The sequence below is a fragment of the Neolamprologus brichardi genome, chromosome 16, assembly GCF_056152115.1.
Source record: "Neolamprologus brichardi isolate AB-2024 chromosome 16, ASM5615211v1, whole genome shotgun sequence".
NCBI lineage: Eukaryota > Metazoa > Chordata > Actinopteri > Cichliformes > Cichlidae > Neolamprologus > Neolamprologus brichardi.
In genome coordinates this window covers 6,915,781-7,178,050 of record NC_142119.1, presented here as the reverse complement: position 1 = coordinate 7,178,050, position 262,270 = coordinate 6,915,781, and the positions used below count along the sequence as shown (strand labels likewise).

The 262,270-nt window shown below is 42.2% G+C and overlaps 1 protein-coding gene and 1 pseudogene across 4 annotated transcripts; both read left to right on the top strand.

Annotated features, from left to right (window-relative positions):
• Positions 1-35,135: 35,135 nt before the first annotated feature.
• Positions 35,136-249,155, top strand: LOC102784822 (partitioning defective 3 homolog B-like). Of its 4 annotated transcripts, none has more exons than XM_087830172.1 (26): positions 35,136-36,213; positions 48,822-48,923; positions 80,172-80,325; positions 88,722-88,816; positions 98,382-98,449; positions 109,043-109,126; positions 110,820-110,945; positions 115,198-115,456; positions 116,190-116,298; positions 117,377-117,516; positions 117,599-117,727; positions 129,255-129,446; positions 130,128-130,286; positions 133,932-134,067; positions 139,785-139,890; positions 140,216-140,319; positions 144,135-144,179; positions 153,414-153,629; positions 155,491-155,719; positions 170,597-170,707; positions 170,977-171,336; positions 194,707-194,824; positions 224,879-224,955; positions 245,019-245,228; positions 245,833-245,976; positions 246,096-249,155. In XM_087830172.1, the coding sequence occupies exons 1-25, from the start codon at positions 36,097-36,099 to the stop codon at positions 245,945-245,947; spliced, it is 3,561 nt and encodes a 1,186-aa protein (XP_087686298.1). In that variant the 5' UTR covers positions 35,136-36,096; the 3' UTR covers positions 245,948-245,976; positions 246,096-249,155. The 4 variants fall into 4 exon arrangements, with proteins under 4 accessions (XP_087686298.1, XP_087686297.1, XP_087686300.1 ...); XM_087830171.1 differs by having other exon boundaries at positions 140,216-140,346; XM_087830174.1 differs by lacking the exon at positions 35,136-36,213 and adding an exon at positions 48,416-48,514 and having other exon boundaries at positions 140,216-140,346.
• Positions 82,849-85,254, top strand: LOC148098130 (uncharacterized; annotated as a pseudogene).
• Positions 249,156-262,270: the final 13,115 nt, after the last annotated feature.

The following is a 262,270-nucleotide window of genomic DNA, read 5'->3' as shown; positions in this document are numbered from 1 at the left end:
TATTTTGTGCACAGTTTGCAAAAGAAGAGAAACAAACAGCACGTGCATCAAAATAAACGGTTTCCAACAGTTCACTGTGAGTTCTAAGCATTCTGGAAACTATACAGAAAGAATAACGTCAAACAAAACTTTTAAAAACACCAGTAAACCTTTGAAAGGCACCGTAGGGGAAAAAAACTACGTTTCCCACGAAAATGACGTCACTTCCGGTTTTCGCAGGTAATGGCGGACACGTGAGTTTGCACATTTATTTGTAGGAACATAGGAGGTGCTAACAGCCGATCGTATCAGCAAAGCGTGTTTGTGGATTATAATGTTTTTGCCTATGCCAGCGCTTTTTATGCAATTTTTGCAAAGCCATATGTGGAAGGAAACTGCCACGACAAGTTGAATGCGACCTGGGACAAGTTGATTGCATCTTAAGTAAGTTTAACTCCTCTGGTTTCACGTGCAAAAGATTTATTGCGCCAGCTTATTTGGTTGCACTTCTACTGGGATTTTAAAATAGTTACACAAAACAGAGCATGCCCGCTCCAATAGAATGTGCTGTACAAAACTGAACTGTCAAGAAATTAAAAATATGCACAAACAAGGGGAAAGTTTGGGTAAAGATGGAAATATAATTTGGTACAGTCTAGATTAGTTACTCTCAAAACATTCCTTGGAAAGCAGAAGGAGCTGAGCATGATTCCAAAATAGTAGTAAAAATACAATTTTCTGGAACACTATCAGAATATGTCAGTAAATAAGATCAGTCATCTTTTTGGCTGCTGGCTTGTGTCAGTGTCACTGCTGTGTCTCCCAGCACAATCTCTGGAGACAGGTGGTCACTCTGGGAGAGCTGGACAGGGCCATAGAAGACCCTAAACCTGATACAAAATGACCCCCAGCAAGCCACAGGTGAGGTACTGTACTAATAGCATGAATGACACCTGGACTTTACAAGTGGGGTAGTGCCATCCTGGTGGAGGGTTTGCCAGAAGGTTTGCTCACTGCCCGGCACCATTCAGCTCGACTGGCATTTGCCATAGAATACCAGAATTAGCAGGTCCACCATTGGCACCCTGTGTTTTTCACAGATGAGAGCAGATTCACCTGAGCATGTGTGAAAGACGCGAAGTCTGGAGAAGCTGTTAAGTGTAATATGTTAAGGACAAAATCACGTAACTGTGGTCAGTGGAAACAAAACTCGGTTACCTTAATTTTTTGGCTACTCTTTCTTGTTGTTTCCTTTCATATATAAAAATCAAATATTGGAGAATCCAGCCTTATTTAGTTTTTGCTAAAATGGACCCAAACCTTAATTACTTCTTTTAGCTCCAGCAGTTTAAAAAAGGAGGAAAACAACAGCAGAGGAAGAAAGAAGAGAACCTGAAACCGGAGCAAACGGATGGAAATATAAAAGGTGTAACAGGGCCGACATGGTTGGGAAGTCATGGGCAAGAAGGTGTTTCAGCAAGCATCCGGCTGTGGTGAGCGCCAGCATGGATCAAGTGGGACACAAAGCAATTCCCAGCAGGTGGAGCTTGTTATGGAAAGAGGAGCCTGGGCTGTGTGCAGTGGTCGGTGATCCCTGTTTTATGGAGTTTCTCCCAGTGTGAACGCCACACAAAGGGACGGGCCGGTTGTGTTCTACATGACAAATAAAACTGTCGAGGGTTTACGTTCATCTCACTTGTTTTTATCTTTTATTATGAAAATTTTTATTGTATATATCCAGCCATCCATTTTCTTACACTTGCAAGGTTGCAGGAGGCTGGAGCCTATCCCAGCTGGAGTGAGGACACACTGTGGACCGGTCACCAATCTGTCTCAGCGCTAACACAGGGAGACAGACAACCGCTCACTCTCACGCAGTCACCAGTTAACCTGACCTAATTAACCTAATGCAAGTATCTGGACTGCGAGAGGAAGCCGATGTACTGACAGCACACAGATGGAGCTGACAGCCTGAATTCAAACCCAGGACCTGCGTCTTGTGAGGCAACAGTGCAAATCACCACAACATGAACACAAAGAGAAAAAAGAAATGTCCAGATATTTTTTTTCTTCTAAAGATGTTCCAGTGTAGCTTCTTTAAAAAACGACAGCTTGACACCGAGCGAGTGGAGACGAATGTTACTGTGAAATAGAAAAACCTTCTCATTTTACTTATTTTTGGCTTTTCTATTGTTCTTTTTGATTTCTTTATTTATTCTATAACTGACTTCATCTTTTACAGTGATGCGCAATAGAAAATATCACTGAACTGTAATTAAGGTTTCAAGGCGTGCTAAAAAGCTCATTCCGGACTTCATTAAATGTGTTATCAGGCCACGTAACTGTGAAGCACACCACAAAGAGAAGACAAGAAAATTAAAACTTTGTTAGCAATTTTAGATAATTAAACATCACGCATGCTGGGTCATGACAAGAGCCGGTCCTTTGTGCTCTGATTGGCTTAATCAGCTTTTGAAGTAGGAAATTACTCCTTCAGTGAGATTGTGTAATTTCTTAGAGTGTGAGGAGAATGGCTTAATCAAATATAATCAGAATAGAATAATTAGGACTTATCTACAGCATAACGATACAATGGAATACTCTTTACAATGAGAAACAGCAGCTTATGGTGCTTGTGGATCCGATGCATAAAAGGATCTCCTCGGTTGATGTGATGTAACCCGTCTCGTACCTGTTTTGGTGCTGAGCACAGTTGTGGCAGGTTTTTTTGCAGAGAGATTCTTTTGATATTAAAAATCCACATTCAAAAATAAGAAAAGGCGCAACAGAACAAACAGTCGACACACACAGGCTGCAGGAGCGACACGCAAAATACATGCAAGTCTCTACACGCTGGTTCGCATCCTCCCAGCTAGTAATGGAGGCGAACACACACACACACACACACACACACACACACACGTGTCTCAGTCCCTCAGTTGTCATGGGTACCCAGCTGACTAAAATAACCACGGTTCTTTGTTCAACCACCTGTACCACTCTTACCACACTCCTTTCATTCCTTTTGTTTTTCTTTTCATATAATTGCCATCTCCTTACGCTTATTTACTGTTCCCTCTGCCTCCCGTCTTATCCGTCCATCTATCATTAGGTAAACTCTCAAACATACACCTATTCTTACCACTCCTCTCCTCCGGCTTTGTTCTTTTCCCTTTCTAATCTTCCCAGCTTCCCCTGACTTCTGCGCACACCCACACACATACAGGCACAGACTCACACATATAAACACAGGAATAGGCACCAAACCCTAAGCAGAGCACAAAGGGCTCACACACAATCACAAAGAGCACACACAGAGCACACACAGTGCCAATCCACTTAACCAAACCACTCTCTTCCTGAAAACGGCTGATTCGAGCCCCCGCAGCCCCTAATCATCCAATCAGGGGCAGAGCAATCTCCTCCCCACTGGGCCTATCAGAGCCCTTCGTACGGGTTCCACTGTTCCCGTCGCAGCGGTGAAGACGGAGTCGTGTTCAGAGTGTCCTGCCACTCATTCTGGGCATGTTCAAAGGGGCTTTCCCTGGCCGGTTCATTAATGGAGTTCTCTGCAGTGCACCATGCTGCTGTGAGAAGTGCACGATGCTGGTGTCCAGTCAAGATCGCACATCTCAATTTTGACTTACCTTTTCTTTTTTTTTGTTCTGTTTCTGCTACTGACAACCACCTTATACCTTATACGCTACGCAGTAGACCAAGCCTCATGAGATGGACAGATATTTACAGAAACACTAAAAACTGTAAAATGCAAAGCTTGCCCTGAATGTGCAGTTACTGAGAGCAGAGCACAAATCACCTTGCAGAAAGGAGAATGACAAACTTTGTTAGCAATTTTGGGTTGTTAAATGTAGTGCATGCTGGGTCACGGCTACAGCCAGTCCTTTGTGCTCTGATTGGCTTAATTAGCTTTTGAAGTAGGAAATTACCCCTTCAATGAGATCGTGTGATTTCTGAGGGTGTGAAGAGAAAGACTTAATCAAATATAATCAGAAAAGAGTAATTAGGCCTGTTATCTTTAGCATGAAGTCACATTATTAAATGCTTTTGAATAAGAAACGCCGACGTATGGTGACAAGATTGTTCTTTACACTTTTTTCAAGATAATAAATCGAATGCGATGGCTATCTCACGTTTATCCGACTTTAATCACCTTTTTACTTGGGCAGGATGTTTTCGACCGGCTAAAAGCTGCAGACCCGAGATGATGGACTTCAAGTCGTGGATAAAGGAGGTCCATTAACAGCTTTTACTCAAGTGACACTAGAAGCAGCACAGTAAATGCCTCTCTTACACTCTCTTAATCAACAGTGAGCAACACTAGCTAACAGTGGTTAGTTAGTGACCCAAAGCTGTTATCCAATCTCAACCGATTCCCACACAAACTCTGTGTAAGGATAAAAAAATTAAGACAGTATTCCTGGGAATGGGGAGGTTATGTCATATTCAAGTTGATGTGAGGAGTTATGTCACTTCCTGTTAATCCCGATGTACAGAAATAAGCTGCAGTTAAGCAGAGGTTCGTGCCCGCATGACATAAGCATGAGTGAATACAGTTTTTTATTTTACTTCTATTTTTTGTTTTGTTTCAAAAATGGCATCAGTGATACACCTGAACTGCAATAAAACAATGATTTACACTTAAGCCAAACCCCTAATAAAACGTTAGCATTCTGCTAACACATCCTGATTTCCTGCGTGTTTAAAAAGCAGCTTTGGTGGTCAGCAGTGACTGTTGCTCGTTTCAAACCTCGATGCTATAAAGTTGTTTGTCTTACTGTAACATCCCTGACACTTAGACACTTCGAGCGCTCGCAAAACTTGGGCGCATCCTTCGGAGGCTGCCAGCTCGAAGCCGACCAGGAGGTCCAGGCACGATGTGCTGGGAGTGCGGCGTTCCCCCGGCTGTAGTGGGCCTCGACCTCCCGTTAGCTTCGAGCTGGTGGGTAACAGACGTCTCAGAAAACGTCGGAGCGCTTCTGCAAATATGTGATGTCTTGATAAACTGAGCAGATATTTGAAGTTTACACAGCTGCATTCCTGAGAATATCTTAATATCTTTATTTTGTAATAAGGGTAATATTAAAACAAAGTAGCTGCCGCCATTGTTAGAAACGAATTGGCCGCGCTATGAATTCTGGGATAGGTTGGGTCACGAAGGATACACCGACTCGGCCTGCAAATGCAACCTGCGAAGGATCCAGTCTATTTTGCAAGATCTCGCAAAAGTAACTCGGGATCACGGAAAGGTTTTGCGAGATTTCGCAAAAGTTCATCTGGAACCTATAAAAAAATAATTTATAAAAGTTACTTGATGCAGTGGCTCCACCCGTGGCTTCTTCAAGAGGAAAAAATGCTTACTCTGTGAAATGTATATTTTTTGCAGCTGTTTAGCCAAAAGTCCAGAGAGCAGAAATTGTCTGTGTTATTAGGTGAGTGGGCAGATAGCATTAGCCAGACGAAAACTAATATCTTTAGTTATTTCTTCACGTACAACATCAGCAGAATTATGACTGCAGCTCACCTGATGGCTGCAGGCATCGTTACTGTAGCATTAAAATCTATGCAAACCCCAAAAAGTCCTATTCCTCTTAATTCAAGTACAATACACTACATCAGATATGTACTTAAGTATAGTAAGTAAATGTGGAGTTGTGAGCACACAGATAAAAAAAACAGAGTTAGACCGAGGCAGGCAGGAAATGGAGCCTCGCCTTTAACGGCACAGAAGCAAAGTTGTGCAGGTGGGTAGAGGGTTGTTGTCACGGTGATAGCAACCACAAAATGTCTCTTGTTTGGACCGATGTTGCCATCTGTTCATTTCAGTGTCATGAGCAGCCTCTAATACGCCTCATCTGAAAGTGGGTAAAGAAAAAAAGAGTACATGAGCTTTTAGGGAAAAAAGGGCTGAGGAAGGAGGGCAGGTGGGATTAGCTTCGTATCCACCTCTGCAACAGCGAAAAGACACATAATTAGAGGAAAGCAATCTCCCGTCCGCAGCTCTTTCTGTCTTTCCCTACCTTTGCTCACACTCAGCCCACATCTCTCAATCTCCGTCTCTCTCTGCCCATCTCTGAAATGTTTTTGTCTATTTGATTTTCTCCTTTCGTGCTCCATAATGGCACATTGAGAAACCTCTATCCACCCTCATCCCCGTCCCACTATACTCTTCCATTATCCCCCTTTTTGTCCTCTACTTTTTCCTCCTCCACCGCCTCCTTCCCGCATGCCCCGTCTCTCACTTCCCACCTCTCTCTATCTCATTACTCCAAGGGGGCCACCATGCTGCGATCCTGGCCATCAGTAATGGCTCATGGCCTCAGTGGATGGGAGATTGCAAATGTAGCACAGATGAAATATTAGGTGGTGACTGGGATTGTGTAAATCAGTGGCTTATGAAGGCTGGGCTCCTTCATCCCCCTCGCACACGCACACATCTGAGGCTCGGCCTGTTCTTTCTATTATCTCTCGCTCCGTGGGTCAGCATCGCTTTTCTTTTGTTGGTAAATCATTGGTTCTCTGTTTTTTGTAGTTAATCATTAACGTCCCACTATTTTCTCTCATTCGGTTTATAAATATACCCTCTTCTGCCCCCCACTCTGTCTCTTCTCCCATTGATGGGATTTGATAATGAGGGCCGCGACTTGGTTGTCATTTTTAGCCTCTTTCCTCTCTTCCTCCTCCTCCTCCTCCTCCTCTTATCTGTCTCTCTTTGCAGCAGAAGGTAGATAATGGGGATCAGAGAGTGTGTGTCTCTTCCATTAAAGCCCCTGCAGGTTCATAAACCAAATCACAAATCAAACAAAAGTGCAGAGCTGGAGCAGGAAGGACTCCAGATTATAGTAGTCAAGTCTCCAAACAGGGTTTGGTAATGTCTCGATGAAATCGGTGAGGGAACATTTAAAAAGTAACTATACCGGCCTCAGAAAAGGCTTTAATGTGGATGGAGTTCCAACGGTAATTTTCACAGGCTGTGCATTTGCAGACCTGATAATTACACATGTCAGCAAAAGTAAGCAAACAGGAATACAGACAGAGAGAGTGCACGCAAACTAACCAGGAGAAAGCCGACCTCCCACCAGAAATGCACATTTATTTCACTGTTGGAAACTAATACTAACAACAGAACAATCGTATACACAACAGGAAACAGCTGAGTGTGTAGGTAGACATACTGTCGACTGCTTAGTGAAAGCTGTGTTTAAGTTTACCTCCTTAATAATTGATTAGAAAAAAGATAACAAGCAGCAAACTGTTTGTTCATCCATAAGCTTTAAAAATCATCCTGAAAAAAAAGAATTAAAATTCACTTAAATTTCTTTGAACAATAAATCTGATTTTGTTTGTTTTGTTGTTTTCATCTGTTATTGTCACGGAAGATGTTAAAAACCAGAATATTTTGGATTTTCTCTCATCCACACAGAGTCTTGAGTATATACATACATTCCCAGTAATATTTGGCTAATATTGTCCCTTAGCCAACTTCACCTCAACCAGACTATTGGCAGTCATCAGAAAGCTTCTGGAATAAATCTGGCTGAATTCATTTATATTGGTTGGTTTCCCAGCATGGGCCTGGCTTTTAGGCTTTGCAAAGTCCATTCCAGACCGTTTCTAAACAACCACAGATTCCACCACTTTGTCCAAAAGAAGATCCAAACTGTTACCTTCAGATGAGAGGAAATCGATTAGGATGTTCAGGAGCAACCCAGGAACCACCGAGGCTCAAGCTGCCCGTGACAAGTCTACGGTGTTGTAAAACTTGCTTTACATCGCCATGGACTGAGAGGCTGGCGTCCAAGAAAGAAGCTCCCGCTTCAAAATCAGCATCTTCAAGCTCAACTGAAATTTGGCCACATGGACAAGCCGAACGCCTTAATGCAGGTTAGATCATCCAGGTAAGGAAATCCCAGTAATCTGATTTTGTTCGTTACTCATCCAACCGATGTTTCAGTCTCAACACAGAAACTGATGAGTGTCAACATATTTCAGCCACTGAAAATGAGACATCCAGATGAACCAAAGCAACTTTTTAAGGCTTCTGGAGAAAAGTTTGTTGGTCAGATGAGACAAAGATAAAGATATTTGGTCACAATGAAAACAGTGTTTGGAGGAGGAAAGGTGACGCTTTCAGACCTCAGAACACTGTACTAGCTCTCAAGCATGGTGGTGGTTGCATCATGTTGGGGCTGTTTAGCTGCCAGTAGTACTGGTACATCATACAAAGTGGATAAAATAATAAAGGAGGGGGACGACTACCTTAAATTCATCATTTCTCCCTCAAATTAACAGCCAGACTGTTTAAACTTGGGTGTAATTGAGTTTTCTACGAGGAGAATGATCCAAACTCAAACCAAAACTGGTTTTGGAAGAGATGAAGCCTTGGCCTTCCAAAAGACCTCCACCTACTGAAAACATGTGGACTATGCTTTAAAGCTGAAACCAACCAGTTTAAATGAACTCCACCACCCACCAAGAACAAAAGTGGTTAAATATGCAGAATACAGTTCTTGTTTTTAACATCAGTAATGACATCAACTGTATGTTCTTATTTCTTATTTATTGTGTCTTATTTATTTCATCACAGTGTTAGTTTGCTGTCGATGACGCTCCGTGATCCCTCTTTCTTTTTCCTCACTATCTAATCTGCTTGTATCTTGCTCTCTCCTCTGTCTCCTAAAATGTCACTTTTTGTTTTTCCTTTGTCCCCTTTATTGCTCAGCCATCAGCCCTATATCAAAGTTTTAATATTCAGTGCAAATCTGTAACCTCTTCACATTCAAAGAAGAAAAGAATCACGAGAGCAATCCCTAAATTACGGAGAAAAAAAGGATGCTAAAGGGCATTTAAAAGTCATGTTGGATGTAAATTGCTGGCTAATTATAATGAAAAAAGTTATTAATTGTGAATTTCTTCTGGCCTTTGTTGTGTGCTTGTCTTTGAAAACCAAGCTCAATGGTTAATTGCATAGTGGACTGGCCTTTGTACAATAAGGAACATGTACATGAAATGCTTTCATCATCAGTTACTGACTTTCTATTCTTAATTCAAACATATTACAGCGGGCAGCGTCGTGTCCGTTCACAGCACGAACACGAAACGGCGAAACACTCGGTTCTGCTTAAGCCCGACACCGTGTGTGTCTGTGAGACTCCAGCAGCATCCCGGGGATGAGAGATGCTTTTTGTTGTTGTTGTTGTGTTTACAATTACACAAAAGATAGGTGCTAATGTACTGTTAAATCAACCTCAACACCTTTTACAGCTGGTTCACGTTTCAAGCTCGGCATCGGTAAACACTTCTACTTTTTAAAGGAGCGATTGCTTTGAAATTATCGGGGGAAAAGAGAAGACGGAGCATAAAAAGCATTCACTAGGAAATGGTTGTAATTGTGTGAATAACATTATGTTACCTGTTGCATCAATGCGAGTCTGTGTGTGTTTTACCTGTAGTCGTCACCTAATCTAAATATAGTGACATTTTCTATTACTGTGAATCTTTTCTTATTTCCCAGCAGTTAGAATATAACTCTGTGTGCAGATGTATGTAATTGTGTAAAAATACCTTTGACTGCACTCTTAAATGTCACCATATATTTGTAATATTAGTGTCCTGTCTTTGAATCGGGGTAAACACCCCAAGTGCTTCCTGCAGCTGATCACAAAATTCCAAGCACACATAATTATCGATTGCCGGGAAATGCCAAGAAAAGGCTGTTACGATTACATCCGATGGCTCACCAAAATGCAAAGTGCCCGTGGCCCAGGAGAACATTTTAAAAAGGCTTTATTGCTCTTTCTCTGCACTAAAATCTTCATTGCTGTCATAATGAGGATCAACAGTGCTGAGGTCCATAACATAACAAATGCTATCATTTCCAAAGACACGGACTCCAAACACAGCAGAGCCACACAGGACTGTCTGCTTTCATCTTCCAGCTTTATGAAACAAAACTCTTCTTTAAAAGCTCGGCTGGCTCATGCGTCTTACGTAAATGAAAAGTTAGCATATGTCTAAAACCAGTACAAAAGCACTAAAAGCCTGTCATCACATTTTAACCCTGCATCCTTTTAGCATGTTTTAGCACACAGGGTAGTTAGAAAGTCTTCAACATGTGTAGTGGATGCCATGAAACTGCAGTCCGGTCCTTCTCGGGCCTTGTCAGGGATGCCCCCCTTTAGATGCTGAGAACCCTGACAGCTTTTTTCCATCGATAAGAATAAAGCTGAAGTTCTGAGTACTTGGTTCGTGGAGACATTTTGTCTCTCATCCATGAGGCTCCTTCATTTCAGAGGATCCGAGGTATTTAACCTAGTAAGGGCCGTCCAACTGAAAGCAGGCCTGAAAGCCCAAAAATAATCATGGAGTTATGAAATGAGACAGGGAGTGAAAAAAGCAGTGGGTGTGACCATCACCAGAGCCAAACTATGAAACCTCTGTATGATGTTGCCCCAGCTGAGGCAACGTCACCTGACGCAAGGTGTGAGTGGTGGTTTAATGTGAATGGATCTAAGGACTGCAGTTCTAACCTCAGGTCATAGATGGCCTCCTCTACTCCTCTCTCAAACGTCAGTCCAAAATGTGAACGTCTGCATCCTCAGAACACTGACCTTTGACCTTTACATGCATGCATACACCTGACGCTTGTCCCGTTGAGGTGTTTAGCTTGTGTGTTGGGTGATCTATCCTTGAATTGAACCGGTTTTTCTCTTCTTTTTAAATATTCATAATACATTCCTATTTTTCTCTCATTGTCTGCTTCCAGCCTCACAGTCTGAGACCCGCCGGGCACATGTTGTCTTCTGGTGTCCTGGGACTCGTCACTGCAGAGGAGAAGCCTGTTGCACGTGGCAAAATATGTTCTATATGCGGTTACTGTAATGAAAGGGTGTAACAACAAAGTAGTTTTGTTGCAACAAAGGAAATGAAAAGGCTAAAAATACGAGTTCCACGCAGGGCATGAACTCGTGTACTCTGGGTGAAAGCCAGACTTCTGCCACTAGCATCCCTCATGGAGTGCTCTCCTTTAGCACTACCCAGCAGCTAAGAAAAGAACACCGAAGGTGGTACCTCCTGCATTAAACTGTGATGACAAGGGCTCTTGAACAGGCATTAGCATGACTGATATATCTCTGGCAACCATTAGCGCATACATATGCTAACAGTCATGGTGTGCTCTCGGAGCATCATCACCATTTCATGTGACGTGGTTTTGCACGGTCGTAATGAGATGAAAAGTATGAAATACAGTTTTAAAGCAATGTTCTCGTGCAGGCTAAACACCATGTTGAACGCAGCATCCCTGACTGTCTCCATCATCATCATCATCATCTTCTTCGTCCTCTCTCTCTTCCCGTTTGTCTGTCATTCTTTTGCTCCCTCTCTCTCCCTGCTCTCCTTCTCTTCCTGTCCCCAGTGTTCATTGCCACATTGAGTTTTCACAGGAATTTGAGCATGAATCTTTAATTAGCAACAGCTGCTGTTCTTGTGTGTTCATGAGTGTGCTTATGTGAGCAAGTCTGTGTGTGTCTGGTGGATGCTAACTATTCTCACAGGCTCACTGTCACCTCAATCACAGTTTCACACACCGAGCAGCATGCCAAACAGCATAAACACACACACACATATACGTATATGCGCGCACGTAAACACTGTGCCTGTTGGTGCACAGGCAAAGTTTAGCATCCAAATTCACATATATATGCACATCCACACATGAATGCACATGACACCCACATCCATCACATCCAACACACACACACTTAGTTTGTCTGTGTACATTTTGCATTCTCCTTGGCCCTCTTCCGCTCTGTCTTTTTCATCTCTTCTCCTTGTTCTCTCTTTCTCTCTCTTTGTCCTCATTTGCTCAGCTGTTAGCTATGAATTATGTATTATATCCTTATGGAGTGAGAAAAGTTAGCTCGGGGCTATCATTCCCCACTTAACGATCATTAGTTGTGTCTTTGCACCAATTAGAGCTTGGTGGCAAATCAGGTTCTTTTTGAATCCATCTAACTCCTGCATAATGCAGCTAATTGCACCTGTTACTGCTGCAGAGTCTGTCATGCCTCCACTGCAAAGAGTATGTGAAAATGAACAATAGCTTCTGATTTCAAGCTAAATTGCCCCAGTTCACATAGTGGTGCCTTTTAAATGCATTCCTATTTCATGTTGGGTCCGCACTCAGCATGGAAATAAAAAATACCCTCAAATAAACGTCAGAGTGCGAGCACACTGTAGAAGATTACTGTGATGAAGAAAATTGTAAAAAGAGTCATTATTAAGGTTCACACTGACTTCTGAACACAGCCACAGGCAGACAGAGCCAGATCTGTGATTCTGTCTCCTCTCATCAGCACAAAAACATTTTTTCTGCTGCACCAACAGGATGCCTCCTTTTTTTTTGTTTTGTTTGTTTTTGTCTTTTGACATTTGCACACAAAAATCAGTAGGGATCACAACTTAATCAGAATAAATAAATGCCATCATGATAATCAGCACAACACTCGGATAAATTTGATTAGTTTTGCACAGTTTTAGCCAAATTACCAACCACTTCAATCCAGGCTGAACTACAGGCTGAAATTGATCGCCATAAATTTAAAATAAAATTTCACCTTAAAAAAGGGTGAAAATCCTCATTTTTAAATCCATTTTTAGATTTATGGCATTTCCCTTAGCCTTAACTATATGAGGTTTGCATGCTAAGCTAAGATGTTAGCATGTTAGCTCTGTCGTTGTCTGCATGTTTTCTTATTTGACTCATTTAATTCAATCCACAGCGTGTCTTCCTGTGGCTGTTCTGTCTTTCTTGAGTTGGAAACGAGCTGAGAGCACGCACCTCATGATCTTTTAGAAATGCACTGGTGGTTCAAACAAGGTGTAAATTTTGGGTTATACCTGGACAAATGCAGCCAGGGGTGGGTGTCACTGAGCCAGGCCTCTGCTGCCTGCATCTACAACACACAGCATATGTTAGCAGCTCTCCCTTTAAAGGAGGGTGGATACAAAACAAAGCCAACAAGACCAAAACAAAAATATTTCTGCTTTATTTATTGTGTTATAGTCTGCAATTGCCTCTGCCCTCAGCTTTGCCCAGGATCAAATTATATCACATTATGTTGGTTTCAGTTGTTTTTCTAATGACTTGCTCTTCCCTTTGCAGCACTGTGCGTGCTTCCTCTCCTTCCCCGGGATCCTTTTTTTTCACCAGACAGCCGTCTTGCCAAGACTGGATTTTATTTTGCTGACTTCAAGGCAATTTGTGGGATAAATGTCATCCTTTCCATTATGCTAACATTGCTGCCTACTGTGTTTTACTACACGCGCACACACAGACACACACAGACACTGACTTTGTGCAGGTCTGTTCCCTGTTAGCACCTCAGCCACATGTACAGTAGATGTCATTGCATCGCCATGGTAACAAACCATAAACTGAGCTGACATGGTAGGAGTCCCTTTGTTCTCTAATGGTCACACAGCAACAGTTGCAGCCGATCCTTTTTAAATATGAATCTCAGGAGAACACAACAGGCACTTCCAATACTGCTTGACATACTTACGACATTGCACTTCTCAATTTTTGTACGCAGTAAAGCATCCACATGTACATTATAGCCTCTCTGCACACATATTTCTGCCCCGACAGGGACAGTCGACATAAATGCAGGCCCCAAGGCTAAATACTGGATCCTAAGGGAACTGTGTATTTTTCCAAAGGCCAAAAAAGTACATATAGACTGCAAAGCAGTAAAAGCTGCATATTTGCACCGTTTCTTCGGATTTTTAAGCATCTTTAACAGGAGACTTATCCCAATGCAAATAATTATATCTTATATTTTAATGTTTTATTGCTTCTAATATGCTTCATGTAAAGTATTAACGTGGAAAAGCTCCACAGTGTTAACACAGTTACCCCACAGCACCTGCCTTGTTCTCAATTTCCAACCCTGTGAATGAAAAATAGAAGTTGATAAGTACCCCGAACCTTAGGTGGTACCACCTCAGTTACAATCCATTGTACTGCTGAAGATGCAAATATTTTTTTTTGTTCTTTATTTTGCAAGCAAACCGTAAGGGGAATACTGTCATGGCTTTATGGGGTGAAAACAGCACTGAATCATCATACAGTGCTTTGCTGACAGTGTTGGTCAAGTTACTTGAAAAAAGTAATCAGTAATTAATTACTGATTACTTCCCCAAAAAAGTAATCCCGTTACTTTACTGATTACTTATTTTCAAAAGTAATTAATTACTTAGTTACTTAGTTACTTTTTAAAAACATGATTTACAACCTGAATAGGTGATAAAGTGATAGATCTTTCAGCCCAATTCTACTTTTTCTGCATAATCCATCATACAAAATGTAATCAAATGGAAAAGTCTCTTTTTAAAACTTGTTTTGTTAGTTTTAATCTTTTAACTTTATGCATGAAGCAAAATTTTAATTATATGCACCATTCTCTGACTTGAAGAAATTAGTTTAACATTTAAACCTATTTTCTGCACATTCCAGCACATACATACATACATATATATATATATATATATATATATATATATATATATATATATATATATATATATATATATATATATATATATATATGTGTATATATATATGTATATGTATGTGTATATATATATATATATATATATATATATATATATATATATATATATATATATGTATATGTATGTGTATATATATATATATATATATATGTATATATATATATTGTTTACACTCACTCTTTCAGATGCAAGTAAAACACAGCAGAAAATAAATAAAGTCAAAGACTAGTGGTCCTTTTGCTCTATTTTCACCTGATAAGCAGGAGTAGGGTAGGCGGAGGGTTATCCTGGTGCAGGTGTGCCGCAGCGGTCAGTGGAAGGATACGGCAGTTTCTCTGTGAGTTTCCCATTACGTCGTAGCGCACTCGGTGCTTGCTTGGAAGTTTAGGGGTTTTTTTTCGCTGTAAAAAGAAGTTTTCTTCCCACGCACAACGGACACTAATGTTTTTGTCACTTTTTACGGAATCAAACTCAAAGTAAGGTCAGTACTTCCACACTTTAAACGCTGCACGCTCATACTCTCTCCCGCACTCGATATATGATCCATTGTTGATCTGCACACAGCTGTTGTCACACACGTCGCACTCGCTTACGTCACTGTCATGAGACATTCTCGCAAGAAAATCACGGTTTTAGTAACGCAGTAACGCAGCGTTCCCACGGGAAAGTAACGGTAATCTAATTACCGTTTTTGCAATAGTAATCCCTTACTTTACTCGTTACTTGAAAAAAGTAATCGGATTACAGTAACGCGTTACAAGTAACGCGTTACTGCCCATCTCTGTTTGCTGAGTGTGTGCACAGCAGTGAAGGGTGTAGCTTTCACTGGGAGAATTTATTGCAGACATTTAAAACTTGAGGGATAAGAAAGCAACAAAGGACGAGGTGCTGTTATTAAAAGAGGACATGCTCAAAGTGACAGGATACGACGAGAAGGAAGAGAGGGATGGATGAGTGCGACCGATGCTGATCGGGTGAAAAAAAGAAGTAGGAGGTGGAAAAGAAGATGAAAACCGTTTAAAGGTCACAGTGAGGCCTGGTCTCTCCAAAGACAAATGGGAACAAACCTCTTCAAAGACAAAGATCTGATAGAAGAATAACAGTCGTTTTTTTCTTCTTCAAAGCTCTTCATCAGGTTTAAGGCGAGCTATCAGTTTTCTTTTCAAGGAAGCTAACGAACATGCTGTTTCTATCTTATCTCAGCTTCTCTTATTTATTTATTTCCTAATATCCCACTTTGCACCGAGAGTAAAGATTTATTTTAGCAGGGATGAACCGATTGTTATATATAAGCATGACACAGAGAGAGGAAATCCACCTCAGAAAGGATGATATTTAAAAAGTAATGAACTCAGATTAACCGGGCAAACAGAGTTTAGCATGAAGATAAAAGGTAAAAAGCTACAAAGTAAGGGAGCAGCGGGGCGGGAGTGACGGAGATTTTTTAAAGCAAAGAGCTCCTTTTTTTCTCTGTAGTAACAAACATGCATCCGTCATGTGATCATGCTTATGTATACATGTAAAACACACTAAGCTAAGAGTCACACTGGGCATTAAACCTCGGGTTTCCTGCTTCAAAACAAAGCATACTTACATAGGATTTGAGTTTTTCTGAACACAAGCTTAAAGTAATTGGTTAAAAGTTAGTTTAGAAATTTAGGAAACTTTGATTTTCTGGGTTCTTACCGAGTCAGATGACAAGATACCGACAGCTGTCAAGTCTGCAGGGGAAAGCATGAAGCTACCAGCAGCAGCTGCTGCCTTTAGAGGGCACCACAGCTGATTATCTCCTCCTATCCCAGCATCCTCCTCTGTCACGCCAACCCTCTGCATGTCCTCCTTCATCCATGAACTCATCTGAGATCTTCCTCCTGTCCTCCTGCTTGGCAGCTCCATCTTTGTCATCCTTTGTCCCGTATATCCGCTCTCCTCTGCACACGTCCAAACCATCTCAGCCTCGCCTCTAAACTGCTCAACCTTCTTGTCAGCGCCACCGTCTCCAAACCACCCGTCACAGCAGGTCTCATTATCATCTTACGAACCTTCCTTTTAACTCTTGCTGATATCTTTCAGTCACAAATCACCGCTGACACTCATCTCCACCCACTCCACCCTGCCTGCACTCTCTTCTTCACTGCTCTTGTGCACTTTCTGTTGGTTTGGATGGTATTTAAGCTCAGCTACCTCCACTACCTCAACTCCTTGCACGTTCACGATCTGTCTCCCTCTCATTCACTCACATGTATTCTGTCTTTCTTCACCCGACTTTCATGCTCCTCTCTCCAGAGCATACCTCCACCTCTCCAGGTTCTCTTCCACATGCTCCCTACTCTCATGCTATATTTGTTTTGTACCCCTGGATAAAAATTCATCTAATTTGTCTTGACTATCAAAAAGACAATTAGACATCTTTTTTGAAACCTTTTGTAGAGCTATTGTGGTCATTTACAGGTCAACAATTCTGTCCTTGACCTTTTCTGAAGAATGTTTGCACTTCAGAATAATCTCCAACTTGACCTCGGTGCAACTCTTCACTTCAAAGGAGCTCTCTTTGTCCCCCTCTCTTTGAGATCAGCCTTCCTTTACTTCTGATCAGCTGCACCTTGCAAACCCTTGCACCACATGTAGGTGGTGCTATTGTGCTCAAAGCCAGAGCTGTTCCCTCTCTATGAAAGCATACAGATCCAAAAGAGAGCTCTGATGGGACATACACACCATATATACGGCTGAATCTACCACTATAACAACGTAAATGTGACTGAGACTAAGGTAGAGCACAACTGTTCAGCTTTGAAACACATCAAACTTGAACTAAACATGTGCAGATCTACGGGTTATGAACCAGTGTGCGGTAAAAGTTGAAGGGAAAATGCCAATTTGATTTGCTTTACAAAAAACACAGTAGCTCTGGTCCTTCCTGAAGGTTAAAGGGTCAGATTCCCAGAAATGCTATTGATCCAAAGCAGCATTAACATTCATGCCGGCATCTTTAAAATGCAGCGCCTGTCAGTGAAGTATAGCATAGGCCACAAGGCCGGACGAGAACAGGTACGGGCGCAGAATTACCAAAGATAAAGAGAACATTTTCCTCAGTAAATATCATAACTTTCTGTACTTCTACTCGGTGCTCAATCAGTGTGGAGACGTCTTCTGTCTTTCTTGCATGCTTTTTTTTTTCATTACTGTACTTTCAGGTGCTGTTTGAAGAAAAAACCTCAGCTATAATGAAAGGAAAGGAGAGGAAAAGAACAAGTTATCAAAAACATGGAAAGCTTTTAAAGGTCAGTGTGTGTGTGTGTGTGTGTGCGTGCTGGTCTTTGTGTTTTTGTGTGTGTTGTTCAGGCAACAATTACACGTGAATGCCAAATGAAAAAGACTTTTTCATTCTATGCGCTGGAGACTTAAATCCACACCTTTTCGCACACGTTTCAACTTCTTTCTCACAATTTCTCTTCTCGCTCCCTCTTTCGGCCCTGTGACCTGTTCAAACCATGACCTGTTAAAAATTCAGTTTATGACTGCTGTGATGTCTCCCTTATTATTTTTTGCATGTTTCTGTTTCTGTTTTCTGCCTCTTTCCTCTTTGTGGCATCTCTCTGTATGCACACAAACTAGCCTCATATCTTTCTTTGTCCCTGTTTGCTTTTTTGTTTTCAAAACATTTGTTTGAGATAAATAAAAAGTAAAGAGAACATTTAATAGACTGTCATTAAAGCCAAACAACATCTCCAGAATGTGAAAATCGAAAATGACTGTAATACAAAAGCCATCTTGTCACTGCACAAAAAAGAAACCATGTTTAATATTGTATTCATCCATCCTTTTTCTTAACCATTTATCCTCTGAGGCCCACGTGGATGGTGGTGATTATCCCAGCCATCACTGAGTGGGATGTGGGGTACCCCCTGAGCAGGTCATCAGTCCGTCAGAGGACGTCTGCTTCATCAATTCCAAAATCAAGAAAGAAAAAAAAGCTTTCAGTTTGATTCCTGTTTGTTGTCCTCGTCCTTTGCTTCCACACAGACAGAAGAACAAGCAAATTTACAGACACAAAATCTTCTCTGGCCCACTGAGTGTATGTTGTAGACACTGTTATAAAAAACGGTGTCCTTCTTTGAGGAGAGTTGAAACGAGTAATCTGAATTTACTTTAAAAGCACAGAGATCTTGGTTAATTAGAGTCAGATCAGTGACTGACCTGACTGATTAGAAAGTGCTGCACATAAGATTACAAGTCATAAATAGATTTAAAAAGAGAAAATAAAACAGGCAAAAAAGTAACCAAACGCAGTTTTAAAAAGGTAAGTTTTGAGTTGTTTTTTAAAAACAGCTAATGAGTCCACAGTTCTTAATGCTTGGGGGAGAGAGTCCACAGTCTGGGGGCCACAGCGGCAAAAGCTCTATCACCCTCAGTCCTCCTCTTAGTATTTTTTATAGCAAGTAAGCCCTGATCAGATGACCTCAAAGACCTGCTAGGGACATAGGGCTGTAGCAGATCAAAGATGTAGGCTGGTGCCAGTCCGTGCACAGCTCTGTAGGTCAAGACCAGGATTGTAAAATCGACTCTAAATTTAACAGGAAGCCAGTGTAACTGAGATAATAACGGTGTCACATGTCACTTGGAGGATTTTGTCAAAAGCCTAGCTGCAGCGTTTTGCACAACCTGCAGACGATCCAGAGAACCTTTGCTTAGACACATAAACAGTGAATTACAATAATCCAAGCGTGACGAAATAAATGCATGTATAGCAATCTCCAGTTCAGAGCGAGATAAAACCGGGCTTAGCCTAGCCACATTTCTTAAATGATAAAAACAAGACCGAACCAGAGATTTCACATGCCCATCCAATGTGAAACTCGAGTCAAAGGTGACACCTAAATTCCTGATAGAGGATTTAACATAAAGCGAGAGAGGACCAAGGGCTTTCCCTATCTGCGATAGAAACCTATCAGGGGCGCATACGAGGACTACGGTTTTCCCCTCGTTGAGTTGGAGGAACTGTCTGACTGTTTCCTCTCTTTCTGTAAATATGCTCGTCAATTAGGATGATCCACATTAAATTAAAAAAATCACAGAGGTGTTGACAACAACCAAAATCTGTTGGCTGTTGTGAAGTTTTAGTAGTTTTTACTTCTGGTTAAGGCAAAATATACAGTAGAGTGAAAATCTGCACACATGCTTCGGCAGAGCAAACTCAAACACGTATGAAGCTGTTAGACAGAGTCCGGTTCAGAGTCCGAGACAGGAATATACTTTGTAGGTGTAGCTGGTTCTTGTTCACTAGCTCATCATTACCAGTAAAACCCAAGTGCACCAGCAAACTGCATTGTGTTTCTCTGTGCTTACAAAAGAGACTGAGCCAATAAATAATAAATAAAATAACTTCATGCAGCAGTGCAGATCTGCAGATCGGTTCCTGTTTTGCTTTGTTTCAGATTTGGAAAAGGGAACCAAACACTTCATCTACATGTTTCAGCGGTAAATCAATGTTCCCACCCCAAAGGTCGCAGCAGATGGCCCCGCCCCTCCCTGAGCCTGGTTCTGCTGGAGGTTTCTTCCTGTTAAAAGGGAGTTTTTCCTTCCCACTGTCACCAAAGTGCTTGCTCATAGGCGGTCATATGATTGATGGGTTTGTCTCTGTATGTATTATTGTAGGGTCGACCTTACAATATAAAGCACCTTGAGGCGACTGTTGTTGTGATTTTAGATAAAGTTGAATTGAATAGAAAAATTTAATTGCTATTCTACTCTCAGAACAAACTCTGACGGATATCAATGCCATTGTTTGGTGAACTGACACACCAGCCATGCCAATATGATACAGAGAGAGAGATGAGGGACCAGTTTAAAGATGCAGATTTGGTAGTTGAGAGGCTGATGATAAAGTCACGAGTTTGTTTGCAAACAGGCACCTTTCCCACCCTCCACAGTGCTGCACCGTGTTTTCATTTGCACACTAATTCAGTTTTCTCTCACTTTTATTCAAAACATACGGATTAACAGTGATGAGAAACCATACAGGACGAGCTGGGACTGAGAACTGTCTCTGCATTGCTGTAAACCAGAGACGCCACGGCACAGACGCCAAAGGTCACCTTGTTAACATAGTGTGAGACACAAGCTGCGGTGTTTGATGCCCTGGGAATGAAAATAGGCTGATTAAATCATTAACCATGTGCTGGGAGAGAAAGAGCATTGCAGTGACGTATCATATCATCGTATTCGTAGCTTATGAAATATATATAATTATCAACAAATGTGTCTTTTCTGCACACACATATTTGCTTTTGCAGTTGTACAGAAACTGAATTTCTGGGACACGAGGAAGGCTCGAACAGAATCGGTGAGTTGCCTTTTTTATTGTATTGATCTTCAGGAATGCACATATTGTATACACTTGAAAAGGAGCATACCATTTGCACACAGGAAGCATACAATGAATGCTTCTTTGCAATTGCTGCCATTTCTAAGACAGCTTAAGAGTTTACGCACTTACAGTAGGTGGATATCTACAAGTGCACACCGGTAAACGTATTATTCTCCGGCTTAAGGGCATCAACACATTGCATTCTGTGTAAAATTCTTTGAACTGCTTGGGGATTAATTCAAAGCAAGAGTCTGTGTCAATCTCTGCTATTATTTGCAGTGACAGTGTTAAGATGAATAAAGCAGGCCAAGACATTTCCACTGAGATTGTGTGTTTAACATAACAAAAGGATGTTTTTCCCTGCATCTTATTCTCTTTTCTGAGAAACCTTGATTTCATTCAGGCAGTCAGTCAGTTTGCTATAATCTCTCTTTCTCATTGCCTTGTTGTTTAAGCCCCTGTGAAGCCCCCATCTTTTTCTTACCCTTCATAATATTTCTCTTTCTTTCTTGCTTTCTTTCCTCTCTGAGGATTTCACCCAGACTTTTGCATATTAAATTATTTATTTGTTTCTTATTTGCATGAGGGCCGAGGGTCTGACGATGCACGTGTTTGGGTGTGTGTGCGGATCGGAATGGAAGGGCGGGGGCTCGATATAAGAGGTCAAAGAATAAGGATGATGTGGTTATGGGTTTGCAATTAATGAATTTACATACGGTAATAGGGAATGTTTGGCAGGCAAAATGCTGCTCCCAGATGGGAACAAGTCTGACCTCTGACAAATGGATTGATCACAGAAGCAGAGAGAGAAGGAGAAGGAGGAAGAGAGAGAGAGGGACTGACCTGAGAGAAAACAAACCATTCTCCCACTTAATTTCACAGACACTCATTTAGAGACGTTTTCATATGAGAGAGCGCAAAGGAAAAGAGATTAAATTGCTTCATGCATTGATAATATCTTATATTTTGTATTAGACAGAGACAGGACAGAGCCAAAGAAAGAACGAGGGAGAGAGATTGGTCAGTCTGTCAATCTCTGGGCGATCTCCTTAATTTCACAGACGCTCATTTACAGGCGTTTTCATAGAGGAGGGAGAGATTAAATTGCTTCATGCATTGAAAATGTCATATTTTTTGTAAAAGAGTGAGAAAGGAGATAGAGGGCATGAACCCACTGGTCTTTTGGTCTGCAATTCCTCTGAATCCAATTCAGAGTTACTGCTTCCTATCCCATTGCCCTATTCATTGGCTCACCTCAAATTCTGATTGCACTGAGAAGTGCATTGATTTAGAGCACCGGGCTGGTGATATTAAGTTTTTCTCATTGTCAACAAATCCCATGAAAATACCAAAACCAACAGAATTGATTCCACCGCTGCGACTGCAATGATATTTACTTGTTGCAGATATGCATGTTTTTCTCCTTTGCACATGGCAGGTGTGTGCGTCTGGAAACAGGAGTGTGCTGAGATGGGGAAGGAACAGGCTGACCGGCCAATAGGGTGACTGGTTTCCATTCAATTCAATTCTATAGCATCTAATCACAGCAACAGTCACCCCACGGTGTTTTATATTGTAAGGTAGAGACCCTACAGAAAAACCCAACAATCATATGACCCCCTATGAGCAAGAACTTGGCGACAGTGGGAAGGAAAAACTCCCTTTTAACAGGAAGAAACCTCCGGCAGACCAGGCTCAGGGAGGGGCGGGGCCATCTGCTGTGATTGGTTGGGGTTAGAGAAGGACGACAGGATAAAGACATGCTGTGGACGAGAGACAGAGATTAATAACTAGTATGATTTAGTTTAGAGAGGTTGATTAACACGTGGGCTGGGTCCTCAGAAGGTCGGGTAGGCCGGAAGTGAGCGGCTGTGAAATTGGACGGTCTAGTCTTCAGATTTGCGTCACCGCTGTCTCGTCGGAGTTTAATAAACTCGGCCGTCTGCTCCTTGCTATCTAAAATATGACAGGACACTGGTGTGAATTCTCGACCGTCTCATACTTCTGTTTAATCAGTTTTCTGTTTGACGTTTAGTCAGCTGTGTGAAAACCAAGGAGGAACCCACCCGGGGGATTAATAAAATTTTATTTTATCAAATCTAATCTAATAAATTTAATCTCAGCCAAACCGATTTACTCACAAACAAACAAAACACTGAAAAAAGCCCAACAATAACATTTTTAGGTTATCTAAGTGACTTATATATCACGTTTAACCTGAGTACCAAAAGAGCGGTGATCTGAAAATGATGTGCAAGGGAGTTGTGCCGTTCTCGCCGGCTCCAGTGACCCTCGAGCTCCCGGCTAGCTATCGAGCTGGTGGGTAACAGACGTCTCCGAAAACATCAAAGCACTTTTGCAAATATGTGGTGTCTTGATAAACCCAGCAGATATTTGATGTTTACACAGCTACATTCTCGCCGGAAAATATGTTAAAAGTTTATTTTGTGACCCAGAAGGATTAACAAGAATAATATTAAAACTTAGTAGCGGCCGCCATTGTTGGAAACTGGAATTGGCTGGGCCACGCTATGAATTCTGGGATATGGTGGGTCACGAAGGATAAACCCGACCCATCCTTCAAATTCGGGTAAAAGGAGGACGCATTTGTCGGCTGCATTCGGAGGAGTCTACGGGGGTGTCCAAAATCATGGGCTGCATCCTACTGAGGTCACATTTGTAGGCCAATTACATCACAGCGACGGAGGCTGTCCAAATTCATAGACTTCTAACGACCCAGCCCACGTAGGCCACGAAGGACGGGTCCTCAGGAGGATGTAGCCTATGAATTTGGACACCCCCATGGTGAGTGAAGAAGAAACACCCAGTGCATCATGGGAATCCCCCAGCAGCCTCCACCTATTGCAGCATCACTAAGGGAGGATTCAGGGTCACCTGGTCCAGCCCGAACTATATGCTTTAGCAAAAAGGAAAGTTTGAAGCCTAATCTTGAAAGTAGAGATAAAACTAAAAGTCTGTCTCCTGAATCCGGGCTTGTTGTTTGTGTTCATAAAAAGATAAAGAAATAAAGAAAAAGTGATTCCTCACCTCGTGCACCTCAAAACTCCTGCCCTTTGCTCTTCATTGATCTCCTCCACTGCGTCAGAATGACAGCCCTTCAAACTTGAGTTGAATTCACCGTGACATGAACGATTAAACGGCAACAAAAACGTCTGCCTTTGCAACGCACTCTGAACAAGGAGCAGAGTTACAGTGACGGGTTGTTTTCATCAGATGTTCTCCATCAGATGCTTCATAAGGTTAGAGCAGAGCTTGGCAGTGCACAACCCTGTAACCATCGGGAACAGCAAAGCACAATCGTGGGAGCGGTACAGGGTGCACGAGGAGACAACCTTGAAGTGGATGGCAGCCAAACTGAACTCAGGTATGGTATGAACTATTTATTCTTATCTGAGTTATGTTTGCTGCATGATTCCCAGCTGTTTATGACACACCAACATATTTTTACCCTGTCTGATCTGGAATGACAAAAATAGAAATAAATAACCAGCCCACCTCACAGGACAAGCCACATGTTGCAGGAAGCTTTGGGATGTTAAGCATATCCCGTGTTTCTTTGCATTAAACAGTTTTCTCTGAACGCAGCTTATCTGCTGTTGACAACAAAAACAGGTTTGGTTGCTTCTTGGGTTTTTTCTTTCTTCCACAGTTGTAAGTCTGTATATGTTTTGATGTGACTGATCAACACACACAGCGTGCAAGCACGTTTTGGGGATAAATTACACAGAAGTGAAGTAAGTATTCCTTTTTCTTAGTGAAGTTAAAGTCAGCTTTGATGTATTTTAGCATTTTTCTGTGGCATCAGTGGCAAATAGAGAGTGTGTCTTTGTCACGCTGTCACACGCACACGTTCCCATCCCCACAGCTAATAGGTTTCAGGAGCTGTCGGAATAATTCTCTGCTTGTTATACACACATAATTAGTTTTTAAAGTAGCTTTCCATGAATATAGTATCAATTACTTCCTCTCACTTCGTTATCCTCCTTGGAGACAGGTGGATTTAGTTGGCTCGCGTTTCCTGACGTGACAGCGTGTTAATTGAGCTATTACCCAGAGGTGTGTGTGTGTGTGTGCGTTGGTGTGAAACAGAAAAAAGAGAGATGCAAACTCAAGGTGTGTTCGAGTTCAGTTCATGTAAACAGGTGTTTGGTCATATTTTATTTCTTTCTTGTCTAATTAGCACCTGCTAACCACAGCAAACTGATAGGTGTGAAATTCAGAGTTTCTCTCATTTTGGTTTATTCGTTGATTTATTTTCAGTTCTGTCACTTTTTTTTGGCAAACAGCAAAAATAATGAATCTTTTCCACCTTTTTAGTCTTCAGTGACTGCAGGAAACCAAGCCTTTTATGATTCTTCTGTACATTTATAAATCAAACACAACAAATACAACATAAACGCATGATTTTGATTATAGTGTTTCTATAAAAAAGAGAAAAGATGTGTACTCAGGTTGCAAGATGGATTATAATCTTTGCATGCTGCAACATTTTCTGTCTTTTATACATAAAATATCATCTTACACATGCAGGGATCCAAGTATTACCTGTATTATTATAAAGTACTGAGCAAAAGTTTTAGCTAGGTGAGAAAAAATGCTATAAACAAAGAATATGTTAATCATCTATTTTCATCAGTCAACAAAATGCAGCGAATGAACAAAAGAGAAATCTAAATCAGTATTTGGTGTGACCACAGTGGTTGAAGGAACTCAGCTGGTAGGTTGTTCCAAACATCTTGTAAGGCAAGACAAGTTTATTTATATAGCACAATTCAACAACAAGGGGACTCAAAGTGCTTTACAGAGACATTAAAAAACAAAAACAAATAAAAAGCATGATTTAAAATTGATTAAAAAAACAGTAGGTAAAAGGTGGGGAAGAAAAGGTGTTATTAGTGCTATTAGTTACTGAATAATGTAAAATGGGGTGGGATTAAATAAGCTCATGCTTCTTCCTTTTTGAACATGTAAGTTAATTATAATTATTACTGTTTCTTTTTCCTTTTGATTTGCTTTCTTTGTTTGTCGCTTTTTTCTCTGTTGTTGTTGTAATACTATTTTAACATGTTCAAAATAAAGATATAATACAACACAATTACTAAATATCCACAGGACGTACTGCTCGTGGGTATTTGTAATTCAGTCATTTCTGAAACATGTAAAACACAGCGAGTAAAACATGCTGATCACAAGGCTCCGTGCTGACATCCACTGGCTGCTAGATTTTTGTGATTGAAACATAATTAAACTAGTCCAAAGATTATTACAAGCATCTTCAAAGACCATTACTAAAACCCTAAAAGGATAAAAGTGGGAACAACACAAAACCAAAAGGAGCTGTTGATTAAATACATCAGAATCCTCAAATCTGTCAAAAAACTTGAGTTACTTCTAATTCTCTTTGAACTTTTTTGTGTTTCTTGTGCATCCATATCTGCTTTGTAAACTGCGTGTGCTGAAATCTCATTTGCAAAAAATAGAAGATTGTGCAAATTTTGCACCAAATCTTCTAAATCTTCCCGTGCCTGTCTAGATTGAGACATTATTTGGATACAGCTCATCAAATCTGTGCATAAAGCACCGATGTCAGGGTGTTTATCACAGAGCAGACAGCACAGCAGATGGTCACACATAGCCAAAGAGCAGTCTGCTTCCCAAAAGCCACAGAGAAGACACCACATATTAGCTCTTCTGCACTTTCTTTTTAATTTTGAATCAAACTTACATACAAACACATACTTTCTTTCTAAATGATAAAAAAAAATCCTACTTTTTATTTCCCGTTATGACAGTTAAGTGGTTACTCTGGCATAAATTATGCACAGAATTCCACTGTATTTGGTTTCCTAACACTTCCACCCATCAGTTAATCAGTCAGTTAATCCATCTATCCAGTGGAATTGTTTTTAGTGTCTGATAAAGGGAAGGGTGGTGCATGTCACAGTGAAGATCTCTGCTGGAACAACGAATGATCGATGGGGCTGCTGTTACTTCAGTGCATATGTGTGTGAGGTTGCGTGTCAGAGCATGTAGCGGAAGGGTCTATTGACAGCACGCTATTTTTTTCCACTGTGCAGCGAGATATGGGATTTGACCATTTGTGAGGATATGTGTGTGTGTGGGAGCCGGGGGTTTAGGGGTGAGGAAAGAGTGCAGCTGATCAAAATCACCCCGCTGACAGGTCCTAGTATCGATCTGTCTGCATGTGCCCACAACACACAAAAACACGCACGCAGCACCAGACCGCAGGATGTAAGAAAAATCTTTCATTGCCACACTGAGTAAAAAGTCGGGACATTTATTCAGTTAAGATAATTTATTGATAAGATCTGGAGATTTAGGATGCAATAAGGAGCGCGCAGGCAGAGTAATCGAAGCAGAGAAAAATGTTCAACATTAAAAAGACGGCATTATTGAAGACACCAATCTTGATATAGCATCGTTCGAGATGCATTCGTTATCATGCAAAAAGTGCGGTTTACAAATAACTTCATTCTTTTGTCAGCCCATTATTCAACGTGTCCTATTTCCATATGCATTTTAGGACCAACGAGACTTTATGTGGGTTATGTGCTCAGAAACGGTGGTAGGTGGAATTACATGAATAAGTTCTGATAACACCTACAGCGCAGCCAAATACAATATTCATGCGGTGCTGTTAGGGCAGATGATAGCCTTGTTGTTCACAAATGCATCAAATCAAAATCCATCCCTTCCCTACTGTACTCTGCAAATGCAAATGTAAAGCAAAAGACCTTCAATAGAAAAACTTTCGGGTGCTTTGCAGCTGAAACTGTCTGTGTTATCCAGCTGGTTCTAATAATCTGATGTTTAATCTGCATTGTTTTTGGCCACTTGAGGCCAAACAACAATGTGCAAAAACAACACTGAGGAATATCACATAATAAAGCACTTGATGTTTCATCTTTTTGATGTCAGATTATATTTCAGATATGGTTTGTATTAGAACATTTTTACAAAGGGCAAAAAACACCTAGCAACACCCACTTACATCTGACTTTTATCTTCAGTGGAAAATGGTGCGATCGGCCTTTCTTTCTGGGTCAAATGACCTTACAGTGGTCTGGTATTTATTGGCTCCGGCTCCAGCTGGCAGTGATGGAAATATGTCACCCGGGTTGACGCCCAAAGGTTTGTTCCTTTTCCACTGCTGTGCGCCGTGCTGGGCTGCAAGAGTCAGCAGAGCCCTGGCAGAAGTTTTTCAAACACATATTGTCCAATCAAAGTAACTCACATCAATCACACATGAAGGATCCACTGTACTCATCTGAGTACAAGCAACTCAACATTAACTCTGCCGGGTGGCCTTTAATTATAGACAAAACTATAGTGCTGAACATACGAGGGGGAAAAGTACAGCTAAGTATAAAAGTTTTTTTTAACAAGTTCAAAGGCATATAATACATTAATTCAGTTCTGGAACATGCAAGGGAATGAGCACTGTTTGTCGAAGCCAGATGAGAGGCAGCCAATCAGAAGAAGGGCACTTCTAGGAATCAGGTCTTTAAAGAACCAGCGACAGGGTCGTAGGTGTCCAAGATCACTGATGCACGTGATGACTGACGGTCGAGCAATCAGGGTGGCCATGCTGACCGCGTCCACCGCCGAAAGCACCAACAATGGATGCGTGAGCATCAGAACTGGACCAATGGATGAAGGTGTCTTGAGTCTGATGAATCATGTTTTCTTTTACATTACGTGGGGTTAGGGATGTAGTGTGTGTGCATCGCTTACCTGGGGAGCACCTGGCACCAAGATACACTATGGGAAGAAGGTGAGCTGGCAGTGTGATGCTTTAGGTGATGTTCTGCTGGGAAACCTTGCATTGTTGCAGACAACCATTTAATGGAAACAGTACTCCCTGATGGCTGTGGCCTCTCTCAGCAGGATATTGCCCTGCCACAAATCACGAATAGTTCAGGAGCAGTCTGAGGAACACAACAACCTGTTTGAGGTGTTGACTTGGCTTCCAAATTCCCCAGATGTCAATCCAATCAAGCATCTGTGGGAAGTCTGATCCATGGAGGCCTCACCTCGCAACTTACAGGACTGCAAATGTATCTGTTAAACACTTTATAGTTATGTGTGTATAATAATTACTTGCATCTCAGACTGTTTAAGACCATGAGCAAGTACAAAGCCAAGAAGTGTTTATTACATCAACATTAAGTTTAAGGGTTGGCCAGGAATTATAATTATTGTTTGTTAGTATTTCTATTTAAGTCACCCCACTGTCTTCAGCCACATGTGCTGCTGTCTTGTCTTCTCCCCTGAAAGGTTTCTGTTCATTTGATGTCAAGCTGCTTAGTAAGAATATAAGTGAACACTTAATATTCAGTGTTATTATAAAAGTTTTTTAAGATAAGAACAAATTATATGTCCATCTAATAATGTGCTTTCATGACCAGCATGTTCTGTATTTGTACCCTGTGTATGTGTGTTTGTGAGTGTTTTTCCATGCTGCAAGCATTACACAGGCATCTTTTAATACTCTACTCTTCCCCACTGTGCCTTTTCATTTTCTTCTTCTTCTTTCCTTAAAACAGAACGTGTTCTACCACATTGATTTGTTTGCTGGTGACTGGATGCACCTGGGCCAGCAGCAGGGGAGCATTCACATCCTAGCATGTTCACTGTGGTTCCTAACGGGTCATAATGGAGGAGGCATGACACAGAACACTGCTGAGGTTAGGATTTTACCATAAGGGGTGAGGAGGGGGCATGAACAGCCATATGGATCAAATGAGAAAGGTTTGAATAGAAGCATGCATGTGTCTATGAATAGAAAAGTAAAGTGGGGATGTAGTCTGGCAGCTGTTCGAGGGTAAGGACTGACTAAACTAGTCAATTATAGTTTGCATGTGATATCATCATCATATGTTCTTGATTGGCTACTTTTTAAAAAATGTTAAACTAAACCAGCCTTTTTAACACTATTTTCTATGCTTAAAGCCAAAATCTGTCAATGCTGTTACTTTAGTCTTACAAAAGTGTAACAGTATTCTCTTGTTTCCTCTTTCTCTTTAACAGTTATGCACAGTTATCCATGAACATGATTTGAATTTGCCAGACCTTTTGTATAGTTTGCATTGTGGTTGTAGAATTTATTATTTGGGTCTATTTTATATTATTTTTAGATTTGCCCATGATTTTAGTTTTGATACTTTGTATCAAATTAGAATTAGACACAGTTTTTAATATTTTATATTTTGTTTTCTCATCACCTTTAAATAGGAAATTATAATATCGTGGATACAGTTTCGGTGTTTTTATAACAGACCATAGCAGCGGGGTCGGTTTGTGGAGACCGCCATGCTTCTGCCATCTGTGCCACAGCGGCCGAGATGGACATCGCTGTTCTGTCTAATCGTGTATTAAGTATGTGGGTAGAGACTCATGCCTGCACCTTCAGATTCAACATATGAAGGGTTACAAGAAGGAAAATGCAAAACGAAGAGACAATGCATGTACTTTTTGGGTTTTGGAGCTCCACGTGGTCTTTTGGGGAACTGCAGTTTTTGGCACTTTATGTCAAACGTATTTATTTGTTAAATCTCTTTAATTGTGTTAAAGGTGTTGCTGCTTTAAAGTAGATCTATTGGAAGTGTTGGAGAAAAGTGCAAAATAAAATTAAATAGATAACTAAATGAAAAATACGTAACTGCAAAAACTGCAAATTATGTTTAAATTAGTGCTGTCAATCAGTTCACATAATGAAAAGAATTAACTTGAATTATTTGGAACTCTCAGTCCTTTAAAATCAACATAAAATGACCATCTAATGTTTTTGTCTACAGCTTTGAATTAATTCTATAATCATGTATAATGTACTGTAAAGATAAACATGGTAAGGGCATTTTTTTAAAAGGCTTTTGCCAATAACCCTTGATCTACTTAGTTAATGTAAACATTTTGAAATTATGCAGAAAGATTAGCTGCAAATATACTTCCAACTTTCAAACTTGCATAACAGAAAGAAAGAAGAAAGAAATGCATGCATGCACAATGCTCCTCCTCCCCTGGGTTTCATTAGTAGCAATGGAATTCAGTGACCCAGAAACTAAGTCTAGCCCTAATCAATTTGCAGACGTTCACAAGCATACACTTGAACTGCTAATTACAAAGCCAAACTCCTCCCCACAGGGAGGGGTTTCCTCTTTGAAGATGAGCCAAACAGTGAAAAGCCAAAATATTTTGTAAATACAGTATTTTTATTGGTTTCAACATCATAAGGATGAACTTGTGCCAGAAGATGTTCATGACTTTGTTTGAGTTTCACGATTAGTAAAATGGAAAGTCATAGCCTCCTGTATTTAATATCATATACTTCATTTTTCTCATTTCATGATAACTTCAGGTTTTATTATATGATAATTCAGACACTAACCATGTTCATCTTCAGAAAAATATATTTATTGTCATTTCACTGTATTTTTGTATTGAATGTAACTTTGTAATATTCCTTTGGAACAGACAAAATCCTTGTGTTACACATTACTGAACATCTCACCAGACTGAATGCAGGCTAAAGAGGTTAAAATGAAAGATACAACATAAAGCTTTGTGTTTAATTAACTCTGCGGTCTAATGAGGAGGCGATGATGCAGATTTTCACACCAGAGTTAATGATGGCTCTACTCTAATGCACCTTCAAGTGTCCGAGGCTTGGCAGCGGAACAATAGGCCAGGATGCATTTACACTGATTCTCTCATTTACATCTATCCTTCTGCTGCAGCATGTATGACTGTATCATATTTTATTATATGCTTAATGGAGGTAGTTATACTTGTCATATTGCAGCATTTTATCAATGCACTTGACAATACTTGTATCAGTAAAAGACTTCAATAGCTAACAACTTCTGAGTCGCAGTGGCAAATCCCTCCACGACTATTTACTCCAAGATTCCCGTTATTCTCTTCTGCTCACGAGAGAATAACTCGAGTTCTCACATAACACAGCTGAAGCCTGACACAACATGATGTCTGCAGCGTGAGCCCCGGTAAGAAGTTATATGTGACGGTGGTAGTAAGGAAGGCTGTTAGAAACAAAGCAAAAACTATTTGTTGACATTTTCTTAATATGTGTATTTCTGTTTTATGTAGGACAACATTAAGCATTGTCTTTTCCTATGGTGTTTTTTTTCTTGCCAAATATTGAGCACTGTTCAAACAACAACATCTGTCTGGATACTGCATTGATTTCAGCAGCATTTCCATCAATCTATTTCCATCCATACTGGAGTGAATCCCAGCTATCACATCCTGGAGAGGTAGCCACGCTGTACAGTTAGATTTATCATTTGTTGGACAACGACACATTTTTATAGTTTCGTGCGGTTTTAAGAAAAACTTGGCTTGAACTGTGTAGGAAATGAGGAAATGAAAGAAAAAAGACAAACAAAAGAAACTCTACAGAGAATAGCAACAACTTTCGGGGTGGCCAATCAACAATCTGGTACTTTTTTTAAAAGTTTCAATGCACTGGTCAGCTCAGCAACCCCAAGAGTCCAGCTGACATTCCACAGATGACAGCTAAAATCCACAACGACAGACTTATTTCCATGGTTAAGGGGGGAACAAGTCTTTCACTGTCATGGTTCTGGGTCATTTGACTCAGTGTTTGTCTCCCTTTTTCTGTTCAGGTTCCTCTCCTTGTGTTTCAGTCCTCACTCTCTCCCCCTCCCTCCCCGTCTCATCTCCCTTAACCGTTTCCACCTTTTCCCTTCTTTGTCTCTTCAGTCTGTATAGTATCCAGGTGCGTTTCTTCCTCCTGGCTCCTGTGTCAATCTGCGTGTCTTAATCTGTGTCATTGTGTTTCCTGTTTTACTTTGACAGTCCCGTCTCCGTGTTCAGGTTTTCTTCCTCCTGTCTCGTCTCACCTAATTTGTTCCTGCTGTGTTCCCCATGTGTTTCCACTTCCCTTGTCACACCTCTGTGTATTTATTGTGTGAGTTTCCCCCTTGTTTATTTTTGGGTGGTCTGTGCTTCATGGGTCATGTGTTCCAGTGTAGTCCAGTTAGTTTCCTGCTGCCTTTTGTTTTCTATCCCTCTCCAGCCTAAATAATGTCTCGGACATTCACAACCTCTAACCAAGTCAACAGCCACAAGGAGGTAGACTTATCGTTGCCAAAGTCTACAAGCAAGATGTGCCTTCATGAATGTAAATACAGAAGGATTACAACAAGCCACAAACCACTGGTTACGCTCGAGAACAGAAACATCTAAAAGAGCCTGATAAGATTCAAGTGTTCTGAAAAACACAATGTTTTTGGACAGATGAAACCTGGTTCATTTGAATGAGAATGATGGATGAATTCTGACGTGTGCAGGACTACTCTCTGCCCAGATTCAGCCAAAATACTGCAAAACGGATCAGATTAGCATCTGCAGCAGGACAAACCAAACATCTTTAGATTACTTACTTACTGCTCAAACATCCAGTCTAGTTAACTTTATCACCTCTGGCAAGGCGGTTATGTGTGTCATGATATCTGCATACGTGACAGCTCAAAAAGTTTTGAATGAATTCTGATAAAACTTTGTAGGGCTGTAGATTAACAAACCATAAAAATTTACTTACGTCCACCAAGGTCAGCGTACTTAGAAACTATGACTTTTACAAGTGTGGTGTTTCTTATCAACACATATAAAGTGACGTATGAAGATTTACATGATGTCAAAATTGACCTCTGACCTCACCCCAACTGGTCTCAGCAGATGGCCCCCGCCCCTCCCTGAGCCTGGTTCTGCTGGAGGTTTCTTCCTGTTAAAAGGAAGTTTTTCCTTCCCACTGTCGCCAAAGTGCTTGCTCATAGGGGGTCATGTGATTCTTGGGTTTTTCTCTGTATGTATTATTGTAGCGTCTACCTTATAATATAAAGCGCCTTGAGGCGACTGATGTTGTGATTTGGCGCTGTATAAATAAAATTGAATTGATCTGAATGCTTCCAAGTCAGTAGACTGAAGGTCAAAGTGATAATAATGGTATATAGAGCTATTTAAAACAATGTTTTTTCAGATATCAGTTTAAAATCACTCACTCATACTTTTATGTCTTTACGAGGAGAGACCCCCACTCATATCATCGAGCTTCTTCACCCTTGCTCTCCAAACTGGATCCTTAGATCCACTGATGGTGGCCTTCTGGCTATTCCACAGATGCCCTTTCCAAACCCTAGCAGCGAAACTGTGAAACAGTTTACCTCCCACTCTACGCACCGTGGACTCTGTGGCTTCTTTTAAAAAACAGTTGAAAACTCAAATATTTAGATGGGCATTTGGGTAAAGTTCTTGTGTAATATGTTGTTTTGTCTGATATGTTTTTATATTACCTGTAAAGCACTTTGTCTTAAAAAAGTGCTGTATAAATGAATTTTACTTACTTACTTCTTACTGCTATTGTTTGTATTGACAACATATAGGCATATAGGGAATAATACAGTATATATGTGGATTCTAAGTATCACGTTACCTTGAACCTCTGACCTCTCCTTTAAGGTCAAATAAAGTCAAACTTTCATAAATTTTGTTTTATCTTTAAAGCGATGCTAAAAGTCTAATGTGTTTGTTTATACTGCCAACATTCAGGAAATGATAGTGGTATATGAGGATTCTCAATATCACATTGTAGTGCATCCAGATATCATGTCACATTTGACCTTTCCTTTACATTTCACAGCTGACTCCAACGGTGTGTTATACCTTTAAAGAAAGTATTGTTAAGAGAAAGAGAAGCCGAGTTAGTTAAAAATAAACTGTACGATAACACCATATAATAAGCTCAAGTTTTTCATGTCCAGTTACTACAAATCAATACCTATTATCGATTACCTGCTCCTACATAATGTTTGAGTAATCAAAGTAAAGATCTGTCCTGTAAAAGTAAATACTGCAGAGAGCGAGCTGCCAGTAGGCTTGTGCTCTTGTTGTTATCATTATTGGGTTCATAAAAAAAGCAGTAATGTGAGTGACGCCAGCATCAGAGAAAGCAGAAACCTGCAGGTTAGCAGTCTGCTGCTCTAACATCTGGTCTGGTTAACTCGTTAATATAAGTTGACCATCCTAACACTACAGGCTAGAACCGAGAATCTGGATCCATGTGCATTACTCCCAGCTGCAGCATTAATTGGAGCACTTCCCCTTTAAGAAAGTGAACAGCGTGAAGCGGTGGAGGAGCTGGTCAGGAACTGGTCAGGAGCGGTCGGCAGTGAAGGAATCTCAAAACTTTTCCAAAACATAGTTTTACTGCTCCGTTACCTGCTCCAGTACAGGCCCAGTTTACCGCCGAATATGAAAACTGCGTCCCCGTCTTATTATCGTGCCTGTCCGGGATGTAGTGGATGCAAGTGACGGCTTGGAAAAAAGGAAAGTTGGGAGAGGGAAAACTTGTGGAATGATGCCCGACCGACTGCATCCCTCCCTCCAAAGTTCAGCTAAGGTTGCTAACGTTAGCTAGCGAAGGAACCAGCTTCGGCTAGCTGTTATGTGAAAGTTTGGATAAACTTTTGTCTTAGTGGTAAAACACGTAGAAACACGGCATCTGTGATAGTGGAGGAAGCGTTTGGAGATTGGAGAGCTGTGACAGACTGAAAGCGTCCACCCCGGGTTTGTTATCATAGCCGGGGCTAGTGCAGCTAGCTGATACACGGCTAACTTTATTACAAGTTAACTACAGTTAAGCCGCCGTGAGGCATGACAGGACACACCGCTCAGCTCCATCGCGCAAACAGTGCAGTAGTTTAACGCTTCAGGAAGCTGTGTTCAGACCTGCTGAGTGGTATCCTTAGCTATGCTTGAGGAGACGAGAAGAGGAGCGACAGCCATGGTTACCTTTGCATGTGAAGGCGGCTGGATGTAAGATCACAAAATGACTCTTATGCCCGTGGAGAGTTCTGGAAAGCAGTTTGGGTTTTAGAAATCTAACTTTTATTTGGATGCAGCTGTGTTCAAGCCACCTACTGCCAGTACTGTATTTTTACATTTTTGGTATTTGATGACATCCTTGCCTTCTTGTCAAGTCTTTCCGGGAGGCCTTCCTGCATTGTTATGAACATTGCTCATCATCTGCATCCAGAGGGCTCGGATCTGGGATAAAGTGGAGAGCAGCCATCATGAAGGTGACAGTGACATTTGGGCAGACAGGTGTGGTGGTGCCATGCAAGGAGGGATGGACCGTGAGGGACCTCATCCAGCAAGCCACGCAGAGATACAGAAAACTCCTGGAGCAGGTACTGCAGAGAAGTTTGCAAAGCACCTGTCTTTACAATTACGCCTGATAGCAGTCTTGGCACGAGAAGTGACTCTTTTATTCAACACATTAAACGCAGCACATCTTTACACTGTGACTGTGGCAAAAATCGCAGCTGCAGAAAAATATGTTTTTGTCAGTGATACCCCATAGAGCGAGCGCTCTGCTTGGGAAAAATGAACAAAAAGCATGAACAAATGCAGCCTTATCTCTCTCCGAGTCCATCTCACCCTTGAGCTGTCAGTTAGCTCCATTATTTATTGTAAGAAGTAGTTCTGTAATAATGTGTTAAGATTTTCATGAACTCCGAGACAGATAAGTTTTTATGAAACAGCACTTTCATAACATTTGAGGTTTTCCCCCTGAAGTCATGAAAGAATAATCGAGAGCTCAGTCATTTTTATATCATGAAAGGACCATATGATTTTCACATCTAAAAGTCTTGGGAAATTAGACAAAGCCATGGAGGTCCGGTTTTCCATAATTGCTGTATAAAAAATTAAAAGCATATCTGATATGAATTGTGATGGTCCAGACAGGAGCAGGAGCGAGTTATTTCCAATTTAGTTGTGAGTGTAAAATGCAAATGACTCCGTCTTGTGATTCCTTTATGACTGCTGTTGATTCCCGGCGCTGCTCTCAGGGCAGGAACCCCATGACCCCCATCACACAACCAAATCTTCTCAGTGACTTGCTTCATATTGGGTCTATTATTCAAAAGGCACAGCAGTCATATGGATGGATCGTCTCAGCTGCGACTGAGGGAGAGATGTCGAAGGTGTGTGTGTGTGTGGGTTTATATGAGAGAGTGCTAGAGATGCCGTCCTGTTTTTCTTGCTCCCTTTTTTTCCTTTTTAATCCGCTTCCACCTGTCCGTATATTACCCCTCACCACACAACCCTCCTGTGTGTTTTGCCCCCTTCATCATATTTATCATTCTTATCCTTTACACAAATAAATCTCCTGTTCACCTTGTATATTGCTGTGCACCTGGCTCAAGCCGTCGTGTCCCTTTTGTTTAAACTGTTCTTCCTCATTGAACACTTCCTCCCTCACATGCAGCTCTTCTTCATAAGATACCCCCATTCCAGCTAGAACTAGAAGGGTATGGATAGAGAAACTGTCACCATCTTCAGCTCAGAAAATGGAAGCTATGATGATGACTACCTCTAGAACTAAATGAGTCTGAAGAAAAGATTCGTGCGGCTACATGCCTTGAATAAATCAAAGAAAGGGCCTATTTTCATTTTCACAGTAAAGATCAGTTTACACTGTTTTGACTGTAGTTTGTTTGCTCTTAAGCGTGAGGTGTGGTACTGTCTCGAATCCCCGCTGCAGCGAGTGATGTTGTGTCTCCATTAGCTCTGCTATCATGAGTCTGATTGAGCCGATCATGCTGGCATTAGAGTCAATAAATCTTAGACAACAGTTCACTGAAGAACTGACTCTCAAGTCTCCTTTTAGTAGCTCTGACTTATTAAAAGGCAGCTTTGTTTTAATAATAAAACTGTTATTTGCTATTTGCTTTATAAAGGCATCATCCTTGTGGATGGATGCTGTGTTTCTCAGACCTGTCACAGCAGTTGAGGTCTGCTTTGCTGTAGTTACATATCAGGGAAGGTGGACTGCAGGCTGCAGCATAGATCTAACGCGGTGCTATGAAGCTAGAGCAGGAACATCTGAGGTGTCCTGCTCTGTTGCTTTGGTCTGTTAGTGTTTAAAGTCTTTGTTTGGTGTCAATTAAATTCTTTGCTAAGAACATGCTCGCTCTGTGTGTTTTGGCCTGCTCGTCTCTTCTTCCTCTGTTTTCTTTCCCTTTTCCCGCTGTCTCCCACACCTTTGTCAGCAAGTCTCAGTCTCTCCTCCTCTTTCCACCTTCGCTCTGCACTTTGTACTCTCAAATGGTTTTAGCCCTTTTTCCTCTTAATCATTTTTACAGTAATTGTCCTGTTGCTTGTCTTCATTTTTTCAACCCTCCCTTTCAGAACTTTTGACATCAGACTCCAGTTCTGCTTCTTGGGGGATGGTGAATTTGTAGTCTCCTTTTCTTCTTCCTAAGTATTTTCTCTGTGTGTGTGTTTTTCTGACTTTCTTGTCGTCACTCAGTCATTTTTCTGCAACACTAATCTCTTGTAGCCGTATAATTATGGCTGTTAGCGTGTTTCGGGATTAAAAATCTAGGATATATGTGTGTGTTGTACAGTGGTCCAGTCCCTAATTCTCCCTCCCAGTGCCAGGCAAATCATATTTTTATGTCACAGAGACTGCTAGCTTTCTGTCTGTCTCTTTCCCCTTCCCCCCTATCTGCTTCACTCTACTTAGAGAGTATGCTGCTTGGATTAAAAGCGTTTTATTATCTTGTGTTCCTGCATGCACTGTAGCTAACTGATACTGGCAGTACTATTTATCAGCTGCTTTGTTAGGTGTTCCCACAGTGGTGCTTAAGAGGAGCTAATGCACAGCACAGACATTAGCGCTGCATTTGAGCGATCTCAAAAAGAGTTGTGCTTCATGAAATGTAGTTTTAAGGTGAGCTTCTGAGAGGATTTAATTCCTGTTTGTGATCATTTTAGTTTCACATTTATCTCTGAATTAAAACTCCCACAGAGAGGATGGAAGAAACAAAAGGCTTCGATATGGCTGCTTTTTATTTGAAACTGCTGTTATTTACACATTAAAGGTCTTTTTCTAACTTTTTCTAATTCCTTTAAAGCTCTTTTTAGAGATAAGGCAGGTCTCGCATCACTAAGTACCTAATTTAGCTTGGTTAACACGTTTTAGGATGTGGATTTAGAACTCGTTCACCACACTGATGCTAAGCCATAAATTCTGTTTTTATTATTATTTTGGGGGCTTTTATTAGTTTTTTTTTTTTTTAGTGAAGAGAAGGAGAGTGGGGAAGACACGCTGCAAACGGCATTGGGTCAGAATCAAGTCTGGGTTGCTGCGATTGGTCTTGTGGTCGGCTCTTCAAAAACATAACCATTTTACAAATTGTATATTCAGTAGAGAGTGTGTAATATCACTCATTTTGGAGTTATATGTGAAAAAACAATATAGGCGCTTGTACACAGATAAGTGTAGGAGGGACATTCCTCCCCTTTGTCTCCAGTGAAACTAAGATTGTAGACTCACTTCTCACCCACCCTGTGAATGCATAGTTTCACGAAATGAGTAAAGAAAAGCACAGAATGAAGGGCATTAGATAAAAAACGCTGTGTGGAACCCATACGTTATAATTACAGGAGCTGCTCGGTCATCGTGAACCATCTCATGAAGCTCCTGGTGCACAGACTTGGTGCTGATGATAATACCAGATGATGTTTGAACATAGCTGATTGTTGAATATTTGGAAGGGGTGAAAACTCACAGACTGACTTGTTACAGTAACAGACTTGGAACTGCTGAGCTCTTTAGAATCAGCCTGCTTTTGACTGATATTACACACCTGTGGCAACAGGACTGAAAACAACAGACATCTTATATTAAGAAGTGCGAACTGGTTCTTTTATCCCTATAGTGTAGATACATTGTTTATCATGTTTAGTGAATAGTTTCCCCCCTTTCTTTCTGGCCTGATCTGTTTGCTGTTTGTTGCCCACTTCCTGATTTCTGAGTTTTTTGCACCTAAATGTTACTGAGCTTCAAATAAATTTTAATAATAGACAACAACAATCTGAGTAAATACAAAATGCAGTATTTAAACAATAACACACCTGCCCCGTGTGAAAAACTAATTTCCCCCTAAACCTAATAATTGGTTGTGTCTCTCTTGGCAGGAGGACACACAGTTATGTGTTTATGAGTCTTTCACGTTGTTTTGGAGGAGTTCTGGTCAACTGTTCTTTACAGAATTGTTGTAATTCTGCTACATTGGAGGGTTTTCCAGCATGAATGACCAGTTTGAGGTCACGCCAAAATATCTGAGTCTGATTGAAACCACTACAGAACAGCCCCTGACCATCACACCACCACCACCACCATGTTTGACTGTTGCTCTGTTCTTTTTATGAAATGCATAATGGGACTCAAACCTTCCAGAAAGTTCATCTTTTGTTCCCGTAAGTCCGCAGAATATTTTCCCAGAAGTCTTGTGGATCATCCAGATGTTTTTTTTGGCAGATGTGAGACGAGCCTTGGTGCTCTTTTTGGTCAGCATTGGTTTTCTCTTTGAACTCTCCAGTTTCGCCCAGTCTCTTTCTTACTTATTGTTGAGTCATGAACTCTGACCTTGACTAAGGCAAGCGAGGCCTACAGTTCTTTACATGTTGTTCTGGTTCTTCTGTGACCTACTGGGTGAGTCGTTGATGCGCTCTTTGAATAATGTTGGCAGGCCAGCCACTCCTGTGAAGCCTCGGACCGATCACAGCGATGACGCTGACTTAGTTTATCAGGCGTTTCTTTAGATTGTGTCACGATGTGTTGATTTTTGAGATCTATTTAAGTCATTTGTGGCAGTAATCGGGCACGGCTGCTGAAATTGAAGTGTGGTTAATCACAGTTAATTTGGGAGAAATTATTTCCCGCACTGGGCAGGGAGGTTTGGATAACTTTATTCCCTTAAGAAGTGAAATCAGCATTTAAAAAAAGGTGTTTTGTATTTACTCTGATTATCTTTGTGTAATATTAAAAATAGTTTGCCAGTGTATGCCTAGTAAGTATTTTTACCATTCCAATAGTAACCATTTATTATAGTTAAAACATTTTTCATAGGCTTAGCGCAGTGTGAATGGCTCTGATCCTGACAGTACTGGTTAGCTGTAGCACGCCTTTAGGACACTCATGTAGATAAAGTGTATCTCATTTAGCTTTTAAGAGAAAAGCACAGATTAGTCAATTAGTCTGTAAGTTTTTATTGAGCAGATATTAGATTAATTGTCATTCACTTCACTCAATATATCAGTGATCTGAGAGCGCTGTGATCTTTAGTTATTTATCAGAGCAAACAAGCCTGCCGACAGCTGCAGCATAATATAGAGCTATCACTGTTGATGGATGATCATAGAGGGCTAGCACAAATTATGGAAGGGAAGCACCGAGCATGACCGTATCAAGGGAAAAAAATAGTGATATGCAGGGTTTTTGTAGAGCGTTGGCTGTGAGGAGATTAATAAACCATCTGAAGAAATCAGAACAAAAGCATTTGAAGATGGGGGAGGGATGAAGGCGGAGGTTGTTTTTTGTGGGGAGTTGCCAGAAAGTTATCAGCCTAATTGCCTTTGGCCAAACAGACACGTGTGCGACTGTGTGTTTATGAGTCCCAGTACAAGTGAAATGCAGGTGGTGTTGCCTGTATAATCCAGAAAAATGACACTCAGCATTCTGTAATCATGTCAGAGTTTCAAAATAAAAAGCAGATCCCCGCCATGGGAAAAGTACGTTTATTGTTTCGTTTATTAGAAACATAGGTTCCACGTTTGATGCCAATACGCACATCCTGCTCAGGAGAGATCGGTTTTCTTTAACTGAACAGCCAGAATGCATGAATGGGACTTTATCTAGAAAACACTGATATGACCTTTAGGGCAAACTTTACTGGAGATTGCAGCTTTATTATGTCTCTCTAAACCCTCTATAATATCTCCATTGCCATGGCCAAATTATGCGAATTGGTTTAAATAATTTCTGTGACATTGGAAAACATAATGAAACATTTTGAGTCCTCTAAATTCTTTCATCATTATTCCAAACACTGATGCCGTGCTTCTCTTTCTGCTAATTATACCAGGGCAGTAATGGGCACAAGCAGGCTGTCCTTGTCCTACTAAAACAGAGACAGTGTTGGGACACTCGCATTTTGGAGGCCAAACAAATATAATGGACAACACTGACCGGCTTTTCATATCGAGAGAAGTTTTCTTTTTATTTTCTGAACAAAGTGAGCAAACGGTGAACAATGAAATTTAATCAGTAATATTTGATATTTGATATTTGTCCTTGAACCGTATAATTTACAAAGAATAAAACAAACACAAATATTAATAACTGTTCCTTTTATCTGTGGAGCCCTGTGCGGTGTGTGGATAATAAAACATGATTGGACACTTCAAAGGTTCAGAGCTGTCACTGGGGTTTTTTTGTCTTTTATATACCCTGCTCATCGTAGATTGATAGCAACAAATTCTTCTGGCACAACTTCACCACCATCACCAGCTTCACTTAATAAAGCTGTTCCCTATTGCTGGAATCTTCACGTCATGTAAAATGAAGTAAACAGTTGAATTATAAAGAATCTAACCAAAGCGAGCATGTGTAGTAATGGGAAAAAGAAAAAAAAAAGCATCTTTATATGAAACTTTCAAATGCTTTGAACTAGCTACAACAGGTCGCAGGTGGCTGTTAAAAGGTTAAGCCTATAACACGGAGGTCCTGGTGTTCTCTCTTTGCTTTTAAAGCCTGTACTGTCCTGCCAAGATCTGAATGGTTTTCTAAAGTCTTCCAAGTTAAGACTGCAGATGGCTGTGAGTCAGCAATGTAAAGTTTTCTAGCACAACCTGGCTCACTACCAGGGGGGCACGGAGGACAAGGAAGGGGAACAAAGTCTTTTAATATACAGAACAACTTTATTGGCTGACTGATGTGTATACAGTAATACATTAATGTGGTAAACTAGTTCTACAAAGTAAAAGTTCTAAGGATATGGGTCTGGGAAAGCATTCGAAAGGATTTTCAAATTACTTGAACAACTTTAACTGAAGGGACACTTTGTACAGGATGGTCCAGCAAATTCTCTGCGAGAGCAGTTAGCTGCAAACAGCATACGGACATCTCTGAGCACTCAAAGCAGACATGAGTCTCCAAAAAAGGAGATCTGGATCTGCAGGAAACTTTGCAGCTGTTGGTGTCATAGCGGTTGGATGTAAAAGCAAACATCATTTTCAAAAACTGAACCTGCACCGGGTGTGTGTCAGAAATAAAAACGATTTCTGTCCACAATATAGGTTGCAAATAAACGTGTAGGAGCAACAAATGCTCCTGTGCTTTTAAAACCAGTTTCAGGCTGACACGCTGAAACTAAAATAATACATGAACCGTTACTTGCTCGTCCAAATGTATAAAACATCAATAAATAAAACCACGTGACTGCACATATTTGGACTAAGACAAGAAATCTAAGGTATAGATGAAGCCAGATGATACATATATTATGCTTTAAAAAAATGAAATCTGTCAGGTTTGTGGGCTGGTGGTGTTTTTACACTATACCTGTGTATACACTTGTGCATATGGATTTCCAGGTGGATGTGTATGGAAGGGTTCTCGTCAGTGTGGGTGTACAGTGTAGTTTCATTAGTTGGGACAGGAATGCTGATGAGGCGTGGCCAAACAAGCTGATAAAATCGTCCAAACATTCTGGCCCCATGCCACTCACAGGCAATTATTTCTGAGGGCGAGGGAGAGGCCGGGAGGAGACACGTGCCTCCTCCTCTGTAGACAAACCACAGGAATGTGTTTATTGAGCCTGACTTTTTAGAACGGACTCGGAAAGGTTTGTTTGAACAAACTGTTCGAGTCGGTGTAAGCAAACCTTGATTTTTTTCTATACAACGTGACAATAAATGTATCTTTGCTTAATTGGATGATTGAAAAGTGAGCTTGTGCCCATCTTAAGTGTGGGATGCTGTTGCAGGGTCGCAAGGCAGGTCGGGGGGTGATTCAGTTTAGATTGTTTATTTTGCTTTTTCAGAATTAATTTCAGGATATTAGTTACTGCCTTTACAGGATTATCGATAATAAAATGATATAATACATGCATACATTTCCTGCTTGCCTCTCAGTTCTGGATAAGGATCTAAACGTGGGCGAGTATTCAGCTGAAGCTGTGGTGTGGATGTCGCACTGCATGACTCTTCAATCACACCTCTGTGGTTTATCGAGGTCCACTCATTTGCACGACCTTCAGTTTGAGAGCAGCGTGCATACCAAACTCGTTTGTTAAGCAGCAGACAAAAAAGGCGTACTGTTCAGAGATAAGAATGGGAGCGATGGTACAGAGTGTTTTCACTCAGGAGGGAATTTACTCCAACCTATTAATCATTTCCACATCACGTCACGAGAATCAAATATCCCAAATTACCCAAGATTATCTGAAATAGACTCAGGCAAAACACTGCATTAAGTGCTAATCCCCCTGATTTTTGGATTTGATCGGCGTGTTTACAACTCTTATCTTTAAACTTATATCTGCGAGTCTCTCTGGGTTTAGAAACCACTAGAGTTGGAGGGACAGGATTTGGTGCTGACACTTTATCAGATTAGACGAGTGTGCTCACGGCTTATCTCTCAGAATCTTCGTCTCTCGTCGGTACAGCCGTACGGATTGCCTACTGTAACAGAGAAACCCAAACAGGCGCTGATGACCTCATAGCAGCAGCAGGTCGCCGAAGGAACGTGGCTGTTTTCACTGTGTGTGTCTCATTGTGTTTCCAGGTTACAGGGTGTACGTGTTTCCCACTTTTTGTAGTGATTAGTCTGCCGATTAGTTTCGTGAACAATCAGTTGAATTTAAAAAGGTTCTGATCCACTGAATATGTAACAATGTAACTTGGGGAAAGACGGCATGGCGCGTGTCATCATGTGACCAGGAAACAATTTTACCTATTACTGCTACTATTACTTACTACGCAAGTCATTTCAGTCACTTCAGAAACCACTGAAATGAGTTTGTATATAATTAGAATCAGCTGATTAATGTCAGATTTATGGTTGGGTGTATTTCATCTTCGACCTGATGTGGTACTTTCTCAGTACTTTACATGTTCTGAAATAATAAATTCTAATTTGCAAATAAGTCTTTACTTGTCAGGTTAAATATCATCTGACTCTAGTCACGTGATTAGGGATGCAACGATACCAATTTTTTCAAACCGACACGATACCGATACTTGGATCTGAGTACTTGCCGATACAGAGAACAAAAACCGATACTTCTACCACACACACACACACACACAAATGCAATGGATTGGAAGACAGGTTTTATTTTATTCTCTGCCGATAAAAAATAAAATCTTAATAAAAATGACCACAAAAAAATTTCAAGTGAAAAATAAGAACTTCTGTTAAATTATTGCGGAGTCTCCACATTGTAATTTAAATAAATATCACTGAACTATTGGCACTTCATATCGCAGCTCGAGTATGCTGAGAAGACGGTGCAATCCTATGTTTTCCACGACCGGCATTGGCTGGTCATCCAGAGCGATAAAATGAGTCGAGCCTCTGTTATTTTAACTGCCCGTGGATTTTCTCTTGACATCTTTCATCACTTTTCCAAAACCTGAGTTAAAGTTGGTTGTTCCGGTCCACACTGCTGACATTTTGTTTAGCCTAGCTACAGCAGCCTCCAGTTTCTCTTTTTTATCTGGAGCCGCCAGTCTCACTCACCTAACCCTGTGCCTGTTTAGCGCCGGATGTCCCCCTAGTGGCCAATCTAAAAAACTACAACAGAAATGACATGCCACCCTCTGATTAATGAAATAAGTTAGTATCGGTTCATGGTATCGGTTAACTTTTACGAGTACGAGTACACACACATTTTACAGTATCGGCCCCGATACCAGTATCGGTATCGGTGCATCCCTACACGTGATTATTCGTTAATATTCAGTGTTAATGTGGCAGAAGATCTGCCTTTTCTGCACCTTTTCACAAAGTTTAACGATATTTGTCTTGGTACTGTTTGTGTAATCCTGCCGGCAAACAGACAAACTATACCGTAAATCTATTTGTGCACAGGATCTTTCCTTGCTCAAAGATTTAAAGACCGTGTTCTGTGAAAATCAAGTTATCAACCTTCGAAATGTCAATTTGCTGAATCCAAGTAGACACGAGCAACATAAGCTGTCAGTGTCAGACTAACCATTTCTGCCTTGGTAGTAAAAATAGTTAGTAGACGTTGGTGGGGCTATATTTAATATGAGCTAACTTGGCAGGTCAGGTGGTTGAGAACAAAGTTTAGCTACCAGAGCGGTGAGTGAGCGTTGGAACATTTGGAGGCTGGAGTTTGTTTAGGGCTTAATCGATGATAACTTTAAGACGATGGATTTGGGTTTTCAGCTGTAAGCGCTTAAAAATCCACCTGTGCTAGTTTGTTTTAATTTGATGAATGACTCGTTGAGCTTTAATAGATTAGTTACAATTAAAGGCTTCTGTGTGAATTGTACTTGGGTGGTGTGGATCAGCCCACACACTGAGAGCAGGCCCGGCGTAGTTTTCTGATGTGAGGAAGTAGAATACAAGCTGAACTCATCGCGCCTGTTTCTCGAGGTACGATTGCTCGTGTGGTGGTGTCGTGCTGTTTGTGTGACGGTGACCGATTGAGCGCTGGACATTAGAACTAATAAACAAAATTTAAAGCGCAGGCAGTTACACAAACACATGCACTCGGTGTGTGTCCTTGAGTTAACATTTTCCAAAGCCTTGATTGGTAGTGCTCAAGGGGAAAGAAGAAAATCAAACCGAGTATTTGAAAATCTATCTCATGCATCTGGACTGGGTCTCAGCCAAGTCATTGTTACAGCGGAGTCATACTATAAATTCCAGCTGGAAGGAAGAGAGGAAGAGTTACAGACAATAGAAGAGCATAAATGCTCTCAGTGTCAGAGCCTTGTGCAACAAAGATGGGTGAATAGCCATTGAAATGGCGAGTTTTGTAATTGTACGTGTACGCGTTTGCACACATATCGTTTTTAATTATTACACAGTCAGATCAGTTGGACTGATACACTGATAGAAGGAAATATTGCCCTTGCAGTGATACCCGTGGACACAATCTGATCTTGAAATCTTTCTAATGCGAGTTTTTGAAAAACATTACGAGCATCTGACCCTGAAAGAGTGATTTACTGGAGCACCACCCTGTAGTGTTTGGAGTCGCACCTTTCCTTAGGCTGCGTGTGATTTGTCTTGAGTATGTGTGTGCACGCTTGTGTGTTGTCTCAATATGTTGTTCAACAACCAGCTCTATGCAGTCAGCTGTCCAGTACAGTTTCAAAGTCATTAATCACAGGCCCAACACGGCGGAGAAAGGGAGCGAGGAGGGAGAGAGAATGGGCCCAGCTAGAGCTGTAATCTGTACAAGGCACCTCGGGGAAGACGTGAGAGATGTGCGGAGCAAAGAAACAAAGGTGAGGGCAAAGTTGAGGGAGAAGGGGAGTCGGAGAGTGAGGGCTTTATAAATGAGGAGTTGGTGTGCAGTAGATTCTTGTGGGTGTCCATCAAATAATTAGAATAATTTTAATTTATTACTATGTTAATTAGAGGTGGGAATCACCATACATCCCACGATACGATATTATCACAATACTTAACGCACGAGTCCAACTTAACTGAATGCAACCATCTGGCACAATTATAGCTATTGTGAACTATGCAATTTATGAAAACTATGCAGCCCCTTCAGCAACTGAAGAATTTGAAAGTAAATGAAAACAAAATATAATTTTACATTAAATAAAAAAGTTTTAAACTTAATTAAAATAAAACACATCTTAAAATAAGTAAACTGTCATGTTTATTGCTGCCAAAAAAAAGTTAAACACATTTGGACAGGTATGGAATGTCAGGATTCTTGCCTTTCTAGTCTTTTTGACCAACGTGTGTTTCCAATACAAGCTACATTCATGTATCCGTGTTGTTATGTATTATTGCCTACTGTGCTATTCATACACACACAAACTCACCACTGGTGTTTGAATTCGGTTTACTTTTATTTACGTAGCACCAAATGCACACATTCATGCACAGTGGATGAACTGGGATCATTTCCGATATTTAAAACATTTACTGTGAGAAATTCGTGAGAAATAAAAAGCATTATGATAAAAATATCAAAAAATTGCAATTTAGAAATGAAGTTGGAATAAATGCATAATTATGATTTGGAGAGAACAAAAGACACATTTTTTACAAATGGAAAAAAGATGAACATTTTCAGTGCAGTAATAGTGCAAAAAAGATTGTTGGTTTAATAAAAAGTAAATTTAATACAAATGCATTGGGAACAGAGAATACTTCAGTTTTCCGGGACTTGGATTTGGACCTTGGAAACTGAACGCTGCTTCTCCATCTTTAGTTTTGACCGCGTGGGCGTCAATATGACCTTCCTCTGAAGATGGACGAGGAAGATCTCTCTTCTGGATTGACAAGAGAGAAGATTCATCCTAACTTCTGCAGTACAGAGATCACAACCTGTAACATCTCAGTAATTCAGCTCCGTTTTAATATCAGATTTTGGCAGCCGTCCTGAAACAACTAAAGAAAAACATCCCTAAAGAAACGTAAGAATGCAACACTGATGAACTCCACATCATTTCTGCGCTCTGTGATGTGTAATTTAACAGCAGTCCGTATCCTTCAGACTGAAGTGTGACTATTTTAGGATTCTGACAGAAAATGTTGGATAGTTTTCCAGCCTGTTGTTGGTTAACAGTCCGACTGTGATAGCTAATGTCATTCCTGATGGGGGAAAACAAAACAAGTGTTCTGTTAGAAATGGTGCAGGTGTTCTAAAACAATTGTAGGTAAATTGATCATGTGGTGATAAGTCTGTTCACAAGTCGCTGATTTTTGTGTCCTTTGTTGTAGGAAGGAGATTTCTTCATTCGGACGCACCATGTTGAATACTGTGATGGGGGGATTCTAGACCCCGACGACATACTCAGTGATCTGGTGGAAGACAAAGACAAGGTAAGTACATCCTCTGCAGAATATATTCTATTGTTTCTGTTTAAGTATGATTATGGGATTATACAGATTGGTGTATGTTTTTATGGAACAGCTGACTGGTTTGAGTTTTTTATTTGATTTTAACCAAAAACCAGAAACCCTGCTTCTTAATTAATAACTCTGAAAACAATATGTATTAACTGGTTAACTAAGTTTTAACTGGAATAGCCTGCTTCCTGACTGACCAGCACAGCAGATTACACTGGCATGTGCAACTGACCACCCCAGACACGCACCAGGCAGCTATTGTTCTGTGCACAGTTACAAAATCACAGTATTTACTTTGGCTCATAAATATTTGCCACAATTTCTGTATATCTGCTTCTGTACACCACTGCTGTGGATTTAAAAACAAAATCCAATGTAATGCTATACTTCTTCTCTTGAGCTTCTCTCCACGCCTTCAGTTGCTGCTGTGAATTCAGTTTTCCCTTCAGGAACTAAAAAGTCTGCTCGCTCAGGTCCAGATCAGGTGGTCTTGTGTCATTTCACTGCCTTCAGAAACTCTTGGGTGTCTTTTGCAGTTTGCTTTGGGCTCTCATCCATTTGCACTGTGAAGCGCTGTGCGATCAGCTGTGTCTATCAGCAGTCAAACATTAATAACACTAGTGGCACAGTTGCACTGGCAGGCCATTACAAACGATTTTGCAGGATTGCACAGGCTGGTTTTAAATGTTTTGTTGTTGCGTGTAACCAGTGGTTTGCACTTTGTGGTAAACTGTCTCTATTTCCAATCATGAAGGTGCCTCTTGAATACAGACTGCCATCTCCTTGAGAGTGTTCTTGACTTGGTTAGAGGTTGGTAAAGGCTTTTTCTTTCATAAGGAAGCCTTCTGAAATCATCATCCACCTTAGTTGTGGTAATCTGGCCTCACCATAAAACTGCTTCAGTAAGCTGTCGAATTACTTTTGACCCTCTGAAACGAGCAGTTTCAAAACAGTTAATACTTTTATACCTGAAAGTCTGCACCGCAATTTGTTTTTTGGAAATGTACAGAGGTGTTATTGTCCAACCTGCCTTTGGACAACGAGCGAGCGTGTGCCAAATGCAAAAGCAAGTAAAAGAATGCTGACTGCAGTTGATACAACAGTTTTATGCTGATTACGCAGAGAAGTAAGTGAGCACATGATACTGTGTGTCTGCTCAAAAGTGTTACAAAGGCTGAAGTCGAGATCTTTGTCTGGTATATTGTGTGCCATTGTATGTGTGTGCAGAGTATTGAGCTGCAGTGGCATATAAGCCACTCCCTTGATACAATAATGCCTCTTAAGCAAAACTCAGAGGTAAAGGTTTTAACTCGCCTTCAGCGTCAGGCAGCATCATTAGTAATTCACGTTTGGAGACTTGAGGCAAACTCAATCCATATATTCCTGTTTATTCTTATTTTTCCCCTGAAGAATGTCATTTGTCATTTAACCCCTTTGGAAACTGAAGTTTTTCATACTTTTTTTAAAAGATCTAGCATTATACAATGTGATCAATCCCATCCCCTAGAGTAAGGGCTGTTTGATGATTGCTCGGAGCCTTAAATGAATCCGGAGCCCTTCTCTTGGTGGCTCCGCACATTAAAACAGTGTCAACATGTTTTAATGAGCTTGTGTCCTATGGATAACTGAATTTTTCATTTAGGTCACTGCTAAAAAAGAACCTGCTGGCTAGAAATTGTACAGATACAGTGTGTTTCCCTGTCCTTGGATCATACTGTATGCCTTTAAGCATGTATAAATACTGCAGGATTTGTTGGAAATTCACTGAACTAATTAAGAACAAAGTTGCTGTAGTTAGCAATTTCTCACGAGGCTGTAAGAATCTGTGGGAAGAACTGCTGTTTGTTAAGACTCGGGCCTTTGTGCCTCTGTTCATGTCAAAATAATCACTTATTTTACATTTAAAAGGATAGTTTTATTTTTGAGAATCTAGCTATAGCTAAAGGTTTTTGGCTTGATTGGTCAGTGTGCATGCCAACAGCTTTGGTGCATGGTTACATGCATAAAGTGGCCCAAGACTGACCTGAAGAAATGTTACTCGTGACTGTGTCTGTTGCTAAGAATTGATATTCACACGTGACATTTTAGAATTTCATAAAGCCTGGATTGTTCCTCCACGCTGAGTGAAACATCCTGATGAGCTCTTGTGTGAAAATGGTACAGTTACATGACACACAGAGCTGCAGCGCACGGCCGCATGACTCAATGACAGGAGCAATAAAAGAGTCCGGAAAGCAGCAACTGACCGAGAAGATTATTGTTCTGAGAGCCTGTTGCCATGGTTTTGGTGAGATTTGCAGAGCATCATGCACTGGTCCTGCTTTTGGCTACTTGTTTGTGATGCTTAATGTGCCGGTGTCACAGTGTGGAGTTTCTGCGATGATTAGTTCCTCTACGTTAGAAACAGTTGTGATGGTGTGTCTTTGATTTTGTCTGGACTTTAGCACCCGAGACTGAATTATTTGGCATTTTTTGTTTTGTTTAGATTTTTTTCTTTCACGTGTTTAGCCTTTTCCCCGTTGACTTGTAACATTAAGATCTTTGAATTCTGTTTCCTGAGAGAGCTCAGGGTTACAGCAGTTTCAGTGTTGTCTTTCATTCTGCAGTTAGAGAGAAGCATTGAGTTAATGTTTGATATCAAAATGTGAGTGGAAGGGAAATGATTAGATAAGTGTTTAATCATTTGAATAGCAAGTCCGGAGTTGGAGCGAGTCGAGCAGGTTTCTGGGTCAGAGCTGGACTTTTAATGACTGAAAGTAAATGAATGTCTTGGTGACGGCGATCCCTAAAGATGCACAATACATCTGACGACTGTGCTATATTTTTATTCAGCTTTTCCCTCGATGCTCTCTTCTCTCATATTCACTCAAATAGGATAGCGACGCTTGTAGGTAACAGACTTCGAATGCAGTCAAACTGCCAAAGACATATTTTAGGGCATCAAATATGACAGCGAAACGCATCGAAACGTAAAGTATTAATGTGCGTGATTTCTAGAAAATATGTATTTCAGAGCTGGGATGAAAACATTGCAAAACACTAATGCCCCCAAAACACACATAAGGCACATACACACAGACACACAAACAAATAAACTGTACAGAATCATACTCGGCGATACACACTCCTGAGCACCAGAGATTGCATATGAAATGAAAGTGTGAGATATTCATTGGATTCTGAAGCAAGGCTGTCATAGTATTACTGAGCTGAGATGAATAAATGGCTCCTAATCCCAGATGAGTGTTTTACTGTAGGCAGACTCAGACTGCCTGGCTTTAGGTTTAAAACCACAAAGAAAATAAAAGATATTTGAGGTCTGCTGAAGAAAGAGGTCAGGAGTACAGTTTTAAAAAAGTGGCTGAAATATACTCAGATACTGTTTCCCTCCGTAAATTGCCACCGTATCGTGATCGCAAACGCCTCCACCGCAGTGATGGCGTCAGGGGTTGATGAATCTGCCTTTGACCTGAAACCAGTCTCCCAGAGAGAGCCTGGACTCTGCACCACTCTGCGGTTGGCCCAGTGAGATGTTGGGGTGTTCCCAGCAGATGAAAAGGTTCCTTTTCTGCAGCTTTAGGTTAGGGAACAAGTCCTGGCTGTCGCTTGTGCTTACGTGCTGAGTGACGGTTAAATGGATCCTGCCTGTTTGGAGTCTCAGGGTGGGGTGTTTGAAGGTGCCCTTACTGTGGGCTCCAGCGTCCTGGATGCTGGACAGACCTGGCGTACCCAAACTTGTGGCGTGTGCATGTTTGGAGGCCCCAGTTTGTGAGATCTTTAATTTCCACATCCAGCTCAGCTTTGAAAGCGTTCTGCACTTTTCTGTGGCCGCATGGTGGTTGGTGCCTAACGTGGCAGTAATCTCTGAACCAGGAAGTGGACAGAAGAGGTGAAGGGAGCTGGGAACTGAAGGAGTTGAGCTTGTTTGGCTTGTGGGACTGTTACTCGAACCTCACATTCAAGAAAAGCAGTTTCTCTCTGTGAGGACTTTGGATCCTGTTAGTCTCACAGGATTTTTATGTAAAATAGAAGCTGAGTTAAAAAAAACCCCACTAAAATTTAAAGTTGGCACATCTGTCTAGCTTTTAAGGCTCAGTCTGCTAGTATGCTACAACTGAGTGTAATTCATTTAGCATTATTTTCCTCCCAATCCAGGTATCTGGAAATAAAACGCCTGACGGTATTTATCTGGCTCAATTAGGTGTAGTGAACCATCACAATTTTATGACAAAACAAACACCGTATACAAAACATTGTAGGAGGAATATAGAGTCTGTCTAATTTAGAACAGGAAACTCAGCCTACAAGTTAATGCTGCTGCTGTGTTTGGATACAGATGACACGTTGTCTTTGCATTAACATAGAAAATATTTTACTGTTGTATTTTTTCATTATTCTACAGCTTGATAGAGAACAGTCTCATTTACACGGCGCTCCCTCAGGATCCACCTCTTAGGAAAATTATACTATACTAGATAAAATAAATGATGTGGGCTGTTGTGCATTGTTGGTAAATGCACCTTTAGTCCCCCCATCCAACACCCTCTCACTCCAGCCTTTTTTCTCCATTACCCTAATGCCTCCCCTGCACGTTGTTTTTCAAGCACACTCACAGCTTTGTGCCAAAGGAAATGAAAAGTAAGCAGAAAATATGGATTCCCATCAGCATTTTCTATGTTGCTGGAAGTGTAATTCCTAATGTATTTTTTCCATCTCGGAGGTATGCAGAAACAGTCTTACATGGCCTAGGGTGTGTTTTAAAAGGTTAGCTGGTAATGGATGGATGGGGGAGAAACATTGTTGCCTCATATGATATTGATGTTGGTTCTGGGACATTAATGTCACGTACACTTGGTGAATGCACACACACTCTACATTTAGCTTCCCTGACAAATAAGATTTAAGATCAGAGAAACCACTCCCCACACCCTGAAACACACATCCTATCATGCTTATTATTGTGTGTTTTGTAATGGATCCCCATTCACCCCTTTTACCCTATCAAAACAGAAAAGAGGATATTTATTACATAGACGACTAGCACTCTAAATATCTGCAGATGTTATAACAAAGGATGTCGTATCATTTTGCAAGCTGATAAATCGACTGCTCGCGTTCATAACATATGCACATATATGAAGGGCGCTCAGTTAATATATGTTGACTGTCAGTGTAGACTGATATATGTGTCAGCGTACTGCAATTTACCAATGAGGCCGTAGCCTCATCAAATATAACTCGCAGTCTGGCTGCTGGTTGATATCTGAGGTCCTAAGGAAAGAAGAGGTTTATGGCCATTCCACCCTTCTCAAGGACTGCGGGATACACCTGTCAATGCTCACACAAGACAACTCGTCAGTGATCACTATATAATGGTGAATGTCTGGCTGCATAAAGAAAATGACATCTGAGTCATCTATAGTGGACAGGAAGGACATTTTATGACTCGTATAACCTTTTGAAGGACTAAGAAGAGCAAATATGCACACAACCTAAAGACATATGGACACAGCCTGGCATTAATCTGTATTTAGCACTTCTAGATGAACCGTTGTACCACGATGTGGACCAGCTGGAGTCCTTATGTTGGCAAACCACAAGTCAGTTAAAGCTGGAGGCTTGCTTTCCAGTTTGGTGCTACAGTGTTGTCATGCTGGATGACAAAGACTTGGACCTGTAAACAAGTTGCATTCATTGTTTTAAGGTCATGTTATATAAAAGTATCCATCTCATGTTTGCACATAGAAATGAGAGGAGCGGATACACCGCTAAGGATTCACTTGGCTTCATCATGCTAAACCTCTTTTCTGTTGTATTTTATATATACTGATTTAGTATAGCTAGAAAGATAATTAAATGTTGTTATTTCCTGAAGACTTTAAATGATTAGGCTGTAAAGAAAACATAAAAATGGTGCCCAGTAAATGACGCTTGTGCAGCGTCTGAAAGCTATAATCGGTAATGCTTTCTTTAGTGGAAGGTCAATATTATTCTCACCAGCAGCCAGTTTATGTGGGGGGCTGAGGGGGCAAAGGTTGCTTAAGCACTGTTTTTGTGTGTGTAGTTGGCCTTTTGGTTCATTCACTTGACCTTCGAAAGCTGACATCAGACTTGGAAAGAGAAATATATTTGAACTCTGCTTTCCTGTGTTGATAAATATGATTAGGACGGGCTGGAAGTGATAGAAGAAAGGTCCACTTTAGCTTTAACACTTCATCCAGTTCAGTAGGTCTAATGATATTCCACATATCCTAGATCATTTGTGAGATGCTAGGTGTGGTACCAGTACAGATACGTTTACCAGATATATTAGAAATGTGTTTTCACTAGTTAAGAACATCTAACCAATCTATAATCAAAGCAAAGTCAGTGATGCAGCTCAGGAAAATGTCAATGTGAAACACATTTGTTGAGTAGAAAAAGCTTTCATTAGACGACCTGGGGTCAAGCCCGGCAGCCCTGCTGGCTCGAGATAACAGAGCAGCCACTCGCAGACCAAATCTGATGAGCAATATCTCTCTGCTGTAAATGGAGGCTTTTTAGAGAAGGGCACAGAGAGGTGACACTTGAAACCCAAATGCTGAATACCCTAAAAAGTAAAACTGCTCTTAAAGCCAGAACAAATAAATCACAGAAATGGGGAATTAATTCTTCAATAAATTCAAATTAAAAGTTTGTGGAGAAACAATTCCTGCAAGACTTCCTGCTGCTGGCATAGTTACAAAAATCATCATTAATTAGTGCCTAACACAATAATAATGGGATCATTAAGCTGAAGACAGAGGTGCAATGTGAACAATGAGGTTTGTTGCACGTCCGTCTGCTTGTTTTAAGCATCAAGTTTTTGTTGTGGTGTATGGGATTAAAAAGCTGTCTGGACTGCGTCAGCGTCCGCCCACACAAATAACCGCTTCTCACTGTGTCATATCACACTGCACATTTTTTAAATCCCTCTCAAGTCCGTTTTGATCGGGGTCACGGTTTAATTAATGTTGACATGGCGACCAACACGACACGCAAAGAGAAATTCACAAAACTACCTTAACGACACGATTCCAGGCAAATGCTGCCAGACTGTCTGGTGTCTATTGTCTTCATTATCTTGTCACAGCAGCACAAGCAGCTATGAATAATCACATTGCAACTACATCATCTTTACCAATCAATGCTTTAACTGTGGCTTTGTGTGTGATTTCAGAAAATGGGGCTGGAAGCCATTTCTGTCAGCACGTATATACTGCAAGGTCTTAATGTTCATGTCGTTTCTGATGAAAACTGTAGAGGAGGATTACAGGGCATTATGCATAATAACCTTTCCAGCAGGGTCATAATTGCCTTATTCTGACTGGCTTGTGTTTTCTTCCTCAAAATGAAAGAGCTAAGCGGACGAGAAGGGAAAAAGGAGGAGGGGGAAGGGAAAAGAGGGGGAGGCGTGTGCAGCAGTGGGAAAGCTGGTGACGGGTTGATGAAGAAGAAAGTCACACCTGAAATGGTTTTCTACGTACAGATCTTTGTAAATTAAAATACAAATAATAACAACAGTTATTAAACATAAACCTCTGAGTCCATCTGATTATCCAGATCGCTTACAATTATTTATAATTTCTGCTGGTCTACCTCAGAGATGGCTCGGTCCATTATTCACTGCAGGCTTCAGAGACACACAGATGTATGATGCGATAGATAACCTGGAGTTTCCTGATGTGAGGAGAAACACAACTGCATGTGAACTTTTTGAACCACGCTCAGCATTAAGGAGCCCCACAGCTAATTGCCTTTTGAAAGTTAGACTAAATGATTTCTAATGATGAACGTCTAAACGATTATATTCCAGCCCCACTGTAAATGCTATTATGAGTCCACACAATCAATGATGACTGCAATCAATCTGTAAATAATGCAGCACATACATTAGCTCGGCCAAATTACTTTTGTGTGTGTGTGTGTGTGTGTGTGTGTGTGTGTGTGTGTGTGCGCAGCAGCCTCGCGCTATAATTTCTGTCTTGTAGCTGCTAAACGCACATTTTGATCTTAATTAACTCATTTGTATCAAGAGTTTTAATGTTCTGATATGCTGTGAGTTACTAGGGCACTGCGTAAACGGCAGACTGAATAAAAAATGATCACGTTATGGAGAGTCGATACTGTAGTTGGAGATGGTAGATGTTTTCATGGAAGTGTACAGAAGACGTACAGAGCAGATCTTCTGGTTCTGCAGTGGCATGATTATAATTACAATCACCTCTAAGCACAAATGCCTTGGGCAACATCCTTCAAACACGCTGCTACTAACAAAATCACAACGTGGCGTGCACGTAACACGGGAGACGCATAACAGGAAGTGGCCAGCCCATCCACCTGTCTGTCACCAGTCTTTCAGCCCTTTGCACCAGTTTGTTAGAATAATCATCCAGCACGGCGCCACACAGAGACCCAGCTGCTTCCCTCGGGGAGGAGTCCCACACTTTTGTTTTAGAATCTGTTACAACTTCTCGTTTCTGATGCTTTTGAGACGCTCAGAGAAAAAGTGATCGTTACTGTCGAGTAAATCTGAAGGACCAAGACTGGTCAAGTTTAGGTCACCAGTCTCATTACACTGAGGTTTGTAAAAAGGAATGAAGGAACATTTGTCTCTGGGTGAATTGTGTTGTTTTGCACCACTACAGATGCATTTTGCTCCGTTTTTATTGCTCTTTTCTGTGCATAGTGGATGTTGTGTGTATAACTCGGTGTTGTTGTCTAGTCATTTTTGTTTCTAATTATTTTTTAGTTGGACTGATTTTGACTGAAACTCACCATTTGCAAGTTTTAACCTTAATTTTGAGCAATATGGCGATAACGTTACCTAAGAATCCTCAATATTTCACTTCCTCAGACTCGGACACTTCCTCACTATTTGCTGATTCTAATGAGTTTTGACAGTTAGATGGAACTGCATTAAACTTTGGCCCGATGCATGTGTAGTTTCTTTATTAACAACCATTTGAAGCCCATCTGTATGTCTCAAAGTCTGGCTGCTTAATGCCGTTTCTTCCCATCAGCCGACCAGACATAATATCCACCACTCATGCTTCAGTCTTCATCAGGTAACAGCCCACACAGCGTGTTCTGTGCTCGGGAGCTCTGGTTGTAATCAACATAAAATATTAGAAGCTTGGGCTGGTGGGGGCTAAATGACTCGAGAAGGGTCTTTTGGTTTAATTAAAGGCAGTCATTTTCAGGGGTCCCGAGGATATAACCCCAGGGCTGCATGAGAAAATTCATTTTAAAATGATCACTCGGACTGAAAGAAACTTTCTTTATTTTTCCCCTTCTTCGTGCAGAGTTTCTGTGTTGCACATGTGTAAGCAGGTCATTCTCAGGTGATGCTGCTCACTGAGCGTGCCCGGGGCGAGAGAGCAGCCACACGTACCTGCGCTGGTGACCAAAAATATAAAAACACAAATGAAAAAAAAAATGGACAGAGGTATGAAAAGTCACAGATTCTTTAGTAACAAAGTTGCAAAGTTGGCAACAACACGAACTGAAGCGTGTTAATCAGCTGTGAGTCAGACAGATGTCAGAGGCCCACGCTGAGATGGGAAAAACATGGATCCACATTAAAAACAAAAACAAAAAGTCTTGAACTGTGTGACACCAAAGATGCACCCAGGAAATAAATCTTAGCCAATAATCGGAGTGTAGATCAGGCGTCTTTTGGTTTAAGCAAATGTTAATAAATGTGCTCAGTGCTGCCTGAAGCATGTATTTATTATAAACCTTGTCTGTGGTCTCAGCAAATCATCTGTTAGAATGCAACACACACACACACACACACACACATCAAGAGCACTAATGACTAAAAAAATCTTTGACATTGCACTGCTTCATATGTCACAAGCACATCCTGCTTCACTTGATCAAATGCACAGATGGGTAATACAATATCACTTGTTTTGAAATGGTCTGTAATGCCTCATTAGTTTGATTGCTTACAGCCTGTCACACACGATGGGCAGAAACAATAAAAACAGAGCAGACAAAAAATTAAATGGCTGTTTTAATGTTTTAATTTAATGGTTTAATTTTAATATTGCTCATTTACGACAAGAGTGACGCGATTAGATCGTTTCACTGAGACACAGATACACATGCACGCCGAAGGCTCCGCACGCAGACATACTAATGCGTATATATACACACGCGTGCGTGCACACACACTTTTCAAAAGCAGTGGAGTGGAATAATGGACAAGTCAACGGAATAGTGGGCAGATTTTATCATTCACACTCTCTTAACCACCAGCCATCTGCTAAATGTATGCATTCTTATCGTTGTGTCTGTGGGTGTGTGTGAATGTGTACAAACGCACACGAGAGGCCGGTTCAAACACTTTACTCGACGGTGCCGTCCAGTTCAAACACAACCGCGCGTCTTGCGTTGCAGTTACAAATCAATGGGTAAAATAGTACAATAGCCATGTGACTGTGTTGATGTGTGATTTAAAGCCAGGCCCTGTTTGCAGTACTTGAGGGGTTAATACTCGTGCAAATACTTGTGTGTGCTGTTGATTCTGCACTTTCTTTGCAGTGATTTTAGCTTAAATTTGCTCTTTACAACAGTTGGAAAACGAGATAAAAGGATGAAAATAAATTGCAAAGTAATTAAAATAAACTTAAGAGTCTACTACAATAGCTTTAAACATTACAATAAACTGCTGTTTTAAGATAGATTTAGCTTGGCCTCAATTTTTCCAATTAATGGAAATTTTCCCAGCTAAAGGTCACTCAGGCTTGGCTCATGTATCATTATCTCTCTGTTACATTGAGAGGTTGCTCATTATGACAGGATAAAGAGGAGTTGGACAGTTGGATTTCCTTATAATGAACCTACATGCTTCCTTCACATGTCTACTTTTTCTCAGCTCTTTGTGCTGCTTTTCAGCCTCTCCACAATTTGTCCTCATCATTTTTCTCTTTCACTCTTTCTCTGCCCAACACTACCTGTCAATATGTGCTGTGGTCTTGATGATACAGATTTTATCTCTGTTATTTCTCTAATGCTTATTATTCTTTACCCTGTCCTGATTTTTCTAGCAGTATTTATGGAGCTTATGGTCCCCTCCCTTTCCTCTCACTCCCTTCCTTTCCCTTCGCCCCTTACCTCTTTCTTTCCTCTAATGAATCCAATCATTTTTAAGTCACACCTTAGTGTGCTAGCATGTATGTGTGTGTGGACCCTTCATTTGTCAGAGGCACAGATTGGATCCAGGCCTGATACATATGTTGACCCTTAGCCAGGAACCAAGGGGGTTAATTGAGTAATGGTATTTGAGAGAGACGGAAAAATAGAGCGAGACTAGTGGGAAGGAGGACGAGAAAGAGACAGCTAGAAAGAGGGGATTAGGAGAGTGACAGTGAGACAGATAGGTGCAATTTGTAAGAGCATATGAATGAGAAGCAGACGGCTGAAGGAGGAGAAAGGGGTTAATTGTTAGAAGTGAATAAAAGGGAGGCAGAGGGAGGCGGGTAATTAAAGAACTGTGGAGGAGAAAGTGAAATAAAGACAAATGTGAGGTTAATGGTAACCGTATGTGAGGTGGGCATGAGGTGACAGCAGGGGGCATCTTATCGGCAGGGTATGGAGGGTTGATTTTAAGTGATAGTGAAAGCATTAACAGAGCGATTGAAATGAAACAAGGCAGAGGGTTCAATTATTATGAGAATAAACAATGAAGCCTGAAGTCTTCATGGACCTCTGCTCTTAATTAACAAAACACAGCCACACCTGGGACCCACCTACAATAGACGGGCACATGGTACGGCATCAAATTGTGTGTGTTATGAAGTCTACCTCATTATGGATTCATTGTGATGATGAATTATCTTAATGAAGTGCCTGAATGTGGGTTTTTGAGAGATGGACTGGCTAAATGACCGAATAAATAAGAAAAGCTGCATCGTCTGATCTCAAGACGGCACTCTGCCTTCTCTCGCCTCTGCTTACTGCTTTGACTTAAGGACATGCAGGGCAGCTTATGCTATTTTCCATACGCTTTAGTTATTAAATCAAACTGCTTGTCTAATAGTTAATTTTCCTTTGGCTTGAACGTATTAAGGAATAGACATGTCAGTGAATTTTTATTAGACGCATTTAAATGTTGAATTTTAAGACTAAATAAATAAATAGAAGGTTTGGTGGGTTTAATCTTTAATTTTTTCTCTTATCTTCAGTCCACTCCTTGTACCTGACCACGTAACGCTGGCTTATATCACTGAAGCATATAAAGGCATCTAAAAGAAGGGATGAACCAGTGTTGTGTCTACATGTAACAAACTTGGCAAAGAAGTAGTTTTAACTTGTGCCTTTAGGCTCTTTCTTACGAAAAGCCTTCCACAAAAAATATATATAGTTTGTTTCCATTTCTCTAGTCGAATCTACCAAAAATACCAACGATAACGCAGTTTGATGGCCATTTGTGCACCGAATGCCTGTTGGCTTAAAACTTGACATGAAGTGTGTCCTTACAAACACTGAGCAATCGCAACAAAGTAGATGAACTGTATCCGAAATAAATCGAGAGCTGACTCAGGACCTGAGAGGATCTGAAGCCTCATCAGAAATGGTCTCAGCGGAAGGGAGTCTGCAGCCATCTGTGAAACATGGTGGAGGCTGTGTCAATGATCCCAAACACCGCCAACGTAACAAAAACATGCCTCGATAGAAAAACACACCATGGAACACATCAGTCATGGATTGGCCTCCCCAGAGTCTGGACTGGAGGTCTGACCCACTCTGACTCCTGAGAAGCAGCTGTGGGATCATCTTGATAGAGGACTGAACAAAAGGCAGCTAGGCTGTAGTGAAGAACAAAAATGAACTCTCAGGCGTTTTATAATTGTGCAAACTCTGTTTTTGGATTATGCTCCATGTATGCTTTTACCAGTTTCAACAAATTGCTACCCCATTTTCTCAGCAGAATATAAAGAAATAATGGGTGACACAAGTCTTTTGCACAGTACAGTTTAAAAATCTCTTACACAGAGTGTACCTGTCAGTCTCAATTTGTTCACTGTGGTTAGAGCACAACAGTGCAGACAGCATAATTTGCTGCTTGAGCTAATAATTTAAAAGGTTCAGTTCGCAGCCATCCACGCCTTAGGGCTGTTTAAAGATAATGTTTTTAATCTACCTGTGAGATGTCAGGCTCAAGGTGTACCTGCACACCGGGCTGGACTAAATTGGATACTCCTAGACAGGTTTTAGACTACTTTAATAATAAATATTGTTTGCTTTTGAATTAAAAAAGATTAATAATTCCTTTTATTATTTACAGTTGGTCAAATCAAATATAAAACAGTGCTGTAGTACAATAACTGTGTAGTCATGAATTGGCATATTTTACAGAAGCAACATAAATAAAATCAAAGTAATCCTTTGCTCTATAATGTAGCTTAAATAAATATATACTTTGATCCTTTCAAATGTAATCTGGGCTTGTTAAAGTTACCTAATCATGTGATCGGATCCATGTTATGGATCATTACTATCCAGCTCTGTCTACACTTCCTTCAGTGTTGAGATGGATTTGATTTGTGGTCTTATGCACAGACAATATGATCTGTTTAGAAGACTAATGTAATCACTGTGTTCTCTATGAGCTCCACTCGTCACCTCAATCACAGAGATGTTGGAAGGACCACCTATCACGTCAGCCCTTTTAGAAGGAAAAGCAGTCAGTGTGAGGTGTTGTGTCTCTCTCTCTCTCTCTCACTCACTCACTCACTCACTCACACACACACACACACACACACACACACACACACACACACACACACACTGATCTGCAGAGCTAACAGCAGTTCACAGACAGATTTAAATACGTTGAGAGAGTAATGTACCGGGTGGTGAGAGCTTTATGAAGAGTGAACCTGTCCCTGAATGTTTGAGTGATGTTAACAGGCTCATTTAATACCCTAACCTCTCACACGCTCACATGCATTCATGCACACACGTGCACACTGACACACACATCATCAGCTCCCTGAGTAGGCGGCACATAATTTTCGTCACTCACCTCAAGTGGGTGGAGGTAAGACAGGATGATGGAGCAGCGGCAGAAGGAAATAAAGGCGTAACTGTCATCAGCATGAGAAACACATCCAAAGCTTATGAGAGGTCAGAGGTATTAACGCCGACTTTTTCTCGGCTTTTGCAAGTTGAAATTAATTGAATTTTTGTGCTCATTAGTTGTTTTACATTCCTTGTTCAGATAAGTAAGTTGAAGTATTAATTTCAGTGTCAAAAACATCCCCCACCTCTGCTTTCTTGAAGATCTAGCCTATTGGACCAGCTTCTTGTAGTTAATCCCAGCTCTGTTGCCAAGCATGAGATAATGTTGAATATTTTTAAATAAAGAATGATGACATGGAACATCTTTATTTTTGGCCGACAGCACTGAGCAGATGCTGCAGAGAAGATCTGGTCATCTTGCATGCTGTTGCTATGAGACTGGTCACACATATTTGCAACCTGTGCTTGCTGCTAAAATTGTGCCTGACGCTGTATCTCACACTGTCAGATGCATCTAGTAGAACCACAATCCAATGGGAAAAATGAACAATTCGGGGCTCTGCTTTGTGAACTTGGCCACTGCGAGTAAGGTCTGGTGTGGTTCTACATGGAGTGCCTTTGTTGGGAGTCTAAAGCTTTTAACAAGGAAATTTTCTAAAACCTTTGTTGAGTTGAGAGAAACACTGGAAAACTATTTCAAAGGAAGCAAAATATCTTTGTTAAGTTTAGCATAAATTGCTCTTGAGTGCTGGATTATTAGCAAATGTCCTTGACAGCAAATTGATAGCAGATGAAGCTGGGTTTTTAATCGTGTGTATACAAAGAAGTCTAGCTTTAAACCTTTAAACAAACCTTCTGACTTCAAACTTTCTTTTCTTATCGTGGATTAGCTCCGCATGGGAAGAGAAGACAGAGCTGGACTTTGCATAAAATCACTGTTGTGGTAACAATCGAGTTAATGATTTTTATTAACACTGTATTTGTCACGAATTTAACAAAGGACCCAAGATGCGGATATGCAGTGAAGTGAGAGGGCTTTATTGACACAAAACTCGAGTGATAACAAACAAAAGGAGAGTGTGGCGAAAAACCTGGGAAAACTAAAACCTAAACACCAAACCTGAACACGAGAGAAAGCAACTTGCAGGGAGAATTCACAGGATGACGGCAGGAGATTCACAGACACGAAAACACCAAATAACACAGACGAACCAGCAACGAGGACGAGGTAACACACACTATAAATACATACGCCAGGAATCAGGGGATGGGAAACAGGAGGGGAACACACCTGGAAGACATAACAGCTGACGAGGCAGGGGAAACGTAAATAGAACACACTGACTTAAGACAGAGACCTTCACAATAAAACAGGAACTTACACATGCAAGGACACGGACTAAGAAACGCAGACTTAACACAGGAATACATGGGCAGAACCGAATAAACTAAACAGAGGAAGAACAGAGCCAAAATCACAATAACAGAAAACAAAACGCTGGGTCAAAAAGGACCCAGGATCATGACAGTATTGCACAGTTGTTTTATTAAGAGTCAACATGTAAGGTCGTTTTCTCTGTGCAGTATAGAAAACACAAGTGCACGATGCTAAAGTGGACAAAGAGAAACTTTGCAGCAGTGTGACTGTGTCAGCTCAATAACCAACACAGGTATATCACGTATATATATGGTCAGCTGACTTTGGTATGTGAAGCTTTGAGTGTGACTGTATCAGAAATTGCATTTTAGTTTGTTGGTTGCATTACTGATTTTACATGAGCCTGGATCATGCTATGCTTAGACAGTTTACCTTTCACTGTGTATTTATATTTGTTTCACACTAATAACATTAGAAGGTAGACTTTGGTCCCATCAAACTCCTGCTGAGCCAACCTGTCGATTGGTTGAAGAGCAGTTGACCCAGGATTATCTTGACTACAGCTACATTAGCTGTTCATTTGTTTGTCCGTCTCTGTGGTTTGGCAAAACAAAAAACTATTGAAAGGAGTTAAAACATTGAATGGGATGGCGTTGTCTTCAGAATCAGACTCAGAATACTTTATTAATCCCTAAGAAAATGATGTGGGTTCCAGTTGCTCCAAGACAGTAATAATGATAATAATAATGGATTGGATTTATATAGCGCTTTTCAAGGCACCCAAAGCGCTTTACAATGCCACTATTCATTCACTCTCGCATTCACACACTGGTGGAGGCAGCTACAGTTGTAGCCACAGCTGCCCTGGGGCAGACTGACAGAAGCGAGGCTGCCATATCGCGCCATCGGCCCCTCTGGCCAACACCAGTAGGCGGTAGGGTAAAGTGTCTTGCCCAAGGACACAACGACCAGGACAGAGAGCCCGGGGATCGAACCGGCGACCTTCCGGTTACAGATACGGTACAATATGTTACAGATTTACAATAGTGCACTAATATATACAAATAATTCTGCAAGTCTTTTACTAGTCTTCAAACTGGTCGCAGTTTTGCAACAATGAACAGGTGCACTTGAGTTAATCTTGCCAACAGTCCATCAGCATAACTGTGAAGCACTTCAGTTCATGTCATCAGTATCATCAGTTTCGCGCTAGCCTGTTAGATACAGGCAGCATATTTATATGTAACTCCATATTGTTTTACATGCAATACACTCCCAGCTTCACATACATCACCATTTAATAGCTTAAAGATGGTACAAAATGTGGTGTTTACTACTTTCTATCAGTCAAAAGTAGTAAATCCTCCAGAGAAAAATAATGTATGGTACTTTAAAATGTACATATATGACCGACATTGTTAGAATTACAGCTAATCAGCGTATCATTGTTTTTGTGTCTGCCAGCAGTCAGAGATGATTATTTTGACAATGTGTGATGATTTGATATTCATTTGATTGTTTGCTGTTGTTGTTCAGCATCATCAACGACACACAGAAAAAATTACCAAAAACAATCCATGTAAAAAATGTTGTGATAGTTTGATTGTCACAACTGGACCAATAGGGACGCTCTTTCATTCTGCTTTAGGGTGGGTCAAATAACCTTTATGTCATTCATGGGAAATGTTGACCGAAACTGATGAAAGCAATGACAGACATATGAAGGACAACACCATCGGTCCTACATTATATAGTACGATATAGCAACCCTCCAGCAAAACACGTCAAAGGGGTTTTAACAAGTTTAACAAAGTTAAAGTCGTTTGTGTTTGAAATGTACAAAATAAAAGAATACGAGCAAGTGTGGCAGTTTGTATATGTTTGAAGAAAGCATCATTAACATAAATCATTACATCTCGTTTTCCACTTTGAGATGGCTAACATGTGTACGAGCAGGTTTAGATCTACTCTGTAATTCTTGTGTTTTTTCTGTGTGTTTCTGCATCAGTATACGTGCGCACGGCAGAGATCACGGTTTAGGGCTGTCAGCTTCCAGTGATTACCTCTTAGAGTTTTGACCTACAAATCCCTTAGAGAACAACCACCAAAACTCTGTGTGTGTGTGTGTGTGTGTGTAAAAACGTGATGCACACACGTGTGTGTGTGTGTAGCCTAATCACTCACATCTCACACATCCAGCAAATCCTACTTCAAAAGCCTCTCATACATTCATTGTATGTGGAGATCCGACTGAATGAGATAAAATGCTGGAGGAGGAGAGGATGAAGGAAAGACAGCTGGATAAATGAGCCGTCAGAGGCTGAAGGTGCTGTGAACTAAACCTTGGCATTGATTTAAAGATTGACAACTTTTTAAGGCTGTATGCACAGCGCTTCAGCTTTGACATCATTACACATTTTCTTCAACAAGACCATAGCTCCATGTGCAAACCAAGGTCCATAAAAAAGGTGTTCTGGATAGAAAATATCAAAGTTCTTTGTTTTGTATTGAGATTTTTTGGGAGTCAGCTTTTCCCCCCTTTTTGATCTTTCTGCATATAAGAATAAAGACCCTGATGTTAATTTATCTCATCTAAAAACACAAAAACTGCAGAAAAATGCTCGTTAAATTTAACTTTGTGTGTAGCCTGCTGTGGAGAGAAAGGAACGGGGTTGTGGTTTTTCCTCATTTTTGGTGATATACATTATAGGGCTGCCACAAACGACTAGTCACCGATTAATTTTGTGATTAATCAACTAGTCAGATCATCATCCATTGGATGTAAAACGTACAGCTTATTGCATTAGCATGCATCTGCTCTTATATAACTATCATTAGCTTACAGCTTGAAGTGTGTAAGGTATGTGCTAACTAAAAATAAAGACAAGATAATAGTTTATCCATCCATCTTCTTCCGCTTTATCCGGGGCCGGGTCGCGGGGGCAGCAGCCCAAGCAGAGAAGCCCAGACCTCCCTCTCGCCAGCCACCTCCTCTAGCTTAACCACCTCAACTGGCTCTTAATGTGGAGGAGCAGCGGCTCTACTCTGAGCCCCTCACGGATGGCCGAACTTCTCACCCTATCTCTAAGGGAGAGGCCAGCCACCCTTCGGAGGAAGCTCATTTCCGCCGCTTGTATCCACGATCTCGTTCTTTCGGTCACAACCCACAGCTCGTGGCCATAGGTGAGGGTAGGGACGTAGATCGACTGGTAAATTGAGAACTTCGCTTTTACACTCAGCTCTCTCTTCACCACAACGGAACGATCTGTCTGTCGATCTCCGGCTTCCTTCTCCTATCACTCGCGAACAAGACCCTGACATACTTAAACTCCTCCACTTGGGGCAGGAACTCATCCCCGACCCGGAGTTTATTAAACTTTTAATAAAATTTGCAGATTGTCTAAGTGGAGTTTAATAAACTCCTTGCTATCTAAAATATAACAGGAAACTGAAGTATATTCTCGAGCATCTCACACTTCTGATAATCAGCTGTCTGCTTGACGTTTATTCAGCTGTGTAAAAACTATAACTTTAATCTCAGCCAAACCGATTTACTCAGGAACAAATAAAATACTAAAAAAAGCCAAACAATAACAGTTTTAAGTTATCTAAGTGACTTATACATCATGCTTAACCTGAGTAGCGAATGTCCACGGGGGGTTTGAAATTGATTTGCTGGGAGTCCGGTGTTCTCATGGCTCTAGTGAGCCTTGCCCCCGGCTAGCTATCGAGCTAGTGGGTAACAGACGTCTCCGAAAACGTCGGTGCGCTTTTGAAAATATGTGGTGTCTTGATAAACTGAGCAGATATTTGAGGTTTACACAGCTACATTCTCGCCGGAAAATATGTTAAACGTTTATTTTGTCACCCAGAAAGAATAATAAGAGTAATATTAAAACTAACTAGCTGCCGCCATTGTTGGAAACTGGAATTGGCTGAGCCATGCTATGAATTCTGGGATCGGCTGGGCCACAAAGGATACACCCAACCCATCCTTCAAATCTGGGGAAATGAAGGACGCATTTGTCGGCTGCATTTGCAGAAGTCTTTGAATTTGGACAGCCTTCGTCACGTCGCTGTAACGTTATCGGCCTTCAAATATGGCCTCCAAAGGATGCAGCCTGAATTTGGACACCGCTACGATACCGGAGTTGCTTCTTCTTCTTCGGGGTTTAACGGCAGCTGGCATCTTTGTACATGCAGTGCTGCCATCTTCTGTTTCAGTCCGTTATTACACTCTTAAATCCTACTACTTATTCCTGCGTCTTTCAGGATCTTACAAGGCTTTAAACGATGCGTCAACTATTACATTTGTCGTCAACGATTTTGATAGTCGACGTAATCGTGACTAGTCGACTGATCGTGGCAGCCCTAATACATTTATATCCACTCATCACGGGCATGAATGCCAATTTTGGGTTTTACTCATTTCTTTGAACTGTCTATTTTTCATGGTGATTGTAAAGCATGAAGCCAGTTTTACATTGTCATGACATGGGAGGGTACCCACCAATAAAGAAGCACCTGCTCCAGAATCAGCAGCTGCCCACATGGACGAGCCAAACGCCTTCTGGTGAAACGTTTGATGACCAGATGAGACAAAGACCGAGCTGTTTGCCCACAGTGAAAAGAAATGGGTTTGGAGGAGTAAAAGTGAAGGTTTCAAAGCTAACAACACTGTGCCAAACATGGTGGTGTAGCATCATCCAGTACAGCCACAGTGGTACTGGTACATTCACAAACTGGATGGAATAATGAAGGAGGAGGACTACGTCCAATTTCCTCATCTTCACCTCAAATCAACAGCTAGATGCTGACTGTGTGTTTCAGCAGGACAATGATCCCAAACCTGGATAAAAACTGGTTTTGGAATGGATTAAGCTTCTGGAATGGCCCTACTGAAGATTTGTAGATTATACTGAAAAGTCCATGTGGGGGAAACCCGCCTATTTAAATAAATTCTGTTACAGCCACTGGCGAGAAGAGTGGTCAAACTTCCATCCAGAATTATGCTTGTTGATGCCAACCAAGAATCTGGTCATGGTGCAACCTGTACAAGACCTTTTATCCAAATATTAGTGGGGTATTTTTGGTCCCATGTGGATTAAACAAAATCCAAAATAAATTCTTAATTTGTGCACTCAGTTCTTGTTTTTTAAACCATTAATAATGCATGCTGTATAATTCTTCCACTCTGGAAATTGAACAGTTCAAAGAAATCATTAAAAACCCTAATTGGCCATCGACCATTCAAGCCGATGATGAGTGCATATAAACTTCTGACCACAACTGTGTATACTTGTCTAAAGATTAATGATCATATTAAACATAGCCAGAGTTCAAATAATGAGATCAGGAAATGGGCGAGTTGTCCATGTGATCCACAAGCTCAGGCTCTAAACTGCTGGCTTCAGACAATGCACGTTTGGCTCTGCACACTGCATCATTTAGAGCTAATATCCGTAATAAGGTCATCACAGGCACACAGCTCTGGCTGTGAAGACAAACCCCTCCCAGCCTCCTGTTCAGACCTTTTTTTTACAAGGGGAGGACAGACAGAAGAAAGCTGGTTTGAAAGGAAGGTGATGGGAACTAAAATAGCTGGTTTCAGACGGTGGGTGAATTGTTGTTCCAGCATAAGAACAATTAGAGTTAGGGGTGCAACGATACACAAAATTCACGGTTCGGTTCGGTTCGGTTCGATACTTTGGTGTCACGGTTCGATATTTTTTTCGATACAAAAAAATTGTTCATGTCTTTTTAATTTGTCATTTATTAAAATTATAAATATACATTTTAACTCAAAAGTACAGTTTTTAAATTTAATGTTGCTGAAACAACAAAGTAATAAAAAATAAATCTATCTGATCGAGAAATCACTCATCTTTGGAAAAGAGAGTTTATTACAGAGAAATGGCTCTTTCCAAAATAAAAGCTATACTATACGCTTCTTCTGGGCTATATTCTCAGCAGCATATTAAACATATCAGGTCCCCATAAGGAGAATCATGTGCTAACGGCTGTCTAAATGACTCAGGTAAAGTTTGTAGCATGCCTGCTTGTTGTTTTTGTCTGCTTCCACTTGTCTTTGCACTAGGATGATGTCGGCGTAAATGTGCAGTCATATTCGTTGTGTTCCCACTAGTGCTGTCAGCGTAAATCTGAAATGACGTTAACGCCACAACACGGCAAATCTCCGTTAACGAGCTACCGCGGATCGCCCCGTGCGTGGGGCTGGACGGCTAACACGTTAACGAGCTAACTGCGCTAACACACTAGTTCCCACTCATGTAATTGAGTATTGCATGGCACATCCGACATACAGTTTTACTTTTGTCCATGACGCGCTTACCTTCAGGGTCATACGTCACATGAAAACCAAAATAGTTCCAAACGCCAGATCTGAATGAGGGTGGGGGAGGTTCAATTTGCCATGTTGCAACGAGAGCTTAGCTTCTGTCTCGCTAGCTTGCCCTGCGCTCAGTGAATCTGCGTTCGACTACTCCGCCTAGGCTGCACTGTGGAGCGCAGATCCACTGAGCGCTCAACACAGACAGCATTGTCAGAAGGAAAGTTGATAAAATAAATTTAAAAATTTGTATTGTTCGATACATATGCGTACCGAACCGAAAGCACTGTATTGAACGGTTCAATATCGATACGAGTATTGTGGCACCCCTAATTAGAGTGTCTCTTAAATTGTAAATTATACTAAGCTACTGTAGTGGAGTACCAGGTACTGGTTGGTTGGTGCAGGACCAGCTTGAAAACACTTGTCCAGAATATTCGAATCGGCGCGATCATTATCAGTTAATAACACAGATTTGATGATTTCCCTCATTTTCATTCAGCGGGTGCCTAAACAGTTATCACTGGTTACAGGCTCTTCTGGCTTATGAGTGCTGTTTTTTAGACAGCTACTGGTAGATCACTGAGAATATGGCCAGTACAGAATGTGTCCATCTGTGCCAGTGTGTCTCCATAATGCTGTTCCATATGGCCAAGTGTGGTCTACACACAGCCTCGGGGAGATGGTGGTAGCTGGTTTACAGACACACACACACACACACACAGATATTCTTTTTCATGCACAAACATAAATGCATATATGTAGGGATACAAACAGTCATGCACGTAAATATGAATGCAGAGGCGTACACACACCATCTGTAGGACAGAAGTTTTCATTATATTTTGGCGCTGTGACAGACACTGAAGTTCAAAAAGTCACTGAACAGTTGCGCTGCTTTACTCGCGGCAGTTTCAATTTTTCTGCTTTCTCTGTCGTTAGATAACTCTGTATGTCAGCTATAATATGTTTCTGTGTGCATTGTTGTCTGGCTGTCTAACAGTTGGAACTGTGTGTCTGTGGGCCCCCTTTGTCTTTGTGTCTGAGTTCTTTCTGCGCAGTATTTCTGCCTCCCATTCATCTTTTCCTTCCTGTCTGTTTTGTCTGGATTTCTCATGCTCTGCTGAGAGGCAAGGTGACTGGAGATCAATAGAGGAAGAGAACTCACATGCGCACGAAACTACACAAATACACACCTACACACCGCTGAAACTGCTGAGCAGTGGAATTTCATTCATCCATATTCTCCGTACAGACACAAACCCATCCTAATTATCGATTAGCACATCAACGGATCGATTGTAGCAGAGAGGTCATACTCAGTTTGTCCGTCTGTGTGTGCGTATAAATATTTTTGTCCCTGTCCTTTGGCATTTATGTGTAAGGTTTGCATTTACATCCTTTGGGAGAAAATGTTTTCTCACCCGTGTTCTGTTGTTAATGTTTGACTCATTTTTTAAAGCATGCAAGAGAATAAAAAACGCACGGTATGGGACAAAAGCGAACCCTTAGGAATAAAACGGTTAGATTAAACAGAGTATCGAGACTGAGAGAGCGAGCGCGGGTGTATCAGATTCATGTGTTAATCGATAAGCTCTTTGTTGCTGTGTGGGGATATCCAATAGAGCAGAGTGCTGGAACATGATGATTTACATCAGCCGATTTGTAAGGAGCCACTATAACTCAGAACATCACAGTGGATCTTACAACTGTTAAAACATTTAATATTCTCAAAATAAGACCTTAAAAGTATCGACTGGTTGTCAGATGTCTCGCATGTTTTTTCCTGACCTTTTATGTGATCAAATAAATACAGTAACATCATAAATAACTGTCAGATGTGTAAAATGCTTTGTATATGGGTCTAATGTTACAGTGGAGGTTTTTTTTTAGTGTGAGTTGGATGTTAAAGCAGTACAGGTGGTGTTCCTCCAGTACAGGCGGTGTTCCTCCAGTACACTGGTTTGTTGCTCCGGTGTGAAACAGGAAATAAATCAGCATCGCACACCTTTACTCACATTCTTGAGCCTCAACCAAAACACAGACACAGAAAAGCTAAACCTACATGTCATGTGACATAGAACAGCCATAACTAACTCCTCCAGGTACACATTTGGGCAGGAATGTAGCTCTGTGGTTAAAACACTCAAGAAACAGTGTGGTGAGCTTCAAACACAACAATGAAATCCACGCTTGGCTATTCCCTTCTGCTTTACATCAAAGTGAAGTCAGGTTTTTGGAGAGGTGGAGGTCTGAAAAATAAACATATTTGATTGGTGAAGTGTCCACATACCCCAGGTGGAGCAGTTCGGGGGCTCGGGGGCTCGGGGTCTCATTCGCGAGCTGTGGATACAAGAGGCAGAAATGAGTTTCCTTCGACGAGTGGACACCTGAGTTCTTGAATGCGATGACTCGACTACGAGACGATGTAGGGTTTTTAAAATTGGTACCATAGACGCATCTAGCAGGAGGCTGAGTGTGAACATGGAAAAGAGTCACATAGAGTCAAAAATGACACATTATATGTAAAAATATAATTATAAGCAGGTCAGTAAGTCATAATTGGCATTTCTGGTTTTTCCCCAAACTTTGGTTACTAATCCTGAATGAGATTAAAAGACAAGCACACACTTAAATCTACGGTAAACTCAGAGAACCATGTCAGAGGGGAGAGCGGCTCAGCCGAAGAAAGAAGCCGTGGAGAAACAGTGTAAAATGAAAGGAGGCAGGGAGGAGAGAAGTGGGAAGCAAAGGAGGGAAGGCAAAGTGATGCCAGAGGGGGAAACGGGGCTAAGCAGGAATATCTGCTGATGAAAGAAGAAAGGCCAACTTGTAGCCTGGAACAGAAGAGCTGACCTGCCTCAGGGTTTATTCAAATTCTCTTTGTAATCTGCAAAATTTATGCACGAATATCTTTATGGTCAGTACATAGAAACTCGCTCCACTTTAAAAGTATTATTTCTCCTGAGTGTTGTTCCTCAAGCTTAGCTTTAATCTGCTGCTCGAGTGACCGTAGCTGCCCACAGCAGCAAACCAGATGTTTGTGGTTGGTGCATCACAATTATGTCACATGTTTTTAAACTTTGGCACTACACCTAAGTAACTTAAAGAGCAGGGAGTGAAATAACAGATAAAATAGGTTCGCAAGCTTGTAAAGTTGTCTGGTGGTTTTAAAATGTGATGATGTGTTTGTGTTTTCATCTGCTTCTGGGTCATGTCTTTACTTATCTCGTTTTTGTTGAAGTAGTAGACTCATAAATGACACAAAAGCAGACTGTGAGGGTCAGACGTGTGTGTGTGTGTGTGTGTGTGTGTGTGTGTGTGTGGGGGGGGGGGGGCTTGGAAGGTGCAGTTTCTTTTGAGTGTGACTAGGTGGTGCTGTCAGTCTATCCTCTGTCAGTGTGTGTGTGCTTGTTTGTGTGTCTTTCTTGTGTGGTGTCAGAATAAAAGCTCTGTGAATTTTGGGCCTGGCACACTTATTTATTATCCTCAATTCACCGATTTATTTGGTTCATCTGAGTTTATTATTCACATTTTTAAGAAAGGCATCATGAAAAGCAGTAAATTAGCATATTTGCAAAAAGAAAAATGGAAAATTGTTATTTGTCGATCTTGTTTTTCCTTAATCTTCGTTTCTATGTGTATCACACCCAAAGCCATCTCCAAAACCAGCCTATAAAACAACATCCATAAACTATTCATGAAATACTCTCACAGTTGTGGTCATGTATGACTCTACTGATGCAGCTGTGATGGAGTGGTCATTGCTACGGATATTGCTGACTGGATAAGATGCCAAAGTACGCACACAGACACACAAATACACACTTCATCATCATGGATTTTTTATGGTAAGTGGTTGTGAGTGGAAATCAAAGGTCAGTGGTGTGCGGATAGCTTAAGCGTGTTTAAAGATTGTTTTGTTTGGGTGTGAAAGTGAGAGTCCACGTACTGTTTGCGAGCCGTGGATGTACTCGTGCATTTTTCCCGATTGAGGCGTTTTATCGATCCACACCAAACCAATCAATCGGGCTTTAATCGAGCCGATTAAAAAGCATATCATGCGGAAAAAGATGGTAATGGAGGCGTGTGTGCATGTGCACCGACGCCATTTCTGGACTGCTATTAATTTACCCATATCAGTTTCATTTACTTCATAACAGAGGCGGCTCTGCACTCACTCACATTAGGAAGTGCCGCAGTGTAAACATGGTGCATCATGTAAAACACTGAAGTGAAGTTACTTTATTAGTAAAAGTGATTCACATGTTTAGATTTTATTTAGTCAGCGATTACCGTTGTTTGCTAAACTGGTAATAATAACAGAGGGTCGTTCACTTGTAAACTGTGAAAGTATTAATTAAAAATAAAAGGACTAAAATTACACGTCTTTTATTAGGAAAAGACTTGGTGCCAAAAATTGGATGTACAGTGTGTAGATCAGAATGAATCATGGAAACGTGCAAAGGCTTACGAGTAAACGTGACGTGTAAGTCTTGTCACCTGCCTCTAAAAAAGAAGAAAGTATAAGAAAGTATTTTTGAATCAAGACTCACAGACAATTAAAAGACATTTCTACATGATGCTGTCAGCAACACGATCAAAGTAAAATGTGTGTTTGACAGAAGAAGAAAGAAATCAACAAAATTTTACCGCCCTTGTCTTCTTTGAGTTTAGACGTTGAAGGTTAAATGTTATATATAAATTACACGATTGAGATGAAGAGTCGCAGAGAGAAAAATTACAGTTCATGGTAATAAAATATTACACGAATCATCAGGTTTTGAGTCAAATTTTGACCCAAGTTGTCCAATATTTTTCAGATGTGTGACAGAGAATCCGTTTTAAAATTTCCTCTAAATAAAATGTGTGTGCTTGGCAGGTGACGGGTGAGCAGGGCTGGAATTGGCAGCGTGTAACTTTTCATTTTGCTTACACGTCATTGTACTTGACACAGTGACTCTCTGACAGTCTCCAGTTCCAGGTTTGCTTTTTGCTCTCTGACATCCTGAAGGTTTTTACAGTACCACACATCTGTCAGTCTGCCTCGTTATTATCATTATAAGTCTCTCTCGTGTCCGTCTCTCACGTTCTCTGTGCCCATTTGTCTTTTTCGGTGCTTTCGCTCGGTGCGGTCTCACCTTTCCGTCTCTGTCATCCCGCTCTTCCTCCCATGCTCAGGCTGTGGTGTCATTTTGTTTGGCAGGTCTTTGAGTTCCCTGTTGAACAGAACAGAAGCAGAGTCCCCCCATATCTGCTCCGCTTGCCTTTCTTTTCTTCCCCCCTCAGCTTTTTAAGAGACTTGGCAAGGCTCTGTTGAATTTGTCTACACATTTTTCTTCCAGTCATCCTTTCAGATGTTCTTTTTTTAACGATCTCTGCCACGGCTCTGTGCGTGTTTTTATCTGGAAGCTATTAGTCTTGTTCTTAAGCAGTTTTCTGGTGAGGAATGTGAGCTCTTTTTGTTACGTTGTGCCAACACAGACATGGCTGGAAGTATTATCTTTTTAACTGTCTGTCAGTTTGTCCCGTCCTCTTAAACATGTTGGAGGGATTCCTCTTACTCGACACTAATATTGATTCTTACATCCAGAAAGTTAAATGTTCTTCTGATGGTACATTTCTTTGATATGTGTCAAGCAGGTACATTGTATCCATATTGTAGAAGTTCAGAATGAGAAAAAAAAATGGAAAAGGGTCCAAAATAAAAGTAACATCCCTTTCATCACATTTAGTGTTTTTTTTCATCTTCCAGTTAATTGGTACCCTAAACCAGCGGTCCCCAACCCCCGGGCCACGGCTGGGTACCGGTCCGTGAGTCGTTTGGTACCAGGCCGCGAGGTGTGAAATTTCTGGTTTTCAGGGTTTTTATTGTTCACTTGGTTTCCCTGGGTCTTTTCCTGTGTTGTAGTTATGTGTCTTATTTTGAAAGAAATGTTTATGTGTTACCATAGCGACCTGAGAGCATTAAGGGGCAGAGAGGAGGACGTTACTCTCAGTGTTGTTGGTGCATTTCTGGAGGACGCTGCTAATAAAGTTACACAATTACACAGTGAATTCACGTTTATTATAATGTTTACAAAATCCCACAGTTTTTGTCTTTGTCGTATCATTTTATTTTGTTGTATTTATACGCAACACCTTAAAGGCTGGCCCGTGAAATATTAAACATTAAAAAAATAAAAAGACATTAAACCGGTCCGTGGAGCACAAAAGGTTGGGGACCTCTGCCTTAAGCGATCGGCGTGAGTAATGGGTTAAACAATTATATTCTCTTCCACTAGAGGGCAGTACAACTACCTGCTCTAATTAAATGGGTTGCCAGCTGCTAGTAAACAGAAGAAGACGAAGAAGAAATTACATAATAGTCACGCTGTGAGACGACACAGCGCGTAATAGCAATAGATAAATATCTGAAAAGAAAAAGTAGTCAGTCTGGTCTTGGAGGAAACTCTGACCCAGGTGAAGGCCCAGCGTGAGTAGTGGTCAGAATAAAGCAAAAGGGGTATACTGGGGACAAACCGAGCCAATTCTACTATGTCTGCTGTGCGGGGAAAAATATCAATATGCTTTTTGTCACATTTTTGGTTGGTGGTGTGCCGTGTGATTTTTCTAATGTGAAATATGTGCCGTGGCACCAAAAGGTTGGGAATGACCTGGGGAAAAGGATAACATGTCAACAGAAATATGGCAAAAAACGAAGATTTGTTAGGAGAGGAAAAATTGAGTAAGACAAAAAGAGAAATCTGTGTTAGACAGATGGAAGTGGGGAATGTGACAGAACATGAATGTGTGAAAGACGGAGAGGCCTGGATTGGGCTGAATTGCTGGTGAGATTTGCTGGAAAGATGGCAAGAAAGGTGCGATATTGTGTAACTTGATACTATTTGGCTCTTCCTGGAGAAAAAGCAAAAGTATGTACAGATATGGGAAAAAGAAAGTACACCCTCTATAAATGATAGGAAATAAAATGATTTAAAATGATTTAATTATGATGAACTAAAAATCCGACAGGTTATAATTTGTTTAACAAAAACGAAGCCAAAGTGTAGAACCATGCGCTAATAATCAAATGCGCTGGATTAACTGATCATCAATAAGTCATACCGCCTCTATAAAAGCAGGCGTTTTGGCAGTTTGCTGATTGGGAGCAACGATCCAGGTGATGAGAGCCAGTTGTTGCTGCTCATCAACCTAGGAATGGTTATATGTCTATTTCCAAACTGTCTGAATTTAATTGGTCTGCAGTAAAAATGCGGATTCACAACATTAAAGACAGAGGCCGGTCTTCCCAGGAGTGAACGTCCCAGCAAATTCAGCGCGAGGTCAGACTGTGAAAAGCTCGGAAAACCTACAGAAAACAAAACAACTATCTCAGCTGTGTTCAAGTTCATGACAGTCCAATCAGACTGGGAGAGAAAATCTCTTCTCTCTAAAGAGAACATGACAAGACCTGATCTGAACAAACCGCAAGACTTCTGGAGCAAGAAGTTGACCAAAGGGGAGACGTTTGATCAGGATTTGCACAACACATCACTTTGCACAACAGGACCTGAACCCGTCGGTATACTAAAGTATTCTAGAGCTAAACATGAAGCTGTCTGACAGCTAAAGCTTGGGAATAATTGGGCAATGCAGCAGGACAATGATCCCAGGAGCAGTTGTGAATCTGCACATCTATGGCTGAAAAAGAAAAAATGAAGTTAGTGTAATGACCCAGTCAAAGTCCAGACCTCAACCCATTGAAATGCTGTGGTGGGTCTGTGTTATAAAGCAGAGTGGGCCAAATTTCCACCACAGTAATGTCACAGACTGATAAAGTCATACAGGAAATGAGTGCTTCCAGTTACTTCTGCTAAAAATGGTTCCACAAACTGTTTAGTTCCCAGGTGTATGTAGTTTTTCACTTGCTGCTTCTGCATCTTGACTTAGTATTTGTTAAAACAGTTATTCATCTCAAGTCGTATTTACTGCATTTAAAGACGCGTTAAAGGCTGAATAATTGCTTATTATGCCCCCATTTGTGTTTTTATTGATGTAGCTTCAGGTTGAGCAGCAGACGTAGAAGTGTAAAGATAACACTGCTTGAGTTGACAGCAAATTGTTACATTAACCTCCTAAGACCCGAACTCTTCCACAGCAGCATTTTTGATTTCTCTTTGATATTTGGGCTGATTGGGACCCAATGAATGTAAAAACAAAGAATGACCAGATTTTTATTTTACCCGATTTTTGTTTCTTAGGAAAAATAAGAGCCATATGAGGATATTTGTTTAAAATTTCGATAGAACAGTAGCAGTATAACGCCCTCGTAAGTGGATATCAGGCCCTTGTAGAGCAAAATTGAGTATTGTGGTCTAATAACCCAAAATGTGATGTCCACATATGTGGACGCCAGGTCCTTAGGAGGTTAAATAATAGCATCCTAACAAATGTTAACACTGACCTCTCCACAAACAGTGAGCCCAGGGAAAACACTGAGGTGTCTTTGAATTACTGTGAGACTAAAAACAGGTGGATACTCAGGCAGGTCCTTAAGTCCTGTCACACTAAGCCTCTTCTACAGAAGGTTGACAATTTGTCACTAGCTGAAAGGGCTGTACACAGTCTAACAGTGATGTCATGATTGTGGAATTACAGTAACTTTTAGTAAAACTTTACATCAAAATATTTCACCAAAGAACCCAGATATACAGAAACACACTGGTATAGTCCAGTCCATGAAAAAAAGATTGCACTGTGGGAACATATTAGCATCTGCCTGAGTAAGAGACAGCAAACAAATCCTAGTTGTTGTTGTGTCCACTGTCACATGAAGCCTCTGGCTTTGCTGGCAAAGTCTCCTTTCTTTACTCTTAGCCACTATGGACACGATGCACATAAATACACACATACACACAGGGCTATTCAGCCTGTGCGTGGAGGCCCCTAGAACACAGTGTGGACGAGCTCTGTGCAACGTTAGGCTAAACACAGACTCGGTGCAGTGCTCAATAGACAGGGATCCCACTATATAACCCAGTTAGAGTTAGCACAGTGCGCACACATGCACAGAGGACATTAATGCAGTCAGTGGTTAATCAGTAGGACACGCTCTGTCACAGGCATGCTGGGCTCGTTGGATGTCCTCTATAGCGTGCTCATCCACAAGGTAACACATGTTGAGTGCTTGTGCATGCAGTAAACCAAACAGAGCTTCTATTGTTTGTGGTTTATTTAAAGAAGCCAGCAGGCTGTTTACGGATTAATGGTGAAGTATGAGCACTGTTGATATCCATATGTTGGTTGTTATCTCTTAAACCTGCTTTGTTTTCTACAATAAGCAGTAAAAAACTTGTGATATTATGTCCTAAAGCTTTACTCTGCTGCAGTTATTGTTTAAATGTGAAAATACCAAAACCAGAAAACCTAACCTGCTGCATTTTGTGTGTTTTCCTGTAAGCTGATGGCTGTTTATGAGGAACATGAAGCCCAGCAGAGGAGCACGGCTAACACAAGCCTGGCCCCGAGTCCTGACCACTACCAGTCTGAGCTCTCGGTTTTCCAGCCAATCACGGGAGGAGAGATTGAAGTCAATTCCTCAGCACTCAAGTCCAGTGAGTAATATTTGTGTTTCCGTCTAAAGCAGAAATGTGTTCTGAGCGAACTCTGACAGGCCGGTGTGTCGGTGCTCACATCAGCCAAATGGACTAAACTAAGCAGGGAACCACCTGCGTGTGAAAGACTGCAGCTGCTAATATAACTCCTGATCTACACACTGATTCCTCTTAATGCACTTAAGGAGCAATTAATGTGGACTAAGTTGGCAATTATATTTAAGCATGAGGCAGCTTACACTGACAAGTGGGTACTATTGCAATCACTGTTTGAAAAGAGCGTAACCCATGTTTTTGTAGCTCACATTTACAGCATGAGTGAGTCTATTTATAAAAACATGTCCAGCTGTCTTTGTGAGAACCTGTTTGAGTTTTAGAGCATTACAGCAACTGCATTTTTTCATTTTTCTGAGTTCAGATTTTGTTTCAGGGTTTAGGTAACAACTAGGTCAGGGTTAAATTGAGGGTTTGACTTTTATTTGTGATGGATAAATGTAGGAGTTTGAGTTTCCCACAAACATACGGACACAGAGTGGAGCAGGCCGGCAACAAAGAACAACAGTAGTAAAAGTTTTTGGAAGTAGTTTTTTAGTAAAAAAAACTACTTCCAAACAGCCTCACCTGCACCTACCGCTGCCCCCACCAGCACAGCCACCGAGTTTGAAGTAGTGGTTTTGATATAGGCAAAGAAAAGCTACACAGATTATCTCAGATCATCCAGAATATGTGAAATGAGGACATCGTTTGACCCCCACAGCAGATTGTCTGCGAACCCCAGCTTACACCAATAAAACTTAGTGAAGCTTTCTAATTGTCACTGAAGAAGCCGAAGGTGTCCTGAGCTCTCCATGACCAAAATCAGTCAATTTCTTGACCTGACCTGAGCTGTTCAAATTCTGGGAACCAGGAAAAACTAACTGCATGACTGCTTAGCTAGCTAGCTAACTGTGTGCTGTAAAAAAGACTGGTGTGAGTAACTCAGAGAACAGCTCCAGTGCTGCTGCGCTCTTATATGGATTTAACAAAAGTAAGAATCCTGATCATAAGTCACATGAAATATTAGTTTTACAGTCAAATTTTAAATCCAGTAAAACTTACTGGATAATAACCACATGCTGTCATTAAAGATTCTCAAATTTTGGGAGTAATGTTTGACAAGTCAGTTGTTTTGGGATTTGCGTTACATGATCTTATAGCGAATATTAACCCTTTAAAGCCAATCGGAGCGGGCATGCTCCATTTTGCGCAACTATTTTTAAATCGCGTTAGCACTGCAACCACGTAAGCTAGCGCAATATTTTTTTTTGCATATGAAACCGGAGGAGTTGTACTTACATCTTATGCCATCAGCTTGGTCCAGGTCACGGTTTCCTTCCACATACAGCTTTGCAAAAACTGCATAAAAAGCACTTGCAGCAACAAAAACATAATATTCCAGAAACAAGCTTTGCCAATCCGATCAGCTGTTTGTAACACTTCCTTCATCCATCAGCACGAACTATCGCATGTCCTCCATGTCCTGCCCGAAACCGGAAGTGACGTCATTTTGCGGAAATGTAGTTTTTTACCAGCAGTTCCTCATAAGCCTATACTGGTGTTTTTAAAAGTTATGTTTGACTTTATGACTTTCTGTGTCATTTCTGGGATGCTTAGAACTAAAATTGCACTGCTATTTTGATGCATATGCTGTGTTTTTGCAAATTTGCAGTATAATATTTATTTTTGTTTTTCCTGCAGTATATAAAAATTGGTGTATTTCAAAAATAAAACTATGAAGACACTCAAAATAAATTTTCTGTGGTGGGAAACTATTTTGTGCAACTTTTTTGTATTTACAGTTTTGAGGGATAAGCCTCTTAAATTTCTAAACTAGAAATATATGTTAAAAAAACAAAAACGATTTTAAATTTTTTTGTAGTTTATTGCACTTTTTTGCAATGTATTTAATTACTATGCACTTAATGCAGACATATTATTAAAATTTGGGCTATAATGGTTGTATTGATGTATATCAACTTGAAATGCTCCAAAAAATGGCACTACAGCATGTAAAAATATAATATAAGCTCTGGCGGACTTGGTTCTATGGTAGGTCTTAAAGGGTTAAAATGTAATACTTCTGTTTATTATTTGTGTATTTAAACAGTTTATCTTCAATTTATTACAAAGTACTTCATAGTGTCTACAAACATATTTATTTAAGGTGTAATTTCTGGTGAGTGAGGCAGACTTTTTCATGGTGTCACAAAACCCAAAGCAAATGTGAGGAACCATTTCGCCCTGACAGACTGTGAGAGGTCAGTGTATTCTCAGTGTTGTTCAATATTCCATTTCAAAGGATTCTCCTGACAGGAACAAAAAGTCCTTCAGGAAGCTCATTGCCTTTTAGCTGCAGCCTGCAGGTCAGTGCATAAACAGGTGAGTGAAAAGAAACAAGTTTCAACCTCCACCAAATTACAAAGGAACTCATGCAGTCGATGGTTTGAAGAAAGAATCTGTAATTTTAAAATATAAAACGTGTTTATGAGGTTCAGAGCCATTTTCTGCACACGAGGAGTGAATTCCAGCAAAGACAAAGAACAGGACCTGATAGTCAGGACAGATAAAAAAAATAAAAACATGATGACGGAGCTGAGATAGAAACACAGGAAGAGCAGTGTAGAAACTGATGTCTGTCTGGTCAGTGTTACCTGGCCCGACCTGTCTGCACGACTCTCTCTTTGCATCACTTTCCTCCTTCCTGTGTCTTTCTCGCCTTGTCTCACTGTCTCTGTCTTATTTCAAGTCCTCTTTCTTGTTTAGGAGCAGTACTGTACCTGTGAGTATAAAGCTGTCACAGTGTCTTTGACTCTGCTATGAAACTGTGCACCTTATGGACAGTGTCTGCTAACTTTTAGCCAAAGCAAATGTTAACATTTCTAAATCTTTTAGCAAAATGTCTCTAAAACAGTGTGACAGTGAGATATTTCTGCATTCATTGACCCCATTCTTCTCTCTGCAGCTTAAAGTAGACGTCATAAACACATTGTTTTGTTTGGTAGCAGGTCATCGCACTTCTGTAGACTGAATTTCACACAATCGCTGCCACTAGTTTTATTTCGAACAGTAATACAAGAATTGACATTTCGGCTTGTAGGATATGGCCTTCCTTACTTGTAAAGCAGGACTTCACTGTATGATCCAGACGCTGTTAAGACAGGAAGTTTAGTCTGTTTCAGTATGGTCGCCTGTCAGCAGAGATTAGCTGTAATGTGTGACTGTCACGGGAGATTAGAGGTAACAGAGCTCTGCAGACTATCACTGTCAGCGGGAGAAGGTCAGACTTAGGCCTCTATCACCGTCTGAGCTTTGGGCTCTGAGTTAAGTCACTTGTCTCTCTCTTACACGTTTCCTCGTGTTCTGGTTTTACTTTGCTGGATTTTTCTTTTCTTTTTTTTCTCACTTAGTAATTGACACATTTCATTCTGTGAAACAAGGGACTCAGGAATATCGAGGCTGATGAGCCCACACTGCTTAAAATCAGGAATCAAAGTGCTAAAATTCCTCAACTAGGATACATAATCAGCATTAGAACGGATCAGGAAAGGTTTCCCATAAGAGTCAAAAACCTCTGATTGTAGTGTTTTCTGTAAGTGGCACACTTACCTTGATTCCAAGGTGTTTCCTGCATATCAAAAATTTGACACGTACTAAAGAGGTTTTAGCTTCCAAGCAAAAGGTAAATCACTGGAACTTTAGTGAGGATATCTTTAAATCCTATAGTCAAAAATAACATGAAAATACCCAAACCTTTATAAACTCTGCATGGACCAAAGATGCTCGAGTGTGTGCTCACCTCCCCGAGGCTCATTTTAAACCAGGAAAAAACCAGGATGGAATAACTTCTATTATTGACCTAATTCTACATACATGATATAATCACTGTCTGCTTTTGGTACAGTGAATATAATTTTCTTATCTCACCCTTTATACACAAACATGCTAATAATGTATGTGTAACTGTCCTGGAAGTCTTTTAAACCAGTAACAGCCATCCATCTGTCCATCAGCCATCCATCCTTCCATTCAGCCGTCATCCATCCATCCATTCAGCCGTCATCCATCCATCCATCCATTCAGCCGTCATCCATCCATCCATCCATCCTTCCTTCCATCCGTCCATTCATCCATTCAGCCGTCATCCATCCATCCGTCCATCATCCATTTGTCCATCCATCGATCCGTCCGTTCATCCAGTTGTCCATCCATCCATCCATCCATCCATTTAGCCGTCATCCATCCATCCATCCTTCCTTCCTTCCATCCATCCATCCATCCATTCAGCCGTCATCCATGCATCCGTCCATCATCCATTTGTCCATCCATCGATCCGTCCGTTCATCCAGTCGTCCGTCCATCCATTCTTCCCTCCATCCATTCTTCCGTCCATCCATTCGTCCGTCTATCCATCCGTCCGTCCATCCATCCATCCATCCATCCATTCAGCCATCATCCATCCATCCGTCCATCATCCATCTGTCCATCATCCATTCATCCGTCCATCATCCATCTGTCCATCATCCATCTGTCCATCATCCATTTGTCCATCCATCGATCCGTCTGTTCATCCAGTCGTCCGTCCATCCATCCATCCATTCAGCCGTCATCCATCCGTCCATCATCCATCTGTCCATCATCCATCCATCTATCCATCATCCATCTGTCCATCATTCATCTGTCCATCATCCATCCATCATCCATCCGTCCATCCATCGATCCGTCTGTTCATCCAGTCGTCCGTCCATCCATTCTTCCATCCATCCATTTGTCCGTCCATCCATCCATTCAGCCGTTATCCATCCAGTCGTCCGTCATCCATCTGTCCATCATCCATCATCCATCTGTCCATCATCCTTCCATCCGTCCATCATCCATTTGTCCATCCATTGATCCGTCCGTTCATCCATTCATCCATCCATCCATCCGTCCATTCATCCATTCGTCCGTCTATCCATCCATTCGTCCATCCATCTGTCCGTCCATCCGTCCATCCACCCTCTTACTCCTATCTAATAACTAACAACATTTAACCTCCTAAGACCCGAACTCTTTCGTGGCATGCATCTTTAATTTCTCTTTGCGTGATGAAAATGTAAAAACAAAGAATTATCTTTTTACCTGATTTTGCTCTACAAGGGTCTGATATCCACATATGAGGTAGTTTGTTTTAAATTTCGATAGAACAGTGGCAGTGTAATGTCCTTGTAAGTGGATATCAGGCCCTTGTAGAGCAAAATTTAGTATTGTGGTCTAGACAATCCAAAATGTGATGTCCACATATGTGGACACCAGGTCCTAGGAGGTTAAGCACATTGATTATATTTAGATGAGAAACATTCAGTGTAAGATCCACTCTCATAATCATGCTGTCATCATTACACACCACAGTTTGTCAGGAAGTGGACATTAGTGACTAGAAAATCTAGAATTCTCTTTAAATTAGAATATCTTTTGGAATATGCCACATATCTTATTTTAACCAATTTTATTGTTTTATGTTTCAGTATTTACAGTATAGTCGTATTTTTCATATTTTATATATATTTATATATTTTCCTCATTTTCACCACTTCTGTCCTCCATCCATTATCCCTCTTTCATTGCTTCCTTTGAGGAGATGAATTCATTGAAGTTTTGATGTAATCCATATCCCCCAGCCCGACTTAAGAGCACCAAGGGTCCATTTTGTGATGATCAATAAATGACCCTACAAATACCATTTGGCATGTTTTCTGAGTAGTGCGACCATATAGAGTTGCCTCCACCCTCACCACCACCTTACTATAGTATTCCCTATTGAACTGTAGACACTATCATGACAGTGTTCTTAATGTATGTATGGATTGATGGTCCCCATGAGTGGGAGGGGTAGAGTTAAGGTCTGGGAGTATACCACACATGTCATAGTAATGCCACTGCTAATAAATCTCAGTAATTGGCTTTAGTTTTGCAGTTCTTTCTTCCAATTTCACATTTTATCCGTTCTGCACAAAGCAAAGCACGCTGTGTTTCATTTATCCGTTTCTTTTAAGTGATTTTTTTATGTGAAGGGGTGATGAGATGCAAAGACAAAAACACTATCATATATCAGCTTCTTGCACAAACAAATGTGCAGATCAACCATATATGCATGAACATCAGTGTATACATTAACGTGTCACACATTAGAGCTCTGTGATGTTCTGGTTGCAGATACATCACACATTCAGTGTCGCCACGTCCTTCCTCACCGGGGGAGCGTGGCGGTTCAATCCCTACAAACTTTGATTTATGTTAACAAGAATTAATTTGTAATTAGATTTACAAATGTGCTTGTCCTGGAGAGGGTGAGAAAATTGCACATGCACATCATAGCACATGACCACTGGTCTTCTTTGCTCCCATTGGTTGTTGCATCAAAGTTGAGGGTCGTTAAACCCAATGCCAGCTCTTATATTTACTTGGATGGTATTCACAAATTTGCTAAATACGGCTTGTGTTCCACAAAATACATCCCACTTAAGTAAATATTCACTCACCTGTTCGCTGATTTGTTAATGCAGTTACCTTATAAGCCTCGGTGCAAACCAAGCTTTCGAATGGGAGAAGAAAAGGGATTTAAGTGACTTTGACCTAGCATAGCTGTTAGGTTGGTCTCAGTGTTTCATGCACTGCTGATCTGCTGGTCTTTCTGCACAGCCATCTTTAGTGTCTTCACGGTTTGAGCTGATAGGAAGAGAACAGTAGCTCAATTAACCACTTTTTAGAACCAAGGTATGCAGAAGAGCATTTCTAAAAGCGCAACATCTTAAACCAGGGGTGGGCAACTTCAGGCCTCGAGGGCTGGTGTCCCTGCAGGTTTTAGATGTGTCCTTGAACCAACACAGCTGATTTAAATGGCTAAATTAGCTCCTCAACATGTCCTGAAGTTCTCCAGAGGCCTGGTAACGAACTAATCATGTGATTTAGGTGTGTTGACCAAAGGTGAGATCTAAAACCTGCAGGACACCGGCCCTCGAGGCCTGGAATTGCCCACCCCGTCTTAAACCTTTAAGCAGATGGGGTACTGCACCAGAACACCACACCGGGCGCCACACCTGCCAGCTAAGAGCGGGAACTGAGGCTGCTATTCGCACGGCCTCACCAAAACTAGATTCTAAGAAGATTTCAGAAACTGTTCTGAGTCTAACGAGACTCTATTTCTTAATATTTTGATGGTAGGGTCAGAATTTGGTGTAAATGACATCAAGCTGTTCAGGGTGGGTGTGTAACGGTGTGGGCTTGTGGCACTCTTTAGGACCCATAATGCTAATTAAGCGTCATTTAAATTCCACACATGTCCATCTCTTTATGATCACAGTGGACCTTACTGTCATGGCTGCTTCCAGAAGGATAACACACCATGCCACAAAGCTCAAATCATCTCTAGCTGGGCTCTATCATGAGTTCACTGTACTCTAATGGCCTCCAGTCACCAGATCTCAATCCAATAGAGCACCTTAGGGATGCGGCGTAACAGCTGTTTCCCACCACAGCTGCGTGATGCTGTCATATCAATATGGACCAAAATCTCTGAGGGTTTTCCAGCACCTTGTTGAATCCATACCATGAAGGAATGATCCACCTGCTCCTAGCAGGGTGAACTTTTAAAGTTGTCCAGTGAGTGTAAATTTATAGCTATTTAAACAAACCTATTTGTAAATCTACAAAGTTGGACTTTACACACTAAACAATCCCAATCTAAAACCACAGACTTGTAAAATGTGTCTTATATTACAGTGTACAGCTGCTGTAGCTGTACATTTAAAATTAACACATTAAATCTCAGGAAAACGTCCCAGCTGTGACCAGAACGTAACATTTATGTGTGTTTCCGTGTGCGTTCCTATTTTTCTGTGATAAACCCTTTCGCCTGTCTGGCTCTGGAGCCAGGCACTGTCTGTTATTTTGGACTGACAGACAGAGAAGCTACCAGAGGAGCAGAGTTAATGTGGCTTCAGACCAACTGTTGTGTGGTTAGTTGGTGGTTAGATTCATGCTATGTGCTTTTTCCTGAACACAGCTTATGGAAAGATAGAAATGAGGGAAAAGTTGTTGATTTACGGGCTGCTGAACATCTTCAAACATTTTGAGTAATTAATTAGTGTGCACACTCAAGCTGCATAAACGAACACACATTTCTGCACTCGTGTATGTATAACCATGACTTTGGGCGGCAGATCTTCTCACTTTCAAACTCGTCTTGATTTTGCATCATGTTGCAGATAACACGTACATGTCTCTGTTAGTGTACGCTCATCAACTTACAATTAATGTTTAAGTATCTGCGCATTAAGTCTGTGGCTGACTGGATGCTGTCCTCTGTATGCTTATTATAGACACACCCCTGCTGGTGCGAAGCAGCAGTGATTCTGCCCTCAGCCCCCAACCAGCAGAGTCTGAGCCCTCCTTCATGGAAGACAACACTTTGATGGTAAGACCCTAAGGCCACTGGAGAAAAAAAGAGAGAACAACACACAACACACAGAAACACACTTAAAGACCTAAAACTAAAATATAAAAATACGGTAATACTTATTTTTCAAGGATTTTTCTGGTATGTATTAAAACAATAGTTATATGTTCATATATATATGCACAGGAGTAGATCTTGGCTGGTCTACCTGTGACTCAGCTGAATGGCCCTGAGGCACACCTGTGGTGTACGAGGCTAAATGATCAGTGCTTGGTCGGTGCAATAATGCTCTCCAAAGTTTTCCTGAAGCTTCAGCAGTTCAAGTTAAGTGTGGTTAGTCCAGATGTTCCTCTATTATGGAAATACACATAATGGCTGAGTATACATTCACTGTTGTTAGCGGGATATTTACAGTCTTCTTCTTCCTAATTCCTCAACAGCTCTTAAAGAACTGTGATATATTGTGTTAAATAGGCACCGGCTAACTCCTGTATGACACCACGTACCACGGCATATTTATTAAAGTCGAACTAATTGGTATCATTAGGTTCTTCCAAAGTTATACTATCTTTTTAAAATGTGTTTGAATAGCTTTTGTAAGTTATTGATTTACTCTAATGTCTCATCATGGGCACTGTGAGCTTCCTTCTAATGCTGTTGTAAAAAGGAGAAACGATGAGATATTTATACCCTTGTGGCTTTTGTTGTAGCAGCAGTCCAGGGACAAATGCTATATTTGCCCCACTGCTCATAAAGCTCATAAAGAGTATAGCATTCAAAGTTTATATGAGCATGAAAACGTCTAATGTTGATGCTGCCGGGTTCATCGTATAAGGAAAATTCATAGTTTCTTTTCTAGTTGGAAGCATAAATGAAAGTAGTGGGAATACTTCACAGTTGGCCTGGTCTGCTGTTATTATTATGAATGTCTGGCCTTTTAATGTATGTAGGAAAGCATTATATACACTGTGCATATACACAATGATGTGAATGTAAATGCAACATTATTGCATGCACAATCCTGTCATTTAAAGTGTTTTGTTTGATGTGCGCTGCTCGTGTTTGTCATGTTTAACACACGGTTACACGTTTATAACAGCAAGCTCAGGTGTCCTGTGGGTGAATCAGTGGTGTATGCAGGTTTTTTTTTTTACATTTTTAACATTTTGACCCAGTTTGTGTCAGAATGACTAATTTGGACTCACAGTTAATCCAAAGTAAACACAAAAGGAGCTGCTGTAGGAATACTAACCGTTTGTTGTCTGTCATGTTTGGGTTCTTCTCTGAAGCTGTTTGCACTTCTTTTTAGTCTCGTGTTCTTCTTAAAAACAGTCAGTCTGTCGAGGCTGCATTTCTTCAGTTTCCTTTCTTTGTCCCATCTGAATACTCTGACCCAGAAATATAGGATGCACAAGTGCAGTGATGACCTGATACATCTGCTTACATGTAGCGCGATAAACACAACATCCATCTAATGGAGAACAGCTAATTTCACTAGCTTGAATTCAAATTGAACGTTGATCGAGCTCTGCCATCTTTAATCTATAACCTTCATTATCATGTTACACTGTTTATTCCAAGAGCATTGGGCAGATTATTTGAAACATATATTACACATTACTTACTCGTTTTAAAACCTAAAGAATTACTGTACTTTGTCTGCAACTCCCCATTTACTTTCCAAGTTGTGCCTTAGCGTTGCAGCCAACAACCAATCAAACAGGCTTCGCTTTTGCAGACACGTCAGCGTCTATCAAGCACATGATCAGGACTGCAGCAGTCTGCTGGCAACCAAAGCAATCACGAGGAGGCTTTTGGTGCAGCAGCAGCAGAAACCTCTTTGCCACCATTTTAACACTGACGACTGCCAGCAGCCTTCAGCTAAACAATTCAGGAATACATATTTTTCCAGGTGAGCAGTGGTTACCAGTGGAGTCACTCACTGGTCCGTGTAAACGGAGCTTTTGGCTACAACCACATGTGCACGGGTATTTTTGTAAACTGAGATTTTCCATTTTTGTTTAAAAAAGAACCATGTCCACACGTAAACGCAAAAAACAAAGTCAAACACTGTCAAGAACATGCCGAAGCAGCAGGTGGCGATATAATTATAACCGTGTAGAAATGTTGGCCAATGAGAGGTCTGGAAGCCTGGGAGGGAAAGAGAACAAACTGCAGAAGATTAACAGCAAATCATATTTTGTCTGCATCTGCCATTGTAGAAATTCATCTCATGGAAACAATAACATGGCGCACAGCGCGACGTGCGTGACTAAATCTCTGTTTTCCTCGTCCACACGCAGTTTTTAAAAATCTCCGTTGTCAGTGAATGAAAACACTGTTTGCGGACGAAAGGCCCGAACGCATAGAAAAATCAGCGTTTTCAAAAATACGCGTTTAGGTGTGGACGTAGCCTTAGTGATCGTTTTCACAGCGGCTGGCAGAAACCTCAGTGTGTGACTGAGGCCAATTTTGTCCTTGTAAAGTGGACACACATACTTCTTTATATGTGACAGTCTTTGTCGTTTCACATAACAAATTACAACAAGTACCACACAACTCCACTGCTCAAATGTTGTGGGCCGCTCTGCAAAAGCACAAATTAAAGATATATTTCTTTTCTATACACATGTATCCAAATAATTAAATTAATCAAGTAAAACAAGTTATTTAATGCTCTCATTTGTTAGCCTTAATGTCATTACAAATTTTTGAACCACTGAACAGCATGTCTTCATCCTGTCTTCCTTCTCTCACCTCAACCAATCACAGCAGATGGCCCCGCCCCTGCCTGAGCCTGGTTCTGCTGGAGGTTTCTTCCTGTTAAAAGGGAGTTTTTCCTTCCCACTGTCGCCAAAGTGCTTGCTCATAGGGGGTCATATGATTGTTGGGTTTCTCTGTATGTATTATTGTAGGGTCTACCTTACAATATAAAGCGCCTCGAGGCGACTGTTGTTGTGATTTGGCGCTGTGTAATAAAACTGAACTGAAGCGTTAAAATTCTTCATTACAAAAAAGTTTAATATATTTTCTAATGCTTTATCCCATCATTGATAATTAAATAACCTGTTCATTAATAATTGACACGCATTAACAGAATATTATAATAAATAAAATCATTATTGTGTGCTTGTTGTGTAGACATGCAGTCCTGACATGTTATTGTGGCTTTTTTTTACTCAGAAGGTCCCTCCAGTCCGCTGGTTAAAGGAAGCCCGTGCTTGATTAGACTCCTGAGTAGTGATCCTTGAGCCCTTGAGATTCCTGACTGGACAAACACCCTTTCTTAATCACGCTGTTTTCCCCACAGACCTCTCTGTTTGCAGGGTTTAGTGCTTTAGGGGACTGTGGTTGGTCCTCAGAGGTGGTCAGTCTCCATGCTACATGCATTTGTCCTGCAGAGTTCAACGACACCTGGTTGCACCTGTTGTCTCATGTCTTGTTGGTAGTTGTTGAGTTTTGTTACACTGACTTCACACAGGTGAGATGAGAAATAGACCAGTAACCCACAGCTTGGCACTCATAGTAAACTCCATAATAAACATTATACACCTTATCTCTAATAACATTGATCTTTCCTCGAGAAATAAGGTAAGGAGGTTAGGCCCACAGATTGTGTTATTCTAAACTCAATTTCCACTCTGTACAACTAAGCTGCTGTCACTCGTGCAGCTACTGATATGAAATATTACAGGATGTCAGTAATGCAGCAGGCTTTGAGGTGCTTATATATTGGTTGACCACACAACAGCATATGTCCTCTCTGTTATAGATCATATCAGCTCCTCAGGTTTCCCTTATTTCACACATAAAATCTCAGAACTGTAGTTTTCTTATATTACTCCTATTACTGTGAATTAATGTTTATTGTCTTTAATAACTACATTGTGTTATGTTAAAAGAGTCATACCCGGACCAAAACCCAACCCAGCTGCATTTCTATCATACTGAAATTCTTACACATCCACATATACGTACACTCATCATAGGCGTGAATGTCATGGTAATTTTATGCTTTTATGTTGTCTTTGAGCTGTTCTTTTTACAGGGTTGGATAATTGTACAGCAGAGATTTTAAAACACAAGAATAGATGTAGTCCATGTGTCAGCGGGTCAGGAGGACCAACACATATCTGTCTGTGTGTTTGCAAATATAAACGGTTACATCAGATTTAACCACCTTACCTACAAGTCCAATCGTTCCACCATACCACAGCTGTAAAAAGAAATCTCTCTTTCTGCACGTTTTTCCTTCACATCTTTGTGTTTTTTAAGCCGTCGGTGCCACACGGGTTTCCTCCATCTACCTGCTGTGCTGCAGTAACTACCATGTAAGTGCTGGAGTGCTAAATGGCCCTGTGCTGAGTGTTTTCTGAAGAAATTTTCTTTCTGTTTGTCTCTTCCTCGTACGTTATTTTCTCAGTCGCTGTCAGTCTTTTTTTTATCTCTTTCAGCGTCCTTCATTCTTCGATTCATTCGCTCGTACTCACACGTACGCGCACACGCTCAGTCACTGGCTCATCTGTCTCTTCTCAAGCAGCACGGTTCAGATAGAGGTAATGGCTCTGGGTAATTGTTCAAATTGTCACTTGGCCTTTTGGTGAGAGCGATGAGGGGAAGAAAGTACTCTTCTTGGAGTAATTCTCTGTCTTTCTCCTGTCTCTGTCTTTGCTCCTTCTCTTGGTCCCCTCTCTTTATTTAATTTCGACCTGGAAAGATTTACTGGTGCAGCTCTTTGTTTCTAAATGCCAGACTCAAACGAGTACAGTACACCAAAAAAAACACTTTTCCCTTTCTTACTGTCTATCATGCTTACAGCACACGGAAACAGACACACAGACACACACAGGCAGGGATACGTGTTGGTAAAAATGTGTTGCTCGGGCTGGGGGTGCTTATTATTGTCTAGAATACCACAGGGACACTGCAGCACTTATTTTTAATGCTACACCTGGGTGTGTGCATGTCTGCATGTCTCATCATGTCTTTTGTGCCACCTTTCATGCATGTTTGTCATTGAATTTATTTTTTCATATACACATCTATAACTGTGTTATTAACAGTGTTTGGACAGAAACTGAAAAACGTGTTTTTGAAAAGCATCATTCTAAAAATTGATGTGAAAAACATAAAAAACATGAAAAAAGGGGAACAAAATGATGAAAAGTTGTACAAGTGGAGGAAAAACCCCAAACAAAGAAAAATAACACCTGGTGGAGTGAATCACAGCTAATGGGGTTAATGAGAAACATGAGTGGGTGTAAAAAGGGCGTTCCAGAGAGAGAAAGTCTTTCAGATGTGAAGCTGGGGAGGAGTTTGCCAGACTGTGTGGATGCATAGTTTCAAAAATGTGCTAATAATAAACAATAATATGAAGATTTTTATCATGAATTTCCATATTTGTAAAGGAATCATTACTTCCTAATGATATAACATAAACCTAAGCTCCATAAGCTGCCATCCAGACAGAAGAGATGTCGCTTACTCCAGTCAGACAATCCCGCCCAGTTGGAGCATTATGAAAATAACTGGTGAGCAGCTGAAATCGTTAAAGAATAGCAAAAAATTTGGCTTTCAAATAAAGCTTACAAAGTAACCAGAGCTGAGAAATGATGCCAGTGTTGGAATAACAGCACAAACTGCAGCTGCAGTGCCTCTAAGTGAAGGCTGCTGAAGGCTGTCTGCAAACACAAGCCCATCTCCAAAGACTCCGTGTTAACATGAGCAACTTTACAGCTTTGAAAAGGACGTTTCCAACCTGATGGAAAATAATAGTTTAGTCCTCATCCACCTGGATGCTGTGGTTAGGGGCGTGGTCCGTATGCATTGACATGTGTCCCTGACTCAGCCCGTTGAGCAGGGGTGGGCAATTCCAGGCCCCGAGGGCCGGTGTCCTGCAGGTTTTAGATCTCACCTTGGGTCAACACACCTGAATCACATGATTAGTTCGTTACCAGGTCTCTGGAGAACTTCAGGACATGTTGAGGAGCTAATTTAGCCATTTAAATCAGCTGCGTTGGTTCAAGGACACATCTAAAACCTGCAGGGACACCGGCCCTCGAGGCCTGGAGTTGCCCACCCCTGCCGTTGAGGCCGACCACTGTGTGCTAGGCCTGCATTTTGTTTGAAGACCACCAGGCGGTGATAACAAAAACCCCTTCTAGTCCTGTAGAAGCCTTTGGGAAGTCTTGGCTTCTGTCTTGGACTCTGTAAACACTTTGCTGCTGAGTTTATGGGCTCATTCACTTTTTCGGGTCATATTGAATATTCTCCATATTATCCATGATGTGATTGTTGGCTAACGTGTTGCCTATCACAGGTCATCAGCCAATGAGCGAGAGGTCTGACAGTCAGACCCGAGCCTCCTTGTCACGTGTGGTTTTGGGAAACCGAGATGGGAATGGTAATGATGCTAACGGTAAAAACCAAATAATGATGTCACTGCAGCTAGTCTGTGGTTCAAACCAGTCGGTGTCTGTGCTTTTATCATCAGTTGGCCTGTTCAAAGAAGAAATGCTGCAGCACAGTGGTGAACACGCACCTCTCCTAAACCTTTTCCTGAGATGTCGCAGTACATGTCCACTTATCCGGGAAAGGAAATTCCAGACAGCTGATTCAGTTTATCTAGACACAGTGTTTTCATTGGGAGAAACCTGTATTACTCATCCATGGACGTCTTTGTCTCCGCTGACTGCACGCCCACACAGTCCACATGGTGAACAGGGAGGAATGCTGGTTTGAGCGAGGAGTAAACCGACTCCGAACCGAGGAGGGGGTCTAAGAGTAAATCTATACTATCTCACAATGCTGTGATTGCAGTCACCCCCAGGTCTCTGTGTATAGTAATCATAGCCATTAGTGGTTATGGCAGTGTGTCAACGCCTGTTACACGGCCGGGAAAACCTGCAGTCAGCTGAGACCAAAGAGCTCACCTGGACGATGGAAGGTTCCTCCTGCTGAAGTTGTTGCCTCCAGATGAACTGAATCAGTGTTGTTGTTTTTAAGTACTGAATTAATGATTCTGTTTTGAACTGAACTTGGTTTCATTAATTGCACTAAATGATTCTGACGTGCACTAAAAACTACATTAACACCCAAGTGAAAAAAACCACACTTCACTCAGCACGTGTGTGCTGTAGTGTGTGTTTCATGCTTCATTGTTTCATTTACCTGCTGCAATTTAAAAATTTCAGCAGAGAAAAAAACATTAAAGAATAGTTTAATTAACTTTAATATTTTTTCTCATTAATTAATTTGTTTTTTTAAATGTTATATCTCAGTGCTTTTGTTTCCTTTGCTGTTCAGAATTAAAACAACTCCATATTTATTCATGCACATTACCAAAGGGAAGACGGATGGCGTTGGCTTTGTCACGTTCATACAGATGAAGACACATAAAGTGCACACGCAGACACAGAATGCATTAATACTAATTTATCATACCGGCTGTGGTAGCATTTTCAGGGAACACTTAGCCTGATTGGTCATTCAATAATTAGTAATATCACTAATAGTTTGCTCTTTTTATCCGCTTTTAGCAATTATTAGATTGGACCATGAACGCTAAACGCTTGCAGCCCATTTGTTAAAAGCATAGTTATTCAAGGATTATCCATCACTGAGTCAAAATGGAAAATCTGCTTCTTTATTCTACACGTTTTGGAGAACCATTAATGCTCCAAGTATTGATTAAGCTGTCCAATTCTGACAGACTAATATATTCATTTTTCCCTGCAGTAGTCCTCAACATATTTCAAATAAATCTTTGTCATTGAATAAATATATCTTTCATTTCTTATCAAGCTTTAGATCTTTCAATCATTATTTTTTAATAAACTTTTACTTTTCGTCCAATTAAACTGTCCGTCTTTGTGGGAATGTCTCACATTTCTTATAATTATTAATTCCTCTGTGGGCTGTGATTTACTGACACTGCTGAATTTGCAGCTTTGTTAATACTTCTAACCTCTAAAAACTAAATGAACTTTTATTGTTAATGTTTCAAAAAAACCTGATTATCATCATGAAAGCGAGCTAATTCCTTCAAATAAGAGCAGCGACTCCAGTTTCCAAACTGCAAGAGGTTCAGTGTCTGTAATTAGAAGTGTTCAGAGGAACGCGCTCGTGTCAGTGTGAATAATGAGAAACATTTATTCGTTCAGATTCATTTACTTGTTTTAAATTAGCCTCTGATAAGTAACATACATCGGTGGCCTTTTGTAATTAATATGTTGCTCTTCCAAAGAGACACAGAGTGAGAGAGGCTGTTACTACACACATTTATTAAATGAGACATACAATTAAGCACCAGGGGCTTCGCAGTTAATATACGAGTGACTGTTATGACAGGAGGTTACTATAATTAATGTTACCTGTCATCCTGTTTCTAATTAAGCTCACGTGACGGCATCGACAGCCAGGCCAGACTAATTGATTTGCAAGCCGCCAAACAGCAAACATATGTTTGCTATCTGTCATTCTGCGGCGAACGTGACCTTGCCTTCCTCGTCTTGTCGCGTCACCTGTTGTCTCTGACTTTACGTGGATTTCGTGACTCGCCCCGACTTTCTTCTTCCTTGCTCTTCCTCGCCCTGGTCTCATTTGTCTTCCTCTCAGCCTCTCTTCGTTCCATCTCTTCGTCTCTGACAGGTGGAGTAGGTCATGTGGCAGTATTGGGGGGCCTGAGGTCAGAGGTTAAAGGTCATATGAGTCCATTAGTGTCTACCACCAACGAAGAGACTTATTGACCTGCGTGTGTTTGTCTCCATATGCTCAGACAAGCATGCTCTCGGGTCTGATGTCCCCCTGTGATATTCACCAATATTCATATGTGAGTTTGGGTCATTCTTACAAATAATAATAAAAATTCATATAAAAATAAATCTTCAGTTCTTTGCAAGTGTAGTTTGTGTAGTTTTTAGAAGTCTAAATTCTAAAAACATATTAAAATAATGAACGTAAAGTCTGTCACTAAAGACTGATTGATAACATCCAAATGTCCAAAAGTATTAGGCTTCACGAAAAATGGGATTTTGTGGATGTGTTCTTTCTGATTTTATTGAATTATGAAGTTTAAATGTCTACTCTGAGGAGAAATCGACCAGTTACATTGTTTCATTGATCCTGCATCTGCGAGAGCTCGTTTCCACCAGCACTGACCCGAAGCCCAGCCAGGTCTGCCGAGGTGCGTTTCCCAGTCTGATGATGAGTCAGCTTTACAGGCAGAAGCAGTCGGGTCAGTCCCGTCGGCTGACAGACCTGTGGCTTTATGCAAACTTTACACTATGGTATAATAAATGTGATTCACACTTGTGTTTACCTTCTAACAGGATCGGCTTCATATATGAATTGTTATTTGTTCACTTCACTCATTTCTTTGTTCTTTTCTTTTGCTAAACTCTGAATTTTAGACAGTTTATATCAAAATACATAAACTTCCTTGGCTTAGTCACTCATTACACTTTTATTTAAACCGTAATTACTTAATTTGTCCATATGTCTACAGTATACATATAATTTTTGTCTGTGGGGATTTTATTTTGATGCTTGTTTCAAATGTCTGCTCTGTGTCTGTTCTCTGCAGGCAGCTGGTCCCACTGTGGAGAGGCCAGCAGGGGTGGAGCGGCCAGCCAAACACCCCTTCAGTGGAAGGTCAGTTTGTATTTGTGTGTGTGTGTGACTGACTTCTATGTGTTACTAATAGCTCACCTTGATAAACATGTAAAATATATTTTAAAGAAGTGTGGTCATGAAGCTGGTTGGAGCAGAGATGGAATAATGACTCACAGAGAGCAGCAAAGATGGTGGTGGAGCGACTGGAGGCTGCTGTTGTTTTGATTTGGTGCTTTGTAAATAAAGTTGAATTGAACTGAACTGAAAAAACAAGCAGTAAAAGAAGAAAAAGCCTGTTAGTGCCCAGGTACGTCTCTGGATGGCTGCCGGGTGCTGAGGCTGTGGTTGCGGATAGTTCTTGTTTGTGTGCATGTTTGTCTACATTTGTGTTTACTTCTGTTTATATGTGTACTTCTGCCCTACTTTCCCTTCATTAAAGCTGTATTCTAATCCAGATCAAGGCCTTCGCAGATACAGTGCAAAAAGCTCCATCATTAGCTCACTACAAAAGATTGCACAAACAGGGTCAGGGTCACAAACAGAAACGCAGAAACCCACTCAGTGAACACACACGGCCACGCAGAGACCGCCACACTCACATGGGCTGAAAATAAACAGCTACAAACACGCTTGCATCTTCTTCTTTTTTTTTACTTTCACAGGCAGACACACATGCAAACACTAATGAGTGCAGTAATTAAGTGTTCAGGGCGTAGAGTGCCCCGTGCCTCCTTTGGGCCTTTTAGGCATGTGTGTACATGTGTTTGTTTTGGTAGTGAGGAGGGCAGGCTGCCACATTATAACACAGGGAGAAACAGTCCACAGTATACACAGTAATCTGTAAATCTGTGCAGGAGTACTGACAGTGAGGCTTTAGCCAGGTGTGTTTCTGTGGTCAAGCCCTGCATTAAGCTCCTCCCTCTACAGAAGCCTGTACTGTGAGATGGTTTACATTTACACCGGAGCAGATTAGCATGATACCGTACGCTGCACTCTCGGCTTGCTCTGGGGCAGGTTACCTTAGACCCATCAGTCGAGAGTGACCAATCGATTTTCTGGAAGACGGTGTCAGATTCCCAGAAAACTTTTAGGGAGCTTGTGAAGGTTCATCTGTCCCTGACAAACACCAGTAAGAAATGCAGATTCTAAGCTGCAGCTTTCTACACTGTTTTTCTCTCTTTTGGCTGAATACAATTTAAAAGCAATTTCATTGTTCCATAAGCTTTAACACAGAAATATCCTGAGAACAGGCTACCTGAGCCTCGTCCTTGTTGACCTTATATCAAATTTGCAAGTAAGCCTCTTTCCCAGTTTGAATTATGTTGTATATTTGCACTCAGGCTGTTCTACACCACTGGGATTGCAGCTAAGAGAATATGGCAGTGAGTGTCTTCATGAAAAACTGGAGCCACCGCTCATTTATTCATATTTCAGTAGGAAAATGGGAAATGGATGCTGCAATTTATTGAAACGTGCAAACATAAATAGTTTAAGGATTGTAAGAAAAAACAGAGTTGGTACAATTCTACCAAAGTTGTAAGTCGGTAAATGGTGTGAAGCCTCTGAGGCTCGTCTGATTTTACTGCTTCAATAATGTTGAGCTGCGAGCTCTGGGAGGCCCAATCCGTGATAACATGTTTCTATCCAGGAATGCTTTTACTGCATGTTTCAGCGTGTTTGGGATCGTGCTGAAAAATAACGTCATTGCCACCCTTTGGTGCCATTTTAGCCGCTTAGTCAAAGGAAAAGTTCTAAAATGAAAAGATTCACGATAGGGCTGCTCGATTATGGCAAAAATGATAATCACGATTATTTTCACTGAAATTGAGATCTCGATTATTTGACGATATTTATTTAACAATAACAATGTATTGAATAATGACTTTAAAGATTGTCAAAAATAATATAAAATAGTGTGCAAATACTGATAACAGTGCAAATGTTTGCAACATAAAAAATAAATGAAAAATGTAAACATCTATGTTTAGTGAACTTTGCAGTGTAGCTCTGTGGTGCAGCTACGACACCGTAGCAAAGTTTACACACTGTGTCTACTTGATCCACGTCTGACTCCGCGAACCCATAATGTTTCCACACCACTGAAGTTTTTTTTTTACCTCTCTTTTCAACCAATGGCAGTCCCTCTCCAAATAACTTCTGCTTAGCTTTCCGAGCTTCCCTCGGGTCCTCTTAATGCAGCCACCCCCGGGCCTCGGACCGGTACCGTGAGTCGTTTGGTACCGGACCGCGAGAGTTGAGGCTCAGGTGTGAAATGTATGGTTTTTAGGGTTTTTATCGGTTTTCAGCGTTATTTTGTTATCGTTTTTATCGTTTACTCGGTTTTCCTGGGTCTTTTCACGTGTGTTATGAATAAATCTTCTTTTTTTCGGTACCGGTATTAGTTTTATTTTAAGGTGTCGCGGATAAATACAACAAAGGCCGGTCCATGAAAATATTGTCGGGCATAAACTGGTCCGTGGTGCAAAAAAGGTTGGAGACCGCTGCTCTTAATTGATGTGACAAGTGTTCGAAATGCAGAGAGGTGCGCTCGATTCGCCACACGGAGCAGCGCGAGAGTAAAGCACGAGGGAGGGGCTAATAATCGTCTGAGTCATTTTTAATGATCGTTGAAAGCCCAGATCGTAATCGAGATTAAAATTCGATTAATTGAGCAGCCCTAATTCACGATAAAAATGAAGAATTCTGTGTGAAACTGTAGCACCAGCCTGTTTCTCTGTTAAACTTCCTGTTTTATAACAATATCGTCCTCTGATTAAAATCTAACAGGTAAACAACTTTATCTAGTTTTCTAACTTCCTGTGAATTGGCAGCTGAGGCTGAGAGATGAAGGACGTCATCACGTACCCGACGTTTAAAGAAAGCCCAACATTGTTTTGGTTGAGAATACATCCCTCTAATACTGATAGTGATACTTTAATTTTGCCACAGCTCGCTGTTTCTTCACGTATTTTTTGTGTCATTTATTTAGTGACGATCACAGATACGAGAAATTCAGAGCTTTCTGTCAGATGTCGCAGCGCAGACTTCTTGTGGGCTGACTACTAACTATTCCAGAAAAATCCTGCATGGCGTTGTTGAAAAGATTGCTTTGCCTAACAAAGTCACAGAGTAACTGCCTGATATTCGTGACGTTACCTGAACCTGTTAACGCTCGTGAAAGTGCCCACACACCCAAACAGACTGACTAATATAAAAACCAAAACGGTAAATGAGTCAGCGGCTGTTACAAAGTGATCCATGTGCAGCGCTGACCTCCGCTAATGTAAAGTTTATTACCGAGTGCAGTTAACACTCAGTTAGGACAACATGTAGTTAACCTGTAAAGGAGAATTATGAATGTGTTGTAAGAATAATGTGCCACCTTAGCCTCTGCTTTTAAGGCTGTGCAACCACGGAGCACACGCGGGAATTAGATCACACACACGTAGACGACACGGAAGCAGCCTCCGTGACAGATGTGGGCACTACCTGCTCTTTTTTCCCGGCCTTTCTATGGCGTCCTCATTAAATCATGACTTACTATAACGCACAACTTTGCCTCCTGAATTAATGGACGGGCAAACTAAATGGGAACAACCTGAGTCTGATTACCTCTTGTGACACTTTGCCGTTCAGCGCAGTAAATATAACAGTTAATATTTAAGACACCCGCTGAGATTTGTTTTATTTTCTCTATAACGTTTTTTTTTTCGCATACACCAACCATCTCATCTGTGAGTAATGTAGACGTGATGTAATGGTTTCCGTGGTCGCTGGGGAAACGATCCTTGAAATTGCAAAAAAGTCCAAAATGAGAGGAGTGCAGCCATAAATACTGGAGTGGAGAGCCATACGTTAGAGGAACACGTGCGTCCGTGTGACAGAGTATGAGTTTTGTGCGCCGTGTGTGTGTTTTTGTGCGTGTTGTCGTCCTCCCGGAGTGTGTTTGCGTGCGAGCATTCGTGCACCTTTAAATGTGAAGCTACACCTATAAATACGGTTATGGCTCATCATAATTTTTACCGCGCTGCATGCACACCAGAAAACTCATTACGTTTGAATCAAAATGTCCTTTTTATACAGGGAAACAGATTTACTGTAAATTGGTTTATTGAAATAGCATTTCAGCTATATTATGTTTCTTTGTGAATAAGGCAGGCAGAGTATCGGAGGTGTTTTAGAAGCTATACGAGCTGAAAAGGTAAGTAGGCTTCACCGAGTGCAGAAAACAAACTGGAAGGAAGAGGTTTAGCCTTGGTTTACCAGCGTATGAATATGTATTTGGGGACTGAACACTTCCGTTCGTTGCCAGTGAATTTTACTCTGCTGGTGTTTTGATACTAATCTGCTTATTTAGTCTCTGCCTGCAAGTTTGAACCGAGATTGCGGCGTTGATTATTCTTATTACCGAGGGTCCTTTTATGACGTGCGTTTATGTGTGCTGTTGTGATATTCTTAGTTATGAGCAAAATGGAAATGATGCAGGGATAAAGGACTGGATATAAAGCCATCGTGTCGACATTTAAGCGTCAGTTATATCATTTTTTTTTTTAGGATATTAGGATTCCTGACTGTAAGAAACCTGTTATGTTGTGAACTGAGAAAAGAAGGACAAGCTTCATATAACTGGGGGTTAAATTACACCCTAACCCTGTCACCCAGGTGTCATGTAGGCTGCAGGGAGTAATGTTGGCTGTAAAATTACACAATCTTTCTCATCCTTTAGGAACTATTTCAGTTTTCTTTGTAGCCCAAAATGGTTGAGGAGTTAATGTGAAGCGCACATGGGAACATCTTTGTCTGTGTTCATAGTACGCTATGAATGCTTTATGCTGCCATGATACACCAAATATCCTGGTACACTGCTTATAAAGCTTATCTACTGCAAAAGCATTAAAATTACATAAAATAGTGCCGACTGATGATTTCAGTACAGCTTAAGAGTCAAAGGCAGTCTTTCCGTGGTGAACTCATTGCTGCCGGCAGGGGCAACACCAAAGTGACTCCATGAGTTTCTTTTTATTGTTCATTTCCATTGAGTTACCGGTTCTGTCAGTAGTTAGCGAACACAAAGTAATGTATTTGAAAGCATTCCTGAATCATCCAGCTAAGAAAAACTGAGGAAAACACTTGGAGTGATGAAAGTAACGTCCAGATGAACAGACGCAGCTTTCTGGGATAAACTAATGTACGACTTATTAGCTGTATGTGGTGTCGTCATCCTCTGTACTCAGACACGATGGCACCAAACAGGCTCTAAAAAACTCTTAAATCTAACTTCACAGGCAGTTTTAAAGCTGCGATGCTTTTTAGAGTAGGGCTCCATGGTCTAAATTAGGGCGAACACATGCGGCGTTTCACCTTTCAGCTCTTTTGCAACCTCGGCTATCGCCATCTGGTGGAACTCGCAGAGAATGCAGCTTTAAGAACAGAAAAAATAAGAAACTTGGATTTTACGAGCTACAATGACCTTTGAAAGATTTTTTCTTAAATCAAACCAAAGTTAATCAAATAAAAACTACATTTAAAATGTAGTACTACTATTTACTATTGCTACTGTCAGGGCCGGAGTGGCTGTACTGCAAAGATTGTCTCCAATCCTGAAACTGCAACATCTGGGCACAAGTCTTTGCTCTCTCTAGACAAGCCCTGAATAATGTGGTTTTGATGTAACGATGCCAGGAAAGAGTAAATTTGTCTCCATAGGTTTAGAAATGCGTTTAATATGATTCACAAGCATAAACCCAGATTTATAAATAATGTAAATGTGTGTATATTCTCTGTTTTTCAGCCCACCCACAAATACAGAGAAACATGTAAAACTATAATAGTTAAAGTTAAAATTTATAATCTACAGACAATATTCTGAATTTCCTCTTCACAGACTTGTTCACTTTTGAAAAGCTTCCTGTGCACGTGTCTGAAAATATTTGAGACGTTCGTTCGGTTCACTTACAGTTTGTTAAATACACGTGCGCAAAGTTCCTCGACATGCACAGATCGCATCGTGTGTGCATGTGACGTTTTGAGAGTCTTCCTGAATCCGTGCTCGTGCAGATAAACAACTGTAGGCTGGATTCAACTGCTAGAGGAAAACTGGGACATCTCAGCTTCCTGTGGAGTCCCCTTTCCTCAAAGACACAGACGTTTTTTTTTTTTCTAGATAAACAGAAAAGCTCATCACGCCTCGACTAGAAGACTCACGCTTACCAGTTACAGATGCCTGGATCTAGTTGTCCCACGTCACGTACAATATATCTAGATTCAGAGATTAATTAGCATAATATTATGCTCGTCTGTCTGCTGTTTTCCCAGCAGAGGAGCATCCAGCATGTAGCAGCAGCTTATTTAAACTTTCATAGGCATTTTACATGTGTGCACAGGAGGCTTTTTGAAAATGAAATGATTACATTTGTGAAGTTTTGTGTAAAAATGATCAGTATTTATTCCACAACACCACACTGCTCTGTGAGCGGCTGACATAACCAGGACTTGGGGCCTCTGAGCCTGGACTCGTTCAAAATTGTATCTTTCTGTTTTTGCGAGAAAACGCCAGGGCAGCGGTTCATGACCTGAAGCTTAGACATCCGTGTTGTAGATGAGATCCTTCAGCGTGACCTTTTAAAACAAACCAGGAATAACGATGAAGTGAAAAAGTTTTTAAGACGTCTGATATTCCTCCTCATCGATAGGCCCAGAAACAGTCTGATAAAGGTTGATTCCCTTCATACTCCTGCACCAGTTGTAGGGTTTTCCTCCCAAAGGTAACGTGTCTGTGTAGGTAATTCAGGTGAAACATCTTCAGCAAACTTGTGCTGTCGCTTTGCTTTCCAAGCACCTTCGATCTGATCGAGGTTGTTACTGTTAACTTTACCGCCTCTTAACTGTGACAAAATCACGTTTATTGCACTTTGCTCTTATGGATTAAATACTATCACTGGTACTTTTGTTTGTGAAGGCTCTCATTTATTTTATACTTTGAGTTCTTGTGTATTTTCTCACACTTATCTGTAGTATTTTGTGTATTTTTACTGCTTTGCATTCACTCTGGCGCTCTGCGCTTGAAAGACTGGCTTTGAGGGGAAAAAGGAGGGCGAGAGAGCAGGATAAATAAGAGGGATGGGACGAGAGGGAGGAAGAGAGCGCTTTGGTAATGCACATCCTCTGTTTTTGTTATTTCTCCTCTGTCTGTCTCTCATAGCGAGGATCAGTGAAGTGGCAGGTGGATAAAGGGAACACCTGCTCTCTTCATCTCTCTTTCGCTCCCCTCTCTTTGCTTTTTGCCTCTTTTTTTCCGTCTCTTGTTCTCTCGTTGCGCTCCCTCTCTCCTTCCTCGAGTCTCACCCATTTTGTCTCTCCCTTTCACCCCGACTTCATTTTTTGCATTGATGCAGCCTGTCAAACATCTCACAGAAGAAAAAATGAGAAAGGAAATGCAAATGGATCTGAAGTGTTTGTGTGCGTCGGTGTGTTTGTGTGTGCGTGCCTGTGTTGTAGTTAGTGTTAGAGATCAGAAGCGCAGCAGCAGGAAGGATGGAGGGAGGGGTGGATGTTATTTTCCCTCTTGTATTAATTCTTTTCATTAGCCCTGTCTGATTAATTCAGTGCCTCCTCCCGCCTTCATCTCACTGTATTTTACTTCTAGACCTTGGTTGCTCGCTACTTTCTTTTCTCCTTTGTCCCTGTTTTTCTCCTGTTATACATCAGTGTTACTTTTCTTTCCGCTTCCTCTTTCTTTCTCCTTTCATGCCGTGTTCAGACTGATTCTGTGATGTGAGCAGGGCGGTATTGGTCGCTTTCTGTGACCAAGGCTGAAAAATCTCAGTAAGTGTTTGTTTTAAATAAAGTTAAGTTTATTATTGTGATCACTAATGCAGGAAAACATCTCAACTTTACATTGTCATTCATAACACCAACGCAAATCTACTTAGCCAATCACATGACAGCAACTCAGTGCATTCAGGCATGCAGACATGGTTAAATCAAAAAACTACTCTGAGCCTCTCTGAGCACACAAAATCTCAGAGCAGTGTTTCCAGCACCTCATTAAATCTGTGCCACGATGAATCAAACCGGCTGACGGGTGTAACGCAGTTCATGGTGTACCTAATGAAGTGGCAGGGGCACGTATGCTGATGAACTGTCCTCTAATGCTCAAAATTTCAGTCATCATAATGACTCCTGCTCCGTTCCCCGTACTAACTTTATATACATACCTACTTAAGTCTAACACCCTCCTGGGTGAAGGCCGTCAGTGGAGTCCTCCAAAGTCCTTGGTCCTGGCTGCGTTTACTCTCATGATCTCAGTTTTATCTTTGTGGATGTTCAGTCCTACAGCTGCTTGTGCGCTTGTCTTCTCTTGCGTTTGCTGGTGGCTGCAAGATAGTAACAACAAATCTTCAAAAATAATTGTAAAAACAATGCAAAATCCAGGTCTTCCAGCTGTGTCCACTGGATTTCCTTTCTTCTTCCTTCTGTGATTTTCTTCTTTAACCCAGCGGTCTCCAACCTTTTTTGCACCACGGACCGGTTTATGCCCGACAATATTTTCACGGACCGGCCTTTAAGGTGTCGCGGATAAATACAACAAAATAAAACTAGTACCAGTACCGAAAAAAAGAAGATTTATTCATAACACACGTGAAAAGACCAAGGAAAACCGAATTAACGGGGAAAAAAAAAAAAAAAGATAACAAAATAACGCTAAAAACCCTGAAAACCAAGCATTTCACACCCGAGTCTCACTCTCGCGGCCCGGTACCAAATGACTCACAGACTGGTCTGTGGCCCGGGGGTTGGGGACCGCTGCTTTAACCCGTCAATCACTCACAGGATTGGGAATGGTGATAGCAGGCATGCTTGTCTCACCCCAGTCTGGATCTTAAACTCATTAGGAAGTTAACCGACTTCATTGGTACTACGAGGTTCTCTGTGCACACCATCCAAAGCCTTTTCATAATCCACAAAGTTGACTTACGCTCTCGAGTTCAGCTCAGTTGACTGTTCAAGGATGATGCGCAGGGTGGCAGTTGGGTCAAGACAGGATCTGTTTTTTCTAACTGTACATGCTCGCGAAGTAATCTTTACTGTAAGCTTGAAAAGGCACGCTCCATTAATGCTGTCTGCATTTATTTCAGGATCCAGAGATGTGACTGGTTTAGATGGGATATGTTATCCTTCCAATTTATTCCATGGGCCTGTCTCATTTGGATCAGCCAAAAAAAAGTCCAGGAGTCACCTTAATCACATGTAATCACATGTCATACCCATTATACGGTCATACGACCGGTCATAGCCAGAGCTTATGACCATGTCATGACCTCTGGCTATGACCGGTCGTGGTCTGACACAGCACCTGTGGTAGCACCAACCCCATCACTTTACATTTCCTTATTAGCATACAACACAATGGTGTGCTTCACCAACACACGGAGAAATCGTATGTGTGTAATGACAGTTTCCAGTGTGATCCAGTCAGTTTTCCGGTTACACACTGGGAGCATGCTCTAAATTTTTAAACACCACTCTGTGTCCTTGCCTCTGTCTTTCTTCCCCTCACTTCCTGTTGTCTGGATTAAACTCAAATCTGCTGAGTAGCGATGAGGCAGCATTAGCTTTCTGTGTGAGTGTCTGTGTCTGAGACAAGGAGAGAGGGAGAACTTGTTTCTACACTTTGCATCTTTCCCTGTTGCCACCCAGCATCATCAGTAACCCTCTCTGGAGTTTATCAGCATCTGTGCTGCTATCAGTTGATGGGGGGGTGGGGGGTTTACGAATGGATGGATGGTCTAGAGAGAGCGGGAGACAAAACGAACAGATAGTCAGAGACGGAGAGGGGAGGGCAGAACAAAAGCACAAAACCAAGTTCAGACAAACTGGCTTCTAAAAACACTCACACATGCACGCAGGGAGCAGAGAGAAGGTCAGGAGAGGATTAATGGCTGTGCGCTGATAGATAAACTAATCAAACAAACAAAGACTTCAGCACACACATGCATTAAAACACAGGCAGAATGTAAAGCAGATACATACTTGAATAATCGAAGCTAGACAGAGACACTGAGAGACTGAAAGCAAGTCAGAAATCCTCCGAGAAGGATGCCACATAAAAGTTGTGACAGGCGTGCGCACACAGCAGCAATCTGCACTTTTATTGACTTTGATTAGAGTGTTGGCATCGCCTCCTCTGCGGCCTGGGTTTGCAGACATGGATTAAGTCCTCGACAAAAAGTATTTTTAGCTCAGTGAACGGATCCGTGGAAAATGACGTTTCAATCTTGGATAGCGCTTCTCCAAACTTTTCCTCCCCAGACCGGCACAGGTTTTTGTTCTGGTGGTACCACATGTGTGTGAGGGCTGCCTTGCTGTTTTCTCTCTGTCTTTTATTTTGTGTCATGCCTGATGATTAACCTGTCTGTATTTGGATACTTTTTAAGGCACATCTAAGCTTTTTATCTTGATTTCTGTTCTCTCAGGACTTTCCTAATTCTCTCGTCTCGTGCAAAAACTGAAGTAGTTCAGTTTTTCTTGTCGCTGTGCTACGTCAAAGCTACCCTTCCTTTCAGAATAACTGAACTTGTATTATTTTGTTTTCTTCCTCTCTGTATGTGTGTGTTCACTGTGTGTGCGCAGCCTGACCAGAATGGTGGAGATCCTAGGAGAGGACAGCCCTCTGGGAATCCACGTGGTTCCCTACTGCTCGTCGCTCAGCGGACGGTGAGTTGTGCTCACAAACTCACTTGGCATAGACAACACACATCCTTCTACTTAAACCCTAATTCTCTACTTTAACCCCCAAAGACACTGTCAGATTACCATAGAAAGCATATACTAAAGTCATCCCGTCATAATCCTGTTATTTGCTGCGCTGCACTACATAAACACCCAGAGATGCTCCCACAGTGGGGAAAAAGAAGAAAAGGCAAGACATAAGTGCACAGCTATGCAGGGCTCTACTTTGGGTGTGTGACAGTCGGGCAGTGGATGGGATTTCCTCACGGAAAGCAGGATAACTTTTTATGACTGTTCTCATGACTCACCTGACCTCACCAGTCTCCTGCTCGAATTCCTCGTTCTCTGTTTTTTCCTTTTTCACACACTCATCTCTTTGTTACCTTTTAACCTAGTTTCAGCATTTTGAAGCAGCAGTCTTTTTTGCGCATCGGTATCACCATCAAACGCTGTATTTTGTTCAAGTTAAGGACCCGGAGTACTGAACTGTTGCCATTTTCTTACATATTACCATTTCACTCTCAGTTTGTAAGTTTGAAGGTGTTTATATCGTCTAATACAAATAACGTTAAGATGTCCTGACATTGTTACTACTGTGTTTAAAGTCATTCAAGGAGCCGAGGTAAGCAGGCAGTCTTTGCAGCAGCGATTAAATAAACAACATGCAATGCTGCTCCCACATTTTCATAGAAGACACAATGCTGAGTGAGAGAAGAATCACCTGTGATGAGTCGTAATGCAGCGCGATGCACAGAATCAGGCGGCTATAGAAGCATGCATTTAAACTACATCATCACAGTCAAGCGCAGACTAAATCATGATTGTACGCAGATCTTATGACTTGTTTGTGAGAAACAGGATTTGTTTCTGTATAAAACTCCAGTTGTTATCGTTGCTGTGCTTCACTGATGTGCTGTGTTATAGCCAAACATCTCCTCTTCGGCCTGATCTTGAGTCTTTGCAACTTTGCAAACCAAACCGTGCTGGCGTGTTGCGTGCTTTCTCCTGGCGACCCTTCTAAACGCCACACTTGTCTTTTCCTAATTATGCTGTCATGAACTTTCATGTTTAACATGCTAACTGAGGCCTGTCGAGTCTGAGATGGAGCTGTTGGGTTTTTTGTGATGTCTCTGAGAACAGCACAGTCTGACCTTGGGGTGGATTTTCAGGGATGCTCAGCCCTCTGAACGTTAGCATGTGTCTTGAATATCTACCACTTCTCACTGCAGAATGATGAATAATCAAATTATTTGGAAATGACATTCTAACCCTTGTCAGACTCGTGGGCAGCAGCAGTTGCATCTATAAGCTCATTGCTTACATCTTTCCTCCCTGGCATCGTGTTGGCACCTGCTTAAAAGCTCCAGACCAGCAAACTTCTGTTTTTATAGAGGTGCTCACACTTGCTGATGATCAGTTACCCTCTTCATTCCTTTGGAAGTAGTCAGGGTGTTTTCACAGGACCACAGGGAGTCCTGTGAAAACTTTCTTTTTCACAGGACTGTAAGTTATTGTAGAAACCCACAGTGGAGCTTGGAGATAAAATGACCATAACTGTGGTAAAGTAAACCATATGGAGACTCGTCTGTCTGCATGCAAGAAGTTCTGTGCGTTTGTGAACCTGTGCATGGAAAACGTCCTTTAATCTCTCGCTCTGTTCTTGCATGTTCTCCGTCAGGGCTCTTGGTCTGTACATCCGTGGAGTGGAGGAAGAGAGCCGCTCCAGAAAGGACGGCTTGTTTCAGGAAGACGAGTGCATCGTGAAAATCAACGACACCGATCTCCTGGACAAGACCTTCAGCCAGTGAGTACAGCTCTGTTGATCTGTGTTAGAATAAATGCACAGCCGTAGAATAAATAAACACAGCGTATCATGTTACAGTTAATGTCCACGTTGTGTACGGACCAAGAAAGAACTGCTTTACGTTTAGGAGCTGCTCTTTCTTCTGTGATTTTTGGTTAATGAAGCAATATAATCGCATTTAACTTTAGTAGGTTTGGATTTTACATTAAAATTACATTAATTTGTGGTATTGTTACCAAGTTAATGAAAAAACTAAACTAAAATGTAAACCTGTCTTCCCCTGCTGTCTCACCTTCTGTGAGGTAGCACTGCAAATCCAAAGAAATGCAGAAAAACACTTGGCAGATGTTTAGAAAGCGCTGCTTCTGGATTAGTGTGTGTGTGCGTGTGTGTGTGTGTTGAAGCTGGCCTCTGCGTGGCTGTTCCACGTCATTCCTTAAAGGAAAGATTTGTTCAACATTGGAGATCAGATGTTGGAGTTTGCTCACGGTGCCCCTGAAGCCTGAACAGGGCTACATAAACACGAGTGTTTAGAGATGTAATGTGATTACAGAGCATTAAAATGATAAAAGACACCCGTAAAAACAATTGCCACAGATTACAGGCACAGATGCGGATATTGTATTGATTACACCACATTACACTGTGTATTCAGTTCACACAACAGTTCCTGTCCAGTGTTCACTGTGGTAATGAGATTACGCGTGAGGTATTTTATGCTGTACTGTAGGTAAATGGATTATCACCGCTGAGGTTTGTACCTATTGTTCAAAGACAGGTGTGTAGCCCCCTGTGCACTCGCCGACACACACAAACACACACACACGGACAGTTTTTCTCCTGTATTACACCCTTAATCTTACATGTGATATATTGTCAGTCTGTTTCTCAGCATTAACAAAGTTGAATGGACTGTATTACACACACATACACACACATACACACACATGCTCTCTCAGTATTGTTCCGTCATGGCAGGTGTGATATTGTGATATGCAGCTTGATCCTGCAAAATACGTGTAAGTGGGCCACAGAAAGTCCACTGATCCCTCTGAAAGCTATGTCTACACACGCACACACGCACACACACACACACACACACACACACACACACACACACACACACACACACACACACACACACACACACACACACACACACACACACACACTCTGTCATTGTCCCTGTCCCTGTCCCTGTCTGGGAGCTGTTTTAGGGGAAGCCCGCTTGATTAGAATATCTTTCTTACTCAAATGGGCATGTTCTCATCTGTCCACTATGCTTCCAATGCAACCACACACACACACACACACACACACACACACACACACACACACACACACACACACACACACACTCATTTTCATATCTTAGTGAGGACATTCCCTAGCCCCTTACCTGAACGCTAACCTTCAAAACTGAATACCTAACCCTAACCCTCAGCCTAAACCCAACCATAACCCAACTGTAACCCTGACACTAAAACCACATTTTGAGCCTCAAAAATGTCTTCAAACTCGTGAGGACCAGTGTTTTGTCCCCATAAGTATAATAGCATGCCAATTTTCTGTCCTCACAAAGATGTCTAAACATGTACACACACATGCAGCTATCATATCCACTGCCATTGCCCTGTGGTGGCGTCCTGCGCCCATTAGCCCACACATCCACTCACTTCCTGTATCGGACACCATGCAGATGTTTTGGATTTACATTTGTAATAATAGAAAAGGACAGATTTCCATGAACCGCCAGCTACAAAGGTCTACTTTTATGGTCATTTTTGCTAATATTAGAGAGTTTAATAATTAGTATTATTCAATATTACAATACTCCCTCTGAATGAGTGAACTGACATGTTCAGCTCTCCTGGCTATGAAGTCTCTGAGTTTTCTCTGTGATTTTGCGTCCTGGCAGATATGATGCTCAGTCAGTTTGCCGTGAATGTGTATTACACGTGTATGTATTCACAGAGGGGGACTCTAACGTGGTGTGGGCCTGCCCTACTCTCACATTAGCCTCAGTTTCTGGTATCAGATTTAACAAGATGCTGGAAGCCTCCTTTGAGATGTTGGTCTATATTGAAAATTATGCGGATTTATCAGCTGAGCTCCTGATATCAGATATGGTTAGCAGTAACCAGTGTAACCAGTTTGACTGTACTGCTTCTTTGTGACATGCTGAAAGTGTCCATTAGTAGACGGCAATAAGAAATCCGTGTGGTCAGCAAAAATATCCATAAAGGCTTTTAATTGGTACCATGATTGATTTGATATTAGTGCCCAAGATGTTCCAATAAAACATTCTCAGCACGGAGACCCCCACCATCAGCTGTGACTGTGGAGTCCAAGTTTTCATGCGGTTGTTGCCAAATCTGACTTCATCAGTGGAAACTGAGCTGCTTCACACCAGATTTAGTGACGTTTGCTCCCTGCACTCAGGAACAGGCTCGCAGTGATGGAGGACAAAGCACTGACCCTGTAACAGCAATGAAATTCACTCCCTTAAAGCAACGACGGGACGAGAAAGGAGCCGGGCGTGGTCATCGTGCTGTGCTTTCTGAGACGTTGGTCTGCTGAGCACAGCTGCACAGAGTGGTTTCACTGATGTTAGCAGCAGCCAGTCTTACGGCTGCGTCTGATGTTGCTCGTAAAAAAAGGTGTTCCCAGATGTTTTTTAGAAAAAAAACATCAAACTGTGGTTTTAATTTTCAACAACAGAACAAAAATAATATTTACTCAGAGCCCAGCACAGGAAGACAACATATCATAGACACATTCCCACTAACACATCTTTAGCGTGGACGTGTCGTGAAGTCCAGTGGGAAGTGTTTTAATGTTACTGTGGGAGATCCACTGAAGTTTCTGCTGGCATAGAAAGTCAGAACGCTGATGATTGTTTTGGATTGAAGTATTTGGAAGACCAAAGAGTAACGGCACCGAAATCAGTCCCAGATTTTAAGATTTTCTGCGGTTCTCAGAGGACTGATGAACAATGTTTGTGCAGACCAACAGCAGTGTGGGAGACAGTGACACACACTCCCCACTCAGGACATAAAGGTGACGGCCTTAAGTTTGGAAAGACGACTGGGGGTGAAATGAGATCCCAGGAAACCCCGTCAGCTGTTCACATTTTAATTTCCTAATTTTGATCTTTATTGTTCTATAAACCGAACCATCCAAGCTAAGCACTGCTGTCCTAGATTGGATGTTTTCATAGTAAGATAACTAAATAAATAAGAACGCAGGTGTTTCAGTGAGTGTACTCCATGACAGCTGACTCTTTATTGATTTATTGATTGATTCTTCTACGTGGAAACTTCCCCACCTGAGTGGATCTTTAAGTAGTTAAAAAATCATTATAATTCCATACGTGATTTATTAGCTTCCACACAGGACTTTCTAAACATAGTGTCTGGTTACGGTTATTTCTAATCATTATAATGCGCTCGTAATCTGGGAGGGAAACGATACGCGTGTAATCAAATAAAATGCTAATAAACTGGATTTGCTCTGTCAGTTATCTGAGGAGAATAATGGTGTGTACTGCAGCTTCTGACACAACCGTTCCCCTAACTTACTTATTGTGATCTGATATAGACGAATCCCCTGCAAAATGATGTTTTTTTATAGATCATGAGATTATGATGGCCTTCTGCACAGGTGTCATGGCTCGGTGTTGTCTCCTGTCTTACTCCTGAGAAAAACATTACGAGATGCACAGAACAGCCAGCAGTAAGCAGCGGCACATTATAAAATGTGCGGATGTTATATTTCAGGTTAGGTTATAATGTCTTTATGTCAGAATTAACCTTTGCACACAGAAATATAAAATAAGAACATATCTGCCATTAGTTTGAACTCCTGTTTAGCTGATTATACATCAGCTTGTCAGAGCAGCACTAGCCAGTCTTAGAAATGAAAGTTAAAGTCTTTTAAGATGAATGATCCTATTGCAAAAATCAGATTTATATTTATCCATTTATATTAATTACCAATTAATTGACATTTTTTTGTCATTCATAATCATATTTATACCATGTGTCTTTTTGTATTTTTCTCCTGATTGAGTTATCTACCCTTCAGTAATTAGTTTCTGTGTCAGAGATAGATAACTGCTCTTCCTGTGTAATTGTGATTAATGACATGATTCCTTTTAACGTTCAGCGTGTGCCACTTGTAGTGCACGTAATGTGCTACAAACTTTACTCGACTCTTAAGTAAAACTTTCTCCTCGTTTTCGTCCTCTCAGATCTCAGGATGTGTTCCGTCAGGCGATGCGTTCCCCGGTTGTGCGCCTGGAAGTCGTGCCTTCTTTCAACAGAGAGCGCTATGAGAAGAGTCTGATTGGTCAGCTGTTTGGCAATAATAACGGTCCCACCGGCAGCCCCCGAACTGGAAACACCAAAGAGCCTCCGCCCCCTGTCAAAGCCAAACCTGTGTTTAAACCCTCGGAGAATTCAGCCGCGCGGCTGGCGGAAGAGACGGCCGGCCTCGAGCCGGGTTTTAGTGTAAGTTCCTCTGCTGCACATCCACAGACCGACACAGACTTTGCATCTGTCGTGCACGCTTTGTAAAAAGTTTGCAGTTTTAATGATTAATGTGTGCACAGGCAAGCACAATACACAATACAGCCCGGGCTTGAGCTTCGGTCTCCTCACCTTTCCTTCTAGAGCGAGTGCTAACTTCTCTCCAGCCTCCTCCTTAAAGACAGACCATATTTCCAATGGTCTGTTATTTCGAGTGCTACATATACAAGTTTTTATTTTTAGGTTGCTTTAAATTCTTTAGATGCTGTAATTGTAGAAACGGGTTCAAACTTTGTGTTATTTTGTCCTAAAACACAAACAGATGTAACTTTGTCGTCAGCATCACCATGGTGACATGGCTGACATTTAAAACAGCTGGCATAGCGGCAGCAGTTTCTTAGCAGCAGCTGATTATCTTTTCCTGTCATGCAGATGTGATGTTCTCCAGACTCGCACGCGTCCGTACGCGGACTTTATCGATACTGTTTTTTTCCAGCACGTTTAGATCTTTTTCTCACCTGTTTGATGGTTGTTAGAAAGTTTAACATTTTAAATTTAAAGCTGCTTCTATGAACTGCTTTTACGGCGACTCCCAGGTGACCAGTGTGTGTTAGACTTTGCTGTAACAGATATATTGTTTAATAAATGCCACACTCTTATTTGGGGTTTTGAAATGTGAAACAATGAATTTTACTGCTGCTTGTTTTTCAAATAGACCCCGAAGGGGAAAAGTGAGAGCCCCCTCCTGAAGAAAAGCCCCGCCCTCTCTAGCTTGATGGCCAATAAGAGAGGAGGACGAAGACTAAGGATCGATTTAAAGAAAGGTGCGACACACCTGTGTACAGAACGGAGCCTCACTCATCATTTTTCTGTGAATATGACTTTTTGTAGCTCTTTGTTCAGGAGTCGTGTGCGCTCTCAGTTTGAGCTTCAGGTAAAATTAGACGAGAGTCTCTTTTATTTTTAGTTTTTTTTCTGAAGCCCGTCTGTGATTTTTATTAATCAGCGTCTGTAATATTTCTTCATGTCTCTACAGATGTTCCTGCTGTCTCTCCATAAAAAGTTTCCTTTTTCACTGTTTTCTGGCTTAGAGTCCTTCCTCTCACCCTTCCTCTCTCCGTCTTCCCGAGGCGCTCTCTTCAGGGTCTATTAAGTCTTTATTGATCTGTTCATTTCTGCTGATATGAATTCATACTGGTCCAAACTGCTGACTTAGCGCTGCTAAAGAGACTAGACTTAATGAGGTCTATAAAGCGCTCAACCAGTCCCTGCGTCTGTGTGTGGCCTTTTTGTCCATGCATGCATGTGTATGAATGCTTTCGTGCACATTTTGTGCACATGTTTTTCACTGATTAGTGTTTTAATATTCATCACCCCCGTTTCCGGAACATTCACTCTTTGTTTCCACTTTGTTTCACTCATTCCTCTCTTACCTCTCTTGCCCTTTTCTCATCTCTCCCTCATTTTCCACAAACCTTAAACAATTTCACACCTGCAGGAACTCTAACTGCGGCTGTAGCTGAAGGGTTTAAAGCCACACACACACACGCATGCACACACACATGCACACACACATGCATGCACACATGCACGCACACACGCACGCATGCAATCTCTTAAGGCTTTGAATTATCACACTTATAGTATGTAGTCAGGAGCTGAGTCAACAACACTGTTTGAGTTTTCAAGAGTGGTTTAGGTCCTGTGTGTGTGTGTGTGTGTGTAAGAAGGCTGTAGTGTAAAATTTGTACTCTCAGTCTCGGGGAATAAAAATAGAGAAGCAAGGGCAGCTACACAGGATATTTGTGTCAGGATAGGCCAAGAGCTGTTACTTGTGGCTACTCGCTATAATTCACCTCTTCATTCATTTGTGTGTGTGTGTGTGTGTGTGTGTGTGTGTAGGTCCAGAAGGTCTTGGATTTACTGTAGTGACCAGAGATTCTTCGGTGCACGGTCCCGGTCCGATTCTAGTGAAAAACATTCTTCCCCGCGGGGCTGCGGTGAAAGATGGACGCCTTCAGTCTGGAGACCGCATACTCGAGGTGCAGCACAGTCTGAGCCAGAATAACAAAACACGATGGGGACGATGGTGGCGGTGTCTTGACTCTGTGTGTGCGTTTGTAGGTAAACGGTGTGGATATCACAGGTGTGGGCCAGGAGGAGCTGGTGTGCATGCTGCGCAGCACGCGGCAGGGCGAGAGCGTGTCTCTGGTGGTCCTCCGGCAGGAAGACATGTTCCTACCCAGAGAAATGGTAAGAGCCAGTCACAGTGAAAGACGTGTGCTCAGAGGGGCGCTGTCCGGCTTTTTATTAACGATTTTGTTTTCATAATGTTGTTTTTGGTCCGATCAACAGACTTGCCCGGATGATGCGTGACCTAAAAGACGATACACTTCCTGTTCAGTGATATTGCCTTTCCTTTATTTTTTTTTACTTAACTAAGCAGTCATGTGACCGAGTGTTTCAGATAACGTCATTATGACGACTCGGCTGAGGCCGTTGTGAAGCAGATATTATTCATCGGGTCTTTCCTTCCAGTCTTCCTCTGCTGCATTGTTTGTGCTGAATTTCATCACTGCTTTTAACAATAAAGACGTCTTTAAACCACTTTGATTCCATTTCTCCATCTTTTTCTGACTTTGCATGATTAGCTGTTTTGCATGCACGGCTCATAATCGCAACTGTTGCTCTTTTCGTCTTTGTTGTCTCCTGATGGTTTTTTAGGATATTTGCTTGACACAGTGACTCATTTTATAAATGTTTTGTTTTTTTTGTTCCCTTCTGCTTTCATCCTAGTTGTGCTGCACACCTGTGGCTCTGTCGCAGATGGTGATAACTATCATTTTTAGCTGCACAGACATCACATTTTTCATTTGGTTACATTTGCTTTTGTCTCCGGTCCGCCCGTCTCACAACGCCGCTTCATTTTTCCTACGTCTTCTTCCTTTTCATGTTGCTTTTTATGCCTTTCTCCCTCTTGTGTCTCTTTCCACTCGCGTCGACTGATGTTTCCTCAACGGCTGCCGGGAAGTTCCACGTACAGACGTGAGCTTCTGACCCTGAGCCCCATAGGAAACTCTGTTTGTGCAGACAGGAAGCGGGGCGATGTGTTTGTGCGTGTACATGTGATCACTCGCCATGTACGCATGTCTGAACTCCATGACAGTCTGCCAAGGATACCTCTCTGAGATGTGTTCCTGAATGTCTGCACTTGTCATCCTGTTGTGTGTCCACTCAGAATCGCTCTACTGGGCGATAATAATATACTTGCAAAGAAAACAGTCGCGAACCAGTTTAAGGTGGAGTGCGTCATTGTTTTTATGTTCTCCTTTATGGTGTGTTGGTGTAAAAAACAACAACAACAACATGTTCAGCTGCACTTACTGAGGGTCTGCCTGTGCACACTGCACTTTAACACTGATCGAGTTATTTAGTCCAAAGCGTGCACTCATGCTCAGGTGGGATGACACGTGTGATTTCCATATACCCGAGTACACCGATCAGACATAACATCCTGACCGCCGACAGGTGAAGTGGTCAGGATAACCAGTCCTGAGGTCATACTGGCCATTTCAAGTCAGGCTACGTCAACAGCAGTGTGAGGTGTTTGACTTGGCCTCCTTGTTCCCCAGATCTCAGTCCAGTCGAGCGGCTGTGGGATGTTCTGGACAAATCCCTGGATGGGTCAGAGCAGGTGGTCATAGTGATATGCTTCCCTGGACAGAAAATGGAGATGAATGCTGATAAACCTGTGAAATCGATTTGAAATCACACATCAGAACCAAAACGTCTGGCTGCTTGAACTGAAGATGGAAATAATACATTTTACCCTGATAGTCTTTCCTGTGAGTTAAGCTTCAAGTCTCACCTGCTCAGGAAACTAAACTCCCGTTGGTCCTGGTTGTTCCTTCACACACTCACTCAGCACAAACACCAAAGTGTTGTCCTTCTGCATCGATGCCCCACAGTGTCCCATAGGTCAAGTATTGTTCTCTGAATTCTGTTTTTGGAGAGAAGCATAAACCAGGCTCGATTCAAGGGCACCTCTTTATTTCATTGTGTTGTTAATGAAGGTTCAGACCATTTATGACTGAACGGACTTCTTATGACCTGTTAAAGAAGTAAATAACCACAAAGCACATCTTTAAATGGACAAAGGAGCAAAAAAAGATAAATGTTTACGAGCTATTGATTATATAAAATGAACTTCACTGTAACGTTTACACCTTCATCACTGTAGAGGGAAGTGAAGCCTCATATTTGTCACAATGTTTGATTTAGTCTGCCCAGCACGTCTTATAAAACACCTCTTATTAGATCCCTGCTTTACTGTGAGAACTGGCAACTGTAGTTTCAGTAGTTGATGCTAAATTAAGGGAATAAGATGATATCAAATGATATCAAAGCAACAAAGGACAGATGTGGTGTTAAAACCAGCAGAAGAGAGTGTTGACAGCCCCATTAAACAGATCTGTGATTAATGTGTTTAACAGATATGTGAATAAACAGAAATGTGTGAGTTTGTTTGGACTGCTGACACAGAAACTGGGACACGCTTTCACTTTTGCTCAGTTTGGCCTGTGTGGGTGTCGTTTCGCCCTTTTGAATGTGCAGTATTTCATAGAGTTTCTCCTCTGCCTCCCTCTCCTTTCTCCCCTCAAATGTCTCTCTCTGTCTCCTTCACTTGTCCTGTCAGGCCGTCCACCCCACTAGAATTCACCTCTGTCTAATTAACAGCTGGTGGTATTTATTCAGCAGTCACAACACTTTTCAAGAGCAGCAAATACAGTTACAGTTTTGCATAATGGAGCTGTGAACACACTCCTCGATTGAAATTTTAATGTGCTGAAGTGTAGAACAGCGTGTGGATGTGCGGGCGAGGGATTTCAGGGCGGTGGTAGTCATCAAGCGCAGCTGTTTCAGCGGTGAGAGTTTTTAAAAGGGACTAGTGCTTTTAAAGTGCCCGTCTCTGTGTTTAATTAGTGCATTGTACAGTGTGACAGAGTGGATGGTTTACAGGCCGGGTCAGAAAGGTAGCGGCAGAATTACAGATCATTTAGAAATATCATCAGAAGGTCAAAGTTCATATTAAAGACGGGGTTAATGCTGATGGGGAAAAACAGAGTTACAGTAGAGAAACAAAACCCCCAAAAAATTATTTCAGAAGTTAATAAAAATTTTTTAAAAACAATTAATAAAATAAATAATAATTTAAAAAAATGTGTGCAACAATAAACAAAATAACTGCTCAAAGAATCAAAGTATCAAGAATCTATGAGCGTGGTGTTTTTGTTACAATCGTAATTATTTTTTTATCTGTTGCTCTGCTCTGGTAACACTTTCTAGTACTGTTTGCAACTAAGAGTGTAATTCTCCTGTAATTAAATGGACTTTAAAGGTTTATTATTTGAAATTACAATGTAATTATATTTGCCTACAAATGCTTAAAGGCAGGAGCACCAGAATAAGAAACAATGGAACAATTGTGTGAAAATTTATGGTAAAACCAAGCAGCCTTTCCCATCTTACAGGGTAAGTGTGCGTTACATATGTTGATGTTGAAGTTCTCCCTTTCCAACAATAAAAAATAAATACCATGAAAGTTTGAAGTGTCTGTGTGACCTACCAGGGAGCAAAGTCAAGAAGCGTCTCCTTTCCTGGAACAAACCTCCACACAGTACAGAGTATGTACAAGTATGTGTAAGATGGCGAAATGATGTTTTTCCAAGAAATTATGCAGTACTGAGAATGACTTACGTGTACTTCCCGTAAAAGAACCAGAAATTAGGCACAACTTAAATGTACTTACAGGATAATTGTGAAATATGTGATGTTATGCAGTATGTGATATTACTTACATTTACTCCTGTACAAACCTGTCTTGTTCTAGTGTGCCTGCCTTCATGTATTTATAGGTAAATATAATTACATTGCAATTTCAAATTCCTTGAAATTCCACTTAATTAAAGGGGAATTACACCTTGTGTCGTGGGCCGGATAATAAAGTCTTACATCATGTATTTAATATTTCCCATCACTCGTTAGGAATCAAAGGATTTAATGTAAAGAAACAACGTTGCACCGTCATCATCAGAAGCACAAAAACACCCGGAGTCGTGTAAAACTCTTTCCACACAGTTCCAGCTATTTTCTAAAGCGTCCTGCATCGTTGTTAAAACTGATATGACTGAAGTTTCCGATTTCTTTTATTTATGTCAGTGTGTTTGTGTTTCTGGAGAGGAAACAGTCGAAGGATGATGATGAAATGATGGAAGGATCTTGTCTATCTTCTCCTCCCCCTCTTCCGTTGTCTCATTTTAGCCCACCATCTGGTGCTCTGTGCTAATGCGTGCGCTTGCTGTAGAACAAAGACATTACACCAGCTCTACACTCACACACACACACACACACACACACTCTCTCACACACACACACTCACACACACACACACATTCTTACTCAAAGTCACTTTTCTGTGAAATAAAATCATCTTAATACACATTCCACAGTATAGCAAGTGTACATCCTGCTGTGTTGGCTCTCTGTACGGGCACACACACACACACACACACACGAACAACATAAAGCAATGTTTTTTCTTTAATTTTCTCTGCACATGAACAAGCATACGCCTGCTGAGTTGGCTAGTGTCTTGAAACTAATGTTTGAGACAAAGATGCTCTTTTCTGCTTCCAGACTTTTCACACCTCCCTCTCTCTCCCTCCCTCCCTCCCTCCCCTTCTTTTGTTCAGTTTATTTTTTCATGCATGTCACTGACGACTTCCTCGTTTACCCTTTGCCAGTTTGATAAAGGCCTCTAAAACGTTTTGGGTCATAAAGTAAAATAGGTAAACGTCTTTCAGCTTTCCTTTTTCTTCATTGCAACAGTGATGAATCCTGCAGCAGAGAGCAGGGCAGCTGGAGCCATGCATGATCATGAAATCATAATATAATCCATATTTTGAGGCTTTGGGTTACGTGGCTTGAACCAACCTGTGTCTGATGATCAACAACTTGCCAATAAGGTTGTGTGGTTCGTCCAATTCACCTGCAAAGAGTTGTTATGAAAATGAGAGCTTGAAACTCCTCTGTGTGTCAGAGTGAAGCAGTTTAACTACACATTAAAAAGAAGTTTCACCAGCACGTCTCTGTTTCTTTACATGTTAGAGAAATGCTGCTGCAATACATGAAGGAACTGTGAGCACGACTCTGTCATTTTAGGGTTACACGAGTTTCTGAGACCTCTGTCTCTTCAACATGATCAGTACTTGCCATAGTTTCAAAATGTTATGAACAAAACTCTTTTTTTTTTTGTCTAAAATTAACACTGTTGTTAACAAAAAGTTACAAAAAACACCCAATGCATCAAATGTGATACAAGAAATATATAATAAAAAAATAAATAAATGGGGATTTTGTTATAAGGGTTCATAAACATCTCAGTTCCAAAGAATCTAAATTTTTGAGCTATTTTTTGATGGTTTGGGTCTCACAGGTTAAAGAAGTAGTTCTAGCAGCTTATTTCTTTGACTGTCCGCTGATTATAAAGCAGGAAGTTTCTCTTAATTTACAAAAATCACCATTAAAAAACTGTGGACCCATTTATTGAATAGTTGTTTATCTATTATTTAATTACTCTGGTGTAAGGTCTTTATCAGCAGGAAAAGGTGTAAAACAAGAGTCCAAAATTTTTGCCCCTCTGCACAATTTCCAAAGCCATCCAGAGAGCTGGACTGGAATCTGTGCTGGTCTGTTTCTGGCCCTCGGGCCTTATGTTTGGCACCCCTGCCGTAGAGAAACTACAGGAATTGCTGACAGCGTGCTAGTGACTTTGTTTCCTCCCCTCCTCAATGTGCTGCGTGCTTTCACGACGTTCATGTTTTAGTCGGGTTTGTGGTTTGCAGAATGTGCACTGAAAAATGATGCTTAAAGATGACTCAGTGGGTTGAAACATAAAGGAGTCCAGAGTAAGCTGTGGATGTGACGAGTCGTGTAAATTGATCCCAATCTGTGAAATATGTGTAAAATTGCAAACATAAACCCCTGTTGTGTTCAAACTCGCAGTGATTTCATAAAAGTATGCTTTGAATGGCTCCAGCTAGATTAAACATCAAAGTGGACCTTTGGGAACGTTTCTGTTTAACAAGTCAAAAAGCCAAGAAAACATCTTTCTGAGTGAGGTGAAAGCTTCCCGTCGTGGTAAATACAATCCAGAACTGGGGATTGCGTCTCAGTATTCATGTCCCCCACCTCTTAAGCATGTATGCTTGACACAGTAGATGACAATATGAATTCAAACCATTCACGAGTGCACTTTGGATAGAAATCTGTGGGGCTGATTGGTCGACATTTGATTCCTGCAGGCTCGTTGTGTCGTTCTGCTTTTGTCATCTGCTCTTCGTCGAGCTCCACGGCCGTCTTCTCTTTGCTCGTCTCCTTTCCACAACAGGAAACATGCTTTTTTTTTAGCAGCAGATGCTCCACACTCACACAGACACACAGTGACATTTAAATCAGTAAACAGTTAGCAACTGGTGACGGAGCACATTCAAAACAAAACAACTTTATTGAACAGTTTCCTCATTCTGATAATCCCTCATCCATCACCGCTGCAGTCTTTGCAGTCTGTTGTATTTCTGTGTGTGTGTGTGTGTGTGTGTGTGTGTGTGTGTGTGTGTGTGTGTTACGTCTCACTGATATTGTCACCAATGTGACCTCACAGAGTCTCTACAGTAGATCCCCCATCTGTTACACCCTCAGAGACCTGTGTATGCACACACACTCACACACATGTACACACACAAGCTCCTCGGCAGCTTGGTGTCTCTGCAGGAGCTGCCATCATCCCAGTGGAGAGCAGCCGAGAAGGGTATCACATCTCTTTCCTCTTTTTTTCTGTCTCATGTGACATCTCGCTGGTGTTTATTGAAGGTTTAGCAGCTTCATCATCATTTTTCCTTTCGACCACACTGCTGTGACTCGAACGCCTCTGCACACGAGTGTCACACATACTCGCACATGTCAGTTGTGTCGATCCAGTGGGGATCAGCGCGGTTACTCAAAGATACGGTCTTTATTCTGAGGTCGTACTCATTTGCTGACATGCGGGTAGCCTGCGTGGTCAGATGAAAGTGCACGTGCACTGAGCTTTGTGCACAGCCTCTGATGATGTCATTCACATCTCTCATACATTATTCATTCAAGCAGAACCCTACGTTAAGTTTCCATGTCTGAAAACTAAAGCCTTTAAACCTGCATTCTGTCTTTTGGCCAGCAGGGGGCGACTCCTCTGACTGTGCATATAAGTTAACTTAAGTACCGGATTATAAGGCGCATTAATCGAAACAAAACAGTCAGATAAGTCAAACTTTACTCAACTCGTTCTTCTTGCTTCCTCCACTTCTGTACCATTGATTCATTAATGTTGAATTCTCTCACAGCTGCTCTATTCCCATGTTGTTGCAGTATATTAATGACTAACCTCGTATTGTGGATGGATTATCTCCTCACTGAAGTTGGCGCCTGACTACGGTAGCCGCAATGCTCCAACAATCCATCAAGCGGTGCGGCTTTGTAGCTTACCAAAGTCGCACTAAAACATTTTTGACAGATTTTTGAGCGCCGTGTACCACATAAAATCGGTTCGAGGTCAGTGAGCACAACCAGAATTCATACATAAGGTCACCGGATTATAAGCCAAACTGTTGATTTTTGAGAAAATTAAAGGGGATCAGCACATTCCCTACTTCCAGTCAGAGGTCCTCAGTGCAGCCTGACATGTAAAGTATTTTCTTTAACGTGTTGATGTGTGGAAAACGGCAGCTGCGACTCTGCTGTCGGCCGTTGCCAAAAAGCAATTCTGTGTTCATGTGGGGATCCTCGGCACATGAACAGAAGGCTGCCCGGCTCGCACCGCGGACCCGTAATGTAACACGATGGCCCGTGACCACTTGTAAGCTTGGAAAACAAACCCTGTGCCGCCAACACCTGCTGTGGATTTCACATCACCTACATGCCAGCTTGCCCTGCATGTGCAGACCTTTAATTGGGAAATCCTTATTAGCAGCATTACTTTACTTGTTGAACGGCAGCGATGGGCAGATATGAGCCAGAGTACACTGCCTGATTCCAACCAGCCTCTCTGCAGAGATTTGTTCTGTATATTAAATGTGTCGTGGACGTCAAGTGGTTTCCTTTCTTTCACACAGACATGTTAACCTCCACAGCTTCCTCTTTGTTGTCACTCCTCATCATCTTCCTGTCTCTGTACGATTGTAAATGCTTCTTTGTCTCACTAAGACGGGGCTGTGGGGGTTTCCTCTGCTGCTCTTACTCCAACCATTAGGGAAGAATAGGCTGTGGGGGGGTTGGACAACAGGAGCCCATCCTGAGCGGTCAGTGATGGGACAGCTATTTTCATAAGTCAGAAGCACGGCCCATAATGTCAGGTGTGGTCCCTGGGAGTACTTACCTCAGCTGTTTGTGTGTATGCATGCTTGTGTAGTCACAACGCCACGTTTAAGTACACGGCCACTGTTGTAAAATGGATCCATGGGCAGTGATTCACACGGCATGGGGCTGTCCACACACACTCACAGAGCCTCAGCATGGCTGGGTGGAAGGGCATCTGTGCACCATTCTCATTAAAAGCAAACACGCACCCAGATAGAGGAACGGCACAATTTATACTGCCGAGTGTGAAAGCAGATCAAACACAGCCGATAACCAAAATTATGATCGCCGCTCGTCTTACCTCGCGCTCCTGATAGTGTTTTAATCTTTGTGCGGCTCTCGCTCTGGCTAACAGTTCATCTGTCCTTTAAAGGTGAAGCAGCGCACTGTTCACACTCGTTTTCACATAATGCGTCTCTCCATCATTCTCTCTGTCATGTTTTCACGGCTCAGTTTAATAAAAAAAAGCACACACAAACACACCAATGAAGCCTTTTTAATAGCTTGTCCTCTTGTTGATCCATCGTCGTGGCAACCCATTTAAACGTAAAATGACCAGCACGAGGAGCGAGCTATGCAAACAGCTTTTCCTGTAAGTGGATGGATTTGATAGAGTTTAAGGAGCAAAGACCTTTGCGTGGCTACAAACGTCAGCGCGTTATAAACTCGTGTTTATTATTGTAGTGCATGTGAATATAGCCGCCACTCATAGTGACGAAGGTGAAATAATAGAAATGTTCGATTAAATTTTGGTGATTTTGTTTTTTTTATCTCACTACCTGTTAAAGCCTCCGTTCTCTGAGGATGCGCTTGCTCCTTATTTTTATGGGAAATCGAATTCCTCACCCAGAAACCATCTTTGCATACATTTGCATATTTTTGTCAGGTTCCATAAAACGTCTCACACCGTTGTGGGTGGTCCTGGTCTCCCCACCCTATCTGAGAAATGCTGCAGTATAACATCCATCCTCTGCTCTAAATTAATTTGGACATTTGCTCTGTTCTGTGCCGAGCTTGAGAAATCACAAATAACAAAGGGACGCGGCGAAATCAGCCGAATAAAAACATTTTAGCTGCGGCGGAAAAACTGAAAAGTTGCCAAACCACGAGCATTGCTTTGGATGGACTTTTGGAGCCTAATGAATCCTCACTGTAATTATGTGCTGAAAGTAGCTAACATTCCTCTTCTGGGTGTTTTGAAGTTCTTTCCAAGGTCGGAAAGCTTCCTATCAGGTCTGGACAGTCAGTCTGATGGGGAAGTTTTTCCAGCAGGGAAAACAGTTTTCTGCAGAGTCGAGGACTTTTTGTCGGCTTAACGCTGTTAAACCTACAATCCCCACAGACAAACAGTGTCTAAAGCTGACACTGCTGACCCAAACAAACACACAGAGGCAGACTCAGGCTGACTTATGCATGTGTGTGCAGAGCCACATACACACAGACATGGACTCACTCACAGATATATAGTGTAAACAGACAAATCAATGCAGTAATTTATGTGAAAGTATAGACAGTCATGGAGAGAGACGACACAAAGTTGCAGCCACTGAAACTTTCATGCAACAGGAAACACACACGCACACACACTGTCATTAAAAAGCGTCCCTGCATCAGATACGATTAGAATAAACCAGGCCTGTGTGTCTGTTGGCTAAATGCTAATGCATATGTATTGTGGGTTTTCTGCAGATTGTGCTAAATGTTCTGCTGTAGGTGAGATGTCACACGCACAGATATGTATGAAGATGTACCGTCTCTGTCCTCAGTGCAGAAAGCTGCTAAAGTCTGCTCCAGTGACATCTGTGCTCATTAGCACATTTATGATGTCATCACGCTGCATGTGCTGCTGAAATCAGGATTTTACAACCTTTTATTGTCTGATAGGGTCACAAGTTAAAGACGACTGCACGTGAAATGATCGATCAAAAAGCAGCCGAATGAATTTCCAGTTTTCTGGGTTTGTTGTTCGGTCCTTTTTGGAGGACGTTGGTGTAAACGAGTCTAAAACGAATAACGATGAGGAGAATTTGCGCAACATGAATCTGTAAACGCCGTGCTTGGATAAAATGTGTGTTTTTAGTTTTGGAAATTAGGTGTGACGTTCTTCCTGGTGATTTACTCCAGCTGTGAGGTTTGTTCATGCAGAGTGAATTTGACGTCATCGTTTTCTGATCTGTCTGTTTTCTTGACCTGTTGGAGCAGATGAGATTTTACAAATGTGGATTTAGCTGTGGGCTTTTTCACTGTGGCATCGCTGATTATGGGAGGACGATTTCTCGTTTCCTGCATGAAGAAATGTTTGCATGTTGACATACAGGACAGGTTGCTTTAGCCACCATGATTAGTGAAAATAAGTGATCAGATATCAGCTGAACTGCTGTTTTTAACTTGAACCTAGACCTACGTACAACAATCATCCTCCTGTTGTCTCTCAATCGATGATGACGATGATGATGCTGGGGATGATGGTGGATCTTCCGTGCGTAAACATGACATGTTTGTGTTGTGTTGTCGGTTATATGTGCAGGTGTGAGATGAACTGTAGCTTTGCAGGTTTAATTGATTATGAATGTCACTGTCACCGTCCATCCCTGACATCAGCTCAGCTGTGGTTTCACAACTTTTGTGAGTTTGTTGAAACTCTGGAAAAATAAAAAACTACTGTTTACCTGTTGTTCCTCTTAGGATCATGTAAACAGTATAATCCAGATGCTGTGAAGCTCAGCTCGCTCTCTCCCGCTGAGCCATCACAGTCATAATTTTGACTGTCAGTATCTGCTCGCTGTCTTTATTCACAGTCTTTGTGCCACTAACTCACACTCAGTCATTACTGCCACATCTCTCTCTCTTCATAATATTTTTTTCCTTTTGCTTTCTGGCTTTATGATAGTTTTTATGTATATGGTCTGTCTTTGCTTCTGATTTCAGCCTTTCACCATCTTTCCTCATTATATTCACTCTGCTCTTCCTGCTTTCTGTGTTTGTCGTCTTCTCCAATTACCTTGTGAAAATGCGCAGGTCATTTTATTGATATTGCAGACTTGAGAGCAAAAAAAAGTGGGTATATAAAAGCAGGCGGTCCAAAAGGCTCCTTTCTTTTAAACTTTTTATACTCTGACTACAATTTTTTTATATGTAGAGAGAAATTTGAAGTTCAAAAGCACCTGGTAGTTTCTCTCAAGTGGAAAAGCTTTTAGTTTAGCTTTTGAAGACTGTTGAAGCTCAATGAGCTAACCCTCTCCCTCCCGCCTTCACCCCGTTCCCAACCCTTTCCCTTCATCATCCCCATCTCGCCTCTTCTGCCTCCATTACTCTCTGTCGCTTCCAGAGGGACGAGGTGTCCCGCGTGCCGAGCGTGGTCTCAGAGAATGGAAAGGAGCAGCTCATGTTTGAGGTGCCCCTCAACGACACCGGCTCGGCGGGGCTCGGCGTCAGCCTCAAAGGGAACAAGTCCAGGGAGACAGGAGAGGATCTGGGAATCTTCATCAAATCCATCATACACGGAGGAGCTGCCTACAAGGTGACACAGTATTCCCATACATACATACACTCATGTAAATCACTTTATCCGTACAGTGCGATGTTTTCTTTTGCTCCAATCACAGTGTAAATGAACAGAAAATGAGTCTCATCCCACGTGGACATCTTTGAACACAAGACTCTCATCTGAGGCCTGGTTGTGATCCTGCTCCGCTAATCTTTGACCTCTTCTTCTCTGTTTGACCGGCGCATGCACACACACCGTCGCACTGGGCGCAGCTGTTAGTGTTTGTGCACAAACAGACGGGAATAGATGGAAAGGGCCTGCTGCAGAGGAATTGTAAATATCTTGCCGATGCAGTCAGGCAGACTGAGCTGACGGAGGTCTCGGTCGATGAGGTGGAGACTGCGTTAAGTCAGACAGCCTTGAGAATGTGTGTGTGCAGGGTTTAAGTCATTTTGGCTGGTTTAACCTCACAGACGCACTCAGTGAAGGCCACAGGTGTGTGTGAGCGAGCGTCTGTGTGAGCTCTCCATCATAGCTCAGTGATTTCCTGCCAGTGCTGAAAAGAGAATGTCAGACCACACAGCGTAAATAAATGATATTCAACATGTAGCTGTCACGTATGTCCGTGCTTGTAGGCAGAGTTCATGCAAAGACATATCTGCAATGCAAACTGTAGAAAACGCACACATCAGCAAACCGCTCTGTGCTTTACAGGATGGACGCCTGCACGTCAATGACCAGCTGGTGGCTGTAAATGGAGAGTCTCTACTGGGACGCCCCAATCACATGGCCATGGAGACGCTCCGGCGCTCCATGTCACAGGAGGGCAACGTCAGAGGGACCATCCAGCTGGTGGTGCTGAGAGCTTTAAAGGTACAGGTTTTGCCACGTGTGTCGTTTTATATAATAGATAGACGAGCTAAACTAATGAGCCAGTGAGCAGTTAGTCATGTGAAAAACAATTATCAACAAGTCTTTTAATATTATTTTTAAGTAAAAACATGAAAAATAAATAAATATATTTAGGCTTCAGTCGTAAGAGACCAGAAGATGTTACCGAGGCCTCACAAGGCTTTGGAAATGAGCTTCTTCAGTGCTGCCATTTAATTTAAATAACGCTCCTCAACCTGTAGATTAACCAGGCTAAAGCAAATACACCTGCACTAAAGCCTTTATAGATGGCCGATGTCTGCTTGACGGCAATAATGAATTCTTTCAGATAGTATTGTATATCCCTAACTGATATGTTTGTGCTGGTTTAAATATGTTTGATCATTAGTAAAGAATTATTGTATTTGTGTCCACCAGCTGTATTCATTAGGATAGGGAGGGATTAAAGAGCATTGTTCTGTGCTGCTGTAACACAGTGACCAAGTGTAATGTTACAGAGAGCTGCCGTTGTGAAACCTGGGGGTAAAAGGACTCTCTCGGGTGGGTGTGAAGCTTTACATGGATGGAATGGACAAACAAACTTAAACATATAACTGAAATGTAGAGAATAGACACTGAAAAGCAGACGTTTTAGGAGTTGACTGGTCTGGAGCATCCAGGTGTGTTAACGCCACAGTTCTCCTGGGACTGGATGTCCCAGCAGATTCATCCCAAGAGTCTTCAGGCCTCAGGCAGCAAGTTACACACTTTACGTATAATTAGAGAACGACTGAACCGGTACAGCTTCGATCCAGTTTTATTTATGCAGCACCAAATCACAACAACAGTTGCATCAAGGGGCTCAAACAGCACCTCAGACACCTCATGCTGTCAGCACGGTGGTGGAAGGGGGTGATCTGGACACCACGGCGTCATCGAGTCGTCCTCTGTATACCACCGTATTCTGGAGGCAAACGTGAGGCCTCATGTCTGACATCTAAAGCCTTGCCCAACTAGTTTTCCACTTGCTGACAGTAGGAGGTGTCTGATGTGCTGTTTGAGCCCCCTGATACAACTTTGAGACAGCAGACCTCAATGCAATGAAACGCTGTAGCACGATGTAGCGTTTCCTCCACAGTCAAGCGAGAGACGACAAAATCCCACAGAAAACTGTTACTTCCAGCTGTTGCAGCTAAAGGTGATGCTACAGGCGACTGAATCATTGGGTCTACTTCATTTTTCACATGACTGCATATAAATGTCTCGGTAATATATTTATCTTGTGTGTTATCTCTGCCTTCCACCACGTTTGAAAGCCCCTGCATTCCTCACACTGTGTCTTCTCTGCTTTCAGAGGCAGCAGCAAAAGAGCGTTAACGTTTGTGTGTGTTTGACAGAGTGTTCTTGACTCAGCTGTATCTCCTTTCTTTATAAGAGAAAGAGACGCTTTTCATCTCGCCTGCTTTTCAGCCGGTGCCTTTTCCGCAGCTCTGTAGTCCGTCTGTAGAAATCCTTGCACGCACAAAGCCAGGGTTGTGGGCTCAAATGTGGATGACCCTTCGGATGACCTGCTGGTTATTGAAAAAGCTATATACGCTGTGCAGTGTGCTCACATACAGGCACTCCAAAAACACACTCAGAGACACAAATCAACACGAAGAGACGCCGTTCAGAGAAGGTGTGTGTATGTAGAGCCACAGATGCAGTTTAAATGAAAAAACTGGACTTATCATATCAGTTAACAGCCTTGTTAAGGTGGGATTTAGTGCATTAGTTGGATAAACTGGAAGCTGGTTTCATGCATGCATGTAGCCGTGTGATTGGGCTTGCTGGGCTTAGGCCATCCTCCCTGTCAATCACCTGACGAGGAAAGCAGTGAGATGCATCAAAGAGGCACCGTCACCACTTTGTCTTAAAAATGGGGCGGGGGGGGTGATGATAAAGGCAGATAGATAAGAGACTGTACCTTAAAAGCTTTTTCTGGACTCAACATTGATGCTTTTCAGTGTTAGAAAAGTGCAGCACTATATCTTCCCCTCCCTGAATCGTGTAATTTTCTCTCCCTCAGTTCTTCTGGCTGTGTTTGTCTCTCTCTAATCTCTCACTTTATCCAGCTGCTCGTTTAATACAGGACCCATCCAAACACCTTCTGCCTGCATCGCTATGGTTCTGCAGGTTCAGCGGGAATACTCTGACGTTGTTCTCGACCATCGGTCCTTCTGACGTCCCAAAAAAACAAGAAGCAGATTTTAAAAATCCACCCTGTTGATTGTTGCTGTTGCTGCTCATCATGCAGAATAACACCAACGCCAAAAACCTGCAACTCAATGCAGTGAATTTCACCTGATTTTTAGTCCTTTGATTTTCTCGTTTGGCTCAAATGCTGTTTGTAGAGCAGCGCTCCTCCCATCCTTGGAAAGTCTTAGAAAAAACAACCACGAGCACAGAAAATGAGGCAGTGGCAGAAGTGCCGTGTGACTGTGTGCCGTGTTTTTCTACTTTAGCAGAGTGAACAAAGTCGGTTTCTAATGGTTTCATATTCAGAGAGGTGGATGAAGTCTTTAAGTAAGATGTTACTGATGATTATTGGAGTTAATGATGAAAATAAACAGAGAACGCAGACATAGGGTGATGCATGTTTGTCAGGAGAAATCTGATTGCACTATAACACTAACTAATGGGAAGAATGCTGGGGGGGAGCCAGGAAGGGGGCCTGCTGGATGCATAGGCTGGGTTGGAGTTGGAAGGAGGCTGGGCGAGGGACCGGAGCCGGGTGTGGGGTCAAGAGTAGGACAACAAGGTGGATTTATTGCACACAGGGCGTTGTTATGTCTCCTTTGTTGTTTGAGAGCGGGGATTATCCAACGCAGAGGGGGCAAATACAGCAAAGAAACAGAGTACACTGAATCTCAAAGCAGCAGCAGCATACATATGCATGCATGTTAATGAATCCAGAGAGTTTTCTGCACCCAAACACAAATGACAAATAAATGCAAATTCAATTCCTAAAGAAATAATACATGCACAACGAGACACATCGACAGTATAATCAATGCTTTGTTTGATAGCGCCGGCCCCTCAGAGGGCTGTTCTCTGAGGGGAGAGGTGTGACAGTGTTATCCGACCATCATACGCCGCTGGAGACCCGGCGGCCCGGCAGTCCTTCCTGTTACACTTCGCTGTCCCCTTCAAGTCTGCTGCATAGTTGGTGCATTGTAATGTTCTGCACACACATCCACATGGACCCTCGCACTCACCATGTGATGATGAAATTTACGTCACCGGGACTCGAGCGGACTCGCGGCGGCACAGCGTATAATCGAGGTTTCAGTGCAACACACTGAAAGAGGAAGCAGTGCTGAAGGTGCTTCTAACCCTGTGGGGGCATGGGAAATGCAGTCCCCTCCTTCACCTTGACCCTGTACTGTCTCTCGAGTGTCTCCCTCGGATTCGCTTCACTCAGCGTCTTATTGTGTTTGAAAACCTCTCACACGCTACTGCTCGCCTCTCCGTTTAAATGCAGTCCACATACAAAACAAGTAGAATCCAGCACGTCACCCAGACTTCATCCAACAAAATATGATTCAGATCTCCTTTTTTATTTTATTTTGAAAGTGTTGAGCGGTCTTTGTTCCATCCCCGTTTCAGGATCAACACGGTGGATCACCCAGTCGCTCATTTGACAGCTCCTCTGGCCTTTCTGCACCGATGAGCCCGATGAACGGTCAGGCCGCTGAGACCGTTCACCTCCCTCTGGTGACCAACGCCATTTATGCATCTAACGGTGAGTTTAGCATGTTATATAACTGCCCTTCAATCATGTGGCGCTGACCTTGTTGCTGCTGCGAGCACCAAACGTGGTAGCATCGACAACAATGCAGATGATTCATCTGTGGATCTGAGTGCTGCCACACACTCCTGAAGGCTGTTTGTTTGTCCTTGTCTGTTGTCCTATAATTTGATATGAGAGCGGTTGTTTTGTGAGGCTTTGGCCCGCTGGGTCGTTTAAATGCAGAGACCTCAACAGGAAAAAATCTGAACTCTGCCATGTTGTTGTGGTGAGTTGGACCCAAAAGTAGACTTCTGAAGCAAACTGGATGAACAAAAGAGGAACGTTCATTCTGGAGGAACAGGGCGAACTGAACGGGATCACAAACACAATCTGACAGCGAACAAAGGGAGACCGTGGCTGTGTATACAGGGGAGGGCGACACCTGAAACTAATCAAACAGGAAACAACACAGGAAGTGATGCTATATACAACACACATGAGACAGAAGACTATCAAAATAAAACAGGAAATCACTAAAAGATGAAAACACCTTTCACAGACAGAGATTTCCAAAAAAACTTCACTCACTGATCACTGAGCATCAGTCCAGCTCTTTGTGTCCTCAGCCCGGGTGAGACGCTCCTGATGCTGTCTCAGGTTCAGGAGTGTCTAGCTTCTTCCCCAAAGACGTCTCCGTATGGTGACACCGGCCTCAGCTTCAGTTCCATTTTATTAAGATAAACTGAAATCACAACATGCCTCATTCAGCCATTCACATAGACACTTTGTATCTAACATGCACGTTCTGAAGAACGCGTCAAAGTGCCTTAAGCCAAGTTCTCACCTACAGGAAGTGATTTCAAACTAAAGGTCCATTTGGTGACCTCAGGAGTGTAACATTACAGGAACATGCTTGTTCATGTCCCCTCTGCGTGAATGATACACGCACGCCTGTTTCACGTGTTCCTGACTTGATTCTTTTCTTTAGTTTCGGTTTTCTTTTTACTGTAAAAGCTGCATCAAAGGTGGGCGTGTCATCTGCACCGAGTCCAGTAAAGAAGCGAATCTGCTTATTGATCATAAGAAATAAACAACGTCTCTGAGAGAAAACAAACATAAACAAAAACCATGATCTCGCCATCTCCAGTTGACTTAATTAGAGGGTATTCTGCTCCCGTTTTTCTCTTTTCTTCTTCGTCTCTCTGCTTCTTTTTACTCGCGTGTCCCTCAGGGTTGTTTTGTTTCTTACTGGAAGGTTCTGCCTGTGAGTGCGCGTTACAGTGCAGCTTCTATCATCGCCATTGTCCAGGTATTACAGATGTTATGGAGACAAAATCTGATGTACACTTGTGATGTAAATCAGAGTTTAAGCATATTTGATGGTATATTTGTCCTAATATAGAGAGTTTAAAGCAGCTGTGCACATTTGCATCGTCCTCAGTGTCTGAATGTGTGTGTGTGTGTGTGTGTGTGTGTGTGTGTGTGTGTGTGTATTGGTTCAGGGATTTTTTTTTTGGCCAGTATTAAACAGTGCTGTGTTTCTGTGTGTTTACACTGAGACTGGCAAACAGCTCTGACCTTGAACACACTCTGCTGTTCAAATTCACCTCAGCTATCGTGTCATTTACATACACACATTAGTGTGTGTTGGCATACAGTAGCACATTTCTCAGGCTGTGCGAGTTGTGTTGTGTGCTTTCACTGGTGTGTGTGTGTGTGTGTGTGCACGCTGGCCTGTGTTTTCACTGTTCTAATGAACTGTTTCACACACTGAATCCACAGTTTTTCTGGCACGCGGTCCAAATTAAAACACTGCACTGTTCTGTGTGTTTCAGAATAAATTCAGTGTAGTGATTCCTTACATACACACTCATGCACGTGTGTTATTTCTGCATTTTTGAGCTGTCTCTTTCTCTTATCCATCATCTTCTTCTTTCAGTAATCATTCACTCTTTGTTCTCTCTCTCTGTCTTTCTGAAGAGTTTATCTACTTAAGCTTAAATTCAGTACAGTTTCACATTATGCAGTCTTTCCAAATTTTCTCATGTTTATGTATTTAAATTGTTTTTGACCACAAATGAAAGTGGTGGTTTAAGTAAAATGTTTTCTGGGCCTGAAGAAACTTAACACAGAAAAATAACCTTAATGATGTCATGCAAGACTTGAGTCAAGCTCTAATGTGGGATCCATCCCAGGAGCATCCCAGGTAGATGTAGCCACTGTGAGGTCAACATTATTCCACAGCATGTCTTTATCCCGTCTTCCTTCTCTCTCCCCAGCCGGTCGCAGCAGGTGGCCCCGCCCCTCCCTGAGCCTGGTTCTGCTGGAGGTTTCTTCCGGTTAAAAGGGAGTTTTTCCTTCCCACTGTCACCAAAGTGCTTGCTCATAGAGTACATATGATTGTTGGGATTGTAGGGTCTACCTTACAATATAAAGCGACTGTTGTTGTGATTTGGCGCCGTATATCCATTACTTTTGGATGCATGTTAGAGTTTGAGTGCAGTCATGTGGCTTTTTGAAGCTAGAAGTTCATCATCATCATATTAGGATGAAAGGACGGAGTGGCGAGCTGTCAGCTAATGTTAGCAAACTGACACACAGATCTGCTGGTAACAGAAAGAAACACAAACTTCTTTGATGGTCTGCATCATCATATCTGTCAGATAATCTATTAACATGCCCCAAACACAGTGGACAGCTCCAGCCGGGCAGACGAGGATCTGATATAATTACTGTTGTCCGTCAAAGCAACCGCGTCCCTGACTGCAGTAACCAGGTGGATGTATAACAAATCCAACCAAGAGTTTTATGAAGGGTAATCCAGCTGAAGAGACTAAAGACTTCACAGACACAACATGGTGCAAAATAAATGTGCTTTTTATAGCTGTGAAGTTTCTTTTACCTGTGACTTAAACCGTCCTCATGTGGCACCGCGAGGAGCTGCAGTCATAGTTTTGTTGTTTGTGTTTTTTTAATGGCACATTTTGAAAAAAATATCATTAAACATCAAAGTTGAAAACTATTGTTACAGGTCCCTGTTTATAAGATTTGGTTTAAAAAGCAGTAACAGAAACACCACGGTCTGTAAAACCTGGCAGAGTTCTGTCGTCACTGGGCGGCGTGGACAACACGAAAAGTTTAGAACGAGGCGATGTACGATTTTCAAATTTATACCATAAATGTTTCTCACCTCAGATGAGGTTGAATCTTAAGGTCAGAGGTCAAGTTTTCTGTGAGTCTTTTGAATGTGATATCAAGCATGTCTCATAGGATTCTACATGGGATGTTGATACTATATAGAAATATTTAATATTATGTTTCTCGCCACCATTGTTTGTACTGATGACATTAGATGAAACTTTATTAATCCCTCGGGTCAGTTCCTCCAGGAAATTCAGTTTCATAATTCAGGCATTTCGGCATACAGGGAATGATACCCACATAAGTAAAACATAGTAACAAAGTAACTGTAGAGAACATTTCACGAATATTGATGCGAGTTCCAGCAGAGAAAACAACACTTGAACCTGTTAAACATCTTAAAGTGCGTTTAAAAAAAACCAAACAGAATGAATATTTACTGAACATAAAGTTACTCCCTTCAAAGTAAGAGCGTGAGCTGCCTTGTTTGTTATAGTTTAAGGTATAAGTAAATGCACATTTCCTGCACTCTCGCGATTCCCCCAGCTATCTGTGGAAGCCAGGATGCTTTTTGAAGGTGTTCCTACACGTGTACAGCAGTAATCAGCAGCAGCTTCTCTCTTTGTCCAGCTCATGTTGGACATTTGTAGGAGCCAGATCTGCCTTTCTTTGTGGTTGTGGGTTATTGTCCAGCTGAAAAAACAAACAGTTACTTTCCACGCTCATACAGACCCACTCAGGTCAACCTGACTCATGCTCTCAGATCATTAAGAAGACCAGAAGTCCCAGCAGTTCTCTTAAACAATTCCAGCTGAATGAACTGCATTAAACTGCACAGCTAAAGCAAAAAGCCTTGAACGCACCACCAGTGCACCCAAACTTCAGACTGGTTCTGTATTTGTAAAATGAACGCGCCGGTTCCCACGGCTGCTAAGAGAGAGATGGGTGGGGATGATTGGACCAACAAGCCGTAGACAAATACAGATGACAGGAAGGAAACGTGGAGTGTGGAAGAAGAGGATTCATCTATCCTCTATTGGAGCAAACTGATACTGAGCTATCATCCACACAACAAATGCCTTTTTCACTTCAAATAGAGGGAGTCAGGGAGAACAGTGTGTGTGTGTGTGTGTGTGTGTGTGTGTGTGTGTGTTTGACAGTTCAGCTGATTAAGGTGCTGGCAGGGAGGAGGAGAAAAAAAAGGCTGAAAACTGAGTGGGAGATAAAATGATTTATGGGAGATCTGAGAGGAGAGATAAATGACAGCCAAAATATCAGATTGCAAGAAAGGCAGCAGAAGAAAAATAAAGCAGGTGATTAGTGTAGAAAGCGAGCGGGAGGGAGGGAGCTGAGAGGCTGCGATGCGTTCGGAGGCCGCCGCTTTCCTCTCCAGTTGCAAACGTCTCTGCTATCAGTCGCACGTGTGCAGAGCGTATAAGGTACGCTCGGCGAGGAGGGTGCTGCGCGGCAGCGATGCACTCTGAGAAGTGATGACTGTATGTAAATTACGCTCGAGTGGATCGTGTGTCTGTGTATCAAGTTGTCATAAGCTCGTTTATCAGGCGGACGCAGCCATATCACTTCTGCACATCTGCACCAACTTTTGCTGTGGTTTATCTCTCTCTTTACTTTTTGCTCATCCAGCTGCTTATCTTTCCCTCCGCTTCCCTCTCGTCGATCACTCGCTTTAGTTTTTATCCTTAAGACTTTCTGTCTGCGAAGCTTTTCGTGAGAATCTCTTTAACCCACTTTCTAATGTTCTCTCCTCACTAAAGGCGGGTTTTCTAAATATTTAGAGGAGCGCTTGAAGACAACAATAGATCAGAGTAACACGTGTTTATTTGACGTGTTCCTCCACCCATTTTTTGATTATTAAATAGTCCGCCGCTAATGGCTTCAGATGTGATTGTGAAACTGCAGGTACATGCAGCTGCAAGCTGAGGTGGAAATCAGTGTCGGGACTTCCTCAAAACACTCTCGCAGCATAATTCACTTCCTTCTGTTTCCTCCTCGTGTGCCGTGTTTGAAAGCTGCATTTGTTATACTGTCGGCCTTACAGCAGACTCACAAGTGCAGGCAGCTGCTTGGATGTTTTCTGCTACATTGCTGTGCAGCAATAATCATCTCTGTCTCGTTAACAGACAGCAGAGCAGAAATTCAAAGCTAACAGAGGATTTTTGTGTCTGCGTTGAATGTAAAAACTACACAAGCACCTCCCTGAAAATCTAAATAGCTTTTGTGATTGGCCTGTTTTTAAACAATTAGTAAGATAATCAATTATTATTATTATTGCCCCAATATGAGGAGTAATAGTCATATCTGACAAATATATTTGCCTGTAAACAAATACCCAAATAACCGTAACAAAGAGAGAGAACCCAGGAAGGGGCATGTTATACGTTCCCAGTCTGGCTGGCACTGCGTGAAACGCCGAGCCGTGACCACAGCAACACGGACGAGTCGGCTGTACGAACATTCGTTTATTTATTTATGGCCTGATTCTAGAAAAGATGCTTGGTCTGTTTTCTCAGGCTGTGTCACGTCACCATTGAGGTTTTTATTTTAAATGAGATTGATTTTTTTTCTAGTAACCAACGGGAGTTACTCTCACATGGATGAGGAAGAGGACGGGCTGCTGTATGGACATGACGCTGATTTCAGCAGCTCCAATCAAAACTCTTATCTCCAGGAAAGGTGAGTATTTGTCTTCTTCCGAGGTTTTTACAGACTTACTCTTTATCCACACGTTGGTGTCACCATCACAAGAACAACTGTTGCTCACATTATTATTATTTAGCTGTTCCTAAAAAATAACATTATTGAGCATCTGTTTCCTCCTTAATGTAAGATCATTGCTCCTAACGCTGCTGCAGTTATAATAATCGACGTGTGAATGTTGTCTGCACGAGGGTCAAACAACATAAAACGATTCCCTCCTGTGTTATTAGAACAACACACGATGCAACTTCCACACAAATAAAATAAGGGCTCTGTTTGCCTTGTGTTTCATTTGTTTAAGGGAAAAGCCTCACGTCGCTAGCCCGGCTCAGCCCCAGTCTCCCACCCAGAACCAGAACCAGTGGCAGATCCAGCACGTCAAAGCCTCGAAGAGCATGGACCTGGGTACGACTCAGAACCAGCATCACACTGGTGGGGACTTGATCTTTCCTCGTTGTGCACTCTGCATGGTGGCTGCGTGCATCCTCACATACATTTAAATATTCCTGCTGCATGACTGCTGCACCACCGGCATGCTCTCCACAGCCACATGCAGACTGACACCTGTCCCACTGCATGCAGGTGGGACCTCTGCAGAGTCACTGGCTGCAGCTTTGTGTTTGTCTTGTGTGCTTAATTACATCCTGTACTAAACAGAATCAGGTTCACGTTAAAGAATAAGACTACGCCGTATATGCTTTTACATTTCGGGGCCTTGGACCTGGGAATAGTGTGATTTGGCTTCTAGGAGTGTGAAGCTGCAGCATCTTTGTGGTTGACCTGTGAACATCTGAGACTTCCAAACTTAAGAAAGCGAGAAACAAAGTGCTGACGCGATGCAGGCTTTAGCTACAGCTTCATTATGTTTTTTTTTTATTCATGCAAACAGTGTGAGGAAGGTGATGCTGTGAGCTCACATCTCGGTCACCTGTTGCTCTCTGATTCGAGGGTGTGGAGACATTTCAGCGACTGTTTAAAGTCAGCTGCAGAGATGCTGCGTCCGTGTGCGTGCTTACGCCTGTGCTTGTGCATACATCAGTGTAATGTGACAGCGGATGCAGCAGCACAACAAAAGCATATTGTTTCAAATGTCACTTCCCTCAGTCCTCCTCCTTCAGATATGAGTGTGTGTGTGTGTGTGTGTGTGTGTGTGTGTGTGTGTGTGTGAATGAGACAAAGCAGACGACTATTTGAGCGGCTCAGACGTCTGTTTCTGCAGACTGATGGTATGCACTACATGCCTGTACATCACCTCCCCATCAGCCTCGATCTTCATTAAATGCACGACAAATAAATAAGGATTTATTAACTGATTGCTTGAATGGCATGTTTTCATTGCCAAACCATCAGGCAGCCACAATAACAACATCATATTAAGAAACGCCTCCGTTTTTTCCTGTACTGACAGCAAAAGAGCAAAATTCAGTTTTGCCCAGAAGTGCTGCAGAGGGGGGAGGACCTTACATGTTTGGGATAAATGTTATCCCTCTAGGCTGGCCTGAAGTTCTGCTTGATCCCTCTCTGTCATGTTGCTATTCCCAGCATGCCCTGGGTCTCTGTAAAGTCCAGAAGAACATATTGCTCACACGTCACAAACAAGGCGAGAGCGCTGAAGCCGAGAAGATTGACATGGAAGAAGAATGGGCTAATTTTGGTGACACGTTATAATCTGGCCTGTGACTCAGGGTGTAACTCTCCTATAATTAAATGGAATTTATTAGGTGTTATATTTACCTACAAATACTTAAAACTATTAGAATTGAGAAGTAAAGTATAAGTACTCAGTTTCCCTCTGGGACCAATAAAGTCTCTCTGATTCTGACGTAAGTTGATGTTGTGTATAACTTCCAGGTATTTTACAGGAAGTTTGTCCTGACTCCATCGTTATAAGGTCAGGGAGGCCTGGGAATTTTGATGGCACTTATTTTTGGTAGAGGAGCAGACACCATATCACACTTACTTTGCTAAAATAAAAGGTCAGTTCAATAATAAAACATCCATCATGCACATTAATGCAGTGAATATTAAATAAAGATGTAAAAATTCAAGGTTAATCCATCCATAATATGACCCCCTCCCTGCAAACTTCACCCTATTTACAGAATCAGATTGAAGATTTTGTTTTGTTTTTATGCAAAAATACCAAGAAATGTGCTGAGATGTACTTACAGTGTATTTATTTCTTTGTTTCCTGTCAAATCCTGAATTTTTACCCTGTTGTAAGAGTTTGTAGGTAAATATAATGACATTATAATCTCATGTAATAGAGGGGAATTACTGCCTTAGTCGTGGGCTGTTTTATAAAGTGTCAGCCTCATCTTTTGGTGATGGTTTCTGTGATAGCGCTTCGGGTGAGCTTCAGTGGTTTTGTAGAAGTTTCTAAGCTGCAGCAGAAAAGCCGCATTTGTCATCGCACCAAACACAAACGAGGTCATAACCGCAGCCCAATATTAACCACAACCGCACCGCCTTGCCAGTTTACTCAGCTCTGCTAATTTGAGCATCAATTAGCAAATATGTCTCTGTCAGCACACGTGCATTTGCATCGCCGTATGCAAATCAGGTTTCTCTCGTTAGTACTGGAAGTAAAGTCTCAGAATCATATCGAGTCACGCGTGAGCGTGGATTCCTGTTACGGAGCTCAAAAGGAGACGAATCGCGTGCACGGACACGCGCAAACGTCACCATGGCGATGAAAGATTTCACTTTATATGCAATCATAGCTGGACGTGAAAAAAGTTTCTAGCTGAATTCTTTTTTAGCTTTATTTATTAGAGGCGCTTTCAGCTTGGCACTATTTAATTAAAGTGATATTTCAAAATCAGGCAGTTTTGGATGTTTTATGGCTGCTGCAGCAGCAAAGAGCACAGCAGCGCCTCGGCTAGATTTAAGTGTTCATTTGCAGGCGATTGTTAGGAAAGCTGAATGTATGGGCGTGCAGCAGGGCAGCTTAAGACTGAAGCAGGAAGTGTTTGCTGACGAAGCCTCTGAATGCTGCTTACTGAAGAATACGTGGTTAGAGACACTCAGGGGTCAGCGAATAATCCCATCATTACACTTTTACTGTTTTCACAACCTGTAAATGTAGTTTCATGTAAATAGTTCATGCAGTTGTGTTAATAAGTGCCACGAATGTGCTTTAGTGAGAACTCCGTTATCTTCTTTCATATAACGAATACGTTCCCGTTAGGATTCGACTTCATGCTTTTGTGTGTTTATGTAAAAAAAGAGCACGACACAGTTTTCATCTATTAATTGGTGGGTCAGTTGTATAATTTCATTTTTATTTAATTTGTCCTGATTTCATTTTTCAGTCCAATTAAAAACTGAAGAATTATTTAAGATCAGTTGCAAATGATGAACGCCTCCCTCGCTCATCGCCGTCCCTGTCGCTCGCTCCATCTCTGACACCTTTCCTTCTCTGTGCAGTAAACTTTGTTGGCTTTCGCTCGCATCCTTTTCCCTGTGAATTCAACCAAAACTTCATTTCTTCTGTTTCAAAGGCTGAATTTGAGTTTTATAATTATTATAAAAGTAGGCGACCGGCCTCCTGTGCGTATGGTAACACAACACCGTGTGCATCACATGCGTGATCCCCCCGCTCTCGGGGAATGCGGTGCAGATCGTGTCAGATGCAGGCAGTTTGGCGGCACGCTTCAGGCTTGGTTTTCATTAGAAAACTATTTGGTCAGAGAAGCCGTGTCACTGTGTTTGATGCAGCTCTGCTCATCAGCTTCTTGGCTTCAGAATAGAGGGAGAAAAAGCAAGAGGGGGACCGAGGCGGAGGCAGAAAGTGTAGGACGAATTAACAGCGAGAATGTTGATCAAAGGAGGGAAAGAAAGAGGAGCGACGGGCTGGATGGACGGGGTGTAACTGAAGAGAAAAGAAAACAGTGAAGTCGAGTCACGAGCGGCAAAAGGGCAGAAGGTGAAGGGACAGATGGGGGTCAGAGGGAAGAAGACAGAAAGGGAGGGGAGGGGAGATGACAAATGAAGTGAGAGCAAGGGAGGAAGGGAAATGACTTAGCAGTAGCAGCGAAGCCGAGCCGACATCACAGGAAGCAGAGCGGCTGTCCCGCCGTCGTGTAAAATGAGACAGAAAACATAATATTGGTTTAAAGAGCGACGGTGAGAGCAAAGAGCGGCAACGTCAGAAAGTAGAAGTACAATAAAAACAAGCATTATGGTTTGTATGTTAACATCAGTTTCTTGTGTTTCAGTGGCAGATGAGAACAATGTTGGATCCCTGGCTGGAAGCAATGCAGGTGAGCCAAACTCCCGAACACTCCTGTATGATCCGTGTCGCACACACATGCAACAGATTTCAGAAACAGTAAATTAGCCGCAATAAATAAGAAACTGCGGCGTAAACATATACTATACATGCTGGACACGTTGAAGGTTTTTCTGGAGACAAATGGAAACAAAATTTGCAAACGAACCAAGAAAGAAGAGCAAGGCCTCACCTCACAGACGAGACTGCTCCTGAGGATAGGAGAGAAGGATGTAAGGGAGGACGCAGTCGTCTAATAGGGAAGCTGAAGTGCGGGCGGAGAGATGGACGATGCTTCAAAAGCTTTCACCACAGCGGCCGACGAGCGCGTGTTTTTTAAAAGTTTTCATCTGAAACTTTTCTCTTTCTCTTCGCCTTGAAGTCTCCAGCATTACGTTTGCGGCCTCTTCAGCATTAAGAGCACTCGTCGTTGCACTCTGAGTCTGCCTTTATCCTCCTCACTCAGTCCAGCACTTCTCCCACTTCATACGTGCTGGTCCAGACTTTTATTTGTTAGCTCCGTAACAATTCTGAAGATGATGTAAGCATGAAAGCGTGGAACCAGTTTCCAGTTTGGATTCGGGAGACAGACACTATCCCTACTTTTAAGATTAGGCTTAAAACTTTCCTTTTTGCTAAAGCATATAGTTAGGGCTGGACCAGGTGACCCTGAATCCTCCCTTAGTTATGCTGCAATAGATGTAGGCTGCCGGGGGATTCCCATGATGCATTGAGTTTTTCCTTTCCAGTCACCTTTCTCACTCACTATGTATTAACAGACCTCTCTGTATTGAATCATATCTGTTATTAACCTCTGTCTCTCTTCCACAGCATGTCTTTTATCCTGTCTTCCTTCTCTCACCCCAACCGGTCGCAGCAGATGGCCCCGCCCCTCCCTGAGCCTGGTTCTGCCGGAGGTTTCTTCCTGTTAAAAGGGAGTTTTTCCTTCCCACTGTCGCCAAAGTGCTTGCTCATAGGGGGTCATATGATTGTTGCTGTATCTATGAAGCGCCTTGAGGCGACATTTGTTGTGATTTGGCGCTATATAAATAAAATTGAATTGAATTGAATTGAATTGAAAGACAAGTTATGGAAACAGAGATTTAAAAGTAATTTTATTAGATTTGGACCATAATGAGATAAAGATGCCGTGTCTGTTCCTCTTTCCATCATTCCGGTAAAAAGATGAGGAAAACACACTTTTCCCTTCGGTTTCTTGTCTTTGGCTTGGAGCTGAGCGAGTGCCGGAAAATGTGAGTAAGGCAGACGAGGAAAGAGGACGTGATGAGGACTGAACGTAAAAATGCAAAGGTGTGGACAAAAGTCCCAAACAAAGCTCTGTCAGCTTAAATCAACAGTGTTGATGATTATGGACTGTTACCAGGAGGGAAGACTCGAGTGTTAATAATAGTGTTTATATTCTGCTACTCGCTGACTACGACTGACAGATTGTAATTCAGGATTAAACTGTGGCCAGATTAACTTGTTTGTGCTCGCTCAGTCTGTATTTTCTTCACTCTGCTGCACTGCCGGCTGCTGCCAGTTTTTAAAGTCCTGCAGGATAATAATAATAACAATAATGATGAGAATGCGTGCTCTGTCCGGTAACTCAGAGATGTTTTCTTTACTGGACTCCTGGATATCTGACATGTCGTATACCTCACCTCATGGTTTCAGGCCTGTTGAATGTCCAGTAAAGACACTTGGACACTTTATCTGGTTGGTTTCCAGATTATTTTCCTAAGGCCCGTTTGCACATTCCCCGTACCTGTTGCCTGTCAGCGTGTTTATAAGGCTGCACAGCCCAGAGAGCTGTTAAAGAGAGTGTGTGCCTGGCAAGCACAACAGCCCACTTTCCTCGTCTTTAATCCATTTTTTATAACTGAAATGCTTCCAGCAGCCCCACGATAGGCTGTCAGGACAGCTGCACGGACTTCGGAGGAGGGAGAGCGTGGAGTGGGATGGGGTGGGGTCCTGGGAAATGAGCAGTTTAAAGACAATGACTTTTGGGAATGTTGTTTACACTTCCAGCAATGGTCTTTCCCTCTACAAAGCCAAAGAAATCTCCGGACAACGACATCACACGTTCACCCACATACACGCGTGAAAGCTGTCACCGTTAGGGTAATAGTATTGTAATGGAAAGTCTCCATCATCCTGTGGAAAATGTGAACTTCACGTTATATTATAGTTCTGCTGAATTTGAGAGGCAAAGCGATGGAAATAGGCGACCACGTTACAGACCGTGTGTGTGCGTGTGCATGTGTGGAAACTTTCCCTTTAAAAATGAGTGCGTGCACGTCTTTGTGGCTGAATGAAAATCCCACGTGTGGAGGCTGCAGATGAGCAAACGGTCTTCAGTAAAGATTTCAGAAATTCTTGCGATAAATAAACACAGAAAAGCCCCGCTTTTACATCCTGACAAATCGCGTCGGGGTTTGTGGTCAGACGTGTTTGACGTCTTTGTGGCGGCATTGAGAAATAGGAGCTCCGTCATTCTGGTAATAAATCAAACGAGCTGTGGAAGAGGAAACGACAGAAGAGATGCTCCCAAGTAAACTCCATGAAGATTACTCGAGTCGTTATTGGGTGTACTTGCATGATCAGAACACATTAGCTCGTATGGTTCAGTAGTGCAGACTCATCCTTTAACCGCTGTGAGAAGGACGATGGAGTCAAACACACCAAAAACTGCTGACAGGACGTAAGCGGTTGCAGCTGTGCTCCTTTCGCTGTGCCGAGCCTCGGGTGATGAAGGCGGCCTCGAGCTGCCTGTGTGTTTGTGAGCCTGCATGCAACAGTGCACGAGAGCTGTTTTCACGTGAAAGTCAATTGTGGGGAATAAACAAGCTCCAGAATCGAGAACATTTCCATCCACGCGCACAAACGCCCTCAGTTGTTTCTTGAATATGCGCGAGTCCTTAATACAGATGCTTTCTTAAGAAGTGGGAAAGAAAAGGTCTCGTGTGTTTATACTCACTCGTGTGAGGATTTTTTTTGCCTGCAGCAAACATGTCTTAAACTGCCAGATTTCTCGTATGCCTTTGTTGCAGTTTTATGTCTTTGTATTGCTGAGTTTTGCTTCCTCCACCCACCAGCAGCCCTCGCTCACTCACTTTCTTGCCAACGCCATTCAGGCTTAGAGGCTGGCAAACAGGCAGAGGAGCTTAGGATGGACAGCATCTCTCTGAAAGTGTGTGTGTGTGTGTGTCGGGGGCCAGTGTGATGCTGAGGGACCCCGGTGCAGTCCATTGTCTGAATCGCTCCCCGGTGAAACTTTGACTTTGACAGCAGTCGCACGCTGACAACACTTTGCCAATTTGCGTCTTCAGAGAGCCACATCTCTCTGGATCCCCTTCTGTCTCCTTTGTCTCTTCCTTCCTCTCTTCCTTCCTTTGTTTCCAGTCTCTCTGGCTCTCCCAGACTTTGCTTTGGATTTAACCTGAAAGCCACCTTGTTAGGCTGATGTGGATTGATGGATTAATTTGTCGCAGGGAGAGCAGCTCAATTTGTGTCTTGTGTCAGCGTGGCGGCGTGCACGTGTGCAGATCCTGCTCGATGCCGCCTCGCATTAGCTCCTACCGGCTGTTATTCGAAGTAGTGACTGCTTTTCCATCATTCTGTGTTTTAACTCTCTTTGTGTGCACCCTTGGCTCTGCGCCCGTATACCTAATGACCTTTGACCCCTCTCCGTCTCCCCCAGTAAGCCAATAAAGGTAAGCAGTAATCGGGAGATGGTCAGAGCTGTCGCTTCTCGCTGGTTTGGCCATTCGTCCTTTTCAGGCTTTACAGGACGATAGCTGACGTGTGCTGCGCTGATGTTGTATGATGCATGAGACACTGCACGTTGAGGTGGAGGCCAATGTTTAAGATTTCCATCTTTTAGCAAACCGAAGCGAGAATCTATATGAGCCTCCACAGCTCGTGCATTAATGAGTGAAAAATAGATTCTCTTCTGCAAACAGCTCGTGCACATGGATCTCAGATGAAGGAGTCATTATCCTGCAGAAACGACACATTAACTCTTGTTGGCAGCGAGGCCGGCGACCATCTGGTTTTTGGGGTGGCGCTCGTGGAAGTCCTCCATGCTACATATTTGCATTATCGTTTCTTTCGGTCAATTGTTATACCGTCGCCTTTCAGACCAGCTGCATCTGCGTTAAGCTCTGTGGGAATCTGAAAATAAATACTGAGACATGAGATTGACGATGATGTCACGTGTTTGTATGGCTTATGATGCCCGTTTAATTATTACGGGCCCTGCGGGATCGGAAAACCTCATTTCGTCGGCCGGGATCTGTGAACTGCTCTGCACACATATAATAAACAGGAAACGGTTTCTTACACAAACCAGACTGTTTCACACACACACACACACACACACACGCTCTTAGAGATGCTTCGTGTAGCCTGCACACCTCACCCTTTAGATCACCGTGTCATTTTATTTTGAGGAGGAATTTTTAATTAAGTGTGTGTGTCTTCTCTAACGCGCATGCCGGGGCCGGGTGGTATTTGTGCTGTGATGTAATGCTTTTCTTCCCCTGATGGGAGAGTGGGAGAAGCTGGATATTGTCTTTTTCCATGGAAAAGTGGAGCACAGAAATGGAGCTGCATTTCCTTATTGGAGCGTCCAAAGAGTGCTTGGGTTCATCAGAAGTTGGGGCTGTTGTTGGGTCTGCAGGCTTTGTTGCCGCTGCCTGCTGCTAAGCTGCTCCTTAGTGTAATTTTGACTTTGAAAGTAGCCCACTGCCTTCCTGCCAACAAAATAGCCTTGGGATAGCTTGGCATTCTCTGTCTTTGTGCTCTGTTTTTAATTTTTTATTTATATATTTTTTGTTTTTTCCTCTCTCTCTCTCCCGTTGTCACTTCCATCCTTCCTCTTTCATTCCCAGGCCTGCTGTCTTTGTTTCTTTCTTCTTTTCTCCTCTCTGTTTTTCTCTGCCAACCCCCACCTTCCTCCTCCTCCTCTGCCTCCAATCATTTTGATATTCTTGTCTTACTTGTGATCCCCCCCACACACCCCCCTCGCTCTCTCTCTCACTCTCTAAAAGCAGCTTAATTCTATCATCTTACAGTTGGACAGCAGTAATTACATTTATGACACAAATCCTGCTACTCAAAGCAAAAAATGTTTGTGAGAGCTTGTGTGTGTGTTAGCTATATATCTTTAGAAGTGATTGTGTGTGTGTGTGTGTGTGTGTGTGTGTGTGTGTGTATTCCCTGATTGCCCAGCCAAACACCACAAAGCTATTTATAAAACTTCAGCTCATCCAACTACCGAGTGTTTTGCAAACAGTTTTTGGACTCAGAGGTCAGTCTGTGTTTCATTAGCTTCCTTGTTCCTGTTTTGCTTTTTGAATTTTAGAAAATAACACACGCTTTATTATATATATGCAGTTAAGTCCACGCGTATTAGGATAGCAGCATCAGACAGTTTCAGGGGCCTGAAAACTGAAGGCTCTGCCTCCCATTCTACTTTTAAATACTCTAGGAACAACAAGTAGGCCTGCAGAGCGGGAGCGAAGTGCTCTAATAGGGTGATATGGTACTACAAGGTCATTAAGATAAGATGGGGCCTGATTATTTAAGACCTTGTATGTGAGGAGCAGGATTTTGAATTCTGGATTTAACAGGAAGCCAATGAAGGGAAGCCAAAACAGGAGAAATCTGCTCTCTCTTTCTAGTCCCTGTCAGTACTCTTGCTGCAGCATTTTGGATTAGCTGAAGGCTTTTCAGTGAGTTTTTTGGACATCCTGATAATAATGAATTACAGTCGTCCAGCCTGGAAGTAATAAATGCATGAACTAGTTTTTCAGCGTCACTCTGAGACAGGATATTTCTAACTTTAGAGATGACTATAACATCTAGTCCTTTTACTGCATCTACTTAAAGTTATCAGGTGAAAGTGGTGCATGGGGGGTTTCTTCTATCACGCAGCAGCTCAACAACTGAAAACTTGTATTTAAAATGATTTTGTTTGTTTGATTTTCTTTGTTTAAAGGCAGAGTACACGTAGCTTCAGCCCGTTAGCCGCAGCACACGGTCCTGTTGAGCTTCTAGAAGTCATAAACTACGTAATCATACTGTCAAAACAAATATAGATGCTTCTGTCGCAGTGTTACAGTTACACAGCTAACACCCTGTCATACTCCACGGCATATATGAAAATGCAAATCAAGAAAAATGAGTCACCCGATGTAAATAAGATTTGGGAGTTCAGCAGGGACTAATGAGCTGAGATGGTAAATCATGCGCTAAATGCTAACAGCACATAAAACTTTTCATAGTTTCGGTGTCGTAACAAAAGGTTGTTGGACCACAGCTGGGTGGAAACTGGTCTGTCTGCAAAGTAGACACTGACTGGGTTATATTTGCTTTTCTTAAACTGGTTCTAGTGGTTTTTTGTAGGTTTGGCTTTGATGTTCACAAGGAAAGGCATATTTTGCTGATGCCTCACGTAAATCTAGTGTTTCTCATTAAAAAAGTAAACCTGAAAGAATTTAATTTGAGTTTCAGTCTCAGTTTTATGACTTTTGATGGAACATTATTGTTTAATTGTTTCATCAGTTCAGCTGTTCGGCTGTCGCTCCTGGGTTGATCCAGTTTGGAATAATCACCTGGCGCTGTGATGATTCAGTGTGTCTCTGAATGTCATGTGGGCAGTGTTTATGGATGCGAGTCTGACATGTTGTGGCCTTTGCCTGTCTCCTCTCTGAGCGGACCACTTACATTATGCATGTGCACACATTCATTGTGAGTTATTACTCGTTGTGTGTTTGTGTGTGTTTGGTTAATGGTTGTTTAAATAGATGTAGAAGTCGCCTCCTCAGTCCTCGGTCATCTCCTGTGCAGTGAAAGCACGCGCGTGTGCACGCACACACAAACAGCAGCAGCGTGTATAGGGAATCATTAGCTAAAGTGATGCAAGTTTAGCTATCATGAATCACAGTGGCATCATATCGACAGGCCACGGCCAGCAAGGAATCCGAAATGTGTGTGTGTGTGTGTGTGCATGTAAGGATTACCAGTATTTTGAGCTGGCAGCTAGCCCAGCCTTCCTCCCTTCTTCCTCATTTTTCTCTGTCCTCCTCTCTGCCACCGGGGTTTCCCATGATGATATCCTCTGGAGGAAACTTAATTTGCTCCCTCCCAGTCATCTTTCCTCCTTCCCATCTTGTGTCTTCTCTGTTTTAGGTGGCACAGAGTGACACTTGCATTACCTATTCTTCCTCTTTTGTTTAATAAACAGCAATCCTCTGAAGTGGTGGAGACATCACAGTGGGGCCCGAGGCTGAACCCGGTCCGGATGCTTTTAACTTGGGTTTGTGCAGCACATAGCAGCAGTTGCTAGGTTGCCTGCAAGATGCCAAGAGTGCAAGCTTTGCTGTTTCTACAAATGTAGACTTTGTGTGCTTGAAACGTGAGGCTCTAACACACATCTGATGTCTCTCTCCCTCCCATGAATACTTGTCTTCTCATCCATCGTTCTCCTCTTCATCATGCTTCCTGCTAGATCCCTCCCTCCCTCAGTAATATCTCTCACAGCATACTCGTGATGATGGATGGAGATCTCGGGACGGTGAAGCAGACTTCCCATCCATCACAGACTCAACAACAGGATAGTTAACTGCATCTCTTTTTTTTATTGGCCTTGGGTCTGGCTTTGGTCCTTGTGTCTCCTCCAGGGTTTTAATCTGATCACAGAAAGGTGGAGCAGGGATAAAGCTTTTTTTTGATCGCCACACCTGGGCAAAGGTGTCTCTTTCCTACCGTATATGTGCAGGTCGGGTCTTCTGTGGCACTGAAATAGGGCTGCCACGATTAGTCGACTAGTCACGATTACGTCGACTATCAAAATCGTCGACGACTGATTTAATAGTCGACGCGTCGTTTGAAGCTTTGTAAGATCCCAAAAGACACAGGAATAAGTAGTAGGATTTAAGAGTGTAATAACGGACTGAAACAGAAGATGGCAGCACTGCATGTACAAGGATGCCAGCTGCCGTTAAACCCGGAAGAAGAAGAAGCTGTGTCCCAGAATTCATAGCGCAGCCCAGCTCAGTTTCCAACAACGGCGGCAGCTAATTAGTTTTAAAATTACTCTTATTATTCTTTCTGGGTCACAAAATAAACGTTTAACATATTTTCTGGCGAGAATGTAACTGTGTAAACCTCAAATATCTGCTCAGTTTATCAAGACACCACATATTTTCAAAAGAGCGCCGACGTTTTCGGAGACGTCTGTTACCCACTAGCTCGATAGCTAGCCGGGGGCAAGGCTCACTAGAGCCGTGAGAACACCGGACTCGCAGCAAATTGTTTTCAAGCCCATTGCTGTCTTCCGCTACTCAGGTTAAACATGATATATAAGTCACTTAGATAACTTAAAAATGTTATTGTTTGGCTTTTTTTTAGTATTTTATTTGTTCCTGAGTAAATCGGTTTGGCTGAGATTAAAGTTATAGTTTTTACACAGCTGAATAAACGTCAAGCAGACAGCTGATTATCAGAAGTGTGAGATGCTGAGAATATACTCCGGTGTCCTGTTATATTTTAGATAGCAAGGAGTTTATTAAACTCCACCGAAACAATCTGCAAATTTCATTGCAATTTAATAAACTATCATCTTGTCTTTATTTTTAGTTAGCACATACCTTAAACACTTAAAGCTGTAAGCTAATGATAGTTATATAAGAGCAGATGCTGCTGGTGCAATAAGCTATACGTTTTACCTCCAATGGATGATGATCTGATTAGTAGACTAATCACAAAAATAATTGGTGACTAGTCGACTATCAAAATAATCGTTTGTGGCAGCCCTACACTGAAACCAGGAGCAGAGCGACAGTATCTACATCACTGACGTGCAGTGAAATTCTTCAGATTTGGCACCAAAGTTTAAAGATGATCTAATCAGAATTTGCTGTTCAAAATTGAACATGTTTTTCGTCAGAAATTAAGATATTTATCATTAGAAATTCTTCAGAGATGCTTTCTGACCCTTTTAACTTAATGCAGTAAAGCAAAGGGAGATGTGATACTTCAAACTAATCTAAGTTCTCTACCTTAAAACTGGGGTTTCATATTCAAAAGCACTGTGTGCTGCCAAGGCTGTTGCTTTCTGTGCTGTCAGTCTCACCTTCAATGATCAAATGCAACCTGACTGACTGTCAGGAGGAGACAACTGCAACATGCTAATATTAGTTCCTTTCACCCCCCACAGTATCATCAAGCCCCCTGGAGCTCGGCCCCACCCTGGGCCTGAAGAAGTCCAGTTCCCTGGAGAGCCTCCAGACAGCCATGTCGGAGGTCAACAGAAAGAACGAACTCCTCCCGTTCCACCGCCCTCGCCCAAATATGGTGAGGGGAAGAGGCTGCAACGAGAGCTTCAGAGCAGCTATCGATAAATCCTACGACGGGCCGGCTGAAGATGATGACGGTAAGCGGGAGAGAGAGACGTGTGTCTGCGATACGCTGACGATGCATTGTCATTCATTTGTCTACACATCACATGTTGCTGCGTTAGAATGTCAGATTTGTATCTGCAGCTCGGTCTGATCGGTGACATTTATCTTCACCACGTTCACGTGGAGTTTTCTAACGCAGTGATTGATGCCCACTCGACTTACCGCCGTGCGCTAGGTGTTCCCCAATTACATTTTCTCAAGTAAAGTGTGACAGGAGCTTTGCAACAAGCACCTTATGCCTCCAAATATCAGCACATATTCAACTCCCAGCTGTGTTATTAGCAGCCAAGTCTTATCAGTCACCACCAGAGTAATGAGTCGGCTTGTTTCAGATCACTACACTCACACAGGATACGACTAATAGGGCATTTCAACACACACACACACGCCATGGCCACATCTGTCACTATCCTTCTAAATATTCAACACTTTCAGAGCTGCAGTTAATCGACAGAGAGCACTGAATCTGTCTTTCATTCCTCTGCTGTGTGCTTCTCTTTGTCTGTTGTCGTCACTTTTTGCTTGGGTTTAAATCATGTAAATGCTTATCGAGCGCTGCCTGTCAGAGGTGAGTTTGCACTCTTTAGCCTGGACCTGCGTTTGTTAGAAAGGCAAACACTGGTAATATTTTGACAGTCTAAATAAAGCAGTTAATGTGCAGCAGATGCATTGTGTGGGGTCCTGAGCTGAGTCCAGCTAATACCACAGGAGAACAGTGTGTCACAGTTTCTAATCTATTCACTTGTGATGAGTCAGTGCCTTTGAGGATTACTCTCAATACTTTTTCTTATTTCTGTTTAATTTGGATCATTTCTTTATTTCTTTGGCGCAGAAAAGATGAAAAAATCCCGACTTTATGCTGACATGTGCCGAGTCTCTGGCATCGACCTGCTTTGAAGCAAATATTCTGATTGTTGCTTCAACCTGTTGTTGTGATATTTGCACATTTTCTGAAACACTAAAATTCTGTGAACAAGCCTCACAGGAAAAATAAAAACCCACATATGTGCACAATTATCACAGCAACAAAAACTCTTTAGTGAGATCACGTCTGCTGCCATTGTGGATGCTGTGGGTCTGCAGCAACACAAACACACACGCACACTTCCATCCTCCCGGAAGACGGTCTTTGTAATTAATGCTGAAGTGAATACCCAAATAAAATTAAGCCCCATTTGAAGTCATAAATTTAGTTTGGTTAGCTTATGAAATCTGACAAGGAGTCTACAATTTCTGCGTGTTTGTGTGTTTGTGTTGCGTCTCAGACCTCCAGTCTGTCAAAGAACCAATGAGGCGTCACGGTTTACTCTGTGAAGAGCAAATCAACTCTCTGTAAAGCTGATAAGTGCACTGTGGAGAAAAATGGAAACTCTTATCTGACACTTTGCACGAGTCATTTATTTGTGCACATTGTTGCTTAATGTGTTTGTTTTTTTTGGCCTTGACCCTCTTTGTGACGTGCTGTGTGAGCACCAGGCTCAAACTTGTAGGTGAACGTGCAAGAAAACGACCGTGCAAACAGTTTGTACTCACACAGCGTCATCGGCTAAACGTGGAAAAGTCACCAGCATCACTGACTGACTGGTCGGGTCACACCCCCAGAATAGTGTGTTGTTTTTTTTTGTGTAGTTTATTATCAATAAACACCATTTCACAGACATAACCTGCAGTCATCGTACTTAAAGCTGCCTTTGGTGGTCTCTCCTGCACAGCAATCCTTCAGGTCAGGTTGATGCTTCAGATGTTTATGTTTTATTGAATTAAATCCAAAGTAGTTGTTTTTGCTACTTTGTTTCATCCTCCTTATATCGTTCTTCTCTTTTTCCCCTCCAGATGATGGTACCGAGCCCAGTTCAGGTCGGGACACGCCTGCGAGTAGTTCCTCTCGGCAGGGAGTTGGTGACCAGGCCGAAGAAAAAGGCAAGAAAGAGAAGAAAAAGAAGGCAAAAACAAAGAAGAAAGAAAAGAGCAAGGTGAAGGGAAAAGAGAAGGAGAAGAAGAAGACCGAGGAGCCCGAGGAGACGGAAAAGAAGAGCAAGAAAATCGGCTTCGGCCTGCTGAGGTGAGGGATTCTAAAACGAGTGCTAGCATTAGCTTCACTTCATTGTTTCTTTGTAATAAAATACAAACGTTGAGCAGAGATGCACAACAGCAGACTAAAGATTCAGTTTAAACAGACGTTATAAAAGCCAGAAACCCTGCTGTCCCCACGGCCGACCACACGGCACATATGAAAGCTCTGAAATCATTTCTCACAGAGCGGTGATTTCCAAAACGAACATCAAAGCGTCTATTAGACCAACATATTTGTTTTAACGTGTCACCGGCTTCAGTTTCACATTATTCACACCATCCAGACTTGAGTGGAAACGTGGTGGTACTGGTCTGACAGTCTGCTCCGCTTTGCTGAGCCTCACTCAGTGAAGTTTAGTGTGTTTGCTGAGACGAGAGTGAAATTTGTGTCTTTTTCATTTGCCCTTTTAGATATCAGTGTTTTTTACTGTTTGCTGATCAGTTTTTAGTCACCGATAAGCAGTCCTGATTTCTGCTGCTGCTGCTGGTCTCTGTCCTCTCAGAGCCCACGAACCACCAGCTGCACAGGATCAGGTCACCTTTTGTATCAATGCAAGGAGCAGAGTTCACTAGGCCGTCATCTTTTCTTTGTTTATTGTCAGAAAAACTGACGTGCATCATCAAATATGTGTACATCCCACCTGCGTTCGTACCGTGTCGGACAAAACATGAACACTGAGCTCTTTTTTTGTCCCTTCGTGAATCGCTGTCACGTGCTGCTGGGCACAAAGACCGCTCTGAGACCGGTGCTCACATTTTCCTTAAGAGGCCTGAAATTTTCACTCAGAACTATTTTGTATGATTAAGACTGCACCTCTCAGCGTGACTATAACATACGTAGCATGAATGAGGCAAAGTGTTTCAATGAACAATTTACTATACTTTCCACCTTAACTGCCGCCTACTATCAGTGTTTTTCCCCACCGTGGTTCTGAAGTGGGGTTTCACATGACTATTACACAGATACAGATCTTCAGATAAACAGCAGCGTGCAATTTGATCTGCAAAATAGAGCCGCAGCCTTTCAAAATACACTGACAAAAGCAGTCTGTGTGAACTGGGACACAGAAAAGCACTTCCAGATTTCAAAGTCCCATTTCATCACAATGATTGTATCTCCAAATTGCATGTTATTTAAAGTGTAATATTAGGCAGTTGGACTAATATGCACTAATTTTGTGTAATCGAATAGGTTCAATTCTTTTTCTTTGAAAGTCGCCACCTTTTCCCCGATCTCCCTTCAGCCGACTTTGTTTCTCCCATTCTTGCACCATTTAATCATTAGGAAATAAACCTTTATGATGTGGAGATAGAGCCTGTTTTATTGTGCTAAAATTCTATCTTTGTTATTCAGTGGACTGTGTAAACGGCTGATCTAAGCCTGTTAATAATTATGTCAGATGTTTTTTATTCTTCGCTAAGTGTGACCGAGTGTGAGGATGACTAACGGAGCGCTGTGTCCTGTGTGGTTTACCTTTACAGGAGCTACCTGTCTGCCTCCTCCTGTGTTTATCCTTAGTTCAGCTGAGCTGTGCGTACGTTAATGCTGCCGTCCTCCAGCCCTCAAAACATAAAGAGACCTTGTAACACAGAACAAAGTGAAGTAAAACTGAAGGTCTGTGATTCACTCTGGGTATTTCTCTGTTCTCTGGAGCGACTTTGTTGTTGAGTTGTCAGACTTTTCAAATTAAATATTGCGATATTTGAGGATTGTGAATAAAACTTCAGTCCAAGATCAGATAACAGGAAGTGTGTGTGCGCAGAAAGTGAGAAAATGGGTCCTTTTCTTTGTGTGTATGAACTGATCTTCATCATAGCCTGAACTCGTCTTCGGGAATAGTTCTCCAGGCTTCCTGAAGGACGTTCAGAGCTTTTCTTTGAGCGTTTCTGCCGCTCGTTCAGTTTCCTGTCGAGATGATCCCACGGTAAATTAATAGCGTAGAGGTCTGGGCTGTGGGAAGGCCAATCCGTGATGGTTTTTGTTGTTTGTGTGTTGTTTACTGCACTGGCAGCTTGTTTGGAGCCACTGTCATGCTGAAAAATGAAGCTGTTTCCAATCACATGCTTTCCAGATGCAAGAATCTAAATCTGATGGTACTTAAAAAAAATCTAAACAGCATTTGTTTGCAGAAATAAATCAATGCTGCTCCCTGTAAGCTGCAGCATTTTAATATATTGTCACAACTATAATTGCTGCAAATGTCTTTGAAATATTTGATCGAAATATTAGTTTTGATGCTATCTTGCCCACTCTTAATGGGGACAAACAATCTGTTTTTTGCAACAGGCTGCTAGTAACAAAGTGGCCAACGATCCAGTTTAAGACTGGTTCTCTGTTTTGTGCAGAAACAACACTGGTTTCTCCCTCAAGGTGCCTTTTCATGCTTGAATGATTCACAGATCAGTGTTAAGTGGCTTAACAAAGAAACACCCAAAAAAACCATTCCTCCGAAAATGCTCAGGTACAACGACTGAAACCGATGAAAGCACAGTAAACTCTGAAAGACCCTCAGAAAGTCTGGAAACTGTAGACCACCTAACAAAGAAAACTAGAGCACAGTGTACCTCGTTAGAAGCAAACGTAAAGAAATGAGGAGAGGCTCAAGACTTTTGCACAGTACTGCATGTATATAGAAGCCTGGTGAATCTTAGCTTTGGACTTGAGATGAATGATGCTGTTTAAACATGTTATCAAAATAACTGCTGATGTCATTAATGACGAAATGTTTGATCATCATCACTTTTGTCTGAAATCAGCAGTGGAGGTCCAACAACAACAACATACCGACTGGGTCCTAAACTCCGTCTGTTTCAGGTCCCAGAGTCAAACGAACACTGCAGCATCACTGAGAGTTAAAAACGGTCTAAATTCTTTCATCTTTAATAAAATGATCAGTGTTGCTGCCTTACCAGGTGTAACAATTAAGTTTAACATCCAGGCATCCATGAAAACAGAATTTATTACATTTAACAGAGTTAGAAGTTAGCAGGAAGTTAGCTCGCTAGGTTGATGTAGCATGATACCTAAACATGATATAGCATGTTCTCACTGAGAGATTTCTGAAAAATTCAAACGTACAGCTCTGCTATCACTTACAACATAAATGAAGACAGAAAACTAAACAGCAGTGACGTTTGTAGGGTTACTGAAGTTGGACTAGCTGGTATATAATGATGTGCTACGTGATCGCTAGCTACACAGCTATGTTAGCATAGAATAAACACTGTGAAGCTGGAGGATGAACTCTAACCTTTTTCCACTTGATAAAAGTTAACGTGAGGGTTCCCGATGGTTAGAGACAAATGCAATCGCATGACAGGAAGCTGTAAACGGACCAAACTTCAGTCAGGAGAACAACTGAGATAATCCATCCACAATACAAGGTTAGTCTTTAATATAAGATAAGATAACCTTTATTTGTCCCACACGTGGGAAATTTGTTTTGTTACAGCAGAAAGTGGACAGTGCAAAGTTACATAGCAAAAATTATAAAACATTATATAAGGCATTTAATGTGCCTCATAATCCAGTGTGCCCTATGGTCCGAAAAATATAGTACATTTACTAGTATTTGATGACTTCATATAAAATACACACTGCAAACAGAGCTAAGTAACTCAGTCATAAATCATGTTTATATAAGTAGTTAAACGATGACAGAATGTACCTCCTTCTCTTTCCTTTTGTTGGTGGTTTTTGTGGCGCACACCTCCATCACACATCACAGACTGAAGGATGTGGTTTTTCCACCTACGTCGCTCCATCGCGTTTGTCTTTGTTTTAAGCGCCTCGGAGTTCAGCGAAGGTTACAGTGATACCTTCTGCGTGTGTTCATCCACCTCTCTTCCTCTTGTCTGCCACTCTGTTTGATTACGGTTTGGACAGCCTACACCGCACACCCGAGAACATCTCCAGTTTAATCTAAGCAAGCCTCCTCTCCATCCATCCTTTCATCTAACCCCCGGCTCTCCCATCACATCTCGCCACAAGTGCTTTAAAACCATATAATACACCCGAGGATATTTTTAGACCTTGCCCCTACACCTCATCGCTCATCACTGTAAGAAGGTCTTGATTAGATCCCAGTGATCATCTCAACCTTTCTCTCCTTCTCCTCTTCCTTGCCATCTTTTGCAGCGACCACCCCCACCCCCTCTCTCCATTCCCATCTCGCTAATCTTTGCATCATTCCAATTTTTCCCTCTCCGTCTGCTCTCTCCAGCTCCCGCTCTCTATCTGCATTTGATTGCATGTAATGGTGGTAGACTGAGAAGGCAAATTGGTGCTATTCAGTACAGTTCAATCTGGGGCGAGCTGCTGATTTGTCATATTCATCTAAGGGCACCTTTGATTGGCCTAATGGTCTGGAGGAGAGGCAGTATGGGACACTCTGCCTTACTGCACCTCTCTGGTTGTACAGTAGTAAGTGTGCATGTTTGTTATAGACGGTTCGCACGTTTGAAACTTGAATTCAACCGCTGCGTTACCTCGCTGATCGTGCACCGCCTCTGAAGACGCTTACTTTACTGGATTTTGTGATTTGAATTGTTAAGTTGGATGAAGGGAGGGTTCAGCGTTGCAAGTACCTGCAGTTACGTAATTACTGTATGTCTCATTCTCATCGTTAACCCCGGCGATAACGTTTGCTTCAAATGCCCTTTAAAGTGGACAGCTGGCTCCGTCATCTGAACCGTTGCCACTTGCCAATCAGATATGCCAGTCATCTGCGTGTGTGTGTGTGCGTGCACCGTGGTAACCAGCCCACCGTCATGAATATTCATGTGCTGATAAAACACGATTGGTCACACAGTCAGATGGTTGTCATATAGTTGGCACATGGTTACTGTGAATCTTCCAGAGTGTGTGTGGATGCATTTCTTTTTCTGTAAAGTGTGCATCTTTTGTCTTTCTTGCTCAGACCTTTTAGCGTCGTGTTATTGTGCTTTATGTGTACAGAAATATAGTGTGTACACGCAGCCATAACTCTGTGCTCTGCACATATTTTACGCGTGTGTGCGGCCGGCTGTGAAAGAGGAAGGGAGAGAGACAGTCTGTACAAATGAAAATATGGCGATCTATCAGGTGTGACTGGGAGAGGATGAGGTCTACCAGAACAAAATGTAAGCGGGCGCTGCTGCTGTCACTGCATCATATTTATGTGGTTATTGATGTGTGTGTGTGCACGCTGTTCATTTTCAAATTTAAACTATGTTTATTAGAATATCTGATATCTAATGGGTCTGCGTATATGAAGCACCACGTGTGTGTGCATGCGTGTGTTTGCTGACTATCATTTATAATTATTGAAAAGCTTTCACATGAATGGCACATGTATACTTAAAGAGCTTTGAGCCTTAAGCCCATTCTCTTTTTTTTACCTCTCACTGATACCAGTAATTAGACTTCCCCCATATTGTCCCATTTTTTCCTCGTGGCTCCTCTCCCGCTCTCTGCGCTCTTTCCAGCTGGTCATAATGCTGCATCTCTGTTAGACTTAAAGTGCTCCATTGCTGGGACTATTAGCCCATCTCAACGGTGGGGCCCATTAGGACTGACTAGCTCCATTGTGGGCTGTGTAATGGTTGAGCTTCATGCTAGGCCTATTAGCCCAGGTCTGTGCATACTGTATGCCTGTGTGCTTTTGAATGTGTGTGTGTGGTGCTTAGATGAAAAGGTTGATGGCAGAAAATGGACTTACTTTGATGCTGCAGTCCCCATCATTTGCTGGAGATTTTCTGATTGGTGGAGCTCTGCTGTGTTTGAATTAAGCTGCCTGTAAGAGTTGCTGCTGTACAGTTGCAGCACTTAAATAGGCTGTGAAGAAATGACATGTTGGCAGTTTGATGGAGGCCGTATTTCACTCCCGATCTTAGCACAAGTCCAGCAAATGTAATTTATAAATGTATATTCAGGTTGCTTGAGTCAGGCCAGCTTCTTTCTCAGTTAACCCTCAGCCATAGCGACTGGGAAACTGGTCTGGGATTATCTTGCAACTGGTTGCTTTGCAACCAGTTTGCAAATGGCTCCTAGAGGTTGCTGGCAGTTTCTGCAAAATCTGATGCCAAGTTCAATTCATGCAGACCTAAAAAACAGTCAGTAACCCCTGGTAACCAGTGGTTGCCAGGGAAAATGTGTATTCCCCAGCTTTTTAGTGACTGGTTGCCGGGGGTTACAGATGGTTGAAATTGAACCACCTCATGATTGCTTTGGTTGCTGCAGTTGTCCTTAGACGACTTTTCATTTCATTCAATTCCACATTTAGACTCAGTTGCAACTTTTATTTTGCATTAAACTCGAATGCATGCATCTTAGATTTTTGCATTTTGGCTTGCAGCTTGCACAGGGGCATTGAGAACAGTCTTAGTGGCCGCAGGTTTTAATTTGCTTCCAACTGTACATGAAGATAGACGCGTGCAGTAGAAAGGAGATTTCAAGGCACTCGAAAATTTTGTGCATGGAAGACGACTCCAAATTCCCCAAGCAGGGGAAAAAACAGGCTTCTGACCAGACGCTGAATTTCATTGTTTCATGATTAGAGCGCACATGCTTGAAGCAGGGGAAGGACTCTGCCAATCAAACGTCTTGACAGGAAGTCATTGGGGTGTCACTGACTGATGTCATGCCTGTCAGTCATCAGAGCGTGTATGTGTATGTGCGTGCGTGCTCGTTATTGTATCGCACTTGTCAATCACCCATTCCCTCATGGATCTATTTTCCAATGATAGGAAAGGAAGGCGTGTCCTTGGAGTGGTATGGGGAGGGAGTGAGAGAGAAAGGAAAGAATAGATGAAGTGAGAGTCACAGATGTTTGGCCTGATTTTTCTCGGTTGTGAGTGGGTTTATTGGAAAGCGCAGGTGTGACTCAGCACTCCACATCTGTGTGCATGTTAATGTGTGTGGATTGTACATTGTTACGAGTGTTTTTGCTGAATGACATCTGTCTGCTGGATGTAAAGTCAACATAACGGCTGGTACCGTTTGCTTCCTTCACTAAAACCTGAATGTTGTAACAACTGAGTTCAATCATGAAAAAACAAATTAACCAAATTTTTTTGGAAAGCTGAGTTTAATTTCACTACCCACACCCAATCACTGCGCAAACAGTCTTTCCCCCCATCTGCCGTGATGACATGTGCCGCAAAGTTTTCGAAACTTCGACGGTGTTGCCACAGTGTTTTACTGTCTGTGTACTCTACCCACTGTGGGCGTCTCTCTTTCATGAAGCTTGGTATTAAAGCGCGACACGGCCGTTTACTGTAATAAGCAGACCATAAGTACGCACCTATTCCCAAAGATGTAGTTCCCGTAGTTCTCTCCACAGACGGGAGCTTTAGGAAAACCGGCTGTAGCGCAAACTTTCTCACATGTAAATGAGGAGCCATACACTTTCCATACAGACTGAGGTGTTACTTCCTGAATATTCATGAGTTATCGTTCTGTTCCCACTAATGACACAACAAGAGGTGATGTATTCGTCCTAACTGGCTGTTAATCAACTGCTAATCTTACTCTGATATTTCTTATGAAACAATGCTTCTCAGGCGATATCATCAGAACTTGTACATTTTAACATCTCATCAGGCTGTGTGTGTGTTTAGTTTAGTTTAGTTTATTAGTAACCAGACCGAAAAGCAGCGCACATTTCGGTGCTTTATTTCGGTGCTTTTTTTTTTTTCCTGAGATGTCATACACTTTAGAGTCTAGCCAATCATTTTAAGTTTCGAGGATAGTAGGCGGGCCCAGGTACATGCGTTCTTTTAGAGCAGAGCTATAGATTAAAAACGCCCAAGGTGAAGCGGTCAAAAGTCTGGCTGTACTTCACAGCAAAATATGCAAACTCAGCAGCCTGCAACAAGTGCTTTAAGGTGAAACTGTCAAAGGAGGTAACACCTCAAATCCAATGAAACACCTGGCGACGCATAGCGTTTTTTTTAAAAGCCAAGAAATGCGCAGTATTTGATAGCTTGCTGCGAGACCTCACACCGTGCACATCTACTGTGATGCCTGTTATCGGACCCGGAGTTAGCAACATCCCCCAAGAACCCGAAGAGGAGAGTCCTGGCCCCTAGCCCTGCCAGTGTAGCAGAAATGATGAGGATGATGATGGCAGCAGCAGCCGTTCTTCTCTGTGTGAGTAGCTTAATGTTGTTCGTGTGTAATTTACGTTGAGTAGGCTAACCACGTTATTACATTAATGCATGTAAGGTGAACTAGCAAACATCATCATAGCTACATGCGGCTGTCTTCTTGTTTGATGGCAGATACTCCCTTCACCCTGGCCAAAAAGGCTAAAATGACCAAAGAAAAAGTGGAAAACAGCTGAACATGAGAGGTTTTTGGACAAAGTTTGTGTTTTTTCCATTGTTTAAGCACTGCTTCCAGCCAAGAGTGATACCATATATGCCCTATAGCTGCTGAAAAGGCTAACATTGTTATCTTTTTACAAAAAAACAGCTGAACATGAGAGGTTTTTGGATAAAGTGTGTGTTCTCCATTCTTTAAGCACCGGTTTGAGCACCGTTTAAGCACCGGCACCGTTTCAAAAGTACCGGTTTGGTACTGGTATCGGATAAAACCTAAACGATACCCATCCCTAGTTATTAGGACCCCCATTAGCTCATGCAGTATCAGTAGCTACTCTTCCTCTGGTGTGACGATTTTTTAATTAAAAAAAAACCCCTTTCATCCATGAAACGTGTACGACATGAAAGACAAAAAAAGGCTCATAAACAACAAAACAACACAATTAAAACCAACAGCTCTATTAAACATACATTAATTGTTACAAATAAAACGTCCAGAGCGTAACAAAAAATAACCAATTCTAGTTGTTGTGATAATTCCTGAGATCAAAAGCTGTGGAAGTGAACTCCATGCCACCATCATTGCTTGAGGCATGGAGTTCTCATTGCTGATGAGTTTGACAAGGAGGTAACAAAAACCGCAGCCTGTCTGTCGACTGACGCGTAGTGTTGATGTCAATTCTAAAAAAATAACATTTTGCTATAAAGAATTTCTGTTGCTTTTGCTGTGATGATTTTTCTAATAAAGTTAATTAATCCTGCCTTTTACACTTAACACACTTTAGAACTAAACAACTGTGTGTGTGTGTGTGTGTGTGTGTGTGTGTGTGTGTGTGTGTGTGTGTGTGTGTGTGTGTGTGAGTGTGACTGTTTGATTTTACATTTTAAGTCCTTTCCACTTTTAGGTGGTTTCAGTTCATCAAATAAAGTATCAAATATCAAATAAATGAAGCGCATGAAGAAAAAAACTGCAAAAGTGTAGTCTCACCTGTGAGACCTTTCTACGTCTGTGCACAGTGATTACATGCAGACAATGGTTTGTGATTTAACTGATTATCTTCGTTGGACAAAAGGCGTTTAACAAAGGAGAATATGAAAGGAGAGACGTCGACGGGTTGTTGAACGAAAGATTGAAAGAAACAAAAATGAAACAAGTTTTTATTTTTACCCATTGTTCAACAAAGCGGCGTTTAGAGAGACAAAATCAAAGCATGCCAGTTTGTCTCCAGTTTATTTATGTGTTAGTTAACTTTTCTTACCGTGTGTGCGCATGCACGACGAATACACTCAGCAGGAGGGTTGATTCAGAAACCCTACGTGCTCAGGCGGAAGGTAGTGGCAGGAGATAGGACTTTACTGTGTTTTATTTTTATTTCCTAAGAATGAATCTTTGTTCAACTGTGTGTTCCAGGATGGGAGAGTGGGCTTAATTAAGCTGTGTGTGTCCGTTTTCTTTGAATCTCTTTCTTCTTCTTCAGCTGTTCTTTCATTTTGCTGCAGAGCGTATGAAAATCGTCTATAGCTGGATGTGGTTGCTTGTCTATTTCCAGTCAGAGAAGAAAAGCAAAAATGGGCAAATGAAGGATAAGTGACAAATTAAGGATTGTTGTGTGTGGCGTCAAAACTACGCCTGCCAACAGAAGACCACATTAACATGGTACTGAGATATAAAAGAATCCATGGCATCGTGATTTCACACGGAAACGTGCATTTCAGATGCACATCTTCTTTTCTATATCATCAACACCTCCAAGAAGATGATAATTTGTGGTCATAAAGACTTGCCCGTGGTCAGCTGCACCACTGCGGAGTGATACTGCTGGGCCCAAAGCGTGCCAAGGACGCACTCCATGCACCATTATGCCATGGTGTAGGGAACACCACCAGGATTCGTGGCGCTGTTGCCAATTTCTGACTCTACCATCTGTGTCCTTAAGCAGAAATTGATAATCCAACAGACCAGACAACATATTTCCAGTCTTCAGCGGTCCAATTTTTAGCTGTCCACTGTAGCCACACATTTGTGTTCTTGAGATTGGTTTTCCAAGTTTGTAAAGCCTTTCTGTCAGCTTCAACCAGTTTAGGGCATTCCCGTCTGACTTCCCCCATTACCAACACATTTCTGCCTTCTGAACTCCGACCTTTTAGATGTTGGTTTATTCATTTTCCAGCAGCGTTCTGAGTAAACTTTGGAAACTGTTCTGGAGACAAATAAAAGCTGATCCATTCGATGTGACGAGGCTTGGACGAGGTTGTGAACGTGCCGTTTGGACCTCTGTAACCAGCGTTATTTATAATAAGTTTCTATTAAAGTAGTCAAGTCAAGTCAAATGGCCAACGATGTGCAGCGGTACAGTACGCAGTGAAACGAGACATTCCTCCATGACCACGGTGCTACGTATGACACAGGACAATCAACACAGGACTGCATAAAGTGCAAATGTGCAAAAACTGCAAAAAACCAACAACTGTGTAACACCAGACGGTGCAGACACAACAGTGCAACAATGACAGTGGGTCATGCAAAAGACTGAGCATTGTGCAGAAAGTAAATTGGGGTATGAAGGTGTGCGTGTGTGCTTCAAATTAGCAAGACATGGCGATAATCTTGGTGCTAAATGTGTTCTTTAATTTCCAGAGAAGGGTTCTGTTGTTAAAATATATGTTGTGTTCACTTTATCATCTATTCTTTCTGTTAGTATGAGAAGCCGACACCGGAGAGGACGCAGGGGTGAGGAGAGGAGACAGATTAGCTTAAGAGAGAAGTGCTTGATAGCAAAGGGAAGGAGCAAAACGTCAAAGGAGAGGCTGAGGTGACGGGGTGAAAGCAAGGTACGCTACGGATGAAACGAAAGAGAAAAAAGGTTAATGGGAGGAAAGCGTGCGCTGAGGAGACGGTCAGAAGGAGTAGACATAAAAGAGCTGTGAGGAAGGGTACGAGAAGGAGATGAAGGAAAGGGTAAGCCTTTATAGGCAGCGGTAATTAGAGCAAGGCTCGTCCCCTGTGAGGCAAACACACACACGTGCTGTTAATTCACACACATGATTGGTGCCCTTCATTGCCCGTTGCGTCCACCTCTGTGGGTGGTAAATAGGCTTTTCCCCAGTCTACATGAGGCACTTCAAAGAAACCTATTACCTCTGTGCTCACAATATACCTTCTTTTATTGCAGAAGCAGTGATATGCACGCGCTAAAACAACAAAACAGTCGCACTTTAGAGAAACTGTGACTGTTGTTTGAAATAAACCATAAGCAGGTATAGTGGCACGATCATATATCAATAAATTCACTTGATAAATTAAACTTAAAGGCTGTTATAAGGTCAGGGTTTGTGTGTTGGAGGTATTAAGTATTTAATACTGGCTCAATTCACCATGTCCTCCCGACTGTACAGCAGCTGGTTGTAAAGTTTAATGAGCTACCTTCTCCTCCATCGAGCTGGGAGTACGGTAAACACCTCTAAATGGTTTAGTACGGAAACATCATACTTGGTTACGATTTTCAATTGAATTTTATTTATACAGCATCAGTTTACACCAACATCTCCTCCAGGTGGTTTATCTTGTGAGGCACAATCAGATGATCTCTTTTGAGCAACAGCTTGACAACAGTGGGGAGGAAGTGCTCTCTTTTAACAGGAAGTGACCTCTGGCAGAACCTGGCTGAAGGAGGGGGAGTCAAAAACTGCAGAAACTTTAGGGTGAGGGGAACGAGAAGAGAGAAAAGGGGGAGTATAGAGATATTTTGTTTCTAAACTAATGAAAATGTGTGCAGGTTTTGTAACGTAAATGTATGTGTAAATGTAATGCTAATGCTAATGCTGCTAAACAGATTTGTACAGTACAAGTCTTCTTAATTACCCTAAAGATAGAGATGTGGAAGTTCTGCTTGCAGAGATGCTAATTCTCTGTGGAATTTCAAACTGGATCATGGAAAAGAGAACATTTTGTTTGGTTGCTCTTTGAGGAAGTTTGTGCCTGGCTAATTACAGTGCACAGGAACATGTTTCATTCTATACTCGTTATTTATTATTTTTATTTTCATTGTCCAACAATGATTTTTAAATCTTTTGTAAATCAGAGTTAAAATAAGGTTGCTGAGAGGACGCAGACTCATCTAAAGACGGATACACGTAAATGTCTTTAGCAGCAGCACAACTGCCTCCATCATCAAGTTTGGAGCCTTCGACTCAGTTTTCAGGGCATCGGTGAGCCAACAGGAGTCACTATGAATGAGACCCAAAGTTTCTGTGTTGCAGCACTTCACCGCTCAAACCTTTGTGGTCGGCCACCATTTTCCATAAGTCACATGACTGGCCGCCGTGGAGTTTGCCAAGAGGGATCTAACTGGAGGAAACCAGACACTGAGCAGCACCTCATTAATACCATCCCTACAGTCACACACAGTGGTGGCAGCATTGCTATGTTGGAAACTCTTTCTGTAGCGGATAATAGCCTCGAGCTGTCTCCGGTGAAAACGTCTTCCAGTGTGCTGAGCAGAAGTTTACATGCTAACGGCACGACAAGCAGAAGTTCAAGAAGGAGAGATCACTTGGAAGAGCTGAATTTACTGAGATGGAGAAATTAAGAGTTTAGTGGTTAGACCAACACGGCAGAATGGAAGGACCAACCGAAATCTAGACGATGGTGATGAAGACTGAGGCCTGGGTGGAGCTCTGACTGATGTGTCTGTGAGGTGCAGATGGGTGGAGGTGGGTGAATGAGAGTCTGAAAGTGAGAGTAACAGAGAGCAAAGATTTAAACTACGCAAAGTGGAGGCTGGTTGGCTCAAAGAAGGCAGGCAGGAAGATGATTGGACAAGAATACTGATGGCAGTGTTGAGATTGACAGCAGTAGTGATGTAGACAACAGCAGCCCAACACCCAGGACAGCAGGCAGGTGACTGATTACAGATCTTCATTACTGAACTTATGCACAAACGTCATCGTGATGCCAGGAAAATACAGGAAGCGTTACTGGAAAGGAACGAAAGGCCTGGAGTTTCCAGGTGCTGTCTGGACTTGAACCTAACCTGAAAATAGCGGTGCACTATTGCTCCTCATCCAAGCTGGTGGAGATTGAACATCTGTGCCTGAAATGGGACAAAAACGGTTTTAATCTTCGGGCTCGTTCCAAAGAAGACACTGAGCTGCCATTGCTGTGGAAGGTGCTTTAACTAACTGGCTGTACTTTGTCACTGTGTGTAGATTTCTCAGTGCACGCAGTGCTTATCTTATTAGGACGTTTAAAGCGAGGCCTGGTTTGTACTTTAGAAATAAATCTTACTTTACTTGTTTGCCTGTAATTGCAATTGGTGATTTGCTGTATATGCATGCTTCCTCTGCAGTTCTAAAGAGTCTTCATTCACTGACCACTTATATTTTCTATGGTCGTATATTTTACTTTATAAAGCCGTTCTAGGTGGACTTCGCGTCTACATCTGTACCCTTCTCTGTCCCAGGACTTATAGTTACCATCTAAACTTTAGATAAAGACAGAGGATGTTTCTTTTAAGAAACATTAAACCATTAAAGTTTTATGTGTATGTGCTGTGGATTTATACTTTATGTTGTATTTGTAGTCTCTCTTGTGAGACAGATTGTGATCTCAGTGGGACTTCCTGGTAACATAAAGGTAATAATATTAATGATGACGATATTAAATGTTAATAAGAATGTTGAATCCATTTGAAGACGAGTTTGAAATGGAGCAAACAACCTGATTGGGTGAAAAAGCTGGAAACCATAACACAAACGGAGATCAATGCCTGACAACAACAACTGCAAGTTAACTCAGATTTTAAGGTGTTATTCACCTTTACCGACTTTTGATGAGCCTTAGAGCTTCGTCAATGCAAAAGCATGAAAACATTGACTCAAAATCACCCCAACGTCACCAAATCGGTGCAGTGACGTCTCAGTTCTTACATTTTCATTTCCCACTTTAGTTCACTTTTCATTTTCAGCAGTGGCGGCAAAGTCTGAATATATAATGATGCTCATTATGACATCCAGTCTTGTGTGTGTGTGTGTCTGCCTGCATCTCCTCCAGGTAATGAATTGTCTGGTGTCCATTAGTGCTGAGTACGCTGTTGATGCTGACCACACAGAAGCAGTATTGACTGCTGTGGTTTGAGTATTGATATGTGGCCACTTAAAGCGGGTCTTTAGGTCTGTCGCGCGTATGCCGTCTTTTAATTTATGTTAGCTTGTATAGACTGCGTTCCTATTGAGCTTCGCGTGTATCCTTCCTCTGTCAAATCTGGATTAACTGCGTGCCTTTTACTCCAGCGTCCGTCGGCATCGAGTTAACCACCTGTTTGTCCAGTTTACTAACCCATCGTGGGAGCTGTTGTCGGTTCAGTTGACTTTTCTATGTGTGTTTATTTGTATGTGAGACGCGAGAAAAAAATCCGGCTGTATCTGCCCTGTGATTCTTTTAAGAGTGGTGCTGATGCAGTGTCTGTCCTTTATCTACGTCCTCTGTATACCAGCTGTACTGTGTGATGTCTCCGGCTTTCTTTTTGATCCACGTGCTGTGTCAATGTTTGCTTCTGTCCAGATTTGGAAAGAAAAAAGAGGAGAAGAAGGAAGCGAAGGCCGCTCTGCAGCGACAAAAGTCAGACCTCCTGAGTGACCATGAGCTCGAGAGGATGAAAGAAGAGAGAGAGAGGTGGGGAGGTTTCTATCCATGAGATGATTAGGATGAAATAGCTGAAATACTGCATGCACTCAGAGGAGGTGTGTTAGTCTGTCTACGCTAAAGAACATGAATGCTCACTTTAACAGCTCTTTTAATTACCTTTATCAGTCTGTCTCCACCCCTCTGTATGCTCCACGCCTGTCATATCTGAGCTCTATGCTTTTGATTTTTTCTATGCTAGTCCACTAATCAAAATACATTCAATAGATGCAATAATTAGTCCTGCGTTTCCTTTCCAGAATCGAGGCATCGCATCCTGAGTTACAAGATCAGCGGCAGGGCGGTGGCGGCGGTTCGGCATATCCCGATTTTGAAGATGATGACGCAGATCCCAACTACGCCCGTATACAATCCTTCAGGGACCGAGATATGGGCTCGGTGCCACAGCCTCTGTCTCAGTCGCCTCCCTACAGAGCATTTCAGCACGCTCGTACACCTTCCCCTCTCGGCCCATCCGGCTTTCAAGGGCACGGAAATCATACTAACGAGCCCGGAGTCATCCCCGACGATGACCCTCTGGATAGGCTCTACGCCAAAGTCAACAAATCAAGGGGAGCTGGAACTACGTCTCCTCCTGCTCCTCCTCAGGCTAATGACAGGTAAAGAGCTCCGACCTTGTTGGGATGTAATGATAAGACAAAAAGGATTTTGAGAGCACAATGGTCTTATTCATTAGTTATGTTCAGATTCTATACCTGGAACATATGGAAGCTCAGAAAGTTGTGGATACACCAGAGTCCCACCAGGTGTGGCACATGGGAGGCTCCCAGTGGAGCTTGTGAAAAAGGTTCACCATCAGTGGGTTACAGGGGCCATCACCCAGGTACAGCGTACTGTTACCTGTGTGTCAGAAAGGTGTCGTATATACACAGACCATGACCAAAGCGTGCTGTCACTTTTAGTCCACCTCCTGTTCCTCGTCAGTGTTGCAGTACAGCCTCATCTTCATGTTTCCATTCTCTTTGCTCTTCTACTGAATCACATTCATCTGCCTGAGGCCAGTGTGTGTGCGTGTGTGTGTGTGTGTGTGCCAGTTTTAAAACAATACAGATAGAGACAGACAAAAAGAAAAGATTGACTTGTTTGTGCTTCAGTCTTCAGTATGAGTGGCTGTGTGCTGACGTGCACATAACATCCGTGTGTGTGTGTGTGTGTCATAAGAAAGCAGGGCTCAGTGTTCCTCTCCGTTTCCCAATCCTGACTTCTTTCCTTTATGATGTCAGTCACAGCTCACTTACCTCTGAATATATCTGCCAGTGCAGATATTCTCCCACACACGTGTGCATCCACCTCATTTCTGTACCTGTCTCCTTGCAAAGGAGTAAAGCTGTTTGATGGACAGCTCCGAGCATCCCGGAGATGTTTTCTGACACTGCCTTTCCTGTATTCTTACCTTCGTGCCTAAGAGGGTTTTTCTTTTTAAATGCAGAGTCAGGACTCTTTGACCTTGATTCACAGTGTCGAGTCCCTCAACATTATTAAAAGAAATCTAATTGTTAAGAGGATGGACAAAAAGAAAACTGTCTCACCAGCATGTAAACCGGGCTCGGGAATCAGATAATACACTGAAAGACAATCATCTACAGTATCTCACAAAGCTGTTTTCCCCAACAGTCCACAAATTCCCCCCTCTCTGAGTTTTTCTTCTTCACTGGAAGCTGGTTAACTGCCATTTACTTTACTCTAATTAATTTGATAAGCGCCACCACAGAGAGCCACAGAGTAGCTATTCTGGTAAGTCTAATTGGCAGGGTGGGAAATCAGTTTAGAGTGCCTCCATGTTCGAAGACAAAATATTGATATTTGCCAGTAGTGTATTGATAATGTATTACAAGAAGAAATTTACAATATGTTGCTCTATTAAGTCTCCCACTCATAAATCTCATTCTATGCAAAAATATAAAATGTTATATTTATATAACAAAATAATAAAAATGTTATTTTTTAAATGGTTTGCCTCATATAATCTGTAAAACCAATAAAACCTCTGAATTTAGGCTTTAATACTTATTTTGTTAAATCCAATTTAACGTTTTCTCGTCTTTTTCCTTATTTAAAGCAGCATGGGTCTTAAAACGTTTTGATTTCTTTAGAGCTATATATCTATGGCCACAGGTTTTGGCAGACAGTGCTGTTCATTTATCATCACTTCCTGAAACCTGATGATGCAGACAGAAGGAAGTGCAGGTATTGGCTGACAGTAATCGATGGTGCTAGAAAAAGAAGTTAGTGTGTCAGCGGGGTGTGTGTGTGTGTGTGTGTGTGTGTGTGTGTGTGTGTGTGTGTGCTGCTGTGCGTCTAGGGAGGCCTGAGCCACTGTATGCATATAGGAGATAAACAAAATCTCTAAGAACTCCATCAGCACGTCAGCAAAGCAGTGAAGAACACCTATTTCACACACATGCATGCAAACACACACACAGATCGACACAAAGACCAACACAGTGACAGAAACACCGTGCAGCTCACAGCTGAACCCAGCTACGTGTGCTCGTGGAGTTAGGTGTGTGTTAGGTACAGATTCGTGTGTGTTAGAAAGAAAGTTGATTGAAAATGGCTCTAAAAGCCAGATTACAAAGCAGGATCTGTAGTGTGCCAGCTGATATTGGATGGTGATGATAACTTAAGTGATAGATAACATCATACCTGAGACCAACACCAAAAAAGCCTAACAAATACAGATGCCTACATATCTGTAGGTGTCTATGGAGTGTGCAAGAAAGATCACATCAGCAGTGAGCGGGCAGTCAATTGTTAGCTAGTGCTTGATCGTGCAGTAGATTGTGAGAGTTCTGGAAAACAGAGACAAGAGAAGAACACACTTTGTATGAATTTTTCTGCAATAATCCTTTCATTCTTTTATTATTTGAGTTTAAAGGTATCCTAAATAATAATTTATTTAATAGAAAAAAGGATATTGTAATCAAAAATATGCATAGAATAGTATGCAATTACATCTTTTAATGCATTCTCATAAACTTCGTCAAACAGGAAGGAAAGAGACGGCGTCATTAGCATCTTATTAAACTTCATCCTCACCTCGTACCTCATCTCCTGAACCGAAGTTTCTAACACATGGAAACGTGCATAAACATGTTGATTGTTACTATCATTTATTAAAGCTAATAAATAATGTTTAATGTTGTTTAGCTAGCTCTTGTAAGATAATGTTATGCCAGTTAATTTTATACACTTTCCTTTGATAAACAGTCTGATTACATTCATATATATTAGGAGAGTTTCTTCACTAAGTGTTTAACAGTTACACCCACTTCAAAGAATGTTTACTAATACTACTTAACAGCAGCTAACAAAAGCTAACAGTGGCTAACAAGAGATAACAGAGGCTAAGAGTAGCTAACAGCAGCGCTTACTGATAGCTCAGCATATCCTCAATGATTCACCTCAGTCTCTGGTCAGAAGTGAGCTTTTCTGATTTACTGACTCATTGCAGACTCTGTCTGAGCCTAACTGCATCTTCCAGACTAAATAAAGGTTGACACTTCTCACCCAGCATTGACAGCTGAGGTAAACCGTGCACTCACAGCCTTCCACAGATAGGGAAAAACTCTGGGGTGGATGCAGATAGGGTCCAAACAGTAGTAGAATCACACTGGCTGGCCACAGGCGTTACGACGGTACAGTAAAAACCTGATATTTTTGAGCTCTTGGCTTACTAAAACATATTTGTCCTACAGCAGCCACCGTAGCTGGCATTCTACTTTTGTATTGGGAGGGTTAAAAAAACAGAAGTCATTTGAAATTTATATCTCGCACTGAAAACTTAAAGCTTTAAACATCATATCAGTTTCAGGAAGCATTTACATCTACATTACTACATTTGTATGCAATATGTGGATTCATTAGAAAATGCAGGGGTCTGCAACCTTTCTGATGATGAGTACCATCTACAATTTCCTCAGAAGTCAGTGTGCCATATGATTGCATTAGCAATAAATGTAATAACGCTCTATATTAACAGTTACACACTATATAGAACAACTTTATAGAATCAGATTTGTTCGCAGATGTTGGCAGCTATCAGTGAATAGTTATCAGCTATTTTGAAACAAAAAAACATACACTTGTTATCCATAACAAGAACTCCATAACAGCAAATGAACTGTACAACAGAAAATGCAAATGCTATTTATGGTCTCCTCTCAACAATGATAAGAAAAATAAACTGAGCCAATATGGCATGTTTGTTAATACAGAGATACACATGTTAATGTGATCTCTGGTCTCCGAGCATTCAGACGGCTACCTGAGGACACTCATGTGAGAGAAAATCTGCTCACACAGATATGTAGAGCCAAATACTGTCAATAAGGCCTTTGCAATGTGACAGTGATGTACAGTCTTGTTGGTATATGTGTATTTTCTATACATTTTACGTCAGATAAAAACTTTGGTTGTAAGATTCAGATAATTATTTAATAAAAGCGAGATATTTTAAATGAGAATAAGAAAGAAAAGTATTTCTTTGTGCCCCCCCTCTCCCTGTTAATGCCCTACCTGGCCCCCTGGCAAAACTTTGCTAGATCCGCCCCTGCACAGTTACCAGCTGTCAGCTACATAGAAAGGATGCTGGTGTTATTTGTCTCTCAGAAACAGTTCATAACTTCCCTTCAACTCATTCATGTCACCTAAAAGCTAAACCTGTTTCTCCATCACCTGTTCAGCTCTGATGATTCAGTAAGGATGTCTCCTGGTTTCGTCTTCATGTTTCCCTCTCACCACATATCCAAACCAACATCATGACCAGCAGCTTTACAGCTGTGGCTCCAGCAAACATCAGCTGATACTAGAAATTAATATTAAATACATTCTAACAACAGCTGATCAAGCTTAAACGTGCTGCTGTTGTTTAACGCGACATCCGCTGGTTTCCTCTTTCTGGCGCAAAGTGAGCGATAAACAAACAAGAGAGAAAAGCCGATCAGCTGATCAATGATCAGTTTTATGATTGAAGTAGCAACAGGAGAGGAGAGAATGAGAGAAGAAGAGGCAGCTGTGCAGCAAAGGCAGAATAAATCCAGCTTTGTGTCTTTTCCATTCTAGCTGAAGTTCGGGACAAACTGTGCTCCTTTTCAGCTCAACACGAAACGCGTAATATTTTTCTCTGAATACGTTTTTATGGGACGGTTGGAAACTCTACTAACTAACCTTATGAATAAAATAAAGTTCACTATCAGCAACATCAAAGCACCCACCCAGCTGTATAGAAACTCCGTCATACTAGCTAGTAGCAGTTCGAGTTATTGTAACTGACTGTAAAAAGTCAGCACAACGAAAATAAACTCCACCTAAACTTGGTTTATATCTGATCCAGATACACTGCAGGTCATAACTTCTTACCTGAAGTTCAGTTCACCTGACACTCGGAACACCGGCGGCCGCCTCGGGTCTCTCCTCCTGCCTCCCCTTTCCCTCATCCACCTGCTGGCCTCCACCACTTATTAATGTTACTGAATCTGTGGAAGCTCCACCAAAGCCACCACCAAACAACTGAGTTATTTTTACACACCGACCAGCATCTAGCCAATCCACCACTTTCATTGTTTATACCATTACAAAGAAAAACCATCATCGGCCCACCGAGCAAATGCCCGGCCAGTCCAGCTATGGTCGTGCCATCAGTTAAGCCTTCGCTCTTTGTATAGCTGGCTTCATGCGTGAACCTTACATTCTAAGATTATATTTAGCTATTTGGTTAGTCAGGGATTTGTGTTAAACAGTTCTATTATGGAAGGACAGTTATTTAACCACACAGCACAGCAATATATCACGCTGTCTGCTTCTCAAGTAGCCTACCACCTTTAATTCCAAAGGGCACATCCAGCTTAATTCCATATGCACGGCAGAGTTTAGTGCAGACTCATTTAGTAAACTCATTGGACACACCAACACACACACACACACAACACTGAGGCATCCAGACACAACACATTTGGTAAAGATAATATGCACTAGCATAAATGTGTTTTCAAATAAATGAGCCACATCCTCTCTTCACGTCTACAAACACAGCCTCAAATTTAATAATCCATGCGCCCGTATAATCTATTGTGACAGTTGCACACATTTTCAGAGAACTCTTTCCACCGAGGGAAGGATTTCTCATGTTGGCGTTTCTTCTGATTGACTGTCCTTCTAACAGGCCTCCCAGCATCATCTATTCAAACTGTGTAGTGCCCCCCCCCCCCCCCCCCCTCAGTTTTTTTAATCAGCATGTTATGATTGCTTTGGCAAAGATAAATAGAGTTTAATGAGAGTATCTTTGCTGCTGATCACACTCATGCAGATGTTTCTGTCTCTGTGAGGAGACTTGGTGAAAATGCATTCACTGTGCCCTCCTTAGCCCTGACTTTAGAAACCACAGCCTATAGCCTATAGTGAAACCAACCTTTAAATTTACCTTAAAGCTAAGCGTCGATCCTCCAGCAGATGTTGGAAGTTGTGAGTCGGCACTCAGACTGTGATGGTTTCTGCACAAAAAGACTGTGGCACACCAACACCCAGTCCATTTTCTGAAGTGACTACCTAAGCCTCGGATAAGAGCTGCCCTCAGTTTTCTTGAGTGGGCGCCCCCTCCCCACCCTTACCCACCCACCACCAGCACCAGGTCCAACCCTTCCAAGTACCCCTTGCAGGTTTCCATAACAACCATGACCCCTGGCACTACACCAATTAGAAAACAATCAGCCTTGAGAGACCAGAATGGAGCAAGCTTGAGAGAGAGAGGGAGGGAGGTATTGTAGCACACGGCTGGAAGATAAGTAGAGAGCAATATCGACAAGAAGAGACATAAAGAAAAAAACGTCTAGAGTGCATTTGTTTCTGATTTCACAAAGAGAAAGAGCACAGTTCCTCCTGACTTAATGAAAATAATAGAGCAGCACAGCATTACGTTTCATTAAGAAATAATACAGCCCCGTGTGGTGGTCTCGCTCGCTGCAGGTTCAGCGGCTGTGCAGGTGTTGGCAGTTTATTTCCTGCCCTGCAGTCTGAACCAAGGAGTTCATTAGGAAACTGAAACTAAACTAAAACTAGATTTCAAACTAAAATAGTTCATTCAAATAAAAATAAAAACTTTGAACTAAATGATCTTTGAAGTGAAATAAAATGCAGCTATAGAGGAAATCTACTTAGTATTAATATCTGTTTATCAGTTTATTTTAAAAAAACAAACAAATAAAACTTGCCTGTTGATGCTTTGATGGATGTGTTTACTGACTGAGATCACTGCTTTCAAACAGCTCTGGACTGATTTTCTTAGATTTTGCTTCTGGCAAATTCTCTCCATATGGAAAAGACAAAAACTAAGACTGAAAATAATAAAAACTAAACAGAAACAAGAAAATCTGCTCTGGAAACAAAACTGAATTAAAAACAAAAAGTCAAATTAAAATAAAAACTGCTAAATTATACAGTAATATTACACTTTCTGAGAATTTCTATTATTGTAACATAATAGCCTGTTCAGTCCATTTCAGTTTTATTTATACAAATCACAACAACATTCAGCTCAAGGTGCTTTCTATTGTAAGGTAGAGCCTACAATAATACATACAGAGAAAAACCCAACAATCATATGACCCCTATGAGCAAGCACTTTGGCGACAGTGGGAAGGAAAAACTCCCTTTTAACAGGAAGAAACCTCCAGCAGAACCAGGCTCAGGGAGGGGCGGGGCCATCTGCTGCGACCGGATGGGGTGAGAGAAGGAAGACGGGGGTTGGTAGTTGTAGTTGTTGTAGTTTCTCACACATAATGCTGTTTGGAGGTCTGCTCTTATATATTTACGCAGCTCATCACATATAATGACGCGCTGGTTTATACACACATTAGTGGAAACAATATACGCTCTCAGGACGTTCAGAGTTGCATTGGTGAAACAGAAAAACAGACACAGCAGGCGCTCGTACAGGAAGAAGTTACAAGCTTTTAGCGTTGCTTGGCTGGTCACTGGAGAAGCTTTCTGTCCTCTGCGTTAATTAATCAGACGTTCTCTCAGCTCGTCGTGTCGCACACAGTCACACTAACAAGAATACATACTCACTGTGTTTAACCTGCACACCTTTTCCTCTCCCTCACTGTTTCTCTTACACACACACAGACACACACACACACACACACACTGCAGGAAGTCGTCAGGGGTGCCAGGTTTGTCTGTATGAATGCTGTTTGCCACATAAATCTCTCCATGTAGGTAATTAGTGTTTGGAGGGCTTTGTGAGCATGCGTGTCTCTGTGCTTTGTTGTGAGTTACATGATTTTAACTAAAAAAACTCTGAATGACCAACTAAGACTCCATAAACCTGTGGGCCTGATTTTCTGCTCGTATTTACGCTGCACTGGAACTCTGGAGTGATGGAACTGTTGGTCAGTGATGGTAATTCAGCATTTTGGTCTTTTATTTTGCTGCAATAGCTTTGGAGCCTCTTCACTTTCTCTCTGCATTGCTTTGCCACTTTGGTGGCTGCCTGCTAGCTGGCAGGGGAATTGCTAACAAAAATATTTTATTTCAGTCAGACAATAAAAAATTGCATTTAATTCCACGTGCACATACAGCACCGTGCAAAAGTCTTGAGTTACTCTTAATCTCACTTTATTTTGCTTCAAGGATCAAAACTTTCTGGTCATGTTTTAAATAATTAAACCAGTTTTGTTTTTTAGGACACGGCTGCTTTTTCTCTTTTTTTCAGTCCAGTCCTTGTAGCTGACCATTTTCACAGAAATGTTTGTTTGTTAAAGTACTTTACACTGACCTGTGAAGTATTCAGAATATATAAGTCACATAACATAAGTATATAAGTATACATAATAGACAATTTAGTAGAATAGTAATTTTGCACCAAACAAGCTGATTCTCAGAGATTTATTAGCTGAAAACTTGGTTTATCCAGGTAAAGTCCGCATCGCCTTAAAAATGTGAGGAAACTGGACAAATGTGGCAGTTCTAAGCTTTCTACAGAGGCTGAGGATTATCTGACAGAGTCGTGTCTTTTATGTCAATCTTATCAGGATTAATGGAATTAAGAAACCAGAAAAGCATCATCAGATTATGATCCACCGTGCAGCACCATCTGGAAAACATCTCGTTTAGTTTTTATGATGATAAAAACCCCAAACACACTGCGGGGTCAGTAAAAGCATACATAGATAGTGTTCCACTCTGTGTTTTTCTATCAGTCGTGGATCATCAGAGCCCGGTCTTCACCATTACCGAAGCAGTGTGGGATCATCCTACAGAGAACAGAACAAGAAGAGCTTTGAATGTCCTTAAAGAAGCCTGGAGAAATATTCCTAAAGATACTCAGAGAAAGAATGCAGGTGGTCATTGTTTGGATATCTTAAAATAAATTACTGCAGCTTTCTCAGCAAAATATGAAGAAATGAGGGCAGGCTCAAGACTTTTGCACAGTATTGCAGGGTCTGTAAACTGTTCTTTCTTACTTTTTATGACTGTTGTCATGGATAGTTTACAGGGAAAGCTAATGTTTGACCAGTGTTTACATGTGAGACTCCAGATACTCTGTAGGTAAAACATAGAAAACCAGATTTTACGACCAACAGTTACTGTGAAAATGATCGCGCATCATCATTTATAATCTTGCTTATAAACTGAAACACACAGTTGGATCCAGGAACCAAGGATTGTTTTAGGATTAAAGGAAATTCAATGAAAGGGGAAGTGGGTTTAAGGACAAAGAGGATGGGAAGAGGGAAGGACGTTAGAAAGAAGAAAGACTGGAATGACTGCCTGCTGCTAAAGGAACAAATTAGCAGAAAGAAAATGTAGGATTCAATTCTGAATATGGGCAAAGGCGAATGTGGAGTAAAGAAAAGGGTAGTGGGTGAATAATAATAAGAGAAGAAATAGGAGATGAGAGAATTAAAAAATTCCACACGAGAAAGCGAATATTGTAGGTGGTCCAAATTTTCAGTCTGAGGGGCCGCAAATAAATGCAGGAATGAGAAAAGTGGATCAACTACTGTAGAGAAAAGGAGAAAAGAGGAGGCAGCGAGGGATTCAGAGGGGAAGAGAGGCTAAGTACATGTTTTGGGAAAATTCAACCAATGAGATGAGGGGAAGTCGGTGGACAAAGAGAGGAGAAGGTCAGTGAGTGTCCGAGGCTACAGGGGCAAATTAGACTGAGAAAAGTAGATGGGAACACAGAAAAAAGTAAAGGATAAGCTGGACTGAGATGCTTGGAGTAGAAAGTGGTGAATGTGAAGAGGACTAAAAGAGAGGAATGAGAAAAGGTTGTGGGGTGAGGGGTAGTAATGGGGAGCAGACGAGAAAAGAGCCCGAGTGTGTGTTTTCTGGACTCAAAGCGTGTGATTCAGCCTGGCTAATAAGGAAAGCTCTCAAGAGGCACTCGTGTGCTCCATCCTTTCCTCCCCCTTGCTCTCTTTCCTTCAATAGACCCTTTCTAGGTCTCTCTTCCCCCTGTTGCACTCTCTTCCTCTCATTTAATGATTTCCGCCTCTCGTATTTGCACAAGTAGTTCTCAATGAAAAATAAATTCCATGCAAAGGACATCCGCCCGCGATAGAGCATGTGCGTGGTAAAAGGACACATGGGCACATGCACGCTTCCTCTCCAAAGGACGAGTGCACGCACGTTCACAGACTCGCTAAACGCTGCTGTTGTTCATTTGTCATATTATTATTCATACGTTGATGGTTTTCCCTGATTTTCATCTGTTGTGTGTCTATAGATGCCTGTGTGCCCTCGGACTGTGTGTTACTGTGTAACAAGACAAAATGTAAATACTGCATGTGCGTGTTTCTGTCATCATACACTCAGTGTGAGCTTTAGTTTTATTTTCTAGCACTAAATTTGGGCCCCTTGACGGAGTAGTGTGCAGACTCACCCAAACCTACTGCAGAATTAATGCAAACATGGACAGGAAGCATTTAAACAACAACACATCTCTTTGTTCTTAATGAATTTTTATGTCTTTAACACATACCTGATTTAAATCCTTCCCATTTGCCCGTCTAGGATGTCAACTTTGCCACCTCTTCCGTCACCGCTGCCTTTCTTTTAGGATGAGGTCGTATGGACCAGATATTGAGAAGCATTTCAGTAAAGTGGCTTTGTGGTGTGGTGGTTTACACATTCGCCTAACAACCAAAGCATCCCCGGGAAGAGACACAAATCCCTGTGGGGTTACGTCAGGAAGAGCATCCAGGGTAAAAGTGTGCCAAATGAAACATGCGGAGCTTCCCGCAGAGCGTCGTGAATCACAGAGCAGCCAAAAGCTGAAAGTGGTGCACAGTGTCAGAGTGTAGGTAGTTTGTGCCTGATGTTTTCCCTCAGAGACCTCGGTTCATTACAGTAGACCTCCATGTTGACAGTGTTACCCGGGGGATGAATTAACAGGGCAAATGCTTGTGGACAAGCTGCTGAGCTTTTGTGTCGCCTTCAGACTCGGACTCTCACGCCACTGTGTGCTTTTGGAGTCATAATCAGAGGACGGTCTTCAGCATGAAAGTCAGATCACACCAAATGCGACGAGGTCGGTGATGAAGCGAGGAAATCACAGAATGCACAGGAACGTGGTGGGAACAGAGCTTGGCTGGGAAACAGCTGGAAGCAGTGCAGAGCTGCACGAGGAGATGTTTATTTATGGCTTCTAAGGCAGGAGTCTGAGAACTTTGTGATCACATTTTTACAGATATTTGAGTCTAATCAGAGACGTTATAAGAGACAGACGTGGCCCCAACAATTCCTGACCTCAGGTACACGTGATGATGCCACGGAGCAAAACTGGAGGTAGACGTTTAACTTCTTAAAATCTTATTTTGGCGTCTCGTAAGAAAATCCTTTAATCGGCTTTGTTTTAGATTTAAATGAAGAAAGAACGTGTAGATCAAGCTTCATAAGGACTCTCTTATAGGCCCGAAGGTCCACCTATGACACACACACACGTAGGCTTGTCTGAATAATGTTATGCCCGACAATATTGAATCTGAACAGTACTCACAGGCTCACTGATTGCCATGACGATTGGATGCCAGCCTTCTCAGCCGCTGTGAGCGTGTCTCTTGCACACGCAGGGATTTAGACAGCTAGTCTGATTGATGTCATGGCAGTCGATAGAGTGCTAATTACTCCTCGTGTGCAGACAGCGCCGTATAAGAAGCAGTGTCATATCCTGTCAGCTGCATTTCAAAAACACATGTCACTTCCTGTTAGGCTGTATGGAAAAAGAAAGAAAGCGAGTAGCCTGACAGCCCGTCTGTGTGCCCGCCCCACATACACAACAGCACCCTGTTCCTCGCTCTTTTCATTCACACACACCTTCACACAACCTCACTTCCTGCCCCTTCCTGTCTTTCTTTTTTCCCCTCTGTGTCCCCTCTGACCCACCTGCCAGCGTTGGTGATCTTTTGTTGTCAAACTTCATTAGTGGAGATGTCAGCTAATTAGAGCGAAGCTTGGGAGATTAGGAGGAAGAAGATGAAGATGAAGAGCGAGACGAGGGAGGGAAATGAAGGCAGGGCAGAGGAGATGGAGAGATTAGGATGGAGTGGGAGGGAAGGAGAGATGGATTGTATCAAGCTACAGATGGAAGTGACAGCAGAGATGATTACCTGCATAAACTGAGGAAGGTGAAACGGGGCAGGTGTGAGAAATAGATTGCTGTGGAGATTTACTGTAGGAAATTAGCCACGGCAACGAGAAATGCAAAAAGAAAATTGAATACATCACAAAAATGTCAAGACGACAGAGCAGATCTATGTTGAAGTCTCATATCCGTGCGAACGAGATGATGGATAATAACTGACACTGATTAAGCTGTTTGGTGGCGTGCAGGTGAGACGGGAACAGCGGAGTGAAGCGAGCTAATGCATCGACCCGGATCCCTTGTTGTGGTCCGGGTTGATCCTTGTAAGACACAGCTGATAACGATCCGGCGCTCTACAACTCGACACCGGGGAGAACACACAGGCGGCACACATGCGTGGACGCGTTGAAAGAAAAAGTCTGCACCTCTATCTCGTCATCGTCAGTCAATAAAAAGCGATATTTTCTCTGTTGTGCTGCTTATCGCCTGCAGTCTGGCAGGTCTTTGCTGAGAGATAATGCGGCTTATTTTTAGGCTGTTTGTTTGTGGGTGCGGGTATTTAAGATACAAAATAATTGCTGTGTAACAAGATGAATTTATCTCATTTGGTGAAACTTTAGTGAGAAGCTTGTTTTCGGGGTTTGAGCCTTATTGCTGCCTAACGCGGCTGAATGGGACGTCGATGATCATTTGGCCGTACGGTGAAAAGCACGAGGCGCTCATCTGTAACTGAGACACGTTTCTTTCTGCAGTGATCTGAAGCAGCAGAGGGATGCAAACTAAAAATAAGAGATTTTTACACGAGCTTCTGGATCAGCTGCAGTTTATGTCTTTAAGCTTTATTGATTTTTTTTTTCATGGCTTTGTGTTTGTGCTAATGAAAGAAAATGCAACAGAAAAAATCTTGGGGTCAGCAGATCTGTGGATGTTTATTTTTATCCTTTTTCATCCAAGAATGCAGCGCTGACAGAATCTGACACACACACACACACACACGTGTCGGGTATTCATATCTCGTGGGGACCTCTAATTGACATGATGCTTTCCCTAGCCTCTTACCCTAACCATGACCCAACTGTAACCCTGTCACTAAAACCACATTTCGAGTGTGAAAAATGCCTTCAAACTTGTGGGGACCAGCATTTTCCTCCCCACAAGTATAGTAAACTTCCAATTTTTGATCCCCACAAAGATATGAACACACTCAGACACACACACACAGACTTTTTTCGTGTCCTTGAGGCCTGGAGTTGCCCACCGCTGCTGTAAAGTATAGCGACATGCATTTTGAGCATTAAACATTAGATTATCTTTAGAGGATTTCAACTTGTATCCACTGGATTTGTCCTGAGTGGACCACCTTACTGCCCCGGCTGCTGTGCTCAACCACGTTTTGGACTTTTACCTTGATTAATCGTGGCACAGATTCAATAAGGTGCTGGAAACATTCCTCGCAGATCATCGTTGATGTTGACGTGATAGCATCACACAGTTTCTGCAGATTCGTGCACATCCATGATGCACATCTCCCGTTCAACCACATTCCAAAGGCAGCCTGTGCAGCTCATACAGGAAACAGGAGACCACACCCCTTGTGGTCGTCTGAGGATGCAGCCCATCTCCTACGAGGCTCGACTTGTTGTGCATTCAGAGATGCTCTTCTGCATATCCTGATAACCTCAGACGATTGTTTGTGAACCCTCAACCCCGTCTACGTACCTAGAAGCATTGAACTGCTTTCATGTGATTGGCTGAGTCGATATTTGCACTGATGAGCAGGTGAGCAGGCGTAACCCAGCATGTACACATGACCCAAGTACACGCCTGACCACAAAACTGCTTTACAGTAAGCTGGGATGCAGAATTTTAGGGATTACAGAAAAAGAAACGGCTTCTTTTATATGAGTCGCGTAAATATTTATAGAGTTTAATGACAAAGACATATTTCTTTACTGTGGACGCTGATATATTTTAGGGAGCATCTCGCCATGTTATTAATGGAACAGCATTCTGAATTATTAATAGCAGCATTATTAACAGCTACGCCGAGTTTCCGATTCTGATTTTAAACATTTATAAAATTATTATTGGCCTGACAGAGCAAGAGCACGAGATTGATCTCCCTGTGCTCTGTGTGTGTGTGTGTTAAGGAGAAAGTAAAGCCTGCTCTTGTGGGCCCGTGCCTTGCTTTACTTAAATATAGATTAATGAAAACAATATATTTTAGTTGAAAATGTGTTTTGGGCACAGTCTTGTCTACGGTGTGGTGAACGAGCACATAGCAGAGCTGTGCTGCAGTATGAGCCGCTGTCACATGACGTGGGCGTGTTCATGGTTAATGACCGCGCCGTAGTTAAACAGTGAAGTCATTCCAGTCTGCGCTCTTAATGGCTCACTCGTTTCTCCACAGCTGATCAATAGCTCCTTCAGGTCCTCTGTCTGTGGTTGCGAGCTGTTTGCATACATGTGTGTTTGTCACACTTATTATTTATTCTTCAGCCTGTCCTCTTCCTTTTATGCAGGGTCATAAATCACATGAAGTTCCTGTTTGCTTGTGTGTGTGTGTGTGTGTCTGCAGACAGAAACAAATGCTTTGCTCATTCATTGCACATAATTTTTCCTCAGGCCCTCCGTCAATAAAAAGAGCATAAGGTGAGGGACATGGATATATTTGGTGTGTGTGTCATCTGAGTGATGTTAGCTGGTTAGCTACGTATACGTCCAGGGTACATATACCTGCGCCTCTCTATATTTCCTCCAGTTCCTCCTCTTCTTCACAGGAGCACATGCACTCACGTATGGTTGGACAGATTGATCAAAGAGTGGAGGATAAGTGATGATCTGCCGGGCTCTGTGAGGTTTTTTTGCTGCCTGGAATCATATATGACCTTCAGGAAGCTGAATCCTGTCAACATAAAATACACTTTTAACATTGTAGGATATGTTTATGTGATAAAATACATGCTTCAACTCATAAAAGAGAACTGTAAACATTTATTTGAGAGAAGATGATGATGTTTTCCCTCTCAGTGATGAGGAGGTCTAGACTGTAAAACGTGTTTTGCTTGGTCATCAGGTGCAGTTGGCATCTCTGTTCGCTTCTCTTCTTTCACTTCCAAATGTACTCATTTAACAGTGGATGTTATGGTACCTGCTGACACAGCGTTCTTTCACATTTAGGATAGAGTATCAAGTAGAAACACTCCTACGCGCACACACACACACACACACACACAGACTAGATTGTGTGTCACTCTAATGCATCCTCCTCTGCTGTACATCAGTGCAGCTTTTTAGCATAGTCTCTCCAGTGTCTCCGGTAAACTGATAAATGACTGACTAATGACTGCATTTAGTGTGCTGGGGATTTGTTTTCTGTTAGAGGTGGACACTGAAGATTTCATCATTACACAAATATCCAGAAAGTTACTCCGACCACTTACGGCGTTACCGCAGATCTTTAATTGGCTCGTTTTTTTTTTAGGGTTTGCTTAAATCGAATTTGTTCGTCACATCAGATCTTTAGCAGAGACTGTCAGTTGGATCTGCTCAGACTTGTACATGAGACATACAGTACGGTGCAAAAGTCTTGAGCCACCCATCATTCTTTGAAGCCAAACTTTCTAAGCTTTTCTTTTAGATGTGGCTTATTTTTCTCTCATTTTCAGTCCAGTCCTTGTACCTGACCATGTTCAGAGGAGTGTTTTTGGTTGTTAAGCCACTTAACACTGACCTGCAAGTTGTTCAGCCATAGCAAGGCTCCTAACTGAGGGATGAACAGACAAATCAGCAAATTACCAGTTTTAAATTAAACCTTTAGGCAGCCGAAAACATAGAATTTGTTCTCATTTTTTTAGCTGAATCTATGAAAGATGTCAGAGAGCTGTTAACAGTAAACTTGACATCTCTCAGCATGGTGTGCAGTGTGTTTAAAAAAAAAAACTGAAGAAACTGGACAAATGTTGGACAAATGAAGAGGTGACAGGCCTAAAAGCTGTCTGCAGCTGAAAGTCACATCCTTAAGAATTAGTAAAAACACAAAAAGACGCGAGATGGAGCTGGGAGATGCATCTGGACCTTGAGTTAATCCTATAAATGATTATCAAAAAATGATCTCAGTGGAAGGTGACTGTCAAGGCCTTACTGAGTGACAAAAGAGAGAGAGGTGCAGCGGTGGAGGCTCTGTCATGGCTCGAGCTGCGTTTTTGTCAGTTGTGTTGACGATCTTGTTAAAACTGATTACCAGCACAGAAAAGTACTACCAAATTTGAATCCACCATGTAATACTCGCTAGAAAGCATCTGCCATCCCGAAAGCACACCTGGATAGAAAAACACACCTCAGCATCAGTGAAGCAGCGTGGGTCATCCTACAGAGAACAGAACAAAAGGCTGAAACAGAAGGAGCACGAGTGGAGAGAGTTCAGGCTGCGTAAAGAATAAAGGTGGTCATACCAAATATTGGCAGCACATTCTGTTTTTTGCCTTGTATATCTTATTTTCATGTATGTTTACATGAGTAAATTAGGAAAATACGATAAAATGAGGTGGCTCAACACTTTTGCACAGTATGATATCACAGATTTATGAAGAGCTGCACCATTTAAACCACCTAAATATTTTATCTTATAAAAAATATAGCTTTGAATTAAGATTGCAGCAGTGACCTTGTTTTTCATTTGCCGTTAGAGGCCCTCTCAGTGTCGGCTGAAATTACCTCCTGAACAATGGTTATTATTACTTTCTTTCCAGGAATTAGATCACTTAGGCCACCTCTTTTCTTCTTTGCCTGCCAGCCAGACTGTCAGCGACCAACTGCAACAAACCTGATATGTGAATAAAAATATACCTGCACCTGCATTTCAAAGACGTTTCATGAACAAGCATCTGGCTTTGGGCTTTTTTCTCTCCATCTGTGTGCGTGAGTGCTGCTGGTTGAGACACATCAAAAAGGAACAGATGTCATTTGTTAATCTGAATGCAGCCATGGCCATGAAACCCACAGAAACTGATGGAAACTTGTGGTCATGGAGCTCATTTCTCATAATCATTTCTCACTAAAAGTGCATTGAAATTTTTTTCTTTCCATGCTATATTTTTTTACTCGAGTCATTCTGGTCATGTGCACGCATTCGTTTAGAATGTATTTTTTATATTATCAAATTATTTTGGAAAGTGTATAAACTATTTAAACCTGCATAACTGTCTTTGCATTAGAACCTAACACATATAAAGAGAATTCTGGACCATAGCTTCATACAGCCATTGAATAATTGAGGTTATTTAATAGAAAAAAGGAGTTATTGCAATTGTGTGTAATTACATCTTCCGACAAACTGATGAATTCTTAGAAAAATGCATAAACATGATCATTCATTTATTATTGTTTGCAGTTTAGACATGCTAAACAAGAACAGCTGGTTATAAGCTAGGATTTTGTTAGCTAATGTTAGGCTGGGGTGTCAACATTACTCTGATAAACAGTTTGCGACATTTTCACATTGAATGAGTGTCAGACTTCAACAGTGTTACATTAACTTCAGAGAAAGTATCACTAACAGCAGCTAACAGTGGCTAACAGCAGCAAAGAGAGGTTAACAGTAGTGATGTGTCGGTCGCGAACGAAACAGCTCTTAGAGCCGGATCTTTGAAGTGAACGACGCGAGCCGTGGGGTTTTTTTTTCTTTCTCTCACCCTCTCTCTCGCTTCACTCCGCATGCGAGCCTTGCGCTTTGCGCTGGGCAGAGGGGGGAGGGGTGGTAGTTACACTCGCAGTAGCACAGGAACAGAGCGGGAGGGAGAGAGAGAGAAAGAGAGCCAGGGACAACAACGTCACATTAGAAAGTTATAGTAATCACCCACAACTATTTTCAGTTGCAGATGATAAAGGATTCAGAAGGTTTATTCATGCAGGTCCATATGACAGAGAATATGCATGTTCTTTTTGTTTTCATATTTTAATTTATATTTAATTGTGTTGTGGTTTGCAGTGTTTTGTGTTGTTTCACTTTAAATTTGTTTAAAAGGAAAAAGCTGAAAATTTAAATAGTTAAAAGTTGAAATGTGAATAGTTGATTTTTGTATTATATGATTTATTTATTACATTTTATGTGGAGTGAATAAATAAAAGTATGTTTACGGTGGCCCCTAAAGACAAAGCACGTACAAACTCCAAAACATGTAAAAACTCCAAAACACGTAAAAACTCAAAAGCACGTACAAAGTCCAAAACACGTACAAAACACAACAGAAGTGCTCCAGGATGCTAGGGGCAGTGTTGAGCTTTTGTTACCTAGTGGCTACACAACCCAGCAAGTACCAACGACCGGATCTGTTGTGTGGTAATAACAGGTAAATGAATTTTTTTTTTAATTATTTGAATATATATATAAGTGCTTGTGTATAAATACACAAACAATACACATATGCTTTCAATTGTGCAATTTAAGTGATCTAGGTAGTTCTGTTTTGGAAGGTCAATTAACACTAGAAATGTGTTTTGGAATTTGTATGTGTTTTGTCTCTAGGGGCCACCGCATATATTTATATATAAACATATATAAATAAAACCACTTTTTTACATTAGTAATTCCTTTTGCCATAATTTTATATTGTTTTTAAAAAGAAATTAATTAAAGCAACAAAACAACCTGAAGAACCGGTTCGGAGCCGAAAGGCTCTTTTTAGTGAGTCGAGCCAAAAGAGCCGGTTCTCTAAAAATCCCATTGCTAGTTAACAGCAGCTAACAGTGGCTAACAGCAGCTAACAGGGGCTATCAGCAGCTAACAGAGGCTAACAGATGCTAACAGGGGCTATCAGCAGCTAACAGAGGCTAAATGTAATACTACTGGCAGATCAGCATATCCTTACCAACTCATCAATGTGTGGCTGTCATCGGTCAGGACTGAGCTTCTCTGGCTCATATTTGACTCCTTCATTAAGTTTTCCAGAGTAAATAAAGCTGGACGTTTCTCTTTGATAGAACAGAACTCAGTTCACTGCAACTGGTGACTTTACTGGTTTCAATGGTAAGAAATGTACCCAGTGAAACACAGAAGCAGTTTACTGTATAAATTCCATTCTGTTAACATCATTCATCACCAGCACTTTGTATGTCACATGGTTATGAAATCACACTAACTGTTTTTTGACTAAGAAGAAATGTTACACTTCTAGTACAGTGCTTCTGGTATTTGCTGTGTTGTAATTCTGTTTTTCCCACTCCGGCATCATCACTGTGGAATTTATTCCTGCCTCTGTGTCTGGACATATAAGGTCATAATTCTTACTTTTTAATCTGTTTTTCTTAGCTGCGTCAGAAGACAATGGCTCATTGACGGGCTGATCTGAAAGGGCAGACAGCCGAGCAATGATTAGTCCGAAAGAAGTCTACAAAAGCATTCTTTTAAAATAAACATGCAGCATGTATACTTTCAGGGGTGCTTAATATTTAGTTTGTGCAATTATGAGAATATTTGAGATTTCTCACCTGGTTCAAAACCTAAAATGAGAAAATCCCAGTAAGCTAGAATAAGCAGTTTGAAGCAGAGCTTTACAGAAGCACACATACTGAAATGTAGACGGGACCAGAATCCATGCATGATCTCCCAGGTTTTGTTCAAAGGAAGCCTTGAGGTGAATGTGAGTGTGCTGCTATTTTTCGGACTTTTTAGAAATCACCTGATTTTGCATCAGTGCTGGTTTTTTCTCCTCGTACCATTTCAGTTCATGAAATTGCAAATTGTAGTCCTAATGGTGCATATGGGTACATATGTGTATGATATGACTTTCTGTATTTCCATTACGCACGAGTGAGTGAGTCTGTGTGTGTGTGCCTGAGCCCAGAGTTCGGTGTTGATATGCTGCATATTTCCTGTGCTGACAGAGAGAAAGCATATTCATAAAATGATTGATGTTTTTGTTTTTGCAAGAGAAAAATAAAAAAAGATGGAAAAACAGATACAGATGTAGAAAGTGACAAAGATCAAAATATTGGTCCTTGGAAGTGTGCTCACAGAAACTGAAGATATGCTTGCATGTACCCAGCTGGCTCTGTCTAATTTCTCTGTGACGCTGACCCGTTCTAGTGGACTCACTTTCAGTCAGGGAAGAAAATTGTTTGGTCGCAGGAAGAAAAGTAACTCAAAGGACGTGGCCACACCGAGGTCCCACTCATAGCTTGTTACAGATGCCTGGCCAAGACTGTATTAACTCATCGTAACAGTTTACACAAATAGGCTTAACCGTATGAACGTTATTTTAACCAAAACCGTTAACTTTTCCAAATCTCAACAAAGTAAAATATGTCATTCATCAGTGCAGACGTCTAAGATCGCACCGCCTTAATCAGTGTGTTGCACACACATCATTGCTTGCTGGCTAGCCCCTGTGCTTCGTGGATAGTGAAATGTGAGATCAAAAAATGTGGGGTGGCTGTATCTCAGGTGGTAACCACCGGCTACTAACCGGAATCACCCGGTGGTTGGTGGTTCGATCCCAGTCTCCTCCAGTCTGCATGGGCAAGATACTAACCCCATGTTCCTCTCCGATGCATCCATCAGAGTGTGAATGTGTATGAATGTTAGATAGGGAGCACTTAACAGCCTGTGTGAATGGGTGAATGAATTCGTTGTGTAAAGCGCTGAGTGCTCAGATAGAGTAGAAAAGCGCTGTATAAGAACCAGTCCATTTACTATTTACCATCAAGGGGGTAAAGAACCATCTCAAGGTGATAAGCAACCACGTATCCCCGGCCAACCTCAACTGTGACTTTTTATTTGACGAATTTAAGAAATCCAATGTAGCCAATTAAAACTGCCCCTCAGCCTAAATCCACAGTGTCCTTGTTGTTGCAGCACATGTAGCATCCCCTTGGATTTTCCCTTTTCTGCTACAGGTTAACGTGTGAATGCTTGTCAGTGCTGTATTTCTCTCCAGTGTAACAGTGTCAAATCTCATTTTCTCAGCTGAGATTAAATTAAATTAATATTGTACTTGTAGCCAGACTAGAGGACCAGGGTCATCTTTGGTCAGGGGGTCAAGTTTTCATTTAGGATGGTGTGTTTTTCCTCATTGATCATCAGGACGGCCATCTGATGATGACAATGTCTTTATCTTGTCTTCCTTCTCTCACCCCACCCGGTCGCAGCAGATGGCTGGTCACCACAGTGCTTGCTCATAGGGGTCATATGATTGTTGGCTTTCTCTTTGTATGTATTTGTGGTGGAATTAAGGCACAATGGGACCACAGATCTGCGTTTTGAGCCATCTTTATTCACCTTTGTCACACCACCACAACAACCCCCGAGTCCCCGTGTTTTAACACGGTAGGCGTGGTTTGCGATGCCGTGCAGGTGCGTCCACGCGGCACCGCAAACCACGCCCCACCACAGTATTATTGTATGATCTACCTTACAGTATAAACCAACTGTTGGCGCTATATAAATAACATTGACCTAAATTAAACAGGCTATTGTGTTACATAATGGAAATTCTGAGAAAGTGTAATAACTGTATAATTCAGCAGTTTGTGCCTGAGGACATCAAAATGAACAGAAAACAGTTCTTATAGTTTTGTATGTTATAATTAGTTTTTATTTTATTTTGACTTTTTGTTTTTAATTCAGTGTTGTTCAGTTTTGTTTCCAGAGCAGATTTTCTTGTTTCTGCTTAGTTTTTATTATTTTCAGTCTTAGATTTAGTTTTTTCCATATGGAGAGAATTTGTCAGAGGCGACATTTAAGAAATTTAAGAAATGTGTTATTGTAGGGTCTACCTTACAATATAAAGCACCTTGAGGCGACTGATGTTGTGATTTGGTGCTGTTTAAATAAAATAAAATTGAATTGATGTCATTTAGTGTTATATATTTATGAGTCACTCATCTCAAATCATCACATAGACTGTATTCTGCTCGGCCACCTCTGATTTACCTGAAAATTGTACAGTATAGATATAATGGTTGCTGATGAGTTTTTGCTTCATATATCAAATACTTAATCAAGATATTTACCTTTTTTTTTAAATGTCCATCAATCCAGTCTCAGGTCTTTGTTTTCATACTGAGCTAATATTTGAACATGAATATCTTACATGGAGAAAAGAATAAAACCGATGATGTAAAGTTTCCTGAAATTCTACTAAAACTGACAGGAGGAGGCTGGTGTAGTGTTTGTGAATAGGAAATCGTTGCATTTCAGAGTGGCAGCACGGTGGCACGGTGGTTAGCAATGTTGCCGCACAGCAAGAAGGTCCTGAGTTCAATTCCACCATCAGGTCTTTCTGTGTGGAGTTTGCATGTTCTCCCCGTGTTTGCGTGGGTTCCCTCCGGGTACTCCGGCTTCCTCCCACCGTCCAAAGACATGCAGCTTGTGGGGATAGGTTAATTGGATAATCCAAATTGTCACTAGGTGTGAATGTGCAAATGAATGTGAGTGCGAATGGTTGTCTGTCCTTGTGTGTTGGCCCTGCGACAGACTGGCGACCTGTCCAGGGTGTACCCCGCCTCTCGCCCTATGACACCTGGGATAGGCTCCAGCGCCCTCGCGACCTTGAAATGGATAAGCGGAAGTGAATGGATGGATGGATGGATTTCAGAGTAATTCAAAATAAAAGATGCAGAGTACTTTTTGACATTAAATTCTTCGTCACAAAAATGAAGAAGGAAAAACTTTTCATTCAGTTTCTGAGTTGGATCGGCAAATATGACAAATTGTAAAAAAAAATTAAAAAAAATCTGTTTTTTGTAAGTTGAAGAAAATTCTGGAGTTTCCAGATGGTGCTCTAATTATAACTGAGAAAATAATTTTGTTAAATATATGCATGTTTTTTCATATTGGGAGCCACTCTGTAGGCGTTCAAACAGCCTCAGAGGAGTCTCATAATTCAGGTTTCAAATACAGTATTAAAAGCACGACATGCTAGAGGCGGGCTGACCATTCACACAATAAAAACATCTCAGAATCTCAGACTAACATTTCTGACTTATGAGAAAACTCGAATCTGTTTATTGAACTTTCTGACAAATTAAGTTAATTATCAGTTTGTACATATGAATTTTAATGTGTATCATTTTGCCTAAATGTGGCATTTTTGTAAGATTTATTCTGGGTTTACAGAAAACACACTGATGAAGAAATCTCCAAAACACACTCAAACTCATGTACTGAGTGTGATACAGTTGGCAGTACAGGGTTAGCATCCATACATCCCACAGTTATGCTCATTATTTTCCAATAAGAGTCTCTTACTCTGTTTGTTATGTTGGCATATCTGTTTGCAATAATCATCTAAAGCCTCGTTTCCTTTTGCTTTTGTTTTCTGTGTGCATGTTTGTGTGTGTGTGTGTGTGTGTGTGTGTGTGTGTGTGTGTGTGTGTGTGGCAGTATGGACCGGATCCAGCAGCTGAGACGAGAATACCAGCAAGCTAGAAGAGAAGGAATGGTGCCGCCATATGAAGAGTTGGATCCACGACGCAGAGGCCATGAAAACGACCCACACAGGGTAAGCAGCACAGTGACGCTCACACACACACACACACACACACAGAGAGAGAGATCACAGTGCTGTGTTTGTAAGGTTTCTTATTCTCTATCAGAATGATCACTGCTTTTATTGCGCCTGTCAAGTGATGAAGGCCCTTTAGCTGTCAGTCGCAAGGTGCTCTTTGACGTGAACGGCTCCCGTGGGCATTGAGCCGATGGGACTGATATGATCCACTTTTCATGAGGATGACACACACGGAGGAGATAAGTAGAGGTTTTATGCGCTTGTCGTTGTGTTTTTCAAATCACAAATTCACATCCAGTCACAATCACATCTGCGCTCAGATTGGCTGAGTCACGCTGGAAGACGCTGAGGAGCACGTCTGCGATGCCGTAATAATGTTAAATTATTAATGTGCTAACAAGAACTCGCCTCCCACGTTAGCACCAGGTGTCACCCTGCAATGACTGTGCTCGCCACCGTTGCAAATGAAGCGCATGCAAATATGTTGTGGACTGAACAAAGCTGCTGGTTTAGCACATCGACGATACGGTTCTGCTTTCTTTCCTGCTCCTTTAGGTCCTCGTGCAGTAACTGTCTGATTATACAGGTGCTGCAAGTTTGAACAGTTTAACAAAAAAAGTAATAATTTTGAACCTGCAAAATCAGCTGCATGTTTCAAATGAAAGAGGCCTAAATGAGTAGATTATTTTAACTAATACTCACAACTAATGTCTGGATGAGTAAACCTGAGATCCCAGAGTGAGCTCAGTGGATCGCGTCCCCGACTGCTGTTACTAACATACAGAAACACGACGCACAGAGTGGGAAACAAGCCAGAGGCCCGTCGCTGGACTCTGAGGAAAGAAACGGTTTCCTTCTTCACCGAGGAGCTGAAATTAATCTGCTATAACAAACGGATAGGTTTATTGCAGCAATCACAGTTTAACTGCCGTACCGTGAACTCCTCGAGTCTGCTCATTGAGCCCGAGTCAGAAGCTTTACTTCTGTGTACACAGACGCTGTCAACATTCATTACAGCCAGCTTAAAACATAAAAAGGATAATTAATACATGCACTCGGGCTGGGCGATGTCACGACTATGAGGTGACACATTAACCACATCTGCGTGTGGGTGTGTGCGTGGGAAAATGTAAAGATCCGGGCGGTATTGCGTTTGGCACCGTTCCCTATGGGCGGCGCGGCGCTGCAGTGGTTGGCGGCGCTGCAGTGGTTGGCGGCCTCACAGCCAGAGAGGTTTGAACCTGCTCATCATCCGTGGCCTCTCTCCCCGGAGTGTGCATTCTTCTCGCTGTGCCTGTTTTCCAGTCCGTTTGCAGCTTTAGCTGGACAGACGCTTTAGGAAATGCACGGGTGGATCATTTGGAACAAAAACAAGCTGATAATAAAAGTTTGTTTTAAAGTTATTTTTTAGAAATCTGTGACTTTTTAAAGTAATGAAATTACCATGATTGATTAGGAATTTGATTACCTGTGTCACTGCATCTAAACAGCTTGCTTATCCAGACTTATACTCGGCTCCCGCTTTAATTCACATCTAAAAGTAATTTGGTTTGTGACCCGCCGGGGGCAATCGTCTTTCCCCTCCGATCGATAGCCTCGCATTACACTCTTCCCTGCCTCCAAATAAGAAAACTTTGTCGCCGTTTATATAGCAGACGTGAGAGCAATTAGCATGCTTCAGAGGTGCAAATGAAGTTTGAAGTGTGAAAGTTGGAAGGAAGACGAGTAGCGGTTGCCACGGCACCTAACGAGCCCCTCTCATTACGGATGATGCATTTATTAATTAAAGCATAGGCGATTATTTACCTGACTGGCTCTCTGTCGCAAGGTTGGGGAGAGAAGTAATGCTTATGGAGGCGAGCTGGTGGCTAATTCAGCTCCACTTCTCTTGGTTTGTTTTTCTTCTTCTGATGTGTGTTTTTATAGGATTGGCTGAGTGGCTTTGAGAAGTAAACAAAATGAAAAGTAAAGTGTGGAGCGACCGAGACCAAAAACACTGATAAAGGCAGAGAGAGAGAGAGAGAGTGCCCATCTTGCATTTTTGCCACAGTGGGCTCGACGTGTTTCCTCTTCTCCTTTTCCCCCCTATGGCTCCATTACCATTTCACTGATTCATGGTTATGGGTTAGCTGTCTCCGCTAGCAAAATTATGTTTTGCTAAAAACAATTATCAAGCAACAAAAGCCACACCACAACTGTGTTTCCAAGTGAGCGCAGTGTGTGTGTGTGTGTGTTTTGGAAGACAACAACAGACTTTCTCCCTAAGGAGACGGGGAACTAAATCAACAGGGCGCTGTTGTGTTGTCCCACACACACACATTTACACACAGTTATTCACACAGAGTACTGTACACAAGCCAATTGTTATGGTGGGTGGTGTGACACCGACTTTATTATTAGATTAAATTATAATGAGCAACCATCAGATAGTTTTGCCGTACTTTGGGTTTACATATGCGTGCTCATTTACAGTCAGTCGTTTAATTACTAATGTTGTTTTGTTATGTGAGGCAGAACGAAACGACCTCAGGTTTCAAATTTAAATCTGCCTACTCACCGAGCTGGTTTGTTTTCCTACCGCTGTAACCTCATCACCCTATGAGGTTATTTTTGTGCCGCTATTCTGAGCGCACGTAAAAAAAATTGAGCGCAAGTAAAAAAAAAAGTTTGCAGGTGCACGTGTTGCATTTTGAGGAGAAATTTATTTTGAGCGAAGAAAAGCTGAATTTGAGTGAACAAAATTCATTGCTGCGTGCAAAAAATGTATTTCAGTGTTTGCTATTATCCACACACACACACAACAGCAGCCCATCTCGCTCAGTTTTTGCATTTGCGCTCGCTCGCAATGTGTTGCTCGCGCTCTCAACATTTCTGCCCGTGCGCTCAACTCTTTGTGAACGCCGTTATATTTGTGCCACGAAACCAGCCAATCACAGACTTGGATGCAAAAATATCTGATTGGCTGTTCTGGTCTCCAATCAGCTCGAAATGACGAAATGCAATATCCCAGAATCCATTTGGTCCAAAACTCAAACGAGGCAGTGGCGGAGTTTGAAATATTACTCTTTCTGGGTCACAAAATAAACTTTAAAGATATTTTCATGCGAGAATGGTGCTGTGTAAACTTCTGATACCTGCTCGATTCATCAAGACATCACATATTTGCATAAGTGCCCTAACGTTTTCGGAGATGCCTGTTGATGGAGTCCATCAGCAAATAGTTTCAATTCACAGGTGCAGCAATTCTTTAACACTCGCATGTAAATTCTGCAGATTTCATTTTTGTGTCAAGGTCAGACCAAAATCAGTAACGACTTCATAAATACCCACAAGTTTTTATGGATCATCTTCAATCTTCACAACAACACATTTGGCTTAGGGGGACACGAGTACCTTTGTTGGCTAGGTTAGCACCTTCATTGTTAGCGTCTAGGGTCAAAGTTGACCTTGAAAAAAAACATATGGAGTAATATGTCATATGAAAGGGGATGAGGAGAGCTGTACAACAGACTTTTTATTTTTCCAATACAACGCCCTATGATGGCACAATCACACCATAACATCAAATATGAAGTTTTAGTTTCACCCTTGTCCTTCGGAGTGTGTTTGCTGTGTAACAGAGGAAATACTGACAGCTGTCACTGCTTTAATGATAACAAACTGTTGGATTATAAGACAAGCTGTGACTCCTCTGCGCTCCCAATAAAGCAGCTTATTGTAAAGCATCACTGCTTTAAAAGTGACCAATCACTTTTGACGTAAATATAATTTATATAAAGGTCCGATCCTTCATTTAGAGGCAAACGGGAGACAGGAGATGTCGGCAGGATGGCCTCTGTGACCTGTGATGTATCGTGGATTTAATCCACGCTTTGGAAACGTGCTGTAACATTTTTAAACCACCTGTAAATTTAACATGTAGCCAGTGCAGCTGAGCTGAAACAGCAGCGATGTGAGAAAGAGTGGGTGTGGACAGGCCTGATAAGGGGGTGGATGACAGTCTGCAGTCCTTCCTGTATTCTGATATTTTTTATATTTATATTAGAAAAGGGCACAGCCTCTGCTGGTTTGATGCTCGTTTATCACAATAATCTCGTGCTTTGTCCATTCTGTGGTTCTAAACATAGTATTAATTTATTTCCATATTCTTATAAATGTTATTCATGACTATGAGGTAAAATGAAGAAAAATCTTCTGCTGACCTTTTCCCCTCAAACAAACACACTGATTCGTTTATCTGCACAAATTTGTATCTTTGTCGCCGTTTCTGTTTCTTCCTTCTCGTTCGTGTAACTTCTAAAATTGTCCGTTTCCTGCCGATCGTCCCCGCCGTGCCGGTGCAGATGTGCTTCCTGAAGCTTGACATTTGCAGAAGTTTGTGCTAAATTTGACAAAGTCCTCTATTTCCTGCACTCCCTGAAAATGCCTGTCGAATTCTGTAACCGCTGAGCTCATCCACTTCTCTGATGATGACTCTATCCTCTTCGTCACAGTTGCTAGGCAATGCGGTTCACTTGCATTTGCCTTTTTAATGCCGTGTTCGTTGCGCCGACTTGACAGGCTCTAAATGGTTTGAGTTGCAGCTGTAGTTGCATTCTTGTGTGCGAGCTGAACTTCAGCTTCATCTTATTAACCGTGCTGGGGCGGAGGGAGTCGTCCACTCTGGATTTGGGGTATTTTGAGGTCTGTTGGTGTTAAAGTGTTTTTTTGCCAGAACAGCAGATCAATTTTCTGCCTTTGATCAAACCGAACAACAAGTCCTGTTATCGGTTAGACGTTTAGCTTCTTTGTAGTTTTATTTCTTTACTTTCCTCTGAATAGAATTAGTTGCAGGTAATATTTAAAGGAGAGGTCACTGTTACCTTTAAGAGCTTCAGCGAGACACATGGAGCAGATTCAGTTTTATTGTTATTGGCAGCGAAGATCAAAAGTGAAAAAAGCTCATGAAAAATTGCTCATCTATGCTGCCTCTGAATGTTGCATGTGTATAATAGGACTTTTTATCATATCCTGTTGATGCAGCCCGAGTTCCCTCTACTCTTAGAACCATGTCCGGTCCTGTACATAGACAGGGGCGTCTGTGTGGGTGTGGGTGTGGGAGAGCGTGTTTTGTGCGATTGTTTGTCTTTTTTGGTTCAAGGTTCCAGTCCTCTGAACTGCCTCCAGTATTTTCTCCAACCTCGTCAGAAAAAGGCGCGCCATTGTGTGATTCACAGTAGAATTTGGGAAAATCCCAGCGCAGTAATTCCCAGAACCTTTCCCACATAAAAACACATCTTGTTTTTTGGCCCATTCTATGTTCACTCTGTCTGCCGCTTTCTCACTTTTACTTATTTGTCTGACACCTCGACTCTGTTTGCAGCGGCATACGCAGGTTTGTAGCGTCAGGTGGGAATTAAACCCACCGTCCATTTCAAAGAAATCAGGAAGATTTGGGCAGTTTGGGGTTTTCCCCACATTTAACCTCCAAGTTATCCTGAGCCTGTCCTTAGCAGACAGAAGCTTTAAACAGGTCACACACGCTGGGACATAGACACACATTAACAACCTTTTCACCGTGTTAAGACACTTTAATGGCACGATGTGGGAAAATGTGTCACGTTAGTCACGAGTTTCAGACGCCTGACTAACATAAACACAGTTTCCCTGCTGTGGAGGCAGCGTGAACAGAGCATGTTAGTGAAATACTTCCTCCCTTGTTTAAAGTGTTAATAACAGATCTCTGCTTTCACACGTAAACCTTTATAAATCCCAGTGTCACATTTCAGTGTCTGGTGTTCATCTGTGATCCAGGTCCATCAAGAAGCCCTGCAGTCAGGCACCAGTCGCCCTGTTACATGTTCAAGTCACCCAGGTTATTATAGGAAACTAACCTAGATGAGAAAATATTCTAGTTGACTAAAATAAAAGTTACATAGAAGAGTAGAGAGCGAGTGGTGTTAAATGACTCACCTTAGTTGTAGAAATCTCTGCCATGTTTTTATTGTAACATCTGTACCAGTTTTCTTAACCCTTTAAAACTGGTCGGAGCGGGCACGCTCTGTTTTGCGTAACTATTTTTAAATCCCTGTAGCTCTGCAACCACGTAAGCTAGCGCAATAATTTTTTTTGCATATGAAACCAGAGGAGTTGTACTTACATCTTATGCCATCAGCTTGGTCCAGGTCACGGTTTCCTTCCACATACAGCTTGGCAAAAACTGCATAAAAAGCACTTGCAGCAACAAAAACATAATATTCCAGAAACACGCTTTGCCGATCCGATCAGCTGTTTGTAACACTTCCTAGTTGGAATAGACGTCAGCGTGAACTTTTGCATGCCCGCCATGACCTGCCTGAAACCAGAAGTGACGTCATTTTTGCAGAAATGTAGTTTTTTACCATCAATTCAATTCAATTCAATTCAATTTTATTTATATAGCGCCAAATCACAACAAAAGTCGCCTCAAGGCGCTTCATAGATACAGAGAAAAACCCAACAATCATATGACCCCCTATGAGCAAGCACTTTGGCGACAGTGGGAAGGAAAAACTCCCTTTTAACTTGAAGAAACCTCCGGCAGAACCAGGCTCAGGGAGGGGCGGCCATCTGCTGCGACCGGTTGGGGTGAGAGAAGGAAGACAGGATAAAGACATGCTGTGGAAGAGAGACAGAGATTAATAACAGATATGATTCAATGCAGAGAGGTCTGTTAACACATAGTGAGTGAGAAAGGTGACTGGAAAGAAAAAACTCAATGCATCATGGGAATCCCCCAGCAGCCTACGTCTATTGCAGCATAACTAAGGGAGGATTCAGGGTCACCTGGTCCAGCCCAAACTATATGCTTTAGCAAAAAGGAAAGTTTTAAGCCTAATCTTAAAAGTAGAGATAGTGTCCATCAGGGCCTCATAAGCCTATGCTGGTGTTTTTAAAAGTTATGTTTGACTTTATGACTTTCTGTGTTGTTTCTGGGATGCTTAGAACTAAAATTGCACTGCTGGAAATAGTTTATTTTGATGCATATGCTGCTTTTTTGCAAATTTGCATTATAATATTTATTTTCGTTTTTCCTGCAGTATATAAAAATTGGTGTATTTCAAAAATAAAACTATGAAGACACTCAAAATAAATTTCCTGCTGTGGGAAACTATTTTGTGCAACTTTTTTGTATTCACAGTTTTGAGGGATAAACCTCTTAAATTTCTCTAACTAGTTTTAACTATGTTAAAAAAACAAAAACGATTTTCAATTTTTTTGTAGTTTATTGCACTTTTTTGCAATTTATGTAATTACTATGCACTTAATGCAGACATATTATTAAACTTGAAATGCTCCCAAAAATGGCACTACAGCATGTAAAAATATAATATAAGCTCTGGCGGACTTGGTTCGATGGTAGGTCTTAAAGGGTTAATCCTCACCTCTGACATACGTCTCCCACACAATAATAATTCAAATGACTAAAACAAACTAAAAAATAAATAACAATTTTTCAATAAATTAAATAAAACCCACTTTTTAAACTGAGCTGAATTAAAAACAAAAACATCAAAAATAAAATAAAAACAAATTATGATAAATGGACTGATTCTGATTTAATGTTTTACTCGAACACTCAAAGCGTTTTACAAAATTTATCTCCAAATGAAGCTTCAGATTCTGGCCTGATGAATATATCACAACCACCAGAATCCAATATCGAGTCCATCGTGTCGTCGCCCTTCAGAATTTTGTGTTTGTCCTTTCACAGTCGTGTCAGGGCATGACTCTGTACTAACACACACACCTTCCCTTTGGGACCTTGAAACACTTAATTTTAGAAATTATAAACAGGAAATGTTCGTGTTTCCTTGAGTGTTGTATAGGAGAACGGGATTAAACCCCAAACCTCTGTTAGTGAGAAAGAACAGCACTAAACCTTGTAGCAGAGAGTCGGCAGGGTTAAGAGAGACGCTCGGAGCTCCTCATCCCTCCTGCATCTTCTTCCTCCTAATATAATTTTCTATCACATTCAGTTCGGTTCATGGCCTTTGCGCATGTTTTCTCTCTAAACCTCAATGTTTCCCATTTTTCCAGTTTAATAAGAGGTGCATCGTTTTTTTTTCTATTAAATATGACATTGAGAAATAAAATGCTCTTGTTGGTGGGTTGAGTTGATCAATAGGTCCATCTATTTAGACTCATCTCTAAGCAATTGGACGCTGTGGAATATGGAAACACAGTTGTGCTGTTCTGCATCCTGACTGAGCCACAGCTAAGTCCTGATACCTGAACGCTGCACTGCTGCTAGCAGACACTGTGATAACTGAAGTAAAGGAGTTTAAGGGGGTGTAGTTTCTACATCTGCACGAATAAATGCACATCAAAAGACATGCACGGAAAATAACGTGCATGTATCGATACCAAAAATCTATATTCAAACACGGGAAAAGACATAAGTAACACATGCAGGCAGTTTCAGGAGCAGTCATGCTATTGCATGCTGCACATAGACACTCTGCCTAGTGCTTATACAGTGGGGCAAAAAAGTATTTAGTCAGCCACCGATTGTGCAAGTTCCCCCACTTAAAATGATGACAGAGGTCAGTAATTTGCACCAGAGGTACACTTCAACTGTGAGAGACAGAATGTGAAAAAAAAATCCATGAATTCACATGGTAGGATTTGTAAAGAATTTATTCGTAAATCAGGGTGGAAAATAAGTATTTGGTCACCTCAAACCAGGAAAATCCCTGGCTCTCACAGACCTGTAACGTCTTCTGTAAGAAGCTTTTCTGTCCCCCACTCGTTACCTGTATGAATGGCACCTGTTTGACCTCATCATCTGTATAAAAGACACCTGTCCACAGCCTCAACCAGTCAGACTCCAAACTCCGCCATGGCCAAGACCAAAGAGCTTTCGAAGGACACCAGGAAAAGAATTGTAGACCTGCACCAGACTGGGAAGAGTGAATCTACAATAGGCAAGCAGCTTGGTGTGAAAAAATCAACTGTGGGAGCAATCATCAGAAAATGGAAGACATACAAGACCACTGATAATCTCCCTCGATCTGGGGCTCCACGCAAGATCTCATCCCGTGGGGTCAAAATGATCATGAGAACGGTGAGCAAAGATCCCAGAACCACACGGGGGGACCTGGTGAATGACCTGCAGAGAGCTGGGACCAAAGTAACAAAGGTCACTATCAGTAACACACTACAACGGCAGGGAATCAAATCCCGCAGTGCCAGACGTGTTCCGCTGCTGAAGCCAGTGCATGTCCAGGCCCGTCTGAAGTTTGCCAGAGAGCACATGGATGATACAGCAGAGGATTGGGAGAATGTCATGTGGTCAGATGAAACCAAAGTAGAACTTTTTGGTATAAACTCAACTCGTCGTGTTTGGAGGAAGAAGAATACTGAGTTGCATCCCAAGAACACCATACCTACTGTGAAGCATGGGGGTGGAAACATCATGCTATGGGGCTGTTTTTCTGCCAAGGGGACAGGACGACTGATCCGTGTTAAGGACAGAATGAATGGGGCCAAGTATCGTGAGATTTTGAGCCAAAACCTCTTTCCATCAGTGAGAACTTTGAAGATGAAACGAGGCTGGGTCTTCCAACATGACAATGATCCAAAACACACCGCCCGGGCAACAAAGGAGTGGCTCCGTAAGAAGCATTTGAAAGTCCTGGAGTGGCCTAGCCAGTCTCCAGACCTCAACCCCATAGAAAATCTGTGGCGGGAGTTGAAAGTCCGTGTTGCTCGGCGACAGCCCCAAAACGTCACTGCTCTTGAGAAGATCTGCATGGAGGAATGGGCCAAAATACCAGCTACTGTGTGTGCAAACCTGGTAAAGACCTATAGTAAACGTTTGACCTCTGTTATTGCCAACAAAGGTTATGTTACAAAGTATTGAGTTGTATTTTTGTTATTGACCAAATACTTATTTTCCACCCTGATTTACGAATAAATTCTTTACAAATCCTACCATGTGAATTCATGGATTTTTTTTTCACATTCTGTCTCTCACAGTTGAAGTGTACCTCTGGTGCAAATTACTGACCTCTGTCATCATTTTAAGTGGGGGAACTTGCACAATCGGTGGCTGACTAAATACTTTTTTGCCCCACTGTATTAAAACCACAGGTGGTTTTCTCTTGGAAAAACACATAAAACCCATTGCACAGTTCATATTCTCTAATGTTCTCTCTCCGCAGCCTTAATATAATAAAGTTATATTAAATTGCAGCTCAGTTATATGAGACAGTCTCTTTGTCACTGAGTACTTTCCCCGTGCTGTGCATTTTTGCAGAAAAGGTCTTTTATTTACTTCACTGACAGATTCAAGCAAGAATTGAACCGCTTATAAATTTCACCCATTGCACAAATTGGATAAAGTTTAGTGTTTGGCATCTCTGGAGTAAAGAAATGTAAATTAATAATCTGACACATCAGCATTATTCCAGAAACAGCGTGGTAAGACCTGCAGTCCTTTGTTGGCTTCGCTGAATACAGAACTGGCTGACTGGCTGCATAAAGAAATGAATGCTAATAAAGGGGATGCATGTGTCAGGCTGCTCGCACAAGCTGCTCTGCAAAGGTTGTGTGAGACGCACAACATCCCAGCCAATAGCACGTGATTGCACACGTCCATCCACAGTCACAGTGTGCAGACAGATGCAGTCAGAGATGTTTCCTATGTGATCACAAGACTGAGCCCAGTGCTGATTCTCACTCAGGCCTTATAAGGAAAAGTAGACCGTTGGAACAGCACAAATGTGCTGAATGTAATGGAACGGAAAGGAAACTGGGATTTCACCGATGGCCCAGAACAACTGTTGGATGGAAAGAAGGAAGAAAAATGACAGAAACAATAAGACGAGAGAGACAAAGTGTCTGCAGAGCAGACGTTCTACATTACTGAGCAAGATTTGACTTCACACTTCTGTAAAACAGAAGGTCAAAGACAGCCCACTTACTGTGATTGTTCCTAACCAGGACTTCCTGCTGAGTATCGAACCTTTACATCATTTATAATACTTGGAGACTTGTCCTTTAAGAAAACTACTTTCATTTTGGTGATAAGCCTCAGTATGTATAGTGTGCCGTGTTCACTGCCCGATGAGAAAGAAAATGAAGGTCAGTCGGTCAGAGTGCAAAGAGTTACTGGCTAATGTGAGAGCAGAGACATGTTACATCCCCAAAAATGTGAGCAGGAACTACAAAAATGGCGGACTGAACACAGACAAGTTGTTTGCAACACGTTTGCATGTGCATGTAACAGAGTTACTTGTGTGCTGCCTCAGTCACTATCCTGAGAAGTCTGTGGGGTCAACATGAGCAGATGTCCAGATTCTGATTTGTGGGAAGCGCTTTGCTAACCTTTACATTCGTAGTTTTGTCTTGGTTGCTCTCTCACTGCTGTGCATCTGTGTTGATGAATGGTGTCCATGTCCAGTAGCAGGTCAAGAGGTTACATGTCAGACAAGATGAGATCAGTGTCAGCTCAGTGGACTCACACACACACACACTCTCACACACACACACTCTCACACACACACACACACACACACTGTCTCAGTGAATAATAGAGATGCTCTCATGTTCAGGCAGTCATTGTTCGCCTTTCTCTCTTACGCTGTTTCGGTCTCTCCTCAGTCCCCATGGACCACTTTGTCGTTGAGCTAAGCTGCTGCTCACACACTGAGTCATGAGGTCATCTTAGGCAAGGTTTGGTGGTTATGACAGGCTGAAGCAATTAACGGCTGACTTATTGTCAGAGATTTGGAGCCATTAACAGCTAAATCATTCACAGTGACTGACCAAGAGAGAGAGAGAGAGTGTGTGTGTGTGTGTGTGTGCTGTTGAGTGGATGAAACCTGAAAAGTGTTTAATGTTTGAAGAATAAGAACGAGGTAAAGATGAAAACTAGCATAAATCTGTTTGCACTGTCATGTTGTAGCACAGAAAGAAAAACAGGGCGTTAATCATAAACCACGATTTAAAGTTAAAAAGTCAGAGTTAGTTCTTCCTCTGAAGTAACGGTCTGCGTGGCTCACACAGCTTACTGCAGTATTGTAATGAAAGACGCTGCAGGACATTAAGCCAAATGCAAAACCACTCAGACTGCTCTGAGCCAAGTCACACAGCCTCCATTTGATTTGGCTGGAAAACAGTCGAAGCAAACCTGGTGTCGATAGAGATCCCACACACACACACACACACACACACCACAGACTGTATATAAATGATTGAAGAAGTCAGTGTGATGTACTCAGTGTTAGCATTTTTCCACCGCCATGTTGGTTTTTGGAGGGTCAAGTGCTAAAGCTTCAGCTACTCCTCGCACGCCTGGAAATCTGCATTTACTGTAAATAATCCTGAACTAGGGTTAAATAAAACACTAATACGGTACTATAATGCTCCCCATTACTGGACACTAACGTTGACTTTAACACGCGGCAGATCTCTTCCTCTTCTCCTTTCAGCCGAGCCCTTTAGGGGGCGCCATAGCCAGTCCTTAGCCTGCTACCATAAAACCTCCTCTGAGGTCTTCCTCAGGTCCTCCTGCCTGGCAGCTCCATCTTCATCATCTTTTGTCCACTCACTGTATCCACTCAAACACATCCAAACCCTCTCCACCTAACTTCTCTAACTTTATCTCCAAAACACTCAGCTTGAGCTCATCCAGGAGATATTTGTTTGACATTGAGTCATGTGTGAAAACAAAAAACAGAACTAGAGAATATTTGATGGAAGAGTACGATATTTTCAGAATTGTTATCAATTACCTTTCCATTGATCGGCTGGTGTTGTAATTGTGACCCAGAGTGAGTGCAGATCCTTACTGAACCATATCGATGTCGTTCTTCTGAAATCTGACTTGGGTGCTTTGGACGGTGCTGGAGTCTGCACGGTCATTGAGACAAAGAAGGGGAACAAAAGATGAGGTTGATAAAAATCAAGAGAAAACAGGCAGTTTGATGGAGGGAGAGAAGAAATGTCCGAAAGGGGAGAGCTATGCATTGGGTCATTATAGAGGAATGTTAATATGATTAGTGAATGACTGACCTCGCTGTCTGGGACTGGTGCCTGACTGGTCTGATGACTGCTGAACATCCATTAGACACACACACACAGACACACACAATACAAGAATGCAGACATACATCAGACGCATATGCCGGAGCAGACACAGGCGCAGGGGTGAACTCGCGCTCTCACATTAACTGAGAAGTGTGGAAGCTCGTGTGAACGCACACATTTTCTCTTGAACACAGACTCTTTCTCTGACTTGTGTGGTTTGTGTGTTCGGGCTGCCAGCAGGGCAGAATGAGTCAACATGTCAGGACTTATTATCTGTTTTTGAACACGCATGATTTCCCTACAGTCTGGTCTCAGAAAGTTTGGGTGAAGACCAAATACGATTCGGGACTCTTTGGTTTCGAGCCCCCGCACGACTTCCTCTGTAATTTGTTTGTTCCTGAGTCTTCAGCATCGAAACGCCACAGAAGCTTTAATGTCATGTATTAATCCTCCGTATAGCATCCAGCACCACGATCAAAGTTTACAGCGCTGCTGCCAGTAGCCGTGGAAACATGGAAATAAATCATCTACAAATTTTACGAGCGTCATTTGTGGCGTTTGTCGTGCAGTTCTGAGTTTAAAAAGCAGAAGCCATCATTTCTCATAATGACCACACTGGTTTGTGTCGTTTGGTAAGATGAGCTGAGGGATGAAGAACCGTGTCGTGGTCTCAGTGGAATCATATATGTGTCCTGGGTCGTCTGAGTTTTCTTGTATTTTGATGTCATTTTGTATTATGGTTTAGGTTTAAGTTCATTTAGTTAGTCCTGAGGTTATTCTGTATTATTATTATTAGATTGCCCTTGTGGCTTCTTCTCCATGTCCCCCTCTCGTCTCCTCGTGATTACATGTTTCCCCGTGTGTTAGTCCATCTGTCACTTCCTGTTTTATTTTGACAGTCAGCTGTCGCCCTTTGTTTTGTATCTTTTATCCACCACAGTTCTCTGCTCTTACTCCACACAGTCTGCATCTGCTGACTGTGACAATATAAAATTACTGTGTGCTGTGAGTGCACTTTGGAAATGTTTATGAGGAGAGAATATTCCTGCATCGTTCAGAGACGTGCAGGAAAGATAAAGCAGCAAATTTAAGTTATCAGTAGATGTGCATGAGTGGTGTCACAGTGTGTACCTGCCAGACTGGAAAGAAGTCCAGAACTGGTCATGTTGAGTGGTAAATGGTTCTTATGTAAAGCTTTTCTGCTCTACTCGAACATGCCTCAATCTCTAATTCACACAAGCACTTTTTTTCTACACCTAAGTGCTTCCTGTTAAACAGTCGTACACATTCACACTCGGGATACTTAGACTGAATGACCCGTTCTGCCTCCTGGTATTCCCAGGCACTCTCCCATCCAACTCCTAACCGGCTGCACCCTGCTTAGCTTCTGAGCTCAGACGAGATCGGGCGTGGTCAGGGTAGTACGACCATAAGCTGTGGCGTTCTCAGCCTCAGAGGAACAAAACACTGTAAGTCTGTGTTTGTGGTGCTGTTCTTTCAACCTCTAACTATAATGATGTAATGATTTCCCCCTGAACGGGTGGGCCAATCACAACAAAACTTAGTATGGGCGCATCCAGGAATTATGAACATCTACATGTTTTTAAAACAGATTTATTATAAATACCAGTTTTTTGGATCTTATCACAGGGCTGATAAAAACCACCTGTAAGACAGGTTTTTGCTAGTAAAATGAAATAAAATTGGTTCTTTTTAACACACAATATTAAACAGAGCCAATTATCTCATTTTCTTACGTGTAATCACTAAAAAACTGATTTGTAGGGATTTGTATTCTACTGTACTGATTTGTACAGTAGAATCAAATAGAATACATCTGTATTTCCATTGTTATGCAGCACATTGCAGCTCTGCAGGTGTTCAAAAAATAAAATTGTAGGAATAAATTGGATATAAATAGAAGCTAAAAGTGCAAAACAATGACAACAATCATGGAATAGTACAGTACTGTGTAACTGTAACAGGCACAGCGCTCCCACAGAGTTAAATTATGGTCTTGGAAAATGTTTGTCCCCATTTTTGCAAAACCTTCTCCTGTAATAGAAGCACAGCCATTAAATTTCCTTCAGCGTACAATCAACTGGCAGTATTCACAATCAGTTTACAGTCACATTCACCTTCGGTGATTCACAGCAGCCTCACTGCTCAGCATGTCGACACGTTTCTCCACTATTTTTTCTGAAATCGTGATACAGTTGTTAAAAACAAAGAGAATTTACAGAATAATAAACTGCTACAACCGGCAGCAGGTAAATAATGAGTGTAATGTTTTCACACGGGGACGTCCCGCTGTAACCTTTGTCGCCGCCTTCACCATCGTAGGCTCTCGTGCTTTAATCAGATGTGGGCTCAAACACGTGCCCACGTTTGGGAATTTCCCATTTTTAATGAAGAATAAGATCCTCGCGTGCAAATGCAGCGGCAAAGTCGTCTATGCTGGAACAGAGCAGTTGGCTTGGTTTGTACGGCGGTGACATTCTTCTGTGCTCGTGCACGTGTGTGCACGTATTTCGTGCGCGGCTCTTGTGTCTTGATGGCGTGTTATCAACTTTCTGCTTTGCTCTCACAGCTTTCATTGAGGATTTCAAGAAAGATGCCAACAGGCAAATGTGCAGCCCAGCTCAGAGATCCTGGACGAGGCGGGTGTGTGTAAAGAGTGATGGGTTTTGGTCCAGTGGAGAGTGTTATCACCACTGGCCACTGCACTATGGACAGGACAGATAGCCAAATTGTGTGTGAGTGTGTGTTTGTTCGCGTGCGTGCGCGTTTTTTTCTTCGTTGTTGGCTCAGCTGTGTTATCGAGGACATACACACCTCTGCGTGTCACACGTGCACCTGTCTGCGTGCCGTGTACGGACTTTTTGTCAAACTGTGAGCCCGCAGAGTTAAAGTGTGTGTGTGTTTGTGTGTTTGATGTGTGATTCCTGAAGCAGCGTGCAGCTCTTGAGCTTCTTAGAGCTTCTGAGAGAAATATCTGATGCTGAAATATGGTGAGTCATTTGATAGATAACAAATACCAAGAGATGTGTGGAGAGGAAGAGAGCGGGCATACAGTAGTAAAAGTCAGAGTTTCACGAGGAGAGCAGGTAAAAGGCTCAAGTGCTGTCAGCAGAGGCTGAGGCAGCGAGTGAGAGATGGGTTGTCAACTTGAAGTCACACTGAGAAGCTGAAAGAGTGCCGGGCAGCAGGGAGAGGGCCATAAACAGGCCTTGTCCTGCCTGTCGGGTACTTTAAAGCTACAATACGTGTTATTTTACATTTTACAGTTTCACTTCTTCTTTTTGTGATTAAAAATAGGCAGACTGTTACAATGATGGGAGAATTTTCCCTCCAAATCAGTGGAAGCACTGAGGCAGAGGAAATCCCCCTCTCCTCTGCACATCAACCCACCTCCATCCAGCTCGCTCAGATTTTTTTCACCTCAGTAACATTTATGCCTTCTCACTGAATACTTTTCACAGTTCATTTCACTTTAAAGAGCTCTTCATTAAATCAGGTGTAATTTATAGTTAAACATGGACTGCTTAAAGATCCTTTTTCTCTGTTTTAAGTGTAGCAGAGGTCGACAAAAAGAGAGGAGTATGAGTTGGAGCCTCTGTGCTGTGTAACTCATCCATAATATCAATAAGCTTTACTGTAAGCTTAAAAGCTTAAGCTTACTTTTTTTAATTGGCAACATTTTAACCATGTTAGGTTTTCCTGAGAACTCGCAGGTATTAAAGATAAATGTGGCGCGTGGCAGGTCAGCCGTTGAGTTTTCTTTTGCTCTCTTTTATCAGCTTTTAAATTCTCCCATTGGTCCCTTTTATGGAGAGATTTGTTTCCAACTGTTAACTCAAAGCTAGCCAGCCTCTTCAGTGAAGATGTCTCAATAGTGTTTGGGAATTCAGGCCAAGACCCCGACACCCTCTCGCTCACACACACTCATACACTCATCCGTACTCCCTCTCCCTCTCTGTCCTCCCATCTGTGAGTTCAGATGAACACAAGTCTCCTGGGGCTTTTCATTGGCCGAGCTCCACACTAAGAGCCGAGCTAATTGGCCAGCTGGGGCCCAGCCGGTTGTTGGAGACAGGGCATTGGCCAAGAGAAGGGTCAAGTGACATGTCATTGGTCAGATCGGATGATAACCTGGCAACACTTGAGGCTTTCTCTCTCGAGTAAAGCCTGATATGAGAAAAAAAGGATCTGCAGTAGACGGTTGGACAAAATTTGGCAACAGATTTTCTGAGGACAAAAAATCTTTGTTAATTTGCAGCTTTTTGGTTACGTAAAAGTCCTCACAGTCCTTGTGCGAATTTGAAAATAACCCTCAATCATGAGGCCCTAAATTGTTGGATGCACTGAGTCACCTTCAGTTTCACCAATTTATCAGTCCGACTGCGAGTTACAGCCAACTGGTTACCATGACAAGCACAATCATGTGTGTGTGTGTGTGTGTGTGTGTCTGTTTAGTCTTATGCCAAGTCCAGACCAGCAACACTGAATGAAGGAGGCCTGTTTTTCTGTCTTTGTATGAAACAAATCTGTGCTGTGAGGACCTTCATCAGATTGAAGTTTTTTTTTTTTTTTTTAATGGCGATCTCTGTGGCCATGCTGTGGTTATGTTTATAGAGTAAAAGTACATGGTAGAGGTTAGGGAATGATTATGACCCTAGTGCTGTAGCTTGGCTGAAAGACTGTGTTTAGTTGCAGAGTGCAGCTGATTTTACAACAACAGCACAACAATAACAGACGGTGTCAAACAGTCAGAAAGTCGACTTATAAAATTTACTGTCTTGGCTGCAGAGCTGAAGGGAATAGCCCAGCATCAGTAGTGTCGCAGTCACAAGGCCCATCATCAGTACAGATGGAGACGTTAGCTAGCTAACAGTCACACAGGCCTAGAGACCAGTCTGCAACTATCTGGCAACCACCAGCCATTAAGGGGGTTGTCCCCAGCGAGTTGCGATTGCTAAAGCCCCATCCACAGGTGCTGCTACTAACCACCAGTCACTGAGGAAAACTATATAGTCAGCAACAAGTTGGCAAGTAGTTGCTGGAGGTTGCTGCAAGTTGCTGGAGTGAATTTGGATGCAAACAGTATATGGTGCTGTACCAAAAACTTCTGTTTCCTCTTGGGGGCTTGCAGGTTGGAGCGCTCGGTTGTAGTTTGTGTGGAAGATTTGTCTGCAACTTGTCTGCAAACTACTCACCATCCACTGTGACGTAACACACCAGGTTAGTGAATGGCCGGGGTCTGCATATTCTATATAAACTGTGACTGTCCACTTCAATCTGCTTGTGACCGAAACGATCATAAGGAGGTTTTTGCACCAACAAAATTCCCAGCAACCAGTTGCCAGCCGGAGAGTACACATCTCAAAGTTCTGCAGCTAGCATGTCAAACACAGCAGTCGTTATTTAGTGCACAACAGTGTTTGCACCACACGTTTTACATAGTGTACCACGAGAATCACTGTTAAGAAAGTTCTGGTGTTTTTGGACTATTTCTGGTTAAACCTAACACGGCTCAGTCCCCGTAAGTACTGACTGTAAACTTTCCAGTGTGTCTTCATGCTCGTCATAATCTGAGTGACCACCTCCTCGTTTTCATTTATTAATTTACAACTAATTTATCACTGACTTGGTCCGCTATTCACCCTCCAAGGTTTCACTGTAACGTCCTACTGCTTCCACACATGTTCTTCAGAGAGAATGTGTTATTCACAAAGTCACAGGAGCTCTTTGTTATGAAACATAAACATACTGTAGGTGATTGCAAACAAATGACTAATGTCATTTTTCTATTCTCCAAAGTTAGAGAAACACAATCCTTTCCCCCCCCACACAGTTAATATTGACCCACCTTCAACTTTTTTATTAAGTAGCAGAGTAAGCTAATCCAGAGGAAATGAGAGGTGGAGGTTAGCCGCCAAGGATTAGTCCGGTCCCAAGACATCAAAAGTCCCATTCCCACCCAGGAGATAATCATAGCCACATTAGCCAGGAAATTAAGTCGCTGCTTTAAGGGGGTTTCTAATCCCCGTCTCGCTCTCTCCTTACATTTCTCGATCTTTCCCACATGTCCTACTTTATCTAGTCCTGTCTCTGCCCATCCCCCATCAGCTACACCTGGACTCGAGCTACATCCTGGTCAGTCTGCACAGTCGTCTCTGTTTCTGCTGTTTGATGGATGACTTTTCTTGTACTGAGAGTAATATCTGACCTTTCAGCAGGGTCGGAGATTTCAGACAAATTGAAAAGTGTTCTGTGATGTTTTTCATGTCTTTGTCTGAATTTTAAGAATTTCGAGTGGACAATATCCAGTGAAGTGCCTGGAAAATAAAGGATCGTCCTCTCATCTCATGAGCCCAATCCTCAGGCCATGAGAAGTGGGCAGAGCTCTAGTAGACTTAAAATTGTGTCTTACTCAGTTTCTGCAGGAAATTGGCTTTTAGAAAAGAGAACGGTTCTCTGGGGTCATAGGTCAGAAAGGTCTTAAGGTTTAAATACTTAAGAGTTATGTGAATGTGCATGCCTAAGACTCTCAGAAAGAACAAGTCACCCCTTCCTCTGCCTGTTTGTTCGTACATATCTGTTCATGGATTCAGCTCCACAGTCTCAACAAAATGTGGATTCCTGCCTCCATCTCAAGCATGTCGTCCAGCCACACTTCTTTGTCCATATTCACCCGCCTGCGTGTGCTCACTCATACAGATCAGATGTGCACATAAACAGACCACGTATGAAAACGGCAAACTGTGAATACTGGATTACAATGAACACATATCAGTACAACACTTTCATGCTTAAGGATTTCAAAGGTTTCATCACTTTAACTAAAAAAATTCAAGTGATTAATTTCAAAAGATCTCAAAATCTCATCACATTTTAATTTATTGTTTCAATGGATGTGTGGGTGGATGGGGGATGGGTGGGGGGATGGATGAGTGGATGGATGGGTGGGGGGATGGGTGGGTGGATGGATGGATGGATGGGTGGATGAATGGATGGATGGGTGGATGGGGGATGGATGGGTGGGTGGATGAATGGATGGGTGGGGGATGGATGGGTGGGTGGGTGGATGGGGGGATGGATGGGTGGGTGGATGGATGGATGAATGGGTGGATGGATGGATGGGTGGGTGGGGGGATGGATGGATGGATGGATGGGTGGGTGGGGGGATGGATGGATGGTGGGTGGATGGGGGGATGGATGGGTGGGTGGATGAATGGATGGGTGGGGGATGGATGGATGGGTGGGCAGGCATGTGAACAGAAATGAAAGGGAAACAAAGACGATGAGAAAGAAATGTTGCACGATGACAGAGGAAGTGTGAAGAGGTCAAAATTTTCATGGAATTAGAATGAAAAGAAAAACATTAGAAAAATCAGAAGGAGCAGACAGACTTCATGGCCATCACCGTGCGACTGGAACCAATCATCTGAAAGACGAACTGAGCGTGTGCGAGAGGCAGAAAGAAAAAGTGCCACTTTCATCCTATTACAACTCCATCTAACCTGCCACTGTGGCCACCTGCTCCCACTGTCACACAATCATAATCACACATACACACACACACACACACACACACAGGCGTATTTCCAGCCCTGTATTCAGGTTCTCTCTCACACACAGCAGAAATATGCCTGTGCTGCTCTTATGTGCTTATGCTCTTATGCTAAGTCTTGCTCCTGATATCATAGAGAAATAAATAAATAATATGAAAATCCACAAACACACAGCCAGCAGAGATTTTCCTACCTAAGGCACTGACATTGTAAAAAAACGGCAGAGCAGGTAAAAATTTCCTGCGCTCTCATCTTTACTGTCTCCGGCTTCTCCTCGCTCCCATCATTCGCACTTCTCCGTCAGGTAAATTGTTTCCCCTTTAACCCCTACCCTTTTTCACTCCCCCATGCTTCCACTCTCTTAGTCTTCCTTGGAATTCACCTTCCTTTGTTCCCGCTAATCCTCAAAGGGGAACTTTTTTTAAGTCGGGAAGTTTGAGCAGAGAGGAGGAGACGCAGAAGGAGAGTGGGGAGTAGAGGTAGAGGGATATTCTATCTGGGTGGCAAGGAGGGGGGCTTAAAGGAAACCAAATTATCTTCCTTAACTTTGTAGGCTCCTCATCTCCTCATCCTTGTCTCTGTCCCTGTGTATATGGCATTGCCCTCCACTCTCCCTTCCTCTCTTTCTGCTCTCTTATCGACTCCCCACCTTGCACTTTCAAGGACGAGCTTAACTGTTAAGAACACTAAGGACAGGATAAGTGTGTGTGTGTGTGTGTGGCACTTCTAGCTATTATTTTTTTATTAAAGTATATATAGTATGTATCTATTTCATTGCATGGGTGTGCACTCGTATGGTGCACACACACACACACACACACAGAGACACACACATGCATGAATATTCTGTGTATGTGAGTGTTTTATGTGAATTTCTCCAAAGGCTCTGCAGCAGAGACTAATCCTATCCTCTCTGCTATCGCCTTACCTTCCCTCTTACTATCATTTATTTATCCTCATCTCTCTCCCTCACACACACACACACACACACACACACACACACACTGCTTCCCTTTTCTCGCTCTCTTCTGTATCCATCCTCACTTTCCTCGGCTTCTTCTCCTAAATACACGAACTCACAGAAATAGCTGCATGTTGAACTGAAAAAGCTCCTATTTCACAGTTTCTTTTTTTCTTCTTGTCATTAAGTTCGTGCAGGTGTGTGTTCTTGTCTGTGTGCATTCTCTCACTTTCTTTATAAAAAATGCATAACGTGGACTCATTTCCTGTTCAGGAAAAACAGTTGTCCAATAAAAAAGCGAGTGAATGAGTTACACCAACACAATCTCCTCTCATCACACCTTTCACACACTGGAGAACGTCCAGGGCAGAGACCTGCATGAGGTAACCAGAAAGTAGCAGCTTGGTCCAGAAGTGCACATGAAGATGAATTTGAAGGAGAGGCAAATTATAAACTGGGTAAGGTTTTGATTTGTTTGGGGAGACGGTTGATTACGTCCCGCCATCATAAACTGTACCAGAACTAAAATCCAATAATTCATGTCTATGAAAGACCACTTGTAGGTTCCCGTCAGTGTTGGCAGGAGTTGTATTTGTGCCTGTGGGTGTGTTAGTGTGCGTGTTGCTTTGTGCCTGCTGAAAGTTTGCCGGGATGCCGCCAGCTTGATAACTTTTAAATGCCATTTAACGAGAAGAGGTTTTAATGTGATTGATGGGTCTAAGTACTGATATGCATACAAACACACGCACAAATCAAATGCCGTCTCCTCCATCCCGTTTATGCACCTACACCACATACACGGGATGATTTGCATTAAGTAGTATTAATAGCTGTATTGGCGAAGGCGCTCTAAGCTGTGAGCTTTGGGGAAAATTGACCTTCTGTGTCTTAATTGTACCAGAGGCTCAACAGCGCTGTGACATTTAACTGTGCTCCAGTCTTAATTCGTAGCGCTTTATTCTAGTGCATTGCTGACATTTCAGTAGGAAGAGGTCTGAGAATAAAGATGCTTGGCGCGTCTTTGGTGTTGTAAACAAATAAGCGCATTTGCCCTGATTATTTTATTCTCTCGCTATCTTCCTCCGCCTCGGTTGCAGTTGAGTCTGAGACTTTCAGATTTGTCGTCTGTCACCCTCTCGCTTTCGGCTGTCGCTCACACCCTGCAAAGTCCGATGAGATTTTACAGCCCAATAACACAAAGTGACCAGTGTGCGTCTGCAGGAGGCTTCCTGCGGCTGGTGATCAATAGCGGTGACTCAGCAGAATTTGCATTCTGCTTGTTAAACACTCAGTCGCTGGTTTTAAGACTAATTGAATACAGCGTGATGTTCATGATATAAAGTTTGGTCCCCATTAGAGTCAGACAGAAAGAAAAAAGCACTCAGGTCTCAGTCACGGGTCCCTAATCGATGACTTAACATATAGTCTGCAGTTTGAGCCGGATCGCAGCTGGGATGTGTGTTTGCTGTTTATTTCTTAGAAGTGTAACCAAATCAGGACATTTCCACAAATGTCTCTTTAATATCCAAAGTAATCCAGGTTAAAAGAGCTATAAGCTCAGCCAGCCTTCAGAGAACATTTGGTGCCGTTTGAATACGATTTGCTTTAATGCAGCTGACTCTGGCTCTGTGCAGCGTCTCCTGTGAGGTCAACATATTAGAAGAATGATGAACTACGCCAGGACCTAATTTGAATACTTATTTGTGCGTGTGCACGCCTGTTCGCATTCACTTGCCTGTGAATGCGAACAGGCACGGTCTTGTGAGTGTGCTTGTCGACTCTTTCATTTAGTGCTACTTTGTTAAGAGGCTGTAGTAATTAGCCTGAGAAAACGAATGGCTCTTTGCCAGCAGCCGCAATTACTGCTTTCTCTAGAATGAATGGACGGGTAAATGGACGGAGGGAGGATGGTGTACAGTATTAAATGAACAAATGGAGACTTACTGAATAACTAAAAAACAGGAATGGTGTGATGGAGAACAGCTCTGAATGAACAGAGGGAAGCATGCGTGGATGGATAGAAGGTGGAGGGAGGAAAGGCGAACGGCCCATTTTACTACCCGAGTGATGGTGGGTGACAATCACAGGTCATTACACGGAGCCGGGAATGGCACGGAACGAACTCGATTTAATTTGAGTTTCAAAAGAAAATGGAAAAGAAAAAAATTACAGACTGATGCAAAGATTATTTTTTAAAAAGATGTCTTTGTGCAAGGTGCTATTTAAAAATCAGAAGCATAAATTACAGAGGACATGATGTGTGATTGTGTCCTCCTCTGTGCAAACTAATGGATATATTTAGTCATGTCGTGCTGGAAATAACACCATCACACCTGAGTGAAAGCTGGAGGGATCCTAAAAAATTTCAAAAAGCGAGCCGAGTGTTGTTGGCTTTGTATAGATGCCGTATTTTTTGAGGGAAAGGTAACACATTTTTAATCACATTCATTTCCAGTTGATCCTGCTTAAAGGGGTGCCCAAGTTTTCTCAAAAGTTCAAGTTTTATCATTGACAGCTGAATCTGACTACGACTGATCCCAGGTAAACACAGGGTCCGCTGCACATCCGTCTGCACGGCTTCGAACGATTAGCGCCTTCTTCTGGGTGACCTTCATTCGTGCATCTTATCTGTAAATGGTGCAGCGCGGTGTATTTCCATCGAGTGGAGAGCCAGCTTCCCTGCTGCTGGCCAGCACTCAGCTCTGTTGAGATTTTGTAAATCATACAATTTGGGCGAGTGGACATTGAGCTGACTTGACTTGATGGTGCTGCTCATATTTCTGGAACTCCATCTAAGATATTTGAACTCTTGATGGGGCAGCTGGCGGTCGCCTGTTCCTGGGTACAGGCGGTGGATGGAGTGCAGTGGTAAAAGGGCTTATCCATGATGGATCCCAATGTGGATGGTGTAAGAGGCCCCTGCTGGGTCTGTATGAGGCTGGTGACATTGCGGTAGAACAGTTGGACCCATTGGACATAGACTTCAGGGACACTGTAGGCTTGCCAGATGAGCTTATGCAGTATCCGGTATTTTCCAAAGATTTTCTCCAAACCCAGAAATGCCATATGGACAGGCAGTGAGGCAATCTCACTAGCTGTTAGTCCAGGCACAGGTTAGCACATGTACTAAATACCAGCCAAGAGGGGGGTTTCTAGTTTGGCTAACTCACAGAATAATAGCAGATCCTGGTCTTAAGTATGAACAAAGGAAGACAGAAAGAAGGTAATCGTTGAACATTTTGTGTCGTGATGGGAGTGTTGTGGGAATCTCTGGCTCGTGTTTCCTCATTAAAAAGCTGATGTGTAAACAGTGAAAACAGGAGTTTAAGTTCAGACACATTTTTAATGCGTGGATTCACCAGAGACATCATTAACATGGCGTGATGCACATCAGGGGGATAGCTATCTCACAGACACGCTAACATACAGATGTGTGCACACACTAGGCTTAGCGGCTGTGACACACACATACAGAGAGAGGAGGCACAGAGAGCTGCGTTTTAATTGAGTCAGCCGAAAGTGCTGGCTGAGCAGAACGATATGACTGATACGGATTAGAACCAGCCTCCCTTATCCATCGATTTCTGCAGGGGTGGGCGTCGGAGTGGGGAGTGGGGGAGTGGACAGAAGACAAAAAGGGAGTAAAATCTTTGTCTACTGATTTATAGAAGGAGAAAATGACAGTGGAAGTTAAAGAAAGACGTGGCTTTTTATCTCGTCTGGTTTTCCAGATACAGACACGTTCTAGCAAAAGCAGGTTTCAAGTTAGAAGAAAAGAGTTGATAAGTTGAGAAATGATGGCTGTATCATAAAAAGAGTAGGAGCCTGATGTAGGCTGTAGTAGGAGGAAAGAGCTTAAGAGTTTGGATGGGATCTATCTGCACTCACAGGTCCACTTTATTTCACTTAAGGGGAACAGTTAATGAAAGATGAGGTGTGGACAGGGAGGGAATGGTGAGCACGGATGGGGGGTGGGGGTTGTAAAAAGTCTGATGTCGGGCCGGTGATGAAGGAGTTTAGAAGAAGATAACACGAGGGGGAAGAAAGAGACACTTCACATTTGGAATAAGTGGACTCGTTTAAGCAGATGCATCTACCAAATACTCCACGTCGATCTAAATCCCTCTGAAATCCTCGAGACAGCTCGAGTAAAGAGATGGTGTGTGTGTGTGTGTGTGTGTGTGTGTGTAAAAGGGAGATAGAAGGAACAAGTCTGTGAGGGTGTGTCAGTGCTGAAAGTGATTGGGTGGTGTGTTTTATGGGTAAATTGAAGGGTCTGTTAAAAAGAGAGAGATGAGCCCTTGTCTCTCTCTCAGTGTGTGCATTTAATATGTGTGTGTGTGTGTGTGTGTGTGTCTTCTCCCTCTCCTTTCTGTATCAGTCTCTTCTGCTTGATTTCCGCGCACTCCTCTCTGCCTCTCCTCTGCTCGCTATGCCGTGAAATGGTTTTTCGCTAGACCATTACCCCAACCAGTGCGCTACACTCCTGCCACAGCCCTCCATGAGTGAGAGGGAGTGTGTTTAAATGTGTGCGCGCTCCTTCAGAGGAAAGAAGGGTGTGTGTTTGGCTGCGTGCATGTGAGAGATTACATTACACAGAAGCTGTGCTGAAAGAGAAAGATTGTGCATGTTTTGTTTATGTGCGTGGAAAACGTTGTGTGTGTCGGGGGGGGGAATAGAGGTGTGTACAGTGTGTTACACTACCTCAGCTGTCGTAGTGTTTGCCCTGCCCTGCAGTCTTGTCACAGTTGTCTACTAACGTCTAGCATTCTGTGTCTTACAGTTACAGACAGACTAATACTGACAGCTTTAGTCTTTTCCAGTGAGTCAGTCCACAAACTAACTCTGGGCTCTTCTTTCTCTGGCTGATTTGCTGTTATAAGCATATTTTGGTAGCTTTCCACCTCATCCCTCCGCCACACAGGCCCGGAGACCAGTGGGCGACCCTCCTTATGATTACTTTAGTTGCTACACAGTTGCCACGGTTACCCGTAGTTTGTATCAAAGACATGACTGAAATGTGTTGGCTACAGTTTCAAGGCAAAGCTTTTAATTTGTAATAAAAGGTCACAAATTCAACAACAGCTTAAAAAGGAGAACAGTAAACGGCCAAGTTTGCTTTTTTATTTATTGCATTTTTCACAGTTTTGGTGAAGAGTAGTCGCGCCTCTTTGCAATCGAGTCAGCGTCTTTCATGCATGGCACAGGTGGCCGCGGTACCTGGTTGCTACGGCTGCATCCATAGACTGTATTGGTTCACACATGCGTGCTAATTAGAGATTAGTCTTCCTCTTTCGGCAGATCTGCTGTGGCGACCTCTAAAGGGAGGTCGCCACCTCAGTCTGTCTTCCTCTGTCACGCCAACCCTCTCCATGTCCTCCTCTGTAATGTTTTCCTCCAGCCTGGCAGCTCCATCTTCATCATCCACTCTCATCTCCAACCTCCTGCTTTTCCTTCTCACTCACTCCCACCACATCTCCCTTTTTTCTCTTCTGTTAACTTCAGTCCACAGTAGCAGTGTTTCCTCCGGCACTCGTTTGGCTCACAGCACCAGAAGTGGTCGTTGTTAACCCGGGTCCTGACCTATCTGGTATTGAAGTGTCGTTCTTTATGATCCACATGTTTGATTTGGCAAAGATTTCACTCTGGGTGACACAACTCCAGCTTGGGACCGGCACTGGGAGTGCACCATGTGCTTGTGGCTGGGTTGCTAATTACAGATAAGTAGAGTAAAGGAAGTTGATTCTCCAAAAGTGGAGCACAGAGTTCTCACATGGGCCATTTGTACAATTAACCTCACAGCACACCATATCATTCGTCCAGTAACTGCATTAAAGGAGAAAAGAAGATGATGCAGACAGCAAACGCAGTCTCAGCATCCTGCTCAGTCACCTGAAATAGATGAAGTTAGGAAGCTTTAACTCCAGCCTCCAGGAGCTGATGCAGTGTTTCACCCTCACCTGTCTCTAGTTTCCTCTTTAACATCTTGTTTAAATCGTGTCTTTAATGTCCCTTTCACCTCTCCAGTCTGTCGCCCTCATCTTCACCCCATTCGCTCCCTTGTTTTATAATTCACCTCTCATCTCGGCCCCCTCCCCTTTCGCCACCGCTCAATGGCTTCATAATATCACTCCCCCTCTCTATATCACACTTGCCTACTCTCTAACTCATTTACTTCTCATTCGCTCTATCTCTCTTTCCACCTTTTTTCTCCTCCTAATGCCTTTTCATTCTTTTGCTCCACCTCTCTATTCCCTCATAATATCCCGCTGTCTCTCTACCTGAGATATTGAAGCTATAAAGACAGGTGTTCAAAAAGAAAGCCGGGCCAGCAAATCTGTTTTATATGCCTTCTGGCATCATTCCCTGGAATGCAGAAAGAAGAGAGGCAGAGAAAAAGAAGAAAAGGCTGCGGTCTGTAATATCTAATTCTGGGCTCCACGAGGAGAAAATAAGTTTTCTGTAAAACCATCAGCCTTTTCTCTCCATCACTTGGGACATACACATTTAATTCACCCTCATTCTGTTATGTTGTTTTTGGTATAAAGCCTCTTATTCTTTCTTTCACTGTGTGGGAACGGCCTGTACACCCTACTGTAACAAAATATTATGGCTTCAAAATGTGCAGATGACGTGCAGTAATGTCTCGTCAGCGGCGCAGTAATGGTTACGGGTTACGCAATTTTATCCAATGGAAATGTGAATTATTCACAAAAGCTGAATTTTACAGGGGTGAAGGTGATTTAGACGACATGTTCAATATTACACACACAGGAGGAGCTCCTTCTTATTAATGTTAAACGCTTTCTTACCTCACACAACAGCATCCAGGCTGCTGACGGAGACCAAGTGCATATGGGTGTGTGTGAGTGTGTATTCATATCTTTGTGGGGACCAAAAATAGGAAGTTTACTATACTTGTGGGGACCAACAGCCCTAATGGGGACCCACAAGTTTGAAGGCGTTTTTGAGACTCAAAATGTGGTTTTAGTGTCGGGGTTACAATTGGGTTATGGTTAGGTTTAGGGTCAGGGTCAGGGTCAGGGTTAAGCATTTATTTTTGAAGGTTAGGGTAAGGGGCTAGGGAAATATTATGTCAGCTAAATGTCCCCACAAGATATGAATAACCAACGTGTGTGTGTGTGTGTGTGTGTGTGTGTGTCAATATCTTTGTGGGGGCCAAAAATTGGACGTTTACTATACTTGTGGGAACGAAAGGCCCTTATGGGGACCAAAATCCTGGACAAGTTTGAATATAAGGCAGCACGGTGGCACGGTGGTTAGCACTGTTGCCGCACAGCAAGAAGGTCCTGAGTTCAATTCCACCATCAGGCCGGGGGTCTTTCTGTGTGGAGTTTGCATGTTCTCCCCGTGTTTGCGTGGGTTCCCTCCGGGTACTCCGGCTTCCTCCCACCGTCCAAAGACATGCAGCTTGTGGGGACAGGTTAATTGGATAATCCAAATTGCCACTAGGTGTGAATGTGCGAGTGAATGTGAGTGCGAATGGTTGTCTGTCCTTGTGTGTTAGCCCTGCGACAGACTGGCGACCTGTCCAGGGTGTACCCCGCCTCTCGCCCTATGACAGCTGGGATAGGCTCCAGCGCCCCCCGCGACCCTGAAAAGGATAAGCGGAAGCGAATGGATGGATGGATGGAAGTTTGAATATATTTTTGAGACTCAAATGTCAGTGTTACAATTGGGTCATGGTTTGGTTTAGGGTCAGGGTTAGGCATTCATTTTCATGGTTAGGGGCTTGGGAAACCATTATGTCAATGAGATGTCCCCACAAGATATGAATAACCGGCGTGTGTGTGTTTGTGCGTGTGTGTGTGGACTTTTGGGGTTTAGTCGGCTCGTTTTAGGAGCGCCCCAGCAGCTGGAATATACCCACAGAATAGACTGGGATAATCTCTGAAGGAGCGTGTGTGTGTGTGTGTGTGTGTGTGTGGGGGGGGGGGGGGGGGGGGGGGGAGAACAGGCAAAAATAGAGGAATGGAAATAACTGGCGGAAGAAAAAATGAGATGTGAGAGTTACAGAGAGAGCCAGTGAGATGAGGAAACAGGAGATTGAACTGTCAGCAGCTTGACTTAAGCTTTTTCCTTTTTTTTCCCCAGTATGGAGATGAGACGCGACTGTGTGTGATTTTGACTGTGTGTGCGTGTGCATGAGCTAGACAACTCCATCCTGTTTTGAAGTAACCTAATCTAGGATGGAGACCTCCCTCCCACCCCCCGAAAAACCTCAGAAGACCGAAACTCTAAATCCCTAATAACTGGCCTTTGTCGATCCTAAATTACTCCGGTGTCACAAACACACACACATGCAAAGAAAGTGCGCTTTGCACATGCTTAGACTCGCAGTTTAGTTGTATGTAAGGAAAGACTCCTGCCAGTTTTACACGAACAATATCCAGACTTGGTCACTGAAGGCTTTGCCACCCGTTTGCTTTTTTTCACCAGGTGCCGGGCAGAGGGGCAGATCACCGTCTGACACCACGCTATGAAGAGGTGGAACGCCAGTATGCTTCCTTACCGAGGTACAGCATCTTCTCCTTCATTTGTATGAACATCAGTGCTGTGTGTTCTGCCGTCCTTCTTTTCTCTTCCTGTAATTAAGCCTATCGTCTCTGGGGGCTGTGCCTCAGCCAGGACCTCACCTTCCCCCTTCCCCTGGGAAAACAAGCTGTGTACAGGCTTGGAAACCGATCTGCTCCCCCATCAAACTGCTGTTACTTCAGCATGTGCTCGGAGGCTTTTTGAGAGCCTGCGATGTGTCAGCGGGTTTAGTGAGCTAGCTGTTGGGCCACTTCTACAGCTTTCTATGAAATTTCACATTAAATTATCAGAAGATTTAAGAAAATAGTTTTGTGTTTTATTAGCGACCTAAAGTGTTAGACTTCAGTTTTCCTTCTGGACGCCGAAAACTTTGCTCACGTTTAAAACAGGGAAGCATAAACACTCAACTGTGCTTTATTATATTGCTCTGCATTTTGTTGTTTTGCTCCCTGGACAGCATGAAATATTGCTAACATTAGCCAACAGCAAGAACAATAGCAGCTTCCCGAGTATATTCATCAATTCTTGAAAGATTATTTCCATTTATTTCTCATTATGTGTTTTCTGATTCACTCAGCTAGATATCCTGCTGCCCCTGGAAGGCCGCAGTTGTGCAAAAAGTATAATTTGCTGGGAGCATGTACGAAGGCGCAGCTGTTCGCTGGCTATTTAAACACGTTAACCTCAATGTGAAACACAATCACAGCTAAACTACATTCTCCGGCTATCATCAGTCACTACCGGTTTTCAGCATCTTATTTTTTATTTGCCGCTTTCTCTTTCAGGAAGGCCTCAGCTTTAATTCTCCCCTCTTTCTTCGCTCCTTCGCTATCTTAACATTTTATTTTTCCCCAGACTCTCCCCTCCCGGGACCTTCTCCCTCCCCTCCCGCTCATGTCTGATGTCTTACTCATCCACACGTACTTTATTCAGTGTCATTTTTTCTCATTGCTTTCCCGAGATGAACAGCGCTGCAGTAATGTGTTTTAGCAGGCTGGGTATCAGTGTATCATAACCTCATCTCTAAATATAAAACTTTTTTTTAAAGTGAAAATGAAAGTGTAAACTTTGGCAGTAAAAACACAGACTAGTTGTTACTAGCTCCTTCTAGCCTCTGACTACGACACCTCAGCAGACCAACAAATGTTCGTGTGGGGATGTTAGTCAGAGAAAGAGCGAGAGAGACGAGGCAAGCTAAGTGGAATGACAGAAGTTTAGAGCGTTTATAGTCGGGTTCCCACCCCTGTTAAAATACTGCAGGATGGCTATTTCACACCTCTTCTGTGTGTGTGTGTGTGTGTGTGTGTGTGTGTGTGTGTGTGTGTGTGTGTATGTGTGTGTGAGATGGTGTCTGTGTGGGTGATGACTTTGGCAGATGGAGGCGAGAACAGTGATGATAGTTTTGAGGTCTGGCTGTGGTATCTGAAAAAGCCTTGGGAAACTGGACACACACTCACTCACATACAGTACATCCCATCTCCGTTTGCACTCGCACACATGCGCCGTACAATTTTACATGTACGCATCATGTTTGTAAGAGGCTGCGAGGTACTTTTCATGGGAATGGCTCCAACAGTGTTCCAGCTTTCAGTGTGGTAACGATCCCAAGACCGTTTGACAGATTACTGCATCGGACGAACTGAAGCAAGGACCTGGTGCTTTTGAGAAACCTTACAGTGACTTAGGGCTGCACGATTAATCGTTAGAAAGTCGCGATCTCGATTCATACTTATGTGCGATCTCATTTCCAAATGACAACGATTTAAAAAATTTTTTAAAAAAGAGACGTCGACGATTGTACCGCATTTTGATCTGGGACGTAATCTGCATGAAAACAAGCGCTCACTCTTCCTGCTCAACAAATGACAAGGGCGGAGCCTTATACCACGTGATACAGAAGCTGGCTGCTAAAATTGGCAGGGAAAAAACAACGGAGAGCACGTCAGGGATGATGAGAAAGTGACAGGAGAAAATCCGTCCCGGTCAACCACCCAAACATCAATAACGGGAACCTTATACAGCGCTTCCCTATACACGTCGAACTCCCGCAGGCACAAAGAAATTACGGAGGCTATTACTTATCACCTGACCAAAGATATGGCTCCCATCAACACTGTGCAAAAAGAGGGATTTAGGAAAATGATCAACACCCTAGACAAACGCTACACAGTGCCGTCCCGCAACTATTTTTCTATTGTTGCACTACCTGCTCTATACACGCAGTGTCAGCAACGGTGGAGACGGAAGTTCAAGCAGAACAACATTTTGCGGCAATGACAAAATGTGAGACATTAGTTGTTTTTATGTTTATTTATTGTTTTTATGTTCAGTCTCAACTGTTACGAAGTTGATGTGCAGTTAATAAGCACAATAAATATTTATACTGGAAAAGAAAATCGTGAGAGAATCGTGATCTCAATTCTAAGCAAAAAAATCGTGATTCTCATTTTATGCAAAATCGTGCAGCCCTACAGTGACTCATGTGATAAAAATACATCTGGAAATTGGTCCAACCTGTTAATTAAAGAATTTCTACATACATCGACATTTTCTTAAAGAAACATAAATGATCAGTTTCTAGTGTTTTGAGCAGATAAAGTAAAAAACAGAAACCCCAGCTGTTAATTAACCTGCTGTTTCTGGTCAGTTTCGTCACACATTGAAAAGCAGGGATTAAGTGTCACAGCAGGGTTTGGACATCGCAGCGCAGCCAACGTTATTGTGACTGTGTGCAGTGAAGTTGTGATCTGAAGTGAAGTCGGATGGGGCTCAAAGTGGCAGTTAAATGCAATCTGTGTGTGATAAGACAGTGAATTACTGCAACGAAGCTGCACAATATTGCACATGTGTTGCATCCAGCCAGGACCTCGTAGAGCTGAGATTCAGAAATTCCTCCAGAAATTGTGACATAGTTGTTGCAGGACGGCAGCACAGGTGCTCAGCTACCTCACTTTCATATGGGAGTAAAACCAGTTGAACCGAGTCACAGAGGCGCGTCGTAGATGAGACACGCTCATCGATGTTAACCTGGTTGTATGATTTGAATCTGAAACCTTCTCTAATCTGTGACCCGAGCTGTTGCCTTGTAATCAAAAGCGGCTGCTGCAACCGCTCGCAATCAGTCACCAACTCCAAAAAGCCACCCGTTTTTCCAAGCTGCACGGAGTGGGTGTTCTTTTATCCTAGTGTGCCTGAGCCTTTATTCGTTTTTACCCATCCCTCTTATATCCATGGACTACATCACTGTGTGTGTGAGTTCAGCTGTGCTGGGTGCTCAGTATACATTAGTTTTCTTCATGCTGCAGTGCAGAGTTGCACATGCACAGCAGTGTTGTCCTTTCCGTGCTCAGGTAGCGATTAGCTTTGCTGCAGGTAGGTGGCGCTATATAAATCAAGCATGCAGTTGCTCTGGCAGAGCTACAGAGTAAAAAGGAGACTGATAGATACCCCAGCAGATCTCCAAAAGTTGATTCTGTTCATCTGGACGCTACGTCCAGATGAACAGAATCAACTTTTGGAGATTTACTTTCCTGGATGATTGAGAATGCATCAAGACATACCCCAGCAGAGTACCAGCTACTAGGGGTGCAACAATACTTGTATCGATATTGAACCGTTCGATACAGTGCTTTCGGTTCGGTACGCATATGTATCGAACAATACAAAATTTTTAATTTATTTTATCAACTTTCCTTCTGACGGTGCTGTCTGTGTTGAGCGCTCAGTGGATCTGCGCTCGACAGTGCAGCCTAGGCGGAGTAGTCGAACACAGATTCACTGAGCGCAGGGCAAGCTAGCGAGACAGAAGTTAAGCTCTCCTTGCAACATGGCAAATTGAACCTCCCTCACCCTCATTCAGATCTGGCGTTTGGAACTATTTTGGTCTTCATGTGACGTATGGCCCTGAAGGTAAGCTCGTCATGGACAAAAATGAAACAGTATGTTGGATGTGCCAGCAATGCTCAATTACATGGGTGGGAACTAGTGTGTTAGCGCAGTTAGCTCGTTAACGTGTTGGCCGTCCAGCCCCACGCACGGGGCAATCCGCGGTACCTGTTAACGGAGATTTGCCGTGTTGTGGCGTTAACCTCATTTCAGATTAACGCTGACAGCACTAGTGGGAACACAACGAATATGACTGCACATTTACGCCGACATCATCCTAGTGCAAAGACAAGTGGAAGCAGACAAAAACAACAAGCACGCATGCTACAGACTTTACCCGAGTCATTTAGACAGCCGTTAGCACATGATTCTCCTTATAGGCACCTGGTATGTTTAATATGCTGCTGAGAATATAGCCCAGAAGAAGCGTATAATATAGCTTTTATTTTGGAAAGAGCCATTTCTCTGTAATAAACTCTCTTTTCCAAAGATGAGTGATTCCTCAATCAGATACAGGGCTCGCAAAATCGCTAGCCCGACGTCCCGGGGCTAGCGATTTTTCCAGTCGGGCTACCAAACTCTATCTCTGCCCTGCCCGTCGGCCTATCGTAGGAAGGAAAAATCTATGTCTGTGCTTTTGCATTCTTTCGGAAATGTAGCTGGGTAATTATGTCATTGGCATCGGTGAGCCACTGTCAATATGTGACATATTGAAATCGCGTTTGAATTTGCTTCTGCTTTGTTTTTTGCTTTCACTTTGCAATTGTGTGAACTGTGTATAGAGAGCGACAGCACTGATCGGTGAGTGATGATAATTTGCGCACCAATTCCTCTGACATCGTCTTATCAATCGTTAGCTTACTATGCAAACATGACAAGTGAAATCTCCCGCAGCAAGCTTAAACATGTGAGAGGTTGATCGCGCAGAGAATTGCTGAGTGTTATGTGAGTGCCTGTGTAAAAGCAGCAGGATATATATTTTAGTTCTGCTGAGCCAAATAAGACAGGTCAGGGTGAAGAAGTGACAGCCAAAGAAAAGCTTACCACAAAACGGAAAAGTTATGACAAATCAGACTATAAGGCAAAAAGAAAGTGCAGCTTTATGGTTTCATGGACAAAAGAAATTCTGTGGCTGCAATATGACGAGCTAAATAACCAGGTCTACACATAAGTGGTCCGCAGGTGCGCAGTCGCTGTCAAAATAAAAAACGCGCACAAGATAAGAAGTTGCAACGCGTGTTTGCATACATAAGATTTTCAGGAGGAGGACAGACATTTGTTTAGAACTCTTAAAGATGTCGAAGAAGCTCCTTTAAGCAATTACTGTGATGTTCCTCCACCTCCAAAGAAATGTCAGGAGTCCGAACCACAAAAGAAGCTCGTATTCTCGGAAAAGTGGTTGCAGGAGGTGAGCTGGCTTCAAACAAATGATGAACGCACAGAGATGTAGTGCAGAATGTGCCGTGAAAATTTAATAAATGACAAATTAATAAAAAGGCATGAACATTTTTTTTGTATCGAAAAAATATCGAACCGTGACACCAAAGTATCGAACCGAACCGAACCGTGAATTTTGTGTATCGTTGCACCCCTACCAGCTACTACTGTGTGATTAGAAAATATAAGGAAACCATAGTCAAGCATTAGATTTTATGTATGTATTTAATGTTTTATGTATCATGTCCCCTGTTGCTCCATGCAGTTAGCTACACACAAGCTAAAGAGAGCCATATCATCACAGGCTTGTTGATCGGTCACCGATCATGGCTAATCAGTTGGCCTTTTACATTCGTGTGAATCACCCCTTGCTCTTCCAGGTCTCTCATGAAAGATTCCCAATATTGTATATTAAACCTCTCATATTTGAAGTAAGTCAACCTGAAAACGTTTCCCTTTTCAGAGGTTTAAGTCAGAGGTGTGATTCTCTGCCTCAGCCTCACCGTCTGCACTTCTTCCTCTGCTGTCACTTAACTTTAAAGATATTTCAGCGTCTAGAGAGGCCGAGATCATGTTTGGAAACTGCATCCTTGCTGCTGACCTTACGAAAACATATTATTTTGCGACTGTCCCAGAAATAGCTGACAGGCTGTGTGTATCTAATGTCTGCATTCCTGTATACCTGTGTGCATGTGTGAGTCCAGAGAGCAGAGCGGCTGCTTATAAATTACTGTATGTGTGACTGAACATCAGTCAGCCGGAGCACTGAGTACATTACGTCAGTGTGTGCGTGCGTGCGCTGTTAGACAGGATTTTGATGGCTCTAAAATTAAAACATGACCCAGTGGATGATGTTTCCCTGCCTAAAGCGCAAACACTTTACCAAACAAGCTGTCAGCAAATGTCACTGCTTGAAATAGGAGGGGAGGCTGCTCAGGGTATATGTTGGTACTCCATAAAATTGTTCACTGTGATGATATTTACCAAAAGATAAACAGACTAAAGCACTAATTAAACGTGCTTTTACTTCAAACGTGATCCATTCTCGGGCTGCTCAGATTCCTCAAGCCGAGCATTCGTTTATCTGACAACATGTGCTGTAACTAATGAGAGAAACTGAAACCTGCGCTGGAGTGGTCCTGTCGCTACCTAGAGAGCCATTCCTTTTAAGGAGCGTGGCTTAACCTCATGTATGTTTAGTACTATGAGAAGTTTGCATAAAGGTGGCGCAAAGGGGGCTGTGATTGGTCAGTGCATTGTTAGCTGTACATGATTAGACACCAACCCGAGCATCAGGGAGGAAGAGACACAAAAACACTGACGCTGCCTTGCTTTTAAATCTTGTTTAAAATCAGATCAAATAGATACAACTGAACCTCGTAGGTTAGAATAACCCCAAAAAGTGAATCTACAGATCACAGAGGCCACGTCAGGTTAGGCTTTCAAAATTCATACATGCTCACCGACTTTATGATGCAGTGTTTTAGCTGTTATTATGCTGAACCAGTCTAATGGCAAATGTTAATGTGTGTCGTATTTATTCCAGGATCTTCATCCAGTTTGTTTTAATCCTTCAGAAACTTGCAGCCCATTTAAACCAGCGCATGCATCTGACACTTAATGATCTGTGCTTGATATTCACAAAATATCACCCATAATTGTCACATTTTTCCTTGAACAGTTGAGGGATTTGGAAAAGGAAAGGACTGAATAGTGTGTCCTTTCACTTAAAACCCCCGTTTTCTCCTACTGCCATGTGCCTGAAATTACCCCTTTCCCTCCTTCTTCTTCTTTTTCAACATTTCTTCTACCTCTCTGCTCCCATCTTTCTTTTTCTCTGCACACTTATGTTAGTGAACCAAAGCACCATCTCTGTGCCGCTCACACGTAACGGCTCAGTCACATGAGAGTAAAACCAGAACGTCAGTCTGTGTCTGTGCGATTAGGACAAGTTTGTGGTTCAGTTTCTTTACTGTTGGAGACTGATTGAATGGAGTTGTGGCACCAGGTTGCCGTCCATTGCAACTGACTGATCACTGTCCAATTTATAGACAGAAAAACTGCCAAAACATAATAATAATGGATTTATATAGCGCTTTTCTAGGCACCCAAAGCGCTTTACAATTCCACTATTCATTCACTCTCACATTCACACACTGGTGGAGGCAGCTACAGTTGTAGCCACAGCTGCCCTGGGGCAGACTGACAGAATCCATCAGCCCCTCTGGCCAAAACCAGTAGGTGGTAGGGTAAAGTGTCTTGCCCAAGCACACAACGACCAGGACAGAGAGAGCAGGGCGATCGAACCGGCAACCTTTCAGTCACAGATGAGCTTCCCAACCCCCCTGAGCCACGGTCGCCCCGACATTAAACATTAAAGTCAATCTGAGTCAGTCAGCAGTCTAACTGCTCTGCAGCACATCTGTTTGCAATAGGAGACTCAACCCAACTGGACAGACTGGTTCTTATCCTGTCTTCCTTCTCTCAACCAGCAGATGGCCCCGCCCCTCCCTGAGCCTGGTTCTGTTGGAGGTTTCTTCCTGTTAAAAGGGAGTTTTTCCTTCCCACTGTCACCAAAGTGCTTGCTCATAGGGGGTCATATGATTGTTGGGTTTGTCTCTGTATGTATTATTGTAGGGTCTACCCTTCTATATGAAGCACCTTGAGGCGACTGTTGCTGTGATTTGATGCTGTATAAATAAAACTGAATTGAATTGGTAATTTTCTGATATAAAAGCGAAGCTGTTGAGCAACGACGCCATTTTCAGTGAAAGCGCCGTCTTCCAGCAACTACGTTTCAGTTTATGGAGGAATTTCTGAATTACTGACTGGACTATGTATGAATCTAAGTATATGTAGATAGAAGCAGATTTGTGATTGGTGTGTTATCACAAACCGATTGACCCTGATTGCCAAATGAACTATTCAGTCACAAACAGCAGAATTCTGCTTTATTTTATTTTATTTTGAATGCACTGAAGTCACTTTGAAGCCAGCAACAGACTGCGAGTCACAACACACAGACTTTAATGCAACCATTTCCAATGCAGTGATGCACGATAATGCACATGGTCACCATAACTTTGGACTGCTGCAGACTCCAGCCGACGTTTTTCCTCCTCTGACTCCACCAGGATAAAATAATATGGTGTTTTAAAAAATCGTGTATATGCATTTGTGTATATATGAATATGTGTGTGTGTGTGTGTGTCAGCACCTGCCTGTGTGTTTCAGTCTTTCCGGGGTCAGTAGATGGCTATCAGAGTTAGTGTATGGTGAGCATTAGCAGGTTGCATCCCTTCCATGAGTGGGCCACAGCGGACTCATCTGTATCTGCATTGCTCTGATTGCTCTCTATACTGGAAACAAAGAAAAATGAAGCAGAAAACAAACAATGGTTAATATATTTTACACAAAAGTCAAGTTGCCTATTAAAAATAATTTAGATATAAGGGAACAGACCTTACTCGACGGTGTTTTCAGCCTGTAGTATTCAGATAAATCTGCATGTTTCTCCTGCTCTTTCTAAAGATTCGTGTTTATAGTTCAGCTGTGCAGAAACCAGCCTTGACCCAGACGCCAAACGCCCTCCCCGATCTGTCCTCGTTATTACTCTCATTAGATTAAAAGAACCAATCAGAATTGTTGTTCAGGTTACTACAGAGACCGTCACTTCCTCATTATAATGATAATTAGATAATTGGTAATTACAAAGCAGATGTTGTACTGTATCGTGCTCCGTCTCTTCCCACGTCTTTCAGCCGTTGTTCCTCGTTTCTTCCTCGTTCCTCCACTTCTCATTTTTGTGTTTTCTGACGATGGGGTGAAAAGGACATTGTTGAATATCATTTCCCTCTCCCCAACAAGGAAATGAACGAGGAGTGTCTCTCACTTCTCTTTCTCTCTTTCTGTTTCCCCACCTCTCTTGAGGAGACCTCCCAACGAGGCCCAAGAGTTTCCCAGACCACTTTACAACTGCTGCATAATTCACTCCATTGTCCAGTTGTTTTTCTGTGTTTCTCTGGACTCATCGAGACGCCGCTTGTTTGTTAGCAATGCTGGGAATTCAAAGAAAGACCCTGCCTCTCATAGTGTGCCTCCCCTCCTTCCCCCTCCTGGAGTTTTTTTCTCTCGTGACCCCTTCTTGTTCCGAACTTGTAGCTTTCCCGACGTGGTCGCTCGTTGGTAAATGCTCTGATGTTGGGTTATAACCCATAATGTGTTGCAGAACCAGCAGGTGGGTATGACATGAGTATGATGTGCTTTCATTTGTGTACACTTCTGGGGTGACGGAGGATTTTGGGGGTCCTGGGGTCGAGCTGAGGTTAAGTGATGCTGCGCTCGTCCAGTGAAGCTTTTCTTCAGAGTCCGCGTCTTATCTGAGGGAGGTAGCATCCGTTCTGTGGAGTCAGAGATGTTTCTGCAGTGGTTAATCATTCATGAATATCATCAGCACATAAAGGCTTTCCTATACATTATTATTTACTTCTGTGTTAACAAGAGGATGGACCACACTTCATAAATTTTTACTGTTGCAGCTGTGAAATGTTAACATCTGGCAACAGTCTGCTGACCATCTGTCGGTCCTGCGCTGTTGGAGGAATTCTCCAGTTTCAAAGTGATGTTAGTAAGTTAAACGATCATTAAAAGTGTTTTCTTCTTCTCTGTTATTTTAACTGCAGCGTGCAACATTTTGAGTCCACGTGCGGTTTGAGCTCACGTGAAGTTCTGTGCATCTGAATCTCTTCTGTCTGATCACATGACCATACTCGTGTCTGTTCTGGGATCGTCGCCTTACGACTTTAAAACTGCTCTTCATGGACCAAATTAGTGGATTGTAATTTTGTCGCGCTCCCAGCGGTCCTGCAGCGGGGAAAATTCTTCAGCTTGAAACTATTACTTTGCTGAGGGAAACTAAAGATGGGAGATGAAGACAGTTTTGTTTTTCTGAATGGGAAACGGTGTTATCAGTAATGGATTTCATTATGTTTCAGGAAGTGAGCCACTATACTGGCTGTAAGTGGTTATATATACGATCCTGCTATAACTGAATGTCATCTTTACTTTGAGTGATTTTGGCTGGCGTAGATGGGCACGGCCGTTTCACTGTGAGTGTAATCAGTCTGTCTTTATGGCCGCTACACAGGTGAATATCAAAGAGCAACCGCAGGCTCGCATCGCACCGTTTAACGTGACTTACGACTTCCAGCTCGGGCTCTCCACGCTCGGGCTGTCATTTCTTCTAATATTACAGCTTGTGAACATGTACATCGTTTCTGTAGGTGCGTCTGAAGGCAGCCCGCAGGGATACCACCGAGAAACCTCCCCAGTTATTCCCCAACTTTATTGTTATTACACATGTATAAATACAGCGTAATGAAACATAATTTGCATCTAATCAGAAGCAAAGAGCAGATTATATACAGATAAGGGTAGAATAAAAGGTGGGAATAGTTATGTGAAGATTATGTACAAATAAGTTATGTATGCAGATGTTTATATTGCTATACAGATGTGCTGCATTTATACAGATGTACAGATGTGTTTGCCATACATCAGTACATCTGTATAAATGTAGCTTTTATATCATACGTTTTCTGAAATTATTAATGTAAACATCAACAAATTATCACTTGTTTTAAAACTAGGTGCAGAAGTCTCGTTGTTTTGTGTTGTTGGCATGTTACATGGAGTGAAAGGTTTTTAAAGAGTGTTTTTTAGAAGCTGTTTTGTTACCTAATTAATCACAAACAAAACACTGCTGTTCATAATTTGACATTTATTTCCATTCATACAGAGAAACTGCTGTTTAAAGCTCTGTATTGTAAAACACAGTTAAAAAATGACTGATGTCACTATGAAATGCTGATTATCGACATGTTTTTAAAATGTGCTAATAAAGAATCTGATGAAAGTGTGACAAAGTATGAAACACATACATGTGTGTTTTCTGCTCAAACTTCTTAGAAAATCATCTGGAGCTTCTTACATCTACAGTAAGATGGTGTTTCTATGGCACCTGCTTCATAACAAAACAGCCGAGCAGGAAACAGAATAAACCACCGACGAGTTTCATCTGTGGTTTGGACAGAGACGTCCGAGTCCACAGATCACGAGCGTTTCCGGGTTTTGCAGAAGCTCCGAGTCCGAAAGAAAGCGGCCGATGACACGAGGTCTGTCTGCGAACGTCGGGTGTGAATGACATCATCAGCCAGCTCCATCAGCTCGTCGCACATTTGACTTGTTGATCAGATTCCTCGTCGGAGGAGCCGCCTGCTGTAAATTGTCAGCCTCTTTCGTTTTTTGGCTGCAGTTTTGTCGCTCCATTTCCAAATGGCACGGCGGTATTATGATGGGATGCGAAACACCACTCCAAATCCCCATTGTTCTGCCCTCTCTGTGTTTCCGAGGCAACAGTCTCCTACCATCTGGAAGGCCCTCATCCCTCAGTTCTTCTCATTTTCATCTAATGGCTTTCTCCTCTCTCCTCTTCTCGTCTCATTTCTGTTTCTTTCTTTCTACTGTTTCTCTTTCTTTGCAAAGACATCTTTTTAAAAACTTTTTGTGCTCTAATTCGACCCCCTCTCTCTCTCCGTCTCTTTTTTCTTCATCCTTTTTTTATTTTAAGTGCTTCAGTGTGTTACGGCTCTCTTTCACTTGCTCTTTTTAACCTGCTCTGGCCATTTCTTCTCATTTCATCTGCCTTTTTTATGCCCCCCCTTTTATCAGTTCAGCTAATGAGTACATTTCTTTATGCGCTATCTCACATTCGCAGTCACACGAGGCATATTTCCTAAATCTGTGTGCATACACACATACACGGGGGAATGTAATCATGTTAGTTTCCTACACTGGCATGTAATTCATGCATGATTTACTGGAGGATTAATCACACTCGACAGAAATTTATTGGCAAAGACAGATCGGAGCCCCTGAAAGGTGCTTAGTTTCATTGAAACATGAAGAAGTAAGAGTGTGTGTGTGTGTCCCAAGTGGGTCCCATTATTCTCTGCAGATGCTGACCTTCAGCATGCTGGCTCTCTGGAGGGCAGCACTTGTTTAATTCTTTCTTTTTTCTCTTATTCCTAATCACTCCCTCCCCCTCTGCTCTCCTCTCTTACATTTCTTCTTCCCCTTCTCCCCCCTTCTCATTTTCTGCCCTGTTCTTCCGTCCTTTCATGTTTTTTGTCTCAGCTTCATCCATCTAAAAGCCTCACTCAGCCTCTCGTACTTGAAGCCAGCAACTTGTTTTTAGATGTGAGGTCTTTTCTTGTTCTTTTTTAATTTCTTTTGTCTGCTGCTCGACTAAAACTTGGAAAACCTGCCTGTCCTTCATACCTCATTATTTAACAGTTAATGTCTCTCCCTCCTCCTGGCCTCCCGTTTCCTCCCTCCCTCTCCTGTCTGTTGTGGCCCTCTGTGGCCGTGTCTCTTTGTCTTGTGTTTACGTGGTTTCTTATCCTCTCTACATTCATCTACCTTCCTTCTGTCCTTTGCTCTTTGCTTCTTCCTCTGCATACAGATGAACATGTGATTCCTCGGCGGTCTCCTCTCTGTCTGTAAACTGTCAGCTGGTACTCTTAACACAAATTTTGCTCGAATGCGAGGTCCTCACAGGATATGTGGAATTAGTAGGCAGGTCCTGAAACAAAATAAATCCTTTTCATCTTAGTTGATAAAACGGTTCCCGGTGAAAAAATGTCTTCTTTTTATTTATTTATTTTGCACATTTTCAGCTCTTTTTTCAACCTCTTGACTTAAATTTGTTCAGTATTTGCATTCAGCTGCCCTCCTGACAACTTGGGTCACTAAACACGGCGACTCGTTCAAAGTGGAGTACGATTACCTCGGGTGTTCGCATCGTTTTCCTCTTTTTGCACTGAAACGATGCAACATTTGAATACAAATGCTGACGGTTGTTTTTGTAATAAGACTCGGCATAAATGATTAAAACATGGCACTAAGTCGAGCTTCGTCTTACCGCAGAAGAGTCTCCTCTGATGGGCGTAAACAGTCTAACACTGCTGCTGCCTTCATATCGTCTGTGTCGATGTCTCCATATTAATGCTGATCTGTAGCCACAGGGTGGGGCTCATCATGTCAACCAACTTTAAGCTGGATGATATTTAGGTTTTCTTCTTCTTGTGCTCACCGTCAGCGCAGTGCTTATAGTGTAGTGAGAAAATAACATCAACCAGGTGGATGTGCAGCTTCATGCAGACTTTTAACTCAGCTTACCTTTAATTCTAACACCCGAGAGGACAGCTGCTCTGCTCAAAGCTGTCATGGAGTTGGTTTGTATTTACACTACATCACATCTAGGAAGCAGATATGAAATAAGATGACTTTTTGACCTGCTGGTTTTATCTCAAACACGTGTTATAAAATGTGTATGTGATGATTTTTAAGACTTTCTGTTTTAGAACAAAGAAGCTGGAAACACTTCAAAGTCATTTGTGGCTGTATAAAGTGTTTTGTTCTGGGTAACCCACCGTTTATAAAACATGATGTCACTGACCAAAATTATTGTAGTTAACTTAAACTAAACCAGAAACTGAGGCTAGTTCTTTTTGGTTAACTACATTCATTTATTTATTTTAGTTAACTTAAATAAAAAATAAAAGCTCAGCTTTTGACAATCATGAAGTTTAACTAAAATCATTTGAATTCAAATAAAATAAAACTACAGAGGAAACTAGTCGTTTTAGCATCTGTTAGTTTGGTTACAATGTTACTGATGAGGACGAGACTGAGTCACTGCTTTTAAAAAGTTTTCAACATTTTCTAAAAGAAATAAAACTAATATGAGTTTTATTAAATTAACTAGTTTAATAAAATGAACTAAATCGAACATTTTCAAAAAAATAAAAACTGAAAGCAAAATGAAATCAAAACAAATCAGAGAATACAAAACTGTAGAAATCTACAATCGGTAGATTAAAACGTACTACAGATTTTGTGGGTTAGTGATTAGAATGATATGATAAAGCTCACATGTGGCAGCTTTTAATACTTATCAGTGAAATCGCCTGAAAGCTTTTTGCTCTGTGTCACCCAGACGTGAACCAGCTGGTTGTTAGCTTTAGCAAATGGTGTCACACGTTCCAGTGTTATGTCTATGAACACGGTATGCCCCCTAATCCTGGTTCACAGTACCCTTGCTTAGCCTTTGACCCCATCTTCTAAGTGTTTGGTGGGAACTGATGGAGTGTCATGTGACTTCAAGAGGTCAGAGGTCAAGAGAGGCATAGGAGTCACCCTCAGACCAGCTCAGAGACATTCACCGGCAGAGCTGAACCAACAGCAGGGAAACATCTTACTGTGTCACCAGCACAAGTCTCTGTCAGGCTCTCAGCGACTTACCTGCAGCAGCATCATGTGGTCTTAGTTAGTCAAACAAAGATGTCTGCCAGTCGCTCTGAACACTTCCTTCTTTTGCGTAAATATAGTTTAAAGTTTTTCACAGATTTCTCTGCAGCCCCGCCACTGCACACAGTACACCCGGTACTGTATCAGCATCTCAGTGCCTTTGTTCATGGAATAACTAACAATGCATGACAGAAACTCATAATTACTCTCAGGACCCCACCACAGGTGAAATAATTGGCTTTTAAAGCACTTGTGTGCTTACATATTTATGCCACAAATGTGTAAAAGCACTTGTTGAGCTAAGTGTGCGGTGACCTTTGCTCCCTGTGGATCAGAGTGAGGGGAGGGGCACTGCCTATATGTAAAGGAAACAGAAACCTTAAAGGTTTCAGGATTATCAGGCAGTCAGAGCTTCGGTCGTCATTACGACAGGTGTAACTAACTTTGATTTATTTATAAAAGTTTATATAAGGATAAATATGTAAATCCAGGCTTGGGACTACACCAGCCTCACTGACTCCTCCCAGTCTCAAACTGGTCGATGTGCCATATTATTTGTTACAGTGAAAAGACTCCACAGCCAGCACGGTCACTCTGCAGCTACATTAACCTTCTAATGTAAATATGTAGCTGAGGAAATGCAGCTTTTGGCACTTTTTGCCTTACAAAGAAGAAGCAGCTGTATTTGGGCCACGTTCCCTTCCCACTGGTGGGTAATATACCAGTTTAATTCACAATATCTAAACACATTAAAACAGTTTAAAACAATATTAAATGTTAATTGGCAAAAATAAAACAACTCGAAATCCTGTATCTTCCTCCATCGCTCCTCCGATCAACAGGCTTTACCGTCTTTCTCTTGCCTTCCTTAGATAATAAGATATTTCTCCGCCCTTCATTATTTTCCACTTAAGCTTTTATTACCTCATTGTTTGGACGATGGTGTCTGTGATTAAAGCTTCATAATGAAGTATCGCATTAGGAAGATGAAACAAAGTTAAAGTTAGTTTAACTCCGGCAACATTAAACCACAGCAGCTCTGTTTTCGCCGCGACTCACGAAATGACATTACGACAGCAGTCGCAGAACAATTTGAGCTATTAATCTGTTTTATTACCACACTGTCAAAATAGCACGACTCTCATTGACAAAGAATCTGACACTGTTGAATGCAATTTGAAAATATGAAGCGCTTTCCCGGCTTAAAATCTCAAATCACGTTCAAGTGGATATCGACATGAAGCGAGGCTTCGGCTCTATAAAGACTCATAAAGATATAACTGAATTAAAGCTCCGCTAGTTCATTTCCTCCACTTCTCCTTCGCTTACTTTAAATATTACTCTTCGCCTCCCCGCCCGCCTTTATTTATTTTTTATCTCAGCTTTCGTCTGTGAATCCTCGCATCAAGCCGCTGCCGTTTGTGCTCCGGTGTTTGGTTATATTGAGGCCATCTATCTGCGCTGTCATTGGCTCTCAGGAGTTTTTTAATGCGCTGTGACACAAAGCTGCATCTTGTCTCTGTTTTTAAAAGTTGCTGAGAGGCAGGCCTGCGTGATAGATGACTCTGTGCATGTGTGTGCAGCAGCCCAACAGCTGTAAGCAGCCCTTTTAGAAAGAGTCAGTGAAAGTGTGTGTTTATGAGAGAGCGGGGCAGGTGCAGATGACATATAACAAGTCCTTGTTTCCCCTGAAATCCATCAGAAATCTCTTAAATACCGGGGAATTAGTAAGGATCACATTACTCCCAATTACTGTCAGACACGGACAGAAATCCTTCCAATTATCCTTTTGAATATGTGACCCGTGTAACTGTGAGCGCGCTATCCACATAACAGCATTAAGGAAGTCATCCCTAAACAGGTATTACATAGTTGAATTTCCCTTCAAACTGAGCGCTCAGCGGCTTCGCTGTTCTGCCTGGAATGTTTTCAATTCCTCGTTTTGGTTTGATGACTCTCTCAATTATGTTAAACTAGTTGTTGCATGAGCCAGGAAGCTGTTCTCATTCATTACATCTGTTTCTCTCGTCTGTCTTTCTCACACACACACACACACACACAGACCACCAGCCCCTCGTTTGGTCTTAACTCTTCTCCAGCTGTGTGCCAATTTGCCTCCTCCAGAGTGCGTGGGGTTCGGGAGGGGGGTGATTAGGAGTTACGGGCTGTATTTAAACAGCGCGCCTGTCCTCTTTCGTGTGTTGATGATAAATGTTCTCACTGTGTGCATGTCTACATAAGTGTTTTAGTTCTCATACTGGGTGTGTGTATGCATGCCAGTAATGGGTTCCATCCACATCGTTCCCTAATCCCCAGCTGCCGCGCGGTGCTGACTGGGTTCCTGGAGGGAGAATTCCAAACTTGCCACCGGATTTACAGTGGATTCTCTACAGATTACCACTGGATTTCTGCCCCGTTCCCAATATGGAAACTCTCATAACACACTGGGGATCACGATATTATTTTTCAAGTATTCATTAACTGGTAGCGAATGAATCTTTTATTCAAACGATGCTTTTTTCCTATATTAAAGCACAAAGAGTGTGTGTGTGTGTTCGACGTTTTTAAATTTCATTTACAAAACCAATACAAGTAAACCTCAGAAATCCCCGCTCGTGGTCTCCAGTAGCTCCGTCTTCGACTGCTGGAGTAACAAAGGTTTGGAGTCGAGGCGTGAGAGAGAAATGTGAGCCGGCCACAAGCAGTCAGTTCAGCTGCACAGAGCCATTCGAACCAGTGCGCACTTCATAACTGGGACCACTGAGAAGCCACAGAGTTGGAATCAAAGTGTCGGTGGACAGAACAGTCGGGCGCACCGTGAACCTTTATCACTCGCGTGTCATCCAGACCACCGGTCCCCAACCCCCGGGCCACGGCCTGGTACCGGTCCATGAGTTGTTTGGTACCGGGCCGCGAGAGTCGAGGCTCGGGTGTGAAATTTATGGTTTTCAGGGGTTTTATCATTAACTCGGTTTCCCTGGGTCTTTCCCATGTTATAGTTGTGCCTCTTATTTTGAAAGAAATATTTATGTTACCATAGCGACCCGAGAGGAGGATGTTACTCTGTGTTGTTGGTGCATTTCAGGACGCTGCTAATAAAGTTACACAATTACTCAATGAATTCATGTTTATTATTATATTTACAAAATCCCACAGTTTTTGTCTCGGTCCTATCATTTTATTTTGTTGTATTTGTCCGCGACACCTTAAAGGCCGGTACATGAAACTATTGTCTGACATTGACCCGCTCCATGGTGCAAAAGAGGTTGGGGACCTCTGATCCAGACGACCTCCACTTTTTGTCATTTTGGTTGTAACATAAAAAAATTATTCTCATCTATCAGGAAACGTTTGAATTTTCTCTTCAGACTTAAATGTGAAGCTGATTTTTCTGTCTGTGTTCAGACAGCAGTGCCTTGATTACTCAATAATACTCCTACTTTTTTTTTGCCGTGCATCGGCACTATTTGCGTAATCCCCGCACCCTCCACCTGTGCTTATTTACTCCATCTTTGTCTTATCACCTCTGGTCCTTTCTGCTTTATCTGATTTTCTCTCTGTGTGCAGGTTTGTTGCAAATGGAGGCTGATAGCATCTGATAAAAAGTGACACTAAGTTCTCTAATTTGACAGCCTAAAATCTTCCCCCACCCAGCCCTAAATAAGAAAATACACAGACTACAGTAAAGTCATCATGTAAGCGTGTTGATCACTCCTCATCATCTTAATCTTAGAGATGATGTCTTGTTTTCCAGCTCCTGTTTTGATCCTCCTCATCTCTCGTCTTATCTCTGTTTTTCATCTCCCATACCTTCCTCTTAACTTTGCCCCCCTCCTTATCGCTCTCTTTCCTGCCCTCTTCACCCCTCTCCACCGCTCTTATCTCTGCCTCTGTGACATTATCATGTCTGGCGGCCAAACGCTAACTGACAGATGGGCTGACTGATACGGGGCACAGGTATACAGGCTCAGGGGTGAACAGCAAGCCCTGCAGCCTGGTGAACAGGCAGACTCGTAGTCATAAAGAGCGAGAGAGAGACACATGGAGTCGGACAGACACATGGAGTCAGACAGACACATGGACAGACGGCTAGAAGACGGACGTGAAAGAAAGAAGAGCAGACAAAACGGCTGCGGCCATTAAGAGCAGAGAAATCTGAGCCGTCCGGCTGAGACGCTGACCCGGAGCAACGTACGGCGAAGAAGACAGGTGTGTGTGTGTGTGTGTGCTGAAACACACATAAACATGCTAACCATGGAGTCGGGAGGGGCAGCAGATGACATCCCAAACATGAAGGGCATGCAGTTAGTTAGACACTTCCCACTGCTGACCACCCATCCTGACACACACAAGCATCAGCATAGAGATCACCATCTGACTCAGTGAGATATATGTTTATATGATAAACATGAATTCAGGATGGATATCCTGCAGTAGATGGAGAGATGCGTGCAGACAAATGAAAGAGACAGAAAGACGGAGAGATAAAATCTAATACCTCGTAATGTTTGCTATGTGGACAACATGTGTTTGTGTACTCGCTTTCCCCGGCACAGGACATCGATATCTGTTCACGGGACGCGGCTGGATTACCACAGCTGTGCGTGTGTCTTCGCTTGCGTTAACTGAGCCCTAGCCTACTTAAAACTGTCACGTGTCACTTATATTCTGTTGCTATGTGATGTTTGGCCGGGATGAGCCGCGAGCTGAGCGCGTGCTTCGCCCTCTCTCTTCTCTGTCGCCCGCAACAAATTGTTTTCAGCAGGTTTTCCTGAATATTTCAGATTTAGTGCGGTAGCTGTTGGTAGGCTCTTTGCTAAGGTACGTGAAGGGAGCATCACTCTGACGGCGCTGTGCCAGCGGTTGGTTGATTATTTGTTTTATTGTGAAGGTGCTGGGGCAGAGCGGGAGGTTAACGCTGCGTCTGTGCTCGGGTCTCGTGTTTATTCCTCTGATTATCTTTCATAACACTGTCTGTTCTGTTTGTTCGTGCATTTGTGTTGATTTTACATGAAAACAGCAACAAATGGTCACGGCTCTTCTTCTGCCACGGCCATCGGAGTCACACAGCAGTGAACTCTGAGCCAACTCCTCCTGTGTTTGGCCGGGTCCGGTTCATTGAGCGACTTCTCAGCAGTTGGAAAAAAGGACGCTTCGTACTATAAACAAGTTCAGTCGTGGAGATTTGCCCAGAACAAGTTTTTGAACCATCCAGCCACTGGCTGCATCTGCCTTATGACTGACTGGTTGAGGATGCAACGTTACCAATGGCAACATCCGGCGGTTTCTTTGCTTCAGTCTGATTGTGCTCTCAAATTTCTCTCTTTTAAATGCATAAAATTCTCTTTTCCAGACGAGGTCCGTTAGATGCAGCTGACTACCCCATGCAGCCATGGTCAGGTCCCTACCCCGGGCCTCCACACGCCCAGCAGGGATACCCCCAGGCACCATCCTACCCCACCTCCCAGTCTGCCCCATCTTACCCCAACTACCCACCTGGTCAGCCATACCCACGGCAAGGAGACCCTCGAGGCATTGACCCTGGCTACTACCCCCACCCTAGGTAATTATATGCAGGAAAGTACCCTCATACCAGGATCTGCATGTGTACTGTACGTACCGCTATGATGCTGTTGTGCTGGTTTTGTGATTCCAGTGCAGCGTACCTGGACGAGGGGGCGGAGCTCTAGATTATGAGCTGTTGCCTGCTAAACTAAAACTAGATCTCAGACTTCTCAAGCTGCCTGTTAGTCCAAATAGTCACAAAGAAAGCCAAATTATTTGACAGATAACCACATTATAGACACCAACAGCCTTCAGTAGACGGCCGCTAGCTACAGCTGCCTCCATCGGCATCCACCGGTCACTCAAAGCAGCTACGCCCTTAAACTTAAGCCTTAATACGTTTAAACAAAACATCACCTGCACACCTGTCAGGGAAATTAGCCAGAGAGGCCCAAACCTTTATTAGTGTGACTGACGTCCGTGCACAGCCTCAAGTGGCCGATCGCAGGAACTGCAGTTTTGGGGTTCAGCACCGATCATATTGAAGATTTGATCATCTTTCATATTACTGCCGCTCATCTTCGTCTTCCCTCTCGTCTGACTCTTCCTTCTTTTCCATGTCGGAGTATTTTGCTGTTCTTTGATCCAAGGTTGTTCTCTAGCTCTCAGCAGAGAGGGCCCCTGCGGCAGGATGTGCCCCCATCTCCCACCCCGCCTCTTCGGGGACTGCGGTACGACACGATGACACGTGGAACTGGGGGTGGGGGTTACAGGTAGGGCCAATTTGTGGATGGAGACCATTCCAGGTAAATGCTGAGCTCTAAAATGCTTCTTCCTCCTAGATAATGAATAAAATTCTGCCGCTGTACTCGAGTAATCCGGCACAGCCCTCTGTAACTTTAAGAATATGTTTGATTGGATACAGGCACCAGTGGGAGCTCGGTACAGACCAGCGTGGCTTTACTCGGGAGGGAGGAGGACAGCAACAGCAAACAAACCCAAAGCAGAAGACGGCGTGACTGCAGCTGTGCAGACACATCGAGTCCTGACATGACAATAAGCACAAAGTCACGTCTTCGTATTCTGAGTTTTCCTGCGTTCAGCTCTCCACTGAAGCAGAGTTGAAACCTCATAATGCGATGATCCGAATCCTCGTCATTATCAAACCGTGTGTGTGTTGGTAGGGGTGTACGGTAAGGTAAAGGAGGTTAATTACAGAGTAGAGGAAGCGTAATGTCTTGTTGTTTGAAGTCATTTAAATTGCTTTGAATCTTCGGAAAGTTTAAAATGAGCAGGTTTTTACTTTTCACTGTATTCTGATTAAGTTGTCTCTTTTAAGAATCTGTCAGGGCTGCAGAGGTAATTGGATCCATTTAAATTAAGCTCACATTCACAGCCGCTGCTGCAGCAGGATAAAGAACAATATCCACAAATGCAACCTAAAGTAACGCACTAACACTGACTGTAGATGGAGGTTCATGCAGATATGAATAACTCTTTATTATGTTTGTGTAATGAAAGCGTATTTATTCTCGAGATCCGACCGTTTATGTGGGCAAAGATGGGACTGCAGCGCCTCCGCTTTTCCAAAACATTCCTCCTTTCCTCTCTTAGTAATGGCTGCTGGAACACATTACAGCGCTCCAATCAGCACTCTGGAACGCTTTATTCCTCCAGATAAACAAAAAAACTCGTTTAGAGGCCGGCCGATGTCTGAAGTGACCAATCAGGGATCATGCCACTAATACCAGCACAGATTTCATCCTTATGAGTAATCTGATCATATCCTGTGTTATCAAAAAGAGTTATTGATACGTGTGAATCACACTGAAGACCACTATATGAATGATCTGTCCTCGCTGTTCGGTGCAGGACGAGGCGGAGCCCACGTCTGCTCCGTGGTTTGCTCCACGTTTGTTTGACCCTGTTGCTGCGTTTCGAAGCAGCTTAAGATTTTAGCTCATTTTAGCAGAACTGGAAATTATCTATGGATGGTCGCTTTATTTAAAAAGACCTCCACATGAATGTATGATGAGCTTACGTTTTACAGACACGTCCACCTGTGTGGAGTGATTTGATTTTCCGACTTCCTGCAAGAAGCTCCGGAAAAGGCAGGACGACAATAACAATCAAGGTAGCCGGGTGTTCCACAGGTGGAGCTGTTTTCATTCTGCCTTCTTTTAAAGCGTCTCTGATGTGTTGGAGCTGTTTGAGCTGCTTTTCCACACCGTCGAGTAAACCGGACAGAGAGGATTTTCTTTTTTGGGCAGCTTTTTGCAGAGCGGGGATAGAGGTCGCTTTCACTGTGTTACTCTGCACCGCGCGCTCTGCTTTGGATTTGAAGGACGTTTCAGTGACCCGACGGTGTAGGCATCACTGCTCGAACATGAAGTGAGCTTCAGAGTGCTGTCAGCGCCGCACCATAATGCAGATCCATTTTGCCACTTAGCAAAAGTTAAGTGTGACTAAGAGTTAAAGCCTTGCATAACATCTGTGTTTCACACCACAAAGCTCAGCAGAATTACTTTCAATGGAGATTAAATGTCTAAAATGACATCTCGGTATTGGGTGGACCGCGGTTCTCTCAGTGTGGCCGAGGCTGAAGGTCCGCTAACCTGAATGTAACATGTAGATTTTATCAGAAAGGTTTTTGTGTATCAAGAGTTGGATAAAGGGAGGTTAAGGAAAGGTAGAGAAAGATGTGAGGAACAGGTAGAAAAGGAAAAGTGGGAAATAAAGAGAGAAATCCCAGGAATGTGTAATATTTCAGACTAAATATGAAAAGGAAACGGTTGAAGAAATGGTCCGAGAGGTAAATGCAGTGCAATTTGTGCAGCATTAGTTGTGCTGTAGGAGTGAATGTAGTGACTGTGTGAAGTTTTCATAATTATTTCTCCTTTTGTGTTGTCACGTTTCACCAGTGTGAAAACCAGACTTGCAAATCAAGTAATAAAGCACATTTCCGGAGACTGATGAACAAATCACCTGCCGAGTTTAGAGCAGAAACACTGAAACAACTCGCGTCCCCTCAGATTACTTTCTCCTCGCTGATGATGATGATGTTACAGAGTGAGCAGCACCTGAGAAAATGATCCTTCTGAGAACATGTGAAGGATTTTCATGCCAAACATGTCAGGAGTCTCCCCGCTGTGTGTACCTGAATGCTGGGTCAGCGCCTGGAGAAGCTTTTAAACAGTATTTGAAAAACGTGACACGTTGCATGAAGGCGTATCTGTCTCATTACACAGTTTTCACGTATGTAACTCTTCACAAGCATTTATTTTTACGTTTCTTTTTTTAATGCTAGTTGATGATGTTGAATCGGACCAGAGCCACGGGATGTTTGGCTTTTGTTGCCACGGGTACGCTGCAGAGCTTCGATCGCTTTTTTCCTCCTCGTGTTGTTAAAACTGCACGAGCAGTTTTAAACTCGGCGCAGCGCGACTGACGCATCGAGCGCCCTGCAGGGCTCTTTGGTCTTTAGCAAGTTGCACAAGTTGAAGGTACTCGCTAGAATCTTCTGTACGAAGAGTTTCTGCTACTCCTGCTTCACCTTTTAAAGAGATGTAGAAGGAACCAACTAATAACCTCTGTTACCTAGAAGTATAACATGCTTTATCACAACGCTCGAATATATGAAAAAGTCAAATTTCATTTTATAATGTAACAATTCTGTCATTGTTTTCCAACTTTTTTATATTTTGTATATAACTTTTTGCATTAAAATATTCATTTTTAAACACATCTGGTCGACGACGTCATACTTTACTTCTCTTTAAGACACAATGCATGCCGAGCACATCTGCTGAGGTTAATTAAATATGAGTCAGGAGAAATTATTTCCCTCGTGTCCCCCGTACCCTGCAAGGTGAATCATTAACATTGCCAACCCAATTTAGTCCATCGTTTAAGCAGCTGATAAATTGTACTTTTGTGATAAGAGATAGATGGCCACAAATTAATGTAAGACTAATTATCAATTAGAAAAGGGAGATAAGGAGCGCTGATTACTGTGCAAAGTTTTCCTAGTTTTTCTGGCGTGTTGCCGGCGCGCTGCTAGGTCACTTCCCTCGGCTTAATAAGTATTTAGTGGCCGTGGGTAGCGTAAGGTGCTTTCTTATTTGTCAGACACTAGGTGCCGGACTGTGGCTCAGAGAAGTTGGTAGTAATGAGACACAGAGGCCAAGGAAGCATTTTTTTAGGCAGGGCGTAATTAGAATATCCCAGACCTGTTGGCCAATGGGGAGAGAGCAAAGGGAAGTAATTAAATTCTCTTGAGTCACTGCCAAGGTTCAGTATGGATCTGCAGAGTGTGTGTGTGTGTGTGTGTGTCCAATATTCTGATTGTGTCTGTGCAGGTGTTTTGTTTTAATGCATGTTAGAACTCGGATTAGTTTACCAGACTAATTGCAGTGCACCTCTGGACTCTCGTCAGCGCCCGGATCAAACGTGTCGCTGAAGTTAAGCAAAAGTGAGTCAGCGTTACACCGCAGTGACGGATACACCCACAGGACGGTCTTTTCCGTGGGATCGTTCCCTCTATTTTGACTCGTATCAGCCTGATGTTTGAAGATGCTCCACGATGTCAAATAAAATGTAACAAGCCTGTTCTGAGGACGTGAGGAGTAGAAAGCTCAGATATTTGTGTAAAGATGGAAAAAACTGTCAGAAAGATTAACACCTGAAAATTCTGCTCAGGTACAGTAATTTGTCCTTTGTTGTTTCCCACCTCCAAGCAACAAAATCAACGGCGTCCTGGTGACGATGATGCGGCTGAGCAGGTCATTGGACAGCTGAGCAGCTGGAAATTAGTACAAGACCAAAGTTTCAGTTTCTAACAGAACTGATCGTCTGATTCAGCTTAAATCTGTAAAATCTGTAAAATGCAGGAGGAGCTGGTGTACTCAGTATATCAGAAGTGTATCATATATGGGTGGAAGCAGAGTCTTGACTCAGCAGTGCTTCCTAATGCAGCGCAGCTCCAAACACACTCGCCTGTTAGCCAGAGGCAGGAAGTATTGACCCACTCAGGTCTGTGAGCTTCACCTCATATTTATTTTTCTGACAGTTTTTTTACTTTTACTCTCTTTTCAACAGAAATATCTGTTCGCTGCTCCTTTTGTTTCTTCATTCTGCTTCTCCCTTCAGGGCAGGGGTGTCAAACATAAGGTCCGGGGGCCAGAATCGCCCCATCAAAGATGCCAACCTGGCACACTGGTTTGGTTTGGAGAGCGTGAAGGAAAAGATAAATGTTGGAAATGTGACAGTGTTTTCATAAATGTTGCAGCTTTTGATGTTAAAGACTTCCACAGCAACGTTTCACACTATGTGATAGTTAAATAATTAAATGAAAGTTTTTAACTGTCCAGCAGAGGAATTTCTATTTTCTCTTCAGAGTTTCAAACATAAAACAACAAAGTTTTCTGTGGATTAACAAAAACTTTGTTTTATACTTAATGACAGTCTGGGCTTTTTGGCCAAGTCGTGTTGACAGATCCTGAAAAACTGAGACTGCTGAAACGGCGCTTCTTCTTTCATACATTAAAATTAAATGTGTAGTTAGACTTTGTTACACTCACAGAAAGAGGGAGTTTCATTGATCCAGCCCACTAAAGTTCAGAGTGGGCTGAGTCTCCTGGTGTGTCGATTATCAGAGCTAGTTACGTGTGACTGATGTGAAAGATATGAGTCGGTTAGTTTTGCACAAAAATAGCTGTTAGAAATGTCCAAAGAGCTACTTTATACTTTAAGTACATTTCACAGCGTGTACTTTTACACTTTTACTTGAGTAAAGAAGTTGAAGGAGTACTTCAGCTTTTACCAGATGGATGAGTACAACAGCTGAACATGTCAACAGAAGTATCAGCTTCAGTGAAGAATGTCAGGAGTACTGCCGCCTCTCTCTTTAAGCACTAATAATGATGTTTTTTATTAATTTAGCTGGAAAAACTGGACATGAATCAAACCCACATTCAGGAAAGTGCAGTACTGAATACACAAACAGGACCAACACACTGACTGCAGTAACCTGGTCTGCAGTGAACAGCGACGGCGAGACTTTACAACCCCTGGGCCACGGACCGGTACTGGTCCATGAGTCGTTTGGTACCGGACCGGGTGTGAAATTTATGGTTTTCATCATTTTTATTAGTTTTTATCATTATTTTTTTTATGGTTTTTATCGTTAACTCTGTTTTTAACTGTTTTTAACTTCTGTCTTTTCCCGTGTGTTAGGAATAAATCTTTGGGTTTTTTTGGTACTGGTTTTATTCAATTCAATTCAATTTTATTTATATAGCGCCACATCACAACAACAGTCGCCTCAAGGTGCTTTATATTGTAAAGTAGATCCTACAATAATACATACAGAGGAAAACCCAACAATCAGATGACCCTGTTTGAGCAAATGCTTTGGTGACAGTGGGAAGGAAAAACTCCCTTTTAACAGGCAGAAACCTCCGGCAGACCAGGCTCAGGGAGGGGCGGCCATCTGCTGTGATTGGTGAGAGAAGTAAGACAGGATAAAGACATGCTGAGGAAGAGAGACAGGTATTATTCAGTGCAGAGAGGTCTGTTAACACATAGTGAGTGAGAAAGGTGACTGGGAAGGAAAAACTCAATGCATCATGGGAGTCCACCAGCAGCCTACACCTATTGCAGCATAACTAAGGGAGGATTCAGGGTCACCTGGTCCAGCCCTAACTATATGCTTTAGCAAAAAGGAAAGTTTGAAGCCTAATCTTGAAAGTAGAGATAGTGTCTGTCTCCTGAATCCAAACTGGAAGCTGGTTCCACAGAAGAGGGGCCTGAAAACTGAAGGCTCTGCCTCCCATTCTACTTTTAAATACTCTAGGAACAACAAGTAGGCCTGCAGTGTGAGAGCGAAGTGCTCTAATAGGTGATATGGTACTACAAGGTCATTAAGATAAGATGGGGCCTGATTATTTAAGACCTTGTATGTGAGAAGCAGGATTTTGAATTCTGGATTTAACAGGAAGCCAATGAAGGGAAGCCAAAACAGGAGAAATCTGCTCTCTTATTTCTAATTTTAGAGATGTTGCACAAATGGAAGAAAGCAGTCCTACACATTTGTTTAACATGTGCATTTTATTATTATTTTTCCACGACACCTTAAATATTGTCCCCAAAAAATGTTGGGTGTTAGAGTACTCTGATTACTTTTTCATTGTAATAAATGTGTTTTACAATCCAAGTAATCGGTTATTCATTTTTCTAATAAGCGTTACTGTTACTGTTAGTTTCCTGCTCCTTTCCTTCTAACAAAGGGACAAAAGTGAAATCCCTGCCCATGCATCTGCAAAGTGGAATCTATGTAATCCTGCAGCTGCGTAGTGAGTGGACGGCCTTCGCAACATATTTACGTAGAGCTTCCCATTACACGCAGAAGAAACATCCCACATGTCGGCGAGTTATGAAGTTGTATTTTTGGGAACACAAAGGTAACAGATGAGTTTCCTCTGGGGGCGATACTGGGACAATAAGGATTCCTTTCTAATGCAGTAATCTTCAAAAGTTACAAGTTACTTTCAAAAATCATGAGACTGACACCGGAGGGAGCGAGTGGGTGGGGCACGTCAATCAACAGGTAGCAATTTAAACCCTGAGATGGACGGACTACAACAGCTGATCGAGAACGGGAATCTGAGGCTCGAGGTCGCCCACACCGGGCAGTCAGACGTAGCCTGGCGTCCCGAGTCCTCCGGCTGACCCGGTGGAAGCGTCGCTGTCATGTGCTGATGGTTTTTGTGGCTGTTGCTGTGTTTGAGAGGCCGTCAGCCAGCCTGGTTGACTCGCTGACTGACTGCCAAACAGTCACTGACTGACTGGGTGTGTAATTCCTCCTTCCCAGTGCAGGTCTGGCATGCTGTAATTATTAGCAGTTATTATTAGTAGTTTTAATCAGCACTGTAAACCATTGTAATTAGGATTTCCTATTATGAGTGGTTGCCAGTTTGTGGACGTGTGAGTGTGTGCGTCTGCTTGGCAAGGTATTGTTCAGTCATAGCTATTATTGGTGCCCTGGCAGCTGCTTTTTGTTCTCTTGACTTGTGATTGTTCTTCGTGTACACACTGTATTTGAAGGGCTTCCTTGGAGCTGCCAACCCCCGAAAACCCTCATTAATTACTGCCAGCTAGCAGCCCTATTTTCCCAATAATCATATACAACATGCACAGATCCTATCAGGAGTTCATGCACATTTAGCACCCCGCTCATGTTCTTTAGATCGCTGGTGAGTTTGAACTTAGTTCAACTTGGACCCAAACTGTTTGTGCACTTCGACTCTGTAGAAATCAGCACTGATATGCAGAAGTGATACACATGGCCAAGTATCGGTTTTCCACCATGTCATCAGATTTCATAATCCCATTCAGCACTTTGTGGTCACTGCAGAAAAATATAAGAACTACTGTGCGCTGGGTCGGGTTGTTGGGAGAGATTATGAGATCTGGCCGAAACAACAGAGCGCAGCTGGAAAAATCCAGGCTTTAAAGACGGATTAGTGCCGTCTCTGTTTTTAAAGTGAAAATGGGCTCGGAGAAACAAACGCTTATAGCACAGCGTGTCTAAATATTTAAGTGTTCATATGACATTCCTGTGCATTATTCACTGGCAGCCTTTTCTGTGGTACAGTCAGCTCCTGTCAGAGAACCTAAATGTGTTGATGTGAACCTCTTTTTAACAATGCCGCCTTCACACCAGCTCACCGTTTACAACAAACTTTTTGAGGCTTGCAAACAATTTAAAAGATCAACATATTATATAACAACAAATCAGATGACTCCAGGTGATTTGAATCAAATGACACCCCATTGGCAGGCACTTGGTGAGAGTGAGAAGGAAAAACTCCCTTTCAACAGGAAAAACCTCTGAGAAGCAGGCTCAGGGAGGGGCGGGGCCATCTGCTGCGACCTGTCAGAGGTGAGGCGAGAGAGAAACGATTGAGAGAGCTTCGCTTTAAAGGAAGCCCACTCGTACACAGAATTCAGAGTAAAGGAGAGAGAAGATAAAGTGTGACAACACGCTGCAGTGGTGTGTAAACATATGGAGAGTGAAGGGCTCAGTGTATCACAAGACATCATGGTCACCTGGTCCAGCCCTAACTATATGCTTTAGCAAAAAGGAAAGTTTCAAGCCTAATCTTGAAAGTAGAGATAGTGTCTGTCTCCTGAATCCAAACTGGAAGCTGGTTCCACAGAAGAGGGGCCTGAAAACTGAAGGCTCTGCCTCCCATTCTACTTTTAAATACTCTAGGAACAACAAGTAGGCCTGCAGAGTGAGAGCGAAGTGCTCTAATAGGGTGATATGGTACTACAAGGTCATTAAGATAAGATGGGGCCTGATTATTTAAGACCTTGTATGTGAGGAGCAGGATTCTGGATTTAACAGGAAGCCAATGAAGGGAAGCCAATACAGGAGAAATCTGCTCTCTCTCTTGCTGCAGCATTTTGGATTAACTGAAGGCTTTTTAGAGAACTTATAATAATAACTGGCAATTACCTTTATAATTATTGTATGCACTGCCCCTCAGAAGCACAGTGACTGTGACCAATCAGAAGACACTGTGCTTTGATGAAGGGGCCTTAAACAGACAGAAGCTAGAGCAGCAAAGAGGATCGTGTGGAAATGTGTAAGAAATCTGTTTATATCAGATGAATCCTTTGAAATGCAAACAGCACTTAATGGTGAGAACCAGTGAGAGAGCAGAGGTGAAGCACTGGTTACAGTAAATGCTGTTTTCTGTGTGTGAGCTCTAAGATTCACATCCCGCAGGGTCATGGACTCTGCATTAAGAGCACAGAGTCTCCTATTAAGTGTGTAAAAAATTACATTTCCTTTGTCCCCTGTGCACACTGATGACTTGTGGTAAACTCCACAGCAGCTGTTTCCCCTCTTCCCATCGCCCACTCCGTCTCCACCCTCTCTCACACACACACACACACACACACACACTCCCATCAGTGGTAACCTTGAGGCATGTTGCCAGCCTACACAGTCACTCTGTCTTTCTTGCGGGTCCTTCGGGCTGCTGAGAAGAAAATGGTGACAGGCGTGTCTTTGTTCCACGTTCTGATGCTGCTGGTCAGACTGACCTTATGAACCAATGAAAAAGTGACGTATGTGCAGTGGTCAGTGTTTAACCCATCATCAGTTTTACTCTATAACAGTTTCGTTTACTGCAGTAATTTTTGCATAACTTTTGCAGCAGTAAATATTCTGGAGAGAAAGTAACGCAGGAAAAATCTATAAAGTTATACTGCAAAGCTCGCTCTCTGTTCCCTCCCTGCAATCACACACAAATTTTGTCAGCTTATAATGATTTGCATCAAATTATAACTGAAAATCATGCTGCTGTTTGCACTGCGGTTGATGGTTTCTGTCTTATTCAGCACAGCCTGGCTGACCTTCCACAGACAACAGTCCCTGTAGTCATTCAGGTTCGACCTGTGGGCACATTTGAAACATTTTTAAGGTGAAGTGGCCTCTAGCAGGTGTCATCACCTTTAGACGGCCAAACCTCTGGCACCGTGTTTTCCTAGAAGTGAAAAACAACGAGCAGCGTCCTCTGCAGCCACGCTTCATGTTGTATATTTTATCTTTGATGTTTTTTCGTGCTTCTCCCAATACCGATGAACTCTCATTTCATCCCCTCCCTCCCTCCGGCTCTCGTGTCAGTCAGCAGAGGTGGGACCAAGTCATTGTTTTGCAAGTCTCAAGTAAGTCTCAATTCTTTATCCTCAAGTCAGAGTCGAGTCTCAAGTCACTGGTTTAAAAGTCCGAGTAAAGTCACAAGTCTAAAACTTTGAATTTCGAGTCCTTTCGAGTCTTTAAAAAAAAATGAAAAAAGAATGTTGCAGTTCTATGCTAAATGTAAATATTAGACCATGTAATTTTTAAATCTCTGTTTTTCTCAACACATGACAAAATAGTGAACTTAGAAAATATACACAAATTGTGAAATTGCACCTCTATAGAATGCAGCTCAATTAAACCTAGCTCCAAGAATAATTTTCACCGACAGTTCTGAGATAAGCTGCATGTTATTCTTGGATGAAAAAAAACTGTATCACCAATGGAGCCTGGACAACATTTGCTAGTTAAATTAAGTCAGCTATCTCATCGTAGCAAAAGAGAAGCACCACCTACCGTTCTTTATGCAACTTCAACTGTCGGACAAAGTTGGAAGTTGTTCCATCTCTGTCTGTGATTCTCTTCTTGCATGTTTTGCATATTGCATTTCGGTTTTTTGTTGACTACTTCATAGTTTATGTACCTGAAAAAAATAACTCCTTGCAGCATTTTTGAGGTTTTTTTTTTTTTAATTTTAAATCTGGTTAATTTGATTGGCTGTGCTACAGCTCACGCACACATACGTACGGAGTGTGGTTTGAATAAATGAATGAATGAATTGAATTAATGGTGCACACTTTCTATATAATATGCGTGTTAAATTTTATATTTGGGGTGAAATATCAAGTCCAATTCAAGTCCCAGGTCATTGGTGTAAAAGTCCAAGTCAAGTCACAGTCTTAGAACATTTTTTCAAGTCAAGTCTAAAGTCATAAAATTAATGACTCGAGTCCAAGTCATGTGACTCGAGTCCACACCTCTGTCAGTCAGTGGCTGTGTCCCATTTCAGGGTCTGCACGCTTGAAGTACGCATTTTAAGTGCGGTTACGTCACCGCCACGCGACGATGGCTGTCCCAATTCGAAGTGTACTTCAAATGCATACTCCAAATGCGCCGTCGATTTCCCCAAATATCAAGCGTGGTCCGGTGCACGCTTCGTGGTCCCATATATCCCACAATTCATAGCGCGGCGGTGGGTGTGGATAAGTTTGCCGCAAGAAGGGAGCGGCCGAAGAGTGAACTGTCAAAAGTAAGTACTGAATATGACGTCACTTATTCATGTGCGAATGTTTAATAACGAAGAACATTAAAACATTGCTGTTGGCCACATGCCGGCAAAGTTGTGTGACATTAGTGATGTTTGTACTTGCGTTAACTTGGTTTTAAAGCCTCTACTTCTAAATATATATATATATTTTGTTATATATATATATATATATATATATATATATATATATATATATATATATATATAACAAAACAAGCTGAAAGTCAGTGAGATATATATATATATATATATATATATATATATATATATATATATAAATTATAATAATCTGACAATACTATAATATTGGCCATATGATATTTACATTACCACAGCGAGATGACTTTAGTCTCATGAACAACATTAACTAATTATTATTTACTAGCTAATCTTAAATAACTGTTCAGTACAGAAATGAAGCCCAACAATCGTGTTTACAGTCCTGTGGTTTCAGCCTCAGATACTCAACTAATCAAAGTGATGTCATGACAAAAATGAATGACCAACAAAACATTTTTCTCCTTCATTTCTGTCAAACAAAGCTGTATGAAACGTGTCTCGCGGTTACTATCATGGTTGCTAGGCAACCTGAACAGCGCGACGAAGCATATACCGTCCCATTTCACAAGCCTCTCACTTCTGCACTTCTCGTACTTATAGTACGCACCGTACGTAGTGCGCGTACTTCAAGCGTGCAGACCCTGAAATGGGACACAGCTAGTGTTACACTGCTGCACAGGTGATGCACGTTTGCAGTGGCTGAAAACTGCTCTGCAGGGAGGCACCTCTGCAAACCGACACAGCAGCATAAGTTAAGCATTAGTCGCCACATATGAAAAAGCCCAACTTCACAGCAAGTTCAGCTTTCTACAGATAATTTAGACCTTCACACGAGCTCCATAGGGGCTCCGCTACACTTCATCCCAGCTAAACAGAGTCACTGAAGCAGGCCTCTCTGTGTTTGAGTGTGTTGTTTTTGCTGTGTGGTGAATCGTACTAACTCTGTGGTTTCTGACTTTTTCACCCCTTCAAACTAAACACCAGCGATTATGTTGATATTTTAAGCGGAAAGGCTCCTGTGTGTCAGTCCAGCAACACTCACAGACGTCGTTTACATCAACAACAAAAACCTAAATGATTAATAAGAAGCTGGGAGATTTGTTGCTGTAATAACATTGAATAGTATTTGAGTTGTATCCGTATGAAGGCCTCAGTGAAATGAGATTCGCCTCACTTTGTTTTTCCCTCTTTTTATCTTCACACTGCGCTACGCTTTAAACGTCTCTTATTTTAATCACTCGCGCTTCTTCTAACACTCGCTGTCATTATTTAAAGAGGTGTAGAGTGGAGCTGTTATTATGATCCAGTTGTTAAACGGAAAAATGGCTTAATTTTCCATTAAAGCTGCTGTTTTACTGCAGAGCTTGCAGTGGAGTCTGACTCCGTGGTCACGGCAGTTTCAGCGCACAAGCTAATGTGAAATTTCAATTAGAGAAAGAAAATCTGTAATTGTGAAGCTGTCAGTCAGCGCTGCCATTGTTTTATCTGACAATTTGGGTTTTTCCTGAATAATATTTCATTTTGTGAAATAATTACAGCAGAAAAAGTGAGAAAGAAAAGCACAACAGCTCTGAGCTGACCAACCTCCCTAATTACACGAGTGACCTGTCAACTCATTTTTATTTATTGCCAACATATTAAAACAACAGACTTTGACCCGAGCCCTTATCACGGAGGCAAGAATTACTGTGGCAAAAACCGAAAAGTCACGCTGAAAAAACACAAAATGAAAAAAGGGGAAAATGATAATAATAAATTCAAAATTCCTTTGATTTCTGATTCAACACCTGATGTGTCAAATAAAAAACCTCGTTTCATTCATCAACAAAGACTTCCTTCTTCCCAGCAACACTGTGGATCCAAGGCATCACAGGTCAGATACTTATATAATCTGCTCATTGAGTTTAGGGTCTCCTCCCAGTTGAGTATTCCTGGAAAACCTCCAAAGGAATGTGCCCAGGAGGCATACTAACCAGAGGCCTGAACCACCTCGGCTGGCTGACCTTCCTTCGACACGAAGGAGCAGTGAATCCGCTCCAGGATCTCTCCAAACTCCTCCTATGAAGGAAACTCAGTTCAGCCACTTGTATTCATGAGCGTACTCTTTCTAACCAGAGCTCAGGACCGGACCGTAGATGGGCTGCTAACGCTCTGTTCACCACGATAGCTCAGAACAAGCCTCTCTCCTCCAATCCAGAGGAAGCACATGCCAAGTGTGTGATGTCACCTCTCTAATAAATGCATTAAATACCAAGAATATGTTATGATAATAACCAGTGTTAGGTGTACTGCAGTTGAAAGTACTGCTAAAAATTTTAAGGAGCAGAGATATGAACCTCCATTTATCCATTTTTCTCCGCTTATCCAATTCAGGATTATGCAGAAGCTGGAATATATCCCAGCTGCCAGAGGGCGAGGGTCCACTGTGGACAGATGTGTCACAGACAACCGTTCCCACTCACAGGCACACCTGTAGGCAGTTTCGACCCACCACTAACCTAACCCCACTAACTGCATGTCTTCAGACACAGGGGGAGATCACGCTGCCTCACAGACAGGCCTGTGGCCTTGGTGGAGTCAAACCCAGGACTTGGAGTAGAAACAAGTGCATCCTCTCTGTCCAAGCATCTGCACAGACACAGAGCTAGCAGCAAAGAGTCCTTCACCCAAAGGTGAGTCGATGCCATCATCTGCCGCCCGGCAGCTGAAGCCTTGATTTTTCTGCAGGAAACAAAAGCAGAGACTCCACTTCTATTTCTAGCCTTACCTGCTTCTGCAGCATTGTGCTGTGAAGTGCTCTCCGGGCAGGTTTTCAGCTTTGCTGTCGGATTAGTGTTCACACTTAAAAACTAAAAGGAAAGTCTCGTGTGTGTTATTTGTGCCAGTGTGTGGATGTGTAGCCTACGTTTGTTACAGCACACCTCGGGCTGCAGACTGTAACAAGTAGTGTAACAAAGTCACAGAGTAGATCAGTGATGTAACAGGTTACTGTGACCTGTGTTAAAGTCTTGTTAGTGCTCAGAGTGATGCCAAAGTGACTGTTTTCATCTGCTCCCAAAGAATTTCATTCTGCTGACTTCCAATCCTGATGTCCAGATCGCAGACAGCAGATATCCAAGTCAAGACTGGACTTCCTCTTTCCTACACTGGTCATTGTTTTTCAATGCAGATACATTTTTCAAATTCTGATAAAAGCCGTTTCAGAAAAGATCCAGTGGTTCTGATCTACATGGACTCTGTACCTGCATGCAAACAGCGCCTTCCCAGACTATAACCTGATAACAAATGATGTTGCTCACACTGCCTAAAGAGCTTGGAAAGAAAGCGACTGGACTTCTCTAAGTTTCACGGAGACGTTTCACCTCTCAGGCGAGAGCTTCTTCAGGTATATAAACCCTACTGGAGGATGTCCCTTAAGAGGATCGTGCCGTGACCTGGATGACTGAGAACCTACGCAGACATCTGTTACTTACAGATTTTGTATATTTTTATGCTGATACACTTCTATATCCAGACCTTCCTCCTTGGGGGTTTTCACCATATATGACATTGCAGAAAAATCTCATCTGTCATCTGTGATTTCTTTATATTTTGCTTCAAAGGATCCAGACTTTCCTGTCATTTTTAACATGCTCTGCATCCAGTAGTACTTTTGGTGAAAAGGTGATTCCCAAAGAGCTATTAGTTGAAAACTCAGCATATCTCGTCATGCTGTGCACCGTGTTCTTAAAATGTTTGAGGGAACTGAACAAGTGGAAGACAAAAGAAGAAGTGGACGGCCTAAAAGACTGAATGAACAGCGCCTGAAAGTCGCGTCCCTAAGAAACAGGACAAATGCATCAAAGACCTGACGCTGGACTTGACAGATATATCTGGATCTGCAGCTGATCCATCTACTGTTCGCTCATCAGGAATGGTCTCAGTGGCAGGGCTGCTGTGAAGGAGCCAGTGTGAATGAAGGGAAACAGGAAGAAAAAGCTGAAAATTACACAAGAACTGGAGTGAAAGTCAGTAAACACGTCTGATGTGTGATCAAATTTCAACACTTTTGGTTCGAATCATTGTCGCTGTGTACTGAGGATGTCAGGAGACGTACAACGATGAGTATCTGCAGCCGTCTGTAACACACTGGCTGCATTTCAGCCGGTGGGGTCAGAATTTGATCCACCATGTAATACCATCATGAAAGCATCTGATTGGCCACAGCTTCATTTTTGCAGCACGACAATGATGCCAAACACACGGCCAGTGCAGTCAAAGCACATCTGGATAGAAAAACACAGAGTGGAACACCATCAGTGGCGGACGGGCCTCCCAGAGCCCGGACCTCAGCACTGAAGCAGTGTGAGATCATCCTACAGAGAACACAACAAAAGGCAGAAACATCCAAAGAACGCTGCCTGTGCTGAAGAATAAAGGTGGCCTCACCAAATATTGACTTTCAGCTTTGTTAGAATTGTACAAACTGTTTATTGCCTTTTCCCCCTTTATGTTTGCACACGTTTCAATAAACCACTGCACTTATTTCCCACTTTCCTAGCAAAATATAAACAATTTATACTTTTTCACAGTACTGAAAGTCGTATCTTTGTTTTATTTTATTGCACGCCTTCATTTGTCTTTCAGCAAAAGCAACCAAAGTTCCACCTACGTAAATTTCTGCAAAGGAGCGTGGTATTTTTCCAGGGGTCTAGAGCTAAATGTGATGTGTGCGTTGTATAAACTCTGGTGAAATAAACACTTTTGGGCTGTTGGACTCTGTTGGGCTCGTTCCTCAAACAAAGGCTGGTTCATCAGTCATGACTGTATATTTGAAAAGAGGCGTTATTGATGACCCTGTTAGATGTAATTTCGTGGCACCAAACAAGGCCCGATGGCTCGATTGGCCCGAGTTTAGTTTGTGAATTTCACAGAGGCTGTGCACAGAGCATCCACCCACAAAATGCCACCAGGAGTTCGGCTTTTCAGATCCTATAAAGGTGCAGCATTTGTTGAGCGCTGGAGATGAAGCTAGGAGGAGTTTAACGTGTTGGATGACACGATGCTGAAAGTGCATCAATGAACAGAAAGTAGACTTTTTTTCTACCAAGTTGAAAGCTTTTCTGTCAGGTCACCGATCTGC

Coding starts and splice junctions, on each gene's coding strand:
- LOC102784822 (XM_087830171.1), top strand. CDS start 36,097: ATGAAGGTGACAGTGACATTTGGGCAGACAGGTGTGGTGGTGCCATGC. Junction 80,326..88,721: donor TTCCTCAGCACTCAAGTCCA/GTGAGTAATATT, acceptor TGCTTATTATAG/ACACACCCCTGCTGGTGCGA. Junction 245,229..245,832: donor GGCTACTACCCCCACCCTAG/GTAATTATATGC, acceptor GTTGTTCTCTAG/CTCTCAGCAGAGAGGGCCCC.